The following is a 288,358-nucleotide window of genomic DNA, read 5'->3' as shown; positions in this document are numbered from 1 at the left end:
ATCACGAGGCAGAGAAAATCCCTGACCCCGCCGGGAATCGAACCCGACCACGAGATGTGGGCTCTGGTTGTTTAAATTTCAAAAATGGAACTAATGACCTCGGAAGAAATAAGGTTTTGAAAACAGTTCCAAGTCGCGCTTCGTCTTTTTTATTGAACGATTTTGCTCTTCGAATGAACAAGAGCATCATCAGTACATACACTGCATAAGATACAAATTGAGATAATATGGGAAACTTACATTGGCATTACGTAAAGAACATATTCTACTTCCAGTATAGCAAATTATTTTTAAAGTTGGCTGACAGCATTAAAGATTGCTTTTACAGTTTGTTCGCAGATAAAGGTCCTGTGTTAAATGTTTTGCAAGAATGGGTAATTTTCGTAGAAAAAAAGAAAAATCTGCAAAATTTATTAAACGAACAAAACGAATTAAATTTACATGGGTTCTTCCAGTTATTTCCTGAAGTGTTGTAGATAAGCAACCAAAATATAATACCTGCCGTATTATCCTAACAAATATTTTTGAAACGTTAGTTTTGAATGCATTTTTATATAGACATTTTTAAATATGTATTTTTGTAACGTATTTTGAAAGATATTCTAATTTTTACAGATGTACTCATTTTTTGAAAGATAAGTAGATGTGTACAGATATGAGACGTCTATACAAACGCCCGTAAGAGAGGCGATTAAAGTGTAAATTTTGTTTCCTGCAGTTGTAACGTCCATGGTATAATCTATCCTAGGATAATTTACAAGTACTTTTGAACAGTCAGTGCGACTTGGAGCTGTTTTCAAATACTTAGTTTTAACAGTCACTTCCCCTGCAGGCAGAAATGTATCTGAGACAACTTTGATCCGTCAAATATTATGCACAGAAACAGTGGGACTTACACAACAAGACTTACCACGAATATGTTAACACTATCGTGCTTACAAATTGCTGTATTGAACACTGGTGATAAACTATTGCCCCGAAAGTAGTTAGCTCTATTTATTACCAGCTGCACAGCAAGGATAACTACATTAATTTATTACCAGCTCAAACTAATCGGACACTTCAACGTCATCCTGTTTTCAGTAGTGATTGTGTTTACGATGCGCTGGCACAAACCATCGAAGATCCCCTACGTAACAGCCTTGTTTATGGTCATATATCTTACTCTTATCAGACAGGAACTTTATTTGAACAACCTCCTCATGAGACATGAATAAGCTCAGAACATTGGCCGTACGATATTTGGTAGGGCAAGACAGTGCGTAATAAATGCGTTGTCTTCTGGAAAGCCAAATGCAGCAGAGGAATGATGTTAAAACGTGGTGTCCAAATAGAAATATTCTGCGCACATATTAGAATGAAAAATAACGATTTAAATGCTTTGAATCAAATCCTTTACCATTGCAGTGTCCTGTGCTGCAAGCATTGGCCATCCTTCATGGGCAAATTAACGTAAATAGTTCGTTACTCATACACGACCAACCGATTCCGGCTCATGTTTTGACACAGCTTGTATACCACCCCTTTATGCCGCCGTTTTCGAGAAAACTATCCCTGAAGTTCATTATGCGCTATCGACTATAAATTGATGGGATCGATGGATAATTGAGTACTGAGCACTTGTCACAATCATGTATTTTTGCAAACCCATATTTTCCGAAAAATTAAGAAAGGAAACTTTTACGACTTCCACTTATCTATCCGTAAGATGAACGTCCTTCAAAGAAAGCGGCACCGGCCGAGCGGAGGACCTGTGTTCGATTCCTTTAGTTGACTTTCGAAATTGGTGTGTATAGGATGGATAATAACGTAAGGAATAACAAGATGGTACGTACATAAATTTTTGGAACAACTTGGATTACTGAAGAACTAAAATTTTAATCCAGGTATTTGTACAATCGCTCTTTTACTCTGTTAGATATCCTCACATCCGCTCGAACAAGGCTTCATAATTGTAATTCGCCTCTGGAAATAGAGCAGGAATTGTTACAGTGCTTGATTTGTAAGGAAAGAGGTTCCGCTACTGCGACCTTCCAGAGGGTGTTACTGAAATGTTGACTTCTTAAAACGTTATTTTAAAGCTTTGAGCATTTTAAAAGTGTGAATACATTTGTTTTACATCTCTTCAACTGCAGCAGAAGTTCGATCATGCTAAATCTCACAAATCTGCGGTTCTTTCCCCTCAGAGGTACCTGTACGACGTGACAGTGTGTACCGTCACAAAAGAAGTTATATAAAATCACTAATCCAGCAGCTACAGTCAAAGTTATTATTGCCAATCATATTTTTATAATTACAAAAAAAGGAAAAGTCCTTTTCGATAACCGAAATACAATCAGTTCCATCATAGTGATCGCTTTTCTACACATAGATTCAGAAGGCCAGACGGTAATATTTTCCACAGTCGTGTCCTAAAGCAAGGGGCGGCAGTCGTTCGTGGGATGAGACATTCTAATGCACCCGGAGGGGGGAAAAAAAGAGAGCCTTGGACAATGGATCCCCGAGGCTGAAGGGTCCGGGGTTGGCGCCCGCATACGGGCAGGGAGCTTTCCCTCCAGAGAACCCCAGTTCGATTCTGTCTGTTGCATAAATGAACACCGGAAAGCTGGTTCTTACAGAGCGAAACATATTGCCAGCTCACTGAGATTACTTCACCGGAGGCGACAATAATTTGTCACGGTAAAGCCTTTTTCTAAAAATAAACAACCTTCTGCGCCTCTTATACTAGGTAGTTTGTGCCTAAGGATACTGAAACAACGAAACGTTCAAAATTACGAAAGAAACGACAAAGACGAATAAGACTTGATGAGTCACTTCATATCAGACACGGGACAGTGTCTCGCCCTCCTACATTTACAGAAAACAGACACAATACGATTTCTGTAGAAGTGCACATGTAATTTAACTTTTTAATTTCTTTACATGGTTTACTGTAGACATAATTCAGATTGTACTCTAAGTGTCAACGACGTTTCTCTTAGGTACACACTCACTGCATAAAACGCATGATATTTCACAGTAAAACAGAAGAGGAAACCGATTACCGCACAATAGTTATAATTTACACATAGTAGCTAGCCGTCATAGGGAAATTCTGATTCGATACACGATACCAGTGTTCAATACCAATCGGAACTTCATATATTCCTGACATTGTCAGTCTGGGGGCGATCTGCAATGTATGATAACTGAAGAAAACTTCACAAGCCAATATTGCTAATAAAAAGCATTTTATTGGATTACCGGTTTCGACAAAGCTATCTTATCGGATCTTATGCTTTAAAATTTTTACAACATATTGTACATCAGTTTTGCAAGTCGCTTCACATAATGAAGATTACTACACATCGGCTTTTCAAGTATGAAAGTATTATATACAAACATACAGGTAACTATATTGAACCCAAGCACTCATGTTCACCACCAGCTGGCAACTGCTATGTTTATGTTTGTACATAATACTTTTATGTGTGACATGCGGATGTGTAGTTATCTTCATGGTAGTGGGAACTGCATATGCAATGTGAAACGACTTGCAACACTGATGAGCAATACGCTGTAAAATTTTTAAAGCATAAGATCCGATGACGACAGTGTAGCTATGTCGAAACCGGTCAGCCACTAAATTGCTTTTTTTAGCGATCGTGACTCGTGAAGCTTTCTTCAATTATCACAATCCGAACTTTGCCATGAAGCCAAAGAAGGTAGGTGCCGCTTACAAAAAGTGAGCGTATTAACCGAAAAGTACAGATGACACAAGGATAATAACAACAATAAAATAACAGTTGGAAAGTAGGAGCTCCGCCTTCTGTCATGAATGACTTTTATTGAGTTGCACGATTCAACTAGAGTTCTGAAAGTTCTTCAGATTCACAGACAGTTTTTCGTCACTTCTGTTGAACACTAGGAGATAAGCTGCCAGGACTAGAAATGCAAAAAATAAAATTTATCACGAGTAGTTTTCCTTCCATATTCTACGAAACTAACAGACACAACTCCAACACACAGCATGACAGGTAAAAGTAAAAAAATAAAAGTTATAAAGAAGCTCTTGTTTTAAATTTTATTGAACAATTGCTTTCTCTGACCCGGCAATCTGGCTCACATGTCTTGTCGTTCGTATATTCTGAGTTACTTCCTGTTCTGTAATGAACTACGGGCGTGGTAAATCGTTAGAAAGCATCAACAAACAGATTGTGCTTAATGTCCTTTTTTGGTTTTGAGGGGATGTGGTACAAGTCCCGGCATTCGCCTTACAAGTAAGGGAAGCCCACTAAAACCAAAACTGTGATTATGTTGTGGACATGAGGTTTGACTGTTTTCCTCTTTTTTTTGGTGAAAGGTGGTTGATGTTGCTGGCTAGACCCGTTTGCAGTTCTATAGTTGTAGTCTTCGCCTGTTTCCGTTATAAATTGGGCTATTATATATGACGAGTATCTTGAAAATTATGGTTTTATCTTTTAAGTGGGTCCTTTGTCAGTGTATTGGTACTTTATTCAGTCCGCTTTTACTAGCAAGTTTCATGATTTGGTATTTTAAAGGTTTTATATTGTATGTTTCATATGTGACATTTGTTTGGCGTATATGTACTAGATCTTGTTGTTAGTCCTCTCAGATTTTTAGAGACGCAAAGTAATGTTTTTGTTTGGTTTGTTGTTAGCCATCCCGACAGGCGCTGCTTATTCGATCATTGGTCTAATGAATGCATTGTATGTATGAACTAATGTTTCGCATGAAGCAACGTTAATGCGTGTTCAAAAATGTGCAAATGTGTGTGAAATCTTATGGGACTTAACTGCCAAGGTCATCAGTCCCTAAGCTTACACACTACTTAACCTAAATTATCCTAAGGACAAACACACACACACACACACACACACACACACACACACACACACACACCCATGCCCGAGGGAGGACTAATCTCCGCCGGGACCAGCCGCACAGTCCATGACTGCAGCGCCTTAGACCGCTTGGCTAATCCCTCGCGGCGTTAATGCGTCCTATAATCAGTTTTGATCTTGCTAATGTCATCTACGTGAAATTTCCATGACTGTGTAGTATTCGTAGTGAGGCAGAGATATTTAGCTTTCGTTTTTGGTGTTAATTCATGTCCAAATTAGTGTAACTTTAGGCGACTCTGCCGATGCTTTTTATTTCTTGCCTTTTTTTGCGCATTAGGTTTTATGAGTCATAGACTGAGCCGGTTTTAAAGTATGCTGATGTATTGCATGTTAATATTGTTTTATGGTTTCTGTTTCCTCTTCATGGCACCAATATACAGTGTCGCATGCGTTTACCATTGTTCCAGTGCGTTGGGTGAGATATTGGCAATGTTTATACTACAGGAACGGAAAAAACGTTCCTGCTGGAGCAGAACAGAAGGCGAATATGTTTCTCTTTAAGAGATTCTGCAAAGGGGGGTCGGGGTGGGAGAGGGTGGACAGCTACCTCAATCCTCATTTCGCCTCCCTCTCTAAAAATTCGCGTTCTTTTAACAGAGAACGTTCTAAATCCTTTCACCCACTCACTGAGCCTTCATATTCAGCATCTCCCTCTAATTGCCATTGTAAATATTTGTCTCGTTCCCACTGCCACTGTCTCCCCCCCCCCCCCCCCCCGTTTACACTGTCTCCTTTTGCCTTTCTTTTCCACTGCCACTGTTTATACCATATCCCAGCAGCTCAAAAATTCTGGGGTGCGGGAGCAGCCAACTAATTTTCCTCCCACACTGAGGGGCAAGCTTTTGAGGAGAAGATGTAACGGCTTTTGACTGCCTTCCTAACCGAATCAGAGCATGTGTTTCAAACTTCGGCCCACATGCGCCTTCCCTTATACCTCGATATTGAAGTATGCCGGTCTGGGAGGGTCCAGGCCCCAACCCCTCAAGCTTATGCATGGTCTCCACTAACATGTATTTTATTTCCTCTTTCTCCCCTCTCTCCTGGCCCCACTACGTTTACCTTCATCAATTTCTCTTTTCTTTTACTGTCAATATCCCTCACTGGCCATCAATATCTTCCTATATCTCTATTTGGCGCCCACTGCTACGGTTTTCATATATATCCCCTAACATCCTCCTCCTCTTCCTTTCTCTTCCACCGCCAGTGTCTCCCTGCTACTCTCTTACAGCAAAACAATGCGGCAATATGTTCAAATGTCAAATTTTTTGGTGAGGAATGTGGACTGAGGCAGCTAGTTCTCCACTTTTCTATTAGAGTTTTAAAGAAAAACGTATTCGCTCCGACAGGAGCATTTTTCCGCTGGTTGCCTTCTTTTCCCCGTTACAGCAAGGTGTACTGCTGATATAAAACGAAGTCTACAGTTAAGTAACGTTTTGACAGTTTACTTATACTCGACAGGTTTGTATACTCCAATACAAGTACGCAAAATATAAGGTTAAGACAAAATCGTTTGTTTTATATGCTTTTCTTGATACTTCGATCATCGATCGCAGTTAATCGAAAAAGAGTAAAAACGTTATGAGAAATATTTTACAGAATTTGCTGCTTTTCCACAGTTTTACATAATTTTTGGCAGTCATTTTAAGTTCCTTTCAGGATTGTCAAGATCCTTTTTTGCCCACTCTGCAGCAGTACCACTTTGAGCGTATTTGCAAAGAAGTGAAATTTCCTTTATACTGCGACAGAGTTAAAACTACATTTACGCCCCAGACCGGATATTAAGTGCATAAGTACTCTGGCTTTGAACCTAGGGATCTCTGATACCGGGGCAAAGGTAACTAATAATGATAACGGACAAAGTATCCAGATTCCCAGAGATCATCTTAAGAAGGTATGGCAAAAATTACGATTTGCCATGAACAGTAATTATATAAAAGTGGCCATCCCCACAACTGGAACTACTCGTACACAAATCTCAGGAACCGCCCATGAACAAATGGTGCTTTTACAAGCCGCCTGATGTCCGCCCTACACTATACCTTAGGCCAGTGGTTCCCAACAGGTGGTCCGCGGACCCCCACGGGTCCGCGAGCTGCGCCAGAGGGGTCCGCAAGATGCTATTAGAATAAAAAATATATTAAATATATTTCGTATGATAAGATTTTTTGTTTTGGCTGCTCAATATTTTTTTCAATAATGAATATGTCAATGTTTTTTCTAAGTACCAAAAATAGAAAATGTATAAAAAGACTTAATTCGGCTTTTTTAGGTACTTGGTACTGTGATATGACAAGGTACCAATCATGCTCGATGAGGGGGCCCTCGAGAAAATTTTGTTGGGAACCTCTGCCTTAGGCAAAATAAACAACTGATTTGCTCAATTTGTCTGGCCTCTACTGTAGGATACCTACAGTACGCTAGTTGTTTGTTCCTATAAGTGTGGGTATGCAAATTGTCGCTAGGCCAACAGCTATCCGATAACACTTGATCCCTTATCTCTGTAACCATTAGAACACGGCATTTGACTCCTGAAAAATTGTATTTTTGCACGCGGTTTTTTGGAACATGTTGGTACCGTGTACTGTCGTGCACGGATCGATAGTGAAATGTGTCAGTAAATCGACGTGCGAGCTGAGAGCAAACATACCACAAAGTGCGCGACTGCATTCGTCAGGGTGTCATTTACATCCCACGGGAGAGGATATCCGATGACGTAACAACACACGCGGAGGAATGCATATCACAATGTTCACTTTCGTGTCAAAATTACGACGAACAGAGTACGGAACTGGAAAATTAGCGCTGCATTGGGTGTCAGGTTGCGCTCTTCCACGCGGCTGCCGAGCACCACGCACGCAGTATGGGTCACAGCGTACAATACGGGGCGGGCCGCGGGAGCGCGAATGGCAGTGAGTCCGGCGCGCCCTATTGATCGCAGTCTCAATTAACACAGCTGGCGGCCGGCGGGAACACCTCGAGGAACCGGAACAGACCCGGCCGCGCGCGTATTTTGGGCCGGCGCATCTCTCTCTGCCTGCAGCTGCTTTGCGGGACGCGAAGCGGTGGCCGCTAGTAGGGCGAAGTTCAGCGCTGCGGTTACTAGCAAAGGTTCATGTGTAAGCACCAACCGAGCTCTGAGTACATACTGACCAATGTGTGAATGGCGAATCTCAGCAAGTACGCAATACGTCGTCTTTCAAGAGGAAACAAACCTGGTAAAAATCTAATATATAAAAATGAATATTTGTTTATTCGTCTTCTATGCGTTCCTATGCCTTCCATACGATTACAATTAAACCTCGGTGAGCTGCTGCATGTGCGCCCGCAGAGATTTCTGTGGCGGTAACATCATCTATAGGGCGGGGCAAAAAGAGGGTGACAAAAGACTAACTTAAGAACGTCTGGAGCAATTTCGATAAAATTTTGTACATACACGACTCATTATAGTTCTAATTATTTGTATAAAAATACTCTGGGGTAATATACCCCAACCCCCGCTAGGGGTAGAGTGAAAAGACGTGCCATGTATGGGCGGCAGTCAAAATCAAACCGGATACCCGCCCCAACGGGGCCAAGGAATGGTTCCATTCAAAAGTATTTACCACACACTTCAAGATATTTATCCCACTGAGAGACGAGACGATCAGTTCCCGTTTCGTAGAACGGGTCGGCCGCAGACGACTCCACAACCGCGCCCACTCTTACTTCCTCGTCCGACTGAAACCGACATCCATGCATTTATTTCTTCAGGGCACCAAAAGTGTGAAATTAACACGATAAACGATCCGGGCTGTGCAGACTGAATCGAATCGCTTAAGCATAGCCTTAGCTCGGTTGCCAGTATGGGGGCGAACGATATCGTCCAACAGAATGATTCCGTCCGATAGCATCCCTGGGCATTTTGACTTTTTGGCACGCCGCAAGAAAAATTCTGCGAAGTATCTTCATAGCGCTGCGCACTGAGAATGGTTCCACGCTCGACGAGCAGGGGACCCATGCAGTCGCAGGTCATCATGGTCCTGCTGGGACTTGTGTGAACACCTCTGGATGTCTTTGGCGTGGGAGATGGGCGAATATTCGATTGTTTGGCCTCGGGCTCCAAATGGTGGCACCACGAAAGGTGGCCGATTGCAGGGGCCGCTCAGCTCGTCAAGTTCATCGAGAGTGGAACCACGATCAACGTGCAGCACTATGAAGACACTTTGCAGAAACTGCGACGCATCATGAAGTTAAAACGCCCAGGAGTGCTGTCGGATGGAACCATCCTGTTGCACGATAGCGCCCGCCCCCACATTGTCAATCGGACGAAGGCTAAGCTACAGCGATTTGGTTGGGAAACACTGCAGCATCCTCCGTACAGCCCGAATCTTTAAGTGCGTGATTTTCAAATCTTTGGCGACCTCAAGGAAGACATGCGTCGACGTAGGTTGCAGTCGAACGAGGAAGTTCAAAAAAAGGTCGCTAGACTTATTGGCTACAGTCGCGATGACCTTTTTCTTCCCTAGGGTTGGGGGAGAGTGCGCAAGCATTACTACCTACGTGCAAAAATTTACTGTAACACATCTACAGCACCTCAATGGCGAAAGGTTTGACGTGAAACGGGTTACAAAAAAGCATAATTGGGGAGCACTTGCAGCTATTTCAATCAAATTTGGTATACACATGAGTCGCCTCATAAGCGGGACAACCGAAAAATGTATTTGTTTCTGTATAGGATGGAAATACCAGAAATATTGTGTATCCGAAAACACTCTAATAAACTATTTCAGATTTTATTTAACGCACAAAAATCATTGCCTTTAATTTATTTTGTACATTAAATGTTTGTATTTTGTGTACGTGTACGCCAGGCATAGCCAGTCAATAAATAAGAGTAAAAAATTTCAGACCGGGACTCACACCTTTCGCGGACAATATTCTTACCGACTGAGCTATCTGTGCGTGACTCACGACCATCCCACACAGCTTCGCTTCTGCATTCTCTCCTGCCTCCCAACAAACTTCGCAGAACCTCTCTTATATACCTTACAGAATTAGAAATCCTGAAAAAATGGCATTTCTCCATAGATAGCCTTCTTCCTGGAGTGGTACAGCTGCAAAGTATGCCCTGAGCTTCGGTGAAGTTTGGAAAGTACGTATGGAAGTCAATGCTGTAAGTATCACATCTAAAAATTAAGTTAGGTAATTAATTTGTTTGTTTGCAGGCACTTCTCAGCAGTCTTGGTACGCAGTGAAATTCCTACCCTACAGTAACGTAGTTTGCCGCTATGGGGACAAAAACATCAGTTGGCTTCTCCACTCTGTTTTGTTTCCTTTCGAAGCGTGCTATGGTACTACCGGGAAGGGGGGGGGGGGATTTTTATCAACCTGTACCGCGACTGCAAAACTGTACTCGCAAACAAATAGAAAGTTAATTACATATAGAATCTGCCAGGAAGTTTCATATCAGCGCACACTCCGCTGCAGAGTGAAAATCTCATTCTGGAAACATCCCCCAGGCTGTGGCTAAGCCATGTCTCCGCAGTATCCTTTCTTTCAGGAGTGCTAGTTCTGCAAGGTTCGCAGGAGAGCTTCTGTAAAGTTTGGAAGGTAGGAGACGAGATACTGGCAGAAGTAAAGCTGTGAGACCGGGCGTGAGTCGTGCTTCGGTAGCTCAGATGATAGAGCACTTGCCCGCGAAAGGCAAAGGTCCCGAGTTCGAGTCTCGGTCGGGCACACAGTTTTAATCTGCCAGTAAATTTAATTACATATACTTTATTATTCCGAGGTGGCGATAAAAAGTTTCCATCCGCTTCTCCTGAATGGTACAGAATGTTTCCTGTGTTTGGTGTTACACAGGAGTCCAGGATGTTGTGGAACTGTTACAGACTGTAAACAAAAATGAGCAGGACATGTCATGCGAAGAAATGATGGAAGATGGATAACGGCAGTACCAACATGGGGCCCCAGAGAGAGAGAGAGAGAGAGAGAGAGAGAGAGAGAGAGAGAGACAAAGCAGAAAAATGGTTCAAATGGCTCTGAGCACTATGGGACTTAACATCTGAGGTCATCAGTCCCCTAGAACTTAGAACTACTTAAACCTAACCTAAGGACATCACACACATCCATGCCCGATACAGGATTCGAACTTGCGACCGTAGCGGTCGCGCGGTTCCAGACTGAAGCGCCTAAAACCGCTCGGCCACACAGGCCGGCGACAAGGCAGACAACCGCCGACCGCTGGAATAAGGAACTGAAGAAATTCACAAGCTTCAACTGGCAGGGGACAGCAGGAGACAGACATTGAAATAGCAACTGAAATTGTATTTCTTAGAGTAGGATAAAAGGTAAATTTTCTTGTAAAGGTTGAATTAGCTGAACAATTAATTAAACTTTATCATTACGTCAAACCGGGGTAAAGCTGTGAGGGCATGTCTGCATACGAGTATTTAAAAAGCAAGGAAGTAATTCATAGTGTAATTATAGTATATTTTTCCAAAAGTCAGTGATCCACGAAATTACATTGCTTCACTGCTGGTCGTTTGGCAGATTTGGGGTAGGCCACAAACCGCGCTAGGAGGGTCGGGAATTCTGCACTTACGTCGTTCGCAGCGTTATTTCTCGGCTGTGAATAAAATTTCAAGAGCGGAACACAGCGGCACTCCGAACAAGTTCAACCAGATGCTACAACCCTGCGCCGGGATCGTTACCTTTCTTTACGTGCCCGAAGACCTACAGCCAGTGCGTGACCTGTGCTGTATTTAATTGAAGCCAATAAATTACTCTTGCTTTTGTGAAGGCTTGTGTACGATGTTTTTGTCTTTTTTTCCTATTTAAACTGTGTTCCTGATTTGTTGTTGACATGAACAGAGGAAGTTGCTAGAGGCCAGCTGGAGGAGGTGTTAAAACTGTTAGCGTTGTGCATTTTCCCAGTCCAGTGGCCGGGATCAGGGAATTTTCCTGAAATTAACAGGATAGCTACAGGGCTTTCAGTATTGATTTTCGAGTAGTCAGAGGTTTAACTATGTCTCACAGGTCAAAGTGAACGGGAGGAACCCTAGTTGGACTGATTTTATAGGTGTAGTAGCGCAAATAATAAATTCGGGTCCGACTATAAATATTTCCGACTAAAACTGCGGAGCCGTATGTCGCCCAATTTATCTCGCGCACCGCACACAGCTGGAGTACGCGACTCTTGGCCGCGTTTGCAAGCGGGACTTGGCGCGACACTACGGAAGTTCCGAAGCACGGACGAAAGGAGATTTTCGATACATCTTGATGTGCTACAGAGTACAGGGAGCCGTTGTGCAACTTGTATTGGCACAATATGGTATCACACGCCATACTGAAGTTCCGTATGCCACCGACGGATGGACACCCAACAACCACAACCCTTGTTCGATGTTTCGACATACATAGTATCGCGAGTTAATATCACGAGTTACAAATTTACGAAAGCATCTTTTACTTGCAGTGTACGTGTCATCCTCGTGGCTCGTGTTGTTTCGCGGATCTCTAAGATCCCTCAACTTATGTAGATTTCGGGCTTTAGACAACGCCACAAACAATTTGGTGGAGAAAGATCGGCGTCGTCTCTGGCCACGTAAGAAAAACCGCGAACGTGCAGCCACCGAATGTTGAGAAGAAACTTGTTACTTCCATTCCCCGTCCCATCTAAAAATGGGACTGGCGCCGCCTGCGGCGTCAAAAATGTCCTGGACAGACTGTAGGAGCATCAGAAATTTTATTTTATTTTTATTTTGTCTCAATGTTCACAGAGTTCTACACCCAAGCGAGTTAATTTATCCCTTGATGACAACATTTCCACATTATCGAAGTCTGTGTAATATAGTTGGATCACAAAAACCGGACTCAAAGAGTCACACTTCATTGGAATAGCATTAATATCTCACATCAGCGTTCAGAAATTCTATCCTCAAAGATACTAGAGAAATGCTGTGTACAACTGCGGGAGCACCTTTCATCCTCTTGTCATCACATGACATTAAGAGTGCACGAACGCAACCAAATTCCTTGGTAATGTGTGGTAAATATGTCATTTGTTATCTTCCCTTAAAAGCAACCCTCGCTGACGCTATTCTTTCCCTGGATTTTAGGTGATATTTAGACAGTCGACCATGTTGTATGACTTTTTTATCGTTTGCCATATACCTCTGATCGTTGTGTTTTATTCAACCGATTTCCAGCAGCATTTTACTGTTCAATATCCCAAATACACCACTTCATATAAATTCGCTGAGGCTCTCGCGGCCACCTGTTGGCGTATTATAGTTTTTCCTAACTTTTCGACAGTATAAGTGGCTGGCGAAAGTCACAAAATTCGTTAAACAAATGTCAGCTAAATATCGCGACACATAATGCAAGAGACAACCGGCAAATGCATATTCTAATGACTATGTCCGATTTCCCTGTACAGTGTATTTTTTTAGTATGGGAATATTATCATTACCATTACGTCGCATAAATCGTCCGTGTTAATAGCGCTATCGGTATTCAACAAAACTTACTTTCGGCATGTTTCACATACGCACTTCCTGAAACATATCGATTTTTGCTTCATTGCATCACGGAAAACGTGCATGAGTGCAGTTTAACTTTTCAGAAAATGTGCCACTCATCGTACTGTTAATAATTATTTTCATAATTTTTATAAGTAACGGATTAACAGGTTGTATTCGATGTTAAGTGTGGTTTGGTGGTACAGTGTGTCCTGGGTTTAATCACCATTTCGTCCAACGATGTTTTTCTGTTGTTTATCGCTTCTTCACATCCGGCAATATTTGTTAATGTGAAAAACGAGAAACAGCACTGCATTACGTTGAATTGTAGGTCTCCTTATAAATGGCTCGGTAAATCAGTTCCAGATTCTGTAATAAATTATTTGGTACGAATGTCTAAACAAAAAGGAAATCTGAAATTAGAAAAGCAGCGTAAAGGAATGCGATGTTGAAAGTGACCTTCACGTTGAGAACTGTCTTACTTGCTTTATCCGACAAACGGACTTCATATTGACTGTGCAACAAGCAGTAACGGAGTCATTCATCAAGAATTTTAAAATGTTGCCTCGATATTCCAGTTCAGTCCCTTCACGGTATCAACCAGATTCTGTAATAAATTATTTGGTACGAATGTCTAAACAAAAAGGAAATCTGAAATTAGAAAAGAGAATGCGAAAGGTTTTTTATATCGCGGACACTAACTTTTCTGAAGTTTTTGTCGGCTTCTAATAATGACAGGCACTTTTCGGGTTACGGGTCTTTTGAATGTTTCAACAGCTAACAACATGAACACGGCGCCCGCTTCTCTATTTCATGATATTCAAGTGTACGTATCTCTCTCAACCGCAGCGTCAGGATCCTCTGATATATCTGCAATCAGCGAATTTTATGGGCCACCTAAGCCGTTTCGTTCATAAATTAGTTTGTCGACCTGGTGGTGTAATGCAATTTAGCTTAGTGCAGTGGTTTAAATCTGTTCTATTGAAGAAAAAAAGAAAAGTCGAGGCAAGTTCTCACGAAGCGTGACTCAGTAGTTCCGAAAAACTTTGTTGGAATACGAATAATGAAAAACCGAGTTTGGGCCTACATGCAAACGCTTAGCAAAACCGTTCCTGAGAAAATGCGACGAAGAATACTGTACGGAACTCGCAAATTATCCCTGCATTATGATTCAAGCACCGAATTCATACCAATGCAATGGTTGCCACGAAATCGAGACATCAGTAGTTGATTTCAGTCGCAGTTGCTAGTTTTGATTTTGTCTCTTAACTTCCACCCGAAGTTTTACAGGAAAGTAAAATTCGAACGAGTAATTAAGAGTTCAACGACCCACAAAGAGGCAGGTCGTCAGAAACAGATTAACCTCAATTAACGTAACGGAAAGGGATAGCTTAACCGCTTCTCGTACCGAAACGTGTAAGGGTCTTAAAATGTATGTCACTATGTACGCACATATAAAACGGGAGGGAGTCAGCTTCCACAGACCTAGTGACCTGAAATAACGAAGTTAATGTGACGAAAGAAATGTTTTGTTTCCATGATACGTAATTAGTGTAATAATGATAATTGCGGGAAGCTACAACTGAATGCTCAAATCACAGCTACATTACATTGAAGGGAAAAAAAAAAAAGAAAGGAAACAGCGTTAGTTAAAGGCAGGAAAATCGACACAGAAATAATGGCTCCTGTAAAAAAACTCGGGGTTATTCCTCTTGTCTATTCTTATCCGAGGGCAAGTCTATTATTATCCGCAATTTAGTTATATTTTTGTTTATTTTGGTAGTACTGTCGTTTTACGTTGATGAAGAATGCTTAGTTTATTTGTTGTTATATCTTTGCAGTTTTCAAACTGCTAGGATAGTTTCGTTATCGCTGCCGTGCTGTTAATCACGACTGCTCCGCTGTCTATTTGCACCAAAGTAGAGCAACGTTCAGTGATCCGTTTCTTTGTGGTCGGGAGGCGTATCAGGGGCAGAAATTCATCGAAGACTTTCTGTACACTTCGGGAACAATGTTTTGCCACAACGGAGTGTCTACGAATGGATTGAAAAATTCCTAAATGATCGCACAAGTGTTACGCACGATGAAGGAGCCGGACAACCGTTTACCGCCATAAATAAAGAATCCATTGAGCATTCACGTGAAATAATTCTCTTACACGATTAACTATTGACGAAGTGGCACATTGTCTGCAAATTAGTCACGGTTCTGCCTACGAAATCATCCACAACAGACTTGGTTTGCATGAAGTTGGTGCAAGATGGGTCCCAAAATAACTCACACAGTTGTATAAACAAACGCGCTTGGACATATGCAAAAAACATTTGGATCGCTATGGTAACGAAGGGGACAACGTCTTAGACAGGATCATTACTGGTGACGAAACATGGATCAATCATTACGAGCCGGAGAGTAAACGGCAGAAATGGAATTGAAACATCCAAATTTGTCGTGCAAGAAAAAATTCAAGACCCAACCGTCTGCAGGAAAACTGATGCTTACGGTTTTGTGGGACGCACAAAGTCCAGTACTGGAACATTATGGGGAAAGGGGCACAATACTAAACAGGGTATGTTACAGTGAGATGCCTACTGCCAGGCTAAAGCCTGCAATTCGAAGCAAACGCCGAGGGTTGCTGTCAAAAGGTGTGGTGTTGTTGCACGACAATGCCCGTCCGCATACTGCTGCCCATGCTGCTCCAGAAACTCAAATTTGGAGTACTGGATCATCCTCCATATAGTCCTGATCTTGCCCCTTCTATCACTTGTTTGGTTCACTCAAACAGGTATTAAGGGGCCGTCGATTTACGATACGTGGCTGAAATATCACCAGAGGAAATTTTATTTGAGCGGCTGCATGTCCGAAATTTAATGGATTATTCATTACGCCGCGAGAAGTTGAAAATGCACATCGATGTTCTTGTAAGTCTCCCATTTTAATAACAACAAAATTTTATAACTACTTTGCGGATAATAATTGAATTACCCTCGTAGTTACTATCTTGTTTAAATGTCCCACTTTCTTAATTTAGTAACAAATACTATGAATACGCATCTACACACACTGCAAGGTGGATCCAAACTTACGCACCGTATTTTATGAATAACTTACAAAACTATGTCAGGTTACGGCAGGGGTCATTGACTTCCACTGTCGAAACGCGAGAGCGACATTATTCGATGCAATTCGGATGCAATAGGCTCTGCAAATTTCCAGCTTGAAGCCAACACGGCTTTCGAATCAACATTCACCTTGTATGTATATTTATTTAGTGGCCGCACTGGCTTGTAACTGCTATCGACATTGGTCAACTAATCCGTTATTCAGTTATTCACTGGTATATTCAGAAGGATGGAATGAATAACATCAGGATTTAACGTAGCGCCGCGAGTTTACGAAGAGACGCAGCATAAGCTCCGACTGGCTAAAAATAAATTGATCGTTTCTCTCAAACTATAAGAGCATTCGCCTTAAGTGATTTAAAGGAACTATGGACAGCCGAAATGTAGGTAGCCGGACGGAAATTTGAAATATGCTCCTTCGGAATGCAAACCCAGTGAGTTAAACACTGCACCACCTCGCTCAGTATATTTATAAAGAAAGTCACACACTGTCTTGTACGAAGTCTGAAATTAAGCTATTGCATACGATCTTAACCAGGCATCTACAAGCGAGTATGACAGGGGTCAAACCCGATTAAACATCAGCCACACCTCTATCATCATGTAAACTACTATTTACGAAGCTTTTACTACACCTTCGGAGAAACAACACTCCGTTATAATATCCGATAAACATACAAATACGAAGTATGACAGTGCAATAAAAAAACTTATAGTATGAAATGAATTAAGTGCAGGATCAGTATTTCTGAATGGTTTTCACTGCTATTACTTTATGGCACGAAATCTTCACATATTTCATCCCCATAGATTTTACTGCAGTCCATCTGATTAATTTCATTTATAGGGTGATTAAAATTAAAAAAAGAATCGCTGCTCAGAATGACGTCAAATTTGAACAGAATATTATCGAGGAAGGGGGAAACTATTTGAAAAATTAAAAACCACAAACGGTCACATGAGATGGCGCTGTAACCGTCATAAAGTTAATGGGTTCAGCTACAAATGACAGATGAATCGCAATACGACGGCTATGGAGCGAGACGTAGATTAAAGCAACTGTACTGTGCGAAGTTCATAATCGCACAACATTTGTGTTCAAGAGTTGTGGCACTGTTTGTTAGATAAGCCCATTCGTACTACACCAGATGGAAAAATTTGTTTTTTACTTGACCCAAAGCCAAAAACAACGTAAGAAACAACAATGAAATCGGTTTTAATCGTCGTGAGACCGGCGCAAGAAAAGTTCATTATGCTGTCCAGTTTTTTGCCCCAAGTTGAAATCTAGGAACAGCGTGTTCCACGACAGAAAGAAGCGGTGCCGGCTGATGTGCGAGTGGATTTTCTGTTGCTCATATTTTGCAGTTCTTTACACTGAAATGTCCTTGGAGACAGAAATGGGCTTCATCTGTCCGCGGCCATTCATTCCCCACTTCCATGCGAGCAAGAAATTCTAAAGCAAACGAAAGTCTTACTGGCAGGTCAGCTTGAAGCAACTCCTGAACGTGGGTAATTGTGTGTGGATAGCACTGCAAGATGTTTAGTATGTACCATTCTCACCACATGTCCAACGTGCGGGCAATTCCACGTGCACTACATGTTTGCACACCACCGCTCGACTTCTCCTGTAGTGCTTTCACCACATCTGCACAAAATCTACTGACGTCGGCCCAATTGTTTCCCTCCCTCTTCCACACTGAATTTCACATGAACCTGTCTTTTTCGTTATTTTCTCGAGACCCTTGACAGACTGCAGACCAACGCCTTATTTCACACCTTTGAGTGTCCGGAACTTCTGCAGGGCTACTGCTGCGCAGTCACCGTTCTTGTATGAAAGTTTTACCAGCAGCGCATGATCCTGCATTGACACAGTCATCCCGAGCACCTACAACGTTTTGAAACTGGAACATTAATTTAATCACGCTGTATATCCCTTGCTGCAGCGGTGAATGAAACTGAATAGACCCCATAAAATGTTTATAGTGCAAAAATCTCTGGAATGGTTTCCACTAATGCAGTAAGGGCGTTTTACGGCAGGAAGTGCCTAACATGTCATCCCTGCTTTACTAAATACCACAAAATAGAGTAACTGAGCAATTGCCGGCCGCTGTGGTCGAGCGGTTCTAGGCGCTTCAGTTCGGAACCGCGCTGCTGCTACGGTCGCAGGTTCGAATCCTGCCTCTGGCATGGATGTGTGTGATGTCCTTAGGTTAGTTAGGTTTAAGTAGTTCTAAGTTCTAGGGGACTGATGACCTCAGATGTTAAGTCCCATAGTGCTCAGAGCCATTTGAACCATTTGAACTGAGCACTTAGTGGCCAATGACCACGTAAAGCAAGCAAGTTACTCGGAAGCAGAAGCGGGACACTTTGCAACTCTCAAGAGTCCCACTTGTCTGACAATACATAATTCCTACTGAGCGAGATGCTGGGCAAACAAATCGGAGAGAAGAGGGAGATGCGTCAATGAAACGTGGAGTAGATTTAGGGGCGTGGGAGGGAGGGGGCAAGCAGAGGACCGGTCAATGAACCAAGTCAATCGAATTGTCAGTGACTTGGGGTTTTCACGCGCGGTACAACTGCTAGTACCATATGGCCTTAGAACTTTTGTTAGACAACAGGATACTGTACGCATGGGAATTCTCTGGTGTAGGCGGTCAAATATAGTTATGCATTCATGTCAACACGTTTGCAATGTCAATCAAATTACAGTACGAACGTATGCCATCGAGACAGTGCAGATCACATTATTAGTCTGAAAAGACTGCTAACTCAAGTTTATTAAAACAGTGTTTTCACACGATAGCTCTGTTTACATCACTGAAAATCGATGCGGATGGTTGGGTGTTACGGAGACTAAACTGATCGTCCGGAACAATGAGTTCGGTATCTCGGCTAGTATTATTGTTTCGAGCAACGGTTCGTCTATCTGACGTACACGGAGATGTTTGTGAATATACACTGTGTACGGAAGTATCCGTGAACGACTCCAGTCTGCAAGTAGTCGGTTCATTTGCGACTATCAAACAAACTAATAAAATTTTGAGCATTAGCTTCCAATAACACTAAATTTTTCACAAAACAAACAGCAACAACATAACCAAGGTGCTTTGTGCAGTTCAAAAAAGTGTAACTTGCTAGTCCGGTTCATATATATATATATATATATATATATATATATATATATATATATATATATATATTTATTTCCGAGGACATGCAGCTTTACTGTATGATTAAATGATGGCGTCCTCTTGGGTAAAATATTCCGGAGGTAAAATAGTCCCCCATTCGGATCTCCGGGCGGGCACTACTCAAGAGGACATCGTTATCAGGAGAAAGAAAACTGGCGTTCTACGGATCGGAGCGTGGAATGTCAGATCCCTTAATCGGGCAGGTAGGTTAGAAAATTTAAAAAGGGAAATGGATAGGTTAAAGTTAGATATAATGGGAATTAGTGAAGTTCGGTGGCAGGAGGAACAAGACTTTTGGTCAGGTGATTACAGGGTTATAAATACAAAATCAAATAGGGGTAATGCAGGAGTAGGTTTAATAATGAATAAAAAAATAGGAGTGCGGGTTAGCTACTACAAACAGCATAGTGAACGCATTATTGTGGCCAAGATAGACACAAAGCCCATGCCTACTACAGTAGTACAAGTTTATATGCCAACTAGCTCTGCAGATGATGAAAAAATTGATGAAATGTATGACGAGATAAAAGAAATTATTCAGGTAGTGAAGGGAGACGACAATTTAATAGTCATGGGTGACTGTAATTCGGTAGTAGGAAAGGGGAGAGAAGGATACGTAGTAGGTGAATATGGATTGGGGGGAAGAAATGAAAGAGGAAGCCGCCTTGTAGAATTTTGCACAGAGCATAACTTCATCATAGCTAACACTTAGTTCAAGAATCATAAAAGAAGGTTGTATACATGGAAGAATCCTGGAGATACTAAAAGGTATAAGATAGATAATATAATGGTAAGACAGAGATTTAGGAACCAGGTTTTAAATTGTAAGACATTTCCAGGGGCAGATGTGGATTCTGACCACAATCTATTGGTTATGACCTGCAGATTGAAACTGAAGAAACTGCGAAAAGGTGGGAATTTAAGGAGATGGGACCTGGATAAACTGAAAGAACCAGAGGTTGTAGAGAGTTTCAGGGAGAGCATAAGGGAACAATTGACAGGAATGGGGGAAAGAAATACAGTAGAAGAAGAATGGGTAGCTCTGAGGGATGAAGTAGTGAAGGCAGCAGAGGATCAAGTAGGTAAAAAGACGAGGGCTAATAGAAATCCTTGGGTAACAGAAGAAATATTGAATTTAATTGACGAAAGGAGAAAATATAAAAATGCAGTAAATGAAGCAGGCAAAAAGGAATACAAACGTCTCAAAAATGAGATCGACAGGAAGTGCAAAATGGCTAAGCAGGGATGGCTAGAGGATAAATGTAAGTATGTAGAGGCTTGTCTCACTAGGGGTAAGATAGATACTGCCTACAGGAAAATTAAAGAGACCTTTGGAGAACAGAGAACCACTTGCATGAATATCAAGAGCTCAGATGGCAACCCAGTTCTAAGCAAAGAAGGGAAGGCAGAAATGTGGAAGGAGTATATAGAGGGTTTATACAAGGGCGATGTACTTGAGGACAATATTATGGAAATGGAAGAGGATGTAGATGAAGATGAAATGGGAGATAAGACACTGCGTGAAGAGTTTGACACAGCACTGAAAGACCTGAGTCGAAACAAGGCCCCGGGAGTAGACAACATTCCATTAGAACTACTGATGGCCTTGGGAGAGCCAGTCATGACAAAACTCTACCATCTGGTGAGCAAGATGTATGAGACAGGCGAAATACCCACAGACTTCAAGAAGAATATAATAATTCCAATCCCAAAGAAAGCAGGTGTTGACAGATGTGAAAATTACCGAACTATCAGTTTAATAAGTCACAGCTGCAAAATACTAACGCGAATTCTTTACAGACGAATGGAAAAACTGGTAGAAGCGGACCTCGGGGAAGATCAGTTTGGATTCCGTAGAAATGTTGGAACACGTGAGGCAATACTAACCTTACGACTTATCTTGGAAGAAAGATTAAGGAAAGGCAAACCTACGTTTCTAGCATTTGTAGACTTAGAGAAAGCTTTTGACAACGTTAACTGGAATACTCTCGTTCAAATTCTGAAGGTGGCAGGGGTAAAATACAGGGAGCGAAAGGCTATTTACAATTTGTACAGAAAGCAGATGGCAGTTATAAGAGTCGAGGGGTATGAAAGGGAAGCAGTGGTTGGGAAAGGAGTGAGACAGGATTGTAGCCTCTCCCCGATGTTATTCAATCTGTATATTGAGCAAACAATAAAGAAAACAAAATAAAAATTCGGAGTAGGTATTAAAATTCATGGAGAAGAAGTAAAAACTTTGAGGTTCGCCGATGACATTGTAATTCTGTCAGAGACAGCAAAGGACTTGGAAGAGCAGTTGAACGGAATGGACAGTATCTTGAAAGGAGGGTATAAGATGAACATCAACAAAAGCAAAACGAGGATAATGGAATGTAGTCAAATTAAATCGGGTGATGCTGAGGGGATTAGATTAGGAAATGAGACACTTAAAGTAGTAAAGGAGTTTTGCTATTTAGGGAGTAAAATAACTGATGATGGTCGAAGTAGAGAGGATATAAAATGTAGACTGGCAATGGCAAGGAAAGCATTTCTGAAGAAGAGAGTATAGATTTAAGTGTCAGGAAGTCGTTTCTGAAAGTATTTGTATGGAGTGTAGCCATGTATGGAAGTGAAACATGGACGATAACTAGTTTAGACAAGAAGAGAATAGAAGCTTTCGAAATGTGGTGCTACAGAAGAATGCTGAAGATTAGATGGGTAGATCACATAACTAATGAGGAGATGTTGAATAGGATTGGGGAGAAGAGAAGTTTGTGGCACAACTTGACTAGAAGAAGGGATCGGTTGGTAGGACATGTTTTGAGGCATCAAGGGATCACAAATTTAGCATTGGAGGGCAGCGTGGAGGGTAAAAATCGTAGAGGGAGACCAAGAGATGAATACACTAAGCAGATTCAGAAGGATGTAGGTTGCAGTAAGTACTGGGAGATGAAGAAGCTTGCACAGGATAGAGTAGCATGGAGAGCTGCATCAAACCAGTCTCAGGACTGAAGACCACAACAACTATATATCTTGTTCCCAGAATGATTTCTCACTCTGCGGTGGAGTGAAACGTCCTGGCAGATTAAAACTGTGTGCCTCTGCAGGACTCGAACCTTGCTTTCGTGGGCAAATGCCCTACCAGCTGAGCCTTTTTTTGTTTAACTATTTCATTGTACTGAAAAACAACTAATACGAAGTTTCATAAATGCTGATGTACAGCTTAACCATCATCACTGTATACCTCAAATTGTTTGCATTATGCAAGGAATTAACCAATATATATAGTAAGTGCGTTTACTGATGTGTGCCGCTGTAACTCCGCCGTCCCAAGGCGGATATATGGTATGGTAGCCCTCCACCCCATAAAAAGGTTTGGTTTTGGTTTGTAACTGCAGGGGTTGTGTTCGACGATATAGTATCAAGGACTTTCAAACAGCATGGTTGGCCGCGAGGCATGATGGGATTTAGTATGCGCTGTATGGTTTGGTTTCGCGACGAAGCCCACTTTCATTTTGATGGGTTCGCCAATAAGCCAAATTGGCGCATTTGGGGGACGGAGAATCCGCATTTCGCGATCGAGAAGTCTCTTCACCCTCAAGGGGTGTGCAATGTCTAGTCACAGAATAATCGGTGCGATATTCCTTGACGGCACGGTGACTACCGAACGGTGCGTGAAGGTTTTGGAAGATAATTTCATCCCCATTATCCAAAGTGAACCTGATTTCATCAAGATGCGGTTCATGCAAGACGGAGCTCGACCCCATCGAAACAGGAAAGTGTTTGATGTCCTGGGGGAGCACTTTGGGGACCGCATTCTGGCTCAGTGATACCCAGAGATCACTGGCATGGGCCTCGATTGGCCGCCATTTTCTGTGGATCCGAACACATGCAACTCCTTTTTTGTAGGCTACATTAAAGACAAGGTGTACAGCAATAACCCCAAAACAATTTCTGAGCTGAAAACAGCCATTCGGGAGGTCATCGACAGCATCGATATTCCGACACTTGGGTCATGCAGAATTTCGCTATTCGTCTGCGCCACATCATCGCCAATGATGGCAGGCATATCGAACATGTCATAACCTAAATCCGTGACGTTTACATGTTGAATGAAGTGTGTGCACGCCGTAGTTTGTAACTAATTTCTGATTTTTTTTTTTTTAAATATAGTTCAATAACTGTCACCCCGTATCTCTCAAGCAGACAGAAAGCAGTCTGCAATTAACTTTTTTCTTTGTAACTTCACAGGGTTTTCGGACTGTCTTGTTCCATGAGCTGATTGTGTTAATGACTTACTATTCATCATCATTCCTTTCTTAACCTGTTCGAGAATCACAAGCACGAATTGCTCATTGAGTTCATAACTAATTAGCAAATGAATTACCCGATGTTGCAATGTCATTCTTGTATATCAGTGCCTTTGAGTTTGGCGGGAAAATATGCTAGGCATACAACAAGCCAGGCAAAGGCGTTGTGCTTAAAGCCGGGAAAACTTTTCCATTTGGTCGCAGAACTTGATGGACGTTTGTCATAGTTAGCTATCCAAGCACGACTCACGAGCCGCCTTCACAGCTTCACTTTCACCATCAATTCTTTTCCTACCTTCTAAACTTCACAGAAGTCCTGAACATGTTGTGTGCCTTGCACTCCTGGAGGAAAGTATACTCCGGAGAAATGGAATGATTTCATGAATGAATTTTCAGTATGCAGCGGATAGGTAAGTCGATAGAGCGCTTGCTCGCGAAAGAAAAATGTCCCAGAGGTGCGAGTCCCGTTCGAACAGACAGTTTTATTCTGCCAGGAGGTTTAAGTATCTTGTTTTTGCGCGTACTTCCACAATATACGAGTTTGCAGATGAGGTCAGATATAATAACGTAAAGATGGTCCTACAGGACCTAGAGGGGTTGAACAAAAATATGGACACACCGCGAGAAATGCATAGTTACACATAAGTGCAGATACTAGCCATGCCTTCGGGTTGCGCTGATTTATATGACCAGGGACGGCGACTGTGTAACGTCCTCAAAACGTTGCAACCGTTAGTCTTGGTCAGGACAGTACTCTGCGTAGTTTTGAGTGAATTATATTGGAGCTACGTGAACTCAAAAGTGGGGAAATTGCTGGTGTTCTTATTTTGAGCGCTTTGGTAATCAAAAGAACCTAAGTGTTTGGTGTTTCAAGAGGCACCATATCGAATATTTACATCGCTTACAGAGAAAGCGGAAAAACGTCATCCATCATCCGTCACAACGCAGACGAAAGAATATGTTGAATGATTGTGATGGACGGTCACTGAAGAGGATTTTTATGAAAAGTAAGGGGATGACAGCTGAAAAAGTGACTGCTGAATTGAATGTCGCACGAGCGAAACATCTCAGCACCAAAACAACATTAAGGGAGCCCCAGAAGCAGGTAATACACGGTGAGCTGAAATTCCCAAAACCACTTACTAGTGATCCAAACGCCTGTACCAGGAAAACTGTGCTGAAGCCATAAAATAAGGACCATGGAGCAATGGAAGAAAGTCTTTTGATCGGACGAATTTTGAAGGAAGGAAAATCAGTGTTTATCGTCCCTCATTATCGAGGTTGTTAGGGATTTAGCACATCTCGTAATGTTTCAAGGATGGGAAGCAAAACGAGCGTGCCCTTTCAAAGGAACCATCCCGACGTTTGCCTGGAGCTATTTAAAGAAATCACGAAAAATCTAAACCTGGATGAGCGAACGCTGTTATGAACCGTCGTCCTTCCGAATGCTAGTGCAGTATGCTAAGCACTGCGCCACCTCAGTCGGTCGGATGAGTCTTGTTTCACACTGTTTCCAGCTTCTGGCTTTCTTCACATCCCAAGAGTGAAAGATGGTGGGGGTTCAGTGATGATTTAGGCGGCCATATTGTGGATTCCACGTGCCCCATGGTTTCTCAGCAAGGTCGCGTTACGGCCGAGGATTATGTGACCATTTTGGCTGATCAAGTCCGTCCCATGGTACAACGTTTGTTCCTCAATTGGGATGCTGGGTTCCAAGACGACAGGCCCGTGTTTACACAGACCGTATCGTCCGGGACTGGTTTCGTGAGTACAATGAGTAATTCTCGCCTCTCTCATGGCCACTACAGTCAACAGATTGTACTATTATTGAGCCTTTGTGGTGTACTTTGTAGAGACGGATATGTGATCGCTATCCACCTCCGTCACCGTTACCTGAACTCGCACACCTTTTTACACGAAGAAAAATGGTGTAAGATTTCCTCGAATACCGTGTAGAACCTGTATTTACTCATTCCAAGACGATTGGAAGCTGTTCTGAATGACAATGGGTTTCCTACACCGTAATTAGACATAGTTATGCGTTTTTGTATTTCCATATTTTTGTTCACCTCTTAACTTTTTGCTGTTATCTCAAACTACAATCTAATATCTAGGTCACAAATATACTGATCCCTCCAGCATCACCAGGAGCCCTGTTGGATGATGATCTGTAAAAGCTCTTAGAGGATATTCTTGCATCACATGGCGAACAGACCGCTTTTCGGCGTTACAGCCACTATTTGATGAAGCTATTTTCTTCCACTTGCCAAAGAGTTTACACACCATCCAGTTTTGGTCCTGATTGGTTAATAACCGACCAGATCTTACGTCGGAATTCAAAGCTAGGTGGCTTGGTCGATATGCATGGCATATTAAAGTCGTTCGGTCGATATGCTATGTGTATCTCTAGCAGTCGTCAGTATTAAAGCCGTTTCCAACTAACATTCTTGCGGTTTCCAGGGATGGTTCACGAGAGCGAAACCTGCTTTTACTAATGCTCGGAATGTTTTCGTTAACATGGATGTAACGTCTTTTCCTGTTTTTTATACTCCCATACAAGTCCATTTTGCCGCCGAAGAACTGGAGGTGGTATGCCGCTAAGTATGCAGCCAGAAAGTAGTTGGATCTGATGGTGCCGGTTATAAGATGTATGGTATGACCGAGCTGTGTATCAACAAGTGTTGTGTGAGCACTACTCATCCAGGCTGGTGAGCAGTATTCCGCAACTGGGTAAAACAACTCGAGAGCCGAAGTATGGAGGGTTGATTAAGTTGATCCACAAGATATGCCATAAAGTTTCTGGAGGATGTTATTTTGAGTTTTGATTTTGACAGCTATTGTTAATAGATGTTGTTTGTAAGTGAGTGTTCTATCAAGAGTGCCCCTAGATATTCTGGAATTTTGTTATATCTGAGTACTCTTCCTTCAAGGTGGATAGTGATCTCTTTGTTGGCCATCTTATTGTTTAGGTGAAATGTCGAGACTGCTGCCTTTGCAGCATTTGGTTGCGATCTCCATTTGCGGAAATACACTGAAGGAAAAATATCACAAAACCACGGAGGAGCTGTTGCGACATAAACGAAAGTTGGCAGGCGTGTTTCTACATTGAAGGATGTTCAAATTTCGTGCCAATCGCATAATGGTGGCGAAATAGTGCCGCTATGAGGATGCAAATCAGGTTTGCTTTAATACACGCTGTAAAGGTCGCGCGGACGTTAGTCACATTTGAGATTGGACATGGTGAGTTAAGGTTAGTCACGAATGGCTTTAAGATGGCAGACCCCATTACAACACGTCAGTGAGTTTGAACGAGGTTGTGTAGTAAGGCTACGAGAAGCTGGATGCTCCTTCAGCGATACTGCAGAAATGTTTCGCAGGAATGTAGCTACTGTACATGTCTGCTACCAGAGGTGGTCACGGGAATGTACGGTCGCAAGAAGACCGGGCTCCGGACGGCCACGTGGCACTACAGAGAGGTAGGAACATCGTGTTCGGTGTATGGCTTTGGCCCATCGTACTGCATCTGCAGCAGCAACTTTAGGAGCAGTTGGCGCCACAGTGACACAACGGGCTGTTACAAGTCGGCTATTGCAAGAATAGCTCCGAGCCAGACGTCTTGTATCGTGTATTCCACTGACCCCAAACCACCGACATTTGCAACTTAAGTGGTGTCAAGCGAAAGCTTATTGGAGGGAAGGGTGGAGGTCTGTTGTGTTTTCTGGTTAACGCTGGTTCTGCCTCGATGCCAGTGATGGCTGTGTGTTGGTTACAAGAGGGGCCGGTTGAGGGCCTTGCAAGCAACCTGTCTGCCTGTTTTCTAACAGGATAACCCTCGCCCATACACCGCTGTTGTAATTCAACATCCTCTACAGAGTGTCTACATGCTGCCTTGGCCTGCCCGATCACCAGATCGTTCTTCAATGTAGTACATATGCGACACAATCGGACAACTCCAGTGTCATCCACAACCAGCGTTGACCGTTCTTGTATTGACCAACCAAGTGTAAAACGCACTTAACTCCATCCCACAAACTGACATCCAGCACCTGCACAACATAAAGCATGCACATTTGTAGTCTTTAATTCTACATTCTGATGGTTACACCTTATACAATGTACCAGCATTTTACATTTTGCGGTGTTAATCACATTTGTTTCCCGAAATTTCATGACTCTAGATTAATTTTTTTTTCGTTAGTGTATTTGACAATAGCTGATAGAAAATTGGTCAATACGATCTCGCTACCTCCGAGACATTTATACCTTGTTGTGACTGCCGAATTTTCAGCGTAATCAAACTTTTTTTGATGCGGTTCCAGGCATATATGATATGTACAAACCGATCAGGACAGGGTTCAGGACAGATCGTTGCGGTAGCCCATTGTTTAGCTTCATCTGAACTCATCTTGTTACTGATCAGTACTTGGGAAAGATAAATAGATTCACGTTAACAGCTAAAGAAAGCACGAGTCAGCAGTCTATAAAGATGGAGAAACGAACTACCCACATAAAGCAAGATTAGGGATGAGTTTCCTGCATCTCAGAAATGAACTGCTACGCTTTGCGACGACACAAGAGCCAAAAGAGGAACAATCACAGGGAAGAGGAGTTGAAATTAAGACGCTCGGGAGTCGTTATAGCGAAGAAGATTGAAGTAATTCTTCAGTTTCTCCCGGCGTATTTGTTGCTCGAACAGTCCACGGGCATACCCTGCCGGTTCATAGTGTCCAATGGGCACACTATGAATCGGCAGTATACCAGTGGATGTTCGAGCAAAATTGAAGTAGTTCTACAGAAACGCAAATGGAGCTTGCGACATCACCCTTCGAGCTGTGAAAGGAAAAGTGCGCCGCGCGGAGCATATAGCGAGGTGTCGGCCTAGTCTCCGCAAGTGAAAAAAGGAAATGTTGTGTTAAATTAATCGGGAACATTTAGGGCACAAGAGGATTTCCAGCCTGGTGAGCAGACCAACCTGACACTGCGACTCAGTCAAGGGAGCTCAAAGCAGCAAAGCACAGCACAAAGTCTCGCACCAAGAGGGCGATAAAGCTGTCTGGAGAAACCGCTACTGGAGCACCCCGCCTAGAGTACGAGGGCTCTCCTGGAGGCGACAAGGCACAGGCAGCTGCTCCTTCATAAGGGCAATCACCTCGCCCGCAAAACACAAACAGGCAGCTAATGACGTACTTCGCACGAGATGCGATCACAGCAACAAGGTGGGACGACAAATGTGTGTAAGTCGTAACGGAAGAGACAACACACTTTAAAAGTACGTCAAAAATATATCAAAATAAGCCGATTCCAGCAACGTCTGCATTTCAGAGCAGTATGTATGTCGCCGTTCTGGGAGTCACTACTCACTTTTGTGTTGGATACCTCGCCTACAAATGTACGAGGGGGTATCCAAAAGAAACCGCACTAATTTTTTGGCGGGCGGAACTTTTGTAGCAAAGTTTTTTGGCGCTTGGAGCGCACAGAGCAAACATTCCAGCCAGTAAGGCGAGTGCCGTCGCCGAAGGAGATCAGGGCTAGTTTCGGCAGAATTTATAGTGACAACAGTTTTTTGTGACTGCCCTTACGGCAATGGCTGATTTTTGTGAACAGTGTGCTGAGGTGAGTGTCTGCCTTTTGTTCGTTAAAAGCGGCACAGAAACTCTTGGAATGTTAAAAGCGGCGTACAAGGGCGATGCTACGGGAAAACTCAATTGTTTGAGTAGTTTTCGACTTTCAAAAATGGTGAAATGTCAACTGATAACAAACCTCGTCCTGGTTGTCGTCTCACGAATCCGAACACATGAAATTGTTGAAAATATTTTCCTGGAGACATTTGAGTCTCACCTTCATCTTCGATAAGTATAGGAGCTGAAGTAACGAATTAAAATTTGTGCCAAGGCCAGGACTTAGAACCCGGGTCTCTTCTTTACTAGGCAGATGTACTAACCACACCACCACCGTGCAACCATCAACGAAGATCGACGACGGACCACTGAAGAAATTGTGGAGCTGTCGGGAATGACTGAGTTCAGTGCACGAATTTTACCACAAGGTTTGGGGATGAAAAGGATGGCTGCCAAATTTGTGCCAAGACTGCTGAACAAAAAGAAGGGCGTTTGAAAGCATGCTGTGCTTCGAAAGGAAAGTTGCGAAATTATCCAAACTTTTTTTTTCAAAAGTTATAAAAGATGACGAAACTTTGAGGTACGCTTACTATCCTTAATGGAAGTAATACAAGCCAGTAGGAAACTTCCAAGTTCGTCGCGCTGAAACAAAGCTCAAATGGTTCAAATGGCTCTAAGCACTATGGGACTGAACACCTGAAGTCATCAGTCCCCTAGACTTAGAACTGCTTAAACCTAACCTAAGGGCATCACACATATCCATATCAGAGACAGGATTCGAACCTGCGACCGTAGCAGCCGCATGGTTCCGGAGTGATGCGCCTAGAACCGCTCGGCCACAACGGTCGACTTGAAACAAAGCTCATCAGGTGAAATCAAACATTAAAACAACGCTGATTTACTGTTTTTCTTTCTCGATGTGAGAGGAAACCAAAGGGAATTGAAGCTTTGTGCTTAAAATGTGAATAAATAAGTTAAAAAATAAGTTCTGTTTCTTTGGGTAATCTCTCATATCCCTGAAAAGTACATTCGAAACATCTCGTCTCCAACACTGGTGCTACCTCACAACCACGAAAGCTGTTTTTTCTTGATGATAAGGCAACAGCGAGTCGATGCAGTGTTCCAGAATTTACATATACAGGGTTATTCGTTACCTCCAGGGATTCAAAAGACGACTGCGTGAAAGCTACAAGATATATGGAAAATAGACATATTACCAATGGATAGAGCATCTCTCACAGTTTTTAATTCATGCGACGTGGCAAACTACTATTCACCGAAGTCGTTGTTGCTGTTGCTACTGCTACTGCTGTCGCCGCCGCGACAGCAGGCCACTTTGAAATTCTGTTCATTGGGTTGCCTAATTGCAGAGGGCGAACTTATTCGATGCGCCAATACGGAGCGGATGCTGTGGGTACATGTTCGAACACGCCTGTCCCCAACTGGTGCACTCTGCAAATCTGTCGCTCCACGTACTATGAATCGAAACTGAGAGATGCTGTATTTACTGATATCATTTCTTTATGTCTTGTAGTTTTCACGCCGCCATCTTCTGAAATCCCTGTAGAGTATATTGTAAACTGACCTTGAAACTATATAAGACTGCTGAACAAAGTATTAATCTGTTAATGACCATAATCATTCGCTTTGGAGTGCTTCAGAACTGGTACCAAGAAGTCACGGAAGCACGTGCTATTCATTTGCATGGAATGAGCTCAGTGAGACACGGGTCGACGCGGAGACACGGCAGAAAGGAGCTATCGAGTTTGGATGTGCCCATGACTACACAATGAATGCTGATGCCGATTCGCTGATTTATCAACGCAGACTCTCCAACGTGTCTATAAGTTATGGTATATCACCCGAAGCTATAACATGGAATAAAAACTGTGGTCATAACAGAATTTCCGAAATCGTTTGACACAGTGCCCTAATGCGGATTGTTAACAAGGTTACGTTCGTACGGTGTAAGTTACCAGATATGTGAGTGACTTTAAGATTTCTTAAGTAATCGACCCAGTCCATTATCCTCGATTGTGTGTGTTCAATGGAGAAGACAAGGGTATCTTCAGGAGTAAGTGTGACAAGACCCGTATTATTCCCTGTATCCATTAAGTGACGTGAAGAACAGGGCGAGCAGCAATCTGCGGTTGTTTGCTGACGATGCTGTGGAATATGGAAAGGTGTCTTCGTTGAGTGAGTGTATGAGGATACAAGATGACTTACACAAATAATGAATGGCAGTTGGCAATAAATGTAGAAAAATGTAAGTTACCGCAGGTGAATAGGAAGAACAATCCTGTGCCGTTCGTATACAGAATAGCAGTGTGCTATTTGACACAGCCAGGTCAATTAAATATCAGGACGTGACGCTGCAAATCAATACGAAATGGAGCGAGCATGTAAGAGTTGTGGTAGAGAAGGCGAATGGTCGAGTGTGGTCCATCTGTAAAGGAGACCACATATACAGGGTGTTACAAAAAGGTACGGTCAAACTTTCAGGAAACATTCCTCACACACAAAGAAAGAAAATATGTAAAGTGGACATGTGTCTGGAAACGCTTACTTTCCATGTTAGAGCTCATTTTATTACTTCTCTTCAAATCACATTAATCACGGAATGGAAACACACAGCAACAGAACGTACCAGCGTGACTTCAAACACTTTGTTACAGGAAATGTTCAAAATGTCCTCCGTTAGCGAGGATACATGCATCCACCCTCCGTCGCATGGAATCCCTGATGCGCTGATGCAGCCCTGGAGAATGGCGTATTGTATCACAGCCGTCCACAATACGAGCACGAAGAGTCTCTACATTTGGTACCGGGGTTGCGTAGACAAGAGCTTTCAAATGCCCCCATAAATGAAAGTCAAGAGGATTGAGGTCAGGAGAGCGTGGAGGCCGTGGAATTGGCCCGCTTCTACCAATCCATCGGTCCCCGAATCTGTTGTTGAGAAGAGTACGAACACTTCGACTGAAATGTGCAGGAGCTCAATCGTGCATGAACCACATGCGTCGTACATGTAAAGGCACACGTTCTAGCAGCACAGAATATCCCGTATGAAATGATAACGTGCTCCATTGAGCGTAGGTGGAAGAACATGGGGCCCAATCGAGACATCACCAACAATGCCTGCCCAAACGTTCACAGAAAATCTGTGTTGATGACGTGATTGCACAATTGTGTGCGGATTCTCGTCAGCCCACACATGTTGATTGTGAAATTTTACAATTTGATCACGTTGGAATGAAGCCTCATCCGTAAAGAGAACATTTGCACTGAAATGAGGATTGACACATTGTTGGATGAACCATTCACAGAAGTGTACCCATGGAGGCCAATCAGCTGCTGATAGTGCCTGCACACGTTGTACATGGTACTGGTTCTCCCGTAGCACTCTTCATACAGTGACGTGGTCAACGTTACCTTGTACAGCAGCAACTTCTCTGACGCTGACATTAGGGTTATCGTCAACTGCACGAAGAATTGCCTCGTCCATTGCAGGTGTCCTCCTCGTTCTAGGTCTTCCCCATGCGCGATAGGCTGGAATGTTCCGTGCTCCCTAAGACGCCGATCAATTGCTTCGAACGTCTTCCTGTCGGGACACCTTCGTTCTGGAAATCTGTCTCGATACAAACGTACCGCGCCACGGCTATTGCCCCGTGCTAATCCATACATCAAATGGGCATCTGCCAACTCCGCATTTGTAAACATTGCACTGACTGCAAAACCACGTTCGTGATGAACACTAACCTGTTGACGCTCCGTACTGGTGTGCTTGATGCTAGTACTGTAGAGCAATGAGTCGCACGTCAACACAAGCACCGAAGTCAACATTACCTTCCTTCAATTGGGCCAACTGGCGGTGAATCGAGGAAGTACAGTACATACTGACGAAACTAAAATGAGCTCTAACATGGAAATTAAGCGTTTCCGGACACATGTCCACACAACATATTTTCATTATTTGTGTGTGAGGAATGTTTCCTGAAAGTTTAGCCGTACATTTTTGTAACACCCTGTAGAACGCTAGTGTGACCTATTCTTGAAAATTGCTTCAGTGTTTGGGATCCACATCAGTTCGGATTAATGGAAGGCATGGAAGCAATTCATAGGCATGCTGTTAGATTTGTTACCGGTGGGTTCTATCAACACGCAGGTATTACGGAGATGCTTCGAGAACTCGCATTGGAATCCCTGGAGGAAAGACTACGCTCTTTTCGCGAGACCTACTGCGGAAATTTAAAGCAACGGCCGACTGTAGATAGATTCTACTGCCGCCAACGTACATTTTACATAAGGGGCGCGAACATAAATAACAGAAATTAGGACTCATGACAGTCATTTTTCCTTCGTTCTAAAGGTGGCTTGGGGGAGAAATCCCACGAATTGTCAACGACAGTCGGTTTCAAAGACGACAGGAATTGCTGCAGTCAATGAATGTATGTCTATCTCAAACAGTTTACGAATCAATATTGCGAAAGGAACTGCATGCACTGTACTTTTGGAATCGGGTATCTGGCAGAAGGTCATTACTCACAGCGGCACATGATGCTGCACGTCTTCAGTGAGCAAAACACAGAACGTAGAGTGTAGCTGAAAAGAGGTCCGACGAGTCGTGATTTGACCTCTTTTCGGATTACGCAACGTTTCGATTACACCGACGGCCCCATGTGTGGAAAGTGCAGTTCGGGCCAGATATGGATCTATATTTTGGTGGCATTTCCTCCCCCCCCCCCCCCCTTCCCTACAGGAAGCTACTAGGTCCAAGACATTTCTGTGTTTGTCTAGTGCGGGCAGGCAGTCAGTTTCGTGCGTGATACACATCTTGACCGCACGACTAACAGGTAGTTAAAATTGTAATTTCCAATTTCTAATACGTATTTTTTGAGTGCTTCCAAGTGTGAAAATATATAGTACAATTTCCAGTATCATCATGCAGCGAATCACGCTTCTTGAATGTTTAGAAATCATTTAAAAAGTTTACCATAGCGACAACTCAGTTGTGGATGCTCATCATCCGTTCGCCAGAGAATTGGGTCGGCATCACAGTTTCTCTGTTCAGGCTACACGCCACACTGTGGCAAGTTTGAGCGATATTTCACTCTACACGACCACAAGCCACCAAGAAGAGATGCAGCAGTTGTGGCCACTATTGAGGAAGAACCGAATGTGTCAGTTTCAAGACAATTTCAACGGTTGCGGTTATCTGAGACATCAGCTTGGCGAATAACTTGTACTGATTCGAGAGTTGAAGCCAAACGATCACAGATTACGTTTTGAGTTCGTTGATTGGGAGCTGTGCCTCAGACGAGGCGCGTTTTCATCTTAAGTGACTTCTTCAATGTGCAAAATTGTAGGTACTGAAGCGAGAACGACTTACAAGTGATCCATTAGGTGCCACTGCATTCAGAAAAACTCACTGTTGTGTGGTTTTTGCCGTGGCGGCGCATTGGACCTTACTTCTTTCAAGATGGGAGAAGGAACGTTATTGTCACTGGCAACAGCTACAGATCTATGTTACAATCGTCAATGGCAACACCTACAGATATCTATGTTACACGAATCTGTGGCCAGAACTTGCGACCAAAGATATTGAAAACATATGGTTCCAGCAGGATGGCGCTACGTGCTGCACTGCTGATGCTACGCTCGATTTGCCGAGGGAGAAGTTTGGCGACCGGATCATCTGAAGACGTGGATCTGTGAACTGACCGCCATGGTTGCGTGATTTGACGCCCATGCATTTATTTCTTTGAGGCTGCATCAAAGACCAGATCTATGCTGACAAGCCACGAAGTTTGGAACATTTGGAGGCGAACATTCGTTAGGGTGTCGCAGACGTAACGCCACTAATGGCGCCTTCGTGGGCGTCAGTGTGTTCAAAGCCGTGGTGGACATTTGAATGATATTTTGTTCAGGACATAACTTATGCCTAAACTTAAAAGTAAAACATTTACTCTGAGACACTGAATTTTTTTCATATTTTAAAAAACATCACTCTTAATGAAAGACCCTTTATGATTATGCTGTGGACAGTCCTGTTTGCCGCGATAATAACTGCCGTGTTCACGGGGCTGTATGCATACGCTTCTGGTTTGACGAAAAGCCAGGAATCCAATCGCAACTCGACTAGACCGCTAAATCATCGGGTTTTAATCCCACAAAAAATTTCTGGGGCTATTTGAAAGAGCGCGTGAATTGTAGCAATCAACGTCCGAGAAATCTGATATCTCTCAGGGATCGAAGCATCAATGAGAGGCATCCACTGAGTATCGCGTACCTGAAGAAAATTGTGGATTTTCCTCGTCGCTGAATTGAGGCAGTTATCAAGACTAGTGTATGTGTTAGGCGATACTAACGTGATGTCTCGTGAGCCCAATTTATTTATATTGTCTGCTGTGCTTACTACGCTGCAAACTTTGTTCCTGGCCAATCTATTTTTATTTTAAACGTGATTTTATATATAATCTGTTTATTGCGATAAAGGTATGCGAAATTTTGTCTTGGAATATTTTAATCCAAAATATTAATTATATAACAATAGTACAATAATATTTACATTTGTGCAATAGGAATTTATTTTGGATGTGATGGATGTAATTTTGTTGTTACATACGGTCAGATTTTCCCTTAGCAGTTACTGTCTCTTTGAGAAAATAGGACTACTGAAGTTTTGAAATGTCCATTGCATTGCATCCTATGAAGAAAATTTAGAACAGTTTCCTTATATTCCGCAGGATAGGGAGCTCGTTGCGCAAATCCTCTCTACTTTTAGTTGACATCTTACGTCTGGTGATCGTTGTTTTTTCGCAACGAATGTACTAACAGACATGCACATCAGATTTTCTTTTTCTTCGGTGCACGAGTCCAAAATCTCCATCATGAGACAGCTGAGTGGCTATTAAAATGTCGACTTTCGATTATGTAAAATTAGGCATGATAAGCAGTGGATTGTTGAGTAGGTGAGTCAATGTCCCCCCCCCCCCCCCCACACACACACACCATTATTTCCTACAAATCTGTCTTACTAAACCATACATTACACCACAGGCTCGCGCATGGAAACATATGTTTAGTTTCGCTATTACGCTGCTTAGGTCGGCCTAGCAGTGTAATGACACAGGTACACATGAATCTGATACGGAGCTTGGACAAAAATATGGACCAAAAACACATTACCATGCCTAATACGGCGTAGGAAACCTGCTGGCGTTCAAAACAGATCCCAGTCCACGGAATGGATAAATACAGCCCCGCCTCCCCTCCTTTTCTGCAAAATACTGACAACTTCAGGTTAAGTATGAGGGAAGCTGATAGAGATCACGGGCCATTCTTTCCTGGGTACACTACAATGGCTCAATAATACTGAGATATGATAAGGGAAGATACCAAAATTCATCCTGATCCTCACAAAACAAGTTCTGGACAATGCGAGCCCTGTCGTCTTTGAACACAGAATCATCACTGGAGGCAAACACTGTACCATGGGATGGACCTGATCGGCCAAAATTGTCACATTATTCTCGGAAGTTGACGGGACATTGCTGAGTAACTAAGGCTGCTCAAATCCTCACCGAACCCCCGCCTTGTTTCACTCTTGGCGTGTAAACTCGGCCAGGAGGAGGCTCATCCGACCAAATGATTTTTTTCCGTTCCTCCACAGCCCAGATTTTATAGCTTCGGCATCATGTTTTCCTATTACAGGCATTTTCATTACTGATAAGTGGTTTCGGAATTCCCATTCGCCTTGCAATTCCCTGCTTATGGAACTCCCTTCGTGTTGTTTGGCGCCGATGGTGTTCGCGAGTGCGACATTCCAGTCCCGTAGTGACTCCTGCAGCTTCTTCGTCACACTCTTCAATGACCGTCCGTAATGATTACTCAACACATACCTTTGTCCGCTCTGTGACTTAGCGGATATTTTTCCGCTTTCACTGTCTGTGGTATGAATCTTTGACACAATGCCTCTTGAAATAGCAAACACTTTGGCTCCATTAATTAGGGAAGCATCCACCATACGCTCACCAACAATTTTCCCCACATTCGAATTAAAGTGGCTCCGACATAAAGCACTCAAAAACTACACAGAATACTGTTCTGACCCTGACTGGCACTTTGAACGTATTGAGGACATTGTACAGGTTACGTTTGTGGTCAGATGCAAAGGTGCAGTCTCCAAGCTTGGCTAGCATCTGCATTTATGCCTAAGTATACATTTCTCGCGGTGTTTTCAAGTTTTTGTCCAACCCCTGTACATCGGGAGGTATAAAGCAACAGCGGACACGCTACGTGCAGGTGCGGAAAATTATTTTGCATTTGGAGTATACCATCTCATTTTTAAAGAATACCTTACTGACACTTTAATAGGATCTCTGTAACCATCTCGACGTGGATTTAGCAGACTCCACAGAGTGCTAATTATACTGTTTCGGGCTGTCGTGCTACAGAAATTGGAAAACAGTGTGAAAGGATATGAGACCTAGTCCACGTATTCATTACTTTCAAAGGAAATTAATGCAATGTCTGCTTAAAGATGAGCCCATTGTAACTGCGAAACGTAGGAAATCTATCAGATGCTCTTTCCCGGTGCGTGATCTTGAACCGATAGTTCTAAGGCCTAATTTCAAATTCTACACTTCCCAATATTGGTGATGTTTACAGCCAAATCTAATTTATTTTTAAGGACGGGATATTCAACAGCAACGATAATAATAGCTACGAACGGAACTTACGTGTTTGTTCGCCATCACAGAATATCGCTTCCCAGCCCTCGTCACCGCCATTATCTGCCAACCCCAATTGTGGAACGTCAATCTTTTTTCCTCCAATCATTCTCGTCACGTTTAAACGTAATATTTGGAGTCCCTGAAAGCGGACTAGATCACATGATGTATCTTTATATTGTCTTCAGTTCCCGACGTTGAATTTCCACGAAGGCAAATTAATACACTAGTTTCTCGTTATGATGTTCCTTCAGCACTCAATGCTCTACATTTAAACACCGTAACACGAAATAAATACTGATTCTAGCTTCACTATGCAATTTCATTCGCCAAACAGCGACAAGAATATAATGACGCACACTCGATTAATTACTCCGCAGCTCGTTGTCTAGTGCGTGGCGTTGCTGACTCTGGATCACGTGGTCCCGGGTACGATTCCCAACCGAGTTGGGGATTTTCTCTGCCCGGGGAATGGGTGTTTGTGTTGTCCTCATAATTTCATCGTCATTCATGGAAGTGGCTAGATGGGGCTGTGTAAAGATTGGGGCTGTGTATGGGCGCTGATGACCGCGCAGTTGAGCGCCCCACAAACCAATGATCATCATCGATTGATTACAAGAAGGCCTATAAAATTTATCAAGACCACAATTCTAACAAGGAATTGAAGGTATTGAATTTGTGCACGGTGGAAGTGCTAGAAACCGACTTCAGATATAATTAATGTTCGCGATCTCATTTTTGTAATTACGATTTTTTTCTGCTTGTGAAAAGGATGCTAGTGGCTAGATCTTGGTAGATTCGTGGCTGGTTCTAAGAAGATCACAGTTAACTTTATCTAATGACCCCAATGCCGAAAGTGTGTTGAAAAAAGCGCTAACAAACGACAAAGAGGACAGAAATTAAACAAAGGCAAGCACGAATATACGCAGATTTAATAGCAAACTACTCCGAATATAATGAGTAAAATGACGGTTTAAAGTAGTTGTTTCATCAACAACGAGAGTATTGTGTGTGTGTGGGGGGGAGTGGTAATGGAGCTAGTCAAGTGTGAGAATTGACGGAAACATCTTAATTTCGTGTGATTTGCTTTAGAGAAATTACAGGTCGACGGACGAATATGAATTCCGCTCCGCCCGAATGAACGTCAAATGCGTTGATCGCGGTGAGATCTTGGCGGCAAGTGTCGTGTCGGTGACAGAGCCAAAATGTCATGATTATGTTTTTTCTAATCGCCAGCTTATAAAGCTGGTGCTTTCAACAGTACACATCATCACTAATCATAATGATCTATTTCTCAGCCAGTGCAATTGTGCCGCTGATAAACTGCGTAAACAGGGTAAAATTTCCGAAGGCAGTTTCTTAGGGCGACAGCCAATATGGTCGACAGACACGCAGCAGTGAACATATTGTACTTGAACCGTCTCATGGAGCCCTAGGATTTAAGTTTCAGCAGCCTGCCAATGCAGGCAATTTGTGTGTTCTGCGCGATTTTCTACGTTTTTCCCGCTTATTTTCTTTCTTTTATAGTATTTTGCTCGCTGGTTGTGCTAGACATGGTTTGATTCTTGGCATCATCAATAAATAATTTGGAGATGAGACTTTTTTTTTCTCCACAACTCAGCAAATAGCAACGACGAAATTTAACACTGTTAGTGTGTTTATTTCCTGTTTTACAGTTGGGACTTTTTACACTGGGACTCCCTAATTCACCAGGGCGCCAATATTTAAGGATATGATTTACAGATTTAGTTGAGTGGTGAGATTTATTTCTTTCATCAATGGTATGAAATGAGATGTTGCTTACAAATCATGCACAAATATATTATTTGTTCAGAAAGAACACAACTGCATTGTGTTTCTTAAAGAACACAAGGTTTAGAACTACTTTAATTGCTCAGCAGCCGGCCGGTGTGACCGAGCGATTCTACGCGCTTCAGTCTGGAACCGCGCGACCGCTACGGTCGCAGGCTCGAATCCCCCCTCGGGCATGGATGTGTGTGATGTCTTTAGGTTAGTTAGGTTTAAGTAGTTCTAAGTTCTACGGGACTGATGACCTCAGATGTTAAGTCCCATAGTGCTCAGAGCAATTTAAACCATTTTTTTTTTTTTTTGCTGAGCAATCTGTTTTTATTCCTATTACTTTAAAGTTTTTTTATCGGTTATCTTTATTTTATACAAAATTAATAAAATAAAGGAATAATCGACACAAAAGTGGCAAGTAAAAGGTGTAACACAGATTCCCGAGCATTTAAAGTAGTTTCAAAACTTTTCTTCCGCCAGAAATACTTTGCAGTTGTTCTGCAATGATGCTCTTTCTGAGGTCACAATATATTATTTACAATTCGCAAATCAGCAGTGCAAATTATTGTTGTATATTGTCGACAGGCTCGCATCAGAACCTTTTATTGTACTTGAACCGTCTCATGGAGCCCTAGGATTTAAGTTTCAGAAGTGGCTTGATATGCAAATGAGTAGCATATTCGGAAAGTAGCAAAATCTTCTCTCTGCAGGTATATCACATATGCATATTTCGGTTCTGTCGCAAGCACAAAGTCGAATAGGATGTGATTAATGGTAAGTGGCGTAGGCATTAGAGACGAGTAATAACGACTAATATTTTGCGAAGCAACGACGTACAACTGGATATTGGAGGTTATTTGCTTTGAAAGTACAATTTTTTAGTAATATGGAAATGGTTGGCACTACGATACCGCATATCTGAAGCTCCGTTTAGTGCGGGCAATGTACACAGCAAAGAGATTTGAATATAAAAACTAGGATACTTAAATTTGCATCAGTCATTACTATACAGTTTCTCGTATGTAAACCAACAACCACAATGACAACCAACATCCTACATGGATAACATCTTATTCTGCCCTATCCTCGCCAAATTCTATCCTATTTTGCTGATATTTTATATACGTATTTATCATTCTTGTACTATCCGATACTGTTGTTTAAAAAATCTACAAGCAAGAGCGCATAAATGTTTCTTTATTTAATACAACTAGTTTCGATAGAATTTGCTCATCTTCAGGTGTTACAAAAACTTTATTGTGAAACATGTTCATTTTAAGTTAGATGTCACGCCAAGTTGCCATGAGGATAGAAAATAGCATATTATAAAAGGTTTGTCGTAACTAAAATATATAAAAAATAAAACATCTTACGAACACTAACACTTGAGAGAGTACAATTCTCACAATGGCCAGAACTCATTCGAAAATGATGCATTTTTATATAAACTGTCTTTCCTACATTCTTAAGGTTATAACAAGCAAGTTATAATATATAATTTATATTTAATTAGAAAAACGTCAACTGTAATCTCATGCAACTCAACCAGGAAGCCTAACTGGTACGTAAACAATTGCTCAATTTTCTTTCAATATTTACCCACACAAAACTAATTCAGCGATGGCGAGAAACATGTAGCGCCCTTCCTTCATTCAGGTCTTGTATTAACCACTGAGGACATATGAAATACTTCCGTGCTGGGTAAACAAATCACGCAACTCTTTCTGACCCTCTCTGCACTCCGACTTCGTAACGACTGATTCCGGTTTTGTAACGAGCGCAGATTCATGCCTTGTGAGCGACAATCTTCTCTCTTGGCCTGCAGTTGAATGACAGGCTCAAAATCAATTAACTTGCAGTTTAAATTTTGTAACTATATAAAGTAAGACCGTATTAATTCTCAACTCAGATAAGAAAGAAATTGTCCAGAGTGAAACTATACGATATTGAGTATCAGTTAACAAGCTAAGGGCAGAATGCATTGCGCAACGAATTTAGAACTCGTAATAATAATAATAAATCATCACAATCAGCTGCCCACAATAAGTAACAACAATCATTTGAGTCTTTTTTTGTGGTCTTAGGTTTCTATAAGAAACCGATTCGAAAAAGCAGAAAACTATAAACTGCTAATGATGGCAGACATTTCCAAAACCATCTAAATAGCAGTAACTTACAACTTTTAAGTTTTCACTCTTCATAGATCGATAGCAGGTGAAAAACCTCTCTTCCTTTCTACTTTCTTTCGCCAGAACCTGAATAGCGACACTAACTCTTGAAATTCCACAAAAATAATTACGGAAACATGCACGTCATCGGAAATCAAGTACCAGCAATAAAATTTCGAAATAACAGTACAAAAATGTTTACATATTTAAGGACAGAAAATTCTATTCTCAAGACGACGACGATTAACACTACGAGACCGGAGGGGGGGGGGGGGGGCCTCCGGCGAACGTAATCATAAAGAAATTGGGGAGTTGGGGTATAATAATAATAACAATAATAATTCAACGATAACGCTCTCTTCTTCACAGAGTGAACCATGATGTAGGCTAACTATCCCAGCCAACTATTACGAGCGTGTAATGTTACTATATCCTCTGATGGGCAACATTGTGAGGAAACCAAATTTAAAATGAAAACAGTTTCTGACACACTTTTGTAATCAGGATAACAGACGTTCAAATTCTGGCGAGAAAATTATATACGTTTCACCAAAATGCTGCCAAGAGGATGCGGATGTAAGAAAAGAATGGAAATGACAACCAGTAATGGTAACCATTATTATGGAAGGCTGATCACTGCATTGTATGTATCACAAGCTCTAGGTGAAGAGATTGACTCAAAGTTTAAAAATGTGTTTCGAACTACTCCACTCTGATCATTAGCGCTGTTGGACAAGTACTACACTGCAATAAATTCAACTTGTTCCTTTTACTTTAGATCTAATTATGTTAGTCCTTTGGAGTAGTTCTCTTTAAATATTCTACTGCATAAATATGTTTTACACGAAATTCTGAGTAAAAACCTTACCCTTACGCGAAGATAAAGACATAATTTATCATCCACAAACCAATACAGTGCTTACCGAAAACACATCATCTAAAATTATTTTAAGTTATACAGTAACACGATGACATTACACCGGCTTATCAAATTATATCAGTTGCTGCGGTCTCTCTACATTTTAAGGTATTAAAGGTACGCCCAATCAGAACTATCGATTCTGGAATGGAAGTACAGAAATGCAGCTAGGGCACCTTCTAATCTCAGTACTAATTTTGGGACACACACATTTATAAGACGTGGCTGACAGTTACAATACAAAATGAAATAACATCACGGGGCCTTCACTGCATTAAAGCTGACAAGCACTTAATAATCGCACTGCAGAGCAACCTGTAACTCAGTTCCTCATTATGTGACAGCGATCTGTCAACGATATGTAACAGTGCGCAAACTTTCACGTCTCCATGTGCAAGACGACATACATGTGAGTATAAATGAGTGAAATAAGATCACATTCCAATGACACAGAAAATAAGCACACATCTGGAAACAAGGCACCTATGTTAAAAGGTGATTTTTGTATGACTATTACTATGCTCACCACTATGTTCCGTGAAAATGTTAGATCCTTGCTGTCGACCATCCTTCTGAGTTCTTGGTTTGCTTCTAATAGTATTTCTAACATTGAGATTGCTTCCCGATACGACGCGTTCCTTAGCTTGCTGAGCGCCCATGATTCGATACCATTCCCCAGTCGGCCTCAGCCTATACGCGCCGAGACGTACTGAAGAAGGTTTTACACTATTTCATCCATACATATTACTTCTTACACTTCTATCCTCACTAAGCAGTCACACACAACAATACTTAACACTATTTCTCTCACAGTTCCTTCACGGTGTTCAGTTTACTACAGTGTCACCAACATAGCCGCTACCTCAATCCGCCATATTTGACATATCAACGTCGATTATTTAGTTTCGGCAGTAAACGAACGGGGCAGCACCGTACATAAGCGTAAGTTCCAAAGATGACAGCTGATGAAACATCTGAATGGTTATGGACATAGTATGTGACTACATTTTCCAATCAATTGACCGATAACTGAATCATCTGACAAACACAGCTGGAGAGGGTTTACACGGATATTTATGATGGCCGTTAAGTGCGTACACCGATGGAAGTTGATTAATGTGGAATGGCAACTGAGACTACCGACTGAATTTAAGAGATAGGTATTTAGTATTTACAGTGCAATACTGCGTCAGCCGTTATCGTATTGTTATTGATTTTTAGCCGATAGAATTAGAGTACTAACAATCGATAGACAATTTATGTCATTCATGTCACTTCTTAGGCATAACAAGCAAACAACAGTTATTTTTTTCATTTTTCTATATGCCCGATTACTTTAGTTTTAGCCATAACGAAGTCAAGTTGGTAAGATCAGAATTATTAATTCTAAAGACCGCATGTCTTACGACAAATCACAAAAATGACTAAACAAGAAGTCAGTTCACATTATAAAGGAAGATATATAAATGTTTGAATGTTCTTTCTACAATGCCTTAAACGTAGAACGGATTTAATGATTATCGTTATTTAAATGACGGAAATAATGGTTGATTTTTTAAAGAGTTTTCCAACATGCAATTATATACTGCATAACATTCTTCCGAGCATTTCAAGCGGGTTTTTCAGATATCGCTACTCTCTGTAACCCTTTGCTTCACCGCCTTCTAGTTAAAGAATAATAGAAAGATTCTCTCTGACCTGCAGGAGGCGCGTAGTTGGGACGCCGGACTTACAGGATACAGCTAAACAGATTGTGTTGGTGTCGTGTTCGAATGTGTTGGAGATAAACGTATGCGGTGTTTGTCTTAGGGGAAGAGTAACACTATCATAAACTCAGAACAGTTTACTCAATATGGCTGAAAAGATTGAAGATCTTAATTTGCCGAATGCAGTTGTAGCCAGAATTGTTAAAGACTGTTTGCCTGGTGGTATAAATGTGTCGAAAGAATCTAGAACTGCAATTGCAAAAGCAGCTTCAGTGTTTGTACTGTACATAACATCAGCAGCAAACATGATAGCAATGAAAAATAACAAGAAAACGATTAGTGGCAGCGATGTTATAAATGCTATGCATGATACAGAATTCGTTGACTTCATAGAACCTTTAGAAGAAGCTTTGGAAAGTGAGTATATAGCCTGTGGATACATACATCTTCTTTAAATTCTTGAAACTTAGACCTTTTAAAAGGTTGAAATTTACGCGACGTTGTTCGAACGGAATATAAATTTATGAATGCCTGTTTCAGATTTCAAGAAATTCCAGAAGGAAAAGAAAGATGCAACCGCGAAACGTAAACAACTGATAATGATGCTGAAAGAAAACGCCGAACAGGGTAGTACAGAAAATGGCACAGAAAAGGAAGTGATGGAAATTGATGAGGAGGATGATTGAAATTGTTGGTGACTTTGAATTCGTTTTACACATATTGTATATATGTTTTCTATTGTAATCAAACTTTTCCCAATAAAATATAATTTATTACCCATTTGTTAACATTGTTTGGTCTTTTAAAATAGGCTATAATTAATTTTACTTTTCTATACCCATCTCTCTCCCTCTAAGTAGTCTACTGTTTTCCCTGGTACAATGAATAATTTCAAATCTTTTATAAAGAGTTTGTTAGAACTGTTCCGCTAGAGGAACAGTGTCACCTGCTGATATTATACAGTGATGATAAATTTTAGGCTGCCTTGGTTGCAAGTTAATTTGTGCACGTAAAATTACGCCATTTCAATGTAGCTTCTTTCTGCTGATACTGTAGAATGCACTGAAAAGTGTCATTGTGAACATATTTATGGTATATAACCTTCTGACTGGTATTTGAAGGGACGCAAACGTAAAAGAAAAGTTTCACCTGAAATAGCGCACTTTGGTGTGATGTAACTACCTTGTAAATGTATGTTAGGTTAGGCCTAAATGATTGTGTGAGGGACTATTATAACAATTTTTATTGGTAACCAGATGCTGTTTGTATAATTATTTCACGAAATTTTTAAGCCAGAATGCTTCATGTTCAGGCACATCTTGTATATCTTCAGGTCATAAATATTGTACAAATGCCAAACCAGAAGTGTAAGTAAATATCAACAGAACCTCCTTCCTGACATGCTATTTCATATAGGCTACTATTAGTTTATATCTGAATAAAACTCAAGAAGCTAAATTGTACAGTAGTCTTCATAAGTAATTTAATTTGGAAATGCGGAGACCATTGCATCCTGAACTAAATTGGCAAAAATTGATTGTTCCCAGATTAAAACGAACATATCTAGTGTCTAGAGAAAGAAAAAGATGAATAATGTTATGGACAGCTATCATTTAAATGATGTTTTAATAAGGACAAATATTTGCAACTAAACCAACCAACTTAGTAATTATTAAGAATGAGTCACACAAGTGTTCTCCTCTGGAGATGAGTTACACTTTCCTAAAACTGCCCCAGTAAACTGACGTTTGCCATTTGCTCTCCCTACTACGACCTGTATTTCCTCGTGTCATCTGCAACATTAGACATAGATATGACTGTTTCAAAAATGGTTCAAATAGCTCTGAGCACTATGGGACTTAACATCTGAGGTCATCAGTCCCCTAGAACTGAGAACTACTTAAACCTAACTAACCAAAGGAGATTACACATATCCATGCCTGAGGCAGGATTCGAACCTGCGACCATAGCGGTTCCAGACTGAAGTGCTTAGAACCGCTCATTCACACCGGCTGGCGACATGACTAATATTGTGTTCGAACACTGCATGATTGTCCTACTAATTTGCATTAACTTACATTTTGCAACATTCAGAGCATGACATCTTCCCATATGCCAGTGCCATCAGCAAACAGCTGCAGGGTACTGCTCATAAGATCGTTTATGTATATAGAGAATGTGCTGGCCTATCATACTTCCCTGGGGCACTCCTGATAATATCCTTGTATAAGTTACAAGAAGGTATAGAATCAAAGTCTAACCATAGCTCTCCAGTTTTAGAGATAGACAGCACTTAAAAGTTGAATATTGAAAAAATCGAAGAACTACAATATAAAGTTATTCCATCACATGTTCGTTTTAAAGTAACTACAAAATGCAACCTAGTGCCACAAATCAAGAACTATGGAGTGAGAATATGGATGAAGCAAGATATAAAGACAAATTACACCACAAAAATTGAAGAACCATCAGTGAATGTGCTACAAGAACAAACATCCTTAAAAGTGGTAGTTATTCCTTATCATGGAATAAAGTGAAAGAAACTGTAACAAAAACGACAGATAAAGTGCTGGAAAAAACCAAATGTAATATAACAAAGTGATGCAGGACTGACAATATAATAAACTTGATTCGGGAAAGGAATATTTATAGAAAGAGATAAACAGTAGTAATGCAACCACCTCAGTGGCTGAGGTTGCTCATGCACACTTGTATGGTGGTGCTCTACCCAGGGGATAAACTGGTTTGAATCCTTGTAGTGGAAAAAAATTTTAGTCTCAGTATTTGGTTGGCAACAGGAGGGGAGGTGGTGGTGGTGTAAGTTCATGACCACCAGACACCAGTGTCCTGCTTAAATACGAAACCTCTTTGCAGTGTCTCATGAAGTGAGGGCATGTGACACTGTTGATGGTGATCTGTGGCATTAAACTTGGCAGCCTCCTCGGTGCTATTCGTGAGAAGTAGGCTATGTGCCTGGCAACGGATCCCGTATTCTCTCCCTTCTTTCATCACCACCACCATACAATTCTCTCTCTCTTTCTTTCTCCATCCATACTCTGCAAGCTACTGAGAAGCCCATGGCAGAGGGTACGTACCATTGTAGCAGTTAATTAATGCTTTTTCTTGTTCCATTCATGTATAGAGTGTGAGAGGAATACACTGTGTAATTGCCTCTGCATGTGATGTAATTAATCTAATCTTTTCCCCACAATCCCATTGGGAGCAGTATGTACGGGGTTGTAGTCAATGCCTAGACTTATTAAAGAAGAGTATTGAAACCTTGTAATCAGAGTTTCTCAGGATAGTTTACGACTGTCTTCAAGAATCTGCCAGTTCTGTTCATTTGACAGATCTTTGACACTCCCCTAGGGTCAAATAAACCTGTGACCACTTGTGTTGCCCTTCACTTGTGTACATTCAATATCCCATTAGTCATGCTTGATTTGGGTCCCACAGTGTCATAAAGAACATGCAAAAATTCGGAGCAGCTAAGGAGCTGTGGATGAATGATATATTTGTGCATGTACAATTGGACATGAGAAATGGAATGACTGGTAAAGTGTACAGAAATATTAAGAAATTAGAATTAAAGATCAGGACAAGAGATGAACAAGGAGGCATATTACTGGAGGAAAATGTAATAGTTAATAGATTGCAGGAATTATTTTGAAGAACTTTATTTATTAAAGGAAAGACATCACTGAGAAAAAATACAGTGAAGAAAAAGAATTTGTACTAGTAGATGATGTACATATTCGGTAGATGCCACCATGGAGTACCTCAGACCAGACAGTACACATAATTTCACTAACATTGGTATGACGCTCACTCTTCAAGCAGAAGTAATGTCCATAATAATATCTTAAAAATCAAAAAATTCTAATGGTTGTGATAAAATAAGTTGTTGTTGTGGTCTTCGGTCCAGAGACTGGTTTGCCATGCTACTCTATCCTGCGAAAGCTTCTTTATCCCCCAGTACCTACTGCAACCTACATCCTTCTGAATCTGCTTAATGTATTCATCTCTTGGTCTCCCTCTGCCTTCCACACTGCCCTCCAATACTAAATTGGTGATCCCTTGATGCCTCATAACATGTCCTACCAACTGATCCCTTCTTCTAGTCAAATTGTGCCACAAATTCCTCTTCTTCCAAATTCTATTCAGTACCACCTCATTACTTATGTGATCTACCCATTTGATCTTCAGCATTTTTCTGTAGCAACACATTTCGAAAGCTTCTTGTCTAAACTATTTATCGTCCATGTTTCACTTCCATACATGGCCACACTCCATACAAATACTTTCAGAAACGTCTTCCTGACACTTAAATCTGTACTCGATGTTAACAAATTTCTTTTATTCAGAAACGCTTTCTTTGCCATAGCCAGTCTACATTTTATATCCTCTCTACTTTGACCATCATCAGTTATTTTTCTCCCCAAATAGCAAAATTTAACACTACTTTAAGTGACTCATTTCCTATTCTACATTCCATTATCCTCGTTTTGCTTTTTTTGATGTTCATTTTACATCCTCCTTTCAAGACACTGTCCATTCTGTTCAACTGCTCTTCCTGGTCCCTTGCTGTCTCTGACAGAATTACGATGTCATCGGTGAACCTCAAAGTTTTTATTTCTGCTCCATGCATTTTAATTCCTACTCCAAAATTTTCTTTTGTTGCCTTTACTGCTTGCTCAATATACAGATTGAATAACATCAGGGATAGGCTACAACCCTATCTCACTCCCTTCCCAACCACTGCTTCCCTTTCATGCCCCTCGACTCTTATAACTGCCATCCGGTTTCTGTACAAATTGTAAATAGCCTTTCGCTCCCTGTATTTGACCCCTGCCACCTTCAGAATTTGAAAGAGAGTATTCCAGCCAACATTGTCAAAAGCTTTCTCTAAGTCTACAAACGCTAGAAATGTAGGTTTACCTTTCCTTAATCTACCTTCTGAGACAAGTTGTAGGGTCAGTATTGCCTCAAGTGTTCCAACATTTCTACGGAATCCAAACTGATCTTCCCCAAGGTCGGCTTCTACCAGTTTTTCCATTTGTCTGTAAAGAATTCGTGTTAGTATTTTGCAGCCATGACTTATTAAACTGATCGTTCAGTAATTTTCACATCTGTCAACTCCTGATTTCTTTGGGATTGGAATTTTTATATTCTTCTTGAAGTCTGAGGGTTTTTCACCTGTCTGATACATCTTGCTTACCAGATGGTAGAGTTTTGTCAGGGCTGGCTCTCCCAAAGCTATCAATAGGTCTAATGGAATGTTGTCTACTCCCGTGGCCTTGTTTCGACTTAGGTCTTTTAGTGCTCTGTCAAACTCTTCATGCAGTATCATATCTCCCATTTCATCTTCATCTACATCCTCTTCCATTTCCTTAATATTGTCCTCTATATACTCCTTCCACCTTTCTGCTTTCCCTTCTTTGCTTAGAACTGGGTTTCCATCTGAGCTCTTGATATTCATACAACTGGTTCTCTTTTCCCCAAAGGTCTCTTTAATATTCCTGCAGGCAGTATCTATCTTACCCCTAGTGAGATAAGCCTCTACATCCTTACATTTGTCCTCTAGCCATCCCTGCTTAGCCATTTTGCACTTCCTGTCAATCTCATTTTTGAGACGTTTGTATTCCTTTTTGTCTGTTTCATTTACTGTATTTTTATATTTTCTCCTCTCATCAATTAAATTCAATATTTCTTCTGTTACCCAAGGATTTCTAATAGCCCTCGTCTTTTTACCTACTTGATCCCCTGCTGTCTTCACTATTTCATCTCTCGAAGCTACCCATTCTTCTTCTACTGTATTTCTTTCCCCCGTTCTTGTCAGTCGTTCCCTAATGCTCTCTGAAACTCTCTATTACCTCTGATTTAGTCAGTTTATCCAGGTCCCATCTCCTTACATTCTCACCTTTTTGCAGTTTCTTCAGTTTTAATCTACAGTTCATAACCAATAGATTGTGGTCAGAGTCCACATCTGCCCCTGGAAATGTCTTACAATTTAAAACATGGTTCCTAAATCTCTGTCTTACCATTATATAATTTATCTGAAACCTTCCACTGTCTCCAGGCCTCTTCCATGTATACAACCTTCTTTCATGGTTCTTGAACCAAGTGTTAGCTATGATTAAGTTATGCTCTGTGCAAAATTCTACCGGGTGGCTTCCTCTTTCATTCCTTACCCCCATTCCATATTCACCTACTACTTTTCCTTCTTTTCCTTTTCCTACTGTCGAATTAGTCACCCATGACTATTAAATTTTTGTCTCCCTTCACTATCTGAATAATATCTTTTATCTCATCATACATTTCATCAATCTCTTCGTCATCTGCTGAGCTGGTTGGCATATAAACTTGTACTACTGTGGTAGGCATGGGCTTCGTGTCTATCTTTGCTACAATAATGCATTTGCTTTGCTGTTTGTAGTAGCTTACCTGCGCTCCTATTTTTTTTATTCATTATTAAACCTACTCCTGCACTATCCTATTTGATTTTGTATTTATAACCCTGTAGTCATCTGACCAGAAGTCTTGTTCCTCCTGCCACTGAACTTAACTAATTCCCACTATATCTAACTTTAACCTATCCATTTCCCTTTTTAAATTTCCTAACCTACCTGCCTCATTAAAGGATCTGACATTCCACGCTCCGATACGTAGAACGCCAGTTTTCTTTCTTCTTATAACAACATCCTTCTTAGTAGGCCCCGCCTGGAGATACGAATGGGGCGCTATTTTATCTCTGGAATATTTTACCCAAGAGGACGCCATCATCATTTAACCATACAGTAAAGCTGCATGCCCTCGGGAAAAATTATGGCTGTAGTTTCCCCTTGCTTCCAGCTGTTCGCAGTACCAACACAGCAAGGCCATTTTGGTTAATGTTACAAGGCCGCCTCTTAACAGATACCCCTCCATTGTGGTTGCACCTACGGTACGGCTATCCGTATCGCTGAGGCGTGCAAGCCTCCCTACCAATGGCAAGGTCCATGGTTCATTGGGGCAGGGGATAAAATATAAAAAAAGTTAATTAAAGAGTGTGCTTGAAAGGAGGTAAAGAAATACTGTCAAATTTCCATGCAGTTGTAATTTCAGCAGCTTTCCCAATAGAAAAGGTAATATCCAATCGGCTTCTTAACTATCTGACAGCAAATAATAAATTATCCAGATCTCAGTTTGGATTTCTAAAGAGTTCTGGTACTGAGAAGGCTATTTGCACATAGAGTGAAAGAGTACTTAATTCCTTAGACCAGTGGTTCCCAACAGGTGATCTGCACACCCCCAGGGGTCTGCGAGCTATGCCAGAGGGGTCCGCAAGATGCTATTACAATAAAAAATATATTAAATATACACTCCTGGAAATGGAAAAAAGAACACATTGACACCAGACCCACCATACTTGCTCCGGACACTGCGAGAGGGCTGTACAAGCAATGATCACACGCACGGCACAGCGGACACACCAGGAACCGCGGTGTTGGCCGTCGAATGGCGCTAGCTGCGCAGCATTTGTGCACCGCCGCCGTCAGTGTCAGCAAGTTTGCCGTGGCATACGGAGCTCCATCGCAGTCTTTAACACTGGTAGCATGCCGCGACAGTGTGGATGTGAACCGTATGTGCAGTTGACGGACTTTGAGCGAGGGCGTATAGTGGGCATGCGGGAGGCCGGGTGGACGTACCGCCGAATTGCTCAACACGTGGGGCGTGAGGTCTCCACAGTACATCGATGTTGTCGCCAGTGGTCGGCGGAAGGTGCACGTGCCCGTCAACCTGGGACCGGACCGCAGCGACGCACGGATGCACCGCCACTTCCCGGCAAATTAGGGACACTGTTGCTCCTGGGGTATCGGCGAGGACCATTCGCAACCGTCTCCATGAAGCTGGGCTACGGTCCCGCACACCGTTAGGCCGTCTTCCGCTCACGCCCCAACATCGTGCAGCCCGCCTCCAGTGGTGTTGCTACAGGCGTGAATGGAGGGACGAATGGAGACGTGTCGTCTTCAGCGATGAGAGTCGCTTCTGCCTTGGTGCCAATGATGGTCGTATGCGTGTTTGGCGCCGTGCAGGTGAGCGCCACAATCAGGACTGCATACGATCGAGGCACACAGGGCCAACACCCGGCATCATGGTGTGGGGAGCGATCTCCTACACTGGCCGTACACCACTGGTGATCGTCGAGGGGACACTGAATAGTGCACGGTACATCCAAACCGTCATCGAACCCATCGTTCTACCATTCCTAGACCGGCAAGGGAACTTGCTGTTCCAACAGGACAATGCACGTCCGCATGTATCTCGTGCCAGCCAACGTGCTCTAGAAGGTGTAAGTCAACTACCCTGGCCAGCAAGATCTCCGGATCTGTCCCCCATTGAGCATGTTTGGGACTGGATGAAGCGTCGTCTCACGCGGTCTGCACGTCCAGCACGAACGCTGGTCCAACTGAGGCGCCAGGTGGAAATGGCATGGCAAGCCGTTCCACAGGACTACATCCAACATCTCTACGATCGTCTCCATGGGAGAATAGCAGCCTGCATTGCTGCGAAAGGTGGATATACACTGTACTAGTGCCGACATTGTGCATGCTCTGTTGCCTGTGTCTATGTGCCTGTGGTTCTGTCAGTGTGATCATATGATGTATCTGACCCCAGGAATGTGTCAATAAAGTTTCCCCTTCCTGGGACAATGAATTCACGGTGTTCTTATTTCAATTTCCAGGAGTGTATTTCGCATGATAACAAATCTTTTTGTTTGGACACTTCCTGCATGAGCAGAGCTTTAGCGAATGCTAACTTCTGCACCTAGCGTCTTCCTAGAGCCTACTGACACTAGCACACTCTAGCGCAAAACTAGAATTAGATAGAGACAAATAGTTCTGCTGTATGCCGTTAGACAGCACGCACTGCCTCTTTGCAGCTGACAACTGACAGTCACTTTACACAGAAACTTGCATTTACTATGATGCGACAAGGTACCAATCATGCTCGATGAGGGGGTCGTCGAGAAAATTTTGTTGGGAACCCCTGTATTAGACAATAAATTACAGGCTACTGCTATATTTTGTGACCTGTCACAGGGATTTGCCTATATAAATCACAATAAACATAAGTTTCATGGAAATATGGAAATTGGTAAATGGTTCCTAGCCAATTCTTTGTCACCGAACTTTGGGGGGGGGGGGGGGGGAATAAAGACCAGTAGAGCAATTCAGAAATTGTAAGAGGTTTACCACCAATACATGCCTAAAATATGACAACAAACAGGTAAAAGAAGTGAACAGTGTTAAGTTCTTGGGATAACAGCTTGATGATAAATTGAGCAGGGAGGAGCACACCACGGAACTGCCAAAGCGCCAAACAATTCTCTATTTGCAATGTGAATATTGTCAGGCATAGGGGATATAAAAATGAAAAAGCTGACATACTATGCTTACTTTAATTCTATAATGCCATATGGGATTATTTTGGCGGTAACTCATCAAGCCAAATTAAAAGTTTTCCAGGTACAAAAACATGTAATAAGACTTATTTGTGCTATGAACTCAACGACACCCTGCAGAGGCCTGTTTAGGGAACTAGAGATATATATTTTTCCCAATATATCCATTCATTAATGAAGTTTGTCATTAAAAATATATCTCTTTTTCAAACCAACAGCTCAGTTCATGGAATCAATACTAGGAATAAGAATAATCTTCACAGTCACTTACTGTGGTCAAAAGTGGTGTCCATTATTCCGGAACACACATTTTCGATAACTTGCCAGCAGCCGTAAAAAGTTTAACTACCAATAAAGTGCAGTTTTAAGAGGGGCCTAAAGGATTTATTAGTCGCCAACTTCTCCTACTCCACTGATGAATTTCACCGTAGAAACAACTGATGGGAGGGTGTTACTAATAATGTAAGAGGTACAATCTGACTTCTGTACAAATTCAGTGCAGCAATACGATAAGTGTAAGTGTTGTAAAATGGTTCTTCGATTTAGTGTTTATTACCTCATAAATGAAAGTATGATTAATAATTTTTTGATTCATTCCTTGTCTATGATTATAATTCCACTTGGGATCTGTGGAAGGTACATTAGCATATTTGTTTTTGCAAATATTTATTGGGTATTTTTGATCTTCTGACATGTTCTGCATCCTGGAGAGTCTCCTCACTATGGGTAAATTGGAACAAACTGTACATATAATCTAATCACCACTTTTGAAAATGGAATTACAAGAAGCACTGAATGAACAGACTAAGGAAAGCTCCAGATCCAGGTGAAGTGCCAGCTAAACTCTGGCAGAACTGTGGAGTAAAAAAATGAACTACTCAAAATTATTAACTGCTGTTATGACTACAATTATTGTTCCCAATGATTTTGTGGGAATTAAGACAGTACTCATTCGTAAAAACAGTGGATAAAACGGACTGCTGCAGAATAATAATCCTAATTCCACATGCAACAACAATGCTCACCTCCATAATACAAAACAGAATAAAATGTAAAACAGAACTAGAACCTGATGATCAGTTTGGTTTAAGACTAAAAAAATGGACCAGAGAAGTCATCAAGCACTGTTATAGTCAAATTTTCTTTATTGAGCTAGAAATAGCTGGAAGAAAGTTTTAAAGACCTTGCTACACACATATCTAGACTGTAAATATGGAAGAGCATTGTTAAACTTGCATAGAAACTAAAATGTGAGAATAGAGATTAATAGATAAGAATGTATAGTAAAAATTAGTAAATGGGTAAGACAAGCGTGCTCTTTAGCTCCCAATTTGTTTAACCTTTTATTGACAAAACTGTGATTGTCTTTAAAGGAAAAACATTTGACATTAAAGTGAGTTATTCCTATTCACTGCATAACATTTGCAGATGATATTGCCTTAAATAGCTACTGTGAAAAACACGCTAAACATACTTTCTAAATCTTCAGCAATTATGAAAAATTTTGAACCTAAAATTGTCAAAAGTGATGATAGTAACCAAGTAAAAAATTAGGACAAAAAAAAGATAAATTTTAGTATTGGGGAAGCATGGAAATCAGAAAAAATTGTAACCACTATATAGGCTTTCAATGATCGAAGACAACTTCTAGGCATTTAGTACAGGAAAAAAAAGTACAACATGTTCACCTTGAGTGTACTCCCCTATATGAATGTAAAAGTTGGACACTATTGAAAACAGTCAGAAAACTCTTAGAAGTGATTGAAATATGGCTCTGGAGAACACTGGCAGGGGTTATAAAGATGTCAATGAGAAGAAAAACCTCATAGCATAAATCCAAACTAGGAAAGCAAAAGTTTTTGGATATATTAAGGCACAATAAGTTTCTAACATACACAATGTGAGAAAAAAAATTGCGAAATAAAACTAAGGAGAGGCCAAGAAAGAATAAAATCAAAGATATGGTGGAAGTACCAGAGTGTCAAAAGTATCAAGAAATGAAGAGGACAGCGAAAAGAATATGGAGAATGATTTGAAGCTTCAAGGAGTACTCAGTCTTTAGAGGAAGATGATCTAGTAGTTTTATTACTTCACCCTTAGTTTTACTGTAACAGTTTATTCACTTGCTACATTGAGAATATTTGTAAATGGTCATTGTTTGCATAACTCACACATTATGAATCTGAACTACAGTCACAATCATAGAATAGTTTCCTTACCATGAAAAATTTTCCAGGTAAATAAATTAATTCATTTTCTCCAGGTATTATCAGAAGTTGCAGCCAACCTTTCAAAAGTAATGATATTTGCTTTCAGTTTGCATGTGCAGCCAACCTTTCAAAAGTAATTATCCTGGCTTTCAGTTTGCATAATCTAACAGCATGTTTGTTCCAAAACAGCAGTTCAGATGTTTATGAAATTCTGTTCTCACTGTTGTTAACAAGAGAATTTTTTCTCTATTCTGTACTTGAGGTATCAATGATGGTTCTAAGAAGGTACACACATCAAAAAAAGTTTTGCATCACCTTGGTTCCGAGAGGTCCGGAACTTGTACAGAAAATTGGAAGAGAGATCAACATAAACATCATTTCCAACCTTTTTATTGCTCATGGAAACCACACATTGCCTGTTGTTCCACCATACAGCGAGACCTTCAGAGGTGGTGGTCCAGATTGCTGTGCCTGTAATACCCAGTAGCACGTCCTCTTGCACTGATGCATGCCTATATTCATCGTTGCATACTATCCTCAAGTTCATCAAGGCACTGTTGCTCCAGATTGTCCCACTCCTCAACAGCGATTAGGCGTAGATACCTCAGAGTGGTTGGTGGGTCACATCATCCATAAAAAGCCCTTTTCAATCTATACCAGGCATTTTCGATAGGGTTCATGTCTGTATAACATGCTGGCCACTCTAATCAAGTGATGTCTTTATCCTGAAGGAAGTCATTCACAAGATGTGCATGATGGGGCGCGAATTGTCGACCATGAAGATATGTTGCACTATCGGTTGGAGGATGACATTCACGTATTGTACAGCCATTACGGCGTCTTCCATGACCACCAGTGGCATACGTAAGCCCCACATAATGCTACCCCAAAACAGCAGAGAACCTCCACCTTGCACTCACTGGACAGTGTGTCTAAGGCGTTCAGCCTGACCAGGTTGCCTCCAAACATGTCTCAGATGATTGTCTGGTTGAAGACATATGCGACACTCATCGGTGAAGAGAACGTGATGCCAATCCACTTGGCATGTTGTTGGCACCATCTGTACTGTGCTGCATGGTGTCGTGGTCGCAAAGATGAACCTCGCCATGGATGTCAGGAGTGAAGTTCATATCATGCAGCCTATAGCACACAGTTTGAGTCATAACATGATGACCTGTGGCTGCACGAAAAGTATTATTCAATATGATGGCATTGCTGTCAGGGTTCCTCTGAGCCATAATCTGTAAGTAGCAGTCATCCACTGCAGTAGTAGCCCTTGGGCGGCCTGAGCGAGGCATGTAATTGACAGTTCCTGTCTCTCTGCCTCTCCTCCATGTCTGAACAACATTACTTTGGTTCACTCCAAGACACTTGGACACTTCCCTTGTTGAGAGCATTTCCTGGCACAAAGTAACAATGAGGACACGATTGAACCACAGTATTGACCGTTTAGGCATGGTTGAACTACAGACAACACAAGCCATGTATCTCCTTCGTGGTGGAATGGCTGGAACTGATCGGTTGTCAGACCCCCTCCATCTAATAGGCACTGCTCATACATGGTTGTTTATATCTTTGGGCGGGTTTAGCGACATCACTGAACAGTCAAAGGGACTGTGTATGTGATACAATATCCACAGTCAACGTCTATCTTCAGGAATCCTGGGAACCGGGGTGATGCAAAATGTTTTTTGATGTGTGTGGTTATTCATGTATTTAGTGTCTGATGAATGTTTCATTAAACATTAAATTAATCTGTTGTCTACTCCCACACTGTCTTCTTTTAATTTAACCAAATTCAATGACTGGAGTGTTTAAACTATACCACTGATGCTATATTAAATCATATGCATTCCTCACACCTGCTTCATTGGTATTTTCATCAGACTTTCTCTTATCTGGTATGACCAGATAATTGGCAAATAGGCTGCAAGAAATTATTTTTGTTAGATGCCTGTAATAATCACAGTATTTCTCAGATTATGCTCTGCCTACTGCTTGAATGTTCCTATGCTTGAAGCTGAAGTTCTTCCTCAGGAAAGGATTGCTGCATTCAAACACTTTGTTGTAAATCAGTCTGTATATTTTATGTAATGTCTCCGCCTCTGATTCCTCATTCCTGACACAGTATATGCTTTCCTACTGTCTGCACCATTTGCAATTTACCATTTATAACTGACATACACAGATTTGAAGAAGAAGAAGAAGAAGAAGAAGAAGAAGAAAATATGGAAGTTAAAGATTAGCATAAGACAAAACCCAGGTGGGAGTAAAAGGATGAAGAGAAGAGTTTTTAGCACTTAAATCCAGTAAATTTTGACAAACTGGGATCAGTTGCTTTGACATTGTGAAACATTAGTCTGAAGTAGGGAGATCAGAAGAAGAATGGCGGGAAGCAAGTTTGAGAGAAGAGTAAGAGATAGGGAAGAGCAATTCATCCATCCACATGAATGACAATCAGAGGTATCGATAATATATTACTGTGTTTGGGCAGCAGAATGAACTTAGAAGAATGAAAACAGGAGAAATGTAAGCCATTGCTCATCAAAAGATAAGAAATTTAGCTAAACTCAGGCAGAACAGTGGAGTAAAAAAAAATGAACTCCTCAAAATTATAAACTTCTTTATGATTACAGTTACTCTTCCAGATGATTTTGTGGGAACTAAGACAGATCTTGAATCTTGAAGAATGAGTAATTGGAGGTGCTGAGTGGAAAGAAATGTCAAGTTCAGCATTGAATGGTAATTGGTATAAATTCTTGTGTAAACATGATTGAAAGGATGGGGTAGTTATCTGTGTGAGGTCACCAATGTAGCCAGGCAAATAAAATCAAAAATATCTTAGCAATATTTGTAATTCCATAGGAAAGACAACTATATCACATAATGTCAAGCTTTCAGATCAGCACACTGATACCACATATACTATCTGATCAAAAGTATCTGGATACCTATTAGGGGACATTGCAATGGGACAAGTGCAGCATTCACCTTTATGGTGACTTGAACTCTGCCATGGACACTTCCAATGAGATGTCTGAATGTCTGTAGAGGAATGGCAGCCCATTCTTGCTCAAGAGCCAAAACCAGAGAAGGTAGCAATGTCGGAGACTGGAATCTGGGGCAAGCTGATGTTCTACGAGGTGCATTCAAGTTCTAAGGCCTCCGATTTTTTTTCTCCGGACTGGAAAGAGATAGAAACATGCGCATTGTTTTAAAATGAGACCGCGTTCATTGTCAATACGTCCCAGAGATGGCAGCACTGTACGGCAGATGGAAAAATGGCGACGTTTTCCTTACTTGAACAGCGTGCAATCATTCGTTTTCTGAATTTGCGTGGTGTGAAACCAATTGAAATTCATCGACAGTTGAAGGAGACATGTCTTGATGGAGTTATGGATGTGTCGAAAGTGCGTTCGTGGGTGCGACAATTTAATGGAGGCAGAACATCGTGTGACAACGAACCGAAACAACCTCGGGCTCGCACAAGCCGGTCTGACGACATGATCGAGAAAGTGGAGAGAATTGTTTTGGGGGATCGCCGAATGACTGTTGAACAGATTGCCTCCAGAGTTGGCATTTCTGTGGGTTCTGTGCACACAATCCTGCATGGCGACCTGAAAATGCGAAAAGTGTCATCCAGGTGGGTGCCACGAATGCTGACAGACGACCACATGGCTGCCTGTGTGGCATGTTGCCAAGCAATGTTGACGCGCAACGACAGCATGAATGGGACTTTCTTTTCGTTGGTTGTGACAATGGATGAGACGTGGATGCCATTTTTCAATCCAGAAACAAAGCGCCAGTCAGCTCAATGGAAGCACACAGATTCACCGCCACCAAAAAAATTTCGGGTAACCGCCAGTGCTGAAAAAATGATGGTGTCAATGTTCTGGGACAGCGAGGGCGTAATCCTTACCCATTGCATTCCAAAGGGCAGTACGGTAACAGGTGCATCCTACGAAAAAGTTTTGAAGAACAAATTCCCTCCTGCACTGCAACAAAAACGTCTGGGAAGGGCTGCGCGTGTGCTGTTTCACCAAGACAATGCACCCGCACATCGAGCTAACGTTACGCAACAGTTTCTTCGTGATAACAACTTTGAAGTGATTCCTCATGCTCCCTACTCACCTGAACTGGCTCCTAGTGACTTTTGGCTTTTTCCAACAATGAAAGACACACTCCGTGGCCGCACATTCACCAGCCGTGCCGCTATTGCCTCAGCGATTTTCCAGTGGTCAAAACAGACTCCTAAACAAGCCTTCGCCGCTGCCATGGAATCATGGCGTCAGCGTTGTGAAAAATGTGTACGTCTGCAGGGCGATTACGTCGAGAAGTAACGCCAGTTTCATCGATTTCGGGTGAGTAGTTAATTAGAAAAAAAAAAAATAAATCGGAGGCCTTAGAACTTGAATGCACCTCGTAACTCATCCAAAAGGAGTTCTTTTGGGTCTGGGTCAGGACTATGGGCAGACCACTCCATTTCGGGAATGTTATTGCCCACAAACCATTGGCTCACAGATGCTCCTTTAATGACACGATGCATTGTAATGCTTTCTCAGTGAGATAAATGTATTAACATATGGTGATTAATTTTGAAATAATAAACAGTTTACATACTTTTCTTCTCAAGTGTCTTGTTTTCATTTGACTGCCCATTACACAAATGAAAAAACTGTAGCACACAATTTCCGGTCAGTACTTACCTTCTGGAGGTGAAATATCAGTACTGACAATGTGCACATAGAAAAATACATGACAGTCATCTAGCTTTTGGAACCAATAGCTCCTTTCTTAGAAAGGGAAGGAGAGATTGTTGGATGGGGTAAGTTAAAAAGGAGGGCAGATTACGCACACCTCAAAATGAGAGGGATCCCCCCAGTTTTGAGGATGAGGGAATACAAAGATGACAGGTGGGCAGGCATCAGAGGTAAAAGATATTACAAATGAAACAGTTAATATCTTTGCAGACTTGCCATTTATTTGAAATGTTTACATAATTACAGGATGGAGGAGTTGTAATTCTTAGAAATATAATCAACAAGAGAAAGAGTGAGTGCTGGAATGCATAGCAAGCTTTAGGCTTGTTATATAAAAATTCATAGCTCCTGAGTTACTTATTATCACAGTGTTATATCAAAAAGAGCAGCATATAAATATACTTATGCTATATGATCTTAAGTGTAACTGGTTATAATAAGGCCACTTCACTGGACAGTTTTATATAGAACAAAATCAAATAATCTGGTGAAAAAAGTATGGACCAAGAGTCTCTTCTATTTGATTACAATTGATTTATTGCACAAAATTGAGACTTCTTTGATGAAGTGCAGTCAGATCGGAAGTCTTAATTATCGTTCTCCCAAATAGATAGCTGTAAATGGCTACTAAGCATAACTTGAAAACGTTATAAATCCTAAGTACTTACGCAAAATCAATGTAATGTTATAGGAGAAGTATTGAATTCTAGGGCACATTCAAGCTGAGGAAGAGATGGGAGGGGGAGAGGTGTAAATGAGAACTTACTTTAGGCTGGGCACCCACTGGAGTGATGTAGCAAGTGATCCGCATCATGGCATGGCACAAGACTTGCATTTAATGTATGACTTCAGATGGAACAAAACATTCTAATGGAGTAGCAGCTGTTGAACTGACATGACATAGCTGAGCTGTACAACATGGCACATCATTGCCAGATGAAAAGTGACATCTTCCACTTTTGGCACACACCACTATTGTACTGGAGACAGTTTATGAAAGTTTCTGCTTTGGTTACAGGAGTGTGTCTGTATCCAGGAAAATAAGAAATGATCTTGTGGACAAACATCCATGTATTTATGATCAAAGCAGTGCTGAATACAGCAGCAAGAACGCCCAAGATAAAGTGTGGGAAAATATTGTCGATGAAATATCAGATATGTACATTAGTTTTAATTCATTTAATTTATTTGTGACAGAGAAAGCCAACAGAACTAAATAGAAAGATGTAGGGTAGTTTTATACAAAGTACATCTGCAAATCTTTTTACTGATTTGTTTGATCTCAAGTAGTATCTGATCAGGACTGAAAAAGAAATTTCAGAGCCAATTTCTCATTTACATAGTGCTGTTTATACTGATTCTCTTGCTTTTGATACGAGTTCTCAATAGGGTGGCCTACATTGTGCTGCTTGTGTGACAGAGTACACCAAAATGAATCCATTTAAAATTAGGGAAGAAATAGCTTAAATTATCACATCAGTTTTATTCATGTCACAATTTACTGATTATGTAATACTCAGAACTTTGACACTAATGCACCTACACACCTTCTTACCCAGGATAATCTGTAATTAAATATGCCTTTCATTAGTTAATTATCTAAAAGGATATGGCATTTCAGGTGAGGAAAAATCAATCTGCAGTCTTATTTTAGCAAAGGTATTGGTTCTGAAAATTGGCACACACTGCCAAACAATTCTTTACAAAGACATTTCTTTTAATAATCCTCATCATTGTTGAGGCTATTCTCGTTAATGCCACCTGATAAAAATAATCCAACTGCATCTAAGACAACTAAAAAGATTACAGACTGTTTATCTAGATTTAGCAGAAGCTTCAACTCTGGCATGCTTTCTGTCAAAGCTACGAATATGGTCAGGAGATCCCATAATTCCTGATAAAAATAAGCTGTTTTCTTTAAGATTTGTTGAGTTGGTATTAGTAAACATAAGGAAAGTGGGGTACACATTCAACTTCTTAAACACCTCAAAAGCACCATGTCAGTATGACAATAAGGATGTACACAACACCTGTTGGACTTTTGTTGCTTAACGTTAGTTAAGTTGATTTAAGCCAGTACACCTTTTCACCTGAAATAAACATGACTAATGCCGCATCACTACTACTGGCATTAAGTCACCTGCATGCCATGCTACACATCACGTCACTCTGGAGATGCCCTCCCTTACAGTAAGCGCAGATGAATGTAAATGAGATAGTGGTTGGGTTTTGTGTGTGGTTATCCAATAGAAAAAAAAATGTGTAATGAAATACTCATACTGAGGGGAAAAAAAGTGTAGTAGTAACTATCGAGTTTAAATTAGCTATTACTGTCAGTTTTACAGTTTAAGGATGGGTATGGGATGTGACTTATTCACAGGTCTGTCTACCAGGCAGTGTACAGATTTAGAATTTGAGTGACTGTTATACTGAAATGAAGGATTCAAACTTTAAGAAATTTTTGGTGGCTAGATTCATAAAAAAAAAAGTCAGGAAAATCAAAACAAAACTAATGAATGGAGGCTAAGGGATATGTGAGCATCTTGAATAGCTTTTGTCTATTTTCAGAGTTGCAATAAAAATAAAATGAAATCGAAGGAGAGTAACCTCAATAATCTAATTTTCTCTCACTACACTTACACTTATACCAAAATTACGCCAGACTAAAATTTTGTACTGTAATTTGTAGTTTACTTTTTTATCCATGTAATAAATGTGATTGTTGCTCTTATGGCTACAAAAAGAAGTAATTTTTAGAAATTAACACACAATAAAAATTTTGGTTTGTTGTAACAACTAACATGATGGAAAAAATATTCTGGATTATTGCATTTTATATACCAGAAATTTATATTTGGTTTCCTGGTCCCTATTTTTTATGTACAAATGTTGCTCTTAGTCAAAATTGTTTTCTTTTGTATCAGTTTTATTTCCTTACTGGAAAATGTAAAGAACATCATGAAAACATGTGCCTAATGTTTTCATATAATACACGTAGAGTAACCAGCTCCACAATTTTAAAGCACATAACATTAGTGTAGTAAGTATAAAGAATATTACAATTACAGATACTACAAGATGGAAGAAAAAAACTAAGGATAATAACCACTCACTTGCAGCTAACTGATGCATAGTGTAATATAATAGCATGGAGACATTACTAGCTTTTGAGCTACAACTGTTTTTCTAGTTTAAGTACACATCTCCAAGGACATGGTGAAACTGTCACAGGGGAGGGGATTGGAGATGGGAGGTGTAGGATGTTTGCGTGTGTCTGGTTGGTCATGTGAGTGTACGTACTTAAACTGGAAAAAGGGCAGTAGCTCGTAAGCTAATAACTTGTGTGCTGTTATTTTTTTCCATGCCACACATCAATCAGCTATCTGTGAGTGATTGCCTTTTATTGCTTTTGTTTACTGAACTGTAACGAATTACACTGAAACTGTTGATACACTTTTCATTCATACAGAAAAACAAAATGTCATCATAATAGCATGTGACAGAAAGCTCTTAACGTAGTCATTTTTTAGATAATATTAGTAAAAGTTATGTTCTTGAATAGTTTATTAAAAAGAGAGAGGAGAAGAGAAGAGAAGAGAGAGAGTGAGAGAGAGAGAGAGAGATGAGAAAGTGGCAATAGCTGTCACCCTGTTATGTTCATATGATGTCGGTCAGCAAGAATGAATTTAATCTTAATGGTGAGATTATTGACAGTATAATGTAAATGCATACATAAAAAAAAGACTCACCTAGCAGCGGCAGGGGAGCGCACACACAAAAGGATTTAATTTTTACAAGCTTTTGGAGCCAGTGGCTCCTCCTCCAGCCAGAAGCTTGTAAAAGTTAAACCCTTTTGTGTGTGTGTTCCTTGGCTGCCACTCGGTGAGTAGATTTTTTATCTATCCATTTACTTTTTATTATCAATAACTGATTATTTTCATTGTTATAATGATGAGATTAGTTGCTTTCAAATGACAATCTGTATAAGCCATTCCAAATTTTATTACAATATTATGAAAAAAGGCAATCTTAGTACTAGTTAGCTAAGGCACATTTTTTAACCACCAAAATGAAAATAATACAATTCTAAATAGATTTAAACACTTATTAGTAGTAAGATGAGGGTTTAAGGCCCAATATACTTGTAATTTACAATAATGGTGCACAGTTATGTAGCAGATATTCACATAACACAATAAAGAATTGTAAGGTTTAATGGAAAATAACCCATGGAAAATGGCTAAAGGTACTTTGTACTGCCTTTCCATTCAGTGTGGATATACAGTAGCTGTGACAAAATAAAGGTATTTCATGGCCTAATCTGCAAATAAATGTCCTGCTATGAAAATGTTACAGAAGGCCACAGTTGATGCTATCAAATGGCACAAATTTTAAAAAAAAACACAGACACAAAAATATGGCTCTGTATTTCACAGTAGCAGATATTTTAATACTACAAACTGTCTTATGAAATGAAATCTCACAGTGAACAAGCCAGCTTGCTCTTTAGGCCCTTACAATCACAATATCAGTAAGTGGTTATATAAATTATACACAAAATTATTCATATAATCAGAGTTCTTACTGTCTTATAAACTGGTAGAAAAATTTACATACACAGCATATAAAATACTTGTAAACAGTAACAATAAATATTGAGACAAAATGCCAAATATTTGCACTTAACTTCATACAATACACCTCTTAATATGCAGGCTGTCTTAATAACATTGAAATTTGCAACTGTATACATTTGTCTACCACCAAACTCAGCTACAAGCCTATAAAACTGATGCGCCTGCAGTAGAAAATATAGAAATATGACACTGTGCTATGCTGACAATATTTAGAATGAGATCTCTATAAGATCCCTTTAATTTGTGCTTTTCCAATTAATGTCACCAGCTTATTTGCAAGTAATATTGGTGTACTCATGATACCTTATTTCAGAAAATTTAAAAACAATCATTACACACATTTTCAGGGTACTATTTGTACCTGAAATTTGGCACTAATCAGTAAAAAAAGGACATCACATACGTATTCATTCTCATCCTCCTAAAAAGATCTACATTTGTTTGGAATAATGAGTAAGCAGAGTTGCTTCACGTATTATAATGGGCATATTCTTTTTGTTTTTCATTGAAAGTAGTTGTGATGTTTTTCCAACTTATTTGTTATAATACCTTTAAAAACAGTCATTTGCATGGCATAATTGCAAGTATATTATTTAAAAAGTCATTCAGCAACATATAAAACTTTACTTCAAACTTCTGCATTGGAAACTGCAGTGGAGTGGAATAAAGGCTTTTTCCTAGTTATTGCTTTATGCTCAAACAAAACTATCTTACAAGACACCACATGTACCTGTGTTTGGTACTGCAAAATTGAAGGATGGCATTTTGAATCACTGGCCAACTCACATACAAATATCCCATTGCTTTTAAAAACCCAATAGTTTTGTGGTGCATATCATATACATACACCTAGAAGTAGAAGTATTATCATTATGCTAGTCTTTCAGTAAGGTGCCTCTTCAGCACTCAGTGCATCTGTGTGTAGTCCATAATGTTCAGTTACCTGTTAAGCCAGCTTTACACAGAATTGATGTCATTTTTTTATAATCTGCTACTCTATATGTACATGTACATGTTCTGTTGTGCCAGATGATGATGTAATAAAATCATAAATCTTAATATTAGAAAAAAACACACTCCATTTATGCAGAATGCAGTGTAATGGATATTAGTAGACTAGAGAAAAATTTGCACATTGCATATGATGGCATCAAAATTACCAAGGGGAAAAGATTTTGTTTGTCAGGAGATAAACAAAATTATGAATGAAATGTTTCAACACAATTCCTTGTGCTAAAAGACATGCTTGTGTACCTCCCCCCTTTTTTTATATGGAGGAAACAATGTTTTAGAGGAAGGAGGAATAGAACTGATGTAAAGAGGAAACTGCAGCACACTAATTCATTCAGACAGTTGTGCTGCTCTAAGTCACCCAGTGAAAATAAATAACCATGCTAGACCCAGTGAAATCAAAATACCTTTCTGTACTAATAACAATATTCTCCTTCTTCATATAAATGTGCAGTCTCTTAGAAGTAAAATCAATGAATTACAATACTGTTGACTGTAATGTTACATGTGATAATTAAGAATGGAGGAAAGACTCTGAAACAGACGTGTGTACCTATTGGATACTTGCTAGTTACTAGCTACTGCAGAGCAAGCATTTTACTTGGTGGGGTCTCAATGTACATTAAAAGTGACCTTGATTTACACAACTCAGTAACAAACCTTAGTCTTATGTGCCTTGAACGTGCATTCAAAGTAGCCAGTATGGTGAAAGCACACACAAAACATTGTAATTGTTCTTTATGAGATAGTATTTACAAAAAAAAATTAATACTTTAATTTTACAGCTGTCCAAATGTAAGCAACAAAAAATTATAATTGCAGTTGATATTAACACAGATATAAAGGTAAAGATAAAAACTGTGAATCACATGGTCAATTCTCTGAAGTCACCGAATTACCACTGTCTCAATGAAAAGCCTACTGGACTAAATGCATCTTGATAACATTAGTCGAGTACACACAGACTCTCTTGAATGTGATGTCACAGAATTAGGAATAGTAGCTCTTGCAGAGCTATGGGTTAAAACAGAAAGTTCGGTGAGAGGTATGGAAATCTATGAGAATCTACTGTGAACTATATGATAAACCAGTTGTGTTGGTCTGATATAATGGATATCACTAAAACATCTGATAAATGCTTTTCTGTTTTCCAAATAGAGATTATGCACATAATGGAAAAGAACTAACTGCCCCACTACAACAAAATGATATAGTACCTGTATTATACAAAAGCAGTACGACATGAAAAAACTGCACATCCCACAACTTAACAAACTAAGGATACTACTAACCATTCTGAAAGATAAGTTCATAAAAGTGGCAGAAACAAAGAAAAGTACATAAATACAAGAAAATTCTACTGATCCCAAATCAAAATTGCTAAGTGCAATGCAAATGCTGAGTATATTTTAAATTCTAAAACTACATGTAAAGCAGCTTGGAATGTCATTAAAATGGAAATGAATAATTTTAATAGTGAAAATAGTAACCTGACTATGATACTGCACTTAATAATTCTACCTTAGATAAAGAAACCCTGCTCACTCGTGCAAAATGGAAAAGGAGTGAGAAATTTAATTGGAGTTTTAACACTTCAAATGATATTTACAAATTGATAAACAAGCTAAGAAATTCAAAACAGAAAATTAGTTTGGTCTCAGTAATTCCATTATAATATAAATAGCAAAGAAAATCAAAATGCCACTTCTCTCACTGTCAAACAGAGTACTAAATGAAGGAATTTTCCCAAAATGTCTTCACCATTACACAGCTTATGTAATAAAAATTCTCAAATAACTATGCACCCATTTCAGTAGTACCAGGCATATCCAAAATAATAGAAAATTGCATTCATAAATAGATATGGAGCTACACTGAAGGGTACAAAATTTTAAATGAACAACTGTTTGGGTTCAGGTCTCACTGTAAAAACAACTGAAGCTTTGGCAAATAATGTTTATGAAGAAGACTACAAAAGGCTACGCATGCCCAGAATATTTAGTCTGGCAGAGCATTTGACTCAGCATCACTGGACATAATGATCGAAACTGAAGAATAGCATCACAATTAAGATAAATCACTTGATTTATTCAAATCTTATTTAAGCATTACATAATAGCTTGTATAATAAATAAGAAGTGATCAGCAATACTTGCAATAAAAAGAGAAATACCCCAAAATAATGTTCTTGGACCTTTCCTGCTCAACGCCTACATTAACGTCTTTTTGAATTCTATACCAAATAAGAATGTACTTTACATTGATGATAACAACACTAATAAGGAGAGCATTTCAAAGTGTACTAGATAACAAAAGAAAAATGATCCAAATGCCTAGTCACTGACGTCAGGCCAATACACTGTACTTTAAGCAGACAAAAACAGCATAAATAATTTTTAACCTCAAGGGAACTGAAAAGGAAACAGTGAAATTACTGCGGCTGGTCATAGATCAAAAACTCTCTTGGAAAGGGCACATCAATTATCTGCACAGCAAATTAGCTTATGAACATTTTTATTGTATAAATTAAGAAACAGTATGAGCAAATAGTTGATCCTCCAATCATAATTTGTTTTCTTCTGCTGCTATCTGCAGTATGAAATATTGCTTTGGAGTAATTCACAAGAGCTAAATGCATATTCAGATAACAGAAAAAAGTGATCAGATGTTTATTAGTAGTATCAGCATGGCATAATGACAGTCCCTAGCCTTTATGTATGTAACTTTTAATATATGCCACAGGAAATCTGGAAAAATTTAAAATGAGATTTGATGAGCGTGTATACGATACCAGAAACTGTCAGTTGTTGGTTCAAATGGCTCTGAGCACTATGCGACTTAACTTCTGTGGTCATCAGTCGCCTAGAACTTAGAACTAATTACACCTAACTAACCTAAGGACATCACACACATCCATGCCCGAGGCAGGATTCGAACCTGCGACCGTAGCGGTCACGCGGTTCCAGACTGTAGCGCCTAGTACCGCACGGCCACATCGGCCGGCTCAGTTGTTGGATTTGCCTTCCTCAAAACCTACTATAGTCCATAATAACTGTAAGTACTCAAGCATAAAATTCTTCATTAAGTTACCACACTCATCTCATACAGTACTACTAATTAAATGTGCCATGTTCACAGAAAAAAAGGTCAAGTCTCTTATTAAAATTATGGACAAAATAAGAATACATTCAAAGCCTTGTGCATGGCAAAAGAAGCCACAGTGCAGCGAGTTGACTGGCCAGACATCAGTACAGTGGCCAGGTTTGATAAATGTAAAGATATAAGCTACACTCACAAAGAGTAGCCCAGGACATTACAGGATAGTGGTCTATTGACAGGCATCACACCAAAGGGCACTCAGCACACATAACTCTAGTGTAATGGTGAGGCCAGCACTTCTTGCTAGAGAGAGAAGTGTGGGAGAAAGAGGGAGGGCCCTTGGCGGGGGCAACATTTCTTCGTTTAAAGCCAATGAATGACTTAGGATGCAGTGTGTGACCCTATTAAGTGAGGCACCTCTTTCCCTCCACCCAACCTCTGAAGAACTGCTGAAGAAAAAGCATAAGCAGGTCAATAAGGTAACGAGAGAGCTTCGACATTACCTTGTGGCAACAGCTGGTGGGTTCGAAGGGAAAATGTGAACAAAACAATGAATTCTATTCACCTGAAGAATTCCTAGAAATTAATCATTATAATACAGGGTGTACATTAAGTTCAGGAACACTTTCAATTATTTATTGCACAAGAACTAAACATTGTACAGAAATCATACATATGTGATTTTGAAGAGAAACCCTGAAAGTTTTGTTTCATGTATACTGCCACAGCATAGTTGGTAATTTGCTGATAGTCAGCACTAGTCGCAAACATGGCGAGTTCAGGTGTGGAGTGCTCTTTCTGTGTGTTGGATTTTGACAAAAACAAATGTGCTACAGCTGCTCAACAGATGTTTAGAACCAAGTATGATAAGAAGCCACCAACAAGGAAGGCCATTTACCACTGGCACAACAAATTTGTTATGACCAGTTCCTGTTGCTGGCAAAGACAAGTGGATGTCCCAGTGTGAGTGAAGTGAATGTGGAGTGGGTATGAGAGACATTCATAAGGAGTTAAAAGAAATCGGTGTGTCGTGCATCCCATGAACTCGAAATGGCTCCAATGACAGTGTGGAAGGTCCTGCAACAGAAGCAGTCTATGAAATCATTCAAATTGGAGCTAGTGCAGAAGCTCAATGATGATGACAAAGACAACCATTTCGAGTTTTGTTCGCAGTTGCAGCAACTGAAAGAGGTTGGGGATGGCATTGCTGATCGCTTAACTTTTAGTGATGAAGCCACTTTCCACACTAATGGGAAAGTAAACAGGCATAGTTGTCAAATCTGGGGTAAAAAGCATCCACACAAATGCACTGAATTTGAGCATGATTCCCCAACATTAAACGTTTTTTGTGCCTTGTCACGTCGAAAACTGTATGGGCCATTCTTATTCGCCGAGAGCACTGTCACTGGATATTCCTATTTGGACATGTTGCAGCAATGGCTGATGCCTCAAATGCAATTGGACTCTCCGTTCATCTTTCAGCAGGATGGTGCTCCACCCCATATTCATCGTTAAGTTTGTGGGTACCCAAACAAGGAGCTGCCACATTGATGGATAAGCCGTGCTACAGAAGGGGACAGCTGTTTCATGAAATAGCCTCTCTGATCACCAGATCTCACTCTGTGTGAATTTTTTCTGTGGGGACATATTAAAGATCTGGTGTATGTACCGCCTCTACCATGTGATGTAGCTGAGCTCTGGGAGAGAATATGGGAAGCAACTGCCACAGTCGACAATGCCATGCTGGGACGGGTATGGCAAAAATTCGATTACCGTATTCACGTCTGCCTGGTCACTCATGGTTCGCATATCAACTGTTTGTAAAAAAAAACTTTCACGGTTTCTCTTCAAAATGCAATATGTATGACATCTGTACAAAGTTTAGTTCTTGTGCAATAAATAGCTGAAAGTGTTTCCAGACTTTATGTACACCCTGTATATGCTTTTTCTAAGTGATAAAGAAAACCTTTTAGTTCTCAAACGTATGTAATTGATTGTTGCAAACACCTGACTAAAGCCAATCGTATGAAAAATAATGAAAGACAAATAAAGATTCCGAAAAATGTTCCATGTATACCCCATCAAGACAGTACAATATTGAAATTAAGGTGACTTGTTTGTGGCTAGGGCATGAAATTGTGAGATGATGGTACCATCTGGTAGCCACAGTATAAAACAATGATCTCTGCCTCTATTCCAGAGAGAATATTTCAGGCACTGAAATTAAAGCAAAGCTAACCATCAAAATGGACCACTATTATTACAGTTGCATGAGATGGTTGTTATGATATTAGTTGCCACACCTTTCACTGACTGTTCCATTCTTCACTGAGAAGATATTCGATGAGTTGTGGGTGATGAATTTTTTGCAGTAGGGCTGGATGTATTATGTTTTGGCTATGAATCCAGAGCAAAAAGACATAAAATATTTCTACTACTCAGCATAAGCCAATATTTAACAAATACGTATTCAGATGTTAAGAATATGGTTACCACAAGCAGACGAATACCAGCAAAATAAGTGACAGTGAACTGTTATTTTGAAACTGTTAAAGCTTAAATATTTCTGAAAGAAGGTAAACTGTGCACCACAGAAGACATTTGGAATGGGAAAATATCAGTGAAGGATTGCTGGTACAATAGTAGTACAGCATCTTGACTGCATAAAAGTAATAGCTCTGTGATGTACATATAAAAAAAGAAAAATATCTCATTTATATTACATATACTCTTATATTAATGTTATCTGGTTTTCCTGTGCAGTCAAACAAGAAGTAGAATGCCCAGAAGTTGGCAATTTCCTTCACAGCTGCTAATTACTGTGAATTTGTATTAGGAGACAAAGATAGTTAATAACATTTTCTCCCTATGCATAAAATCATAGCATTATTCATATCATTGACTATACAAGGTCTGTTCAAAAAATTCTGGAACATTCAGAATTTCACACTAATGGTGTGTGAGAGTAATGTGCGGTAGGCATCACTACACATGCTTGTGTTTAATGTGTAACTGCTGGAAGTTTCATTTTATATGTCTGTTAGTTATTGTTCAGACCTGTGTTAAGCAGAACATTGTGTTGTACAATTTGCGAATTTTGAAATGGAAGAGTTAGAGGAGTAGCGCATCTGCATTAAATTTTGTGTGAAACTCAAGAGAACCTTTACAGAGACACACCAAGTGATGCAGGAAGCCTGTGGTGATGAGTGCTTAAGCTGTATTTTAAGTTATGAATGGTTCATACGGTTTAAAAGTCGCTGGATGGAAGTTAAAGATGACCCTCGTTCAGGACGCTCTTTGATGCCTACTGATGATGCTCATTTCAGGAGGGTCAACAAAATTGTGTATGGCAATCTAAGACTAACTGCCCAAGAGATTGTAGAAGAATGTAACATTTCAGTTGGATCATATCATGGAATCCTGACAAAGCTTCTTGGAATGCACTGTGTTGCTGCCAAGTTTGTCCCATGACTCGTGAGTCAAGACCAGAAAGACTTTCACCTCGCAATCTGTGAAGAGCTTTTGGTTCGCGAGAATGAGAACGAGATGTTCCTTAAGAGAATCATAACTGGTGACACGTGGGTCTACAGTTATGATGTGGTGACCTAGGTTCAATCTTCACAATGGGTCGGGAAATATTCTCCAAGATCAAAAAAAGCTCTCTCAGGTCAGGTCAAGTGTCAAAGCCATGCTGGTTATTTCTTTGACTTCGAAGGATCAGTTCATCATGAATTCATGCCATAGGGACAAACTGTTAATCAAATGTACTATTGCGCCATTTTGCGATGCCTGCAAGAAAATGTGAGAGCCAGAAATGTGGCTAGACAATTCATCGGTCTTGCATCATGATAACGCAACCACATATTCATCCATGTTGGTGCTTGACTACTGCACAAACAACAAAATGAATGTTCTTTCACGTCCTCTGTACTCTCCAGACCTGGACCGTGCAGATTTTTTTTTTTTTTTTTTTTATTTCCAAAGTTGAAAACCCTGGTGCAAAGACAAAGATTTGTAACAATAGGCAAGATAAAGGAAAATTTGCAGCGGCACTTTCCGTGATCTAGCAAGAGGCATACCAAAACTGCTTCCTGAAGAGGAGACCATGCACAATAAGTAAAAGGTAAGTATAGAAAAATCTTAAGGACAAAGTTCTGGAACTTTTTGAACAGACCGCGTATGTCCCTATAGGTTGATCAAAGGATCAAGTGGGATGTTGCACATGGGGCACAAGCACAGACAGGGCACAGCAGTGGAATGAAATTGGTCATGTTGTTTTCGAAAGGAGGCATTTCAGCATTTGCTTTAATCAGTTTAGAGAAACTACAGGAAACCTAAATCAGGATGACCAGATAGGGATTTGAAGTCCACTGCCAAATGAAGATATAAAAATGCGGAGGAGTCACGTATGAATTGTTATTAATTGTTTGTGCTGGATTTTGGCTCATTGTTAAAATTTCCAATAATATTAATTTAAAGTAGTATAAAAAAATTGAAAAATAGTGCTCATATGCCATGATAGTACATGCTGATGAGCATTTTCTGAAAGCTCTGGCTTCTATAGTCTATTAACTACACTGAGTATCCACTGCACTTTCCAACACTATAAGCATATGAATAGTTATTACTTGTGTCAATTGATTACAGAAATATATAATTACAAACTAGATATCATCTGAAAATTTGTTTTTTTCTCCTCACAATATATTTTGTGTCAGATCACAGCAGTTGACTAGAATCTATGAAATACTACCTGCAGTACCTACTCTGAAACAAACACACTAAACATTATGGCATTATAACACGCAGCTTCTGCACGATGTTGCTTCGGCACATCGGACATTCTGTTAGTGGATTGGAACATATACTGCAGCAGCACATATGACCACATGAGACAAATACGATGTCACTCTGAAAAAGATAATTTTGGAAGTAATATTTTCAAGCATAAAGAGTTTGATTGAGCTTATATTTAACAAATTGATGAAAAATTTTAAGGCTCTTATACCCAGCAATAAAAGGAGCATTTAGTAATGTTCACCAAAATATATTGCAGTTGTTTTATTCATAACAAGAAAAATTCAAATAAATCTGTTGAGAATACTGATTAATGCTCAAGATAGGAAAAAAAATGTATCCTTTTTGTGGCAACAAAACTACAATTATCTCAGAAGGACGGAAGTGAAACTAGCCAGCTGCATTATAAATTTGAACTGAAAAAATACAGTCAATTTTAGAGTTATTTTAGATAGTTTTCCAAATTGATAAACTGAATATCCATTTCCATATAAAAATTCACAGCAATTAAAAATAACACATACTCTTATGATGAAAAAAATCTGTGATGAACATAATAATGAGGGGTCATGAAATTATACACTAAACAAAGGAAGGGTGAAATACACTGAATATCAGTAGTATGGTGAGTGGAGTATTAGCTGATGATGGCAGAGGATATAAAGTTATATGGTATTTAATGGATTATAACATGTACTTTTTTCTTCAAAAAATTGCCTCCAAAATTCAGGTGCAACTTATCCTCAAAATTAATATAAAATGTCTAGTGTTTGATTTAAAATTCCTGCCAGTCTTAAAAATGGCCATTCAGTGTCGCAGGAAACCTCTCTCTATCTGGCAATACTGGAGTCAAATGGCAGCAGCAGTGCACCAATGCAACAAACATGAGTTGTGGGCATTCACAAGCTTGCTAATACTGTCTCCCTCCCACCCCGCCATCACAATCCCAGAACACTGTCTAGCATATGATTTGTCATTGCACTCTATGTTCCCAGTGAACTTTAAATGAAAGTTATTGTGTTATCGGTAACAATACAATATTTTTGTTAGTAGCTAGTTTTGTAATGGAAAAACATAAAAGGTATTTATATGATGTGGGCTATAAACTGAGTAGTATATGCAGAAGAACATGGAAACAGAACAGCTGAGCGGCAGTTCAGCCCTGCACCAACAGAAAAAAAAAAAAAAAACATTCGCGATTGATGGGCTAGTGTAGAACTGAAAAATCTGAGGAAAACTAAATGTGCAAATAGAGAACTGAATGAAAATCGCCAGAACGAGAAGATGACATACTGAAATGGATTCAAGGACACCATCAAAATGGCACTGGAATAAAAAATTGATTCAAATTCACACTCATAAGCTAGCACTACAGTGGAACTTGACAGACTTTAAGGGTGGAGTTGGTTGGTTGGTGCTACAGGTTTATGAAGTGTCATGGACTTAGCATGCAGAAAATGCCACAATTGTATGAAGAGAAAATATTATCTTTCCATCACTTTATTATTCAACATCGAACGAAAACCGATGTGGAACTAAGCCCAATAGCGAATATGGACAAAACACCTCTGACATTTGATGTGCCTAGTGACAGAACTGTTGCCACAAAGGGTGCTAAAACTGTAAATATAAAAACAAGTGGATATGTAAAAATGCACTACACTGTTGTTCTTTATGTTGTGCTGATGGCAGCAAACTTAATACAATGATCATTTTCAAGCAAAAACAATGTCAACACCAGAAATACCAACAGGTGGTGTTGTTCACATACATGACAAAGGTTGAATGGATGAGGCTGATGTGAAGTTATGGAGTAACAGTGTGTGGGAGAGAAGGAAAGGTGTTCTATTGAAGAAGAGTTAGTAGTCATTTGAAAAATTCTGTGAAAGAGAAACTGAGAAAGGGAAATACAGAGCTTGCTGTTATTCTGAGAGGACTTACTTCACAATCGCAATTTCTTGATGTCTCAATAAATAAACCATTTAAAATGTACATGAGAGAGGAATGGAACAAATGGATGATGGCTGAGACCCAACATGAACTCATGCCAAAGGGAGCTTTAAAACGATCTACAATCAAACAAGTGTGACAGTGGATAAAGCAGTCTTCATCTAGAGTGAGAGAAGACATTATCGTTAAATATTTCAAGAAGTGTGACATAAGTAATGCTCTCGATGGCAGTGAAGACCATTTTACATATGGAAAGGACAACGATGATGATGATGATGAAGAAGAAGAAGAAGAAGAAAGTTTAGATGACGTCTTTCAGGGATTTTTAAAGGTCAGTTTGGTTTTATAAACTGAGAATTTTTTTAGTCTGGCTTTGCAGTCTAACAATAAAATAGTAAAAATGTTATTTTTTAAAAGAAAAACAGTCCTTAGTGTCTTATAGTCCATAAAATACAGTACTTGTCTTATGATAATAATGTGCAGCGCCATACATTTGTCAGCAGAATACTTTTGTGTCTACCTACCTGTCTATCTAGACAAACTACACACTCAGCATCCATATTGTGCGTTTCTGTCTCGGGAAGAGATGGGGCTGATGGCACATCTTGAGGCTCCACACTTGATGTATTACTTGTTTTCGCTTGCAAGTATTCCATTGTGGCTTTTTTAATGGCTGCTCGATCTTCTGATGATTTAATGCCAGCCTACAGAAAAATGAAATTAAGAAATAAATAAAGCGTTTACAGCAAGTGTCAAAGACTAATACCTTTAGTTTTGCTGTAATCACTGGATTCCAAATACGTGGTTAGCAAAATATCTGTTTATATAGTTGTCATAACCACTGTATATAACATGGAAGTCTGTCAGTTGTTTGCTTTATTTCTCACAATTTCATGCATTGCCTACCACACAATACCAAGGTAAACTGTCCCTCAAACAAAGATCACACATGCAATTCTTTGCACAGTCAAGTACTGTTGCAGCATTACCAAAATTCACTCTGACTCGTAGTCGGCTGATACTTGTACCAGAGTTTTTTTCTGTTGCATTTCCATTATTGCAAGGCAGTTCAGGTATGGAGATGCCTACAATGGCTTAGCCGACCTATCCTGGCATGAAACATGCGGTCTCATACATTACACATAATAGAGGGCGGAGGGTGTGGCTGGGCCTGGCGAAGTTTTCATCTCTGCCGTTTTTCATTTTCCTGCCTCCAACGTTCCTGCTCAAAATGTACGACAGCAGCTGAAGTAGCTATGTGCCATTGTTTACTATCTTCTGCTGCAGCACACCTATTACTTGGGTCAATGTTTAGACTCTTAAGGTTCTTCTCGAGTTATCCTTATAGCACTTCAGAAGATCACCACAATTACTTGGGTCATTGTTAGGCTCTCTAGGTTCTTCTCAAATTGGTCCTTATAGCACTTCAGAGGAGCACCACAGGGCCTTCTAGCTGTGCACCACAGGGCCTTCTAGCTGTGCTCACGTCGCTATATAAAATTTGCCAAGGAAGTCTGTTGTTTCTCATTCGCTGGTCATGCCTAATCCATCTGAGTTGCTGACCAATAATGTTGGCTCTATACTATACATCTTTGCCTTCTCAAGAAACATAGTGTTTGATTCAAAGTCACCCCATCTGATGTTCATAATGTATCCAAGCTTCCATTGGTTTAAGATCTTAAGATCATGGCGATATAGTGTCCAGGCTTCACAACTATAGAGCAGAGTAGAAACAACTACTGCTTGACACACCATCAGTTTGGTGCATAGTGTTAGATCTTTATTCAGGAAGATCTGGTGTAGGAGATGTCCAAAAGCAAAATGTGCAGCATGCTTCCAGTTCTCCCCATCTTCTTCTGAGGAGCAATTAGCTGATAGTATGCTTCATAGAAGAGGAAGTGATCTACTTGTTCCAAAGGTGTGCTGGAACTAGAGATATTGAGATCTGGAAAGGCAGTTCCGAGAGTGGGCTGTGCTAGTACCTTTGTTTTTGGCTGTTGGTGGTCATGCCAAACTGTTTATATGCAGTACTGAAACAATTTACAGACAGTTGCAGCTCTGCTGGTGTGTGAGCTGAAGAAGCATCATCATCAGCTTACTGTAGTTCAGTTACTGAGTGAGACTTGTGAACCTTTTAGAGTGCAGCCTGGACTGATTAAATAGCCTTCCATCTAATTTGTATTTGAATTCTACTCCTGTCTACAGACGATGTCTCAAAGAGCATGGCTGCTAGGGACAAAACAAACAACGTTGGCGCAAGGACACGTCGTTTGAGCCCATTTATAATAGGGAACTTGTCCGATGTTTCATTCTGGTACAGCACTTTGCCAGACATGTCGTCATGGAAAGCTAACTACAGGATCACTTTCCAAGTCTTCTAATGTGAAGTATCATGAAAATTGTAACTATCATAAAAATATTCACCTTCTTTGAAGTCTTTACAAAATAGGACTTCAGTTCATAATCTCTGGCTTTCATGACTAGTTAACCTTGTGTTTTCTGATGAATGGTGCATCTTCTCAAAATCTATCTCTACCTGTCTGCCAGCAGTCTTAGCTGGAAGACTGAAAAAGATGTCAGTAACCCGTACCTGCTTAATATGAATGTTTGTGTTAACTAAAATTGAAATACTGGAATCAAACTATTCTGATAAACCACAGAAGGAAAAGCTAACAAGATCCTCTCAGGGATTTCCAATTTCCCACCTGATATCTGCCAACAACTTGGTAGAGAATTTTGCATCACAGTAAAAAACCTCCATTCTGCCATTCTGGATGCTAAACAGGGTTGCATCACCCACATATAACTTATTTTGACTTCTCGTATGGTGATTGTGAATTTAACTGGGACAGCTGTGAGACAACTGGGATACAGTGGAACTAAATATTTGCCACTGATAACAGGATATCTCCTCTTGAATGCAGTGTGGATTTGGTTCAGAGGCACATTACTGAGCAATTTGTTTGCAGGTCATAAGGCTGAAATGAAGAAGTATATGGAGAAATATTTAGGGTTAGCCATAGGTGCAGTCAAGCTGATGGGTACCAGATCTTGTATTACAGTTGTGGAATGATGACAGATATTTGCCATTCAGAAAGGTTTAGAGGACTATAGTGACTAAGAAACCAATGAAGAAAACAGCTTGTGTAAAAATCATGTTGCATATCTGGTCAGATGCACCATAACAGCATAGGAAAGACTCTTGTGATAGCAGTGTTTAGCACACTGGACTTCCATTTGGGAGTACGATGGTTCAAACCTGCGTCCAGCCATCCTGATTTAGGTTTTATCTGATTTCCCTAAATTGCTTCAGGCAAATGCTGGGATGGTTCCTATGAAAGGGCACCGCCGAATTCCAACTCCATCCTTCCAAAAAACCGATGGGATTGATGACCTCACTGTCTGGTCACTTACCCCAAATCGACCGACCGACCAAGCAACCAACCAGCTGATGTGATGAAACAACGAAATGATTCACACACATCTTACACAACTGTTCATGGCTAGTTCAAGTTGTTTACAGTATTTGTACCATGCTGAATCATACTGCAATAGTACAGATTTGACAGAAAAACATGGGTCACCATTTCTGCTTGATATGGCAGAAGCAATGTTCACAGTCCTGCTGTATCTAGGTGACAGTTACAACAATGTAACACAGACAATGATTGTGAAATATTTTACTAAATATTTGAAGAAAAGGAGTCATTTATAATTTGTAATCTGGTTATTTGATGCATGTTTTATGTTATAATATATATTTTACAGAATATACTAAGTGCAAATTATAAAAATGGGATGTAGATAAAAAATAAAAACAAGAAATATTTCCACAACAAACGAAAATTACAATGCAAATGCACGGTTCAGTGTTATGGCCACATAATGGGAATGAATGATTCCAAAAGGCTGAAATGTATTTTCAACAGCTTTGACTTACAACCAAACAAAAGAATACTGTTGTATTTGAATATAGGGAAAAAAATAGAGGAAATGGATATAGAGCTGGAAGATGTGCAAAACTGAGACGTATTTAATACACTTTTATGGCACAGATAGCAGCAGTGTGTGTGTGTGTGTCTCAAGACTGTAAACTCTACAAGTTAATCTTCTCTACTGTCTACAAGTACTTTAAGACAGTTTTACTGTGGAGTTAGAATGGCTTAAAGTTTTGGAGAAAAAAAAATTAATTTATGTTGTTCTAGATAACATCTTTGTCCAGAAAATAAGAGATGTAAGACACCTCCAACATAATCACTCACAACCAAATTACGAAATACAAAGGTTAAATCTTTGGATGCCAACATGAACTACTAGACCTCTTGTTAAGGGCAATTCAATCACATTTTAAAGTTGGCCCTAAAAGAAAAATATTTGTCTCAATGGCAGAAAGCAGATACAAAATTTTTGAATCAGACCTGTTGCTGACATTTATTGATTTACTTCCACCTAATCTTATCCTACTGCTCCTTGATCTGTATCTTGCAAGAATTAAGGTTTTGGTTCTCCATGCCCTTTCCTCTCTTTTGTACGCTAGAGATCTATTCTCTACTGCAACAGTGAACAAAACTAATGTAAATGTCCTTGCTTGTTAGTAATCTGTAAGCTGTGACTCACCATCCCCTTTATTTCAGAAGACAATACATGGGATGTAACAGCGACAGCTCATGGCTCATGACTAGAAACATTTCTGACATCCAGTGATGGCAAATTGTAAGGCTGTTGGATTGGAGCTGATGTACCGAAAGCTGACAATATGTTACGTGTACTGAGGGTATTACCATCTAAGCTAATTATAGGACGACTCGTAGTAAGATTTTGGTAGTAGAACATAAGGGTGAGCAGAAACCAATTTTGTTGATTACTAGCGACCCAGGCAGGTTTCACATGGATAGCATTAAGTATCTATGGCCAGATGACTTGTAAGGACAACTTGTGTGCATCTGTATGCAGTGGTACAATTGTTTATTGCTAATGAGGCCATAATTTATTCATAGATTTGGTTCAACATAGTTTGATGAATGTACTTTAACATCTCCTCTAGTTCGCACTCATTTTAATAGCAGAAATGAAGCTGTGATAATGTCCCAAAACTGAGTGCTAAATTGCACACAACAGATGAACTAAAATGCAAACTGTCAATCGGTGTCTATAAATTTGAGGATTAATCACAGCAACAGTGAAGCTGCAAGCGTGTTTCATGAATCATTCTTGGACTGCTCAGTTGTTAACAGCATCACCCACTAGAGGGAAGGTTCAGGTTCAAGTCCCAATCTTACACACAGTTTTAATCAGCCAGGAACTTTCAAAGTATTGAACATACAAACTGTTGCAGAGCAAAATAGCTCACTCTGGATGTTAACCAACACTTTTTGCATAGCATCTAGAAAAAGAAGTGTAGGCACTCATCAGGTTTCCATGGGCCTGCCGCTATGCAGCTATACCATCGCTTAGCACAGGGTGAGGAACGTTTCAATGTATTTACCAGTCAGATCTCTCACAATTTTAAAATGCTGCGTTTGATAAGATAAGTGAACTATGCAATCTGCATTGAAAATGCAATTCTGAAACATCAGGTCAAATAAAATAAGCAAATGAAATATGCTAACTAAGTTCAAAATACAGCTTAACATGCAAAAAATCATCTATAAGGGCACACACCAATCAATGATACAGATTAAAACATCGGAGATAAAAGATAATATAAACTCACTCTTATAATTTATAGTTGTTAATTGCCAGAACTCTGGAAAGCTTGCATGATGTCTTTGCTGACAAGAGATCCCTTGCCAATTTCTTTCATGCGAAAGAAACAGCGGCACTTAAACAGAAAATAATTTACTGGCAAGGTCACGTTTATGTTCCACACAACATCCTAAATCACCTGTCCCTAAAACAATTTCACCAGTGCTGTCTAAACACTCAAACTATATCACCCCATACATTTGAGATGGAAGACAGTTTCTTTTCAAGAACTACTTCAGCCTGTAAAAGAATGTTGAAAATGCTTTTGGATGGATAAGTTAAATAATAAAGGCCATTTATTGAGCAGAAGTCTTTAAGGCAGTGAAGGTTGCAGCTATTGTGTCAGATGGCATTTCACTCACAAGAGTTTGAGCACACTTCACACAGCTACTTTGATTTTTAAGCTTTTTGACAATGTAACCTGCTACACTATGTGATCAAAAGTATCCAGACACCTGGCTGAAAATGACTTACAATTTCATGGCTCCATCGGTAATGCTCGAATTCAATATGGTGTTGGCCCACCCTTAGCCTTGATGACAGCCTCCACTCTTGCACGCATATGTTCAATCAGGTGCTGGAGGTTTCTTGGGGAATGGCACCCCATTCTTCACTAAGGAGAGGTATCAATGTTGGTCGATGAGGCCTGGTACGAAGTCGGCATTCCAAAACATCCCAAAGGTGTTCTACAGGATTCAGGTCAGGACTCTGTGCAGGCCAGTCCATTACAGGGATGTTATTGTTGTGTAACCACTCTGCTACAGGCCATGCATTATGAACAGGTGCTCGATCATGTTGAAAGATGCAATCGCCAACCCCGAATTGCTCTTCAACAGTGGGAAGCAAGAAGTTGCTTAAAACATCAATGGAGGCCTGTGCTGTGATAGTGCCAAACAAAACGACAGGGGGTGCAAGCCGCCTCCTTGAAAAACATGACCGCACCATAACACCACCACCTCCAAATTTTACTTTTGGCACTACACACGCTGGCAGATACGGTTCACCAGGCATTCGCCATACCCAAACCCTGCCATCGGATTGCTACACTGTGTACCGTGATTCGTCACTCCACACAATGTTTTTCCACTGTTCAATCATCCAATGTTTAAGCTCCTTACACCAAGCGAGGCGTTGTTTGGCACTTACTGGAGTGATGTGTGGCTTATGAGCAGCCGCTCGACCATGAAATCCAAGTTTTCTCACATCCTGCCTAACTTTCATAGTACTTGCAGTGGTTTCTGATGCAGTTTGGAATTCCTGTGTGATGGTCTGGATAGATGTCTGTCTATTACACATTACAACCCTCTTCAACTGTCGGCGGTCTCTGCCAGTCACCAGACGAGGTCGGCCTGAACACTTTTGCTGTACATGTCCCTTCACATTTCCACTTCACTATCGCACTGGAAACAGTGGGCCTAGGGATTTTTAGGAGTGCGGAAATCTTGCATTTAGACGTATGACACAAGTGACACCCAATCACCTGACCACGTTCAAAGTCTATGAGTTCTGCAGAGCGCCCCATTTTTCTCTCACAAGATCACTAATGACTACTGAGGTTGCTGATATGGAGTACCTGGCAGTAGGTGGCAGCACAATACACCTAATATGGAAAACTTATGTTTTTGGCGTGTCCAGATACTATTGATCACATAGTGTATGTCATAAACTAAACATTGTTTTGGAATGTTGTCTGTATACAGAATAAGAAGTTCATTTTCCCAGCCCGCTATAATCATTTTGTCCTTAATTTTGACCTCAGCAGATAAGTTAATGTGTTTGTTTTGTACCTCCATTTCTTTAGCCCATAAATGCATCTGATTAACAAAAGATGTAAGGGGTGGTTCAGAATTTGGTTCCCAGTTCCTAGATGCAGATACAGCTGTCTTAACGGGGACACACACACACACACACACACACACACACACACACACACACACACACGCTGTAACATATATAACTGCAGAAGATCAACAGTTGATGGAGAGTCGTCACAACTTATAGACCTCAGATTTCTAAAATTATGTCCTAGAGGGTCTTGGTTAAATTTTCCTGTCTTTATGTGCTTAAAATCTATGGACTATAAATACTGAAAAACTTTCAATGTACTCTTTAGCATGACTGAGAGATTCCATCATTCTGTTTGAGGAAAATGTGTTGTTTCCTGAGTAAATGGTTTTGTAAACATCAATTAATATTTTGTGTGAAGGGGAAATCTTTAAAAGTTCTGTGTTTACACTGCCACAAATTCTCAGGATCGGTTTTGCAGAACATTTTAATTTCATTTGCAATTGAATTGCTGAATAATTGAAAAGCCAACTTCGCATTCATATTTAGAAAGATATAGGGGCAATATGGGAAGAAGTCAATTTTCGACAAGCTCTAAGGCCTGCAAATTCATGGGACAAGTCCAAAGCATACACCTGTCTACAGAAATTAAAATCTATTTCTTGATTTTTGTGCAGCAATCTACTTTTATCGTGAAACTATTTCATCATAGATTTTAAATGTGTACATAGTCTGAAAAGGCCCAAAGTTTTCTGTCCTGATTAACTGGATTTCGGATACTACATTTAACATTTCCTGGTTTGCCGGCAATTTCTAGTTTAATCCAAGCCTTTTTTATTTGATTGACTTCATCATTTGTGAAACTGGTCACTCTTGCCCCAGCTTGTTCCGACTGTATGATTATCTGCATCAATATTTTAGCTAGCATATCACCACACGTTGCATTTTTGCTTGCATAAATGGCAACTGGTTGGACCCAGCTATAAAGGAGGGGAATAAACATGAATACTGCAGCCTGGTTCACCAAAGTATACTTTTCTTCCTCTGGAGATAAATAACCTTAGTCTACAAATTCATCCACTTTGCGTAAATAGCAATTAAACTGAATGTCTTCCCTTAATTTAATGTCATCAAAAATTTCAACGCCTAAATGTTTATTTTTGTCCTGTTCATTTTTTAAATTTTCTCTGATAGCACTTATGGCATGTGTGTTGACACCATACAAGCATTTAAATCCCTTGCAGAGCTTTCTCAAAAGATATTCAGACGGCACAGGAAGTAAGTCATGCTTTCGACAATGCTTGTAGCCTTTAGGTGATTTAATTTTAAGAAGCAAGCTTTCAGTAAATAAACTCATCACTATATCAAATACCAGTTGGGGTTATTTGCCACTTCTTAAGATAATGTCTATGACTAACTTCTGTTTTTTACTTGGGAAATTCGATATACTACATGCACATGACTTGGATTGTGTTAGAGTAGAAACTTCCTTTTCTAACAAAATTACACTCTCCCTCTCTTCCAGTAGCTGATTCTGTGCTCTCACTAGCATTCTTTTTAGATTTTTGGTTTTTCATTTGACTGCCGATAATTTTTCTGTCATCAGCCTCACTGTCTAATAAATGGGAAGCTCTACATACTGCAACTGGTGTACAAATCTTTTAAGTTTTGGTACAAAAATGGGACAGATTTTTTTTACTATTCTCCTTGAAGGAGATTTGTGTGCTTTCAAGTGAGTAGTTAAATAGCTCAGAAAGTTTGGAAAAATATAGGCACCGACCCTGGCCTTAAATTCCATCTTGTTCTCGGTATTTTGACCTTCTTTCCTTCTATAACGAATGAGTCCATTTTAACAAGCAAATCATCAGCAAAATCTTTTTCACATGCATATGATTTACTTGTTAATTGAATATACTTCCTCATAATAGCTTTAGCCCATTTAGCAAAATCACTGGCAGTCTTTGGGGGTCTAAAAATGTATATCTGTTGCAGATGACTTGTATCCTGATTGACATCTGGGAACATAAATAGCACGGCATAGTGACTAATGCAGTTTTCTTTGTCAGATAGCAGTAACTCAATACACCACACAGATTATCAGTAAATGTGTAAAAAGTCTACAATCACACATGTAAATATTAATCTACTGTTACTTTTTTTTGACATCATGAAACACAAGAAAACAAGACAATGATTCTAGATGTGTCTTACGAGCCACACCATTAGAAATCTACTTCAGCCAGCCACAAGCAACCTCTACGCAGTCTGTCGTAGGGTAAAGCAACTACTGTTGTAAGAGAGATGATGAAAACAGAAGTAACAGCACTTCTCCATCTAGGCGCTATGCTTTTCGGTTACTTTGTTAACTATAGTCTTAACATTTTTCAATGTTACTCTCATTCACTAATTCATTATTAACATAAACATGTACTGTTTAAAGCTTTCTCAATATAATAAATGTTGTTAAGACTCTTGACTACTACAGCAGATGGCGACACCAAAACTGTAATATTTCAGCCTGGAGTGTAAGAAATTCCTGCGGGATTAAATTTGGTATTTTTCTCATAAGAGTCATAGGTACAAAGTATTCTGTACCATCATTATATATAAATTTGTAAGTGTGTTGGTAATTAATGTTTAAGTTAAAAGTTACACATTTGAATAACACACAGGTGTGCATTTTTTTATACAAATGATATTGTAGGTTAGTGCAAATATTTGTTCTGTGTTGTATTACTTGTCTGAAGTACCCGTTTGCAACATGCAGCCTTCAGAGTTCGCTGGCAGGTTGCAAGTACAGCATGGAGATTGAGCTTCCAACATCAGATGGATTGCTTACGGGGAGCCATGGAGGAGGCGACATCTACTGTCATCAATACAGAAGTTATTCAATAATGGAGTTTTGAACACTTTTATAAAAAAGAATTGCATTTAAATTCAGTATGGTTTTAGACTCTTCTCAACCATGGTATCTGTTATTGGATGTATAATAAATGTTGAACTTTATTGCAAGAATAGAGACTGGAGAAGAATTAATATGTGATACGTCAAAGATGAAATGAATGAAATGTCGTGTGGCTAGGGCCTCCCGTCGGGTAGACCGTTCGCCTGGTGCAGGTCTTTCGAGTTGACGCCACTTCGGCGACCTGCGCATCAATGGGGATGAAATGATGATGATTAGGACAACACAACACCCAGTCCCTGAGCGGAGAAAATCTCCGACCCAGAGCTGAAACTATACCAATATTTCCACAATTTTTGGCAACCAGAAACCTCTCACAACACAGCACCTATTCCTTATTTTAATGTGCAATGTCAGCTGTTGTGGAATTCTACCAAAGGCTATCATCACTGCCTGAAGGTGACACACATTTGTGGCTGGAGAAGGGAAAGAAAAGACTTGAGAGAAAGTATTCTGAAATGAGAGAAAAAGAAACTATTTTTGAAACCTCAAGCTTTCATATCTGTCATCATTATTGCAAGTGCTCCTGCACCAGCAGTTCTCTCATCTCACACTGAAAAAGCTTGTTGCATTTTTATCAGTTTGTATGAATCACACCCTGCTGTAGTTCTCTCGTATGCTACTCGTACTGAAGGCATAGGTTTTCATTAAATTCTACAACCACAAACAAAAGAAAAATTGGATAATGCTACAATTCACTTCACTCTGGACTGCACGATTCCTCTTGCAGCTCTGATAAATTTGGATGGTGGCAGTTGTTTTGTAGTAATATTGTGGGGTTTACTCAATACTGTCTGGTGAAAAATCCAATAAATGTATTTGCAATTCTGCTGGGAAATACTGATAAGTCACACACTTCACCCTGTTCAGTTTAATAATAATAACTATTTTGTACCTATGTGTTGAAAATTTTCCTTACATGCAATGCAATTTTCTGTTTAGCTGTTAAATTATTACTTGCAGACATACAATGGAACCAACCTGAATAAGGTCATAATCAGTCAGTTCCACAAGGCGTTTAGTGTCATGTATCCATTCTGACAAAAAGGGCAAACAGTGAACAACTCCAGCCATTACAAGATGATGTCCCAAAGCTGGATCTAAATTACGTTCCAGATCAACAAGACTTGGTGGTCGTGAATCAAGCAGCCGTTGATATTGCATTAGCCAGAAGTCAGCTTGAGACTGTAAAAGATAAGGTAAATTTAGAATAGCGTCACCACTTGATACCATGCAAGAAGCAAAATCAATTTTCACATAATGTCTACATAGTTTAAAACTTATCATCTTACACAGATAACATTACATTTAGAGACTATGCAATTTTGATAAACCTATGTCACCAGAAATGGAGATATGCTTGAGTCTGGCATGAGCAATGGTAGTTAACTAGAGGATGTTATCAAGTTTCACCCAAGTTTTCCACAGAAGTTCATATGTGCCACTGCACTTTGTGCTCTCTGCTGGAAACTGCAGAGAAAGGTCGTCTGCACTGAATTATTATTTAGTTTCTGGATGCTCAATAACCTCTATTTCATATTACAGTGCTTTTAACATCAAAACCATGTCATGCTGTGTACTGCTATTTTTACCCTGTTTCTGCCGGCCTTTGAGAAAGGAAGCTTTGACAAAGGAATCTTGCATTAGTGTCCTGGTGGAAACACCAGATGATGCTGGTTGAGGAAAAGTCATGGGTGATTATGATATTGATTCACACTACTACAGGGCTGCATGCACAGAGAACTTTTACAAGATCATGCTGTCTGTATGTAAGAAAAGTAAAGGCATCCTCAAATTGAAGGTTGATTTTAGTATCAGAGTGCTTTAATAGGCACACTCTAGTTGGATACAGGTATCATGTTGATACTTTTATGTGTGTGAGGTGCTAGGATGTGGAATGAATAAAAACATAAATAAATATAAATTAAACAGAATATGTAACAAGGGATTTCAGTGAAAGAATGGTTAATTTACAAAAGCAGTTGAAAATAAAATAAAAACATAAATCTAGAGCCAAAAAATCAAAAAGAGAAAAAAGAAATTAAAGTAAGCTTAGTGCAAGGATTAGTGTGTGTACAACAATACACAACAAACATATGCATAAAATAGTGCACATTTCTCTTAAAAATGTCATCTACTAAATAAAAAGTGTTATCAAGTAAACACATCTTTGTTCTATTTTTAAATAATGTGCTGTTGGTGCATAGATCTTTGGAGCTTATTGGACAGTTAACTAAACATTTTTACAGCTTTCTGTACCTGGGTTAGATTTCTGAAATCACAATGGAGGTTAGCCTTCTTTCTTGTATTGTGATTATCATACATTTCATTGATTTCATAGCACACAGAATTGTCAATCATGAAGTTCGTAACAGAATAAATGTATTGGGTAGTGATGGCAAGTATCAAAATTTCCTTACAAAGACTATAAAAGAAGGTTCTCAGAGAGACTCTGCACACGATTCGGGTATTTTCCTGCGGGAAAAATTCTTTAATGTGGGTGAATTGAACTAAAAGATAATTCCATAGCCAAATACCAAAGTGGAAATACCAAAGAAAGTGGGCTTTGTGATACTGATGTCTCTAATGTGAGACTGTCTAAGTGGCAAAAGTAGCCGAAGCCACACTTTTTATGATCTGGGGGACATGATGTTTCCAGATAACACTGCTATCGATGTAGAGACCTAGAAATTGGAGCAGTACACTCTTAGTATTTGCTCACTGCCCTGCAGAATAGCTATCTCTTGTGGGATTTTGTGTTCATTTTGACCAGCCACCAGAGTGCATTAGTGTTGACTATGTTTGGTGTTGACTATGCTTGGTGTTGACTATGCTTGGTGTTGACTATGCTTGGTGTTGTTGTCAGGCCTGGTAGTGTATATGTGTGAACAGCATCAGACATTGAGTAATTTCTGTGAAGGACACAGAGATACTACGTTCTTATATGAGACAGCATTTCAGCACCTGACAGAGTTTGAAAGGGGTCTCATTGTGGGTGTCCATTTGGTTGGCTGGTCAAATTGTGCGATATCCTGATATGTGGCCCTATGTTGGACAGCATGGGAATGTGAGGGGAGGTATACTAGTCCTCAAGGTTGAATAGAGTTCCAGTTTATTCAGCAATGAATCATGGTACAGCATTAACCTGGATGATCATCACTGGTGAGTATGGCTGCAACCTGGGAGAGGTCCCATTCTTCTAATGTTTTGGAGAGGCACAGCACTGTGTCATGGCGTGGGGAGCCACTGGGTATGTCTTCAGGTCACAGGTGGTAGGGACTGAAGGAAGTCTCATGGCACAGCGGCATGTCATGGACGTTCTGGAACCTCTTGCAGACAATTATTACTTGGGCACACTGATAACAGTCTCATAGTAAATTTACTACCTTATGAAGTTTCGTCAACAACCAATTAAAACTATGTCTGAACAGTTCTTGAAAGACCCAACAACACTGACTGACTGCTGTGTCATCCTCAGCCTATAGGCATCACTGGACGTGGGTATGAAGGGGTGTGAGGTCAGCACACCTGTCTCCCGCCCGTTGCTTCGAGCCGCTACTTTTCAATCAAGTAGCTCCTCAATTTGCCTCACAAGGGCTGAGTGCATGCCGCTTGCCAACAGTGCTCAGTAGACAGGACAGTCACCTAACCAAGTTCTAGCCAAGCCCAACAGTGCTTAACATCAGTGATCTCACAGGAACCAATGTTACCATTGTGGCAAGGTCAGTGGTCAACAGTCAATTACATTTTGTAAGCAACAACAACTTTCATAAACATAACAACTTAAAGAGGAATGATCTACAGTATCCATCATTCAGACTTAGTGTATCAGAGAAAGATAATGAGCCATAAAAATCTTTGGCCACCTACTTAAGTGAGTACAGAATTTAATGGCTAACAAAATTAATTTCAAATACAAACAGAACTCATATCAGCTCGACAACAAATTCTACTTGGGGGGGGGGGGGGGAGGGGGGGTAATGGGGGAGGGGGGGGGCATGGGGCACACAGATATGAAATTGTGTAAATGGACAGCATATTGTCACCTTTTCCTCTGAGAGGATGTACAACAATTATAAAAACTGACTTGTTCAATATCATTGCAAGAGTTCATAATTATGATTCACAGAACATGGAATCAATTTAAATATTTCTTCTTAACTGTAAGAGTATGGAGTTGTTATTCAATTTTGTACTTCATTTCCCTAAAGTCTTGTATTACATTAGTTTTCCACTGAAATTTAATAAATTACAAAAGAAGACATTATTTCAAAGCCATACTCATATTATGTACGTATTATAAAGACAACAGACATGTATTCCTTTACACGTGATAATTAGAGATCTACTGTTTTTTCCTTAGATGTAAACAATCACTACTAATAGCTTTAAACACATTATTTTTCCTGATGTGTGCTTTTGTAAGGTATGAAGAGTCCCACATTATGGTGAAGAAAAGTTTAAAAGCCCTGTGCAGCCAGATCAACCATTTCGTCTTTCGGAAGGAAAATTATAATACTAGACTTGACAACTTTTCAGTTGCAGGTTCTCAAGAAACATATTGTCATATGTCATATCAAAGTAACTACTTGTTGAACAAAATAAGATTTTTTGGTATTGGCTACATTGCACTATACCTCTTTGTCCGATGGCCTTCGACGCTCCATTTCATTCAAGGTTCGGAGAAGTTGTTTACGCCGCTCTTCTTGCTGGCCCATCAGTTTTACAAGCAAATGAGAAAGTGCTTTCCGCTTCTCACTTAATTCAGCCTATGAAGAAATATATGAGACATACATAAATAGGTTCTAACAATTAACAATTAATTCATATACAAACAGACGAAGTATGCTGCTCCTACATTTAACAGATACTGTGTGTCTGAAAATTAACAGACAATAAATTTTTGATAAAGAATATCTTTAGGCGGAAGCACTGAGGAATATGTTACATGGTTGTTGAAGTAGAAGTAGAAGAACAACAACAACAAGAATTAGTAGTAGTAGTAGTAGTAGTAGTAGTAGTCGTCGTAGTATATTTAGACAGGGATTGCTTTTTGGGGGCTATCAGATATGCTAAGTTAAAATAAAGAGAAAACTCATCAGACATTTGAAATCTACAATTAGATAGGCCTCCTCCACACTTGTCCAACCATGTATTACATGTAATTCTACCTTGCCACTTTCCATTAGGTCATTTTCTCAACCATTTCTTACCTCTTCAAATCTAACAAAGAATTTCCACTGTCCATGTATCATCCATTTACCTGACTGTCTCTCCTGCCCACCTACATTACATTTTCATTACAATAGTAACAGTTTGTGCTGCACTCAGGTGTCCAACCAGGTACTGTCATTTACAAAATATGGTATTTCGACAGCTTACCATGCTGTCATCGTCATGAGATATCTGCAGAATGAGTGTCTTTGCATTGTTATGTCTCCTTTTTACTCTTATCGCTCACCACCCCTCCCCTCCACTATACAGCAGCACACTACAGTGGATAGAGTGGTGGGGAACACAATTGCCAAATGCTGGGCACAAACTCTCATCTCTCAGTGTCTTTTCCATCTTCTTCAGTTTTGGAAATAATTACTGGACAATGTCGTAACTTCAGCTGGCCAAGTGCTGAGTCCCACACTTTAGTGAGAGTGAAGCCACTGTCCCCATTGATCATGTAGTCAGCCACTCATATCTGAACAGCTTCCTTTAAAACACATTCACAAAATGATGATATCTGTTTTAGGATCACCATTTGTTCATATTTCACTGACTTACTGAACAATCTTCAGCTCACATTTTACACTTTAATTTGCTGCTTCACTACCAATAGTGGAAAATGATAACACACACTGATTGTTAACTTTCTGTATTAGACACATCAGAAGCTTAGTTTTGAAAACTATCTATCATTTACCAAAAGCACTGCAGGTCATTTTTTGGACTCTGGTATGTTTATTTTATTGTTCATACATTAATCATCTTTTAACTGCAATACATACAAAAACTGATCAACTAATTCATGACTTCACTGTAAATTTACACTATTTTTTCTAATATGTTGGTAAAGAATTATTTCGGTCTTATTTTAACAGATTTTCTGGCCTACTTTAATATTTGTTCTATTAAATTTTCCAGTTGTTACTGAAGTTCATTTTTACAAGAAGCAAACTGTACAATGCCATCAACAAAAAGAAAAGTTGGTTCCGTCTTGTTTTATTGAGTTTAAGGGTTGCTGAAAGTCGTTTTGATGACATAGATTCTCCTTGCCTGACTCATCTTCTGAACTTCACCTTATCCTGATGAAGTGTAATGGGAGCTATAGCACTGATGTGTAAGGTGGGTTCAAATGGAAAGGTACAAAATTTCACAACAACTTAACATGATGAAATTTGAATATGTCACTTTGGGATTACATAGTGCGACATCTAGGAATTCAAATGTAGTGTCGTCACCTCCCCCTACAAAACTGAAAGCAGTGCCCTTAGCAAGTGACATGTACTGTGAGACACTCTGTAGCCTACACAAGTTCACCAAGAGCAAATGGCCTGGGTTGCCAATGGAGGGAGTGATTCTGCTGCACAATTATGTGCACCCACATCTCCAAGATCACACAAAGTAAACTGACCAAGTAAAACTGGGAGCAGCTTGAGCATCCATTCTACAGCAGAGACGTGTTGCACGCTCTCTCTCTCTCTCACACACACACACACACACACACACACACACACACAGACACCTGAAAGGGAAACACTTCAACTTGGACAACGAACTGAAGTACGCAGAGCTACACAAATTCTGATGGAAACAGAGAACCCTTTGGTTTGTGAAACAGTGGAACAGTTGTGCTCAGGCCTCTTCTGATTACTTTTGAATGAACACTTCAATTATACTCACAGCGTCATTTTGTACATTTTCTTTTGAACACCCCCCATACAGATTCTTCACAATATACTGTTAGGGGCAATCAAATGAACATGAGACAGACGACAAAAAGTAAGGAAACTGTTTACTACTTCAAAAGTAATCGCCATAACTGTTAATACATTTATGCCACTTTGAGACAAAAAGATCAGTGCCTTCATGGAAAAATGCATGCGGCTGCCTATGGAACCACAATTGTACCCAGGCATACATCTTTTCATTTGAAGCAAACTGACAGCCTCAAATGCCTTTCTTCTGGGCTCCATGTTTCCATGGTGGCAACAGAAGAAAAACATTCGTAGCCATTGATGTACATCAGGGTATAACCATGGCACCATAGGCAACTGCAAACATTTTTGTATGAAGGCACTGGCCATCTTGTCTCACAGTGGCATAAATGTGTTAACAGCTGTGGTGATTACTTTTGAAATAATAAACACTTTACTTACTTTTTCTCCATTTGTCTCGTTTTCATCTGACTGCCATTATACATAATCTGGGGCAATGCTTTCCTTCTGAAGGGCTCTTAACAAAGATTTTATAGAAAAATCTATTAACTCCAGTAAGAAGCATATATACTCATTGCCCTTCTTTAATTTTATTCAGGACCAGCAAATGGTGAATCCCCTTCTAAACCCAGCACTTTTCATTGCTTGATTGAAATCCAATGTTTTTTGTATGTAGCTAGTAATAACTGTAGAAAATATCTCATTCATTATGGAGATGAGGCTGACAGAGCTGTAAAGTTCATAAACTGAACCACCCAGGACGCCCCATTGTTTTGAACCACAAAGATTACCTGGCAGAAGGACTGTGCCAGGATTACCTAGCAGACAGACTCCTCAAGCTGTCAGATTCATCCACCTACAAACCATACAAACCCTAACACAATGAGTCTATTCTATAAATCCAGCAGGATCTCCAGTCTCTCCTCAAATCCTTAAAACCATCCCAGAACCTCTCCCTGGAGACCACCTCTCTCCTCACCGCTACCACTCCCCGCGCTCCTGCCTTTGACATGCTTCCTAAAGTCCATAAACAAAACCACTCGGGACGCCCCATTGTGGCCGATTATTATGCCCCCATTGAGAGAATCTCTGCTTTGTAGGCCAACACCTTCAGTGTATTACCCACAACTTGCCCTCCTCCAATGACTCTCCACAGTTTCTGCTCCTTTACCACACAGTGCCCTGCTTGTCACTATTGATGCCACCCCCCTTTACACTAATATCCCAAATGCTCTCTTCAAATATAGTGACAGTCTCACTAAGGTCTTCACAGACTTACCCAACCTTGTACAAAAACAGATATTTTGTGCCTTATCTTTCCAGTCATCTACCATGTCCCAAAGTTCCACTGTCGGGCCACAGAGGAGCATTCCCCTCGTGACTCAGAACCAGCCAGGACAGGGCAACTGAAGTACATTCTCCGCCAGAGTTTTAACTACCTCTCATCGTGCCCTGAAATGAGAAATGTCTTACCCACTATCCTTTCCATCCCTCTCATAGTCGTAGTCTACCACCCACCGAATGTACACAATATCCTCATCCATCCCTACACAACCGCTGCTCTCAACTTCTTGCTCATATCTCTGTAAGAGACCTAGATGCAAGACCTGCCCCATACATCCTGCCACCATCACATACTCCAGTCAGGTCACAAACATCGCCTATCCCACCAAAGGCAAAGCTACCTGTGAAACCAGTCATGTGATCTACAAGCAAAGCTGCAACCACTGAGCTGCATTCTACGTGAGCATGACAACCAACAAGCTGTCTTTCTGCATGAATGGACACTGACAAACTGTGGTTAAGAAACAACTGGACCACCCTGTTGCTGAGCATGTCACCCAACACAACGTTCTTCATTTCAATGATTGCTTCACAGCCTGTGCCATCTGGATTCTTCCCACCAACACCAGCTATTCTGAATTGTGCAGGTAGGAACTCTCTCTGCAACATATCCTATGTTCCCGTAACCCTCCTGACTGAACCCAGCTGCCCTACCCTCTCTCCACCTTGTCCCTGCATGCTCCCACTAGCAGCATTTTGCTGTCCCCCACTCCTACCATGCTCTCTCTCCCCCTCCCCACCACAGCCTCCTCTTTATCCCTATCCTGTTGCCTCTCCCATCACGTGCTGCTGTTCATAGTCTGGAATCAGCTCTGACAGAGACTGTGGTCATGTGTGTGTGTGTGTGTGTGTGTGTGTGTGTGTGTGTGTGTTGTTGGCCAAAAGCTCATTTTGAGATAGTCTTTTTGTGCCTCTCTGTGATGCAGCATCTCCGCTATATGGTGACTAGCAAATATCCTTTTTATAATATTGTAATATTCCATCTTGGATCTGCCATTGTTTGATTCTGTAATTTTTTTTATGACTTGTAAAGTACGACACTTACTACATTCTACAGTTTTGAGGAATTGTCTTTTTCTGCAGCCATTATGTAAACAATTTTGCAAGTTAATTGTGTATTCGTTTTCCCACAGTTTTATACATTTCTTTTGAAAAACAAATAGCTCCTAATGCTTTTCCTTTCTTACACCCATTCTCATTTTTTTTTGTTATTTGCCTCCTTAAGTCATTTTTTCTTAATTATCATTACTGTTAGAGATGTGCTATAATATAAAACTGTCATTCAGAAATTCCGAGTATAAGATGAGGCCCAACTTTAATAAATTACATTAGTCAGAATAATTTGTTAATTAATTTGAGCCATTTCAACTAACTAGTTTTGCTAAAGCTCAGTTCAATTAACTAACAGTAATTATTTCCTATTCCAGTCACTTTGTTGATATGTAAGCACATGTAATTACCATATTACTGATAAAGTTAGGAAAGTAACTTATAGAAACCCTTAAATTATTCATGTAGCTAATTTCCAAAACATGGTAGGAACATCAGCACTCAATTAATTTCTGGGCAGTTAAAACTTTTATGCATGACACTATTTAGCTATTTTTGCAGTTTCATCATCAAGAAGACTTATTTCAGTCAAAACTCTTATTGTAAATAAAGTTCAGACAAAAACCAATTTTTCTGTACTATTCAATTAATCTGAGATGTAAAGATCTAATTATACATTGTTGAAATGATGTATTTAGCAATGTGAAATTTTAGTAGCCATTTTTGCAAAGCTATTTAAGCACTGGGCCTGAAGTCATTTTTAGGTCTGTTCTGAGATTTCAAGAATGGAATCCATGTCAATCGGAACCATAATAATGTGATGAGGCAGTGATGTATTGTAGTGAATAAGAAAACAAACAGTGAAGTAGTACAATTAACAATTATTACTGATTTTTAAAGTGCCACACATATTGTTCACCTGAGTGCTGATTAGGCTATACTGCACAGTGACTGTTACACCTACCCAATCTACATTTGTTTGAAGACATCCTTCCTATTCACCTTAATCAACTTTATACTTACCAACAACTACTTCACCTTTGTGGGACAGGCATACAAACAGATCAGATGTAAAGCCGTGGGAACCAGGATAGCTCCTTCCTATACCAACCTTTTCATGGGTAATTTGGAAAGAGCTTTCCTGGGATCCTTAAGTCTTCAGCCTACAGTTTGGTTAGGATACATTGATGACATCTTTACCATATGAACTCATAGTGAGGGTGACCTGTTAAAATTCCAGGAATCTCTGAATACCTTCTCCTAATTAAATTAAAGAAAGATTAAGGAAAGGCAAACCCATGTTTCTAGCACTTGTAGACTTAGAGAAAGCTTTTGACAATGTTGACTGGAATACTCTCTTTCAAATTCTGAAGGTAGCAGGGGTAAAATACAGGGAGCGAAAGGCTATTTACAATTTGTACAGAAAGTAGATGGCAGTTATAAGAGTCAAGGGACATGAAAGGGAAGGAGCGGTTGGGAAGGGAGTGAGACAGGGTTGTAGCCTCTCCCCGATGCTATTCAATCTGTATTTTGAGCAAGCAGTAAAGGAAACAAAAGAAAAGTTCGGAGTAGGTATTAAAATCCATGGAGAAGAAATAAAAACTTTGAGGTTCGCCGATGACATTGTAATTCTCTCAGAGACAGCAAAGGACTTGGAAGAGCAGTTGAACGGAATGGACAGTGTCTTGAAAGGAGGGTATAAGATGAACATCAACAAAAGCAAAACAAGGATAATGGAATGTAGTCGAATTAAGACGGGTGATGCTGAGGTAATTAGATTAGGAAATGAGACACTTAAAGTAGTAAAGGAGTTTTGCTATTTGGGGAGCAAAATAACTGATGATGGTTGAAGTAGAGAGGATATAAAATGTAGACTGGCAATGGCAAGGAAAGCGTTTCTGAAGAAGAGAAATTTGTTAACATTGAGTATAGATTTAAGTGTGAGGAAGTCGTTTCTGAAAGTATTTGTATGGAGTGTAGATATATATGGAAGTGAAACATGGACGATGAGTAGTTTGGACAGGAAGAGAATAGAAGAATGCTGAAGATTAGATGTGTAGATCACATAACTAATGAGGAGGTACTGAATAGAATTGGGGAGAAGAGGAGTTTGTGGCACAAGTTGACCAGAAGAAGGGATCAGTTGGTAGGACATGTTCTGAGGCATCAAGGGATCACCAATTTAGTACTGGAGGGCAGCGTGGAGGGTAAAAATCGTAGAGGGAGACAGAGAGATGAATACACTAAGCAGATTCAGAAGGATGTAGCCTGCAGTAGGTACTGGGAGATGAAGAAGCTTGCACAGGATAGAGTAGCATGGAGAGCTGCATCAAACCAGTCTCAGGACTGAAGACCACAACAACAACAATTAAATTTCATATAGTCTTATTCCAAATCCCACGCCACATTCCTTGATGTTGACCTTGACCTCATCAAAGGCCAACTACACACTTCCGTCCACATTAAACCTGCCAAAAAACAATAGTATTCACATTTTGACAGTTGCCATCCTTCCCATGTAAAGCGTTCCCTCCCATACAGCCTTGGCACTCGAGTATGTCTTTGTTAGAATGCAGACTCTTTAGAGCAATACACCACCATTCTCACATCAGCCTTCACTGCACGTAATTACCCCACCAGCTTAGTTCAAAAGCAGATTTCCCAGGCCTTCACATTCAATCCTAGTGCTGCTGATCCCTCCAAAAAACAACTTTAGAGCACACCGCTGGTGACTCAGTATTATCCTGGATTGGAATGTATTAATCAGCTACTTCGACAGGGCCATGACATCCTGAAAATTAAATACATTCTGCCTGAAATTTGGCCCATCTCACCTAGAATAGCTTTTCGTCACCCTCCTAATCTTTGCAGTATTCTTGTCAGTCCCTAAGCTGCTTCTGCACCCATCTTCCTACTCTATGGCTCCTACCTCTGTGACCGTCCCTGATGCAAGACTTGCCCTATGCACCATGCTACCACTAACTATCGCATCCGTGTAACTGGAAAAATATTTGCTATAGAAGGGAAAGGCATCTGTGAAACAACACGTCACAACTGTTATGTACACACTGTTCAGTCTTCTAGGTCAGCATGACTACCATCAAACTTTCAATTAGAATGAATGGGCATAGGCAGAGGGTGTATACTGGCAACACGTGATATCCTGTTGCAGAGCACGCTCTACAACGTGACAATCATAGCCTCTGTGCCTGTATCAGTGCATGCCCCATATGGTGACTTCCCCCAGATATCAGTTTCTCACGTCTCTGCAAGTGGGAACTAGCGCTACAACACGTCCTTAGTTCTCGCCACCTACCCGGCCTTAATTTACGTTAATTTCTTTTGTCTTAGCATTTCTTTACAGTAACTACTCTTTTCTTCACTCCATTTTAGTTTTCTACATCTTTCATTGTCTTACTCACCTATTTTTCACTGCTCTCCTCCCACCTCTATTATGTACAATGCCCTTAGTTTTTCACTCTTATTAACTCATGCATGATGTTTAAGCAGTAATCTCTGTCTTGCAAATCACCCAGTCATCCACCGTTAAGCTCTCAGGTTTTCACATCTTGTTCGATGCAGACCATAATAATCAGTCTTTCTTTCTTTCTCATTACATTAAGTAAGTCTCTCCTGACCTGTGGTTCTGGGTGACTTTCCCATAATCTACCCCCTTTCCTAGATCTCTCCAGTCCTTTACCTTCACCCCTTCAACCCTTCTGCCTGAAGAAGGAGCCACTGTCTCACAGAAGCTTGGGTAATTACAACCTTCTTTATGTGTGTGTTCTGCCGCCGCTTGGTGAGTAGATTTTTTATCTATCTAATTAAATAATTTTGTCAAACATCGATTTTTTTCATTGCTATTATCTATATTTGTATAACATATTATCATTAGTTAGAAAGTGCAGTATGTGCATGACTGGTAAATGAGATTTAACTATGTAATGAAGGCATGGACTGGCCATAACTAATTCAGTGAGGAGGGTTTGATATTTATAGAAGTAAAACCAGTGAAACCAAATGTATCTACACTGCTGGCCACCTTAAATGCAACACAATGAAGGAAGCATCCGAATCAAGTGAAATTTACACCATGGGTTTGCAGCGATGAGATATGCAACTGATTAGATTTTCAGCGCAGACGTACATCACGCGCGCCTGTGGCGCCACCTCATAGCGCCATTTAAGGCTTGGCGATTTCGACGAGTGTACGTTCGGCACGTGTGTTTACCTTGTGGTTGTTTCACAAGACGATCAGTTATGCCTTGTAGACAACAGCGAACATCGTTTGATCAAGTATCCGAGTTCGACAGAGGAAGGATAGTGGCTTACCGAGATTGTGGATTATCATACAGAGAAATCGCTAGTCATGTTGGACGAAACCAAACAACTGTAATGCGGATATGTGACCGTTGGATGCAGGAGGGTACGACGGACCGACGTGGTCGATCGCATTCACCTCGGTGCACCACTGCACGTGCTGATAGGCAAATTGTGCGCATGGCAGTGACAGATCGCTCAGTGACATCCCGAACCATAGCACAGCACATTGCGTCTGTAACGCATCATCCAGTATCTGCGTGTACCATTCGACGCCGTTTACAGCAGAGTGGTCTGTCCGCAAGACGTCCATTGCTTCGTCTACCATTGACGCAGAACCACAGACGTCTCCGTCGCCAATGGTGTGATGACAGACGGATGTGGACGGCAGAATGGAATGACGTTGTCTTTACTGACAAGGCACGCTTCTGTCTGCAGCACCACGATGGTCGGATTCGAGTGTGGAGACACCGTGGAGAGAGGATGCTGGACAGCTGCATTATGCACCGCCACACTGGTCTTGCACCGGGTATTATGGTATGGGGCGGTATTGGATATTACTCTCGCACGCCTCTAGTACGCATTGCCGGTACTTTAAATAGCCGGCGCTACATATCCGAGGTGCTGGAGCCAGTTGTCCTTCCTTACCTTCAGGGCTCGGCCACAGCCATATTTCAACAGGATAATGCGCGACTACACGTGGCACGCATTGTCCAAAGGTTCTTCGTCAATAACCAGATTGAATTGCTTCCCTGGCCGGCTCTCTCTCCGGATCTTTCGCCAATAGAAAACATGTGGTCCATGGTTGCTCAACGAGTGACCCAGATTACATCCCCAGCTGCCACACCAGATGATCTTTGGCAACGTGAGGAAGCTGCTTGGGCTGCTGTACCCCAGGAACACATCCAACGTCTCTTTGACTCAATGCCGAGACGTGTGGCAGCGGTGATCTCCAACAATGGCGGCTACTCTGGCTACTGATTCTGGCAGGAACCACATGTCACAGACGTCTGTAAACGTAATCATTTGATACTTGGTCAACATGTTATCTACAAAATAAATTTTGTTGTGCTACCTCTTGTCTTTCTTGGTGTTGCATTTATGGTGGCCAGCAGTGTATGTACACCACATTATTGGATGTAAATAGTGCTGTACTCACCCACATTTACATCCAATTTTCCACTGTGAATGCTGCCACCGACGAACTACAAGCTGATAACTGACCAGATTTGTCACAACCCCAAATGACTTTATACACTACATCTGACATTGCTTCCAGAAAGTCTTTATTTTCATTGTTTTTGCGATTTACTCCTTGAATTAAATAAACAGTTTTAAATAATCTTTGAGTGCCTCCTTAGTTTCCTCTCTGTTTGAGTCACTATTAAATTTCCACAGTAGATTCTCCCATCACTTCAGACACATTTTTGATTTTATTTGATTTTTTATTGGTCCAGTTTTATCATATAGCACAAATTGTACAATTGATATTGGACAGGTCAAAGATAAGTTACAATAATACATAGTATTAGCAATTAAAATTAGGTACCTACTACAATTAATTTTGTTACTTATTCAGAAATTCTCTGACAGAATAGAAACAGTGCTTTATTAGAAATGCCTTTAGTTTAGCTTTAAATATTGGATGAGTAGTATTTTTTATTTCCCCTGGTATCTTATTGTGTAGTATTACAGTAATGTTAATTATGCTCCTCTGACAGGTGGTTGTTCTGTGATATTTTTGATGTATATTTGATTCCCTTCTGGTACTATAGTTGTGTACACTTTTGTTCTGTAGGATTTTACCTGTTTTCAGGAGGTAGTCCCTAATGAACAAAATAGTTTCATAAATGAATAAACTTGGAACATTTAGGACACCAAGCTCAGTAAAATGGGATTTACAGGACTCCATCTTTTTAAGGCCACAAATTATTCTTAAAGCTCTTTTTTTGCATCCTAAAAACCTTTACACTGTGAGTTGAGTATCCCCAGAAAACGATCCCATATCGGACTACTGAGTGGAACTGTCCATAGTATGCCTGCAGTACTGTTGTTTTGCTTGTTGTAGCCTTTAAAATTCTTAGGCCATAGCACACAGATGATAGTTTTCTACACAAGTTATTTATATGTGTGTCCCACTTTAAGTCTTGCTGAACCCAAAGACCCAAGAATTTTGTGACACTTACATTTTCTAGGGGATCATTTTTAATTGGGCTTGAATAGACATTTAATTAGTTGGAGGAATTAAATGAAATTCGACACACACAGTGTTTTCAGTATTTATAATGAGTTTGCTTTTTGTGAACCACTCAGAAAGTCTTTTCATAGAAATTTCTGCTGAGGACCGCAAAGTTTCTGGACTGGATCCAGTGAGCAATATGCTCGTGTCATCGGCAAACAGGACAGTTTTTGTGGGACTCGTATACTCAACTAAGTCGTCCACATAAATCAAGAAGAGTAGTGGACCTAAGATTGAGCCCTGTGGTACACCATATTTTATTGGTAATTCCCTAGAAAGAAAGGAGTTGTTTCTTGTTTTATTCATTTTGTTGAATTCATACTGAAGGATACTTTCTGCCTGCGGTTTTTTAGGTATGAACACAACCAGCTATGTGCTACACCTCTTACTCCTTGTCTTTCTACTTTTTCGAGCAGAATGGTATGGTCCAGGACATCGAAGGCTTTTGATAGATCCAGAAAAATACCTGCAGCTAATTTATGTTGATCAAGGGATTTTAAAATGCAGTCTAAGAATTCAAAAATTGCTGTCTGTGTAGATTTAGACTTTCTAAAACCATGTTGTTGTACTGTAAGAGGTGCATATTTATTTATGAAACTTAAAAGCCTGTCATAGAAGAGTTTTTTTAGAATTTTTGAGAAGGAACTTACAAATAGTTTCGTTCAGTTGAGTACATTCTGTTATGTTCTTATCATCATTTACTCATAGCTACTGTCCTCTCCTTAATAGTTTCCCCATTCTATCTGAAATTTTCTTTTCTTTTGTTGTCTTCATACTTGCAGTATCTTTTTCTGTTAGTTTAAGGGCCAGTGTTGAATAATTACCTCCTCCCATTTATGTCTGTGTATCATTTATTTTTCCAAATCCTGAACTTACTGCTTGTTTCTATCAAGCAGACCTCCCTACTCATATAAAATTATCATTCTCTGCATTTTTTATTTCCTGCCACATTACTCTTACTTCCTGGCTTTGCATGTATTTTTAAATTGCATCATACCAGTCTATGTTCACTTTAAATTCTTAGTGGTTAAGACCAACATCTTGTTCTGTATAACTTTCAAATTGTTTGATGAAACATAGTTAGTTTCACTTTTAGTCCTATTTGGTCCATAAAAATACAGCTCTTTAATCAAAATGGATAGATTGCTATTCACCACGTAGAGGAGGCACTGAGTGGTAGGCAGGCACATTGAAGAAGACTGCTAGATATTATCAGCTACCAGACTAACAAACTGTTGAGTTCAATCCGACATGTCGAAATCTGTCCTGAAGTTTTTTTATATGGAAAGAATACACTGAAAGAAACACAATGTCAAAAATGTAGCTGCTAAGATACACTGGAACGATTTTTTTAGAACTATTGAAAATTTCCAAATTCATAGCATGCCAGACAGCTAGAGAAATGTACAGCCCATAGCTGTAGCAGATAGTGCATGCGCAACAAAGCGGGCAAGTATCCTTGGTCAACGGCTGATCGGCAAACAGATAACATGGCACAATATGATCATAATTTGTAAAGTGAATTCCAGTTTCCATTAGCAGTTTCTCTGACACAACTGTTCAAAATTACTATTCACTCGAATTTGCAGCTCATTTAATACTCTTAATAATTAGCAGTTGACTTTTCAGTATCACTAAATGTTAACAATGGAGATAAAAATGAATTAATTTTGTTTGTGATGTCTTCGAATATATTTGCTAATAGCAACTGTCTTTGTGCAGGTCCCAGAGTTTTACAGTAACGTGGAATCCAATTAATGTTTTCAATCTTGCAAAGGTGAAATATGCAGTCAAGTCACCTACTTCTCCTGAAGACCTACATAAGTGTTGTTTATTAGTCAATTTCTTGGACATTCACTTGAATGATGTTGACACATCAGAAATGATGGAAACATTAGAAGAAATAGGAAATAATTCTGACAATTTTGTGAACTGTGTTTAGAGAATGAGTGTTGAGCTAATTAAAGTCCAGAAAAAAATAGAGTACCTACATATACAATAATAGTTTCCAGTGACAATGAAAAGACTGTATATTTTTTGGGTTAAACAAAGGAGGGAGAAATCACACCAGCATAAACAGTGCGCAAAGCCAGTTTTGTCTTGTAAATCTGCACATGAAATGTATAAATGGAAGAAAGATTTACAAAAGGTACAAAATATATGCTAAAATGAAACTTGAAGTATGAAAGGTTTAGCACTGGTCTTGAGAGTCAGTGCATGAATACGCAGGGAGATCAATGAGACAAGGCACGCTGAACTACACGTGAGATATTTGTTACTGATTTTCCGGCTTCTTTGACCTGTTTAAACAGATGCAGAAAATTACAAAGGAAAGGAGGTCCCGAAATTATGAGATCCCTCAACTAATTGTGTAGAGGAGATGTCATTAATAGGTAAAGTGTACAAACTGCTGTTATAGCTGACTAGCTTCTTGCTATTCCCTAAAATGCTGTGTATAAAGCCGATCAGTCGGGTTTCATGCAAGAACTGCATGCAAACTGCACTTTACCATTTAAAGTGAAGAAAAGACAGAGTCGCTTGTGCAGTTGATGAATGCTATGACGCATTCTTATACAACATTGCTAATGATAAGTATCAGTGGATTACCATTTCCACAGCTTGGTATCTGTATTCAGAAACTTGAAGGCAAATTAGGACAAAAAAATAAAAAAAGAACTGTTTACTTGCAAAAAACTAGTAATTAACATAACAAAATCTGAAAACTGCAAGAGAATAATTTTCCTTGTTACATCCAAAACATCATCTTATCATGTGCAGAAAAAAGTTCATTGTTTTGTTTGACTCTTGGCCTACACATAATGATACCTCTGTAGTTAGGGACATTACAAAAAGACTGTTAATATAGCTCGGATTCCACCAGGAACTAAAAATGGGATTCAGCCTCTCAATAAAAACACTTTTTGACAGCATTAAGTACTTGTCAGAAAATTGCCGAACAACATAATTTATAATAGATTTTTGTCATTTCAGGTTTACAAGCAGAACAGTATTGCTAAATTTCAGTCGTTTCTGCACTGACAGTTTGCATCACATTTTGCAAATTTGTTCACTTTTGCCTTGTATGCAGCATAATGTGCAGAACAACGACCATTTCTTTCTCCATTCCAGTGGTGTGTAAATAAAACTAGGCAATTACTGTTAGTTGCGTGAATGCATTAATTTTTCTTTTATCAGGTGTGCCTGGCGTAAGGAAAACTTACATTTTTGCCATCCAACAGACACTTCGCATCTTTGTGATGACTAGAGGAAATAAATTGTTAGTAAAATATACATTATTCAAACATTACCATAAAGACTGTGCTATAAGAAATGTTATAAGATATTTAATGTTAACAAATTAAAGTCCCATTTGATGGAAGTTCTCGGTAATGTAGCATTATACACTATCTTTATTTTCTTTCCTCTTTTAGTCACTTGTGTAACAACTACATCTGCAAATGCTTGCTGATACGAACTACATGTTATTCAATAAATTAATGATTTGAAACATTTTTGGTATGGTTTCAATGCTTAAAATTCACACGTGTGTAGTTTAAGCTATATGGCGTAACATAATCTTGTCACAGCTGTGTCTGCTTATTGGCCAAATCACATGCTAGGCAAAAAAGGCAATACAAATCACAGTTGTAAGCAGTTCTTCATGTAACACAAATGAGTAACTTCAACATTAAAAAAAAAAAAAAAAATACTTGCAGTATGTCTTAGCAGCTAAAATTTTAACAGTGCATTTCTTTTGCTGTATTCTTCCTGTGTGAAAAATTTCAGGGTGAGTCATCACAGTCACAGTCTTCTCTGGGCAATAAGGCCCAACCTTTTTTAAGGGACTGAGGCTTTTGGAGGACAGGTTCATGCTGTGTTACAGATCTGTTTAGGTTCTTGGTTCTGCAGGGTGGCAAGAGGGACTCTTGAGGATGTGGCAGCTATGAGGTGATGTGGGGGGAGGTTTTAAGGAGGCTCTCGAAGTGGTGGTGGATAGTGGTAGACCAAGCCAGCAGTAATAGATAAATAGGTTGGACAGTTTTTTAAGGTGGCATTGTGCATGTTGCTCTAGTTCCTGGGGAGGGGGAGCAAGGGTTTCGATCTGGGAGGTTTAATGCAGGAATGTGGGATTAGAGAGCAGGAGGATTTTATGGATGGAGCAGAGGAAATGTAAGGGAGCTTAAATTTGATTTATATGGTTTTGCAGGAGCTTTGTGATGGTGTGATGGCTATGCACCACCAGAATTTGAAGAGATGTAGGTTACTGGACGAACAGACTGCAGCCACATACGGGTAATTTGATGTCCAGGCCATATTGAGGGGAGGGGGACGGGGTTCCATGAGTACATGACAATGCAGGAACAGTATGTGGAACTAGGTTCTTGCTAGGGATATGGTAACTTTTATGTATTGGTGCAGAAGGAAGGAGCAAGGATTCTTAACGGAGAATAAAAAATGCACACATATGCATGGAAATATTACAAAAAGATGAAACTAGATGAAGTACAGGGAGAAACAAGATGTAACTGAAATAATAATAATGAAGAAGCAGGATGAGATCAAAGTGAAAAGACAAATAAAAAGAGGGTAACCAAGTTGGGTGCATGTCGATGGGTAGATATGTTGGAGCGAGGAGGCAGAAGATGTAAACGGGTTGGATGAGGTCAGTAAGGAGCATACTTGAATAAGGGAAGATGGGGCTGTTAGTTGTGAGGTGCAAGAAAATACGTGTGGTGCAGGCAGGACAAAGAAAATACACAAAAATATGTGTGGCCTGCTGCCACTCAATGCCTTGTTTGTGTAATGAGTAGCAATTCATCTCTTTCCTACAGTTATTCTATACAAGATTTTCCATTGTTCAATTTTCTAATTGTTTTCTTCTGAAAGAATGTGCTTGAAGTAAACAAGTTTTTTCTCTCAGCAAATTATACTAACATATAGTTTGTCATTTCTAGTACCATATCCAAAGACTCCCACTGATGTATCATTCTTAAGTTTTTGTCCAATTTTAGCAAAGAAATCTCCTATTACTATCTTGTAATGGAATTTTCTGTTATTTATAAATTTCTATAACTCATCGTAGTGATTTCTTGCCTCTTTTTCGTACTGTTAAAATGTTGGTAAAAAGGCATGAATGATTCCCATGGATTATATTTTGTTTATTTTTAAAACAGTCTACCTATTGTGTCTGAGATTCCTTCAGCATCTTTAATACTTTAAATTTTCTAGTTTGTTATAAAGCCTACATCTGTGCAATATTTCCTTCCTGCCCTGTCTGTCTATAATAACATACGAAAAGATTGTAATCCTGATTTGTCTTCTTTTTTCATACTAGAGATAGTATTAATACCTCAAAAGTGTGATAAAAATCATACATACAGGCCTATAATTACTTAAGTTCTAGTCTGACAATGAGTTTTATGTTGAACATTAATCTGTTGTATATATATTCTTTTTACAAACAAGTTAGCAGAAATGCTACAAGTATGCATTATGCATCTACTCATGTATTCATTTGTATCTCATCACTAGCCACTAGAAGTTAAAAAATAGTGTAAGGTTTCCCACCATTATGAAAGAGATGTTCAAAAATATGAACTTCCATCCTTCATAGATTGTGGGCACATTATTTTCAGGTATGATACCTTATTTTGGAAAAATATAATATAATATGAGACAGGTATTTCATTACTAATTTATGTTTAATTTGTACCAGTATATACCATGTTTTACATAAATAGGCACTGACAGTATAGAAACTTCCTGACAGATTAAAACTGTGTTCTGGACGAGGACTCGTACCTGAAACCAAGCCTGTCCTTATTGTCTGAACTATGCAGACACGATTCGCGTACTACCTTCAGAGCTTAATTTCTGCCAGTACCTTTCTCCTACTTCCCACAGTTTACAGGAGCTCACTTGCACACTGTAACAGGACATGCTCCTCTAGCATTACTTTTCCCCAACAGTAGTTGTTGATACCAGTATTACGTTTTGAATTTTGGACAGATCATTTATATCATTTGGTTTTCTGAAAACTTTCATGTAATTGATCTAAAAACAAAGATGATGTGACTTACCAAATGAAAGTGCTGGCAGGTCGACAGACACACAAACAAACACAAACATACACACAAAATTCAAGCTTTCGCAACAAACTGTTGCCTCATCAGGAAAGAGGGAAGGAGAGGGAAAGACGAAAGGATGTGGGTTTTAAGGGAGAGGGTAAGGAGTCATTCCAATCCCGGGAGCGGAAAGACTTACCTTAGGGGGAAAAAAGGACGGGTATACACTCGCACACACACACATATCCATCCACACATATACAGACCAATATATGTAATATGGTTATTTACGCAGAGTGAGAGAGTCGTAAGCATGCCTCTGATGTGATCAGACGTATTTTTGTATTTTGTGCGAACAATGTAATTTTGGCTTTATTAATGTGAAAAATCAAAAGACTATATGATATAGTAAAATGTGAGAAATTATATTAATGTAAAAACAAAAATTTTGTAACAACAATCTTCAAAGTTATTTAGATCACTCCAAACATGTGGACCTGAAATGTGACATTTTCAGCTTCAAGAATCAGACAATAAGACAAGAAGAACTGGAGCCAACTCTACATGAAGCGTTAAGTAAACTAAAAAGTTTACTGTAATCTTCACTCTTCTCAAATCTTCATAAAAGACTAATGTGGACAATAGATGGAATTAGGAAGGACAGGTGAGATTACAATGTCTTGCTAGACTAGTAGTTTTAGATGAGGGAGATGTGTTTATGGAGGCTCACCCACTACTGTGTGCAACACTGTAGTTTTATTTCCACTGTATGTTGTGTTTACAACAATAAACCCCAATGCTGATATGACACAATATCATTTCTCCAGTATATCATGTGGCTCCTGGCCTGGTGAAAGACTTGATTTGGCACCACTCTGACAGTTTCATATGTATAATATGAACTTAATTCCACACAGTCATTCATCTGCAAACTAAAACATTAGTAACACCATGAAAAGGATCATGTCCATTATATTCAAAATAGGTTTTTGATGATATTTAATGGCTAATTAATGGTCTATATTGTTTCAACTTGGAACCAATTAGTATTTTGCAACTCCAAGACACAAATGAATTTAAGGAAGAAAGTGTCTACTCTTTTTCCAGCTCAACAATGCAATGTTGCAATAGAGAGAAGGAAATGAACTGAACATGAAAGGCTTTGATGTTTTCTGGCTGGTCTAACATAAATAAGGTGTTGCTGGTGGCTCAGTTGATATATGTTACTGAGTGTTTCCTATGAAAAGCCATTTAGTTCTTCACTAAAACATCAAGAATATTAAGAAAAATGTAAATTTAATAGAAATTTGCATAGAGTAGTAACTTTCCCATTATGCCTAAAATGAAATCAAATTACAATAAGATATTATTCTCTCTCTCTCTCTCTCTCTCTTTCTTTCTCTTTTTGTGTTTGTGTGTGTGTGTTTTTTTTGTTTGTTTATGAAACAATTGATTGTGGCTAAACAGCTAAAAATGTTGTCACACCATGAGGAGTAAATATAAAAAGTGAGCATCCATCCATCCATCCATCCATCCATCCTTCCTTCCCTCACTCCCTCCCTCCCACACTCACTCCCACATTACCAATGTTGACCCACACAATCGCTCCAGCTCACATGCTGTAAGAAAATGGAGAAATGGTGGAAGGTGCTATACCTGGGATTAAAACATGAAGAAAATAACAAAGGAGATAAATAGCAGCACAGCAAAATGTGACTGGCTGGCTGTTAACAAAAAACATGTGGGAGCCAATCACCCAGTTAGAACATTAAGAACATCTCCCTAAAATCTTAGGAAATATGTTGAACATATCACAAAACTTTAAAACTCTAATCATATTTGTCTGAATGTCACTTAATGCAGAGAGCACATCTTTTGGCAAATCTGTCACTATCCTCTGCCACATGGTTTAATAAAAATGCAGTGCACAGTGATCTGTACTCCACAAGCCCAACACATTGGAAGTCATCTTGCTGGTGCAAGAAACCATATGTCATAGGGCTGTGGCCTATGTGAAGACAAGTGGGGAGCACCTCATCCCATGTGTGTGGTTGGAAGGAGCTGTGACCCAGCCGGGTTGTAACTTTAATAGAAGCAGATTATTTTCTGTCATTTCCAGCCACTCTTCTTCCCATCAACACATGGTTCTGCACCTCCACAGTGAGGTAATAGTAGATGGCACACTGAACTAGCTGAGGATTACAACATGCCTCCTTAGTTGCTCTATTTACCCTTTTGTTCCTCACACACAACACACACACACACAAAAAAAGTTTTGCATCACCCTGGTTCCAAGAACACCTGAAGATAGATGTTGACTGTGGTTATAGTATCACAGACACAGTCCCTTCGACTGTTCAGAGGTGTCACTAAACCTGTGCAAAGATGTAAACAACTACGCATGAGCAGTGCCTATTAGACGGATTGGGTCCGACAGCCGAACAGTTCCCGTCATTCCACCAGGAAGGAGGTATACGGCTCGTGTTGTCTGTAGTTCAACCATGCCTTGAAGGTCAATACCACAGTTTGATTGCCTCTGCATTGTTACTTTGTGCCAGGAAGGGCTCTCAACAAGGGAAGTGTCCAGGCGTCTCGGAGTGAACCAAAGCGATGTTGTTTGGACATGGAGGAGATACAGCGAGACATGAACTGTCGATGACATGCCTCACTCAGGCTGCCCAAGGGCTACTACTGCAGTGGATGACCACTACCTACAGATTATGGCTCAGAGGAACTCTGACAGCAATGCCACCATGTTGAATAATGCTCAAACTGTGCGCAATAGGCTGCAAGATGCGCAACTTCGCTCCCGACGTCCATGGCAAGGTCCATCTTTGCAACCAGCAGTGCAGTACAGAGGATCTCAACATGCTGAATGGGCCACTCAGGACTGGCATCACTTTCTCTTCACTGATAATTGTCGCATATGCCTTCAACCAGATAATCGTCGGAGACATGTTTGGAAGCAACCCGGCAAGCTGAACGCCATACTCCGACCCGATAGTACAATGATATCGGCAGCATATTGGCAAGGCATTTGTCTTCATGGATGACAATTCGCACCCCCATCGTGCACATCTTGTGAACAACTTCCTTCAGGATAATGACATCGCTTGACTTGAGTGGCCAGCATGTTCTCCAGACATGAACCCTATTGAATATATCTGGGATAGATTGAAAAGGGCTGTTTATGGATGATGTGAACCTCCAACCACTCTGAGGGATCTACACCAAATCACCATTGAGGAGTGGGGCAATGTGGACCAACAGTGCCTTGATGAACTTGTGGATAGAATGCCACGGCAAATACATGCATGCTCAATGCAAAAGGATGTGCTACTGGGTATTAGAGGTACCCATGTGTACAGCATTCAGGACCACCACCTCTGAAGGTCTCGCTGTATGGTGGTACAACATGCAATGTGTGGTTTTCATGAGCAATAAAAGGGGCAGAAATGACTTTTATGTTGATCTCTATTCTAATCTTCTGTACAGGTTCCGAAACTCTTGGAACTGAGGTGATGCAAAACTTTTTTTGATGTGTGCATGTGCCCTGGCACCCAGCAGAAAGATGCCTCATTCCCCAAACTTTATTAGAGGAGAAGAACATCCTTGATACCCTGGACAACTTTAGCAGCTGGATACCAATGTTGCAGTAAAGGACACTCTGGCAGTTAGAAAACACAAGGAATTTAGCAGGCACGGCACACCTCAGCTCCAGTGCCCTCAATAAATATAACAAAACATTGTATTAGAAACATAAGCAGGAGTGTAATTGCTCCTGTACTGCACTAAATCTAAAATTACTGCTGGCCTCTAGAGTAACCAGGGTGGGAGTAGGTTAAAACCCCGGGTTTGAGCCTGTAGTGCCCCACACCAAGGGACTCCAGCATATATTTTGCAAGAATCCCAAACGATCTCGTTGCCTGTGGATGATTGGTAAAGAGGCATTCCATAGTTGGACAAATAATGGTATGATGCTCTCGGGAAGTGGGAGTGGTGAGGAATGTACACACCTGGTGGACTACAAGGAGTTGTCACTGGGTGGTAGTTGGTGATTCACGAGCCTCAGCAAAGAGACTGGGTATGGGGCTGTTCCTGTAAGTGCCCGTGGCTAAACTGATCCCCTCAATTTGTATAGTATACAACTTTTCAAGATGTTAAATGCCTTCTGTGATCTTGCCTAGGACCATTAGGTGTGGTAATCATGACAGTTTTGAGTTAAAAATGAGGCACTGAATCCTCACAGAGTCTTTCAAATGGAAGACAGTGTCCCACATAAGTAACTCAAGTAAAGTAAAAGCATGATAAGTATGATTAAAATGAACACACACACACACACACACACACACACACACACACACACACACACACACACTTCTCTGGTTACAATGTAAAACCAGTCTTTGCAGCCCCTGCCTCCAACCTCTTCACTGTAAGTTGCAACAGATGACTTCTTGTTCCAGTACTGGAGGAAGAGCAGATCACCACAAAATCGTCAATAAATAAGGAGCATCAGACAGGATTCCTTACTATGGACATTATACTGTGAACGGCTATGGCAAGCCTCTCCTTAGATTTGGATGACTGTGATGGCTTCTCTGTATGAGTTTCAGGTAATGATAATGATTGCAAAGCCTTGCGACCAGCAGCGTGGCTCCTCCAGCCACTGGCTGGTGACTGGTTGTAGACAGGCAAAAGCCTTGGAAGGAATTCTCCCGAGGGACCCTGTCCTGTCAAAAGACATGGAGGTGTAATGGGTGGGAGCAGTGTCACCAAAGGGGGTGACGTCATCATAGGTGTAGCATATGGCACTGTTACACATGCTGGGTGCAACTGCTCATACTTCTTCTTGGTCACTTGATAAGTTACTTTGTCCAGAGTCTTATATTACCTTATTTTCTTCTCTTTATGAAAAACAGTACAATCTGTGCTTTTCGCATTTAACACAGATGGGGGGAGGGGCACAAGGAGTGTTTACATGCAACTGTCGTCCACAATATCTACAGATGGGGCTAGCATTGCAAAGCCGAAGGCATGTGCCTAAATTTAAAATACATAAAGCACTGCATGGAAAAACAAACAAACAAACACACACACACACACACACACACACACACACACACACACACACTTTCGCATCACAATGGTACACCATCACCTTGACCTTTCAGGCAAAGAAATGTCCTCAAAGGCCAAGATGAAGGCACTGTTAGCAACCCTATTGTCCTTTGGTTCCCTATGGACACAACAAACGAAGTTGCTCCAAGTTGGTGTGTAGCTCACTATCTGATTGCTAGAGCAGGCCTTGGTGAAAAATGATGCCCTGAATCATAGTTAGACTATCATGGGGAGCGACAGTCACTAGTAAGTCACCCACCTTGTTACAAGCAAGCAGCACCCACGACTTGTCTTCTATGTTTTACACAAAGAATGACTGCTTTGTGGCCAAGAAGGAATCCCCACAAGTCCTCATGCAAACCAAATATTGCAGAGTATTTCTCTGCTTGCCATTTAGCCCTATGTTCCTCCCATGGCATAGCCAGGGAAGGGAACATTCTAGGATAATATCTTTCTGCATTGTACAAGGACTTTCCTTCCATTGAGATTGCTGGAGCCATATGGCCACCAGCAGGAGATAACTTCATCTGCTTCATTTGTGGTTCATCTGCCATGGTGCCACCCACTCTCAACACGGGCTCTACCCATGTGTGCCAACCACTCTTAGCAATGGCTACCTAACCAGCAATCCATTACTCAGGATCCCCTTGCCCCAGTCACGATGGGCACATACTCCTTAGCATACACGGTAAGTTTTCGGCTCAGGCATTAACAGTGCGATCCTTGCGTGGCCAGTGGGATATTACCATGCAAATGCTTGGCGACCCCCTTCAAAGAGCAGGTATTAAACGTAATTGCATACATGGAAGATCATCTGTAACTTACTAAAAAAATTATTAACAGATTTTGATTAAGTCCACAGCAATATCACTGTTTAGTGCATAAGAAAAACTATGGCTATTCAATGGAGGACAAGACACACTTGTTAAAATAACTGTCATTTGTACATTTCAAGGATGTTTGAAACAACTTACAGGATGTGCATAATACTGACCTAGTACATTATGCACATCAAATTGTGCGTGACATAGGTTATAGTGATTTCAAGGGAAGCAGTGGATCGTTGCATAACTTTAAACAGTGCTACAGAACTAGAAGACGTAAGATAACAAAATTTCAAACTTTGTGTCAACCTAACAAACTACAGAGTCAGCCAGAAATTTTGTAGATGAGATAAACAAACTTATCCCAGCATTCAGAACGGAATTTGTTTTCAACTTCGATGATCAAGATTTGAAGAGGAAGTGCTTATGAATATGAAAGGAACCCTGGAAATTATAGGGACCAAGAGTGTTTTATCAAGATCAAGCAACATCAATGACATATACAATTACGTCGATTGTTAATCTGAATGGTAAATTGGCTGGAGAGTTATTTATTGTGCTGCAAGGAGTTGGAAATTCTCTGTCCCCTATGATTCTTTTCACGTGTGTGATCTTGCAAGAGCAGTAGGGAATATTTACATCAGAGCAAGCTCGAGTGGGAAAATTAGCCCAAGAGAACTACAAATATGGCATGTGCACTGCTTTTGGCCAATAGCTGATCATAATTACTTGCTTTTGCTCAATTCCTTGTCTGCGTATAAAAATCATACTCCTTTAGAGCAAACTATCCTTCCTGAAAAGTGTGTGGCACTGCAGTTTATACCATCTGGAAACACTGGACAAATTTGGCCTCTGGATGTTTATATTTTCCATGTCTACAAAACATATTATCACACTATCTGCAACTATGCCTAAAGGACAGCCAGTTTCACAATAAGCTCCATGACAGATTGCTCCGCATTCGGTTGTGGTGACATCACATTCCTTCAGTTCTCATCACCCCTTTACATCAATATGCATTCTTTAAAAGTGGATACCTAACTAGCAGAACATCTTTCATGGTTTGTAACTCCCAAGGAGTTCTCCTTCAATCTTGATGGTACGAACCTTTGTGATCACTGTGGCATGCCCTTTTTTATTTGTTGTTCATGGTGCAAGTTACTGGTTTGTTATGTACATTTCTTGAATGTCTATAATCATTTTTTGTGAACTGTAATCCATAGATCCCATAGGAATGAAGCATTACATGAGCAGACCCATGTCAATTAATTTTGTGAAATGTAATTATTATTTCATAAATAATGTTTCAAAGATATAGCGGCAGTCAGCCTGTGACTGATTGCGATCGAATGTATGAAGAGTGTTCCTGCTCAGATATCTCTCTCTCTCTCTCTCTCTCTCTCTCACACACACACACACACACACACACACACACACACACTCTTTCTTGTCTGTTAGCCTTTGTAGTGATAGGATGCACAATAGCTGTGTTCCTTGCATATCAGTAAATAATCTTTATTTTGTGTAGACAAATCTGATGTCTAGTTCAGTCTCACTAGTTCTCATTTTAACAGTTCTCCCAGATACATGAAATGTTTTAATGTTTTATTGTTACAGCCAACAACCAATACGAGCTTAGCAGATCGTGGTGTGGAGATGCAAAGGCCGAATACAATTAGTACTCTGCTATTTATTCATTTGCAACTTGCTGCAGTGTCCCTGAAATTAACTGCTGATCATCATGAAGCATTTTGCAAACTTGAATGCAAGTGCAGAACCTTAAATGAGTTGGCCACAGTCTCGAAGTTATGATTCCATTTCGCCCATAAATAACAGATTCCAGCCCCGCAAAATTAATGGTGGTATTAAAAGATGCAATCTTCTCTAAATTTTACAGCATTTTCTAGAAGTCCATTTGGTCACTAACAGAAAAGCATCCATTATCATCAATTTCTGTCTGCTCCAGTTAATTTTGACATTTTTTCTTTCAGTGATTAATTTCAATTTCCACTTAAAACCAAATTTTAGTAATCTTGCATGAGCAGATGCATCAGAGGTTGATCACTGCATCTCCCAGACACTCACTTCCTGTCACCCTCCTGATGTACATAGTGAATCATTAATAGCTAATATTTTTCCTGTCATAATTGTTACCACAACATTTTGAAATGAGCTTTACTAAAGATTGAACTTGTGACTTTGTGCTGAAGTGGTTCCTTGTCAGTCTTGTGAAAAGATGAGTGGCCCATATGACATCTGAAGATGAATCATGAGAGACACCAAAGAGAGTGATGTTGACACTGTCGGACTACTTACTTCCTATCTCTGTCTGCAGCTGACGCTTGGCTTTTGATTTTTTGGACTGGGGAGGCTTCAGACCCACAGCCATGGAAGTGGTAATGGCAGTGCTGGGTGGAGGACCAGGCAAGCCATTGGAGAGACAGGGACCTCTGCATCGTCATCAGACTTTTCTGATTTTCTGGGGGAAGGTACAGGCTTCGAAATAACTGCAGCAATGCAAGTGCATTGACAAACACAAGTACTAGTGCTGACACTAGCAACCCCCATTTGTGTACAAACATCAGCTTTCTGAACAGGCTTTTTAAGAGCTGACGCAAAGGAGGTAGCAAATGGAGGTGGCTGCATGGGCTTATACATATTTTTGGTCTCATTGTATGGGATGTGCTTCATAGTTTTAATCTCTTGTAGCTTCTGTTCTTCCAGATAAAAGCTGCAATCCCTACTCCAGACAGGATGATTCCCAGAGCACTTCACACACTTCAAAGGAGATGAACAAATGACTCCATTGTGGGCAGTCTTACCACATTTGCCACAAGTGGCTTCTCTCTCATATCCTAAAGTGCTGGCATTTAAAAAAGCACAGTGTGTTTGGGACATAAGGCCACACACTTAAGTGAAGTAAATCTGCCCTGACATGCCCTGGGAGATTTTACCAGATTTTAATCCACCTCTTCACGATATTTTGCATACTGACCATACCTTCTTGAGCCCACTCATCTCTCAGTCTTTCTTTGGGAATGTCCAGCAGATCCCTGCATGGCACAACACCTTTGCTTTAGTTCAAGGCAGTATGAAGCTGTTTCAATGGAATATTCCCCCAGGCTTTTCAGTTTCTACAGGTTTGTCACTTGTTGAGAACTAGAGCTTTAAACCAACAGTGTTCCATTGCACAACCTCTTTACAGATTTTAATGTACCAGCGATGCCCTATAAACCCTTCTGAATGTGCAAAGGGGGCAACATTTTCAGAGCCACTCTCTCTTATTTTAACTATCAAAAACACATTCTGAGCTGCAGTGTGTGTTCTGTTACCAAATACTGAACTATTCTGATAAAATACAGTATCTGGAGGACTTGTCACATGGGGCCCTTTGAGTAATTGAGAGTTGGTACTTACTGGCAGCCCACCCATTCTGCTACAAGGAGAAAATTGTTATGGTTTCCTCTTGGTTTCATGAGCAGCTGGGGAAATAAGGAGTCCACTCACACAGAGCCCCACTTGGTTAGGTAAGCCCCATACAACTGAGGTGAGATGTGGCAGATTCCCCATAGATTGAGTGCTAACAACTGTTCCACATCAACGGCCATGCACCTCACTGGCATGCAGCACATCCTGGGACTAATGGCTTTCTTTTATAGAGGTTTTTATCATCTGCCCTGTCAGGCCGAGATCTCTTTCCCTGTGACATGCAAGTTCCATCGCTGAGCTGTACAGTGGTTGCTGAAGCATGCCCAGAGCTTATAGTGACAGATTACAGGCAGTGCTTACCAGTCCCCACCTCGGCAACCCAGGGTCACCTAGCCCATACCCAGCAAATGAATGCTGGGCTCCGGAGAGCATTCATCATTCTAATGCACATTGTTTTGCAGTTGCAGTGAAGCATTCACAAAGTTTACAATACTATGAGGCCGAGTATGAGCAGCTGCCTATTTGGAGTGCCAGGTATTCTAAATCATGATTATACATCATTACAGCATCTCCACACTGTTTGCACAATTTGACTCCTCCTGGAGGTTATCTGTGGCTATACTTTGATTAAAATACTGTTGGGACTGACATTTTAGTAAGCTCAGTGGTAGGAGCCAACCGTGTCTTTTTCTCAGCCTCCATATAATCACAGTGTTGCCTGATTTGCAAGCAAAGCTTTGTCAGGCAATTCAGATGACATAGGGTGAAGGGGGAAGACCTAAATATTAAGTGACTTACATTGGTCACATGAGTACATGGTAAGCAACAATGTCCTCTCCCCCACCAACATTTGCCAACCACAAAGTTACTTTATGCGAACTATGCTGATGTGCGAGCATTTTACACTTCCACAACATCAGCTTTCTCAAGTCAACCATGCCTTTCCAAAATAGGCAAAGCACTGTTTATTAGCTAAATACAGCTTTTGCACTAGATTTCACTATTCAGCATTTAGAAACAAGTGATGGTGTTTATGATGTTATGTTATACTGTATTGTTCCTATCAAAATGTTCATTACGTAAGTAGCATGAAGCAATAAATCACATATTGAGGCACAGCTGTAATGAACTTGCACCGCATATGGGACATGATACTTCTCACACCCTACAAAACTCATTTTGTAGCAAGGGACCACCTATTAGCAGTTGCATTGGTAGGTGCATTCCAGCCTCTGAATAGTTTATTCACATTATTCATTCCTTTGAATTGTGCTATGGTCTGTGGTATTCAGATCAATCAATCACGATTTTTTTTAATCTAAAACTACCAATTTCTTTTCCAGATTGATCAAATTTTTGCTTATCTGAAAATGTCATTAATTTGTTAGTTTGTTAAAAAAAAATAATAATTTAGAATCAAAAAGCAAAGCAACAATAGAAAACCTAAAACTTACCACATGCTCTGCTACATCAAGACGCCTGCGTTCCAGTTCAAGGGCAGTAAGTGCACTTAGTTGGGAGCTTACAATAGCTACTTGCTGCACAAGCCCCCATGAGCGTGCATCACCTCGCTCCAACAGGGCCCCAACAGCTGCACGTTGCAACTCCTCATCTTTGTGCAATCTTCTCAAGAGCTCATTCTTGTTCTGATCCTGGCTTGACAATAAGCTCAGCAGCTGCTGGTTATTTTCCAGTTCCCTGAATTGAAAGTAGTATGTCACTGTTCATAGTGCACAAAATTCTCAAAAAATACATAATCTATACACACAGAAAATTATACTGCAAAGCAGACACACAATACTGTCATCAAAATTATTTTTCCTGTTATTAACTGAACCAATAAAGTTGTCAGAAGTGTATAATGAAAACCAATGTAACAAGAGTACTATATGCAATGCAATATCATACATTCAATCACACTCGAATTGAGGATGGATGGGTGGGTAGGTGGAAGTGTTGGTGGGGTGGGGGTGGGGAGGAGGGAGGGGAGGAGAGGGGGGAAGGGTGGGAGGCAATAAATATGCAACAAAACTGTAAATTCAGTTTCACTTTATACATAATTTCCTCTGACATTATTGTCCTTTACAAAAGTGACGATATGAAAGTAACAATCACAATCGTCAAGATTTGTTCAACAGTTTTCGTCAAAGTAGCCTACTATAGAATATGGAATCAGTTTTCTGACAATTGTTCAGTCTGATTATAGCAATGGCTTCTATGCAAAGACAGTCACATTTCATCTAACAAAGTTCTAACAGAAATATAATGAAAATGACAGAATCTTACCATATAGAGGAGACACTGAGTCACACACAGACACAATGAAAAGACTGCTATATATTCTAGCTTTTAGCCGCGAGGCTTTCTTCTAAAGTAGAAAACAGACACAAGCACAACACACACACACACACACACACACACACACACACACACACACAACTATTGTCTCTAGCCACTGTGCCCAGACTGATGTTTTGACGAACTGTTGTTGTGATGGCATTGTGGGCATACAATGAGGGCATAGATTGGTAATTTGTAGACCTGGGTTTGATTCCTGCTGATAACAACATTCTTTTTTCCTTTTTACTTTCTTCCTCACAACGTTGAACTATCCACTATAAAATTTAAAAGTAACACTTCAATTTATACACACACAATTAATATACTCCATATAGTTATGATTGCTATCCCTGTATGTCAAAAGGCTACATGTTAAATAGTGGTAAAACAAGTGAGTATATGAAGCAGTATGAAAGTGTTTTCTGTAGATGATCTGTTAAAGAGGCACTTTTCTAGTAGACCTCTGGAGGAGAAAGTGAAATTTAAAGAGTTAAGCTGATGTACCTCAAATGTAAATCTAACAACAGAGGTGTGTGGGATAGGCTTACTGATTTGGCATACGTAACTTTGGAAATTTCGAAACACTTCTTAATTGCTCAATCAATAAGCTCAAATATTCACACACGCTTGCAAATTTAGAAGGTTTATCCCATTATCAAAGAAACTGAATTTGTTAAAACCTTACAAAGTTAGTCGGAAAGACTCTATTATAGAACATTTATAGGTCTCTATCAAAAATAAAAAAAAGCTAAAATTAATTATTGAAAAAATCTGGAAGACAGGAAAACTCTCAGGAGAGTGGAAGGCGTGATACATCCACTACACAAGAAAGGCAATGAACAAGATGTTAACAACTTTATTTGCAGCAAGCTGCATGTAACATTTTCCAAGACTGCAGTAAGCAGAGTGCAAACAACACTGGAGTGTAATTTAAGTGAAGGATGGGCACATATGTTCTGAACAAATATGTAATACGGAGTCAATCACTTGACACAGATTGCCGAATTCAAAAAGTCAGCAGTTTTCTTTGAACATGCATATCGTGCAAACATAGAGTATGAGGGAGTTTTAGAGTGCCATTGTCAAGACTCAATGGTGGGTGAGTGGTCTCGAGCATAGAATGATAATTTGCAGATCCTGGTTCAGTTTCCCCAGACACTGATACTTTTTTATTTTATTTTATTCCTTGCAATGTTAAACTATTAATTATAAAATTTAAATATAATATTTAGACAGTTCAATTTATAAACATAAATTAATATACTGAATTTAATTATTATTACTAGCATTGTAAGTCAAAAGCCTATAGGCCATCACATTGTAACTTAAGTTTAATTGGGTATAATTTCCTTATTTGTATGATTTTGGTACTATATAGAATGACATACAGATGTATTGTTTAAAATGAATAAATGGCAAGCACACAACTGAAATTAAGCTATGAGAAACATTAAAATTAAAGAACTTTAAAAGAAATAAGTCCTACAGGACTGCCAGTAACGTTTATATGTTTAGATAAATCCAGTCTAATTATTAGTTCAATTAATATAAGACAATTGTTATTTAGTTGTATCTGTATGCCACTGATGCTAGGTCATAGAATCTGTCATAAGATTAGCAGAACTTTTTAAAAGGAAAAGGTCACAATATGAAATTCCAGATTGAAATAACAACAACTTATAGAACACAAATTTATTTCAATTACATCCTAACAATGGACAGAGTTACAGTCAACATGAGGAAGAATTTTCTGAAGGAAAAAGAAGGAAGGATGCAACTTTACTCACTGGCTCAACAATGTGCGAGTTGTCTCAGCTCTGTCTTGCTCATACTCCCTCAACTTCTGTTCATGTTTCCCTTCTTCTTCTAGCAGTGCCTCCATTGCATCTGAAAATTATTTTTGACAAATGTAACATAACTATCTACAACAAAGAAGGAAATTTCACTCACTTTCTAGCATTGTAGCATAGCCCTGTTTTTTACTCTTTCACATACTCTTCAGAAACTTAATCATAGGAGTTGCTTCTTATGCCCAGCCTATACTGTCAACCTATTACTTGCAGCCTACAATGCTGTATCCAAGACAGTAACCACAGAACTTTCAGACACTACTGTTGGCAGCCACGAAGTTCTCACACCTGTCTGCATTAGCATGTTTCAAATACGGGCCATTTTTTGATAATATCTTGTTAAACACCTATTATATCACTATCAGTCAACTTCATTCTTTACGAATCCACTAATGGATTTCGAATGTGGATGATATATCTGTGTTTCTATAAAAAGTGCGCAGCATGATATTTGTTCGATTTCTCACAGATGGTATTGATGAAAAAATTGTACAAAACGAAACCAGTTATAAAAATATTTTTGGATGTAGTTGTTATTTCTGGCATGGCAGAAAGTGAAGTAAATTATGATTGCTTCTTAAATACATTTAGTTTCAACAGACAGAACCAAGTATAAAAAAATGTGGCCTCGAAAAATTAATGTATGTATTGAATGTCTCTTACCATTAACCACTACATAACTTGCAGATGCAGCATACGGACTGCTCAATTGATATAGAACTTCCTCTTCAGATTTCTGCAGTATATAGTGTTGGAAACTTGTGCAGACTGTTGGACACATAATTATAACAGCAGACATGTACATTTTCACATAAGTGAACGGATCACATTTGTGGCTCTAAGTTTTTTGTTAGAAACTGTACAGTTAATTTCCCAGAATAGATCTGATTGCCAGCTGGACAGAAACGGGTCATGAAATTCAATTGCAGACTTTTTTGCTTCTTCTGCTGAGAAAGTTATGAGGACAGTCTTTCGGGAAAGTGAGGGAGCCATTCTCGTGAATGTCTTGCTAGAAGGGTCAGTCATTAATTCAGATGCATATGTGCAGACAGTAGGCAAACTCAAGAACCATCCGACATGTTTGGTTTGATAAAAATCCAAAAGAAGTCTTGCTCCAACATGACAAAGCACGTCGACACACAAGTCTCAGAACCCAGGAACACATCACTAAATAGGGTTGGACATCATTGTCTCATACATGGCACTGTATGGTTTCCACCTGTTTGCATCACTTACGGATTCTCTACTTAGGACACACTTTGAACATAACAATTAAAGTAGTGAAAATATGGCTATTAGCACAGCACAAGAGTTTTTACCACCAGAAAGTATATGCTCTTCCACAATGCTGGCATAAGGCCATAAAACATGATGTGGCACTGTAGAAAAATAGTACCTGCAAAAGAAATGTTGAATTGATATTGTCACCAAACAAATTCTAACTCTAAAGAATAAATATTTTCTAAAAAAAAAGGGGGAAGAAGAAGAAGAAGAAGAAGAAAAGAAGAAGAAACTGTGGGAGTTATCTATTGAATAATCCTGATATTACTGCAATGCCTGGTATTTACTGACAACTACGGAAGTCTGGATTACATAGCAGCTATCAAGGAGACACTCCATGATGAACACTGATTCTGTGATTACCATTTGCTGAAAACATTATCAATTATGACTGGCAGAACACAATTTTTTTTTTTTTTTTTGATAATCAGTATTTTTGTCAGGAAATTACGGTCTAGTATACTCTGATTAAAATTATTTTGTGAATGACAGATTGCAGTGGCAGGAGTCAGTCTCCAATTCAAATGTCTGTGATGGTGCAGTAGTAGTTTCCAGAACAAAATGAAATATCAGTTCGTATATGGTCTCCTCCTCCACTAGACCTCAGCTCCACTGAAAATATACAGGTAGAGACAAAACTGACCATATGAGAAAACTGACCAGAAGATATGCCAAAACCTATAACGACCTTTGGAGCACTTGGGAGGAGAATGGCAAAAAGTTAGAGATTTATTAACCAGCACATCCACACACCATTTAGTAGAACACATGTGGTTCTTGAAGTTGGAAGCTCCTGGTTGAGATATCAAAGAAACAACATTCTGTACGTATTGGAGGGCAGAAAGTATCCTGTTAACAACTGAGAACTGTTTGTTGTGTTGATTTTGTGTTTTCTATATATTGAAACAGCAATATACAAAAAAATTAATGGCTGCACTTCACAGCCACAGAGCTATGCACACATTATACTAACTACTGTAACATCAAAGTACTTCTTACCACTGTCTTGCCCTTGAGTCTACCTCGCATCACCAACTGAATCTATTGGGTCTGTAGTTTTATTTATGACACGACTCAATTTTCTTGTGCGATTTCGGAGATTGGATCCTTATTCTGAATGTCAAAAATGTGTTAAAAATTCAATTATACTGATAATCAAAAGTGTTCTTTACTTTTTGAGCAGTATTGTACACCCTCCAATGTGACTGGTTCTTGTGTGACTAATATTTAAATTCAAAATAAAACATAATTCAGAAACCATGCAAAATGTGGTAACCAAAGAAATAGGAGAAAAGTAACAGTAATAGTAAAGAAATAAGTAGATATGAAGCAAACTGAACAGCAAGAAAGATGGTGATGGGAGGAAAGAGACTTATTTGTTTGTGTTTGGTAGGTACTTACAGAGGAGAACCATCACAGATGTGGGAAGTGCCAAGCTATATTTCAGCAAAGAGAAATAGCTGTCGGAAATTAATCCTGCAAGTTGTATTAAGAATTATTTATCATGAACTACTACATTCTCTTTGTCCTCACACAGCTGCAATTAAGAATAATAAAATTATCAGAAATTTTCTACATTGAAAGAAAACTTGCATGTCCTCATTTAAGCTAAGTAGCTGCTGATTCTTTGCTACAGCTTACTTACTATTTCCATCACTGCAATTAATAATTTCCAAAGAATTAGCTAAATTATGGAAGAATAGATCTCTCTTTATGGCCAACACACTTTCCAATCATGCAGCTAGCAAGTCTTCAATTCTTGGAGTAAATGATCATATAATTTGTAGAATGGGAGTGTCTAGCAAGATGTATTTTGTTGTGAGAGGCTAGTAATACATATTTAAATTTAATGTTTAATTTCCACAGCCCTAATTTCTCATTATGTATCAGCCTATCATGTGTTAAAAATGTTTACACACAAATAAAGATCCCGCAATGAATCCTACACTATGAGAAAACTCTTCACAGAAATTATTTTTGTATGGTGTAATGTGGTTTCACAAATCACAGTTCATTCATAATCAATTTTCATCATTATTATTATTATTATTATTATTATTATTATTATTATGTATTGAGTATTGGAAAATGAGTACTATAATTCCACAACTTTTGAAGCAAGTTTTGCATTGTGTATAGTCACATATTGTGCGCAGTATTTGTACTGCTGCATTACATATCGTCTTTCGATTGGCTGAATTACTCCTGCAGATAATCCTATATGACAACAGGAAATGAAAGTATGTAAAATGTATAAATAAGTATACTTCAGTCACATTATTGAAGATGCACTAGATAATATCTGTGAAGGACAAGGTATACAATGGTGAGAACCAGCGCCACAGACTACACACTTCTTGGGAGTCAATACCTTTTATTATTATCTGAGAGATCATCTCACATAACTTGTATGTGCAGTGGACTTTCCTAATGCAGGGACACTTCATCAAACTGTCATGGATATAAGTAAAACTATTTTATGCCGTCTATTGGGGTTCCAAAGTTTACAACAGTCCATGGTGTGTGCATGCAGTGAGGACATTTTGGACATTCACGATTGGTTTCTGACATCATGGTTTTGAAGAACGTTCTTTCATTAATGAAAGATTTGTGTGTATCTGTCATTATAGCCTGTTTCTTCTGTTAGAGTGAGAAACCCACTCACAGAAGTTTGTAAAATTATTTTGGACATAAACTGTAAATCACACTGTTGCTTCCTGGTGGATTAAAATTGTGTAATGAACTACGATTTGAACACAGAACATATGCCTTTTGTAGGAAAATGCTCCCCGCTATCAATGTACAGCTCACGAAGCACCCTCACAGCAGTACTTCCACCAGTACCTCTGTCCTACTTTCCAGACTTCAAGGCAAAAGATTCAAGTTCAAGTCATGGTCTGCCACACAGTTTTAATTTGCCACAAAGTTTCAAATCAGCACACACTCAATTGCAAAGTGAAAATTAATTCTGGAAACCATTCTCCAGGCTATGGCTAAGCTGTTTCTCCATGATATTTTTTCCAGGAGTGCTAGTCCAACTAGGTAAGCAGGGAAACTTCTGCGACGTTTGAAAGGTAGAAGAGAGTTCCTGCCAGAAGTAAACCTGTGAAGGCAAGCTGAATGTCACGCTTGGTCAGTTTAGTTGGTAGATCATTTGCCCACGAATAGCAAAAGTTATGGGTTTGATTCTCAATTCAGCATGCATTTCTAATCTAACAGGAATTTTTTAGTGTAAATCTCCTAACAAACATTCATATCCAGCAATATTATTTCTTAAATTTGAACAGCAAGTTGAAGAAATATTTATGTTGAAAGCTGCATGTTCTGCATCACTGTTGTAAAGATTCACCCAGACCCAGCATTCATTTAGATGCCTGTGATAATCCTCCTAAACATACACTAAAATTAAACAGTGGAAACACTTTTAATACATAGGACTGGACCAAGAAAGTCCTTCTTCAGACTCCTGGTTTGACATATTGTTGAACAGTCCTACCAGTTTTCAGAATTTTGTGCTGTTGATGAAAATTTCATGTTTCCCAACTGACACATTTGCAGCCACGCACTGAAGAACAGACTTACTATAAGAAATGACAGTATCTTTTAGCATCTACCACAACTGATTTGCTCTTTAAAATTCAATCTAGTCTCAACAAGCTGGCTACAATCTAAGCTGTCCATGGGCAAAAGATGTAATGTTGTGATTATTAACTAGTGCTGGGAGGGGGTGTAGTCCTGGGAACTAACAGCATATGATGGTCATATATACTGTAGTCCAATTTAAATTAACTGATATCTGACATTTAAGGTCCGAAGTTGCGTCACTGTTGTGACAAGTTTACCTGCAGGCATCTATCACAGCAAAGAAAACTGTCTGCAACAAAGGTTTGGATCCATCTTCACTGTGGGGTAGCATCCAAACAACTGCAGAGATAAAGGAAGAGGCACTATTTTTTGTGAACAATAAGCCAAGTAAGAAAAACCTAAATTATGTCATGATTGAGAAGAACAGAGCACTTCGGATCACAATTAGCAACCTTATGCCAGCATAGACTAAATCTGAGGTTTAACAGAATCAGAGACAATCATTTCTACAAATTAATGAAAATTCTGCTTTTGGAAGAAATATAAAGTGTGTGTTCCAGATTACAGGAGAGGACCACTGCCACCCCCTCTCCGTTTGCAAACATTAATGGGTACAAATGCCACTGGTTAGGGTTTGCAAAGACAAATAAAGGTAAGTGAGGTGTTCAATAGGGACATTGGAACATCTTATTTTACTAGTAACATGCCTTTTGTTTTGAGGACTCGGAATCATCGCAAAATAAATGAGCAAGAGAGTGTTTGTCTTTGGGTCAAAGGATCCGGTACATGTTATGAAATAAAAGTTGTTGGTGATTTTGTTTATTATTATAAACATTAAATAAAGTGTGTGTCCTTGAACATTTTTCCTTAAAAAAAAACTACACGTTGATCTTGCCAAAAGCCGAGAAGTGATCCTTCTTGGTGTTGTAGCACTCAGGGGCAGGCGCACGCACGCACGCACGCGCACACACACACACACACACACACACACACACACACACACACACACACACACACACAGAGAGAGAGAGAGAGAGAGAGAGAGAGAGAGAGAGAGAGAGGGGGGGGGAGGGGGGAGGAGGGGATGAAATGGACCACAAAGAATAGGAGCTGTAAAGATGAGTAGAAAGTAGCCAATACACACCTATGAGGCTCTTGCCACAAGATAGCATATAAGTTATGACACAATGTGTGTGTGAACAAGGAAACAGTATGTACAGGAAATTATGTATAAGTGTACAATTTGTTACATCCAATGTGGTAGCAGTATGAAAATATTGCTCATATGAAATGAGTTAAATTCATGACTACTTTGCTTCTCTTGGGATTTAGACAATCCTGCAGATATAAAAAAACTAGTAACACTTTTTTAAAAACTTCTAGCAATATGTATTTCTTACTGTGAATAAACAGCAGATGAGTTTTGCTATTTGGGCACCAAAATAGCTGACGATTGCCGAAGTAGAGAGGATGTAAAATGCAAACAGTCTGTAACACAAGAAGTATAAAAAGAGGAATTTGTTAACACAAATATAAATTTCAACATTACCAAGTCTTTTCTGAAAGTATTTTTCTAGAGTATGCCCTGGTACAGAAGTGAAAAAATAGAAGATAAGCACTTCAGACAAGAAGAGAACAGAAACTTTTGGAATGTGGTGCAACAAAAGAATGCTGAAGATTAGACGGATAAATGGAGTAACTGATGAGGAGGTACTGAATCAAATTGGGAAAAAAAGAAATTTATTGCACATCTTAACCAAAAGAAGTGACTGATATTACACAGTCTATGGAGTGAAATAATTATCAATTTCATAATGGTGCTCAAAATAGTGGGGGGACCAAGGCTGTAAGCCAGTTCAAATGGATGTGGATGCAACAGTCACGCAGAGGCTTGCACAGGATATAGCAGCGTGGAGAGTTGAATCAGAGCAGTCTTTGGACTGAAGACCAGAACAACAACAAAAATGTGGAATTAACTGCTAATATTTTATTTCTGCTATTTTGTTGAAAACACATTTTGAGACTGTGATTGTATACAAAATAACAAAACACAGGCTGATTCTTGTGAAGAAGATGACAGCAACCAGTCAATTTTTATAATGCTATTTACTCATGTAAGTAGTACCATTACTGGTTTCCAACTGACAGTTTTGTCATCAGATGGCTTGTTCACATTGGGATACATTCCTGTAGTAGTTTACATTACTTTCACTTTTTACTCCCCCATACGGTGAAAATTCCTTGGGCTGGTGGTGCCCTACAACCAAAACACAATGTGTGAAACTGTGTATTTAATGGTAACTGTGCCTTATAATGATTTCAAACCACAAATGACGTAAACAAATTAACATTAATAATTTGAAAAAGTACAAAAAACTAATGTAAAATACAACAAAAATGTATCTTAAAGTGAACAAGACATCTGATGACAAACCAGGGGGTTCGGAATCAGTAATGGTGCTATTTATTTGAGTAAATAGCATTATAAAAAGAGGCTGTTTGCTATTATCTCCTCTGCAAGAATCAACCTGTATTTTGTTTCTGGGATACTTTACTTTCTGTGGTATCCTACAAGTGTGTTACAGTATTACACAAGCAGCATGATCAATTTTATCTTCCTTATCATACTCACTAAGTATTTCCTGTTGATGCAGGTGCTGATACTCCTCTTGTCGTAAATTGAAAAGCTGCTCTTCTTGCTGTCGTTCTTTCTCTAAGAGAAGCTGCAAATGTTCCACATTAGCTTCGCTTGCACTTAATGACAGCAGTTGAGAAATCATATGGTCTGTTGTTTGCTCAACTGAAACACAAATGAAAGTAAATTATGCACAACACAAAATTGTCCTTTGCAAACGGAAACTGGTAAAACTGCCAGATAGCATCACAAGTGATCAAGAAATTACACTGGTGCTCAACTACCTGATACATAAGAAGAACAAATTTGCAACTTTCTACAATGAGGAGTTTAAAATTCTGAGATGTTAACAAAAAAGATTTTTTGGGTCCAATCACAATTTCAGTTGTCATACCTGTTTGCAAATGTTCGATTAAACGTCGTCTTTCTGATTCACGCTCTCGGTGAGCACGCTGTATCTCATCTTCCAGTCTGATCTGTTGTTCCAGTAAATCTCCCAGCAACTGCAAACGAAACAGTAATACTATAATTATTACAAGAATCATGCAACATTAGATTTATAAAATAAAAATAATCTTGAAAGGGCAAAGAATTGCTAAATGATTAACTGAATGTTATTTTTCCAGATAATAATCATGCAAAGTGGAAGATGACACTGAAGACACTACTGAGGATGTGAGGCCAGTGAGCATCAAGCTAAATTACAGGAAAAGGCATAATATCTGTGGAGGTGCTAGGGAAAGAAGGGTAAAGGCTCCAGACAAAAATTTACAATCTTGCCAGTCAATAAGAGAGTCCATGGACACCCTGGAGAAAATGAAATCCATTGCAGTCTCCCACTGCATCAGCACACCAACAAAAGAGATTGAAAACAAACATGGAAGTATATCCACTAAGAATAGCATACAAAGTTACATCCCCAGCAAGTTTAGAAAAATTAAAAGCGATTAATCATGAAAGAAATTTTAGAGTAGCCAGGAGGCTTTCAGGTAGAAAGATCATTATGGAACGGGCACACTCTATGAGGCTGAGCTGGAAAAAGATTGGAGCTTTCTGCAGATGCACTTTTGTCAGGCTCTTCAAAGCTTGCGATGGAGTCCCTAGGCTATGTCTTTTCAGCAGCCTAAATGAATGTGAGAGGAAATAGAACTCTGTTGGGTTGATCAAGGCATACATGGCAGAGATGGATTTGAATGGGATGTCCACAGGTGTGATGCATGGTGGTACCAACTCAATAGTACATATCATCGCAATTTAGTGTCTGATCTGAGGGGGGAGGGGGAGAGGTTGGGGTAGGGGGAGAGGTTGGGGGAAGTGGAGTATATACTGAGGCAAGGATGTATATATGCGCATTTTAGTATTCACAGATTTCACTTCAGCACTTACAGATTGTGAAGCAGATACAGTGAAAGATCAAAATTTATGTGTATAAGTATTGATATAATTATAGCACAAGGACTGACAAATAGCGAGCTCGAGTCTCGGTCCGGCACACAGTTTTAATCTGCCAGGAAATTTCAAATAGCATGAAATTTTAAGACAATTTTCTGAGTAAGACTAATAAGCTCCTGGAAGCAAAGAAAGAAGAAAAATGGATTGAAGATTACAGTTTAATGTCCCACCAATAACAAGATAATTAGAAACAAGCTTGGATTGGACAAGATGGAGAAAATAATTCACATATGATCTTATCAAAAGTAACATTCTGCACTCATTTCATATAACTGAGAGAAACCACAAATAACCTAAACCAGATTAGTTGGCTGGGGATTTCAAAGACACTCCTCTCAAATATGAGACCAGTTGTGACATATTGCTTTTTAGCCTTAGGGAACATACTTTCTTTATTAAAAAATGGAAAATCCAGGATGGAATGTAACAATATTGTGGAAAGGAAAGTTGCAGAGATGCTGAGTTGCAGATGGGCACAACAAAAAGACTGTCACAAATAATAGCTTTCAGCCAGTAAGGCCTTCATCAGAATTAGATGGCTCTCTCTCTCTCTCTCTCTCTCTCTCTCTCTCTCTCTCTCTCTCACACACACACACACACACACACACACACACACCTGCAGTCTCGGGCAACTGAAGCCACAGTTGCCTGAGACTGCAGGCGCGCACGTGTGTGTGTGTGTGTGTGTGTGTGTGTGTGTGTGTTTGCCGTCTACTTCTGATGAAGGCCTTACTGGCTGAAAGCTATTATTTGTGACAGTCTTTTTGTTGTGCCTATCTGCAACTCAGCATCTCCGCTATATGGTGAGTAGCAACTTTCCTTTTCACAATATTGTTACTTTCTTTATTTGTTTCCTATAGAAGTGGGATTTATTTTAATTCGGAGTAAGTTTAAACAAATATGATGTGAGATGAGAGACCACCACAGCAGATATATAATGCAATGAAACTGTAAGAATTTTGCCAACTGTGGCAGGTCACAGCAGACGTTTCAGGCTGTGTCCAGTGTAAGTATCTCTACTAGTAGGCAATAATCATGTGACTTGATTTATTCAGTACAACTGGCTTCTGGGTGGATTCTAGTGCTTCAGACTGTTCCAGCAATGGCTTAGCCTAAAACTCATGATTTTTCATGATGTTAATAGAAACTTTTCAGGATACTAAAGTAGAAAGAACAGTACCAAAAGATCTACATCTACATCATATTCCGCAAGTCACATAATGGTGTGTGGCGGAGGGTGCTTTCAGTACCACTATCTGTTCCCTCCAACCCTTTTCCACTCGCGAATAGTGTGTGGGATGAATGACTATCTCTAAGTCTCTGTATTGGCTGTAATTTCTTGAATTTTCTCCTTGTGGTCAATACGCGAGATGTATGTGGGGAGAAGTAATATGCTGTCCGACTCCTCCTGAAAAGTGCTGTCCTGAAATTTCAACAGCAGAACGTCTCTCTTGTAACGTCTGCCAGTGGAGTTTGTTTAGCATCTCTGTATTGCTTTCTCACCAGCTAAACGATCCCATGACGAAATACACCACTCTTCATAGAATCTTCTCTTCTCCTCTATCAGTCCTATCTGATAGGGATTCCAGACAGATTGACAATACTCCAGAGTCAGGGGAACAAGCACCTTATAAGCCACTTCTTTCATGGGTGAGTTACATTTCCCTAAGATTCTTCTGATGTATCTGAGTCTTGTGTCTGCTTTTCCCACTATCTGTTTTATATGTTCATTCCACTTAAGGTCATTCTGGATAGTTATGCCTAGATATTTTATGGCAGATGCTGTCTCCAGCTGTTTGTCATCAACAGCGTGGCTGTATAGTAGTGGATTTCTTTTCCTATGTCTGCGCAATATGTTACATTTATTTAGGTTCAGAGTCTGCATCATTCATCAATTCTCTGCAGGTCATTCTGCAAATTCTTACTATCTTCTGACGTTGATACTTTGGTATAAACAACTGTATCATCTGCAAATAGCCTTAAAGAGCATCCAACACTTCCTACTAGATCATGTATATATATTGTGAACAGTAACAGGCCTATCACATTTCCCCATAGTACTCCAGATATTACCTTTACCTCTGTCAATTTAGTTCCATTAAGAGGGACGTGTTGATTTCCATCTGCAAGAAAGTCCTGAATCCAATCGCAGGTCTGCTCCGATACTCCGTAAGCTTGTATTTTTTTTTCATTTAACGGCAATACGGGATGGTGTCAAACGCCTTACTGAAGTCAAGGAACATGGCATCAGCCCGAGCGCTGTTGTCCACTGTGCCGCGGATCTCATGGAGGAACAGAACGAGCTGAGTTTCACAGGATGTCTATCTGTGGAATCCATGTTGATTTTTATAGAGGAGCTGTTTGTTTTCCAAAAACGTCATAATTCTTAAGCATAAAACATGTTCCATAATTCTACAACAGATTGACGTCAACGATATAGGTGTATAATTATGTGAATCTGTCTTACGCCCTTTCTTAAAAACAAGAATGACCAGTGTTTTTTTTCCAGTCATTAGGTACCTTTCGTTGCTCAAGCGATCTATGATAAATTACTTCTAGAAAGGGAGCAAGTTCTTTCGCATAATCGTTATAGAATCTTATAGGTATCTCATCTGGCCCTGAAGCCTTTCCACTACTAAGTGATTGTAGCTGCTTTTCAGCTCCGCGATCGATTATCTCAATATCTGCCATTTCCACATTTGTACGACGATTGAAAGGAGGGACAGTGTTATGATCTTCCGCAGTGAAACAACTTCAGAAGATGATTTTGACCCACTTGCTAGGAGGTATAAATCAGAAGACAGCTTCAATTAGTGGAAGAGAGGAGAGCATCAATGGAAACTTTAATGAACTGAGGCAAAATTCCATAAATATGTAACTACTGAAATACCCACGATTATCATCTTCAGAATATATCAGAGATGATGGTAGCAGCACAATTATGGAGCATGTCACTATGGTTTGCACATGGCAGCCACTTATCTCCTAGTTTGTGGCAGATCTTACAGATCACAATGCTAAATGTACACTCTTGCTCATAAATTAAGGATAATGCTGATACATGGTGAAACAATGCTCTGGTAGGCGGTTTCCGGGTTTAAATCACCTCAGGGTATGACCATGCGGAGCATTTGACCTGCGGTTGTTGCATGGTGGCGCAGGCAGCAGTCCACATATGCAGAGGTGCGTTGGTGCATGTCAGAGTAGGGTGCAGAGAGTAAGTGTGCATATGTTTTCAGACATTCTAATAGTGACTGTGTGTTGAAAATGGCTCAAAGAACACATATTGATGACATTATGAAGGGTAGAATACTAGGGCAACTGGAGGCTGGTCAAACACAGCAGGTCATAGCATGGGCCCTCAGTGTGCCACAAAGTGTGATCTCAAGATTATGGCAACAATTCCAGCAGACAGGAAACATGTCCAGACGCTACAGTACGGGACGTCCACAGTGTACAACACCACAAGGAGACCGATATCTCACCATCAGTGCCCGCAGACAGCCATGAAGTACTGTAGGTAGTCTTGCTCGGGACGTTACCGCAGCCTCTGGAACAGTTCTCTCCAGACACACAGTCTACAGACGATAGAACAGACATGGTTTATTTGCCCGAGACCAGCAAGGTGCATTCCACTGACCCCTGGTCACAGGAGAGCCCGTAAAGCCTGGTGTCAAGAACACAGTACATGGTCATTGGAACAGTGGTCCCAGGTTATGTTCACGGACGCGTCTAGGTATAGTCCGAACAGTGATTCTCGCCGGGTTTTCATCTGGCGTGAACCAGATACCAACCCCTTAATGTCCTTGAAAGGGACCTGTATGGAGGTCATGGTTTGATGGTGTGGGGTGGGATTATGACTGGTACACGTACACCCCTGCATTTCTTTGATAGAGAAACTGTAACAGGTCAGGTGTATTGGGACATTTTGCACCAGTATGTCTGCCTTTTCAGGGGTGCAGTGGGTCCCACCTTCCTCCTGATGGATGACAACGCACGGCCCCAACGAGCTGCCATTGTGGAGGAGTACCTTGAAACAGAAGATATCAGGTGAATGGAGTGGCCTGCCTGTTCTCCAGACCTAAACCCCATCGAGAATGTCTGGGACGCTCTCGGTCAACATATTGCTGCATGTCTTCAAACCCCTAGGACACTTCAGGAACTCTTGACAGGCACTGGTGCAAGAATGGGAGGCTATACCCCAGCAGCTTCTCAACCACCTGATCCAGAGTATGCCAACCCATTGTGTGGCCTGTGTACGTGTGCATGGCGATCCTATCCCATATTGATTTCAGGGTACCTGCACAGGAAACAGTGGTGTTTTGTAGCACAGGTAATTCGGGATGGTTTTCTCAACTTATCACCAATACCATGGACTTACAGATCTGTGTCATGTATGTTCCCTATGTGCCTATGCCATTAGCGCCAGTTATGTGTAGTGCCACGTTGTGTGGCACCACATTCTGCAATTATCCTTAATTTATGAGCATGAGTGTAGTTGTGGCACAATGTGGTATAATGAAATATTGCTTTGCTTCACTTGGGGTGCTGACTGATGTTGCTAGCAATGTGCATTTCCAGACAGCTTCGAAACATGGGCAGTGCCTCCACCTATTGCCCCCTGTGCACGCCTATTGTCACATTTGTTAGTTCAAAGAATACTCATAAACCACTTCCCACATTATGGTACAGTGATTCATCCATTTCTGACGTGGTGATAGCTCCTGAAAAGCCTGTAACATAATGTCAGTGAGGGCACCAGGGTCTTCTGTATGTCCAGAGTGTTTTGCAGTGCACATGAATGTGGACTGTCTGGATCAGTGGGCACACTGTGTCCATTGTGGAAAACATGAGCATCTCCGAACTGCCATAAACCAGCAGACTGCCATAAACCAGCAGACACTGAACCCTGTTCTAGGCATGTGCTATGGGTGGTGCATGAAGTTCATGCAATTGTTCCTCAGGGTGGCCCTATCACTATTAAGTTGTTCATCAACTTCACAATTGCGAACCAAGACTTCAACTTCCAGGTGGACACAGGACTTCTGTTTTCTTGGTGAACCTCCAAATGTATGTTCATCTGAAGTCCCCAGAATTGGCCGAACCCTCCCGTTTGTTGGTCACTTATGGTGACAATTCAATCAAAACTAATCACAAAATGATTTAAACATATCTGTATGGTACGAAAAGTGGAAACTGACTCTGAATAATGACAAGTGTGAAGTAATTTACATGAGTACTAAAAGGAATCTGCTACATTTCAGTTATGTAATAAATCACACAAATCTAAAGGCTTTGAATTTAACTGAATACTTAGGGATTACAATTATTCTTGTCCGTCCTCTTCTGGAGTAATGCTACATGGTGTGGGATCTGCATAAGATAAGACTGATAGAGAACACAGGAAAAGTTCAAAAGGGCAACTCATTTTGTATTTTCATGAAATAGGAGACAGAATGCCACAGACATAATACGTGAATTAGGGTGGAAATCATTAAACCAAAGGCTTTTATCTTTTTCTGTTTTTCTCTTTTCTTGCAGCAGGATCTTTTTATGAAATTTCAATCACCAAACTCCAAATGCAAAAATATTTTGTTGGCATCCACCTAGACAGGGAGAATTGAGCATTGTAATAAGTAACAGATCTCACACGGAAAGATTTAACGGCTATGTGCTGATCGAGAATGGAACAACAGAAAAATAACGTGATGGTGGTCTGATGAACCCTCAGCAAGGCACTTAATTGTGAATTGCAGAGTAGTAATGTAGATGCAGATTCCCCTCTGCGGTCAATTTGTGACCACTATTGCCTACAAAAAGGTCACACAGCTGATAAAACTATTAGTTATCAATAGCTGCTCATCCAGGAACATTTTTGGTCTGGAAAACTTCACATTGTTTGCATTCTGTCACCTTGGGCATGATTTTCTCCTGAGGGACTCAATGACCTTTGTGCCACTTTTGCAACTACTTTCAAACACGGTCTGGGTTATGCCGTAGATTTCCAGGCTCATATCTTGTGTCCAGACGCAGTGCTCCGTTTCTGCTGGGCACGACCCATTCCAATCTCCTTATGGAAGGGCATTGAGCAGAAACTCAACTGCAGCCATGAGGCTGGGGAGACTGAACCTGTTAAAACCAACACTTGGGGGACATCCCTGGTAGGTGTTAAGAAACCCAATGACTCCCTCTCGATGTGTGTAAACTTCATACCGACAATCAATGCCCAGGCACAAGTAAAGACCTACCTAATACCACGTACAGACAACCTCCTCACAAAGCTTATCGAAGGTGGATATTTTTCTAAGACAGACCTTGCCAATGTATATTTGCAGATCTGTCTCGATGAGGAGTCACAATGCATCATGATAATCAACATTCCCTTTGGCTAATACAAATACAAGCACTTGCCTTTTAGGTCGCTATCATTCTGGCAATTTTCCAGAGAATATCGGAACAGTTACCCATATCCATCCTTGCTTGCTCTAACTAATTGTCATGGGCACTGCAAGTCAGGACCACCTGCGCAGCCTTAGCGCCCTATTTACTATGTTGCATGATGCAGGGCTAAAGTGCCGCTTACTTAAATACCAATTTTTTTCATGAGCTGGTGGATAACTCAGACAATTGCTTGACAAAGAAAGGATCCAGTCCACTGACTGCAAAGTCATGGCTATTGACTCTCTACCTAGCCCCTAAAACGTACAGGAGCTGCAGGCTTGATTGAGAACGGTGAATTATCACTCAAGTTCCATATCAAGTCTCCACTAAACCAGTTGAGGGAGAAAGGTATTCAGTACAGGTGGACAGCTGCTGTGAAGTTGAAGTGCATGCTGCATGTAGCGCCCTGCCTTATGCCCTTTTCTCCACCATGTCCACTGATTTTAGGCACAGATGCCTTTCCATATGGCATTGGTGCAGGGCTCTTGTGTAGGAATAATGATGTTACTGAGCCTGTGTGTCAAAGACGTTGACACCCACTCATAAGAACAAATCCTAGATGATAAAAAAAAAAAAAAAAAAAAAAAAAAAAAAAAAAAAAAAAAAAAAAAAACTTTAGCGATTGTCTTTACAATTAAGAGGTTCCATGTCTACCTGTCTGGAACAAAGGTCAGTTTAATTGTCAACCACAAACAGCTGGTAGCACTATTTGGATTGCATTCCAGTCATCTAGAATGTACAGTGCAATGATCCAACCATTGCAAGCTTTTGCTCAACTTCTATATTTATACCATGAAATACAACCTCACAACATAACACATGCATGCGGATGCTCTACCTCATCTGCCTGTGGGATTCATCCCAGCCTTTGACCAGTACGAAATCCCATGTTTCCACATAGATAAGGAATGGTGACCAACTTTTGACAAGTTTCGCATTACAGTTATTCAAATCACTCATCGTGACCCTCTCTTGCAGCGAGTCACACACACTGTCCCTGAGGGGTCACCCAGACACTTTTCAAAGAATGTCAATCTGGAGCTCCAGCCTGCACCTGCCTCTTCCACCATCTGTTGGTCATCACCAATGGCCCCCTGATTGATGCTTAGGTGGATACTCACCATATCTTTATCCTGAAAAACCCTGTGGCCTCAAGTCTTACAGCTACTCTATCGCATGCAATGGGGGATTCACAGATGAAGGCCCTCATGTGGCAACATGCTTACCAGCCAGTGCTAAACAAGGACGTGGAAGCCATGGTGCACAGCTCTTCTACTTGTGCCCATCATCACCCTCTGGCCCTTCCCCCATCACCTCTGGGACCACATTTATTTGAACTTAGTAGGCCCTTTTTAGGGCACAATATGGCTTACTGTCATGGATGCTTACAATCCATATGCAGACAGCATGTCATCCACTACAATGCACTCATCCAGACTCTCACCATAGATGGGCTCCTCAAAACATCGTGTCAGACAATGAAGCCCAATTCACAGCAACACTATTGAACAATTCTGTTCTTTGACTGGCAACAAACACCTGTTTAGTCTGCCATTTCACCCATCCTCCAATGGTGAAGGCACAACACTTTTACAGAGACAAAAGACGCATGGACACTGGCTACAGCAGTTACCACCCTTGGGCAGCACCTTACGACAACTGACTCCTCTAGGGGTTTGGAGCACTGTCATATCTACCAACTCCATCCACACCTAATGATTGCACCACTGTTGGTGGTCCAACTGGACCTGGAAAGCCTGCCTATGCTGGGCCCATAACTGCACTGGTATAACTTGCATTACAGAACCCCAGCAGCAGTTTGCATAGATGCAGGCAAAGAAGTCTCCAAGCATTCTCTGCAATCGCAGTCAACATTACCCATATCACTGCATCCCACTACTTTGCCAGGTGCTCCCTGTTCCTCACACCAGCCAGAAGGCTTAAAGTGCAGGGCAGTAATCATACTGCCAGTTTACCTTCCGAAACATCACTCTGGTTGCTTCTCCCAGCCCTGCATGCCTATTTCACAGGGGGTGGGATTTGGTATCTGGCCTGGTGATTTTGAAAGCCTACTGGAGAGCAGTAAATTCAACTTTGACTGTTAGATGCCACTGCTACATCTGTGAATGCTAGTGGCACCACACTACAGTTCTGGCCTTAATGAGTCACAAAGCCATGCCTATCTTGAAGGCCAATTAGCATTTGTGGTCATATCTTAAGGGGAGCTGGAGGTGTCTATGCTGCCCATGTTAAAATCACTAAGTTTGAGGAACATTTATGAATAAACTACCAAATAGAAAAATTTGAATTTTTTTTACATATAGAGTGGTTTAGTATTGCAGTTATGACAGAGGGATTTTGGAGTATCTTTTCTAGTTTCCTTCCAATTATTTTTTTATTAATGACCCAAATTTTTTTTACAAATAATTGCTTTATAATTAAACTGAAATGAAACTACTGAATATATTGCCAAATGGCTGTGTTAAAATGTAAGTTTGACCACTAGGAGTGCTGTATAAAAATTTCATCTCTCTAGCTTGAGTGGATTTTGAGAAAATGTTCCTTATATTCGAAAAATTCTAATTTACGGGAAATGGCTATCAAAGTTTCTCAATACATTCCTGCACTATAGGATGGATTATCAGGGTCTTCTTCTTCATCCTCCAAAAGCTTCCTCTTCTGTTTCTTTTCTGGCCTGTTGTTCCATCATACTTCATATGCCTTTCTCTTCTTTCTGCTCCTCTTATCCTTTCTCTGTCAATATTTCTTAGTGCTTGTACAGTGTTCACCCCAGCTGTAAATCCTAATGCCTTCAGAACTTCACACTTCACACTGTTCCCTTGGTTGTAGGTTGCTATTGCAACATAAAAGCCAAAGTGCAGTGTTTTTATGCTTACAAACACCCTTTTAGAAATCACTTTCCAAATCAAATTGTTTACGCTCTCATTAGGATTCTGCGTCTTTCTGTGTAGACATTTGTGTAACAATTCTGGCTGTGCTAAGTTACGAAAAACTGGTTTTATTGTTCCCTCCTGATTCTTGTACATACTGCATATTACCCACTTTACACAAGAAGTATAATACTACCAACAACAGGCGCAACACTGAACTAATTTGAAACGGTGAACAGCAAAGAGACTATGTTCCGCGCTCTTATTCATTGTAGTATCGCAACTTGGTATTAGTGTTAATTTTCTTTTCCCTATGTTCTTCCTCTTCTTATATACACGGTTACTAAAATGTGGCATCCTAACCAGAACAAAAGTGTACAACAATATTAAATGGAGCAAGATGTTAGAAATTCTGAGGAAAATAGGAGTAAGCTGTAAGGAAATACAGGTAATATTTGTCACAGAAAACAATGTAGCCAACCCTTGCACACTCGCTGTATGCGTAACATAAGGCGCTGTATGCGTAACAGGCTGAGAAAATCCCAAGCAGTTCGCCAGGAAGTCACGAGAGGGTGTTAGATGCATTCAGCGGCCACCCATTTCCTCTGCAGGCGTGGGGGAAAATGGTAATAACTCCACTTCTAGGGCGAGTAGAACAATAATTCAAAGTTTACATTAAAGAGGAATGTTCCAATTAATTTTCAGTATTAAAAAAAAATAAAAAAAAGGTCGTAATTTTTTTGGATTTGATCACCTCCGGCTCCCCTTAAAGCTGTGTCACAGCTCTGACTTCAGTGTTGTACTGTTGTTCTTGTTTTCCCACTGTGCTACATCATTGGTTACTCTGGATTACCTGCTGGACTTATTTTTTTTCATAGCACCTCCACTTATCTTTGCTTTGTTGTTGTCTTTCCATCATTGCTCAGTATTTTGTTGGTGACAACCGAAAGCTGGTCAGCCTGTCTCTGTTGGTTCTTTTAGTCATTCCAGGTATTTGTTACATTCCATTCACAATAGTGGCAAACAATTTTTGACTCTTTTTCATGATTAAAGTAATGATGATTTAAAGGAGAGTATGTTACAAAAATATTATGTTATAAACGTACCACGCAGGAAATCAGGAGTTGTTCCTAAGAACATTAACTTCAGAGGAAATCATGAATCAACAATATTTATCAGAACAGTAAAACATGTCAAACTAAAGTAGAACAATGTAGTATATTATAAATATTTTATTTATTCAAACATGGCATTTAAATAAAATGGAAATGACAGACAATGCATTTCACAGTAACACTTCCTACAACAGTACATAATACACACTACCTGATAGAAAGTATCCAGACACTTATCGGGGGATATTAATATGACGGGTTGAACTCTGCTGGAGAAACTTTCAGTGAGGTGTCCAAATGTCAGTGGAGGATCGAGGAATGACAGCTGGTCTTTCTAATCCATAATTTACCGTCCCCAAACATAACTGTTGCAATGTGACGACTCCCTATTACACACTGTACAGACAGGCAACTGTCAAGGTGTTACAGCACCTTTCAATAGCAGATGGAAAAGAAGGATGATTAGGATTTAATGTTCCATCAACAATGAGATCGTAAGAGATGGAGCAGAACCTCAGAATGTTTCAAGGATGGGGAAGGAAATCAGCCACACGCTTCCACTGGAACCATCCTGGAATTTTCCTGGAGCAATTTATGTAAATCGAGGAAACCCTAAATCTGAATGGCCAGATGCAAATTTTAACTGTCATTCTACTGAATATGAGTTCAGTGTGCTAACCACTGCACACCTCACTCTGCCGTTTCAGTCATTGAACACTCTTAATTGTAACTGGATTTGACTTATGTAAGGAGTAACAACAACTAAAAGTAGTTTTGGGAGTCCTTCACTTGTTTGTTTGCTGAGGTAAGGCCTCAACCAAGAGCTTGTACAAGAAACACAATTAACACTATCTACCTTCTACCAAAGAATACAACAATTACTTGTCTTCTGATAGCTGCAAAAGGAAATGCCACTGTGGTCTACTGGTTAGTGCACAGGATTATTAACAGAGCAGGTTGAAGATTCATTTCCTTACCTTGGATTTTTATTTACTGGAAAGGTGGATAATGTGTTCCATTCATCCTTTCGAAGCCAAATAAGAAGGTATATAATAAAGTAAGAAGCAAAATTGACACTACACACATGGAAGTTGTCACATATCAGAAGTCTTGCACCAGGTTGGGAGCACAGCGATAATCATGTATGTGTTAGATTATGGGATAATGATCAAATACAATACTCTTCTGAACAGAAAATGCGGCCTACAGACGCCCACTATATAAATAAGCTATGAGGTCAGCAACTCGCGGTCATATGGTTAGTGCTGTGGACTGTGTGTTCAATCCCAGACGAGAGCAGGGATTCTTCCTGCTTGCGACTGAGTTTGCGTGTGTCGTCCTCATTGTCACTTTATCACCACCAATACGCACATTGCTGAAGTGGCACCAAATGTAGAGAGATGCACCAGCTGGCCAAACATTCCAGGTGGGACTCCCGGCCAATAATGCCATTTGCACCTTACAACATAATGTGAATACCATTCAACAATAAATGAAAAAGTTGTTTCCAGAGAAATAAAATATTGAAAGAATACATTTATAGCTTTAGACAGGTCAATGTGTATTACTTATAAAACCAGAGGGATAAAATATTTCAGTCTGAAAGAATAATGACATTATTTCACATGTTTGTTGGCAAACAACTTTTGACAGTTTATGATAATGAAAATAATGTATGGTTTGAATGAATGGATGTTGTACCAATATTACTTTATAAAAAACAATACAAACAATTGAGAATAATGTTAAGAGAGATAAAACAAGGGCTTTAAAACTTCAAATACATCTAAGAATACGAAATTGAGAAGAATTAGAAAATCAATACTATTCATCAATAGAATTGGATGGTTCTTCTTTAATGCAGGATCACAGAACAACACAGTCAGAAAAAGTTGTGTCAGATGGTAAAAGTGTTGCGACTCGCCGATCTTTCAAAGTGCCGCCGCGCAGTTACGCGCGTCTGCTACATGCGGTGCTGTCTGCCAGCCATGCAGCAGCCGTGCCACCTAAGCGGTCAGCCACCCAGCAGCCGCTAGACTTGGACTCAGGCTGATTAGAATGTTACCGTGTACACATGTCTTACTTTGTCTACTTGCTCTGTGACTTACATGTGTTGTGTCGTTTTTGAAATATGTGTGTTCAACTTGACGTTATAACTAAAAGACTTACTTTAAATGTGGTTTTAGGTACAATAATGGAAGAACAGAAATACATTGTCACAAATCATACAACATTTTGAAACTGCAAATCCCGAAACCCAATTTATTGTTGGAAAATACAGAACTGACTTAAACTGCAAAAAATGTAAATTGCTGTTGAATGTGATGAAAATGGTCTTAAAGACTGAAATGAAATAAAAGAAACCGAAAGACAAAAATTCATAGAAAAAAGTTAGGGTAATGTGATTTTTCTTTCCAATACAAATCCAGAAAATTTTAACACTGCTGGTATTATCAAGTCAAATAAATACAGCTACAGAAGAACAAGCTTATAACTGGAAAGGGGGAAGTGATGTGTTGTTGTTGTGGTCTTCAGTCCTGAGACTGGTTTGATGCAGCTCTCCATGCTACTCTATCCTGTGCAAGCTTTTTCATCTCCCAGTACCTACTGCAACCTACATCCTTCTGAATCTGCTTAGTGCATCCATCTCCTGGTCTCCCTCTACGATTTTTACCCTCCACGCTGCCCTCCAATACTAAATTGGTGATCCCTTGATGCCTCAGAACATGTCCTACCAACCGATCCCTTCTTCTGGTCAAGTTGTGCCACAAACTTCTCTTCTCCCCAATCCTATTCAATACTTCCTCATTAGTTATGTAATCTACCCATCTAATCTTCAGCATTCTTCTGTAGCACCACATTTCGAAAGCTTCTATTCTCTTCTTGTCCAAACTAGTTATCGTCCACGTTTCACTTCCATACATGGCTACACTCCATACAAATACTTTCAGAAATGACTTCCTGACACTTAAACCTATACTCGATGTTAACAAATTTCTCTTATTCAGAAACACTTTCCTTGCCATTGCCAGTCTACATTTTATATCCTCTCTACTTCGACCATCATCAGTTATTTTGCTCCCCAAATAGCAAAACTCCTTTACTACTTTTAGTGTCTCATTTCCTAATCTAATTCCCTCAGCATCACCCGACTTAATTAGACTACATTCCATTATCCTTGTTTTGCTTTTGTTGATGTTCATCTTATATCCTCCTTTCAAGACACTGTCCATTCCATTCAACTGCTCTTCCAAGTCCTTTGCTGTCTCTGACAGAATTACAATGTCAACGGCGAACCTCAAAGTTTTTATTTCTTCTCCATGAATTTTAATACCTACTCCGAATTTTTCTTTTGTTTCCTCTACTGCTTGCTCAATATACAGATTGAACAACATCGGGGAGAGGCTACAACCCTGTCTCACTCCCTTCCCAACCGCTCCTTCCCTTTCATGTCCCTCGACTCTTATAACTGCCATCTGGTTTCTGTACAAATTGTAAATTGCCTTTCGTTCCCTGTATTTTACCCCTGCCACCTTTAGAATTTGAAAGAGAGTATTCCAGTCAACATTGTCAAAAGCTTTCTCTAAGTCTACAAATGCTAGAAACGTAGGTTTGCCTTTCCTTAATCTTTCTTCTAAGAGGGAAGTGATAATGGTGCACTAAGTACCTTCTACTGCATACTGAAAGTAGCTTGTTGAGTAGAGAGATGGATATAGACAATTGAATAATATTATTTCTTGCAATGTAAAACAAGAAATTACAGTCCTTGATTAACAAAATGATTCATGGTTTTATGCAAATAAAGTTATTAATTTTCGTCATATTTCATTTTAGAAACTCAACTAAAAATCCATAAAATAAAAATAATGTAGAAGACATAGATCAAACAAAACATAGCACTGAAATTATGCTATCTATGTACATATTATATTTTTGTCTGTGACCATGGTCTTTATTGTAAATTTAAACACATCCTTAGCTCAAAACTTTTAAGACTGGGGATATGAACTGGTCATCAATTCAGAACTCTGATTTTAAAAAATGGAAAGTAAAATAAATCACTTCAAACACTTGAATGCAAATGCAAGATGATAAAATTTAATTATTGAGACAAATTCTTAATGTTAAGGATGAGGAAATCAACAGACATTAGAAATTTTCTTAAATTCATTTATTAGCTTGATTGGATGTCATATACAAATCCCAGGATGGTTATTTTGAATAGGACATTACCAGTTTCTTTCCAGTTATTCCCCAACTGGAGCACTTCTCAGATGCTAATGACATCATCACTGACTGGATGCAATCTTCCTCCCATCCAGGAAAGATTCCCACCAAACCTACATTCTATGCCTCTAGGATCTTCCACGTCCACAAAATTTTCTCTGGTGGCATGCCTCAATAGATTTTCTTGGTATTCATGCTGACTGTGAGTCACTTTGAATAAAACACTCCATGTTTTGACAGCTGTCCCTGCCAGTGTCTTCCTGAAGACAATGGTGTGGACTGTTGATGAAAGCTTGAGAATTTTATTCGAAATGAAACAAAGGCAAAGGTCCCAGACATGAGTCCCAGTCTGACACATGGTTTTAATCTGCCAGGAAGTATTCTCTCTCTGCATTATTCCTCACTTCTTCGCCTTGAGAAATTACCAATTCCTCTTTTGGCAGCTATTAAATTATCTGTCAGTTCATAAGGACATACAAAGAACTGGAGTGAAGTTCTGGGCATATTCATGAGCATCCACAGAAATTTTACCAGACATGTCATGCTTTAACAATGAAATTTTATAGGTGACTCTAAAAACTTATTATCTCAGAGAACTGATGGTTATCCAATTAATATATGAATAAAAACTTGGTTCTCCAGATTTCAGGGAACGAGAAGGGGGGGTGGGGGGGGGGGGAGAGTGACAGCAGCAGGGGGAGCAAGTTCCCATGGTGGTTTACGTATATCTCAAATACAGATCACAAAACTGCTCAGAATACATTAATATGAGACTGTCACAATAGCACACTAAATAATACATTAAATTAGAAGCTGCACAACTGGCTGTCAAACTTGTTTATGTGTGATACTGTTTTACAAACATTAATGTAGTATACTCTCTTGTCTTAACTGTAAGTGTACAATGAAAGATGTGCTTTAGAAATGTGTACTGATACTACACAAAGGTCTTCTTGACTGTACACTCTTTGACAGGCTGTTCCATATTTCCCCTACTTACTTGTAGACATGTGGCAGAACTGAAAACAGCTGTGTGTATGTCTAATTTGCTCTTCTGGAGCACATATTACACCACACACACGAATGACAAAAGCCCAGGGAATTCTTGCGTGGTGAGTAGTTTTGGACCGTGCTCTCATTCTTTAGTTTGCCCATACTGCAAAGTCATCTGAAATATGCCCCTCATTTCCACATATTACCCTAGTTTGGGTGACTTTTTCTGGGAGGTGGCTGGCATAGATCTACATGTAGATGGTGATTACAATGGTTGAATGAAAAGTAATGCCTCCATCTTCGTTAATTGGGTTTGGATGGGAATATTTTAATAAATTGAATGCACAAATAATCCTTAGAATATGGTCTTTAATTACCAATATTCACTTTTCCACATAACCACCAGCCAATTGGATAAATTTCTGCCAACGATGAACAAGTTTTCTGAAGCTGTCACAGAAGAAGTCAACACACTGTTTCCACAGCCACAGTCTCACAGTTCCGTCAACATCTTCATCAGATCCGCACGGGGTAGCTGCGTGGTCTACGCGCGTTGTCAGAGTTTGCGCGGCTGCCCCCGTCGAAGGTTCGAGTCCTCCCTCGGGCATGTGCGTGTGTGTTGTCCTTAGCTTAAGTTAGTTTAAGTTAAATTAAGTAGTTGTAAGCTTAGGGACCAATGACCTCAGTAGTTTGGTCCCACAGAACTTAACACAAATTTTTTCTCCATCAGAATCATAATGATGTCTCCGCAGATCGTCTTTCATTATAGCGAACAGGTGGAAGTCAGACGATGCTAAAGCTGGACTGTATGGAGGATGCCGTACGGTGGTGAGATTCACTCTCAGAAGTTCTGCTGTGGTAGTACGTGAAGTGTGTGGTTTGGTATTGTCAGGTTGCAGGAAAACATTTCCCCTTTCCTTTTGGACCCTTGTTAGCTGTCGTTTCGGAGTTCGCAGCATTGTGATGTAACGCTCTGAATTTATTCTTGTTCCACGTTCAAGGAAATCAACATGGATAACACCATCTGCGTCCCAGAGGCCTGTCTCTTAAATTTCTTTTTCTGAGGCGAGTCTTTGTGTCAATATTCCATAGACTGACATTTCATCTCTTAGTCATAATGGTGTACCCACATTTCGTCTCCTGTCACAATTGAATGGAGAAAGGTGTCACCTTCATTCTCGTAATGTGAGAGGAGTTCCTGGCAAATTTCAAGTCCGTGCGCTTTCATTTCAGGAGTCAGCATCCTGGGTAACCCATCATGCACAGATCTTCCGATGTTCTTGTGAAACGCCGATTAGGCTTTCAATTTCTCTCCGAGTGATACGACGATTGTACTGAATCAATGTGTCAACATTTTGTTTGTAAAACTCAGTGGTTGCAGTCACAGGACATCCAACTCTTTATTTGTCAAGCAGGTCAGATGTTCCCGCTTCAACATCTTTAAACTTACTTGCCCAACAACGCACAGTACTCACATCAACACAATCACCATAAACTGCTTTCATTCTTTGATGAATCTCATTTGGAGTTACACCTTCTGCTGTCAAGAATTCAATGGCTGCATGTTGCTTAAATCGCATTGACTGACTGACTGTGCAGGGTTCCGAACTTTACACTGTAACATAACCGTTCAATGCTAAGCTTCCTGCCAACTGTAGCTGTAGAGAAGAGGCTATGGAACAAACCAGTACCTGCTGCATACCAATGCTGCCAACTGTCAAAGAGTTAAGAAGGTGGAGGCATTACTTTTCAGTCAATCCTCATTTTAAGGAGATGATTTCCAGCACCATAATGACCAGTTATGCCTGTACTTGTTCCACAATTCAATTCTACCACCTCTGACACTGCCACTGTTATGTCCAAGAGGCAGAGTTCACCAACTCTGTTAAGGTGGAATTAAGCTATGTTGTTTCTGTGATCAATTAATATTTTACTTTTATGTGACTACTGATTCTTATGATTTTTCTGCATGATCAAGATTTTTTATCTAGCTAAATAAGGACAGTATTGAGAACCAGTTAGGCGGAGATGGCAAACTGTGTACACAACATATGGATCATGAGATGGATTATGAGGTAACAAATAGGTCAAACTAAGTGTTATGACAAACACAACATCAATTTCATGAATACAGTAGTAAAGGACTGAAAACTTTCACTGATGACTGTGAGGTGTTTATGGTACACAGCAAAATCAAGTGCACGTGGGTCATGTGACTGACAGTAGAGGGTGCTTCCTGAAAATTTGAAATGATGGAACACTCCACAATCATTTAAATCAGTGAACAAAGATTGAAAGTAAAGAAATTACTGTTGGCAGAACATGTGACACATGTAACTGAACTTCTCTGAACTATGGCCATGTTAGCTGGAAAGAGTGATGGGAAATCTTCTCTTGGTCAAACCAAAAAACAATGGCAGGGTGACAAACTATAAAAACCGATGTAACAGATTTTTTTTTTTTGTCATCAGTCTACTGACTGGTTTGATGCGGCCCGCCACGAATTCCATTCCTATGCTAACCTCTTCATCTCAGAGTAGCACTTCCAACCTACGTCCTCAATTATTTGCTTGACGTATTCCAATCTCTGTCTTCCTCTACAATTTTTGCCCTCTACAGCTCCCTCTAGTACCATGCAAGTCATTCCCTCATGTCTTAGCAGATGTCCTATCATCCTGTCCCTTCTCGTTATCAGTGTTTTCCACATATTCCTTTCCTCTCCGATTCTGCGTAGAACCTCCTCATTCCTTACCTTATCAGTCCACCTAATTTTCAACATTCGTCTATAGCACCACATCTCAAATGCTTCGATTCTCTTCTGTTCCGGTTTTCCCACAGTCCATGTTTCACTACCATACAATGCTGTACTCCAGACGTACATCCTCAGATATTTCTTCCTCAAATTAATGCCGGTATTTGATATTAGTAGACTTCTCTCAGCCAGAAATGCCTTTTTTGCCATAGCGAGTCTGCTTTTGATGTTCTCCTTGCTCCGTCCGTCATTGATTATTTTACTGCCTAGGTAGCAGAATTCCTTAACTTCATTGGCTTCGTGACCATCAATCCTGATGTTAAGTTTCTCGCTGTTCTCATTTCTACTACTTCTCATTACCTTCGTCTTTCTCCGATTTACTCTCAAACCATACTGTGTACTCATTAGACTATTCACTCCGTTCAGCAGATCATTTAATTCTTCTTCACTTTCACTCAGGATAGCATTGTCATCAGCAAATTGTATCGTTGATATCCTTTCACCTTGTATTTTAATTCCACTCCTGAACCTTTCTTTTATTTCCATCATTGCTTCCTCGATGTACAGATTGAAGAGTAGGAGCGAAAGGCTACAGCCTTGTCTTACACCCTTCTTAATACGAGCACTTCGTTCTTGATTGTCCACTCTTATTATTCCCTCTTGGTTGTTGTATATATTGTATATGACCCGTCTCTCCCTATAGCTTACCCCTACTTTTTTCAGAATCTCGAAAAGCTTGCACCATTTTATATTGTCGAACGCTTTTTCCAGGTTGTCAAATCCTATGAAAGTGTCTTTATTTTTCTTTAGCCTTGCTTCCATTATTAGCCGTAACGTCAGAATTGCCTCTCTCGTCCCTTTACTTTTCCTAACGCCAAACTGATCGTCACCTAGTGCATTCTCAATTTTCTTTTCCATTCTTCTGTATATTATTCTTGTAAGCAGCTTCGATGCATGAGCTGTTTAGCTGATTGTGTGATAATTCTCGCACGTGTCAGCTCTTGCCGTCTTCCGAATTGTGTGGATGATGCTTTTCCGAAAGTCAGATGGTATGTCGCCAGACTCATATATTCTACACACCAACGTGAATAGTCGTTTTGTTGCCACGTCCCCCAATGATTTTAGAAATCCTGATGGAATGTTATCTATCCCTTCTGCCTTATTTGATCGTAAGTCCTCCAAAGCTCTTTTAAATTCCGATTCTAATACCGGATCCCCTATCTCTTCTAAATCGACTCCTGTTTCTTCTTCTATCACATCAGACAAATCTTCACCCTCATAGAGGCTTTCAATGCATTCTTTCCACCTATCTGCTCTCTCCTCTGTGTTTAACAGTGGAATTCCCGTTGCACTCTTAATGTTACCACCGTTGCTTTTAATGTCACCAAAGGTTGTTTTGACTTTCCTGTATGCTGAGTCTCTCCTTCCGACAATCATATCTTTTTCGATGTCTTCACATTTTTCCTGCAGCCATTTCGTCTTAGCTTCCCTGCAATTCCTATTTATTTCATTCCTCAGCGACTTGTATTTCTGTATTCGATTTTCCCGGAACATGTTTGTACTTCCTCCTTTCATCAATCAACTGAAGTATTTCTTCTGTTACCCATGGTTTCTTCGCAGCTACCTTCTTTGTACCTATGTTTTCCTTCCCAACTTCTGTGATGGCCCTTTTTAGAGATGTCCATTCCTCTTCAACTGTACTTCCTACTGCGCTATTCCTTATTGCTGTATCTATAGCGTTAGAGAACTTCAAACGTATCTCGTCATTCCTTAGTACTTCCGTATCCCACTTCTTTGCGTATTGATTCTTCCTGACTAATGTCTTGAACTTCAGCCTACTCTTAATCACTACTATATTGTGAACCGAGTCTATATCTGCTCCTGGGTACGCCTTACAATCCAGTATCTGATTTCGGAATCTCTGTCTGACCATGATGTAATCTAATTGAAATCTTTCAGTGTTTCCCAGCCTTTTCCAAGTATACCTCCTACTCTTGTGATTCTTGAACAGGGTATTCGCTATTACTAGCTGAAACTTGTTACAGTACTCAATTAGTCCTTCTCCTCTTTCATTCCTTGTCCCAAGCCCATATTCTCCTGTAACCTTTTCTTCTACTCCTTCCCCTACCACTGCATTCCAGTCGCCCATGGCTATTAGATTTTCGTCCCCCTTTACATATTGCATTACCCTTTCAATATCCTCACACACTTTCTCTATCTGTTCATCTTCAGCTTGCGACATCAGCATGTGTACCTGAACTATCGTTGTCAGTGTTGGTCTGCTGTCGATTCTGATTAGAACAACCCGGTCACTGAACGGTTCACAGTAACACACCCTCTGCCCTACCTTCCTATTCATAACGAATCCTACACTTGTGATACCATTTTCTGCTGCTGTTGATATTACCCGATACTCATCTGACCACAAATCCTTGTCTTCCTTCCACTTCACTTCACTGACCCATACTATATCTATATTGAGCCTTTGCATTTCCCTTTTCAGATTTTCTAGTTTCCCTACCACGTTCAAGCTTCTGACATTCCACGCCCCAACTCATAGAACGTTATCCTTTCGTTGATTATTCAATCTTTTTCTCATGGTAACCTCCCCCTTGGCAGTCCCCTCCTGGAGATCCGAATGGGAGACTATTCCGGAATCTTTTGCCAATGGAGAAATCATCATGACACTTCTTCAATTACAGGCCACATGTCCTGTGGATACACGTTACGTGTCTTTAATGCAGTGGTTTCCATTGCCTTCTGCATCCTCATGTCATTGATCATTGCTGATTCTTCCACCTTTAGGGGCCCACCCCTAGGACAAGAGAGTGCCCTGAACCTCTATCCACTCCTCAGCCCTCTTTGACAAGGCCATTGGCAGAATGAGGCTGACTTCTTATGCCAGAAGTCTTCGGCCGCCAATGCTGATTATTTATCAAAATTTAGGCAGTGGCGGAGATCGAACCCGGAACTGAAGACGTTTTGATTATGAATCAAAGACGCTACCCCTAGACCACGGGTATGTAACAGATAGCTGACATAAATAGATGAATATCACATAGATGTCACATGACCACAGTTACTGAAGGTATACTGACTGGTTTGTTCATGATTTTTCAGATCATTGCTGATTCTTCCGCCTTTAGGGGCCCACCCCTAGGACAAGAGAGGCTTCATCACAGTACATTGGAAAATGACAATTAACTCCTGCCAGTTTAACTTATCATTATAGCTGTCATATATGAGCCGTTTAGAACTAAGAGAGTGTACAATATCCGATCAAAACTAACTATATGCACCTATGGGATGTGGAACTGATCAATAGATATCACGAGAGGCAGACCTACAAGCATAAAAAGAGAGAGAGAGGACAGCGTTGTCAGTAGAGAAGCAGCACTATCAGAATGGGTTAATCAGGAAAGCTCAGTGTCTTTGAATGACAAATAGCCATTAGACGTCACCTGAGTAACTAATATATTAGGGTCACGTCAACCTTTCTACAGCTGCCCAAGTCGACTGCTGGTGATGTGATTGTGAAGCGAAAACTCAACATGTACTGACAGACAGTGACTATTGAGCATTGCGGGGCTGGGGGTGGGGTTGGGGTTGGGGTTGGGGAAGGGAGTGATTGAAAAAAAAAGTATATACATTTTGCACGAAATCAACAGACGGAATCATTTGTGAGTTCCAAAGTGCTATCAGCAGTCTGGCTTGCACAATGATTGTGTGTAGAGAGTTAAAAAGAATGGTGTACAATGATCAAATAGCTCCTCGTAAGTAGGACATTTCTGTAGGCAGTGCTGAGGAACACTTGAGGTGATGTAAAGAGGGAAGCCACTGGGCAATGGACGACTGGAAGCAAATGATTTGGAGTGATGAATCATGATGTACCCTATGGCAATTCAATGGAAGAGTTTGAGTTTGGTGAATTCCTGGAGTACATTACCCTACCGTCATATGTAGGGCCAATGGAGAAAGTACAGGGGAGGCAATGTTATGATGCAGACATGATTTTCCTTGTTAGAGCGTGGCCCCTTATTGCACTTAAGAATACATTAAATGCAGAACCATCTACATACATACTTCACTAACCAGGTTTCATTTGCTAACAGAGTAAGGGAAAAACAGTTATCTATATAACGCCATAGGAGCCCTAATTTACAATATTAATGCTGTATTCAAACATTATGAGATTGTTTTTCCTACTCATCTGCATTAACTTAAGTTTTTATACATTTGACTGTCATTCATCACACCAACTAGAAATTTCACGTAAGTCACCTTATATCCTTCTATAGCCACTCAATGATGATGATACTTTTCCCACCACCACCACCACCACTTAGTAAAAAGGTGCTGATTGCTGCTCACCCTATCTGTCAGATAATTAAGTTATATAGAGAATAAGAGTGGTCCTATAATGCTTCCCTGGAGCACACCTGATGATATCGTCATACCTGATGAACACTTGCTGTTGAGGACACCATAGTGGGTTCCATTACTTAAGAAGTCTTAGAGACATTCACATAGCTGGGAACCCTACCTGTATGGTTGTATCTTCATTAAAGCCTGCAGTGGGGCACCGCGTCAAATGCTTTCAGGAAATCTAGGTGTATGGAATTTCTCTATCACCTTTCATTTATGGCTCACAGGATATCATAGGAGAAAAGAGCAATCCAAGTTTTGCACAAATGATGCTTTGTAAATCTGCTCCGATTTGTGGACAAAAGTTTTTACATCTCAAGGAAAGTTACTATATTCAAACTGAGAATATTTTCAAGAATTCTGCAGCAAGCTGATGTTAAGGATATTCACCTGTAATTTTGTGTCTATTCTTTCACCCATCTTATATGAGAAAAGTCATCTGCGTTTTTTTTTCCCCCCCAAACTGGGATTCCACCCAGGGCTACCAACTGATCTGTTTTCAGCTCTTTCATTTGTTTCTCTCTGTCAGGGCTACCTACTACTACATCCTCTGTAAGAGTGTCTGTGCAACAATATGTTTGTATGATTCTCCTACCTGAATGAGTTCTTAAAAAATTTAAAATTTCAGCTTTCCTTTCACTGCCTTCTATTGCCACATCAGACCAGCCAATGAGTGACTGAATAGAAGCCTTCAACTGCTTAGTGACTCTATGCAGGACCCGACTTTTCTTGGGCTCTCAAGTGAGATCGTTTCTTAAGAGATAACAATGCAAGTTATTGCAAGCTTCATGCATCAATTTCTTTCCGATACATGAATTTCTACTAACTTTTGCCAGTTGTCTTTTTTTTTTTTTTTTGAACCAACAGTGCAACAGTCTGCCTCTTCAGCATTTTCAGAATTTTGTTGTTACACCACAGTAGGCTTTTTCCTGTGTGATTTACAATCAATTTAAACTGTGGCCATAATTCCTCTATGATCCTAACATTGGAACTACATTACGTCCATCCACTGTTTAAGTGGGACGCTAACATCTGCTTATCCACTCTTTCTATCAAAAATACTCTCCTAGCCTTCTTGATGGGTTTATTAATTTTAGTAACCACTTAGGGAACAAAAGAGTACTTTACACCATGGTAAGAAATAAGAGGAATGACAGAAGCGAGTGCCTGAGGATCATGGATAATAATGGAAGAGTTGTGGAGGAAATGCATGAGCTCAAAAAGATTTGGAAGGAGTACTTTGAAGATCTGTTGAATGCCACCAAGCGGGTAACTAACAGCGATGGAGAGCCTAAGGCAGCAGACGATTATAATAGTGGGGAAATTGATGATCTAACTTGGAATGAAGTGGAAGAAGCCATAAAGAGGATGAAAGGGGGCAAGGCACCAGGTTGGGACGAAGTAACAGTGGATATGATACGAGCAGCAGGAGTAGTAGGAACCCAGTGGCTATACAGAGTGGTGAGGGTGGTGTGGAAGGAGAACAGAATTCCTGAGGATTGGAAGAAAGGAATTATAGTCCCGATCTTCAAGAAAGGAGATAAAAGGAGATGTGAGAACTACAGAGGAATCACCCTGCTATGCCACTGTGGAAAAATCTATGAAAAGATCCTGGAGAAGAGAATAAGAAGCAGTATTGAAAGTAGACTGCAAGAGGAGCAGTACGGTTTCAGACCGGGAAGATCAACAACGGACCTCATATTTGCGGTAAGGCAACTGCAGGAAAGGCACTATGAGTACGGGAAGGACTTAATCATGGCCTTTTTAGATATTGAGAAGGCGTATGACAGTATCTGTAGGGGCAAGCTCTGGGATGTGCTGAACACAAAAGGGATAGATGAAGAGTTAACACGAAAAGTCAGAAAAATGTATGAGGGAAGTGAGAGTTGTGTGAAAGTGGGGAGGGAACGTACTGCATGGTTCAAGCTGGAAAATGGGCTGCGACAGGGAAGTGCACTTTCACCTTTATTGTTTATTATTGTTATGGATGAAATCCTACAGCAAGTATCAGATGCAATTGGAGATCATAAAATGAAAGCAGTGCTTTTTGCCGATGACCTGATGTTATGGGGAAATTGCGAGAAGGAGGTGCAAGAGCAGTTAGATGTATGGGAGGCAACGGCAGCACAATATGGAATGCATTTCTCTGCAAAGAAAAGTAAAATAATTGTCACAACAAGGAAGAAGAATAGGCCAAATGTGGATATAACTTGTGGAGGGGAAAAACTACAAGTGGTAGAGAACTTCAAGTACCTGGGAAGCATGATTGAAAGTAAGGGGGGAAACGCAATGGAAATAAATGAAAGGTGCAGAAAAGCAGGGCAGTTCTACAAATGCATTAGGGGGCTTATTTGGAGCAAGGAGGTGCCACAGAAATCCAAGGGAATTATATACCGAACCTACTTTGTCCCCATATTGACATACGGAAGTGAGACATGGGTAATGCACAAAAGCGACAAAAGTAGAATACAGGCTAGTGAAATGAAGTTCCAGAGGAGCAGGTTGAGTGTAACAAGACGAGACAGATTGCGAAATGTGTATGTGAGGGAAGGACTAAAGGAGGAACCAGTACAGGACAGGATAGAAAAATCAAGACTGCAGTGGTATGGACACATGAAGAGAATGGATGAGGGAAGAATTCCAAAGAGGATGTTTGATCTGCATCTGGAGGGGAAGAGGCCCAGAGGAAGACCAAGAGATAGATGGGTGAAGGGAGTGAAGGAATGTGTGACGAGAAGAGGAGAGAACTGGACGAAGGTGGAAGAGGGGGAATGGTGGAAAGACAGAACACGATGGAGAGGCTTGTGTTCCCGACAGACCCAGCCAGTGGCTGGAAACTGTCCAAGATGATGATGATGACTGACGCTATGATATCATGATTGCTAATCCCTGTCTCCATACTGACACCATATGTAAAGTCAGGTTTGCCTGTACCTTCAAAGTTTAAAATAATTACTATGCTTGTAGGCTGTCACACTAGCTGCTGAAGATAGCTTTCAGAGAACATGTTCAAACTATTTCACAAGATTGATCCATAGACATCTTAGTCTATACTTGGGAGGTTGACTCTGCCTCCAGTGAATACAGCATGAGCTCGGTATTTCTGAGCTAGTGATCATAGAATTTCTTTGCATGATTCTGAAACTGTCGCTGCCTACTCTGACAGTTTCAGAACCATTCAGATAGTCTATACAATACCCAGATCGTGCAATATTAGTTGGAGGTTTTCCGAAAACTGTCTTGAGCAGCTAGTTGAACAGCCCACATACAAGTACATCTGATAATTAACTTGACTTCACCAGGCCTGCTACTCGTGTCCACATATCTCCACAGTTTCAATTTTGACCTTGATACACAAAACAATGTCACATAGAAGAAGGTGTAATTAGATGAATGACGAACACTAACTTCACTTAATGAAGGTTTATTCAGCACTTGCACATACAAGAGCGCGGAGCCAACTGCCTCCGGCCAGAAAACATACAGCGTATTTACGGCTACAGAACATACCAGTACAATGATTCTTGACATTTGTGGATACTTCTAGTATGTACTCGAACCGAATATAGAAATTAAAATTTTACAGTGCAGGTGAGTTTTGAACTTACAACCCTCCATGCAACAGTTTAGTATCATAACTGCTACACCACGGTGCTACTCAGCTTCTTCTGTGACTTTGCTCCTTCCTTAAGAGAACAGCATCTCTGTGTTAAGTCCTCCTAGTCCAGAAACGGGTCATTGGTCCTGCATACTCTGACTCCTGATGACTGATTCTCACCATGGCAGCGATCTTCTTAGAACTTCTTTTGCTGCTACGCTCTTCATCGCCTTTCCGCTTGTTACCTGTCGCTGGAGCTTCGAATTTACCCCGAGTTGCAGGATCCTTATAGGGCTTCATTCGAAGGACATGGACCATATCTCTGATTTTTCATTGTCTTGTGTTGGGGCCGAAATCTTCAACTTCATAAGTAACATCAAACAACTGTCTTACAACCTTATAAGGTCCAAAGTAGCACCTGAGGAGCTTCCCAGAGAGACCAGCCTTCTGAACAGGAGTGAAGATCCAGAAGAGGTCACCAGACTGGTAGACAACAGGGCGATGGCTCGTGTCATACCTTCAGTGATTGTTTTCTTGAGCCTGCAGCGTGCAGAGTCGAGCTAACAGCCGAGCTTCCTCAGCTCTGGTTGAAACCTAGCCGATGTAGTCATTGTCCACGTCATCAGGATGTAATGGAAACAAAATGTCTATCGTCGTCGTCGCCTCACGCCAACGCACCAGGAAAAATGGTGTAAATCCTGTGGTGTCTCGTTTGGCGGTGTCTTAGTCAAACGTCACAAAAGGTAGCACCTCATCCCAGTTGCTCTGCTCAACATTGATGAACATTGATAGCATGTCGGCCAAGGTCTTATTAAGGCGTTCAGTAAGCCTGTTAGTTTTCGGATAGTAGGCAGTCGTCATGTGATGAGGAATGATGCACCAACGGTTTATCACTGTCACAAGGTTCGATTGAAAAACCTTTTCTCGGTCCTTAATTAATGACGTTGGGGCACCGTGTTTTAATACAATGTCTTCCATGATGAATTTGGCTACCTCAGATGCTTCGGCTGTTTTCATGGCTTTTGGAATGGCATAGTGTGTCAGATAATCAGTGCAAACAATAATCCATCTATTGCCACTAGCAGACATTAGAAATCGTCTGAGGAGGTCAATCCCAACACGCTGAAAAGGTGTTTTGGCTGGTGGAATTGGTACGAGTCGGCCAGGTGGTTTCTGAGGAACTGCCTTTCTCCTCTGGCACTCTCGACAGTGTGACACATAGTTACGGACACTTCTAAATAAACCTCGCCAGAAAAATCTCTTGCTGATTCTATCGTATGTCTTAATAAATCCTAAATGTCCGGCCTTAGGTGTGTCATGGAATTTCTGTAGAACATCTAAGCACATGTGGTTAGGAATCACTGGTAGCCACCTCTTTCCAAATAGATCAAAGTTTTTCTTGCAAAGTAATCCATTAACTACCTTAAATTGTCCTTTCATATACTCTGACCGATTTAAGGCAAGCATAATTTGAGATATCTTGGTGTCATTCTTCTGCAAAGCAGAGAGATCCTGGAGGGCAGCAAGACAGTCACTATCTTCATCAAAGTCTTGATGATCTTGTACAGGATTTCCTGAGAGACAGTCGGCATCTTGGTGTTTTCTTCCACTTTTGTACACTATGGTAATGTCATACTCTTTAAGACGTAGTGCCCACCTGGTGAGTTGTCCTGTTGGATCTTTAAGACCTGTCAACCAGCAAAGTGAATGATGGTCTGTATCAACTGTGAATGGCCTTTCATAGAGATACTGTCGGAATTTGCAAATGGCCCAGATCACTGCACCGATCCCATACCCACTGGCATGTGTACGTAGTTCTGCAGGTGCTCTCTCATCACATAGACCAAGTGTAGGATCAGTCGTCAGAGCTTTTCGTAGCACATCGAAAGAATCTTGGTGAGCACCACCCAAGATAAATTTAGCATGAATCTTGGTGAGCACCACCCAAGATAAATTTAGCATCGGCTTTTAACAACTCTTGGAGTGGTCTGGCTTTGATATAAAAGTCTTTGATAAAACGATGGTAATAAGAACATAATCCGAGGAAGCTTCTCACATCTCTAATACTTTTAAGAATAAGAAATTCCATTACAGATCTCTCCTTTTCTGGGTCTGGCCGCACGCCTTCATTTGACACAAGGTGTCCCAGTCTTTTGATTTCTTTTGCTCCAAAGAGACACTTTCTTGGATTACATTTCAGTCCGTCTTGTTGGAGACACTTAAGAATGGCCTTCAGTCTTTTTGTATGTTCATCAAATGTCTCTGAAAACACTATAATGTCATCTAAATAACAAAGACACATCGTCCACTTCAGGTGCCTTAGAAGACCATTATCCGTTCAAAAGTTGCTGGTGCGTTACACAAACCAAATGGCATTACCTTAAACTCAGACAGGCCCTCAGGGGTGATAAATGCAGTTTTCTCCTGATAAGCCTCATGTGTGGGATATTATAAGCGAGATGGAACAATTCAAGTTCTTAGGCATTCGGATAGATAGTAAGCTGTTGTGGAAAGCCCATGTCCAGGATTTTGTTCAGAAACTAAATGCTGCTTTATTTACCATTAGAACAGTATCTGAAATAAGTGACAGTTCAACACGAAAAGTAGTCTACTTCGCATATTTTCATACGCTTATATCGTATGGTATTATTTTTTGGGGTAATTCTTCTGATTCAAAAAGGGTATTTTTGGCTCAAAAATGGGCTTTTCTAGCTATATGTGGTGTAAGTTCGAGAGCCTCTTGTTGACCCCTATTCAATAGTCTGGGAATTCTGACATTGCCCTCACAGTATATATTTTCTTTAATCTCATTTCTTGTTATCAATATTAGCTTATTCCCAAGAGTTAGCAGCTTTCACTCAGTTAATACTAGGCAGAAATCAAATCTGCATGTGGAATGCACTTCCCTGACTCTTGTGCAGAAAGGAGTGCAGTATTCTGCTGCATCCATTTTCAATAAGCCACCACAAGAACTCTAAAATCTTAGCAGTAGCCCAAACACTTTTGAATCTAAACTGAAGTTTCCTCATGGCTCACTCATTCTATTCTGTCGAGGAGCTCCTGGAAGAGCTCAAAAATTAAGCAAATTCCAGTGTTACATTGTTGATTTTCTTTATTTAAACTTACAACTTGTCGCCTGAATATGTTTCTTATATTTCATTTTATCTGTTTCTACTATCGTGTTATAATTTCATGTATTGACTCGTTCCATGAACATGGAGACTTCTCCTTAATTTGGTCCCACAGAACAATAAATAAATAAATAAAAATACTTTGATTTGCCAGTATCCCTAGTACATGTCCATGGTTGAGAAAAAATAAAATGGTTCAAATGCTTCTGAGCACTATGGGACTTAACATCTGAGGTCATCAGTCCCCTAGAACTTAGAACTACTTAAATCTACCTAACCTAAGGAAAGCACACACATACATGACCAAAACAGGATTCGAACCTGCGACCGCAGCAGTCGCGTGGTTCCGGACTGAAGTGCCTAGAACTGTTCAGCCACCACGGCCAGCGTTGAGAAAAACTTAGCCCCTTTCAGACAATCTAGTGTATCATCAATTCGTGGAAGAGGGTAAATGTCCTTTTTAATTATTTTATTAAGCTTCCTGTAATCAACACAAAAGTGCCAACTGCCATCCTCCTTCCTGGCGAGGACCACTGGTGATGACCATGGGCTCTGCGTAGGATGAATGATGTCATTCTTCATCATTTTCTCTACCTTGTTGCGAATTATTTGACGTTCCGTTGCTGACACACAGTATGCTCTCTGGCTTATTGGTTGATGGTCTCCAGTGCGTCCGGTGCTTCACCATCGATTTGTCTAGTTTGCTCTTCATCTGTGGATTGAAGCATTCGGAGAACTCTTGAAGAATGGCAAGTAGCTTCTTCTGTTGTTCCTTAGTGAGATCTGGTGATAGTCGAGCTAGAAGATCTTGTCTCAGAGTGGTAGTGCTAATTTTGCCCACAGACTGAGCATGGGAGATTTCTATGACGCTCAGCTGTTCTTCTATTAACAGCTCAGCATTTGCTATGCACATGCGTCTTGGAATGATCTGCGGTTCTCAGCAACAGTTAACTATCCACAATTTACTGAATCTGTTCTTAAATGAGACAACAGAGGCTGGGATGACCAAGTTATTCTTCAGTGGTATGCTTCTCTAACATTCCACTACAAGATCCATGGGTTGATGCATGGCATGACATGTGACAGTTACATTTCTAGTGCTGACTGCAGGAATGATCACTTCATCTAGCACACAAAGTCTCCACACACTCGGATGTGCATCTTCCTGTCCACAGTATCTCATCTTGTCCAGCATAATCTTCGGGCAACCACAATTTATAATTGCCTGAGAAGCTTTCAAAAAGACCCATCCGAGAATGACATGGCGACTACACTATCGTAAGACAATGAATTCTAAGGGCTGTGTATGGCCATTTATACCCACACGAATGACACATCTTCCTGTAAGTTTTACATATTTCCCATTAGCCACCTTCAGCAGAGATGTTTTGATGTCGACGAATACGGTTTTCTGCAACTGGCGATGGTACTTCTCCAAAATGACTGAATATGATGCTCCAGAGTCTACAAGAGCTTGGGCCGGTCGGCCACCCATGAGGATATCGACGTAGTTTCATATGATTTTTGTAGTGATTGACGGTTGAGGATTTTTCTCTTCGGCGACCTCACCTCCAAAGGATGGTCGCACCCTTTAGTTTTCCAGGTTGCGGCAGCTAGGTGATCGGCTGGAGCTTCTAAATGGCGACGGAGATGTTGATCTGCGTGTTGGGGAGCATCCTCTCCAGTGGCTAGCTTGCGGCGATGTTGACCTACATCGTCCTGCACCCACATCTTCTTGTTCATCTTCGTCGTCCCGGAGTTGGTGTCGGCTAAGATTGGTCTGCTGTCTTCTGGCACGGGTGTCATCAAATATCCACCGCCTTTCTCAACAATAGCGCACTGCATGTCCTGGTCATCCACAGTGGAAAGATACTGGTTAGTTATCCTGGGTCCTCCAGACGTCAGTCTCCCTTGGTGCCCAAACAGGTTCCTCACGCGGCATTGTAGAAACATAACTCCACCTGGGTCTCGACTTTTTCATCATTTTAAAGGGAAATGAAGGACAAGAGATTGGGTTCAATATCTGTTCCACTTCCTTGCTTATGACCTCTTGAAGCATCTCGGTTTTTAGCTCGCCGTGTAATCAAAGTGCCTTCTGAACTTCCTCTCTCACCATCTGACGAAGAACACTTGTGAAATCAGTTGCTTGCTCCATCAGAGACATCAATACAACATTTGGAAGCCGTTCAAACTTCTTGTATGCAATTCATTTTTGATGCATTGTCTCGATATACTGGCACAATTTTATGAAGCCGTCTGCTGTCGAAACCACCTTCAGGTTTTGGGCTTGATACATGTCCTCAGCAACACCTTTCATGAGATGTGCAACCTTATCTTCCTCCTTCATTCTAGGATCCAGTATTTTACACAGCTCCAAGACATCTTGAATGTAGAATGCTGTCATTTCTCCTGGATGCTGTCCCCTGTACTTTAATTTATCTCCAGCCTTGCCCTTCTGTTGTTGTGTGTCACCGAAATACTTGTGCAGTTCTGCCTGGAATACTTCCCAGCTTGTGAACTTCTGCTCGTTGCTTGGCAGTGCCCCCCAAGTAGAAAAATATGTTAGCCAAACACACGGTGTCATCCCATTTGTTAAATTTGGCTATACGCTCATATACCTTTGGCCACTTGTTTGGATCTTGGCCATCATCACCAGAGAACCCGGAAGGATGTCTCATGTGGTGGCACACAGTTGCTGTCATCATAATGTCCTCCTCTACTTCTGCCTCCGGTAGATTGTGATCTATTGAATAGGGCTCGAACTCTGGTTTCTCGCTGCGTAAATGGCAGCTCTGTCGTGGCATGATGGGAGCCACTGTGTCGTTGATAATGTGCTATCACAAGTTCCAATACCCAGCGCCTATACCAGAATAATATCACGTAGACGAAGGTGTAATTAGATGAATGACGAACACTAACTTCACTTGTTGTTGTTGTTGTGGTCTTCAGTCCTGAGACTGGTTTGATGCAGCTCTCCATGCTACTCTATCCTGTGCAAGCTTCTTCATCTCCCAGCACCTACTGCAACCTACATCCTTCTGAATCTGCTTAGTGTATTCATCTCTTGGTCTCCCTCTACGATTTTTACCCTCCACGCTGCCCTCCAATGCTAAATTTGTGATCCCTTGATGCCTCAAAACATGTCCTACCAACCGATCCCTTCTTCTAGTCAAGTTGTGCCACAAACTTCTCTTCTCCCCAATCCTATTCAATACCTCCTCATTAGTTACGTGATCTACCCACCTTATCTTAATCACTTAATGAAGGTTTATTCAGCACTTGCACATACAAGAGTTCGGAATGAACTGCTTCCGGCCAGAACACATACGGTATATATACGGCTATAGAACATACCAGTACAATGATTCTTCACATTTTTGGATACTTCTAGAATGTACTCAAATTGAATATGGAAATTAAAATTCATAAATTCATACAGGGCAGGTGAGTTTTGAACTCATCACCCTCCATGCAACAGTTTGGTATCATAACCACTGGCCTGCCTGGTTGGCCGTGCGGTCTAACGCACGGCTTCCGGAGTGGGAAGGAGTGCCTGGTCCCCGGCACCAATCCGCCCGGCGGACTTGTGTCAAGGTCCGATGAGCCGGCCAGTCTGTGGATGGTTTTTAGGCCGTTTTCCATCTGCCATGGCGAATGCGAGCTGGTTACCCTTATTCCGCCTCAGCTACACTATGCCGCCGATTGCTGCCTAAACAAGTTCTCCACGTATGCGTACACCACCATTACTCTACAATTCAAATATAGGGGTTACACTTGTCTGGTGTGAGACGTTCCCTGGTGTGTGTGTGTGTGGGGGGGGGGGGGGGGGGGGAGCCTCTCCGCCGTTTCTAGGCCCCCAGTTAACATACAATACAATACAATACAATACAAAGGAGTTTTGCTATTTGGGGAGCAAAATAACTGATGATGGTCGAAGTAGGGAGGATATAAAATGTAGACTGGCAATGGCAAGGAAAGCGTTTCTGAAGAAGAGAAATTTGTTAACATCGAGTATAGGTTTAAGTGTCAGGAAGTCATTTCTGAAAGTATTTGTATGGAGTGTAGCCATGTATGGAAGTGAAACATGGACGATAACCAGTTTGGACAAGAAGAGAATAGAAGCTTTCGAAATGTGGTGCTACAGAAGAATGTTGAAGATTAGATGGATAGATCAAGTAACTAATGAGGAGGTATTGAACAGGACTGGGGAGAAGAGAAGTTTGTGGCACAACTTGACTAGAAGAAGGAATCGGTTGATAGGACATGTCCTGAGGCATCAAGGGATCACAAATTCAGCATTGGAGGGCAAGAGATGAATACACAAAGCAGATTCAGAAGGATGTAGGCTGCAGTAGGTACTGGGAGATGAAGAAGCTTGCACAGGATAGAGTAGCATGGAGAGCTGCATCAAACCAGTCTCAGGACTGAAGATCACAACAACAACAACAACAACAACAAACAATACAATCATAACCACTACACTACAGTGCTACTCAGCTTCTTCTGCGACAATATTTTTGTCAACTGCAATAAATGCTCTCCTCCTGTGGCATCTAACCTGTCTTTTTGATTACGTTCCTTGTCTCATTAAACATTTTAGAGCTTTCTACTACAGGTTTCCGCCAGCTCTTGGTTCTGAAAATAATTACAGCAAAACAACTTTCCCAGGGGTGGGTGACAGTAAATTCAGGAACTTTGTTAAGATTAGTTTGGCAATTTATTGTTAAAATTTTGCATTCACAGTGTCTTTACTTTGAACATGGTCCAGTTTTGTTCTCTGCGTACTGACTGGCAAGCATTCATCAGAGGATCTCAAACTACTGCCTAGCTTAAAAATCCCCCATGAGCACTCCACAAGTACTCTGCAACCCGAGTAGCTGCTTCCTTTGTGTAGTGCATCCCTGACCCATCAAGGGAAGTCCTACAATTCTCCATCTCGTAACGCAGATCCAGAAATCTGCAGCGAAGACCACCACATAATTGATAGAGACTATGGCTGAGAGCACCCACTTTGCCTCCAAACCAAAGGACCAGTGGTGGCTCATACAAAATCTCATCAGTGTGCTACAATGTGTGAGCTCTATAGCCTTTTGACTTACAAGGGCAGTAATCATAAACAAAAAGTATATATTAATTTTCCATATAAAAACTGAACTGTTTAAATATATTTAAATTTTATAATCAATCTTTTAATACTGTGAGGAATAATAATAATAATAATAATAATAATAATAATAATAATAAAATGATGGCAGCAGCGGGAAAATAATCTGAATCCACAAATTGCCTGTCCATGTGCTTAACCAGTAGGTTATGGAACTGATATGTACATCACTGCTTGAAAATTCCTCACACACTATGCTTAGAGAACTTAAATGCTATTGGCACATTTATGCTTCCTGTTTCATCGACTCTCTCACTGTTTCGGATGAGTTACTTTCATATCTAGGTGAATAAAAAAGTTTAGAATATTTATCATTAAAAATATAAGCCTCTTTGCATCCTATCTTTTCCAAAATACCTTGTTTTGATACCTTGAACCATTCACAAAACATGACAACTGTTATGACCACACAATTCTTTACATGCAGGGACGGATATGGGCCCATTGTGCTGATTGTCTGATAGATACAAAAACAAATATCGCAAGAATGAAATGAGATCATTCTGCTCTCAGTTTTAAATAAAATTTCAGTATCTTATCTACATTTCATATACAGCAATATATGCACTCAAAATCAACCATAAGGAAAGTGTATGTACTGCGCTTTACTTGTGAAAAGCATTTTATAAATGTTGTGCTACACTTTACTTAATTTGGTGCAGCCAGCAATTAATAATAATAATAATAATAATAAGAAGAAGAAGAAGAAGAAATTCAGTCCTTCATCAAGTAATTATACCAAACTATAAGACGTGCAAAAATCAAATTTTTTCTCTAAATAGTTCTCTTAAAATCGGATGATAAGTATTTTATACCAACCAGAGCATCGTCTCAGCACAGGTAGCAGCAGTAGGTGGGCAGTATGTTGAGAACAAAGCCACTTTCAGCACACCAATGTAAAGAGCACACTTGTAGCAGTCAGAGGGTTAAATTTTACACAGTAGTTTAACACAGAGAGGGGGGAAAAAAGGGTTTGCAGCAGCTGGATTCGAACCCCAGCTGACAAATTGCCAGTCTATGTGCTAAACCTCTCAGTTACAGCTCTGTTGTCACAACGAGCACTCTAAAATCCATTACACTCTATATCTGTCCAAAGAAAAACACTGACCTGGTGCTGTGAGCAATGTAGCACCCTCACTGCTGGCAGGGATGACATAACATCAGAGAATGTGCAGTCAAAGACACACAACTGTGTCCCTTCTCCGAGTTGTTAATAGTGTGAATGACCATTGTCACAGCACATGACACTGGTTTCTAGTTATGACAGACAAAGTTCTACAAAACATGTTTCTGTCCATTTTATTTGCATACCAGCACGCATTCAAGGAGAAAGGCGTAACTTTAGAGCCATTTCCAGCTAGTATTCAAAGGTAAATGACATAATTCTAGTGCAATTTTTACAATGTGCTGTAGAGAATTAGCCCAATATCACCAGCTGCCAATGCAAAGGATCCTGATCAACCCTGCATATGATGCTGCAAACTGTGGGCCCCCCTTGCACCCTGCAAGTGAGGCCAACACTCATCACCACTTCTGCAAATTGCCCATACAAATTGAGAATGATGTCAGAGCCCATGTGACAGGTCATTGGTGCCAATTTGAGCCATAACTTGCAGGCAAATTCACCCTACAACCTCAATAGCCACGGTCAGGGCCTCTTCCACATCTCGGATGAGCCCTCTCAGCAGATATACTGAGTACACTTAAGATTTGTTTGTGGCTCTGGATACTGTTTCCCTAAGGGGTTCCAAAGCACACTGAAACTCCCGATAACTAGCAAATGTGCCTATTTGGATCCTGCTGAAGGCGCAGCTACCAGTCTACTCAAAGGACGAATGGACAAGGTCAGATGGTCAACCTCCACACTGAACCTCCGCCTTGGGCTACACGAACACATTACAACCTGCCACTCACCCTGCACTATAGACTGCATGAATCTACATTTCACAGAGCCTAAAACAGGAGATTACACTTCTTAAATACAAAAACACATGAAGATGTTATGAGTTAAGCTGTGAGAGGACACAGAAAAAGCTGAAAATCTAACATACTATTTTCCTCATATGTCACCAATGGAGGATGAACATGATTTACTGCATTGTGTACTGCAAAAAGTAGAGGAATAGTTCAGAGATAATGATTGTTAGGCATAAGTAATATCACTTCAGGCAGGAGGGGTTACCTTGATAGTATCCGATGTTTTTAAATGTAGCATACATTAAAATTCAGGAGTAAGTAAGAAACTTCCCCCCACACCCCCCCCCCCCCCACCCCCACCCCCACCCCTCCAAAAGAATTCCTGCCCTGAGATACAGGCCTCCAAAGATGACACTGCAAACATCATTTTGAAGATGTGACTTTTGGAAAAAAATTTTTAAGATCTCTTTAACAATTCTAGATATTTTGCTAGAGTTTTTTTTTATTATTTGAAAGATAATTGCTTTATGATTACAATGGTATCCTCAATTTGGACATATCTGCCAAAGTTCTTTTACTGTTGCCTTTTGAATTTTTTTTCATAATTTACAGAATTTTTTTTTCAAAAAAGCCAATCCAGAAAAGTTAGATTTTTTTTCTGTTAATTAGTACCACGTAGTACTATATTTTCTGTAAAGGAGAGCTTCCACTTTTAAGTTGGACAGGTTTTATTTTAAAAATATTTTTTTTTACTTTCAAGGGTAGTGTATGTCTTCACTGATTTTGTTCCTTTCTAATTTCTTTGTCACAATGTTTATTTCTATTGTCTTTGTTGCAGTTATTTCTTATCTCTTTCTTTGTAGCAATTATTTCTTTTCGCTCTCATTTTTGTAGATATTTCTTACATTTTGTTGTAGTTTTTTGCAAATTTCTTTGTCATGGTTGTTCATTGCAGGTTTCTGTATTGTACATGTTCAGAGCTAATTTGTTTACTGAAGAGGCTTCTAAGAAATCTGAGACCATCCAGTGAGTTTTGTGTTTTCGTGAGGAATTTGCCAGTTGACGCAGTTGCAGTGCGTTTTGTGAAAAGGACTGTTTGAAATGTATTTGACTGGGGCCACACAGGAGAGTGAAGTGTACTGACTATTTGCATATCCATAAAAGGGTGCTATATAAGACAAACAAAAAAACAGACTTTGATTAAGTCAGGAATAAATGTTCTCATTTGAAGACTCAGTTTCAAAGTGAAGATGTTTCCAGTGATGACTTTTTGTGTTCTAAATGTTTTGACAGAACAACAACAATGATAGTATCTGAACAAGGTGAAGCCTCCCATGGTGCAGATGATGCAGATTTTGCATCAATAGAGGAAGAATTAAATACCCTGAATCAGTCAACTACAGAGGTAGCTGTTAGTCCTGTTGACAAACTGTGGTCAGTGAAGTCGAGTCATAAGCTCTAAGCGCCAAGAAAGTGCAGAGAAATTATTAAAGCTCTGGATGAATACACTACAGCAAAACTGACCACACTCTTCAAAGTAGAAATTCAATCTTCAGAAGAAAATGAAACAAAGCACTCTTGCAAGGAATTTTTCACAAATATCAATTCAGCTGTTGAATATTGTGCATCCTACAGTGAAAAGATGCAAGTTTTAACTATTATTCCAGAGACATTTTCAAACAAAACAATTTTGAACCACGTTCCATCAGTATCAAAGTACACTGTAGACAAATCAAGAAATGTGAGGTTTGTAAAAGGAGTGTTTGGGACACCAGATTGCTAGTACGGTCATCCTGTAGAAGCAGCTCAAGTTAAAATAGTGCAGTCTTCCAGATAAATGGGACTGTTCTCACCAGTGTGCGAACAAAAAAGACACTATAACTGTAACAGTTGAAGGTCAAAAAGTTGTGAAAGTGAAGAGGTATGAGGGTGGTTTGAAAAGTTCAGCACCTGTGTGCGGGCACATGTCAAGAGTCGCGGCATCCACCTTGCAGATAATTTTTTTCATTTCCAATTCTTCAGTTAAAATGTGATATACCCTTTCAGACGACACCTGGCAAGCATGAGCAATATCACACACTTTCAACTGGCGATCCTCCATGAACATTTTGTGCACTTTTGAAATGATTTCTAGAGTAGCGACATCTTTGGCGACCACTGTGTGGGTCATCATCTAAACTCTCCCAAACCAAAATTAAATTATTTGCGCACTTGGTAACAGTTGAATATGAAGAGGCAGAGTCCCCCCGTGTATTGTGGAAATTGGCATGAATGTCCTTTCCTTTCATACCTTTCCTTATGAAGTACTTAATCACTGCTCGAATCTCAATTTTTTCCATCGTCCCAAATCATTACATGGGAAAAACAGAACCACATCACTGCCACAGCTCTCTTCCAAGAGCACTGACATGGCACGTGTTTACAGGCAACAGTCCAATGAATATCACGTGAACAACTCGTTGTGCTAGCACTGACCTCTTATGGTGATTCCGAGAACTTTTCAAACAACCCTCGTACATGACTTAAAGAAACTTTTGCAACTTATAGAAGCAACTATACAACTCCACGTATTGGAAGATCAAAATTTTATGCCCTACGGCCTAAGTGGGTAGTTCCACATCCACCCACAATGTATGTACTGCGCAAATTTTGAACTTTGTGTGGTAACTTTGAAAAACTTACTGGAGCACGTGACATATGACAACTTGGTTGGGAGTGTGAAGTCATTAGTAGTTTGCAATGTAAAGCGAGAGACTTGTTTGTTTCAAGAATGTGGTGACTGTCCTGGAAAAAGAGGACTGTCTTTACAGACACTTGGCCTGGAAGACGTTAGCAGAAATTACATATGCGACATGGGAGGAAAATAAATGAATTAAGAAAACTGTTGCCTTTGACAGTTTCGTTGATGAACTTGGTAAATGGTCAGTGAAAACAGTAACACACCAGCATCTGAAGAAATTGCAAGAACAACACATTGCAGAAGCGAAAGAGTGTGTACGTGCTGAAGAACTGTGTTTAGTGCTTCACTGTGATTTTGCTGAGAACTGGTCTGTAATTCTCCCACATGAAGTACAAGGGTATCATTGGAGTAATGATCAGGTTTCAATTTTTAGAGGAGTGACATATTTTCAAAATAAGACAACAAGTGTTGCAGTTAAAAGTGATGACACAGGACATGACGCAGCCACATTCTTTGCTAGCAATGTGCAAAATTCTTCAACTGCAAACAGTGGCAGAGAAGATCATCATCATTTCTGATGGTGCTCCAAGTCATTTTAAAAATTGTTACCAGCTGTCTGAATTGAGTAAGTCACTTTTGCCAAGTGACTGGGTATACAGTGCCACTGGTCATGGGAAGGAGCCTTGTGATGGTGTAGGAGACCTGCTGAAGCACCATGCTACAAAACAATCTTTCCAGACCAAATACACCTGCAATTCAGAATGCTGAGGATTTTACGAGAGTTCTGAAATCTTACACATCCACAGCCCTCATTCTTTTGTCCAAAGAGGAAATGGAAGAATTCTGTGAGCAGTAAAAAGAACAATGGTCCAAACAAACTACACCTGTGAAAAGAATTCAGAAGACGCATTTTTGGACTCAAGGAGACCTTACTTTCGGGGTTATCCTCGTATATGGTACTAATAAATACAAAAAAATCAAAATTTTATGGATTGGCATTGATGAAAATAAATATTTTTTACATAAATTATAATAAAAGTTCAGAACGCTATAGTAAAAGAACTTTGACACGTAAGTCCAAATCGAGGATTTCTTTGTAATCATAAAGAAATTATGTTTCAAATAAAAAAAGCACCAACAATCTAGAGCTCTTCCAGGGATACAGCATTTTAAATTTTTTTTTCCAAAATTCGCATCCTCAAAATGGTATGCACTGTGTCATCTTTGGAGGGCTGTATCTCTGAGCAGAAATCTTTTTGGAGAAAACAAAAAAAAAAAAAATACATGTTCCTTACTTAGTTCTTCATTTTAACATATGCTAAATTCAATAACATCTGAGACTTATGAAGGTAAGACTTTTCCTAGCCTGCCTGAATTGATACGGACTATATTGTTTATATCAGTATGACAATGTACGCTGTTATAAAGCTGCATCCGTGAGGCAATGGTTTGTGCACAATAACATTCCTAAGATGGATTAGCTTGCCCAGAGTCCTGAAATAAACCCAATGGAACGCTTCTGGGTTGAGTTAGAGAGTCAGCTTTGCTTCACACCCCAGCGTCCAGCATCACAATGTACTCCGATTTTGGCTCCCGAGGAAGAAATGGCTGCCATTTCTCCAAAGAAATTCAGACACAAAATGGTTCAAATGGCTCTGAGCACTATAGGACTCAACTGCTGAGGTCATTAGTCCCCTAGAACTTAGAACTAGTTAAACCTAACTAACCTAAGGACATCACAAACATCCATGCCCGAGGCAGGATTCGAACCTGCGACCGTAGCGGTCTTGCGGTTCCAGACTGCAGTGCCTTTAACCGCACGGCCACTTCGGCCGGCAATTCAGACACATCACTGAATGTGTCCTCAACTGGCTTCAAGCCATAATAAAGGTGAAGCATGGACAGTTTCCATATCAATGTGCACTAATAGGCATCTGGATATTTCAGTTCAGGCAGTGTATGCTTAAATGTGTGTGAATTCCTAAGGGACCAAACTGCTGAGGTCATCAGTCCCTAGACTTGCACACTACTTAAACTAACTTAATCTAGTTTATGCTACGAACAACACACACACACACAGCCATGTCCGAGGGAGGATTCAAACCTCCGGTGGGACGGGCCGCGCAATTTGGGACATGACGCCTCTAACTGCACGGCATGCAGTTTATGTGCTGGACAAATATCATGTTACAGTTTCCATATGAAGTCCACTAATAGGCATCTGGATACTTTGGTTCAGACAAATATCAAATTAAACAAGTTTCTTTCTCCCTTGGATCCTTTACTCAAAGAAACTAATATATTCAGAATTACACTTACTAAAAACTAAAAATTGGTTCTATAGGTAAAGAAATAATGCCATTATTTGACAAAATAGAATTATCTGAAAGCAGTGATCTATAACACAAGAGTGAATTTTTTGGCCTTTCAAAATGTAATCTTTTGTTAACCATATACACAGTTGCAAAACTATACTCACTTTTTCTTTGGAAATTCTCATAACATTTTGAAGCTCTAATTCTTTTCTCTGCTGCTCCTCTATACTCCTCTCAAGCTCCAGCATTTCTCTTCGTTTCTGCTCCTGTCAAAAAAATTCGGTTTTAGGAAGTTATAAAATGAAAGTATACATAAAGGGCATTATTATAAATGGTTCAGCACATTGTCTCAGACTCAAAAAATTTGTAATTACACAATACTCAAATCCACTATATCCTTACAGTAATTATACAGTTTGAAAGTTACTTCTTTCTTCATTGACAAGTTCACTTTTAACCTCCACCCTCATTTAGATACTGGAGAAAATTAGCAACTATCACATTGAACTCATCCACTTTAGCTGATCAAAAATCTAAAAAGTGATACACTTTTGGATCTTAAGCCAGGTGTTAAGTTCAAAGGCATTTTGAGAGCCTTGACATGTACAGTGTGTTTTGAAGAGCTAGTTACAGTATCTGGAAGTTAGAAGTGAAAAGAAATTCCAGACAGTAAAATAAGTTCTCAGATTGTTGGTATGTATTAGTGTTCACTTTGATCCTGTAGTGGGCACATCAATTCACAATATGTTAAATATGTATTTAAGGTACACTGAAATCATCATCAAAGCTGTAGTGCAACAATTAAAGAGAATTTTAAAGACTACAATATAGAATTATGGACAAAACTATCAGGTCAGTTTGTACCATGCTGCTACAAAAATTCACAGCACAATCGTAATATATGAAGTCAATACCCTGCATATTTGAAACTCTTCCCAAGAGAAGATACATACTTGATTTAACTAAAGCATTTGATTGGGTTGATCACAAAATATTGCTCCAGAAGCTGGACCATTATGGAATACGGAGAGTGGCTCACCTCTTACTTTAATAACAGACAGCAAAAGGTCATTTTCCACAGTACTGAGAATGACTATGATGTAGGGTTTGAGTGGGGCATGGTTTCTTATTTATACAAACAATATGCCCTCTAGTATTACAGATGATTCTAAAATATTCCTGTTTGTTGATGACACTAGCTTGGTAGTAATGGATGTTGTGTGCAGCACTGGAACTGTTTCAAAGAGTGCAGTTCAAGACATAAGTTCATGGCTTGTAGAAAATAAACTAATGTTAAATCACAGTAAGACTCAGTATTTACAGTTTCTCACATACAATTCAACAAAACATGATGTTTTAATTTCACAGAATGGACATATGATTAGTAAAACTGAACAGTTCAAATTTCTAGGAGTTCAGATAGATTGCAGAAAGCCAATGTTCAGGATTTTGTTCAAAGACTTAATGCTACCATGTTTTCTGTTATAATGGTATCTGAAGTGATTGAGTTGGACACAAAAAGTAATCTAATTTGCTTATTTTCAATCGCTTATGACATATGGAATTATGTTTTGGGATAACTCATCCCATTCTCAAAGGCTACTTTTGGCTCAGAAATGGGCAGTTCAGGCAATAAGTGGTGTAATTTTGCAAACCTCTTGTCGCCCATTGTTCATTAGTCCGGGTGTTCCATTATTGACCTCTCAATATATTTATTCTTTACTGTCATTTTTTGTTAACAATATCAGCTTACTCATAAGAATTAGCAGCTTTCACTCAGTTATGTCTAGACAGAAATCCAATCTGTATTTGGATCGTACTTTCTTGACTTGTGCAGGAAGTGTTCAGTATACTGCTGCATCCATTTTCAATAAGCTACCACAAGATTTCAAAAATCTTAGTAGTTATTCATGCGCTGACAAGTCTAAACTGAGGTCACTCCTCCTATTTTGTTGAAGAGTTCCTTGAAAAATGAAGCTGATTCCTGAGTTATATTGTTGATTGTGTTTACATAAACTTACGGCTTGTCTCTTTTTGGATTCGTAAACATTTTCTTCTCCTCCTTGTTTCAAATGGGCCTACTTTGGACCATGCATGTTCAACTGTTGGGCTTTGATCTTTGCCCAGAACTGTCGAATCCTTTGCCAATGTAACTCCTTCCTTTCTTCTGTCCATGGGGTATTGTTCCTTCAGGGCTTTTCTGGGAATCTTCGGACTTCCTTCAGGGTACATCTCAAAGACTGTCTGTTCTGGAGATCAGTTATTCCCAGATCTTTAACGTCCTTTTCAGTTTCTGTCAGACAAGATGTGCAAACCTTCTTGTTTTGACAGAAAGTGAACGGACGGTTGGTCAATCTGTTTGGAGGCAATCTTGCAACATGGCTATAGAAAGCTACCCTTCTTTTTCTTGCATAGTCAGACAGCCTCTTGATATGTTCGTAGAGCTCCAAATAATGTCATCTTCTGAATTCCCCATCTCCTCCTACCAGGCCTAGGATCTTCCTTGGGTTTCTCCTCTCTCTGGCTTCCAATTTCTTCATCAGACCTCTCTGGTTCATGGAAAGACATTCCATGGCATACAGGTTTTTACATAAACTTATGGCTTATCTCTTTTTGGATTCATAAACTTTTATTTTATCTGTTAATACTTTTCTGTTGTAATTTCATGTATGGACTTGTTCCATGACCTTGAAGGTTTGCTCCTCAATCTGATCCTATGGAATTAGACTTGTAAAGTAAAAAACAAAATAAACTGTAAATAGGGAGAACATATGCCAACAAATGACATTGCTATGCCATGATGGAGGCATTTGTAACAAACTGGTAGCGCACAGCTGAAAAACAAGCAGAAGCACTAGATTAGATTAGATTAGATTAGATTAATACTTGTTCCATAGATCATGAATACGACACTTCGTAATGATGTGGAACTTGTCATGTTAATAAAAGATGTCTGTACAAGATATTACATAACACAAAATATTGCATGACACTAATGTTTTTTTTTAAATTACTTTTGAACTGGGCTGGATTATTAACAACAAATTTCATAAGTGAATATATATATATACTGTGAGGTTACTGTGAGGATCCCTAATCCTTAAATAGATGTCTGCAGGATGACCGTGGGTGGGCTCCAGCAATTATTCTGATTACACGTTTTTGAGCAATGAATACTTTTCTACTCAACGATGAATTACCCAAGAATATGATGCCATATGAAAGCAGTGAATGAAAGTAGGCATAGTAAGCTAATTTACTGAGATTCTTATCACCAAAATTTGCAATAACCCTAATAGCATACGTAGCTGAACTCAGACGTTTCAGCGGACCATCAATCTGTTGCTTCCAGTTTAACCTCTCATCAATGGACACACCTAAAAATTCTGAAAATTCTACCTTAGCTACAGACTTCTGTCCAAAGTCTATATTTATTACTGGAGTTGTGCCATTTACTATACGGAACTGCATATACTGTGTTTTATCAAAATTTAAAGAGAGTCCATTTGCTGAGAACCATTTAATAATTTTGTGAAAAACATCATTTACAATTACATCACTTAGTTCTTGGTTTTTGGATGTTATTACTATACTTGTATCATCAGCAAAAAGACCTATCTTTGCATCTTCATCAATGTGGAATGGTAAGTCATTAATGTATATCAAGAACAGTAAAGGACCTAAGACCGAGCCCTGTGGGACACCGTACTTGATAGCCCCCCCGTTTGAGGAATCAGCTGTTGTTTTAACATTACATGAACCACTTATTTCAACTTTCTGCATTCTTCCAGTTAAGTATGAATTAAACCAATTGTGCACTGCCCCCCCCCCCCCCCCCCCCCTCAAACCATAATGATTTAGCTTATATAAAGAATTCCATGATTTACACAACCAAAGGCCTTTGAGAGATCACAAAAAATACCAATGGGTGATGTCCGGTTATTCAGAGCATTTAATATTTGATCAGTGAAAGCTTATATAGCATTTTCTGTTGAAAAGCCTTTCTGAAAACCAAACTGACATTTTGTTAGTACTTTATTTTTACAAATATGGGAGGCTTCTCTTGAATACATTACTTTCTCAAAAATTTTTGATAGACTGAAATATGCCATTGTAAAACCATTGCATAAAAAGGGGGAGACGTCAGATGTCAACAACTACCGCCCAATCTCTCTTCTGACAGCTCTATCAAAAATTTTTGAGAAAGTAATGTATTCAAGAGTAGCCTCCCATATTTGTAAAAATAAAGTACTAACAAAATGTCAGTTCGGTTTTCAGAAAGGCTTTTCAACAGAAAATGCTATATATGCTGCTTTCACTGATCAAATACTAAATCCTCTGAATAACCGGACATCACCCATTGGTATTCTTTGTGATCTCTCAAAGGCCTTTGATTGTGTAAATCATGGAATTCTTTTAGATAAGCTAAATCATTATGGTTTGAGGGGGGCAGTGCACAAATGGTTTAATTCATACTTAACTGGAAGAATGCAGAAAGTTGAAATAAGTGGTTCATGTAATGTTAAAACAACAGCTGATTCCTCAAACTGGGGGGCTATCAAGTACGGGGTCCCACAGGGTTTGGTCTTAGGTCCTTTACTGTTCTTGATATACCTTAACGACTTACCATTCCACATTGATGAATATGCAAAGTTAGTTCTTTTTGCTGATGATACAAGTATAGTAATAACATCCAAAAACCAAGAACTAAGTGATGTAATTGTAAATGATGTTTTTCACAAAATTATTCAGTGGTTCTCAGCAAACGGACTCTCTTTAAATTTTGATAAAACACAGTATATACAGTTCCATACAGTAAATGGCACAACTCCAGTAATGAATGGTTCAAATGACTCTGAGCACTATGGGACTTAACATCTGAGGTCATCAGTCCCCACTCCAGTAATAAAAATAGACTTTGAACAGAAGTCTGTAGCTAAGGTAGAATTTTCAAAATTTTTAGGTGTGTCCATTGATGAGAGGTTAAACTGGAAGCAACAAATTGATGGTCTGCTGAAACATCCGAGTTCAGCTACGTATGTTATTAGGGTTATTGCAAATTTTGGTGATAAGAATCTCAGTAAATTAGCTTACTATGCCTACTTTCATTCACTGCTTTTGTATGGCATCATATTCTGGGGTAATTCAACGTTGAGTAGAAAAGTATTCATTGCTCAAAAACGTGTAATCAGAATAATTGCTGGAGTCCACCCACGGTCATCCTGCAGACATCTATTTAAGGATCTAGGGATCCTCACAGTAACCTCACGGTATATATATTCACTTATGAAATTTGTTGTTAATAATCCAGCCCAGTTCAAAAGTAATTTAAAAAAAAAACATTAGTGTCATGCAATATTTTGTGTAATGTAATATCTTGTACAGACATCTTTTATTAACCGACATGTTCCACATCATTACGAAGTGTCGTATTCATGATCTATGGAATAAGTATTAATCTAATCTAATCTAATCTAAATCTAATCTAGTACACTTGTCATTCAGTTTTATGGCACTGAAGTCTTCCTGTGCTCTTGGTTGCCCTGTTTCCCTTTCAATAATATTCCAAATTGCTTTAATTTTATTATCAGAGTTACTGATCTCAGACATGATACACATGCTTCTGGACTTTTTAATAACTTTTCTTAGTACTGCACAATAGTCTTTATAATATTGAACAATTTCGGGGTCAGTACTCCCTCTTGCTGTTAGATACAGTTCTCTTTTATGGTTGCAAGATATTCTTATTCCTTTAGTTAGCCATGGTTTTTTATATGTTTTCTTGGAATTATGTTTCACTATTTTCTTGGGAAAACAATTTTCAAATACCCTTAAAAATGTATCGTGAAATAAGTTATATTTCAAGTTTGCATCAGGTTCCTTATACACTTCATCCCAGTCAACTTGCTGTAGGCTTTCCCTAAAGTTTGCAATATTTATATTGTTAATTGAACGCACTGCTTTGAAAGTCTGATTTGATATACTGCATGGAGCTATGTCATGTACTGTAACTAGCTGTGCACCATGATCTGAAAGACCATTCTCAACAGGATAAGCATTTATGTCCTTAAACTTATCTTGGTCTATAAAAAAGTTATCTATCACTCATAAGATTTTTGCAGTTAGATGGCATAAAACCTTGATATTCATAGATGGATAGTGGAAGTAAATGAAGTAGTTGTATTACTAAAGGAAGAGTACATGTTTTTAAAAAATTGTAAATTTCAGTCACTGATGAGCAAGTTCCGGTTATAGAAACATGACCATTTCTGATGAAAATTTGGGATTTGTAGACAATGCGATTTGCGATAATGGGAGTACTTTTTAGACATTTTGGGCACTGAACTGACTGTCAGTGTTCAATTCACTCATGTGATGTTATGGAATTTCTCACTGGGTTTTTAGAAAGCTCGGAAAAATGGAAAAAATGGTATTCATCCATACTTGGGCACCTGATTTGGGATCAGGCAATGCTGAAGACATAGTTTTCTGGCAGACAGTGTGACAGGGGATGAACCACTGTTGCATCAGTGTGAGGCAATAAGAAAAAGGCAGTCTTCAGAAAGATGGCACAGGCGTTTACTGGTGAAGCAGTAGTTCAAGCTTTATTCATTATCATCTAGTTTCCATCCCCTGGCTGGTTCTGCTTGAAACATAAGCTTCTATGCCGTTTCCTGTTGTCTCACAACATTTCTCTCTCCACTGTGTCACAGTCTTATTTTCTTCTCCACAAATTCCCTCAGTCTTTCTCTAGGTCTCTTGTCTCCTATTGTCATTCCATGAGCCTGCCTTGATATCCTGCCAACTTCTGTTCTTTCAACATTCCATACCATCTTAATATGGACTTTTCAATGGTCCCTTGCTTGAACTTCTCTATCATTATTTCTCAAAGTGTTTTTAACACATTCTAGTCAGTTCTATGCTGCTTCTTCAAAATTTCATCTTGCAAGCCTGTATCTTGCTCACCTGCCTTTTCTTAACTAACCATGTTTCCAGTGCATACAGATTAGAGCATAATTCGCTCATTATGATAGTCAAGCAGTGTAGTTTCAGCTTTCTGAGACTGCAGATGTGTGTGCAAGTTGTGTGTGTGTGTGTGTGTGTGTGTGTGTGTGTGTGTGTGTGTGTGTGTGTACTGCTGACAAAGGCCTTAATGGCCGAAAGCTATGATTGTGTGAATCTTTTTATTGTGCCTACCGCGGCTCAGCATCTCCACTATATGGTAAGTAGCAACTTTCCTTCTCTCGTATTGTTACATTATGATAGTCATTTACACTTTCTCCAGAGCAGGCTTCTTACACTCTGCAGGAATCCATGTGCTTGCCTTCTCCTTAGCATTAATCTCCCTAGCATTAACCTCCGTAGCATTAACCTCCGTAGCATTAACCTCCGTAGCATTAACCTCCGTAGCATTAACCTCCGTAGCATTAACCTCCGTAGCATTAACCTCCGTAGCATTAACCTCCTTAGCATTACTCCCATTGTCTTCCATTATGCTCCTCAGGTAGTTAAAAATTTCCAATTTTTTTCTTTTATTTTGTACTAGCTATCTAATAATTTTACCCGTTGATACTCTCATCTTATTCCTTACTGCCGTATGACTTCACACTTCTTGGCATTAAATTTCAATCCGTACTTCCCACTTCCTCTCATACATCTAGTCCTTTTTGTACATTCACATTTCCCCACACTATAAAAGCATCTGCACAAAAAACTGCTTTCATGTTTTCATCTTGTATTGGTGCTGCCACTCTGGCCATTACCTCATTGGTAAGGACGATGAAGAGTAGGCGGGATAATGCACTCCCTTGCTTCAACCCATTTTCCTGGTTCAACCAGTCACGCCTTCTATCCTCCCACTTTTACACAACTGTACAATGTTGACATCTTTCCTTCATTCTTATCATAGTCACCTTCCAATTTCACTTTCTTAAAGGGCTTCCCAAATCCTATTTCTTTTCAGACTATAACAGCCTTCTTCACTGTTCAGGGACATCACTACAAAATGCTTAACGTATCTGTTGCATGTCTCTTAGAGCTGCCTTACACTAAAAATTAGACCCATTGTTAACTTTTCTGGTCTAAACTCAAATTGCTCCTCACTCAATTCTCATCCTACTATTGTCTGTACTCTCCTTTCTAGGACCTTCTCAAATACACTGGCAGCATGACACACTAAATAATTCCAATATAATTTTCGATAATTTTCTGGAACGCTTATTAAAAATTGGCACTATGATTCCCTTTTTCTAGTCTTCAGGCATCCTTTCATTCCATACTGTTCTTATGACCTTATAGAGCCACTGCAATCCAAACAACGCCAGCTGCTCTCACCATCTCCTCATTCACTCCATCAAATCCAGGTCACCTATTTGTGTCAAGGTCTTATTGTGATAACAAATGAAACACCACACAGAATACCCCATTGTTAGCCATCAATGTAATGGGTCATGTTCCCCAAATGAACTAATGTCTTCTGGATCTGGCAGCACACATTACAAGGGCAATATCAGAGTTTCAAGAAAAAAATCCTGTGGTAATTCTGGGAGCAAATTTGCAGAACAACACTGTGACAGCAAGGTAACGAGACTGATTTGCAGATAATTGTTATTTCTTAAAACTCTTATGAAATAAATTTTTTAAAAATATCTTGTGATCCAAGATAGGAATAAATGCTACTAAACAGTTTGGTCTGCTAACCAATATTAGTGACAATCAGAACGCAGTAAATACCTCAATGTAGGTCTTCAGGCTTTCCCAGAAAGGTGTTGTCATCTTGCAAAATCGGGTTTTCTGCTGGTAATCCATGTTGCACTTGCATGATACTTCGATTGCATAACTCACAATCTTTATCAGGTGCTCCCTGAGCCTGAATCCGGTGGATCCAGTATTTACGCCTACATGAGGCCAGGCACTCCAACATCAGTCTACAGCGTTCTAGGACTTCCCTCTGAGATACACGCCTGTCAATAGCAATAACCATAGCTGCCCCGACTGTTATGCTCACACTTTTCAGTTGTTGTCAGTTAATAATTCTGTCATCTGACATTTTGTTTCATGTCCAAGTTGTAGATGTGGAATGGAATATTGCTGCTATTGACTGGTGCATTCCTTGGATGGAACTCCTGGCATGCAGTGGACTGATGGTGGAATGCCTAGCCTAACATAGGCATAAATACTGGACCCGTTCCACACTGAGTTCAGCATCAGGGAGCACCTGATAAAGACTGCTAGTTATGCGATCAAAATATCATGCAAGTTTGACGAGGATTACCAGCAGAAAACTATTTTCCAAGATGACAACACCAGTCAGTGTTATTTCATTTCTGTCAATATGGCCTGAGAGAGTCTTCATAAAGTGTATATATACTACTAACTACTGTAATAAATTTATACAAAGAGCCCTTGACGTGAGGCGTGGTTATTATCAGTTTTTTAGTTCTGGTTTTATTCAGTTTTCTATCGTTACTTGCAGTATTTGTAAAATGTGAGTCTCATGGGTGATTTTTCAGGCTTCTTTCTCATACTGAAATCAAGCTACAGTTCACATATAGCAATCTGCCAAAAAATCAACAGGAAATATGCTGGAATACTGGTTTATATCATTTAAGACAGTAAGGAGACTAGAAACGATTTAATTTCATCAACTGATGCCATTCTGATGGGTGGTTTTCAATCTGATAATTAGAAGTAGTAAACACAAAGTAGATGTAAATAATAATAATAATAAATGTGCTATCAATGTGGAATCCAATGAGCATAGCCAAAGTTATGCTCTGTTTCCTGTGCTATTAATGTATGTGAAATCCCTGTTAATGAAGTAAATGATGAAAATACAAACAGATTAAAAAACTGATTCATTTGTCAATATTACCTACAAAAAAATTACAAACACTGCATCACATAAGAGTGTTACAAATGAATAACTAGGAACATATTATCAATATTACCCATGTATGTGTATTTGTTTCACTTATTGTGATATTTTTACAGTGGGCAAATACTTATAAAAACGTCAAACAATTTCACAAAAGTATGTACCCAATTACTTTAAAGCCTTACAATTATTTTACAACAAATCACAAATTCTTTTGCAGCAAATCATCACACACACACACACACACACACACACACACACACACACACACACACACACACACACACACACAAAAAAAAAAAAAAGAGACACTGAGCCAAGTTTGCACATTTCAAGCACTGGCATGTAATAAGACTCCTTATTTTTGCTCTGAGAACATCACTTCTAATCTACAATAATAGTTTACTAATAATAGCAAGAGGCATTATTGCACATATGTTTTTTAATGCATGGATTGGACAGCCTCCTTCTCATCAGTTTCTGAATATCAAATGAAACTACATGGTTTCAGAGACCTTTCCAAATCTCAAATATTTATGATGTATATATGCAGACTGAAGCGATGTATGAAAAGTTGTACCGAGGCCCGGATTCGAACCTGGGTCTCCTGCTCACTATGCAGATGTGCAAATCACTGAATAAACACCTATTACAGAGCATTTCAATTGGTCATTAAGTATATTGATACACACAGAAAGATAAATAATATTTAGGTGCCACCATTTGGAATTTCTTTTTAATTTACAGGATGATTATTATTGTTAAAGTTAAACTTTCAAAGCGCTGTAGTAATAACACCACTGGTCAGAATGGAGAGAGAGAGAGAGAGAGAGAGAGAGAGAGAGAGAGAGAGAGAGAGAGAGAGAGAGAGGGGGGGGGGGGGAAACCTTGTGAAAATTTATCAGTAGATGGTGCTGTATGTGTCAGAATATGTAAATCAAAACACCTGTCCATGTGCATGACCAATTGAAGTTGGTATAAACATGCCGGGTACATGGCTTTTCCTCTTTTCACGTCTCCGATGTTTGCCATGACTGTCTCAATGCAGGATCATGCTCTGCTTGTAAAGCTGTATTACAAGGATGATGACTATGCACATGTCGCTCTGCAGAAGTTCCAGACACTGAAGGGTTTGAAAAAAGGTGTTGGCCCGATGACTGCTGTGGCTCTGGAGAAAATGATTTGTAAATTCAAAAAGACTGGTTCTTTTGGCGTGCAACCTGGTAGAGGGAGGAAATGAATTGATTCGACATCATCAGTGGAAGTAGTGACCACAGCAATGCAGGAGAGGGGGGAGGGGGGGGGGTGGTGGTGTGCAAAAGTGTAGTGCACGAAGAATTGCCCAAACATTGGAAACACTTGTGAGCACAAAGTGTAAAATACTATGAAACATCCTTCTTTGCTATCCATTCTAAATTACCCATGTGCACGAGTTGCTTCCTGTTGACCTGCCAACAAGAGAGAACTTTTCTCTAAAATTTCTTGCTCGCATGTAAGAGGACAATGATTGGCCGTGGGAGATTTTGTGGACAGAAAGCCCACTTCCATCTGACAGGATATGTCAATATATAAAATCGTCGAATAAGGGCAACGGAAAATCCAAATGCATATCAACCAGTGCCATTTCATCCTGAAAAGGTCATTGTGGGGTGTGGGTTTACGGCATCATTTATCATAGCGCCATATTTTTTCGAAGAGACAGGTGCTTCCAGTCCTGTTACTTGTACTGTCACCGGTTAAATGGTATGAGTGTCTTTTATGCAACCACATCATTCCAGCTCTCCAACAACATGGATGGGATCATTTTTATGCAAGATGGCACACCTCCGCACATTGAAAATCCAGTTAAGCACCTGCTGGAGCGCCATTTCGAAAATGGCTAGAATTATCAGCCGCCATTTCCCTACAGCCTGGCTATCTTTATCACCTGATCTTAATCCGAACTTATCTGCACTGAAGGCATGCATTGTGCAAACACATTCTGAATGTGACCCCAGAAACACTTCGATCCATTGTGGAACATGCTGTTTTTCGATTTCAACTTGTTGCAGAAAATGGTGGACAGCATACTGAACACATTTTGCGCCAGTTACATTTCATTTTGATTGATGCTTTTTATGCAGTTTTTGGCCGCAGAACAATTAAAAACTGACGTGATTGATGCTTTTTATACGGTTTTTGGCCTCAGGACAGTTAAAAACCGGTTTTTCCCATCCCATGTAATATGACCTTGCTGTGGTGGATGGGCTTACGTGACTAACAGTATCACACCTGTACACCCATGCACACTGCACAGTAAAGTTTGTTTACCGTATTTACTCGAATCTAAGCCGCACTTTTTTTCCGGTTTTTGTAACCCAAAAAACCGCCTGCGGCTTAGAATCGAGTGCAAAGGGGAAGTTCTGAAAAATGTTAGTAGGTGCTGCCACAACTAACTTCTGTCGTCGAATATATGTAGCGCTTCGCAGGCACAAAGACAAATACTGGCACCAAAACCTCTGCGTCAGTAAAAAAAAAGGGTGGAAGACGAGCTTTCTTTCTCCGCCCTGAGTTTCAACCACTACATTTTCATACATTATCCAACGAAGTAAATACAAATTCCGTATTGTTCATCTTCGAATGTAGCAGCATTTCAATGTACTACGAAAATCCGACTTGCAAGACTGTTTGGGATGTTTGTCGGTATGGCCAACCCTGCATTCTTAATTTTTTCCTACCTGTGAGAAGAGATGGATGCTAATAGGAACTTTTATGAATTGTGAATCACATGCAGTATTCTCTTCACCATAATAATAATATGAATATAAACATTTTGCCATGTATTCTTTCGTGTTTGCTGCTATCTCATTTAAATCCTGTCTGCCTAATAAACTACGAAACTATAGTGAGACAACAGCAAACGCGGAAGAATATACATATCATGTCATGTTTATATTCGTATTATTCTTATACCGAATAGTGATACAGTCAGAAATGAAGCACGGGAATTGATTACATTTTTAAATCTAAGATGACTCAAATTTATGTGCAGAATGTAATGTACTAAAGAGGCGTCTGCAAAGATTTTCAAACAGAGAAAAATTTTCGTTAAACTCTCGTTCAGAACATGTTCTATCATATGCAGTCTATTATTTGGTTCTTGTTGATCATTATCAAAGAAAGCAGCAGTGTAAGTAACAAAAAATAGCAGTCTCTTGCCATTATTTCGCTAATGAGACGATTCCTCTCTCTCTCTCTCTCTCTCTCTCTCTTTTTTTTTTTTTTTTTTTTTTTTTAATTGCAAGCGGCGGTAGTGCGCACAAAAGCAAGCCATGCCGCGAGCGGCGACAGGCCATAAACACGCACTATCAGAATGCGACAAACAATGCATGACACAGTACAGTAATGCATTTTCAGCTTTGAGTGACGTAAACACCTATAACAAAGAGAACGGCACTTATTAGACCAAAGAAAAATAAGCAATCGATTCAAACCAGACGAAGCACGTGAAAAAGGAAGGGTACCCGTATAAATACAGACGGAGCGCCTGACACATAGCAACGGCTACCTGGTAAAGCTTAACTGCTAAGCCTACGACTCGAACCAAACTACTATAGCTGTATTGTGATTCATTCGACCTAAATTGTGTCTCATATTACAATGGACCAACTTTGTTTCGATTTGGAGGTGTGGCCTAAACTTTTCTCTCCCCTTGAATTTTGAGTCTCAGATTTCAGGTGCGGCTTAGATCCAGGAAAATTTTTTTTCCTCGATTTCGAGTCTCATTTTTCAGGTGCGGCTTAGATTCGAGTGCGGCTTAAATTCGAGTAAATACGGTAATGTCAAACATACACCTTAGGAGTTGATATAGAAGAGATAGGGGATCCAGTATTAGAATCAGAATTGAAAAGAGTTTTGAAAAAATTAAGATTAAATAAGTCAGAAGAGATAGTTAACATTACATCACAATTTCTAAAATCATTGGGGGGAAGTGGCAACAAAACGACTATTCACATTAGTGCATGGAAGAAATGCGTCTGGCGGTATCATTAATTTGTCATTTGTTGAAACTTCCTGGCAGATTAAAACTGTGTGCCCGACTGAGACTCGAACTCGGGACCTTTGCCTTTTGCGGGCAAGTGCTCTACCAACTGAGCTACCGAAGCACGACTCACACCCGGTACTCACAGCTTTACTTCTGCCAGTATCTCGTCTCCTACCTTCCAAACTTTGCAGAAGCTCTCCTGCGAACCTTGCAGAACTAGCACTCCTGAAAAAAAGGATATTGCGGAGACATGGCTTAGCCACAGCCTGGGGGATGTTTCCAGAATGAGATTTTCACTCTGCAGCGGAGTGTGCGCTGATATGAAACTTCCTGGCAGATTAAAACTGTGTGCCCTTCTGCAAGGTTCGCAGGAGAGCTTCTGTAAAGTTTGGAAGGTAGGAGACGAGGTACTGGCTGAAGTAAAGCTGTGAGTACCGGGCGTGAGTCGTGCTTCGGTAGCTCAGTTGGTAGAGCACTTGCCCGCGAAAGGCAAAGGTCCCGAGTTCGAGTCTCGGTCGGGCACACAGTTTTAATCTGCCAGGAAGTTTCATATCAGCGCACACTCCGCTGCAGAGTGAAAATCTCATTCTTGTCATTTGTTGTCGACCACTATTAAATTATGATGCTTACAGCACCATCTATTGCTACATTTTGTAACTATTTATTTTTCTTCTGCCATACATTTTCCCCTTTCTCCAATAATATTCCACTGCAATTTGATGTCATTCTGACCAGTGGTGTTATCTCTACAGCAGTTTGAAAATTTAACTTAAATTATAATCACCCTGTACTTCTACAGAGGGAAGACACGAAACTAGGAAATAAGCATTGGAGAGAGAGAGAGAGAGAGAGAGAGAGAGAGAGAGAGAGAGAGTCACTTCAGATGCTACATGAGGTGATTCATAAGGTATAGGAAACTACTCACACTTAAAAGTTGCTTAAAATTTTGAGTATCGCTCTGCCCTTCTTCAATTGTTCCTCTTTGGACAATTTTTTTGAGTTTTCAATGTTGACTGTGTAGTTCTCAATCCACAAGGCAAGAGTGACAAACACAAATGCATATCTTGCCAGCATTCATCGAAGCTGCCATTAAATTTCATACAGACTGCCAATTTTCATTTATATTTATTCTACAAGAAGTTCAGAGCTCAAATATCAGTCAGCCAAAGCAGTTTGCTGAAACTCTCAAAATTTCTTGAGAGATTGAGAAAATCGATTTTGAAGTTTTCCAAGTGTATTTAATCCACTAAAATTACAACAGTTATTCAGTAGATCACATGGTTCTGTGGTAGAATGGCTGCCTGCTATGAGGGAGACATGGGTTCAATTTCTGGTTGACAAATTTATAAATGACAGTGCCTGTTCTACGAACATTTTCATGACCTGCAAGAGGCATAAAGGTGTGTGTGTGTGTGTGTGTGTGTGTGTGTGTGTGTGTGTGTGGGGCGAGGGGTGGTGGTGGTGGTGGGGGGGGGGGGGGGGGGAAGGAGTAGTAGTATTTGTATTAGTAGTATGAAGGTCATTGCAAAGGTCATGGCAACTATTTTTTGTCTCAAAAATGGTAACAAATTAAATTAAAAAATACAGAAATCTGCAAATGGAAGGTTAGTTCATACGTAAACATTACCTGTAGGGAGATGGATGAACATACCCACTGGCATAACGATATGGCAAAAGAAAAAAAGACAAAACAAATTTTGTTGCTTTAAATGTGTTTTACTATCAATTTCAACAGTATACAATAGTACAGGGCAGGAACATGCACCTGTAACATCTTACAGTCTCTCAAAATAGCCTCCCAACAAATCCACCACATACTACCAATGCTGTACAAGACACTGAACACCCGTCACCTTGCCATGAGCGAATCATCAGGTCTCACGCATCACTGCTTTGGCAATGTCTCTACTTGTTCAAAAGCGTATTCCGTACAGTGGATCTTTCAGTTTTGGTATGAGGTCATCATTGTAAGGTGATAAGTCTGACAAATATACAAATATGGTAGATGCTCCAGTACTTCCTATCCTCATCTGGTGAGCAGATTCCACACACACACCTGAAGAATTAATGCATTGTGTATACATTCAGGATGTTTATCCTAAATATCCCATCGTAGGTGTTGTTGCAGGAAAATGCGAGAGTAGCACAGTATTGTGTACTATTGCGTACTGTTGCAATTGACAGTAAAACACTTTGGCATCAATTAACCTTTTTTCATCTTTTTCTTATGCTATATCTATGGAAGAGTGTGTGTGTGTGGGGGGGGGGGGGCATCATCCATCTCCCTACATATAATGTTTACACATGATCTAACCTTTCATTTGCATATTTCAGAATTTTTTAAAATTTGTTACCATTTTCGAGACAAAAAATAGTTGCCATTACTTTAACTACGATCCTCATGATGGTGGTGGTAGAAAATCCCTGTTTTCATTACAAATATAAATTCCTAATTACTCATCTTTTATAAAAGATTGTTAATCAAAATTGTTTCAATTAAAATACATTAAAAATTAAATTTCTGAGGTAAAAATGAAAAATCAAATCCTATTTATTTGTGCTGTGTCCACTGTTTTATACCACAGACATGATGTCATGTGAGCTAGAGTGATAAGTGTTGTAAAAACATGGAAAACAATCATTTTTTCAGAGCATCAACCACACTGTACAAGTGCTGCATTTTTATCACATTCTTCAAAAAATTAAAAATAGCTATATGTTAATTTACATATTTTTGATGAATGTTGATAGTCAAATGATGTAAGTATTGTAACTGAATGAAAAAAAATTGAAAAAGGTAGTTTTTTCATAATAAAATTCATTCATTAATTGCAAATGGTGGCCAAAGACTTCCAGCATAAGAAGTCACACTCATTCCGCTCATGGCCTTGTCAGAGAGGGTGGAAATCAGCAATGATCAATGACATGAGGATGCAGAAGGAAATGGAAACCACTGCATTAAAGACACTTAATGTGTATCCACAGGACATGTGGCCTGTAACTGAAAAAGTGTCATGATGATCTCACCATTGGCAAAAGATTATGGAATAGTCCCCCATTTGGATCTCTGGGCAACTGTCAAGTGGGAGGTGACCATGAGAAAAAGATTGAATAACCAAATAAAAGATAATGTTCTATGACTTGAAGCATGGAATGTCAGAATTTTGAAAGTGGTAATGAAGCTAGAAAACCTGGAAATGGAAATGCAAATACTCAATCTAGATACAGTGGGGGCCAGTGAAGTGAAGTGGAAAGAAGACAGGGATTCCTGGTCAGATGAGAAAGGGTAATACCAACAGCTGTAGAAAATGATATAATGGGAGCAAGATACATTATGGATAGGAAGGTAGGGCAGAGAGTGAGTTATTGTGAACAGTTCAGTGACAGGGTTGTTCTCATTAGGATTGACAGCAAACCAACACCAACAATGAAAGTCCTGGTATACATGCTGATGGCGCAAGCTGAAGATGAACAGACAAAGGAAGTGTACGAGGATACTGAATGGGTAATTCAGTATGTAAAGGGAGATGAAAATCTAATATTCATGGGGGAATGGAATGTGGCTGTAGGGGAAGAAGTAGAAGAAAGGGTTATGGGAGAATATGGGCTTGGTACTAGGAATGAGAGAGGTGAAAGACTAATTGAATTCTGCAATAAAGTTCACCTAATAACAGCAAATACTCTCCTCAAGAATCACAAGAGGAGATGGTACACTTGGAAAAGGCCAGGAAATATGAAAAGGTTTCAGTTACATTACATCATGAGCAAACAGAGATTCCAAAATTAGATACCGGATTGTAAGGCGCAACCAGGAGCAGATGTTAGACTCCTATCACCATTTGGTAGTGAGGTAGGGTAGAATCACATTTAAGACACTCATCAGGAAGAATCAATGTACCAAGAAGTGGGATACGGATGTACTACGGAATGAAGAGACATGCCTAAAGATCTCCAAGGCTATAGATATTGCAATAAGGAATAGCTCAGTAGGCAGTTCCGTTGAAAAGGAATGAGTATCCCTAAAAAGAGCAATCACAGAAGTTGGAAAGAAAAATAAAGGTACAAAGAACGTAACTGTGAAGAAACCATGTGTAACAGAAGAAATACTACAGTTCATTCATGTAAGAAGGAAGTACAAGAATGTTCAGGGAAACTCAGGAATACAGAAGTAAATGTTGCTTAGGAATGAAATAAACAGGAAGTGCAGGGAAGCTATGGCAAAATGGCTGAATGAAAAATGTGAAGAAATCCAAAAAAGAAATGATTGCCAGAAGGACTGACTCAGCATACAGAAGTCAATACAACCTTCAGTGAAATTAAGTTGTTTATTGACTAGTAAAGTCATCAGAAGATCAAAATTATTTACAAGAGACGAGTTTATGGTGCAAAAATTGACAGTTGACCCTATATAACAAAAAGTGTGAGGTCATCCACATGAGTGCTAAAAGGAATGTGTTAAACTTCAGTTACATGATAAATCAGTCAAATCTAAAGGCCATAATTTCAACTAAACACCTAGGAATTACAATTATGAACAATTAAATTGGAAGGAACACACAGAAAATGTTGGGGGGAAGGCTACCAAAAACTGTGTTTTATTGGCAGCACACTTTTCTAACAGATCTAATAAAGAGACTGTCTATACTACACTTCTCCATCCTCTTTTAGAATACTGCTGCATGGTGTGGGATTCTTACCAGATAGGACTGATGGAGTACATCGAGAAAGTTGACAGGAGGACAGCACGTTTTGTACTATTGTGAAATGGGGGGGGGGGGGGGGGGGAGAGTATCACTGAAATGATACAGGATTTGGGGTGGACATCATTAAAACAAAGGCATTTTTCATTGCGGCAGAACCTTCTCATGAAATTTCAATCACCATTTTTCTCCTCTAAATGTGAAAATATTTTCTTGGCACCAACCTACAGAGGGAGAAACGGTTATAATAATAAAATAAGGGAAATCAGAGCTCACACGTAAAGATACAGGTGTTCATTTTTTCTGCGTGCTGTACGAGATTGGAGTATCCGTATAGATGTGGATGTAGATGAAAGATAGCAAAATTAAGAGTGTGCAATGGGAATTCCACTGTTAATTGCAGTGGAGAGACTGGATAGATGGAAAGAGTACATCGAAGGGGGAAAACCTGACTGGTAGGATACAAGAAAAAACAGGAGTTGTAGAAGAGATTGGGGATCTGGTATTAGAATCAGAATTCAAAAGAGCTTTGGAAGACTTGAGATTAAATAAGTCAGAAGGGACAGATAACATTCCATCAGAATCTTTAAAATCATTGGGGGAAGAAGCAACAAAACAACTATTCACATTGGTGCGCAGAATAAACGAGTCTGGCGGTATACCATTTGACTTTTGGAAAAAGATCATCCTCACAATTCTGAAGACTGCAAGAACTGACAAGTGTGAGAATTAATGCACAGTCAGCTTAATAGCTCATGCATTCAAGTTGCTCACAAGAATGATATACAGAAGGATGTAAAAGAAAATTGAGGATGTATTGAATGACAATCAGTTTGGCTTTAGAAAAGGTAAAGGCACCAGAGAGGCAGCTCAGACATTGCAGCTGATCATGGAAGCAAGACTAAAGAAAAATCAAGACACGTTTACAGGATTTGTTGACCTGGAAAAACGTTCAACAATGTAAAATGGTGCAAGATGTTCGGAATTCTCAGAAAAATTGGGATAAGCTATTGGGAGAAGCAGGTAATATACATCATCTACATGAGCCAACATGGAATAATAAGAGTGGGAGACCAAGAACGTAGTGCTTGGATTGACTGTAAGACAGGGATGTCATCTTTTGTCCTTACTGTTCAATCTATACATTAAAGAAGCAATGATGGAAATAAAAGAAAGGTTCAAGAGTGGAATTAAAATTAAAGGTGAAAGGGTGTCAATGATAAGATATGCTAATGACATTGGTATCCTCAGTGAAGCTGAAGAAGAATTATGTGATCTGCTGAATGGAATGAACAGTGTAATGAGTACACGAGACAGATCGAGAGTATATCAAAGAAAGACAAAAGTAATGAGATGTAGCAGAAACAAGAATACCAAGAAACTTACCACCAGGACTGACAGTCATAAAGTAGATGAAGTTAAGGAGTTCTGATACCTAGGCAGCAAAACAAACCATGATGGTAGAGCAAGGAGGACATCAAAAGCACACTAGCACTGGCAAAAAGAGCATTCCTGGCCAAAAGAAATCTACTGGTGTCAAACATAGGCCTTAATTTGCAGAAGAAATTTCTGAGAAACTATGTTTGGAGCACAGCATTGTATGGTAGTGAAACCTGGACTATGGGACAACCAGAACAGAAACAAATCGAAGCATTTGAGATGTGGTACTACAGACAACTGTTGAAAATTAGGTGGACTGATAAGGTTAGGAATGAGAAGGTTCTACACAGAATCGACAAGGAAAAGAATACAGGGAAAACACTGACAAGAAGGTGGGACAGGATGACAGGACATCTGTTTAAGACATCACAGAATAACTTCCATGGTACTAGAGAGACTGTAGAGTGTAAAAAATTGCAGAAATAATACAGGATGTATGTTGCAAGTGCTACTTTGAGATGAAGTGTTTGACGCAGAAGAGGAATTTGTGGCAGACCGCAACAAACCAATCAGGACACAAAAAGTTGCAAATATATATATTTATTATGCTTCACCGGTTTTCGCAAATTAATTTGTCCTCTTCAGTAGCTTAGTGTTGATTTAACAGATGTCAATATCTTCTTCACAGACACATAATGCCATGGCATGTCCACAAATGTACATATTGTATGTGTTTATTGTAAATACAGACAGAGAAATTTATAGCACCTGAACAACAACAACAACATCTGTTGGGACACACCAGACACACCCATGTGGCAGGCAAGCATTCTATCACAGAGCCACGTGACCAATCAAGAAACAGCTTTAAGTTTTAGTGAGTTAAAGACATGCGGAATACTTCAAAATGCATTTTCTCAAGAACTTTTAAGAGTTGCAACGAATTGCTTTGGCCGGTTAATATTTGAGCTCCAAACGTCTTGTACCATAAATACAAAAATTTACAAAATTCTGACTGCCATGTGGAGTCTATGTTATCTTTTATTTCTTCATTTCCAGTAATAAGTTCCTACATTTTCCTGCTGTGATCTACGTATAGATCACTTTATTACATACACTGATGAGCCAAACCATTATGACCATAGCCCATTGAGAGGTTGTATGCTGCCTGGTGATGCTGAGGGCACGTGACACTGTAAGATAAGTATATGAGTGGACAGAGGCAAATGGGGACTCAGTCTCGTGATAAGTTGTTGCAAATGAGGAAAGCTGCCAACTAAAGGGATTTTGACAAAGGCTAAACTGTTTTAGCTACATGCCTGTGAGTGAGCAGCTTGGAAATGGCAAAGCTAGTTGGCTGTTTGCGTGCTACTGTCGTGAGCATCTATGGAAAGTGGTGCTGAACCACGAGTAGGTGACAAGAAGTTGGACATCCATACCTCATCACAGAGCACAGGAATCAGTGGCTTGCCCACTCTCTAAAGCAGTATAGGCAGACATCTGTGGCAGATCTGATGACAGAGTACAGTGCTAGCACAGATACAAGTGTTTTGGAGCACAATGTTCAGTGCACAATGTTTAACATGATGTTCCACAGCAGGGGGCCCCTACCTGTTCCCATGTTGACCCAACAACATCAATCAATTATAATTACAGTGGGCATGGGGATATCAAGATCGGACCATGGATCAATGGAATCATGTCACCTGACTGGATGAATCCCCTTTATTGTTAAACCAGGTTGATATTAGTGTCCAGGCATGCTATCATCAAGGTGAAAGGCTGCTTGAAACATGCAGCATGCCACGAAAGCAGACCGGTGGGAGTAATATTATGTTATGGGGAACATTGACTTGGGCTTCCATGGAACCTGCAGTAATAATCGAAGGCACTGTGACAACTGGAACTACTTGAACATTATTAGGGAGCACCCGTAACCCCCTATGCTTGATACCTTATTCAATACCGATGGCATCTTTCAGCAGGATAACTGCTCTTGGCACAAGGCCAGAATCACACAGCAATGGTTTGAGAAGCATGATAGTGAACTCACCTTGATGTTTAGCCCATCAAATTTGGTTTATCTGAATCCGATGAACTCAATTGAGACACTTTCGGTTGTCAGCTCTGCACCCACAAACCAACTGCCCATTAATTACGGAAAGTGTGTGACCTGTACATACGCATCTAGTGCCACAAACATTTGGATACCTATGAAGTATTTGTCGAATCCATGACATATCACTGCTAAACTGCGTTCCAGAAGTGGACCAATATGGCTGCCAGTAGGTGGCCCTAATGTTTTGACTCATCAGTGTATGTTAGTAAGTTGACCTTCTGTAGTAATACTTCTGTTTCTCCCAAAACATATTCCTAAAAGTTTCCTTCTGTTTTCATTTCTTTGTGTTTCCTAAATATTTTAGTAGAAGCTCCTTTGAAGATTGCTACATATGGGAAGTGAGACGTGTCCAGCTTGGAGATTGTCAGTTACAGAGAACAAATATTCTGATTTTAACTGTTTATAACAGTACACACATTGACCAATACATTACAAGCAACATGAGCTTATTCCTTGTAAGTCATCTACATTAACTATATGACTACAATTGACTAGCATGTCACTGTCTCTTAACTGGAGCATGCAAAGGAAAAGGGTGTGTGAATCATTTGACATTATACTGAGACATATCAATTCTTATCATATGCCTGGTGCACAAAGTTTAATTGAAAGTAAGTGGTTTTATATGCTGTCAGTAAATAGGTAAATTCACAGTACAGACCGGCACAGCACCACGAATAAAAATTGTGTCCTGTAGGATACAAAGTGATGTCATTTCCGTGTCAGTATTCACTGGCAGGGCTACCACAACAACTTTCTTATTATCTTTTGATTGTAATAGAGACAGACATTGTAAGACTTAATACCATTTCCAATTGGGCTTCTTATTTTAAAAGAAACTGAATGAAACATCTTTTTGTCAATTTTGTTTTATAAAAGTACAAATATGATGACCGATGAAAATAAAAACTGAATCCAAAAGGAAAGTGCACTGTGCGTGAGGTCATGCTTACATTACTTAATGTGTCCAATTTAACAAACACGTGTCCATGGTAGCGGTGCTTACTATGATCAAAAAAAGGAATGGAAGACTATTCACAGAGTAGCAGAGCACAAAAAATGTGTATTAGTTCATCTTGGTAACAATGCTGTCCTTATACTTGGAAGGAGAGACAGAATTGGTCGTATATTTTTGTTTATAATTGCAAAATCAATTTTCGGTCACTTAGTGACCATCTTCAGTGCTGTAATATATAACTTAAATTAGTAAGCACTGGTGTCAACTCTGAGTCTATGTGATCGCCGTAAGCTTATTGACACCAGTGCTTACTAATTTAAGTTATATATTACAGCACTGAAGATGGTCACTAAGTGACCGAAAATCGATTTTGTGATAATAAACAAAAATATACGACCAATGCTGTCTCTCCTTCCAAGTATACCCATTATTTGGTCTTAGTGCACAGGACACTATGGAGTCACCAATCAATGCTGTCCTCGGTGACAAAACAGTACGACATTAGGGCTAGAAACAACTGAACACAATGAATTAAACAAAAAGTGTCTGACAGGATTTGGAACCCATACAAAACCTAGATCATGTTGACTGTAGCACAGTGAAGAGCAAAAAAAAAATTAAATGCTGGAGAAAACAATCCTGTCGCTAATGTGAGCTGAATAGTTCTGTGTGTTATGCAGGAATGTTGTCAAACCTCTTAATTAGCCATTTCCAAAGAGCAGGCAAGACACACTACATCAGTACATTTGTTTGCAAGTAGATTGGGGACCATGGTGTGAGATATCTCTCCAAGATCATGAGGGCACTGGTCTCCTCAACATGATGATGATGATGATGATGATGATGATGATGATGATGATGATGATGCCAGTTACAGCCAGTAACAGTCAACTATGGACTGTAACAGTCGATAGGTAGGCCACATGGTAGCAAATCACCCTTTCCCAATCCTTAGTCGCTTACAGCAAATTTTGCACCCCTACACAAACTAATCTTTGTTGCAACACATGTCCCATGTGTATATACCAATTTATACTAATTTTATAGATTAAGCCTCAGTCAGTTGTGCCACCTACTAAAATAAATTACATAAAAAGCAACAGGGACATTCTGGTAACAAATTCCCTGTGCCATAATGGTATGCATAAGGTTCTACTTGCCTGATTAGAAATACAATTACTAAATAAATTCACACACAAAACTTCCACACAGTGCACAAGCAAACAAATTTTGGAGTTCAAAATAAACTTAAAATGGTTAAATATAACCAAGCAAACATAAAATGGAGTTGAAAATAGATATAATAAAGTAAAACTCAATCTCACAAAGTAAAGAAGCAGATTAACAATAAAAAAAGTTATCAGAAAAGAAAGCAAAGAAATTATAAGAGGTTTACATTTACTCAACATGCCTTCAGTCTCTCAAGCTGCAGGATTTTTGCCTAGAATAAAAAATAAAAAAAGACAGGAATTAATATTCAAAGTTTTTTTTGGCTAAAGGCATAAAGGAAAAAAAAGGTCTTCAACAGCTCCTGTACAATTAAAAATAAATAGTAACTATGTAACATAACTTAGCCAATTACATATGCTTCTCTACTGTAGCAATTTCTAGATAATGAAGACATGCACTAAAATATTTACATCATTGTAAAACAATCAGCAATATAACTGACAACAGAAAGGGTTAAAAAATTACCAGGTATGTCATAATCAAAAGTTCAGCAGGCACTCTTTTTTGTTTTGGTTGTTCTCGACATCTAAAGCGCTAAACTAATGAAACCTACAACAGGAAAACTACAGTGAAATATTGATTCACTTCAATGTCAACAAAACAGCCCATGTACCTTAAACTTTTAACATCACACATAACTTTGCATCAATGTTAGTGTCTACATGTGCTGCAGAAAAGTTTGCTAGCATAGGAGCTATGGTCAGCTAGTATTCCTAAGTATGACCCATTTACGTATAAGATGATTGTTTACTAAGCAGGAACTGACAAAATTGTAAATGTGGAGGGCAAGAAGCTTATGTGTTTCCAAATGATTTAATTTTGATAAGTGTTTCAAGAATTAAAAAAATCTACAGGGTTTTTAACTTAAAGTTTTTGAAGTCATATACCATACACTGGTTAATGAGTAAGGATAAAAATAATTTAATGTTGCACAAAATTGTAGGGGCAAGTAGGGCAGACATATTTAGATGGTGCCTATTTAAATACAACTGTTATTTGAGCTTCATGAAGATAAGCATTGATAAAGCTTTTTTGTCAGGAACCGATACTATGAGGGTTCTCTGCCTGTATTATACTCAGTGTCACAAAAACAGATACCAACCAGCAATTTAAAGTCTTTTTTTCAAGATATTTTATTTTTCCATGCCATTATCAGTTTCAAATTTTCGTTCAGTCAGGTGGCTTCATTACAAGATAAACTGCTAATCAGATGCTGATTGTTAATTTTGGCATGGTGCTCTATCTTGAAAATACATTAACTAATAAATATGAATACATCTTGAAACTTCCTGACGGATTACAACTGTGTGCTGGACCGAGACTCGACTCGGGACCTTTGTCTTTCATGGCAAGTGCTCTATCGACTGAGCTACCCAAGCACAACTCATGACCTGTCCTCACCTCTTTACTTCTGCCAGTACATCTCATCTCCAACCTTCCAAACTTTACAGAAGCTCTCCTGCGAAACTTGCAGAACTAGCACTCCTCATAAGAATACATCTTCTCTCGAACCTGTCTGCTTCCTAGACATGGACACCCACCTATTTGGTGGCTCCATCTATACCTCTCTCCCCAATCACCAGCAGTACTTGTGTTTTGACGGCTGTCTCCCTTTCCACACCAAAAGATCTCTCCCATATAGCCCTGCCACCTGTGATGGTGTATCTGCAGTGACAGCAGTTCCCCTGCCCAGTACATGAAGGTCTCACAAAAGCTTTTGCAGACAGGCACTAATCCCCCTCACCTCAGCATACTCCTCAAATGAATATCCTCAACACTCCCAATCCTCGAACCATCCCCCAAATATCAGCTGAACAGCAGCACCCTCCTAATCACCAAAGACATGAGCAATAAACCATATCCTTTACCAGGGTTTTGATTATCATCAAGCCTGGAAATGTGGGGTAACATACACACAATTCTCCACACCCTTCCTAAAGTGGTACTCCATCACCCACCCAACCTACACAAAATCCTCGTCCCAGCAGTCTCAATCCATTGCCACAATGGTCATATTCCTGTGAAATACCCAGGAGCAAGACCTCCCAAATTCACTCATCCAGCATGTTCTCCTCCAATCCTGTCCTCGCCTTATCCTATCCCATCAAGGCAGGACCATCTGTGACAGCAGCCATGTCATATACCATTTCTAAAGTTCTACGAATCATTTTATTTTGCCATGAACACCAGCCAGCTTTCCACCGGAATGAGTGATTGGGCACCGTCAAGAATAAAGTTGACCAACATACTCGCATTCAGTGGCTGCTTCACAACTAGTGCCATCTTGAGGCCTTCCTTTCTTAACTACACTCCTGGAAATGGAAAAAAGAACACATTGACACCGGTGTGTCAGACCCACCATACTTGCTCCGGACACTGCGAGAGGGCTGTACAAGCAATGATCACATGCACGGCACAGCGGACACACCAGGAACCGCGGTGTTGGCCGTCGAATGGCGCTAGCTGTGCAGCATTTGTGCACCGCCGCCGTCAGTGTCAGCCAGTTTGCCGTGGCATACGGAGCTCCATCGCAGTCTTTAACACTGGTAGCATGCTGCGACAGCGTGGACGTGAACCGTATGTGCAGTTGACGGACTTTGAGCGAGGGCGTATAGTGGGCATGCGGGAGGCCGGGTGGATGTACCGCCGAATTGCTCAACACGTGGGGTGTGAGGTCTCCACAGTACATCGATGTTGTCGCCAGTGGTCGGCGGAAGGTGCACGTGCCCGTCGACCTGGGACCGGACCGCAGCGACGCACGGATGCACGCCAAGACCGTAGGATCCTACGCAATGCCGTAGGGGACTGCACCGCCACTTCCCAGCAAATTAGGGACACTGTTGCTCCTGGGGTATCGGCGAGGACCATTCGCAACCGTCTCCATGAAGCTGGGCTACGGTCCCGCACACCGTTAGGCCGTCTTCCGCTCACGCCCCAACATCGTGCAGCCCGCCTCCAGTGGTGTCGCGACAGGCGTGAATGGAGGGACGAATGGAGACATGTCGTCTTCAGCGATGAGAGTCGCTTCTGCCTTGGTGCCAATGATGGTCGTATGCGTGTTTGGCGCTGTGCAGGTGAGCGCCACAATCAGGACTGCATACCACTGGTGATCGTCGAGGGGACACTGAATAGTGCACAGTACATCCAAACAGTCATCGAAGCCATCGTTCTACCATTCCTAGACCGGCAAGGGAACTTGCTGTTCCAACAGGACAATGCACGTCCGCATGTATCCCGTGCCACCCAACGTGCTCTAGAAGGTGTAAGTCAACTACCCTGGCCAGCAAGATCTCCGGATCTGTCCCCCATTGAGCATGTTTGGGACTGGATGAAGCGTCGTCTCACGCGGTCTGCATGTCCAGCACGAACGCTGGTCCAACTGAGGTGCCAGGTGGAAATGGCATGGCAAGCCGTTCCACAGGACTACATCCAGCATCTCTACGATCGTCTCCATGGGAGAATAGCAGCCTGCATTGCTGCGAAAGGTGGATATACACTGTACTAGTGCCGACATTGTGCATGCTCTGTTGCCTGTGTCTATGTGCCTGTGGTTCTGTCAGTGTGATCATGTGATGTATCTGACCCCAGGAATGTGTCAATAAAGTTTCCCCTTCCTGGGACAATGAATTCACGGTGTTCTTATTTCAATTTCCAGGAGTGTATGTATATGGGAGTTATCCGTGCAACACATCCTTTGCTTACATTATTGTCCTGGCCTCAGTCTCCACTAATCCACTGTCCCCACACCCCCTGCCCAACATTTTCGCCTTCTGTCCTGCGCACCCCCCCTCCCCCCAACCCAACCCACACCTCCATGCATAGTGCACCGCATCTCACCTGCTCCAGTGTGTGTGTGTGTGTGTGTGTGTGTGTGTGTGTGTCACTTACCTTGCCAGGTCACCTCTGCCACCTCTCTTCAACTGCCACCTCTCTCCTCCACATCCCTATACTGCACATCTGCTGCAATGCTCTGAGCTGCTACTAGCTACCCGTCCCCAAACCGTTCACCCAATTCTCACTTTTTCTCCTGCCACCCACCACATCTGATACAGCCCCACCCCAGTCCACTTGCTGAACTGCAGAACCAGCATTGTGTGTCCAGCTGGCAAAATGTAAGTGCACAGGTGTGTGTGTGTGTGTGTGTGTGTGTGTGTGTTGAAAGAGATGGTAGTCTGAAAAATTCAAGTAATTATCTGAAATTTTTTTGTGTGCTTATCTGTCATCCAATGATAGCCTGCCCATTCAGTCAATGTTTTATTTTATGATATTTCAAGTGAACATACCCTTTTTGGTATGTTGTAAACATAAATAATAGAGCAAATTTAAGAGTCACTCTTGTTACTACCAAACATTCTTCACTGCTTATAGCTTTGTTTACAACATCCAGAAGTAATCAAGATTATATATGCTGAACTCATGATGAAGGAAAATTGTAGCACAGACAACAGCACCTTTGCGTAATTCCATTGGAATTTATGAAATTTGTCAAAATACTTGTCAAACAAACTTTACAAATTTATGCAACTACAATCACAAAACCTCTTGACATACTGTGCAGTCCTAAAGCATTAACTGCATACTGACTGGCACAGTGCCATGAAACAGCATCAAGAAGACACTGAACTATATGCCAATGGCAAGAGCGAGCAGTGCCACACCTCCAGGAAGAGAGTTCAGTGCCCCTAGTCAATGCTAATTTAACCAGCTGTCCGTCACTGGTCAGCACAATTCAGTCACAGACATACAGAGCACCAGTAATAGCAAGCTGATGCTTAGCCTGTGTTCTGCGAGTAGTATTAGTGAAAAGTACTTGCATGTAGGATGCACAGGAAGCATGTTAAGTTATGTTTATTTTCTTTTTAGTAACAAAGTGTTACATTAATCAGCATGTGATATGTACAGATCATTTGGGATTCCTGCCACCAGCCATCACAGCTTCTGTCCTTCCTTGTTTGTGTTGGTGCTGACTCCTACAGTACCCAACAAAACATCAGGTGATGACTACAGAACCAATGCTACATTTGCTCTTTGCTGCTTTGTCACAGCATCTCACTAATATTTCTCTCTTTTTCTTTCAGAAGTAAATTGCAACTAACTGTGTTCTTTATTGAAGACTAGCCACAATGCTTTTGCTGTGTGTGTATGTATAATTACTTGGCACTCCTCTCATTAAAACGGTCTCTAACCCATATCCTCCTATGCCTCCACCTGTGCCTCCTGTTGCTGCTGGCTTTGATCTTTTGCAGTTTATTCAGTTTCAGAACAACCAAATGTTGCAGATGATGATGGCAGTCCAGTGGCTCATTAATGCACAAGCTGCTGCTGTATCATCTTCACCACAACAGCCAGCAACATCCAAGGCATCCTGCATTGAGCATTTTGCCATTCGAGCTTTCAATGGATAACAAAGGGAATGGAACGGGTACTGCACTCAGTTCAACACTCATCGTGCTACACATCAAGTGCAACGTACTGTGAAACTTTCGTATTTAGTGTCAACGGCCAGTACAGGAGTTTACTGCCTTGCTCAGAGGTTATTCCTGATTAGAAGGCCACACTTGCTAGTTTTTGAAGAATTAGTTTCTGCCCCCTCTACATATTACAATGATCAGGTACAGGTTGCTGCGATTCTTTACACATTCTTTCGACTGTGGAGAAAGCCAGAACAGAGGTACCATCACTGGGTCACTGAACTTCATGGTCTGACACAACAGTGTCATTTTCAATATGTCTGTGGACAGTACTATAGTGACGCAATGATTCATGATGCAATTACATATGATGTGACAAACAGTAGGATTCATGAATAAATTTTCAAACATTCTGATCCTACTTTGAAAAAAGTGTTACAAATCATTGAATATCAGGACCCATGTGACAGTGCCATGGAAACTTTGAGGTAGCTCCCGTCTGCAGTATAACGCAAAGTGACAAACAGGTACGGACATGTGACTGACTATGTGCACAAATAGGCCACTGCACCATGAACAGAGTAAACAAGTGGTAATGAGTGTGTCTGCGATGAAACCATGTTCCTGCTGCTTTTCCATGCAGAAAAGACAAAACTGCTCTATGCAGAATGCAACTTGCTTAGCTTGTGGGAGGCCGGGTAATATATAGTCTGTGCGCTTGCAACAGAAAAAGAACTCCACCCACGTTTGCTGTTGTAAGTGCAGAGCACCTTCTCACTCAGTACTAGATATGAACAGATTCAGAATGTGTCTTCTGCCCGCCCAAGTGCTTTGCAAATATAGTGAAACAAACTGTTTGTGAACTTAGTCATTGCCCGACACTGTGTGTGACTTCAGTTAGAAATTACATTGCTTAATACGCTACATGTGAACAGTTGGGGGCGCCACAGTTGACAAAATCTTGCACACAACTTACCGCGTATAATGGTCTGGACCTTACAGTGCTTGGTACATGTAGTTTGCCTGCCATATTCCATTCTCACACCGGAGCAGTGACATTTATAATTTTGCATTCGCGAGACTGTCAAAATATTTTTGGGTTACATTCTTCTGATTTGTTTGGTCTTTGTATTCAGGATGATGTACTTTCTGTTTCTGGTTTCAACCCAAAAGACAGTATTACTCAACTGATTGCAGTTTCCTGGTCTATTTTCTAAAGAACTTGGTAGAGCAAATAATTTTGGGGCATACGTTACAATGAAGGACAAAGGCCAACATAAGTTTTTATGGGCATGCTCCATCCCTCATGCACTTAGAGACAAAGTTGCAAGAGAACTTAAAGAATGGGAACACAATGGTGTTATTGCTCCTATCCAGACTAGTCAATGGGCTTTCCCCTTAGTCATATTGCCAAAGCCTTCTGGAAGACTTCATCTTTGCATTCACTTTAAATCCACTGTGAATCCACAATGTTGCCTTACCCTGAGGAGTTAATGGACATGTTTGGTGCAAACTGCTATTTTTCAAAAATTGACTTACATGATGCATATTTGCTAATTCCACTAAATGAGGAGACTCAGTGTTTAAGGTCAACACAAATTTATGGTTGTTCAAATTTTTGCACTTACCCTTTGTCAGTGCTTCTGTGCCTGCCATATTCCAACACTACTTAGAACAGCTTCTGTTCTGTTCAAATCACTTGAATGATACTGCGGTGTCAGGACATACACAGGGAAACATATCAGTAGCCTTTGTACATTTTTTCAAGTGCTTTCAGATGCAGGTTTGAAGTGTTGCCTGGACAAATGTGCCTTTTTCAGACCAAAATTCAGTATGTAGGCCAATAGCAAAGGTGTTCATCCCCTTCAACCGCAACTGCTGACTATCCAGGACCTCCTTGCCCCATGGGACATGACAGAACTGCAGTCAGTTCTTTGGAAGTTGAAATATTGTATCTGGTTTCACCCAATGCAGCTCAGATCGTGCCTCTGTTGCATCATTTTCACCAGCAGAAGGTGCCTTTTGTTTCAACCAAAGAGTGTTAGGATGCATTCCAGACACTCAAAAATGCCTTGGTGAGTGGCAGATGCCTTGTTATTTCGATCCCACAAAGCCTGTGGTTTTGGCAGTGGACACTACTTTGTACGGAATCAGAGTTGTGCTCTCACACAGATTTGGTTCACAGGACAGGCCAAATGCTTTTGCTTCCAAGTAATCAAACACGACTCACTGTAACCATTCCCAAACCATGAAGGAAACACCCACTATTATCGGTAGTGTTCCATAGTTCACCATTATCTATTTGCTGCTATATTGTCGAAAACTGACATTCTGAGCTTGTGGCTGTGTACAAAATATAGGTTGACTCTTACATAGAAAATAACAGCAACAAGCCACTTTTTACAATGTTATTTATTTATTTAAATGGTGCTGTTATCGGTTTTGAACCAACAGTTCATGATAAGATACATTTTACAATAGCTTTCACTTTTTGTTTTCCCAAATGACGAAATTTACCTTGGGTGGTGGTGCCCTACAACTAAAACAAGATGTAAGACAATGTATTTCTAACTGTAATTGTGCCCCACAATGGTTTTAAATGATCTAAATTACTGTGAAGATGTTTTGGTTACAATGTAAGTAACCAAAACATTTTCATTGTAATAATTTGTTTACAGCATTTAAAATTATTGTTTTTCTCAGCCTCAGATCAGACAAATAGTATCATGACTGGTTTTGACTTCTTTGGATCATCATCAGAGGTTTTGAATCTGTTGCATAGTAACTGCCAAACTCAGCAGGTTAAGAGAGAGACACTCAATCATCAATGCACCTCTTGGTCTGTTCAGTTGAGCTGCTATGTAACTGATTCAAAGCATCTGATGATTACTTAGAAGCAGAAACCAATCACAATACTATTTGTGTGACTTGAGGTGAGAAAACAAAATGAATTTTGTTGATGATAATTTTAGTAAATAATTTTTAGACTAAGTAAAGTAGGCTGCCAGGTCTACATTTTTTCCCTTCTTGTGATGTAGAATAAATGCGACAATGTTCCAGTTTTGGCTAATCTTGGTCGTCTCTAGATATTCTGTAATCAAATTTTAAGTATTTCTTTTATATTACTTTATCCTGTAACACCATCATCCTTAGGTGCCCTTTTTTCTTCATAAATCGAATAATTTCATTCACCTCATCTGGACTTTAATTTTAGAATGTTGTTATTTTTATTATCAGTAATCTGCTTTCCTGTTTCACCTCTTTAACTACTCACACATTTAAAGACATCTAGAATGTGATGTTTATCCCATTTTCATTTCTGTTTTAGCTTCTCCATACTCTTTAATGTTCTAATTTAGTTATTTAATCATATTTTAATTGTGTGTCTTCACTATCTCTCCAAGCCATTTCCTGTGCCCCTATTTCCTCCTTGCTCTGTTCCACTGTAATAAAACTCATGTTCTTACATTAACTCTATTTGATTTTCATTTATGTTGCCGCAGATCTGGTAACCTTATTATATCACATTTGGCCTTATTTTAATTACTCTCCAACTCCACTAACCTCTCTTCAGATCTTAGTGTTCTGCAAATAAAATGCAGTAATGCAGGTTGGATTTCTAAGGTCCATGATATTACATATTTAACAAAACTTTGTTTAGCAAGATGCTTGCACCAAAGTAGCCATTACCCAAATTTCCACCATCAACTACTTACAATATTTCTTCTTTCACACCTTATAATGGATTATAGAAAACAAATATGCTGTAGTTATAAAGATCACCTGGAATTCCCAGTCTATGTCATCACTTTCAGTCACTGTTGGTATGGCACTATCAGGCTCGGATTCACTTGGTGGTATATATTCTAAACCACACTCTGAAATGAGAAAACAGCAAAAGTCAGCTTTCATAATTGAATCATTATGCACTAAAGTTAAACTAAAATGATTCTATGTTTCTCATTTACAAAATACTCTGTTCAACATTCCATAAAAAAGACCACAAACATTCTTCTAATAAATATTTACAATACTACAGGATGTTTCAAAAAGATTAATCTGTTTTCGCAGAACTATATCTCCTGCATGAATGAAGGTAGAAACTTGAGGTGGATTTTAACTTGTGCATCAAATCCATAAGTTTAGCTCTGCCCAAATGCATCTAATGAAGATAGTCAAAATACAGCAACAAAATGAATTTTTGGTTCTCCAGTTCAATTCAGTTATAACTGATTGTTTGTCGAGATTATGGCTCTGAATCTCCCACAGCATATGGGCCAAAAAGATCTTGCATTGCACTACTGGTCACCAAGGTTGCTTGATCTTATGTTATCAGATTTTTATTTTGGTAAGGGCTTGTGCCACCACTTCAAATAGTGTTGGATGAACTGCAATGCCACATTACAGCAGTACTGAGTGCAGTAACTGTGGACATGTAAATATAAAATACGTTTGTCTGCACTCTGGATGTCTGTTGAGCATCCAGTGCAAGGAACATTGAAAATTAGTGAAAAGTGAACGAAAACTGTGATTCTAAAAATAATTGTAAGAAGTACCATAGGATTGTATGAGCACGCATATATGCAAACTTTGCAAAATAGGATGGTTCTTTTAAAATTAAAACTTAGCAGCCTTACGCACAGTTTAAAATTTCACAGTTTACGTTGGTATACTATACAACCAGTTGCTGTTTGAATTTGACATGATTTATTGAACTGCTAACTAGTTTTCAAGTGACAGCAGGCTCACCATCACATTGGGGGGTTACAGGAACATAATATTCTGGCCCATGTGCACCTGATGGGATGGTGATGTACAGGCCCATGATAACCATAACAAAAGCTGAGAAAATGAAGGTTATCAAAATGAATTTGTCATGGATATGATGAGGTGGAGAGACGGAAAAGGGGGAGGGAGAGGAGAAGGAGAAGACGTGTGCAAAATATATCTGATATGTGTCAAATGCCTATGCCAACAAAGCCACAGGGAAAGAGCTAGTACCAACAAAAACTGCCAATTTAAATCACAGTTATAGTTAATCATCCACAATAAATACAAGGAAGTTAAAATTTATCTCTAGTTTCTATTTTCACTCAAGAGGAAAATGTAGTATTGTGAAATTGAATTAATTTTTATGAAACATCTAATACCTCTCCCAAATCACACAATATGTGTGCATAATATATTTTGAGGACATCAACCAATCTAGCTCATGTCAAACTTTTTTAGAAAAAGTATTGATACTAGAGGGCAATACTTCATAATAAAAGTAATAATAATGAACTGCTACTGCTGACGATGATGAAACATCTTGACACTTAACAACATGGGAATTTGAGGAAACAAAAATAAATCAGAAAGAATTTCCTGACAGATTAGAGCTCTTTGCTGTATTGGGACTCAAACCCAGATCTTTGCCTGGCTAGCTTGGTCAGTAAAATTGTTGTCCATAGAAGGAAAGGTTCTGGGTCTGAGACCCAGTCCTGCAGCTGTAGTCCCATACATACAAAAGACTTTCAATTTTAACCTGCCAGAAGTTTAAAAAAATGGAAGCTGCATACAACAATTTTAGTCCTACATGGTGCATACTGTTCACACAATTTAAGAAACCTAGCAATTTTGCTGTTTGGTTATCTGAGCGAATACAATTCACAAGAGAAAAAATAACGACATAAGAGGAGATCACAGCCAGACATAACAGTTCAATAACAAATTTCCTGCAATTGCATAATTCAACTGAATAAGACAACTACAAAACATTTAAAATTTATTTTTCTCTTTTGAACATAAATTAAGCACAGTACCTTGTGACAGAAATGTAACAACAGCTGTAGTTCCTTGTTGTACTATGTTGGGAGGTGGGTATCTCAAGGAGTCTGTATCTGCTAATAACTTTTTCAAATGTACACAATGTCCAAGGGAGGTTGGCAGCTTAGATAGTGATTTATTTCCCCGAACATCCAAAGATTCCAAATGTCTGAGTTCATTGAACTCACATAAAATATCTTTCAGTCTATTGTTTGATACATCCAATGTATTTAATAATTTGAGCTCAGATACAGTGGCAGGAAGCTGTTTTAAGGAGTTTCTGCTGAGATTCAAAACCTGCAACAAACAATGGATCTTCAAGCACGCTGTCAAAACATAATAAAGTCACAGTATATTTTAGTGATACATCCCATTCCTTGAATAATAGGTATCACATCCTTAAATACACATGTCAGAGAAAAGGTGTTCATGCCTGAGACTAGTTGATAAGCGGGGAGCACCCCACTGGTGGGAAGTATTTTAAATGGTAGGTGCTAATACCAGAGGTAAACGATCAAGTGACTGTACAGAAGTGGACAGCAGTCAGACAACCCTACCTGCTGAGGAGGAGATAGGAGTTTCATGGAGCAGATGGTGCAGAAGAAAGAGTTCCTTAAAATCTAAGAACGCTAAATGTCAAAGAAAATAAATGTAGTGTAACTTAATTATCAAGTGGAATATCAGCTCTGTTATGTATGTAGTACAGAGAGGCAGAATATGAGTTGCTAGCTATTCTCATTTATCATGTGTTGAGTAGTAATTTTGAAGATAATATAAGAAAGTGAACTGAATCTCACTTCTTATTTATGTGGTCGAGTGAATGAGAATGATAAGTTATTTTCAGCAGCTTTATCTGCAGCCAGTAAGGAGGTGAAATCTGAGCCAAGTTGGAGGAAGAAAACACACGGATTCAGGGTACAGACTAGATGGACCTTGATTAATAATACTGAACAGCGAACATATATTCGGTAAGCAAATACTTTGTACATACAAGGAGTGTTCAGGTGGCAACTTAAGTTATGCGTTTGGTGCACGAAGTGAAGTATAACAAACCACCACATAGGCCAAGCCAACCTGAAACACTTCAATATATAAAATATCTACACATCAAATATGTGAAAGAATTCCTGATCAAACAATGGACTCAGTATCTTTGCTATATTGTGAGTAGCAACTTTCCTTTTCATAAAAATGTTGACAGTGCTCCTGAATGTGACAAAATGTATTCTAAGGCAAAATTGTGGACAGTTCTATTGGTATCCAGTGAGCAACAGAAATCTGTCCTCAAAACTCTTTAAGAAGACAACTAGGTAAGAGTCAAAATACAATGAAAAATCATCCTTTTCTGATTTATGGGCACTGTTTCCTTCTAGAACAAATATCTTTAAATTCATTCATGTTTCCTGTTAGCATTGCACTCATGGAATTACCCTGGCATACAATAATTATCTTCTGTATTTTGTGGCCATAAAACAATGCATCAACAGTATTTCCATTCCTTTAATCGATATTATGATTCACAGGACCACATTTCTAAAAACTTTCATAATGACTCCATGGATACTACGAAGACCGTCTTCAGTTGATGCAGCACTTAACTGCAGTCCACCTGTACAGAATGCTGACTAGTGGAGAAGGGATACACACTGTTGTATTGTATGGTGGAATCACTGGTTATCGTAAGTTGAGGCCAGGATCATTTTGGGAGCAGAGAATATATCAGGATAAATCCCATCTTCAAAGTTCAAAGAGCTGATGGTGGAGGCTACCTTTGACGTGGAAGGCTAGATTTTGGGCAACTGCATGGAGGTGTTGGTCATGTCAAAGATAAGAATCACTTCCTTCACTGGCTGTCCGCCATCCTCACCCCTTTACCACCTGGATCCCTGCTTGTCACTGTTGATGTCACTTCTCCATACGCCAACATCCCTCATGCCCATAGTCTTGGTGAAACTGAACACTATCTCTTCCAATGTCCTTTAGACTCCAAATCCACTAGCTCATTCTTTGTTCACCCTATTAACTCTATCCTAACACAAAGCTACTTCTCCTTTGAATGTTAAGGTATGCAAACAAATTTGCAGCACATGCATGGGCACCCACTTGACATCCTCATATGCCTACCTGTTTATGGGCCATCTACAGGAAATCTTCCCAGACTTCTAAAAACCCAAAACCCTGGCTGGTTCAGGTTCACTGACAATGCCTTCACGATCTCTCCTCATTCCTTCACACCCTCAACACTTTCTCTCCCACACATTCCGCCTTGTCCTCCTCAACCCAGCATGCCATCTTCCTGGACACTAACCTCATCCTGTCTGATGGCTCCACACATGCCATTAAACCCACCAACTACCAACAGTACCCACATATTGACAGCTGCCATCCCTTTCATACCAAAAAGTCCTGGCCATCCCCAAGGACGACACGCCTGCAGTGACAAGAACTCCTTTGTCCAATATCCTGAAGGAGTTGAAAAGGTTTTTACAGACAGGCACTTTGTGTAAAGTTAGTTGCAAGTCACTAAATACTCTCATTCTCAAATACTGTGTGAATATAGTCTGGCTATTTGTGTGTCATGAGCAATGCTTTCTTTTCATCCCCATCCCTTTGAAAGGTACGTGGTTCTTTCCAGACAGTAGGTGATGTGTGCATCAAGTTTGGTCACAATCGATCTAATTGTTTTGGAGGAGATGTGGAAAACACACACACACACACACACACACACACACACACACACACACACAAAGATTCTGTAACATACCAAACAAAGGCTTTGGTACGTTGATAGAGACAATAACAAACACACACAAATTTCAAGCTTTCGCTCTCCCTTAAAACCCACATCCTTTCGTCTTTCCCTCTCCTTCCCTCTTTCCTGATGAAGCAACTGTTGGTTGCGAAAGCTTGAATTTTGTGTGTGTGTTTGTGTGTCCATCGACCTGCCAGCGCTTTCGTTTGGTAAGTCACATTATATATGCATAAAAAAACAAAGATGATGTGACTTACCAAACGAAAGCGCTGGCAGGTCGATAGACACACAAACAAACACATACATACACACAAAATTCTAGCTTTCGCAACCAACGGTTGCCTCATCAGGAAAGAGTGAAGGAGAGGGAAAGACGAAAGGATGTGGGTTTTAAGGGAGAGGGTAAGGAGTCATTCCAATCCCGGGAGCGGAAAGACTTACCTTAGGGGGCAAAAAGGACGGGTATACACTGGCGCGCGCACACACACACACACACACACACACACACACACACACACACACACATAGAGACACAAGCAGACATATTCAAAGACAAAGAGTTTGGGCAGCGATGTCAGTCGAGGCGGAAGTGCAGAGGCAAAGATGTTGTTGAATGACAGGTGAGGTATGAGTGGCGGCAACTTGAGATTAGCGGAGATTGAGGCCTGGTGGGTAACGGGAAGAGAGGATATATTGAAGAGCAAGTTCCCATCTCCAGAGTTCGGATAGGTTGGTGTTAGTGGGAAGTATCCAGATAACCCGGATGGTGTAACACTGTGCCAAGATGTGCTGGCCGTGCACCAAGGCATGTTTAGCCACAGGGTGATCCTCATTACCAACAAACACTGTCTGCCTGTGTCCATTCATGCGAATGGACAGTTTGTTGCTGGTCATTCCCACATAGAATGCGTCACAATGTAGGCAGGTCAGTTGGTAAATCACATGGGTGCTTTCACACGTGGCTCTACCTTTGATCGTGTACACCTTCCGGGTTACAGGATTGGAGTAGGTGGTGGTGGGAGGGTGCATGGGACAGGTTTTACACCGGGGGCGGTTACAAGGGTAGGAGCCAGAGGGTAGGGAGGGTGGTTCGGGGATTTCATAGGGATGAACTAACAGGTTACGAAGGTTAGGTGGATGGCGGAAAGACACTTTTGGTGGAGTGGGGAGGATTTCATGAAGGATGGATCTCATTTCAGGGCAGGATTTGAGGAAGTCGTATCCCTGCTGGAGAGCCACATTCAGAGTCTGGTCCATTCCCGGAAAGTATCCTGTCACAAGTGGGGCACTTTTGTGGTTCTTCTGTGGGAGGTTCTGGGTTTGAGGGGATGAGGAAGTGGCTCTGGTTATTTGCTTCTGTACCAGGTTGGGAGGGTAGTTGCGGGATGCGAAAGCTGTTGTCAGGTTGTTGGTGTAATGGATCAGAGATTCCGGGGTGGAGCAGATTCGTTTGCCACGAAGACCTATGCTGTAGGGAAGGGACCGTTTGATGTGGAACGGGTGGCAGCTGTCATAATGGAGGTACTGTTGCTTGTTGGTGGGTTTGATGTGGACGGACGTGTGAAGCTGGCCATTGGACAGGTGGAGGTCAATGTCAAGGAAAGTGGCATGGGATTTGGAGTAGGACCAGGTGAATCTGATGGAACCAAAGGAGTTGAGGTTGGAGAGGAAATTCTGGAGTTCTTCTTCACTGTGAGTCCAGATCATGAAGGTGTCATCAATAAATCTGTACCAAACTTTGGGTTGGCAGGCCTGGGTAACCAAGAAGGCTTCCTCTAAGCGACCCATGAATAGGTTGGCATACGAGGGGGCCATCCTGGTACCCATGGCTGTTCCCTTTAATTGTTGGTATGTCTGGCCTTCAAAAGTGAAGAATTTGTGGGTCAGGATGAAGCTGGCTAAGGTAATGAGGAAAGAGGTTTCAGGTAGGGTGGCAGGTAATCGGCGTGAAAGGAAGTGCTCCATCGCAGTGAGGCCCTGGACGTGCGGAATATTTGTGTATAAGGAAGTGGCATCAATGGTTACAAGGATGGTTTCCGGGGGTAACGGATTGGGTAAGGATTCCAGGCGTTCGAGAAAGTGGTTGGTGTCTTTGACGAAGGATGGGAGACTGCATGTAATGGGTTGATGGTGTTGATCTACGTAGGCAGAGATACGTTCTGTGGGGGCTTGGTAACCAGCTACGTGAGACAGCCATGCACGAGTACCCACCCACCTCCCCAGAGGTCGGAACCCCTGCAACCCATCGATAGATTATAAACAATAAACAATTAAATAATAGATCTAAAAGATAAGACTATTAAATAAAAGTAGAGATATACTTAAAAAAAAAAAATATCACGGGATAGATAAGGATGGTTCGCAACTTTTTAAATAAAAGTAAAGATATACTTTTTTTTAAAAAAAATCTCTCGAGATAGATAAGGATGGTTCGCAACTTTAACCTGAACAATAAAATAAACAATGACACAGAGAGCATCCCAGAGAGCATCCCAGAGTGCCACAGTGAACTAAAACACCAAGAAGAATCACTTCTCGGCTTTTGGCAAGATCAATGTGTTGTAGTCAATATAATAGAGGGAAACATTCCACGTGGGAAAAATATATGTAAAAACAAAGATGATGTGACTTACCGAACGAAAGCGCTGGCAGGTCGATAGACACACAAACAAACACAAACACACACACAAAATTCAAGTTTTCGCAACAAACTGTTGCCTCATCAGAAAAGAGGGGAAGGAGAGGGAAAGATGAAAGGATGTGGGTTTTAAGGGAGAGGGTAAGGAGTCATTCCAATCCCGGGAGGGGAAAGACTTACCTTAGGGGGAAAAAAGGACAGGTATACACTCGCACACACGCACATATCCATCCACACATATACAGACACAAGCAGAGATATTTAAATATGTCCATAGATTTTGTTTGCGCGCTTTATCCAGCGTAGCTTGCAGCGCCATCCATCACAACAGGCGGAGAACTGCGAGGAATGTAAGAAGTCTCCCTCTGCGCTCTTTCTTTATCAACTGCACGTTTCCATGCATTGCTGAGTGCATATCTGGAGGCTCTGTTGAAATTATTTTCACATAGTCTAATTTCAACTGCTTCCCTGATGACAGAGTCCCAATAGTTTGAAGCGTGAGCAAGTATTCTTGTTTCAATTAGTAAAATCTTATGTTTATTTAACAAACTGTGCTCAGCCACCACTGATTTTTCTAGATACCTGTATTTCAGCTAATGGATACAACTGTCATGTGATAAGTTATTGTCAGTGACAAAATGACGTCCTGTTTATTAACAACAAAAACTAGGGAACGGATGTCTAAGAAATCAAATAGGAACCTGATGAGGATTCGAACCACAGTTACATGGTGGATGTGGATTTGCTGTCCCAGCAATCTTCTCAATGAGCTACGATGGCTGGTAGGTAGTGTGGGATGATACATGTTCCTTTGTAGAGTGATGCCAGCTCCTTGCTTTCATACATGTGTTTTCAAAATGCATCCAATCTGATTTTGCTAGATAAACTTTTGTCTAGAATCTGACAAGAAATTGCATTCGATCTCCAAGTGCAACATTTTTTCTTCACTGTGTATTGATTTAGAAATGTACAAAGTCACCATGTCACTACGATTATTCTATTCATTATGTCACTTCATTTTATTCTTGTATTTTTTAACAATTTGTCTTTCAGCAGCAGGTATGCACTGTAGCATTATGACACCATTCCAATAGATTATAATGCAGAACTTGCAAATACTGCCTTAAGTTCCATCTAAACTGCCAGTTATAGTGAGTGACACAAAATACTCATACATGATTTATTAACTTACATTAGAAGGGGTCAGTTGACAGGACATGTTCTGGGGCATCAAGGGATCACCAATTTAGTATTGGAAGGCAGCGTGGAGGGTAAAAATCATGGAGGGAGACCAAGAGATGAATATACTAAGCAGATTCAGTAGGATGTAGGTTGCAGTAGGTACTTGGAGATGAAGAAGCTTGCACAGAATAGAGTAGCATGGACAGCTGCATCAAACCAGTCTCTGGACTGAAGACGACGACAACAATGACGACAACAACAACGATGACGACAACAACAGTGTTATCACGTAACTTTAGTAGTAAAATCTCCAGAGCAACATCCTAAAATTCTGAAAAAAAAAAAAAACATACTGATCCATGCAAATGGCCTTTTGAGATATTTGTTACCTTATTTTTCCTGGACACATCAACAACGATATTCTACTTCTGTAATACTGTTTTTGGTGGCTATGCAGAGCTGTAGCAGCAGTTAATATGGGTGGAAGTAAATTTATGCATGACTTTCAAGACACAAAAAGATAAACTTGTTTTTCAATGTACACAATGCCACTTTTTGGTATATAAATGAATAAGCTGTCATCCTTATTTCAAAAAGGTTTTCAAATATTATGCAGCTGATGTAATGTTGTTTTATTTTGTGTGAGGAGCCTGGAAAACTATGCAGTGGAGCAAAATCAGTGCCAAATGCCAAGGCTGTTGGGGTTGTGTGTACCCAAAGATACTAGCAGCCGCTGTTTGCTAGGATATAATGGCCATCTAAGTATGCTTCACAAAAGATTATGCACTTCAGAAGCATGGAAAAACCAAATACATATCATAATTTTATATAAATAGACAGTACTTAATTTTGTTCTACTTCTGATGCATCATAACTTTAAAAACTCACAAGGAAACATCACCAACTTGGCCTCATATTTCAAAGGGGAAAAGAGCGCATTTGCTGAATATCAGCTTCAGCAACTGATCCTGCATGAAACTGTGACCCACTTCTTTTCTTTGAACTTTAATTCCTTTTTTTAATTTCTCCATGGTTCTTTTACAGACTGTTCAATATAGGGGTATTGGGGATAGGTTACAATACTGTTTCATTTCCTTCCTGACTACTGCTTCCTTTTCACGTCCTTTGACTCATATGACTACAGTCAGTTTTCTGTACAAGTTATAGATAGCGTTTTCCTCCCTGTATTTTACTCCTGCTCCTTCAAAATTTCAAAGAATGTGTTCTAGTCAGCATCATCAAAAATCTTTCTCAAAATCTACATTATTCTCGAGGTCTGAGGGTATTTTGCTTGTCTCATAAGAGTTGCACATCAAATTGAATAATTTCATCATGGATCTTGGTAATTCTGAAGGAATATCATCTACTCCTGGGTCTTAGTTTCAACTGAGAGTTTTCAGTCCTCTGTCAAATTCGTCCTGCAGTATCATATCTCACATCTAATCTTCATCCACTTCCTTTTCTTTTTCTGTAACGTTGTCTTGTACTTAATTTCTCTTGTATAGTACTTCTTTATATTCCTTCTACCTTCTCTGCTTAGTGTCAGAGGTCGTGATACCTATACAGGTGCTTCTCTCTTCTCCAAAGATCACTTTACTATTGACTAAGGATAATATTTCCCCTTTTCAATAAAGGATTGACTCTAATTCAAGTCAATTCTCCTTCATATAAAAATTTCATTGCTACAGTACTGGCACTGTAAGCAGAATATACACTGAAGGGATGTGCATGATCATGACAATTTTTCGTATTTTCAATGGAGATTGATGGCCTAACCATGTTTTTCTTTCAAGTCTGTCATTAAACTGCCAATTCTTTTTGCATGCAAAAGAAACACTTCTTTTTGAAATATCACTTGACACACACAAGAACATGCAGTATGCATCTATTACTCACTAATACTTTTCAGTCAAAATTCTTCTTAAGGAATTACTTTGGGCTGAGATCAGATTCAACAATAATTGATGGCCCAGTATCACTACTTGAGTATCAAGGGAGATATATTACCTACTAAGACAGGGCTGAACTTACCTAGTGTTATCAATTCCACAAGACATGCAGTTTCTGGACGGCTCTGTACATGACTTCCTTCACTTGATCAAGTAATGGTATGATTTCAGCTATCTCATTTGACAAGGAAAAAAAATCTGATATCATACCACTGGGTAAGGCCTATTATCATGAGAGGAGCACAGTCCCATTACTAAATAGAGAGAAAGCCTCAGATCCTGAAAGAATCTCTTTCAAGGTTCCACAGGGGGGTGTTAGGGAATTTAAAGTTGCCCATCACACAAAACAACACACATGAAAATATAAGTACATGCCAAATGTGCTACTAAAATCACATTAGTTTACATTAAAATATTTCCAAACTGTAGCTGGCTTTGGTCACTACATACCCTAAGGTTTTGTAGATGCCTTAAGTCATCTGGTAACTTTGAAAGAGAATTGTTATGAAGATCCAGCACTTGCAGAAGCGAAAGGTCAGCCAGATTCCCTCCTCCAGATAGAGATGTCAAATGATTGTCCTAAAAGGAACAAACAGAATGCTAAAGCTACAAAACAACATAAATGGAACAGTAAAGAATATTTTCATGGTGCAAACAAATTATTCCGATAAACAGATGTGCTGAATTAAACTTCTGCATATAACACAGACATGCTCTTTCCTATAGCCTGTGTCCCACAAAATTTTTACAATAGTATGAGCTGCCTTTTGCATAATGAACTTATTTTAAGCATAATATCAATACTATGAAAGAAATTATGCAGAACATCAGTGGATATGTATTTGTAATTGGGTATGCATTAAGTTTCAGAATCTGGCAAGTTGTAAGATAGCTAACATATATAAGTTCTTTCAACTGGGTTAAGTACTCTCATATTTTGTGCACTGTACTTTAATATTTCATTCAACCCAGAAATGAAATTGCTACATAAATTTCTTGGTTACAGTTTTGTACTAATTAAATTTAATGATGCCTCCTTTCAACATTAGCTTCCTTTGAAGTATTCCCCTAAATAGATTTGTAATGGAGAAAGATATTACAATTACACAGTTTGGTTAAGAACTGCCACGTTGTGTTAGCTATATATTTTTCCTCTTCAACATACTGTAAAGTTAGTTTGGAAATGCAGTATCTGATCCTAGCTTTATTATGGAAAAGGTTTTTGTTAGTATTTTTAATATCCAATTAAATACATTAATCCTGTCTGGCTTGATTCTACAGGTACAGAAACATATGCATTTTTCGTTCTTTCTAATACATCAGAAAATGCAATTCTTGAGAGCCACTAAAGCATAACACAGAGCCAAGTTTATTTCAGTAAAATATACAAGACATGTAAAACTGAGCTTTCAGTCAATTATTCCTTGCATACTAATCAAAAATTGAGCAATTCTCTTACATTTCATGCAATAAGTTCCTAAGAACTACCTTTTCCCAAAGAAAAAGTTTACTCAGTTACCACAGATAAAATTTACGGAGGAAACGATATCCCTATCTCTTTAGTCAGTACAAGTGGCATATTCTTGTGTGTACACAGCTACCTCTAGTTACATGTGTCCACTAATGACATCAGTTTAATATAAGTTTTGGCTTGGAACTCCTCTGTAAATCCACAAAAAGGGAAAGAAAGGAAATTTCTTTTTTGTACACCATACATAATCATTAACAATAATAATAACTGTTAGCTCTTGCTGGCTATTTCCCAGCATAATAATCTCAAAGTCCTCTGTGTGAGGCACTTTGCTTGGTTTACATTTTACACTCCAGAAAATGTTTGCCTCCAATGACAACAAACAGATTGCTTAGGAAACAGTGTCGTCAAGTGCCAAATGCCAGTAACTTCACCATGCTTCACACCTCACAGAACAATCTATCTGTATCTTTCATTTCAAATACCATTCCTATAGAAATGATAGTGGGATAAGGCTTTGTGACAATGGTTAAAAATGCATTATCGCAAAATGATCCAAATTGGCATGAGTATTATGTAAGTTTTTGATGTCATCTTCTCCAAATGTGGCCTTGCCAGAACAGAAAGAAAAAGAAAAAAAGAGTGTGTGTGTGTGTGTGTAGATCATTTCTGTTTTTTGTTTTGTAGTTAGTTATGAACCTGACTATTCAATGTTGAAAACCCTTGGCGAGTTTTCAAAAAGCAGACACACATCCATGAACATATGAGCCAGGAAGTGTAATTGTTTTAAATCCTTTAAATATTTTGCTGCATGGCTTTCTTTGGGAAGTGCTTTCATTATTGTGAAAGCCCCTTTTTTGGAGTTTGGAAGTGTTTTGCCATACCTGTATTTCCCAGTAAATCACAGCAGATATAAGGAAACAATAGGTACACGACCATGATTCAATGCTGCAACAGTCCTGAAGCATTCTTAGCACATAGCAATATTTACTTAGCTCTTTATTCAAAACTTGCCGATGCTTTTCCCTACTTCAGATGCCCATCCATCGATATTGTTAGAATTTTTTTCATAGAGCTTGTGCAATAGCGTTGTTCCATAATTCAGCTCTTTTGCTGCTTTTAACTTTACTATTTTTCCTTTATTTATGATCAAAGTGTTACACCTAAACCAGTTTCCATCTCAACCCCCCCCCCCCCCCACACACACACACACAGAGTGCATGCCCCCTGAGGCATTAGATAAAAGGTATTTCTTGCCTTCATGACCTTTGTGCTCTCTGTTATCTACCAGTTGATCTTGTGCTTGTCACACTTTGTTCATAGTGCAGTCTGCATATGTAGAAATTTTGGATCTAAGATCACCAATAAACAACAATTCTGGCACTAGGTCTTCTCAATCCATTTTCAAGTATTTATCTTTACGCTATATCATTAAAATTTAAATAAAAAAACTGGAACTAATATGTCACAAATTAATTTTCAGCACATTCCTAGTACATGCCAAGAATATCAGTTTCTTGTTATATCTGTCGTACTCTATGAAGTACTTGATCAAACAAAAATTTTGTAAAGATTAAAATCTTTGCAGCACATCTTATAAGGAGGCTGACGAGTATTTTGATATGAAAAAAATTGGTAAAAAGAGGTACTTATCAGTGAATGAGAATACAGTGAAGGTTAACACTGGTCAGAAATATTTGTGACTAAATTTTACCATGTATATTCAAGAACAAGAAACAGAAAACATTTACAGAGGTTGAAATCACATCCAAGGAAAACAAGAGTACTCCACAGTCCCAGAAAGTACTTTTGTTGCCGTCACAGCATTGGTCACCATCAATCATTGTTTACACCCTTTCCTGTCCTTTTCATGTAACATATTGATATTATTCCACTTTATTGCTATTGCAATATCTGTATTCCAAATGTCTTTATTCCTGTGGTTTTTCTCAGTATTTCAATCTTGTGCAGCAAAATATTCCCAGCAAGAGTATTTTTTTATGTTTAAATTACCCAATATCTAGCATTCAAGTCAACAGAGCACTCTTACCAAACTGCTTTACACTTTCTCTTCTCAACAGGTGAAGAAATATTAATGGACAGACACAATGCTTTGTTGCAGATTTTTCTATCAATGCAGCATTGTTGCTTCCTACAACAGTTTAAGATTATGAGTGTAACAGTTCTTAGTAACAAGAGCCTGAGCATCCTAAGAATAAAGTTGAGAGAGGACTGTATTAAGTACAACCTTTAACTGCGCAACAGAAATGAGGTACATGTTCTCCACAAGTTTCAGAATACTTTTAGATGCCTGAAAGAAATAACTACTGTTGTGCTTGTCACTCTTGTTCACAGCGGAGTGGTATTAGGGAGTATTTACTCATAGATGGGTCACATTTTTTGATGGGCTGTGACTAAGGATCTACTCTTCTTTAACAAGTGAAAGTTTTCATACGAATATACTTGTTGGTTGATTGATTTTTTATTTTGTCCCATTTGATTACACTATGTACAGAGTGTGTACTAGAAATCTAATGACTTGTTCAGCTTTATGTAATGTCTTAAAGCATTTACCCTACATATTACAACATAATGCATTAAGATGGAAATAATGATAGTACTAGAGTATACATTTTTTTCCTCTATCAATATTTGGTCCTTAAAGTTATTTACATGACTACCGAGTAGACATACAAAAATATGCGGTTCATACAATATATTCAAATGATAGGGATCACATACAAAAACACTGGCAACTCAAGAAACATATATCTGAAAGAAGCATATACTCCTCTACACTATAAAATTCTTTTTACATTAAATAATCATTTAGAAGTTTCTGGAATGTCTTTTCATTTATGTTGTCCTACAGACTCTTATGAAGACATTTTACCAGATATTCAGCTGAGTAAAATGGCAGATTTCAAATTAGCCAACAGCTTTCGCAGGTGAGAGAAATCACATGGAGACTCTTGCATACTTACTCATTCTAATGAAGAGCGTGTATTTGAAAGCTGCTGTATCAAGCTGAGGAACCTAAATGTCATAGTAGTTTTTATTTGTAGAGTACCAGAGAAAGCTACAATTGAAGCTTTTCTGGTGAAATTTCATTGCCTGCTTGAAAAGCTCACAGAAGAAAAAAAGATAGTAATAGCTGCTCACTTCAATATTAATATCATAGCTGAAAGCAATGACATGCCCACTGACTTAATAAAAAACTTTGGCTTCAAAATAAACTTTATGCAACCCACTAGAGTAAATGCACAGTATATTGATAATATTCTAATAAATTGTGTTTGAGACATTTATAGATTTTGTAGAGGTTTAGGAATCTCTGACCACTCTCCATTATTCACTCAAATACCAACAATTAACAAAGGAATTTCATGTAACAAAAGCCATGAAACGGAACTTAAATGAAAGAAATTCAGTTACTTTTAGAAATAAGTTAAGAGAGGTTGTAGGGCCGTATTTTGAGTATTAATAACTTTAACAATTCTTTATGCAAATTTCTTGAAATATTTAATGAAACTTTTCCACTTAGAACAACATGTAACAAAATGACTAATAAACTTAAATGGATAAATGAGGATATAAAAATTTTCAGTGCCAGGAAGAGAAAACTCCACAGTGAACTGAAATATAATAAAAACAGACATTTTACTGAGTATGTTCATCGTTATAAAGCTATATTTTAAAAAGTTGTGAAGGCAGCCAAGCAAATGGCAAACATTAAATTCACTGTACAACATAAAACAAAAGCAGTGTGGTACATTGTCAAATCAGGGTTGGGTTTTAAGAGTTAGTAATAATGAAATAATTAGGATTAAAGTAGGTGATAACTTTATTGTAACCCCAGATCAAATATCAGTGTGTTTAAATGAATTCTTCAAAAATTTGGGAAAGTCAGATGTCGATGTAACAGTGTATCAGAGTAAAGAAAATCCCTTTGGACTCCACCAAGAAGCTAAGTATCTTACAGATTTTAAAAAAAGTCACACTAAAGTATGCGGAAAATGTTACATTATCATTAAAAAAATAAACGCTCTGCTGGGTGGGAAGGGATACCCAATAAAGTGATTAAAACAGTGTGTCACATAATAGCACCTCCCTTAACTAAAATATTCAACCACTCTTTTGAACAGGAATACTTTCCTGATGTTTTGAAGTATGCCGAAGTCAGACTTCTGTTCAAGTAAGGGTCAAGGAAAGACATAGGAAACTGTTATCCTATTTCTATTCTTCCAGTCCTGTCAAAAGTGAAAATAACTGCAAACCAGGTCAAAAAATTTTCGTAAAAAATGATATTATTATAAATAACCAATTTGGATTTAAATCAGGAAAAAACACCTTGAATGCAGTGAATAACTTTATTGAAAAGATATGCAAATCATTGGATCAGAGGAGTAAAGTTGCAGGTATCTTCTGTGAACTCACAAAAGGATTTGACTCAGTGAACCATGACTTGCTTATCTACAAATCAGACAAAATGGGATATTAAGGACAATGCTCTAAACTGCCTCACATCATACTTACACAACAGAAAACAAAGCATACTGGATACCTTAGAAATCTGGTTCTAGTTAAATGGGTTGAATCTGAACACTGCAAAAACCCATATGGTATATTTCAAAACCAAACATTCAAAATTTGTGGAACTGAAAAAACAATATAACAATCAACTTATGAAAGAAATTGACAGTCAAATTCCTGGGAGTAAATGTGGACAAAAATGTTAAGCTGGAATACACAAATCAACTTCGTATCAAATAAACTATGCAGTTTTGCATTTGCAATGCAAATACTAGCAGATTCCACTGAATTGAGTACACAAAAAATTGCTTATCATAGTTATGCTGAATCTTATCAGATATGGCAAATTTTTTGGGGAAGATCAATTTATGTATATTGAATACTGAAACTACAAAATAAAATTGCCAGATACACTTGTGCTGCACAGTAAACAGTCTTTTCGCCCATTATTGCACAAACTATAATTCCTAACTCTTCCCTCCATTTACATTTATGAAATTATGATCTCTCTACACAGCAGACAAAAATTATTTGATAACATGAGAAATAAAAATAGTTTTATGGTACCCACATTCCAGTTAATTTTATATGCATGGACTCCACAGTATATTGGGATGACAATACACAGAAAGTTAATGACAAAAACATATTTAATATTAAGCCATAAATTTTAAAAATTAGTCTACAGCAGAGTCTGTGGGAGAAATGCTACTATTCAATATAAGAATTCATAGAGAATGAAATGATAATTTGAGCAAGGGGTAATTAAGTGTTAGATTTCATTGTATGTATATATAACAAAATAGTATTATTATTATGGTGCTTTTTATTAACACCAACTGTTCTGTGTTTATGCTCAAATTTTACTGCAATTTTGCCCTGTCTCCTGTACCTGAATCCAATGATTTACGATTATGCATTTTACGGGAGAACAAAGGAAAAAAAAAGTAAGTGCTGAGGACTCTTTTCAACAGCTGTCAGTCTGTGTGGAATACTTCACCGCTGATCTTCACTTCTTGTGTCATATGTATGAACGTCTTTATTTTTTGGTGGTGTTTGGAGAGTAGGAGACGAGGTACTGGTGAAAATACAGGTCGTGGGTCATACATGGGTAGATCAGTTGGTAAAGCACTTGCTCGCTAAAGGCGAAGAGCCCAAGTTCAAGTAATGGTCTGGCACACTGTTTTAATCTACTAGGAAGTTTCATATCAGCACACATACTGTTCCAGAGTGAAAATTTTGTTCTGGAGCAAAGCTAATGTTTATCTGGAAATCTCTTAATGATTTCCCATACTATACATTTTGTATATCAGACAATTGGAATTACAAAAACATTATTAATAATAATCTTACTGTTGCTAGCTTATTACAGAAACAGGCTCCATCAAACAAACAGCACTTTAGTTGAATTAATATATACACAACAAAAATGGTTAGTTATTGATATTACAATTAACATATTCTTTTACTACACAGAATCAGTTGGAAATTGATTAGTCGCATATTCTTTGTTTAAACTGAAGTTCTGGAATATCTTGTACAACTAATGACAGTTTTCTAAATTATTTATGTCCTTTGAGCTCAAAGTTGTTAACAGATCTTGATAATCTATGATGTGATTCTCCATAATATAGAATATAAGTTGGTTTATTGTTTCTTGTACAGTGCACCTCTGTTCACTGACAAAAATTGTTAGTAAATACAATTTTATTACTGTAATTTTTTTTGTCAGTGTGCAGTGTGCTGTATACAAAGAGCTAATAATTTCTCTAATGGTTTTCTTCTGCAATAAAAGGATACTGTGTTAATTGCATTGCCCTGGAAGATAACATATGGCATAACATTTTAAAAATAATAAGACATTCTAACATGTATTACTGGGCATGTAGTTCATTAGACATGTTACCAAATAAATTACTCTAGAGAATATATCACGACTATACCTTACACACTGCCCCATGATAAGTCATCTAACTTGAGATAGAAATAATATCACAGGGGTTTTTCTTTTCCATTGACACCAAAATCAATTTGCTGTAATCTGTTGTACCATCAACACAATTTTTCTGAGTACTGAGATAATTATTTCTGTGCCTGGATGTTGTCGTCTGCATATAACATTGAACTAATCTTATAAAGAAGGGCAGGTCATCAACTACAAAGATAAACTAGGTTATAGTTCTCTAATTTACAATTTTAACAGTTGTAAGTTGTTGCTTCAATGCAACAAAAAATCCAAGTTGGATAGGAGTGATATATTTTTTAAGCACTTAAAAGACGTTATTTACATTACAAATGTGACTTACATGCAAAACCTTTTATGTCAAATACTTTAAGGATACATTTAATTGGTCAATGGTCTCAATAGTTAATAATTTTTTTCTTAAAATCATATTGTGCTTCATTATTTTCAGACTTCATAAATCCACACACAACTGTTTTTAAAGGATATCTTCAAATATTTTGTAAAAGCAGGTATTATGGAAACTGGTCTACAGCCTAAAGAAGTCTATTTCATTTTTATATATCAGGTCCATCCTAGACAATTTATATTCTTTAGTAAGACATCCTGTAGACACTCATTCCTGCAATATGTCAAGGAGTGAAAAATACAACAGGTTACATTACTTTCTTAAGGAAGTTAGAAAATAAGTATCACATACACTGTATCTACAATGTCCGATGATTTGATGTTCCTATCTAGATTTAGGGTGAAACTAGATGAAACTTCAGAAAAAGTAAACATATTCATATTATATGATGATCTACAATGGTTTTCTGCTAGTAGAACTGATAATCAGTTTGGTGATAGCACTGTCCCGGTTTTCAAGAAGGGACGTCGAACAGATGTGCAGAACTATAGACCTATATCTCTAACGTTGATCAGTTGTAGAATTTTGGAACACGTATTATGTTCGAGTATAATGACTTTTCTGGAGACTAGAAATCTACTCTGTAGGAATCAGCATGGGTTTCGAAAAAGACGGTTGTGTGAAACCCAGCTCGCGCTATTCGTCCACGAGACTCAGAGGGCCATAGACACGGGTTCACAGGTAGATGCCATGTTTCTTGACTTCCGCAAGGCGTTCGATACAGTTCCCCACAGTCGTTTAATGAACAAAGTAAGAGCATATGGACTATCAGACCAATTGTGTGATTGGATTGAGGAGTTCCTAGATAACAAAACGCAGCATGTCATTCTCAATGGAGAGAAGTCTTCCGAGGTAAGAGTGATTTCAGGTGTGCCGCAGTGGAGTGTCATAGGACTGTTGCTATTCACAATATACATAAATGACCTGGTGGATGACATCGGAAGTTCACTCAGGCTTTTTGCAGATGATGCTGTGGTGTATTGAAATGCAGGAGGATCTGCAGCAAATTGATGCATGGTGCAGGGAATGGCAAATGAATCTCAATGTAGACAAGTGTAATGTGCTGCGAATACATAGAAAGATATATCCCTTATCATTTAGCTACAAAATAGCAGGTCAGCAACTGGAAGCAGTTAATTCCATAAATTATCTGGGAGTACGCATTAGGAGTGATTTAAAATGGAATGATCATATAAAGTTGATCGTCGGTAAAGCAGATGCCAGACTCCGATTCATTGGAAGAGTCCTAAGGAAATGCAATCCGAAAACAAAGGAAGTAGGTTACAGTACGCTTGTCTGCCCACTGCTCGAATACTGCTCAGCACTGTGGGATCCGTACCAGATAGGGTTGATAGAAGAGATAGAGAAGATCCAACGGAGAGCAGCGCGCTTCATTACAGGATCATTTAGTAATCACGAAAGCGTTACGGAGATGATAGATAAACTCCAGTGGAAGACTCTGCAGGAGAGACGCTCAGTAGCTTGGTACGGGCTTTTGTTAAAGTTTCGAGAACATACCTTCACCGAAGAGTCAAGCAGTATATTGCTCCCTCCTACGTATATCTTGCAAAGACACCATGAGGATAAAATCAGAGGGGTTAGAGCCCACACAGAGGCATACCGACAATCCTTCTTTCCACGAACAATACGAGACTGGAATAGAAGGGAGAACAGATAGAGGTACTCAAGGTACCCTCCGCCACACACCGTCAGGTGGCTTGCGAAGTATGGATGTAGATGTAGATCTAAGACATAAGAGAGACATTGGTACTGTCATTTCTTGAATCTTTGATAATACCATTTATTAACATCCACATATCTGTTGCACCGGAACTCTCCACATTACTGCAATATGTACTTTTCCTCCCACGGCGGCATTTATAATCATTCTGCATCTTGTAGTCTATTGGCTGATCATTTTACAAAGCTTTTTATCTTTCTTACTTAGAGCAATTCTCAAACCATGAGCTGACTCTTCTAGCTCATTCTTGTAAACATCATTCGTTTGGTCACAGATTGTAATGAACTAATTTTGCGGCATACTATAGCCTGATTGTGTCTAGTTCCACAGGTCTGTGACATTTCTTCCACACAAGCACCATGTTTTATGAAACCTGTAGCTTTCAGTCCACACTCATAACAAAGTTCTGACAATTCCTTTGCTCCGGCTGTCCGAATACATGTCAATCTTAATTATGTTAGTATTGGGAACCCAACGCTTTGTTTTGTTTATGGCATGATACTTTTCCCACATCACTGTTAGTGCAGAAATACTATTTTCTATGGCATATCACTTTTTACACTTTCAGTTTGTCAAATAACCAGTGGTCACAGAAAATAATTTCTTACGGGGCATAGCATCTTGTGAGACAATTCTCTGCCTCAATACACTGTATTTGATGATTCAACACTGATACTGTTGCTACAAAGTAACATGCACTTATCTATGGAATCTTAGGTCGCTAATTTTTTTGGCCTAATGTACTGGCAGACACGCTGACATTTTGAGCTTACAGAATGTTCTGGTATGCACTGTATCAGCTGTTACAACTTAATGCTATAGTAACTCAAGGCTGTTAGGAGCTGGTTCAGTATGCCCAACATGTTAATTTCCATACCTTAACAACATGTTTCCACTGTCATATCATGACCATTACAGTTAGCTTCAGAGTCACATATGCGGAGTCAGAGATTTTCTCTGCCTCGTGATGACTGGGTGTTGTGTGATGCCCTTAGGTTAGTTAGGTTTAAGTAGTTCTAAGATCTAGGGGACTGATGACCATAGATGTTAAGTCCCATAGTGCTCAGAGCCATTTGAACCAAGAGCCACATATGGTTTTTAGGTCAAGTTGAGCAAAACACACACACACACACACACACACACACACACACACACACACGACAAGACAAGGAAACCATAGAAACTTAATATGTATATTGTGTCAGTGAATTTTTGGAGTGTTTACCTATTACTTGTACATGTGTTTCAATTTCCCTCACACTGCGCATTAACTTCAATACTTCCTCACTTTTTCCACTGCAGTTGCGACAACTAGATTGTCTGGATTTGATCAGGGTCTGCGCACACACGTGTGTGTGTGTGTGTGTGTGTGTGGGGGGGGGGGGGTTTGCACCGGATGTACAAAACATCTTTTGCAGCTTGTTTTCTGCATACACCAATTCATTCATGCAGCACGTTCCTTAAACCCCATCACGAAGGAGAGTTTTCAGGAATGTGGAACAAGTCGAATTATATATCAACAGGTCCAAGTAACTACTGCTGGCTACATCTGGGAAATGTACTAACAACAATTATGACTAATTTTAATCTATCCCTGCACTTTACATATGTGTATTAGGATGAAAACAGCTATTCTGAAAAAACCACTGGTCTTCTCCCTACACATTCAGCTGCTGTTTTTACCTAATACTTTGTACAAGGCATTTACTTTACACATACCCCTTTCTGCTGTCTATATACTATGCCAAGATCTGTTCCATATAAATATTAGAGTGGCTACTGATGTGGGCTTGTACACTGTTTCTGAAGATTTTTCAATTTCTTGCCTGATGTCTACTGGCAACCTGTACATACAGGAGTATAAAACTCCATTCTGAGCCAAGGAGAGATGCATGCTCTATACGGGATGGAAAGGACAGATTGCTGCTCACCACATAGAGGAGATGCTCCATGTTGTAGATAGGCAAACCAAAAAGACTGCTAAACATGTGAGCTTTCAGCTAAAGCCACCTTTCACAGTAGGCTACACATACAGTTTCAGGCAAGCACAACTCACAGAGACAAGAACACTGTCTCTGGCCACAGAGGAAAGACTGTGAGCAACTGCACATGATGGAAGAAGTAAACTGGGTGGCAGGGGTGAGGAAGAAGCTGGGGCTGGGGCTGGGGCAGGGATGGGGTAGGGTAGGGGTAGGGGACCATAAAGTGCAGAGTGGAGGGAAAGGAGGAAAGTAGATTGGTTAGTTGGTTGGTCAGTTTACTTGGGGGGAGGCGACCAAACAGCAAGGTCATTGGTCCATTATCAATGATTATACAAATCAAGAATGGAAGAATACAAACACCACAGTCCAGTCAAGGGGGAGGGATAATGTGCAAACAAAAGAGGGAAAATGGACATCAAGGCAGCAGGAAGAAGAAAGAGCAGGAATGGGACAAGTGGAAACTGGGAGAGCAGGGGTGCCCCAGAAATGCTATGCATGGTGGGGAACCACCGCTGCCACCAAATGCTCCTGACACCCACACCGTACCATATCAAACCATTATCACAAATCAATGGGGACAACACCATGGGATTAAGACAAAAAAAAGGGGGAACCACAACAGACCAAACAAAATGTAGGGAAAAAGGCAGGGAGAACCTGGTCGGCATGAAGGCAAAGTCGAGGCCTCCATAACCAATGCCTATGCTAAGTGAGGGATTCAAATTCAAGAAGAAACTCAAGGAATTACACCTGAGAGTACTAACTACTTTCACGAAGAAAACCAAGGACAGACATAACCATGTGTGTGTCATCTGCTAACACCCAAGATAAGGAATGTGGGAGGGCATGCTTAGTATGAAAGGCCAAAAGCCAGGGTTTGTCCACAAAATATCGGTCACCATTAGTGCAGCCTCACAGCTATACATGGGGGCTGACTCACTGCAGGCCAAAAATCTGTGGGTCAAACTAGTATCGCCAATATGAAGACTGAAGAGGATAGTAGATTACTGCCAGGAGAGGCAGAGATCAGCAAATTAATTACCCAGGATACCTACGTGGCCAGGAACCCAAAGGAAATTGACAGAAGAATCAGCATCACCAAGATCATATGAGAAAGTCGTGGGTGGTAGAGATCAAGGGATGGCAGGAAAAACACCGAGCAATAGCCTGAAGGCCACTCATGAAGTACATACAAAACAAAACTTGGGTGAGGGAGAGCCGTTTAATAAAAAAGGGCCCAACAGATCACCATCAACTCCGCAATAAATATCCCACATGTGGCACGCAAGAGATTGTGTCCTTGCCACAGAAGATCCCACTTGATCAGTGCCATCGGTGTAAGAAAACAGTGCCATCCTGAAATTCCAGTAACAGCATTCAGAACAAACAATGGAGCACCATTCGAGCGATGGAGGCTTTCAGATACCGGAAGAGCTCCATCCGAATCTGTGGCCATGCAACTAACCAAGAGGGTTGGTCGGGAGAGAATGTGGCGAAGAGGACAAGGAGAGGAGATGAAAGTCCCAGTGCAGAGAACTGAGGCGGAACCCAACCGGTAAACCCACCTGAGGGCAGGCAGTGGGTTGGCGATGACAGAAAGCCACGAACAGAATAATAGAATAGGAGGGGTGAACATGGAAAAGTGGATAACAATGGCATAAGAAACCAGGAACTGGGACCACTGAATCAAAAGGGGATGGATCCCAAAGTTAAACATAACACTATCAAAAGGGTTACTGCAAAAGGCACTGATGGCTGAATGGATACCACAATGGTGAACCAGGTCCAAGAGGAGCAGTGTGCAGGGGCAGCTGATACATAAACTGGACAACCACAGTCCAGACGAAACTGAATTAACTGCTCTAAGAGGTGTGGGCAAGGAAGCAAAGAACATTGAATTTACACAAACAGCTCACCTTCTGGTGATGGATATGGGCCAACCAAGTAAGCTTGTTGTCAAAAAGACAACCCAAGAAACAGAAGTGGGGGACCACAGTCAGGGGTTGAGCATTGAGATAGATCTACGGATCAAGATGGACCTAAGTATGGTGACAGAAATGAGTAAGGGAACCATCATTAAGAAGGCATAAGTCATGGTCAGCAAGAGATTGGTCAACAAGGAGCCCCTGACTAGGTGAAGAAGCACTGTCCCACAACGGTTGAAGAGCACTAAAATCTGCAAGGAGGAGGAAGGGAGGCGGGAGATGCTGAAGGAGGGCATTAGGGTAGCAGATGTATGTGGCCTGTCAGGAGGGACACAGAGATTGCAAAACATAGTGGCAGCATTCAAGTGGACTCTAGCAGCAACCACTTCCAATGGGGTATGAAGTGGGATCCATGTACTAACAATATCTATATGGATCAATGTGCAGACACCACCGGAAGCCCTCAAAGGGCCAACCTGATTCTTATAGAAAGAATGCAATCCACAAAGGGTCAGTGAGTGAGCATAAGTAAAATGAGATTCCTGGAGAATGACACAAGCTGCCAGGTAAAAGGCAATAAGGGATTACAACTTCGAGAGGTGACAGTAGTATCCATTACCGTTCCATTGAAGAATCATTCAGTGAGTATGCACATGACAGGTGATAAATAAGATGTCACACAAATTGTGAGGGCACCGGGTAGGAGGTAGGTGTGGGAGGGGGGGGGGGGGTGGGGTGCCTGTCCTGGGACTTTTCTTCTTCTTCTTCTTCTTCTTCTTCATAGGTTGATGAGGGCATGGCACAGAGGGGAGGCAGGTTTCTGCAAGATCCGGAACTGAAAGAGAGCGGGCAATGTTGGGGCACAGAGAGAGTTCTGGTTGCATGCATCTGGCTGAGAGATGCCAGGGCAAGGGGTCCGAGGTGCCTAAGAAGGGGTCACTTCTTTGGCCAGGGAGGAGAAGTGGCACCTGGAGGGGAGGGCGTGGGAACCACAGGGGAGGGGGAGAGGAGATGGGGATGGGACTGCGGTAAGAAGGAGGGTGGAGGGGAAAAGGACATAACAGAGAGGAAAGTAGACATCACTGACACAGGGTGAAGTCAGTCAAATTTCTGAAGACCCTCTGTGCAATATAAATGATACAGGAACTTATACTGTTGTATCTTCTTTTATTTCTTAGAAGCTGGTCAATCTGGTGAGAATTGAGAGAGATGGTCGTGACAATTAACACACACGGGTAATGGAATACAGGTGTTCCCCCCCATGGAGTGGGTGTCCACAGTCACCACAGAGAGGGTCTGCTGTACATTGGGAAGATGTGCTCGAAACACAAGCACTGAAAGTGCCTCCTGAGTGGTTCAACATATGGCTTCACCTCACACACTATGAAAAATGAGTTCCTGGACCATATTCAAAGACTGTGAGGTGTAATGGATGCTGGGACATCATCATGATGGTCACATATACAAAGAGCTGTAGACTGGGTGGCAGAAGAAATTATGATCAACAGAGAACCTGAGCGGTTACCGTGAGACTCCACTTTACTAAACTTGTCTTCGATATTTTCCAGAAAAAAAATAACAGCTCTGTGGCAATGAATGTCTCTCTGTCCATCTTAGTATGGACTAGGTAGTGGGGGAAGGCTGCAGGATCACAAGAAACAGCATTCAGTGATCTGTTACCACTCCAAGAGACAGCTGTAGGAGAACGGCCAGATTTTTGGAGCTTGATACGCTTCAAGCACAAAGCATCTGCTCAGATAACATCCAATCTGATCATGGGCTCTCCCCATGGGTGCCAGCCAGCCACAACAAGGGCTGTCTGGTACTGCAGTCATTGCCAGGAGTTCCAATGCTCTGGAATGACAAGCAACCACTCTTAGGCATACATGGGGAGGCAACAGGGAGGGTGAGGGGCAGAGGGGGAGGGCAGGACACGGTAGGGGGAGGGGCAGGGAAGGTTAGTTGTTTGGTTGGTTGGTTTGGCGTATAAAGGGACCAAACTACAGGGTCATCAGTCCCATTTTGCTGACACAAGCAAGGCTCCAGATACAAAAACACCTAACACCACACCTAAAAAGAAAACGAATGGAATGAACAAAAAATGGAGAAAACATACACCACACGGAAAAGTAGAAGAAGGTATTAAAACCATAGAGCAGAAAGTCTGGGTTAGCTGATTACAATAATAAAAGAGGATGAGCTAGCCACTCTGAAACACATTAAAATGTCCACCCCAAAAAGACAAGGCAAGATGAACACATGTAGGGAAAAGATGACCACCAAGACAAATAAATGCAAAGAAAGTGTGACAGAGTTAAAATGGAGGGTGGGTGGCGATCTCAGAGAGAAGGCTAAATGCCTGACCTTAGATGGTACGATAACCCCCCCAAATCTGCTGTTGAGGCATTATCACCCAACACCAAAGGTAGGGTGCAGGGAAGGTTAAAAGTCCATCGAAGAGCGGCTAAAGGTGGGCAGTCCAGCAAGATGTGGACGACAGTCATATGTGAGCCACAGTGACAGCAAGGTGGGTCCTCGCGACAGGGGAGTTAACCTTGTGTTAGCGACATATGGCCAAAGCAGAGCTGGCAGAGAACCACAGAGCCCCTGTGAGAGGCCCTCATAGAGCTCGTCTTAATGGCACACAGTTTGTTGTGTGTACTAAGATTATGCCATTCCGTCTCCCAAAGCTGAAAGACCTTGCGGCGTAATAATGATCACAGGTCATGTACAGGGAAGTCGATCTCCAGAAGAGGTTTCCGTGTAGCCTGTCGGCAAGTTCATTTCCTGGGATTCCAATGTGGCCTGGGGTCCACACAAATACCCCGAAATGACTGGACCGTTCCAGGGCATAGATGGTCGCTACCAAAGGATGGGGTGGGGGGAGGGGGGGTGGGGGGGTGGGAAGCAGTAGTTGATAGCTTGTAGACTGCTGAAAAGAGTCAGTACAGAGGAGGAACAACTTGCCAGGGCATAAGAGGATGCACTCAAGTGCATGAGAAATGGCCGCCAGCTCTGCAGTGAAAACACTGCAGCCATCCGGCAATGAGTGCTATTCAGTATGTCCTCCATGAACATACGCGAAGATAACGTGACCATCAGCCATCAAGCCGTCAGTGTAAAACACTTCATGGTCCCGGTACATGTCAAGAATCAAGAGGAAGTGATAGTGGAGAGCCGCAGGGTTAGCTGAGTCCTTAGGACCATGTGGAAGTCCAGGCGAAGCTTCAACCTAGGTGAGCATCATGGAGGTGTATGTGATTGGACCTCGAGTATAGGTGGTAAAGGCAAGTACTTCATTTCAGACAGAAGAGATCGAACACAAAACCGCAATCTTAAGCCCTGACCTGGGCACCCATTGCGCGAGATGAACCACTTTGGATGGGAAAAGGAGATGGTAATTTGGATACTCAGGAACACTATGAATGTGTGCAACATAGCTCATGAGCAGTTGTGGACACCTAACATTCAATGGAGGGAGTCTGGCCTCCACCAGGACACTGGTCGCCAGACTCGTCCTAAAAGCTCCTGTTGCCAGTCAAATGCCACAGTGGTACACTAGGTCGAGTAAACACATTGCTGAGGGCACCGCTGAACGATAAACCACACTCCCATAGTCAAGGTGGGATTGAACAAGGGCTCTGTAGAGCTGAAGCAGTGTAGAGCGATCTGAACCCCAGCTGGTGTTGCTCAGGCAGCAGAGAGCATTGAGGTGCTGCCTGCACTTCCACTTCAGCTGAAGAAAATGAGGAAGCAACATCAATCGGGCATCGAAAACCAGTCCTAAGAATCAATAACGTCATTAAGGTAAGTTTCTGGTTATGGATGAATGGTACGATGCTAACAGATGTGCATAACACACGACTTCATGGCTGAAAGCTGGAAGCCGTGGGCTAGAGCCCATGACTTCGCCTTGTGGATGGCTTCCTGTAGGCGCTGCTTGGCAACACCAGTACTGGAGGAGCTGTACAAAATGCGGAAGTCATCTGCAAACAGAGAAGGTGAGACCAATGGCCCAACAGCTGCTGATACACCATTAATGGCCACTAAAAATAGAGATACACTCAATACAGAGCCCTGCGGGACCCCATTCTCCTGGATATGGGGTGAACTATGGGAGACACCGACCTGGACACGGAAAGTATGAAGTGATAGGAAATTATGAATAAAAATCGAAAGTGGCCCCCGCAGACCCCACTCATATAATGTGGCAAGGATATGTCATCGCCAGGCCGTGTCTTAAGCTTTTCATAAATCAAAAAAAGATGGGAATCAGGTGTTGGCGTATGGAAAAGGCTGTTCGGATGGCAGACTCTAGAGAAACTAGAGTATCAATGGTAGAGCAACCCTGGTGGAAACTGTCCTGGCATGGAGGCAGTAGGCTACGTGACTCCAGGACCCAACACAACTGCCGACTTACCATATGTTCTAACAGCTTAGAAAGAACGTTAGTGAGGCTGGTGGGCCGATAGCTATCCACATCAACAAGGTTTTTACCAGGTTTGAGCACTGTAATGATGGTGCTCTACCACCACTGTGATGGAAAGACACCATCCCACCAGATCCGGTTGAAGATGACAAGGAAATGTCGCTTGCAGTCAGACGAGAGATGTTTGATCATCTGACTGTTGATCTGATCTGACCCAGGAGCTGTGTTGGGGCAATTTGCTAGGATGCTGAGGAGCTCCCACTCTGTAAATGGAGCATTATAGGGTTCACTGTGACGTTCCTTTCCATCCGCTGTTTGAGGGTGCGAAATGCTGCGGGATAATTCTCCGATGCGGGGGCTCAAGCATAGTGCTCAGCAACTGCATTTGCATCGGTAGATAACACGCCATTGATGTTAATGCCAGGGACACCTGTTGGGGTCTGGTATCCAAAAAGATGTCTGATCTTCGTCCAGACTTGGGAAGGTGATGTATGGCACCTAATGGTTGAGATGTACCTCTCGCAACACTCTTGTTTCCATCTTTTCACAAGCTGGTGAACGTGGGCACGGAGCCATTTAAAAATTACTAAGTGCTCCAGGAAAGGGTGCCACTTATGTCACTGTAGAGCTCGTCCACACTCTTTAATGGCCTCAGCGATTTCCAGTGACCACCAAGATACTTACTTTTGTTGGGGCCCCTAAAAAACGGGATCTTGTTTTCTGTCGCAGAAACGATCGTTCTAGTGACCTGATCATATACCACATCGGTGGTACCATGAGAGAGATATTCAATGGTGACAGTAGAGGTGAAAATGTCCCAGTCTGCCTTGTTTAAAGCCCATCTTGGTAGATGTCCAGGGGAATATTGCTGGGGGAGTGACAGGAAGATGGGAAAGTGGTCACTATCACACACGTCACCCGTGGGCTCTCCGGTGGACAGATGGGAGAAGTCCTAGGTTGCAGAGGGATAAATCAATCGCCAAGTAAGTGCCATGAGCCACAATGAAATGTGCGGGGCCCCAGTATTTAAGAGGCATGGGTCGAGTTGAGACTGTAAAGTTCCGACACCTCTACCTCAGCTGGTAAGAACAGTGCCACCCCAAAAGGGGTTATGGGTGTTAAAATTTCTCAAAAGTAGGAAAGGTTTAGGGAGTTGATCAATCAGTGCAGGCAATGCATTCAGGGGTACTGCAGCATCTGGAGGAAGATATATGTTGCACACGGTTATTTCCTGAGTTGTCCTTATCTTGACAGCCACAGCTTCAAGAGATATTTGAAGCGGCACAGGTTCACTGAACACTGAGCTCAGGACATAGACACAAACTCCACTCTATTATAGTTGCTAGGTTCTTGTAATATCCCCTATAGCCGCAAAAGGGCAGGGGTCCGCATTGCCAGGAACCAGGTTTCCTGTAGGGCAATGCAGAAAGCAGGTGTAAAGTTTAACAGTTGCCGTAGCTCAGCCAGGTGGTGGAAAACACCGCAGCAGTTCCATTGGAGGATGAAGTTATCATGAGGCTGGGAAGGCATGAAGCATGCAAGGAGGCAGGTTATGCCTCAGGTTCACCTGCTGCCACCAATTGAGTATTTGTATCCATTCCTATTGTGGATGAGGCATCAGTGAGATCCAGGGCCTCAGGGGATGCTGAGATCTCCATCTTATCCACAGGTGCAGAATTGGTAGGGAGTGGTGGTGTTGGGGCCACCGGAGGGTCCTTTTTCTCAGCAGACTTTGTTTGCTTACCCTCTCGCTTCTCTTTAGCAGCTTGCTGGGAGGACTTGACCGAAGTAGCTTCAGGCAAGGAGGAAGACCGTGAAGCTCTTCATCCAGTAGCTTTTGGCTCCTAGTGTCCGCTGTGACATTAGTGGAGACCTTGGGAGAGAGGGTCCCAAGGGACCCCTTGCACATGAGAGGAGCCAGAGGAGGCTGTTGCTTCTCCAGCTGTGGGGAGGGGACTGATGTCCCCTGCGTTTGGGGGGCCTTGCTGCCAAAGTAGGTACTTTGGGAGGAACGGAAGGAGATTTTCCCCCTACCACCAACGGGGCAGATGTGTTCTGGAGGCCCGGAGGGCCCACTGTTTGTGGCACAGTGTGTGGTATGACTGGTTCTTGTGATGGCGATGGTAGTGTAGCTGCAGCATATGTGGAAGTCAACCAAATGGAGTGTAATCTTTCAAATTTACGTTTAGCCTCTTGGTAAGTCAACTGGTACACAGTCTTGTACTCCATGATTTTCCACTACTTTTGGAGTACTGTGCAGTCTGGCGAGCAGGGGAAGTGCTGCTCTCCACAGCTGATACAAGTGGGAGGAGGTGCACAGGGAGTATCTAGATGCAGTGGATGTCCGCAGTTTTGACGTGTGGCATTGAAAGGGCAGCGGGAACCCATGCCCAAATTTTCAGCATTCAAAGCACCGCATAGGGGAAGGGAGGTATGGTTTACCATCACAGTGGTAAACTATCACCTTGACCTTTTCAGGCATGAATCACCCTTAAAGGTCAAGATGACGGCTGGCAGCAACCCTGTTGTCTTTGGGTCCCCTTTAAATATGCCGAATGAAATGAACACCTCGCCATTCTAGATTGGCACGGAGCTCGTCATTAGACTGTTAGAGGAGATCACAATGGAAAATAATCTGCTAGACCATGTTGAGGCTTTCATGGGGAGTGACGGAAACAGCCGGTCACAAGTGAGTAACGCCAAGGATTTGGCTGGGAATGCTGTCTGAATCAAGACTGCACTGCTTCTCATATTGGACAGCACTGTCACTTCCCCAAACTTACCCTCAAGATGTTCAACAAAAAACTGAGGCTTCGTAGGGAGAAAGGAGTCCCCATCCATTCTGCTACAAACAAAATACCAAGGCGAATAGGACACACTTCTTTCTGTAGCCCTACGTTACTCCCATGGTGTAGCGGGGAGGGGGGGGGGATGATTTAGGGTTGTATCTATCAGCATTGTACTCGATCTTGTCCTCCTTAGACACTGTTGGCACTGTATCGTCACTAGCAAGAGATGACTTAGTCAACTTCATTGCAGGTCATCCACACTGATGCCACCCACTCTGATTAGGGGCTCACCCCAAGGGCACCACCCAGTCACAGCAAAGGCCACCTGGCAAGATGGCCACTGCCTGGAGTCCTGATGCCCCAGGAAGACAGGCATCTATTCCTTGGCATACGTAGAGAGTTTACAGCTCAGGGATCAGCTGTGCGATCCTTGTGTTGTCATGGGGCTACCACCAAATGGGTACATGGCAGCCTCACAACAACGGACTGGCTACCATGCTGGATACTGGGCGCAGAGAAATCCAATGTTCATGGGGGTGAAAGAGGACAGGAGACGAAAGATTATGACGTACCCCAGAAAGTATCCTCACCCAAATAGTTGAATTGCAGGTGGAGATACAAATCCATGACAAGAGGTTCAGGAGATTGAGTCTAAGGGCACTATGGATAACTCTTGCACCACATAAGGTGTCCTTCCCCATATGGTCCGCACTTCTGTAGAATTTGCAGAGTCGCAGGTCAAACCATAAAATGGGACCTGAACTTATAGGGCCAAAAAGTGAGAGACTCCTTTTAGTCGCCTCTTACGACAGGCAGGGATACCTCGGGCCTATTCTAACCCCCAGACCCACAAGGGAGGGGGGGGGGGGGAGGAAAAGAGGGGCAGGGGAGGAAAAGAGGGGCAGGGAGAGAGGGGGACTAGTGGGTGTGTCGATGGAATGCAATGTTGTGCACTGCTGGAGTGGGTGCAGGGAAGGGGGCAGGTGGGTGAAGGACAGGGGTAACAAAGGTTGAGGCCAGGTGGGATAGGGGAACATAGTATATTGCAGCAACTGAGGAAAGCTAGTGTTGGTAAGGAGGATTCAGATGGTGTAGACTGTGAAGCAGTCAAAAAAAAATAGTGTGTTGAGCAGCTTGTTCAGCAGCTGGGTGGTCCAGCTGTCTTTTGGGCACAGTTTGTTGGAGGTTATTCATGCATACAGATTGTGGTTTGTCACACCCACACAGAATGTAGCACAATGGTTGCAGCTTAGCTTGTAGATCTCATGACGGCTTTCACAGGAACCCCTACCTTCAATAGGACAGGTGATGCTTGTGAATGGACTGGAGTAGGTGATGATGGTGGGAGGATGTGTGGGACAGGTGTTGCAGCTAGGTTTATTACAGGGATATGAGCCATGAGGCAAGGGGTTGGGAGCAGGGGTGGAGTAGGGATATGTAGGTTCGATGGTGGTGGCATAAGTCTGTGGCACGGGTGAGAAGTATAGCGGGTAGAATATTCCTCATTTCAGGGCATGACGAGAGGTAGTCAAAACCCTGGCAGAGAACGTGATTCAGTTTCTCCAGTCCTGAGTAGTACTGAGCTGCAAGACGAGTGCACCTTTGTGGCCGGATGTGGTAGTCTCGGAGGTGGTGGGTGACTGGAGAGAGAAGGCACAGGAGATCTGTTTCTGTACAAGCATGGGAGGTTAACTGCAGTGTGTGAATGCCTTAGTGAGACGTTCGGTATGTTTGGAGAAGGGACTGCTCATCATCTGAGGTGCACCGACCATGGGTGACTAGGCTGTGTGGAAGGACTTCTTGGTATAGAATTGGTGGCCGCGTTCGAAGTGGAGATTTTGCTGGTTGTTGGTAGGTTTGATATTGATGAAGTTACTAAAGTAGCCACCTTTGACGTGGGGGTCAGCATCGGGGAAGATGGCTTGTTGGGTCAAGGAGGAGAAAATGAAGTGAATCTAAATCTATATCTACATTCATACTCCGCAAGCCACCCAACGGTGTGTGGCGGAGGGCACTTTACGTGCCACTGTCATTACCTCCCTTTCCTGTTCCAGTCGCGTATGGTTCGCGGGAAGAACGACTGTCTGAAAGCCTCCGTGCGCACTCTAATCTCTCTAATTTTACATTCGTGATCCCCTCGGGAGGTATAAGTAGGGGGAAGCAATATACTCAATACCTCATCCACAAACGCACCCTCTCAAAACCTGGCGAGCAAGCTACACCGCGATGCAGAGCGCCTCTCTTGCAGAGTCTGCCACTTGAGTTTATTAAACATCTCCGTAACGCTATCACGGTTACCAAATAACCCTGTGACGAAACGCGCCGCTCTTCTTTGGATTTTCTCTATCTCCTCCGTCAACCCGATCTGGTACGGATCCCACACTGATGAGCAATACTCAAGTATAGGCCAAACGAGTGTTTTGTAAGCCACCTCCTTTGTTGCTGGACTACATTTTCTAAGGACTCTCCCAATGAATCTCAACCTGGTACCCGCCTTACCAACAATTAATTTTATATGATCATTCCACTTCAAATCGTTCCGCACGCATACTCCCAGATATTTTGCAGAAGTAACTGCTACCAGTGTTTGTTCCGCTATCATATAATCATACAATAAAGGATCCTTCTTTCTATGTATTCGCAATACATTACATTTGTCTATGTTAAGGGACAGTTGCCACTCCCTGCACCAAGTGCCTATCCGCTGCAGATCTTCCTGCATTTCGCTACAATTTTCTAATGCTGCAACTTCTCTGTATACTACAGCATCATCCGCGAAAAGCCGCATGGAACTTCCGACACTATCTACTAGGTCATTTATATATATTGTGAAAAGCAATGGTCCCATAACACTCCCCTGTGGCACGCCAGAGGTTACCTTAACGTCTGTAGACGTCTCTCCATTGATAACAACATGCTGTGTTCTGTTTGCTAAAAAATCTTCAATCCAGCCACACAGCTGGTCTGATATTCCGTAGGCTCTTACTTTGTTTATCAGGAGACAGTGCGGAACTGTATCGAACGCCTTCCGGAAGTCAAGAAAAATAGCATCTACCTGGGAGCCTGTATCTAATATTTTCTGGGTCTCATGAACAAATAACGCGAGTTGGGTCTCACACGATCGCTGTTTCCGGAATCCATGTTGATTCCTACATAGTAGATTCTGGGTTTCCAAAAACGACATGATACTCGAGCAAAAAACATGTTCTAAAATTCTACAACAGATCGACGTCAGAGATATAGGTCTATAGTTTTGCGCATCTGCTCGACGATCCTTCTTGAAGACTGGGACTACCTGTGCTCTTTTCCAATCATTTGGAACCCTCCGTTCCTCTAGAGACTTGCGGTACACGGCTGTTAGAAGGGGGGCAAGTTCTTTCGCGTACTCTGTGTAGAATCGAATTGGTATCCCGTCAGGTCCAGTGGACTTTCCTCTGTTGAGTGATTCCAGTTGCTTTTCTATTCCTTGGACACTTATTTCGATGTCAGCCATTTTTTCGTTTGTGTGAGGATTTAGAGAAGGAACTGCAGTGCGGTCTTCCTCTGTGAAACAGCTTTGGAAAAAGGTGTTTAGTATTTCAGCTTTACGCGTGTCATCCTCTGTTTCAATGCCATCATCATCCCGGAGTGTCTGGATATGCTGTTTCGAGCCACTTACTGATTTAACGTAAGACCAGAACTTCCTAGGATTTTCTGTCAAGTCTGTACATAGAATTTTACTTTCGAATTCACTGAACGCTTCTCGCATAGCCCTCCTTACGATAACTTTGACATCGCTTAGCTTCTGTTTGTCTGAGAGGTTTTGGCTGCGTTTAAACTTGGAGTGAAGCTCTCTTTGCTTTCGCAGTAGTTTCCTAACTTTGTTGTTTTACCACGGTGGGTTTTTCCCGTCCCTCACAGTTTTACTCGGCACGTACCTGTCTAAAACACATTTTACGATTGCCTTGAACTTTTTCCATAAACACTCAACATTGTCAGTGTCGGAACAGAAATTTTCGTTTTGATCTGTTAGGTGGTCTGAAATCTGCCTTCTATTACTCTTGCTAAACAGATAAACCTTCCTCCCTTTTTTTATATTCCTATTAACTTCCATATTCAGGGATGCTACAACGGCCTTATGATCACTGATTCCCTGTTCTGCACTTACAGAGTCGAAAAGTTCGGGTCTGTTTGTTATCAGTAGGTCCAAGATGTTATCTCCACGAGTCGGTTCTCTGTTTAATTGCTCGAGGTAATTTTCGGATAGTGCACTCAGTATAATGTCACTCGATGCTCTGTCCCTACCACCCATCCTAAACATCTGAGTGTCCCAGTCTATATCTGGTAAATTGAAATCTCCACCTAAGACTATAACATGCTGAGGAAATTTATGCGAAATGTATTCCAAATTTTCTCTCAGTTGTTCTGCCACTAACGCTGCTGAGTCGGGAGGTCGGTAAAAGGAGCCAATTATTAACCCAGCTCGGTTGTTGAGTGTAACCTCCACCCATAATAATTCACAGGAACTATCCACTTCTACTTCACTACAGGATAAACTACTACTAACAGCGACAAACACTCCACCACCGGTTGCATGCAATCTATCCTTCCTAAACACCGTCTGTACCTCTGTAAAAATTTCGGCAGAATTTATCTCTGGCTTAAGCCAGCTCTCTGTACCTATAACGATTTCAGCTTCGGTGCTTTCTATCAGTGCTTGAAGTTCCGGTACTTTACCAACGCAGCTTCGACAGTTTACAATTACAATACCGATTGCTGCTTGGTCCCCGCATGTCTTGACTTTGCTCCGCACCCTTTGAGGCTGTTGCCCTTTCTGTACTTGCCCAAGGCCATCTAACCTAAAAAACCGCCCAGTCCACGCCACACAACCCCTGCTACCCGTGTAGCCGCTTGCTGCGTGTAGTGGACTCCTGACCTATCCAGCGGAACCCGAAACCCCACCACCCTATGGCGCAAGTCGAGGAATCTGCAGCCCACATGGTCGCAGAACCGTCTCAGCCTCTGATTCAGACCCTCCACTCGGCTCTGTACCAAAGGTCCGCAGTCAGTCCTGTCGACGATGCTGCAGATGGTGAGCTCTGCTTTCATCCCGCTAGCGAGACTGGCAGTCTTCACCAAATCAGATAGCCGTTGGAAGCCAGAGAGGATTTCCTCCGATCCATAGCGACACACATCATTGGTGCCGACATGAGCGACCACCTGCAGATGGGTGCACCCTGTACCCTTCATGGCATCCGGAAGGACCCTTTCCACATCTGGAATGACTCCCCCCGGTATGCAAAAGAAGGTGTTGAAGTTGTGGGGGAATGTGGATAGGATGTCTCACACACGATCCAGATCATGGCGATGTCATCGATGAATCTGAACCAAGTGAGCATTTTGGTGTTCTGGGTGGTTTGTGTATTTTATATAGGAGGGTAGGATATGGGTAACAGACTGAAGGTGCTGGTCTACGTGAGCAGAGATTCTCTGAGTGAGGGCATAGTAATCGGCCACAGTGGGGCATCCTGGGTGGTTGGGTTTATGGACTTTAGGAAGCAGGTAGAAGATAGGACTGATGGTGGTGGTGGTGGTTGGTGGGGGTGTTAGAGAGAGAGAGAGAGAGAGAGAGAGAGAGAGAGAGAGAGAGAGAGAGAGAGAGAGAGAGATTTTTTTTCTTTTTTTTGGTGGGGTTTAAGGGCGCTCAACTACTGAGGTCATTAGCGCCCAGTCACTGTTGTTAGAGCACACGGAATCTAGTAAAACTCAAGGGGAGGGGGGGGGGACACCAGGAAGATCTGACAAAGATGTAGATAAAATAAGTAAAAAGGTTAGATGTCTTTGGACAAGCCAGTCAAAGTTATAAAACGCAGAACACAAGCAGCTGCTCGAGCGTCATCAGCTAAAATATCCGGTAAAGTAGATGGCAGGGACAGAACAACATGAAATTGACTAAAACGGGGACACGACAATAAAACATGGCGCACTGTTAATGCCTGACCACAAGGGCACTGCGGGGCTGGGTCACCGGAGAGCAGGTAGCGGTGGCTAAACCTGCAATGCCCAATCCGCAACCTGGTCAGAAGGACCTCCTCTCGCCGAGATGGTCGGGAGGAGGTTGTCCAAGCAGTTGGGAGCGGTTTTACTGCCCGGAGCTTGTTTCCTTGGAGGGATGACCAAGCATCCCACCACAACGACACAAGCCTCTTACATACATCCCCACGAACGTCAGATGACTGGACACAATGGGAGGCTGGCTGAGGCAGGAGGACTGCAGCCTTGGCTGCAGCATCCGCAGCCTCATTCCCAGGCACTCCTACATGTCCGGGAACCCACAGAAAGCTGACAGGAGAACCATTATCAGCGAAAGAATGGAGGGACTGCTGTATCCGGTGAATCAAGGGATGGACTGGATAGGGAGCTCCAAGGCTCTGAAGAGCACTGAGTGAGTCAGAGCAGAGTACATACGATGAATGGCGGTGGCGGCGGGCATACTGAACAGCCTGATGGAGAGCGAAAAGCTCGGCCGTAAAGCTCGAACATGGGTCGAGGAGCCGGTATTTAAAGGTGGCGGCCCCGACGACAAAGGCACAGCCGACACCATCGTCAGTTTTGGAGCCATCGGTGTAAATAAAGGTGTGACCGTCAAGTCTAGCACGAAGTTCGACAAACAGTGAGCAATACACTGCAGCCGGAGTACCCTCCTTCGGGAGTGAGCTGAGGTCAAGATAAATATGAACCGGAGCCTGGAGCCAAGGTGGTGTCGGGCTCTCACCCTCTCTGAAGGTGGTAGGGAGGGTAAAATCCAATTGTCGAAGCAGGCGACGGAAGCTGACTCCGGGGGGCAGCAGGGCAGACACATACAGCCCGTACTGACGGTCGAGAGAATCGGCGAAGAAGGACTGGTAAGAGGGGTGGTCGGGCATAGACAACAGCCGGCAGGCATACCGACACAGCAGTACGTCGCGCCGGTAGGTCAATGGTAATTCGGCAGCTTCAGCATAAAGACTCTCGACAGGACTAGTGTAGAAGGCTCCGGTCACAAGACGTATCCCCCGATGGTGGATGGAGTTGAGCCGGCGTAAGAGGGATGGCCGAGCGGACGAGTAGACGAAGCTCCCATAATCCAGCTTCGATCGGACAATGGACCGATACAAGCGAAGCAGGACAGTGCGATCCGCTCCCCAAGATGAACCGCTAAGAACTCTGAGGACATTAAGGGAACGTGTACAACGGGCCGCCAAATAAGAGACATGTGGAGACCAACACAGTTTCCTGTCCAACGTGAGCCCTAGAAACTTAGTTGTTTCCACGAATGGGAGAACAACGGGACCGAGATGTAAGGATGGCGGAAAGAACGCTTTATATCGCCAAAAGTTGATACAAACCGTCTTCTCTTCAGAGAACCAGAAGCCATTTGCCACGCTCCATGAGTAGAGGCTGTCTAGACAACGCTGAAGGCAGCGCTCCAGGAGGCATGTTCTCTGGGCACTGCAGTAGATCGCGAAGTCATCGACAAAGAGAGAGCCTGAGACATTAGGTGGAATACAATCCATAATTGGATTGATCGCGATGGCAAAAAGGGCTACGCTCAAGACGGAGCCCTGAGGCATTCCGTTCTCCTGGAGGAAGACGTCAGACAATACGGAACCCACACGTACCCTAAACTTTCGATCCGTTAAAAAGGAATCAATAAAAAGGGGCAGGCGACCGCGTAGGCCCCACCTGTGCATAGTGCGGAGGATACCTCCTCTCCAACAGGTATCATAAGCCTTCTCCAAATCGAAGAACACGGCTACTGTTTGGCGCCTTCGCAAAAAGTTGTTCATGATGTATGTCGACAACGTCACAAGGTGGTCAACAGCGGAGCGGCGGCGACGAAAGCCGCATTGGACATTAGTAAGTAGCCGTCGGGATTCAAGAATCCAGACTAACCGAGCATTAACCATGCGCTCCATCACCTTACAGACACAGCTTGTAAGAGAAATGGGGCGGTAACTAGAAGGAAGGTGTCTATCCTTCCCGGGTTTGGGTATAGGAACAACGACGACGTCATGCCAACGCATGGGGACCTGACCTTCGGTCCAGACGCGATTGTAGGTACGAAGAAGGAAGCTTTTGCCCGCCGGAGAAAGGTGTGCCAGCATCTGAACGTGAATGGCATCTGGCCCCGGAGCAGAGGACCGGGACAGTGCAAGCGCACATTCGAGTTCCCGCATAGTAAAGGGGGCATTATAAGTTTCCAGATTCAGCGAGTGGAAGGAAGGTCGCCGAGCCTCTTCTGCCTCTTTCCTGGGAAGGAAGGCAGGGTGGTAATGGGCGGAGCATGAAACCTCCGCGAAAAAGTGGCCAAAGGCGTTGGAGACAGCCACAGGATCAACAAGGACCTCATGACCTGAGGTCAGGCCAGGTACCAAGGATTGGGCCTTAATGCCCGACAGCCAGCGCAGGCCACCCCAAACGACGGAAGAGGGAGTAAAACTGTTAAAGGAGCTGGTGAAAGAGGCCCAACAAGCTTTTTTGCTGTCTTTGATGACTCTACGGCATTGCGCTCGGAGTCGTTTGTATTCAATACAATTCGCCAACGTAGGATGGCGGCGAAAGGAGCGTAAAGCACGTCGTCGAGCAGGGATAGCGTCCCCACAAGCCTCGTTCCACCAGGGGACGGAAATGCGACGTGAAGAAGAGGTAGTACGAGGAATGGAACGTTCGGCAGCATTGATGGTAACAGCCATGAGGTATTCGACCTGACTGTCACAACTGAGAAAATCGTGGTCCGGAAAGGTCGCCAGGGAGGAGTAAAGTCCCCAGTCAGCTTTCGGTATGTTCCAGCGCGAAGGACGTGGGGATGGGGTGTGGTGCAGGAGACGAACGACACAGGGGAAGTGGTCGCTCGAATAGGTGTCAGAAAGAACATACCACTCGAACCGACGGGCAAGAGTGGTAGAACAGATCGAGAGGTCCAAGTGGGAGTAGGTATGAGTAGAGTCCGAGAGGAAAGTCGGGGCACCGGTATTGAGGCAGACAAGATTGAGATGGTTGAAGACATCCGCCAAGAGTGAGCCTCTTTGACAGGATGCAGGAGAGCCCCAAAGGGGATGATGGGCATTGAAGTCGCCAAACAATAAAAATGGCGGGGGAAGCTGAACGATCAGGTGCATCATGTCAGCCCGACTAACAGCAGATGACGATGGAGTGTAGATGGTACAAACTGAAAAAGTAAAAGCAGAAAGAGTAATACGGACAGCTATTGCTTGGAGTGGGGTGGTCAATGGGATGGGATGGTAATAGACATCGTCCCGAACGAGCAACATGACCCCACCATGAGCTGGGATACTGTCCACAGGGGTGAGGTCATATCGCTCCGAGGTATAGTGGGTAAAGGCAATACGGTCAGTCGGGCGCAACTTGGTTTCCTGGAGACCAAGGACGAGCGGACAGTGCAGGCGGAGGAGCAGTTGTAATTCCTCCCGATTAGATCGAATACCTCTTATGTTCCAATGTAACAAGGCCATCGCTAGTCAAAAAGTTGGGGGAACGAGACGGGGGAAGAGCTGGTCACCTCGACGGCCGCGGAGGGCCAGGTTGCGAGGGGACAACGTTACAACCGGCAGGAGGCGGATCCGGTTCCATCGAGTTGTCGCCAACTGCGGCCGCTGTCCCTGGTTGTGTAGGAGGGGCAGCATCATTTGCCGACGAGAGGCCAGCTGAGCGCCTGGCAGCAGAGCGTCCCGGCGAAACTGAGGACGGCCGGGAGCAGCGACTCACAGATGGAGCGTCAGACGAAATGCGCCGGGGCGGAGAGGGGGATAGAGACTTCTTCTTGGAGGCCTTTTTGGAAGGCCGAGGAGGCACAGGGATGGTGGGCTGGACCCGAAGAAGGTCCTCACGCGCGGGGTCCATTTTGGAACGCTGGACCTCGGAAGCTGGGGTCCGGAACGTTTCCCCGATGGATGCCTGAGAAGAGGATCGCTTCTCAGGTGGCGGGGGGAGAGGAGGAGGAGGAAGGGTGGCCCCTGGGGCAGAGGGGGCGGGGGCCACGGGGGAGGAGGATTTGGAAGGGAGGGATTTGGGAGGCGGAGGCAGAGCCCCCTGATGGGCGGAGGAGGCGGAGGGGGGACAGGATAGGGGTGAGGATACCGCGGAAGGAGTGGACACAACTGTGGCAAATGAAGTGGTCAACGGCACGGGATGGAGGCGGTCATACTTCTTCCTGGCCTCAGAATAAGAGAGCCGATCCAAAGTTTTGAGTTCTTGTATCTTCTTCTCCTTCTGATATGCGGGGCAGTCTGAGGATCTAGGCGAGTGGATGCCAGGACAATTAATGCACCGAGGTGGTGGGGTGCATGTATGTTCCTCACGAAGAGGACGTCCACAATCGCCACAATGGGGCTCAGCCTCACACCGTGACGACATGTGCCCAAAGCGCAAACACCGAAAACAGCGCATAGGAGGCGGGACGTAGGGTCGCAGCACGTCGCACTGGTAGCACATCACCTTTACCTTCTCCGGGAGAACGTCCCCCTCGAAGGCGAGGGTAAAGGCTCCGGTGTCGATGCGACGGTCTTTGGGCTGCGCTGGACTCGCCGGACGAAATGCACGCCTCGGCGCTCCAGGTTGGCCCTGAGCTCCTCATCAGATTGTAGCAGGAGGTCACGATGAAAAATAACCCCCTGCGTCCTATTTAGTGCCAGATGCGGGACAATGGACACTGGGATGTCCCCTAGGCGGTCGCACGCCTGGAGCGCCGCCGACTGTGTGGCGGAGGTGGTCTTGATAAGAACGGAACCTGAACGCATCTTGCTGAGAGCCTCGATTTCCCCGAAGATGTCCTCAATGTGCTGAACAAAGAACATGGGCTTGGAGGTGGCGAACGTCCCCCCATCGGTTCGAGAACAGACCAAATAGCGGGGGAAGTACTTCGCCCCAAGCCGGCGGGCCTGTCCCTCCTCCCAGGGAGTGGCCAAGGGGGAAAGGGCAGGAGAACCAGAACTAGAAACGGTACCTTTTCCTTTGAAAGACTCGGCCGCAGAGCGACCTGATACGTGTTGACGTTTCATCTGCGAAACGTCCGCCCCGATACCACCCACTCCGACCAGGGGCTCTCCCCACGGGCGCCACCCAGCCTCAGCAAGGGCCACCTGGCAGGATGACCGTTGCCGGGAGTCCTGATGCCCCAAGGAGACGGGCATCTACTCCTTGGCCGACGTGGGGAGGGTGCAGCTCAGGTATCGGCAGTACGATCCCTGTGTTGTCAGGGGGCTACAACCTAGAGGGTACATGACGACCCCACCACAACGGGCTGGCTACCGTGCTGGATTTCTGGTGCCATGGAAAGTCCATCATGATCGTAGGTGCAGATGGGGACGCACTATGGGCGTAACTTGTACAACCCATCAGGCGTTTAGGCCCAATTTGAGGAATAATGGGTATGGTTACAACGCCGGTACAATGCTGAGTGCCAAGGTCTTAGTGCACTTAGGACCAGTGGTACACCACGTAAGGTGTCCTTCCCCAAAAGGCTCGTACTTCTGTAGAATTTTGAAAAATGGAGGTCAAACCCTAAGGGGGACCATCACATGGAAGGCCGAAACGGTTGAAACTCCTTTTAGTCGCCTCTTACGACAGGCAGGAATACCTCGGGCCTATTCTTACCCCGGACCCGCAGGGGGGACCGAGAGAGAGAGAGAGAGAGAGAGAGAGAGAGAGAGAGAGAGAGAGAGAGAGAGACACTCAGGGGAGATGTTCTGGGAGGGCCGAAGGATGTGAGGGGAGAGTTTTGGTGTGCCTGCATGCGACTCAATTATTTTTATTTCTATTATAGCAGTTGTGAACTACAGAGTTAACCCTAAACTCATTCCTGTTATTAACCACTAATACCATAGGCTGATATATGTAACAATCCCTAGCCCTGAAGATGCTCCAAAGAGATTGTCTAAATGCAAAACAGGAAGAATTGAATGTTTTAATTAACTTACCAACTTACTGGTACACACCGCAGTTTATTGTCCACATGGACATCCAGAAACTTGCTAACAGAGCCTCATTCAGTGTATACTCATTGATCTCTCCTTGTGGTACCTATATGTCATTTTTATTTGTTTGGAATTGTCATGTAAGCCTTTGTAAGATAAAGGGTTAAGCTGCTGCCTGTGAACAAATTATAAACGTGTTCCATTCTTCTCCTGGTCAAATCTGGCATGGATGTGTTACAGACCCTTTATCAATATACTTGTTCAAAAGCAACTGTGAACTAAACACTTAAGAATAAGGTAGCTGTGCCAAGAAGTGGGAAGGCTGGAGGTCTCAAGAACTCAAGAAATGTAATGAAGCAGGAATGTCCTTTGTAGTAAACAAAGGACCAGAAACATCAAAAGTGATATGAGCAGAAGCTGAGAGTGCTAAAAAGTAACTTCACATAGCTTAAGAGTTTGAGGAGCAGCTGGAAGGAGAGGTAACACTTGTAATGTTAAACAGTATATTTCATTAAAATTTCTAGTGCCATTTGGAGGCTACTGACAAACAATCCAGCATACAGTAAGAATTGATAATCTGGATTTGATAATAAAATTTATGACTTTTTTTTCTACATGAATCCGTTGGTGATATGAAATGGGCCAGAGTATCTACATACTGTATTCAAGTTACTGATTAATGAAGGTTGCAGGTACCCTACCTTGTCTTGAAGGATTTGGACAAACAATATGCTGTGCATAACACATTGAAGATGGAGCAACTGATAATCCTGTCAACCGATTATTTACCAAATGATGACATTATGTAGTCTCAGAAAATGGAAGTAACAGAATCAGTTACGACATTAGGCATGACAAAGTTATTTCTTACCCAAAGGATTGTCCATAAGATACCATTTCTTTTGATAAATGTATATGGATGGGTAATCTTATATTTAAATAATGTGTACAAACTCAGATTGGATAAAAACAGGTAAGGAAAATCAGTATAGCCTTTCAATGAGACATTTCTGAAGACTTAATTCAGTATATTCTCTATTTACTAATATTTCTCATTCAATTCAAAATCTGAATTCTAACAAAATTTACAGGGGACCTGATATGCCTCCCGTTCTAACCCAAAAACACTGTGACCTTATTACATGAAAAAGCATAAGCACATGAGAGACAAAGTAAGTGGCCAGCACAGCCTTGCACTCTAGTCTGTATAGTCATTAGTTCTAACAGGGGGTGCAGCTGGCAGGCTGCTGTTGTACTAGCAGACTGGGTAGCCTCCAGTGACCAAATCAAGCATAGACTTCGTGCATGAACTGTGAAGCGGTGCACACACAAAGTTGATAGTTTCAGCAGCTCCAGTGCTTACATTCACACCATACTGAAAAGTAAAAGGAGTATCCAATATGTAACTTTTACACAGAATGACAAAAGTTTTACTACATGTCAGGAGAAGGGACTCTGCAGTTCAAATGTTGTTCTGCATTGAGCTAATTTCATATCTAGTGCAGATGGATTGTGTTAATATTTCTGTGCCCTAAACTATAGTGACTCACCAATTGCACATTATTATCCATAGCCAAACGACAAAGTGGAAGGTATTTCACACATATTGCTTACATTGTCTATTTGACGAGGGCCGTTGGGGGGGGGGGAGATTATGCTTATATTAGTATGGAGATACAGTGCTATGTAGGATCGGTCCACACTACAGGATTATTGTCAAGATCCAGTACTCTAAGATACTAATCTCCAGTCTCACAGTGCGTAGGTAACTTTTCTATCTATGACTCTCAGTATAATGAACTAGAAGGTGATTAATCAAATACAAGGGCAGCATACCTCATGTTAACTAAGAGGTTTTTCTATAATTATTGAAGCATATAAATTACAAAATAGATGTAATGTCATTTATAAATATCACTTTTACCACGAATAAGTTTTCTTTCTGTTGCAGAAACAAGCTTATCGTATCAGAACTGCTTTTCTTTGCTATTGCAGTTCTTGCCTTACAGATTCAGTTTTATTCATTCAGTAGGGAATTTAAGTAAATGAGTTGGTGATTGAGCTAATATACTTATGTGAGGATTACAATCTACTAATGTGCAGACATTATGAACTTCCTGTCCAGATTAAAATAATGAAAGATGATCTTGTAAACATTTAGATGGAAACACCACACAAAGTGTGAAGTTAAGTACTGTACATACTATATAACCATCACTGTCACTCCTAAATTAATATTCATGCATTTAGGTTTATGTGCTAAGTAATCTGAATCCATAAATTAAGAACGGAATTTTCACTCTCTTGGGATATTCAACATCGATTATCAAGAGAAATAGTTTGCTTACAAATTGCTGTTAGGCTAACAAACAGCTCTATCTGAACTAATTTCGTTGCATAGTCTTCCCTCCACCAGATGTGTTCATACTGCTTTGACCCTTCAGACAATGTGAAGTGAGAAATTCACTCACTGTCTTCTGATTCTCTTTTCAGATTTTCTGCCAGTCGCTATTTATTACCAGCAATTCACTCTGTAACGTCAATCACACCATTCCAATCAATGGTGTTATTATTTGCTTGTATAACAACGGGTAATTCCCTACAACAAATGTAATGCGACTGCCAAAGGATATTAAAACTGACTCCTGTAGATGTCACTATTATTTGAAACCAACAAGTTATGAAAAATGTAATAAAGAAGATCGCTGGAGTACCTGCATATAAAGCGCTTCTTTCCTGAACACTTTACAGAGCGTGTAGACACCTGATGGCACATGTTTCAGCGCACAATCGGACAAATCGAAAACTGGCTCCGGATTTTCACGGGCCTGTAAAATACCTTGAACTGTAATTGATACGATTTGGGGCAGAAGACGAGTATCTTAATCTGCGATTGTAATATATTTATAATTTCAATCTCTAGACTCACCAAATATAGTTTATGCTCCAACCTAGATTTGTAGTCAATACCTCTGTCGTCCTTTTTACCAAATAGTGGCATTATACTGAGCCCTAAATTGAAAGTACTCACACCTTAAACAAGTATCTCAATTTTCGGTTTGTCAACACGGACCGAATAAGACAACCCCTACGTTGATACTAATCGTTTACATTACGTCAAATTCTTTCCGCGTTGCACATGACAAGAATAATTAAGGTACTACCGTCGTGCATAACTATTAAAACTTTCGACATGTACACAACTTCAATTGTACCACATGAAACATCTCTGGAGTGATGACACACACACACACACACACACACACACACACACACACACACACAATGTTTATTTAAACAATGACAACAATACAACATTTCACATAACAAAATAGAAAGTTCTTAATGTGTAGGTTTACACCCATGCGTATTTCCTTTCTTCCTCACGACATTTGCTCATTCGAATGTTCTTATGTTGGCCATTTCAGAGTAATCACAAGTCTTTGGTCAGAGATATTATTATTATTATTATTATGTGTCACTGGCACAGCTGTCTGCTACTGTCAAATGTGTTAATTGGCTATCAGTAGTAGTGCTATTTACGTTTCCTTTTGCGTTGAATACATAGAGTGAGAATAGAAGAAGATGTTACGGCAACAGATAGCGGAGGAAGATGAAAACTGTGTGATTCAACTTCATAATCACGCAGAGTCCAACATTTTGACGGGGCAGCGGGGTGGGGAGAGCTCATAGAAATTTTGTGTCTCCATGCCTCTCCTAATTCTATAGAGTAAGCAAAACTGTTTTCAGAATCCAGTATACTACCAACTACAATACCGAAAAATTTTTCGGAGCTGTTAAGTTTGGAAGCAGCGTTGCAAAAATCATCTTTTTTTGAGTTAAGGAGATACAGTCTAGGCTGTAGTTCGGTGCTCGGCGGGCAATCACGGGAAGCTTATAGCAGTTTAATTGCAGTAATCGAAAATGCAGCTTTGGATTTCATACAAGAAGGAAAACTTTAATCATTCGCTAGCAAACTGTCGGTTTGTTCGGTGGATTCCGAGTGTTCAAAAGTTGTAATAAAAGACGCATTCGTCGTAAAGAAAAAGATAACATCACCAGGAAAAGGTACCTTCAACACCGCAAGAAAGGAGCCCTTTAAGCTGCTGTGGCTCCGATATCGGTGGATTCCGCCGACGACCAACATCGCCCGGAAACGGCCGATCTTTTCAAATCAGTACGCCACTACGTGCGCGGTCACCTACAGACTTCGGACGACAAACTGTGAAATTCAAATCAGTTTGTTTTCTTCGGTCAAATCGACCGACGATCTCACACACGAAATATGGAGCGTGAGGAACTGGTGAGTTTAGTCAATGAAAGAGTGAGTTTGTGGCATTCTGAGGATGAAAATATCATAATCGGGATACAGTTCGGAATCTATGGATTGAAACCGCAGGTTTATTCGAAACCTCAAATAAGCAAAATCTTTATTGGAAATTTTAGGCATTGGTAGTAACCTCAAAAAATAACTTGTTCAAGTGAAAAGGGCTGCGTATCTTACATGCTTACAGCTACTGTACTGGATCTTTTTTGTGGTAGATTGTCATTAGTTGTCTATAAGTAATTACTACTGCGTACTGGCGTTTTATGCCTCTAGGGTAGTGATTCTGTTAGTATGAGTTAGTAAGTGCTGTACGTTATCAGAGCATCTTATGGCTACTTTTAATGCTTGTCTTTCACTCGTATGCTAGATGACAATCGTTGATGATTAATTGACGTACGTCTGCGCAACTTTAAACAAATACAACGAAACAGAGTGTTCATAACTTGCTTTTCAATTATCTCGAGTACGTGACAGAACGTTTCTCCCGTGATCTCATATATTCGTAAAGCTTGCACGGTTATTCAGATAACTGAAGACAGAGTATATAGTACTCGACACGTTCTTTACGAGACAGGAAATTCATTCAGATGCATTAGGCGTCCCTTTAATAGTACAAGCCGCTAGGGCACCTCGTGGTGTCCAACCCACCCTAAGAGGTTAAAATCTAGCCTACATCATACATAGAATGAATTCTAATCTAACCTTATTTCCTCTGACCTTGACAAAAACTGATGGAAGGGATCGGACACACTATGACCACACTATCTGCCGATGTTATCGGGCGACCTTTAGCAACAGTGCCTGACGACCGTTGTCAGTGCCACTGTGAGTGCATCGCTGATGTTAAAAGAAATATAGAACCCACAGAAAACCAAAATATAATAAATACACTATCATATAAGTAATGCACATTTGGATACAACTTTTAAGTAACAATGGAAAGGAATTTTGTGAAGCCTGGCAGTCTAAACCTTACCAAATTTTATGCATATATAGTTTACATCCATATCGTTCTGCAACGAAGTAAGCCTGCATCCCTCTCCATTGAATCTAGCAGAAATATTTGACATGTTGTGAATAGTGGTCGTGGCCAAATTATGAAGGCTAGAGACTGCAGTGCTAAAGGTTGTAGGTCCTGGTCCTGGTGGGTATTATTGCACACTGCCCATGTGACAATACAGAAGCAGCAAACGATATGGTGTGCACAGCCCACGTTACATTATCGAAGCAGAAGCCTTATTCTGTATCGTTCATATCTATCGGTGTGGTAGGCTAGCCTCGGTAGTGGTGTCATTTATCGTTCACTTGTATGAATATCAAGAGCTCAGATGGAAACGCAGTTCTAAGCAGAAAAGGGAAAGTAGAAAGTTGGAAGGAGTATATAGAGGGTCTAAACAAGGGCGATGTACTTCAGGACAATATTATGGAAACGAAAGAGGATGTAGATGAAGATGAAATGGGAGATATGATACTGCGTGAAGAGTTTGACAGAGCACTGAAAGACCTAAGTCGAAACAAGGCCGCGGGAGTAGACAGCATTCCATTAGAAATAATGACGGCCTTGGGAGAGCCAGTCCTGAAAAAACTCTACCATCTGGTGAGCAAGATGTATGAGACAGGCGAAATACCATCAGACTTCAAGAAGAATATAATAATTCCAGTCCCAAAGAATGCAGGTGTTGACAGATGAGAAAATTACCGAACTATCAGTTTAATAAGTCACGGCTGCAAAATACAACACGAATTCTTTACAGACAAATGGAAAAAATAGTAGAAGCTGACCTCGGGGAAGATCAGTTTGGATTCCGTAGAAATATTGGAACACGTGAGGCAATACTGACCCTACGGCTTATCTTAGAAGCTAGATTAAAGAAAGGCAAACCTACGTTTCTAGCATTTGTAGACTTAGAGAAAGCTTTTGACAATGTTGACTGGAATACTCTCTTTCAAATTCTGAAGGTGGCAGGGGTAAAATATAGGGAGCGAAAGGCTATTTACAATTTGTATAGAAACCAAATGGCAGTTATAAGAGTTGAGGGGCATGAAAGGGAAGCAGTGGTTGGGAAGGGAGTGAGACAGGGTTGTAGCCTCTCCCCGATGTTATTCAATCTGTATACTGAGGAAACAGTGAAGGAAAAAAAAGAAAAATTTGGAGTTGGTATTAAAATCTATGGAGAAGTAATAAAAACTTTGAGGTTCGCCGATGACATTTTAATTCTGTCAGAGACGGCAAAGGACTTGGAAGAGCAGTTGAATGGAATGGATAGTGTCTTGAAAGGAGGATATAAGATGAACATCAACAAAAGCAAAACGAGGATAAAGGAATGTAGTCGAATTAAGTCGGGTGATGCTGAGGGTATTAGATTAGGAAATGAAACACTTAAAGTAGTAAACGAGTTTTGCTATTTAGGGAGCAAAATAACTGATGATGGTCGAAGTAGAGAGGATATAAAATGTAGACTGGCAATGTCAAGGAAAGCGTTTCTGAAGAAGAGAAATTTGTTAACATCGAGTATAGATTTAAGTGTCAGGAAGTCGTTTCTGAAAGTATTTGTATGTATGGAAGTGAAACATGGACAATAAATAGTTTAGACAAGAAGAGAATAGAAGCTTTCGAAATGTGGTGCTACAGAAGAATGCTGAAGATTAGATGGGTAGATCACATAACTAATGAGGAGGTGTTGAATAGGATTGGGGAGAAGAGAAGCTTGTGGCACAAGTTGACTAGAAGAAGATTAGATTAGATTAGATTAGATTAATACTAGTTCCATGGATCATGAATACGATATTTCGTAATGATGTGGAACGAGTCGAATTTTCCAATACATGACATAATTAGGTTAATTTAACAACATACTTAAGTTAATATAACAGCTTTATTTTATTGTGTTTTTTGTTTTTCTTTATTTTTTATTTTTATTTTTTTTAAATTTTTTTTATATATTTTTTGTTTTTTTTTCTTAATTTATATCTAAAAATTCCTCTATGGAGTAGAAGGAGTTGTCATTCAGAAATTCTTTTAATTTCTTCTTAAATACTTGTTGGTTATCTGTCAGACTTTTGATACTATTTGGTAAGTGACCAAAGACTTTAGTGCCAGTATAATTCACCCCTTTCTGTGCCAAAGTTAGATTTAATCTTGAATAGTGAAGATCATCCTTTCTCCTAGTATTGTAGTTATGCACACTGCTATTACTTTTGAATTGGGTTTGGTTGTTAATAACAAATTTCATAAGAGAGTATATATACTGAGAAGCTACTGTGAATATCCCTAGATCCTTAAATAAATGTCTGCAGGATGATCTTGGGTGGACTCCAGCTGTTATTCTGATTACACGCTTTTGTGCAATAAATACTTTATTCCTCAGTGATGAATTACCCCAAAATATGATGCCATATGAAAGCAATGAGTGAAAATAGGCGTAGTAAGCTAATTTACTAAGATGTTTATCACCAAAATTTGCAATGACCCTTATTGCATAAGTAGCTGAACTCAAACGTTTCAGCAGATCATCAATGTGTTTCTTCCAATTTAATCTCTCATCAATGGACACACCTAAAAATTTGCAATATTCTACCTTAGCTATATGCTTCTGATTAAGGTCTATATTTATTAATGGCGTCATACCATTCACTGTACGGAACTGTATGTACTGTGTCTTATCAAAATTCAGTGAGAGTCCGTTTACAAGGAACCACTTAGTAATTTTCTGAAAGACAGTATTGACAATTTCATCAGTTAATTCTTGTTTGTCAGATGTGATTACTATACTTGTATCATCAGCAAAGAGAACTAACTTTGCCTCTTCATGAATATAGAATGGCAAGTCATTAATATATAATAAGAACAACAAAGGACCCAAGACTGACCCTTGTGGAACCCCATTCTTGATAGTTCCCCAGTTTGAGGAATGTGCTGATCTTTGCATGTTACGAGAACTACTTATTTCTACTTTCTGCACTCTTCCAGTTAGGTACGAATTAAACCATTTGTGCACTATCCCACTCATGCCACAATACTTGAGCTTGTCTAGCAGAATTTCATGATTTACACAATCAAAAGTCTTTGAGAGATCACAAAAAATCCCAATGGGTGGTGTTCGGTTATTCAGATCATTCAAAATTTGACTGGTGAAAGCATATATGGCATTTTCTGTTGAAAAACCTTTCTGGAAACCAAACTGACATTTTGTTAGTACTTCATTTTTACAGATATGTGAAGCTAATCTTGAATACATTACTTTCTCAAAAATTTTGGATAAAGCTGTTAGAAGGGAGATTGGACGGTAATTGTTGACATCAGATCTATCCCCCTTTTTATGCAAAGGTATAACAATAGCATATTTCAGTCTATCAGGGAAAATGCCCTGTTCCAGACAGCTATTACACAGGTGGCTGAGAATCTTACTTATCTGTTGAGAACAAGCTTTTAGTATTTTGCTGGAAATGCCATCAATTCCGTGTGAGTTTTTGCTTTTAAGCAAGTTTATTATTTTCCTAATTTCAGAGGGAGAAGTGGGTGAGATTTCAATTGTATCAAATTGCATAGGTATGGCCTCTTCCATTAACAGCCTAGCATCTTCTAATGAACACCTGGATCCTACTATATCCACAACATTTAGAAAATGATTATTAAAAATATTTTCAACTTCTGACTTTTTGTTCGTAAAGTTTTCATTCAATTTGATGGTAATACTGTCTTCCTCTGCTCTTGGTTGACCTGTTTCTCTTTTAATAATATTCCAAATTGTTTTAATTTTACTATCAGAGTTGCTGATTTCAGACATGATACACATACTCCTGGATTTTTTAATAACTTTTCTTAATATAACACAGTAGTTTTTATAATTTTTGATAGTTTCTGGGTCACTACTCTTTCTTGCTGTCAGATACATTTCCCTTTTCCGGTTACAAGATATTTTTATACCCTTAGTAAGCCATGGTTTGTTACAAGGTTTCTTAAAGTATATTTAACTATTTTCTTGGGGAAGCAGTTTTCAAATGCATTTACAAAAATGTTATGAAATAAAGGGATCGGATGGTAGGACATGTTCTGAGGCATCAAGGGATCGCCAATTTAGTATTGGAGGGCAGCGTGGACGGTAAAAATCGTAGAGGGAGTCCAAGAGATGAATACACCAAGCAGATTCAGAAGGATGTAGGTTGCAGTAGGTACTGGGAGATGAAGAAGCTTGCACAGGATAGAGTAGCATGGAGAGCTGCATCAAACCAGTCTCAGGACTGAAGACCACAACAACAACAACAACAACTGAAGTTGCTATTCTGTAAGAGTCTGAGGCCTTTTACCGATCAGTATGGCACTACACACTATTCCTAATGCACCATCATAATTTATACTGATAGCCATGGCAATGGACTCTCATTTTCACTTAATGAAAACATAAACGTTGATTATTCTGTGTTTGCTAATGTCAAACCTGGTGCTTCGTTTATGTGTGTTGTAGAAAACTTAACAACTAAAACAAAGAAACTGAGCAAAGACGGTTCATAGGAGGCGCCAACGACTTACACAAAAATGAAAGCAAATCGGCACAGAAAAATTACAGGAACTTATTTCCACAATTGCACTACACCGATATTGTGATAACTAATTGCCGGTATGGTACGACCTTCCAGAGTGGTCTTGTGTAAATAGGGAAATAGAGGATCACAGTACAGTGTTACAGAAATTAAGTAAAAATTTCAGCTATGCACACTTGGTAGATGTCAGCAAACTGAACAGGGATGAACACACATGGCATGGACTTCCCATGAACATGAAAGGTAAATTAAGATTAGTGAACGAAATGAAAAGTCTCTGTGCCTTGTTTTGCAAGAAGAAGGAACCAATAGCCCTACATTACAAACATGGCGCTTTTTCAGAGAAGAAAACACTACAACAATGTTTTGGCAACAAAAACTACAATAAATGATAAGGTGAGATCTACAAATAGGTATTTGTCTGTGTTAAAAGAAAATAATATAGAACAACTAGAACTGACAAGTAGAGTAAGTGTACTGGATAATTCTGAAGTAGACTTATTAATAGCTCGTATGAAAGAGGCCTAGTGTTGCTTCATGTAAATGTACAGCCTTCAAAAAATAAACTTCTGGATCTCCAATATTGGCTGGTAAAGTTAAACTGTAGCGTACTAATGATAAATGAACACTGGTTGTCATGTAGAGAACTAAAGTAAAGTGTACCAAATGACTACGAATTACTTACAGGCTATAGCAGGACAAATATGAAACATGGTGGCGTGTCTCTCTATATAAATAAAACTCTAAACTAAACTATAAAATTATTGATGTACATTGTGTAGACTCTAACTTTGAAGTTTCAGCAGTACTATTGGCAAAATTGAAAACTATAGCAGTGTTTGTGTATCGCCCTCCCAATCATAATGATGACTTGTTTATAGAAAGTCTTCAGAAACTTATAATCTTGTTACTTAAGTAAAAAAAGTGCAGAATTTTAATATTTGGTGACATTAATATAGACATTAGGAATAAGGAGTAAAAGTGAAAGCAATTTACTCAATACACTAAGTTTGCTAAATTGTTACTGTATAAATGACAGGCTCACTAGACTCAAAGCATGCTTGAGTAACATTATCTATAATTTTCACATGAGTGGATGTCAGTAAAATACAATAAAATTAGGTATTTCTGACCACGAAGGATTGTGGCTAAGAATTCCCCTAGATCATGAAGAAGATAGCTGCCAGAAAAGAACAATCAGACCTATTAATGAACAGAAGCTAAACAATCTAAAATCTAGATTAACATTAATAGACTGGAATGAAATACTTACTCATGATATGGATGTTAATGAGTCAGCCAAAAGATTTTTAGAAGTGGTAACTGAGATCTTTGAAGAAGTGTGCCCTGGACATTATAAGAAAGATTACAAGAATAACTTACAAGAAAGATTACAAGCATAACTCCCATTCTAAGCCAGGAAGTTTAAAACACTAATATACACCACAACTAAATAACTTATGAAACTTGATCCTCCTGTATTATGGTAGATCACAACACAATAAAACAGATAGGGATAAATACAAGATCATAAAAAACACTACAGAACTGTAATGGAGACAGCAAAATGCAAGGCCAATGATGGATACATTCTTAACTCTTGAAATAAATGTGAAGTGGCATGGGAAGTTGTCAAAACTGAAATAAATTGTCAAAAGAAAGATTACAGCATTCCAGTTTTTCCCGATACACTAAATAAATGCTTTGCCAATCCTATACCAGAAACTAACACCAAGGAAGATGTGAGCAACGTTGAACCACTGCTGCCACCATTACACAATAAACCAACTGAATGTTTTGAATTGAGTCTTGTAACTTGCCGACATGTCATCAAAGCTATAGCTAAACTCAGTGATTCCCGAACAGAAGATTACTATGGCTTTTCTTAATTTTATTACTGAACAAATAAGAAAAGAGACAATAATACCCTTAATAAAATTAATAAACGAAATATTAACAGAGTGATTATATCCAGAATGTCTAAAAATATTCATAATAAAACCAGTCCATAAGAAAGGTAGCACATCATCATGTGAAAATTACCAACCCATTTCACTAGCCCCAATTATTTCCAAAATAACAGAGCACTGTATGCACCAGCAGATGAACCAATATTTTGAACATAATAAACTAATGTGTCTTGCACAATATGGCTTTAGATCTACCCTCACTGCTGTAAAAGCAGTTGAAGGCGTTATAACAAAAGTATATGACTGCTTTGAAAATGAGTCAGTTCGTTGTGCAACACTACTGCACTTAAAGAAAGCCTTTGATACAGTGTCCCATGTTATCCTAATAAGAAAGCTACAGACATGTTCAAATTATTATACAACACGATTATTTTTTATACTATTAAGTTTTATGGTGTAAAATAGGAGAGAAAGGTGTAATAATTGATTTGTTTTAATGGTTTGATTGAGCCCACAAAATTTCTCTTCCAGGCAACTTGTAGATCACTGAATTTTTTACAGTTATTGATATTTGTCATTTTCCATCCAAATCGTGTTGGTGTTAGTTGTATGTGTACACGCTTTGTAACTGTGTTTACAGTAATGTTTTATGTTTCTGTGGTGTACTTCAGCTTGTTGCTTATTCTATCAACTTCTTGCTACTTTAACAAGACATTATATAACTTGTGAACTTGCATGTTTTTAGCTATAGGAATAAATCACGGAGTTTCCAAAGAAAGTGAGATTATGGGGAAGACAAAAGATGTTTCACCTCGGAAAGTTTCGGTTGTGGTAGCACTTCTTGCTGAAAATCGTTATAGACAGCAAGAAATTGCTGACAGAATGAGAATGTCACAAAAGACTGTCAGCAGGATCAAACTTTCAGTGCAGAAAGGTGGTGAATACAAGCCAAACAGGAATGGAGAATGTGGACATAAAAGAAAAATCAATTCTAGAACAATGAGAAGACTTACAAACATATCAACAATGAACCATAAACTTACTTCTACAGACATGAGCTATCAGCTGAAAGGTTTGGATGTTGAAGTTTCACCTGTGACAGTGAGGAGAAGGCTGATTGAATGTGGTTTAAAGGCATGCCGGCCAAGGAAAAAACAGAAAATTACACCTGCCATGAAAACCAAAAGATTGCAATGGGCTAAACAATTTCAGGAGTGGACAAATGAGGACTGGGCTAAGATATGTGCAATGATATGGTAAATTAAGTGGGTCTGATCTCTGAAGTTAGGAGTTTTGGCTTGAAACTGTGATGTTTTATTGATACTGAAGAAATGCACATTTGAATTTTGGGAATATTGAGGTCTCCTACACTACTATGCCCAACTTTTCTAACTTGTAAATTTGTACACATGTTTCAGGTATACTTCAGTGATGAATCTCTATTTACTGTGATGGAAGAAAGCAGCCAGTATGTTCATTGCAGACCTGGAGAACAGTTCAAAGCTGAGTGTATACAGCAATGTGTGAAGCATCCAACTTTCATTATCGTCTGCAGTGTGATGTCCGTGAAAGGTCCTGACAGATTACACATTGTTGAAGGGACAATGAGACAAGAACACTATAAAGAAATCTTTGAAAAGGAACTTTTCCCCAAATAAATTAGTGGTTTCCTAATAAAGATGCCATTTTTATACATCATGGGGCACCTTACCACAAAGCCAAAATTGTTTCCAAGTGCTTGAAAGAAAAGAAACTGAAAGTGTTGCCCTGGCCAGGAAATAGCCCTGATATAAACCCAACTGAAAATTTATGGGCTACTGTGAAATAGAGGATAAGGAAATTTACAATAACCACCAAACAAGATCTCATGGAGAAACAAGAGGACGTCTGGTACGCAGACAATGATGTTGAAGTGTCATGCGAAAATTTAATAAAAACTATACCAAACAGGATAAACGTGTTGATTGAGAACAAGGCATGCATACAAACTATTGAATGTACTAATATAATCTGCATGTGGATGTAAATGTGTATTAAATCTAAAGTTTTGGAAAAAATGTCTTTAGTCTAATAATTTGAACACATCTGTGCAGTACTGTGGAATTGAGGAGAAGGCCCTCCTCCTACTGCAGTCATACCTAAGTAATAAAAAACAGTTAGTGTGTGTCAATAATCAAAAATCAGATCCTTTACCTGTTAAGAAAGATTCTTTACACACAAATAAAGAAAAGATGTTATGTGTACATGTGTCCGTAAACGCTTAATTTACATGTTAGAGCTCATTTTAGTTTCGTCAGTATGTACTGTACTTCCTCGATTCACCGCCAGTTGGCCCAATTGAAGGAAGGTAATGTTGACTTTGGTGCTTGTGTTGACATGTGACTCATTCCTCTACAGTACTAGCATCAAGCACATCAGTACGTAGGATCAACAGGTTAGTGTTCATCACGAACGTGGTTTTGCAGTCAGTGCAATGTTTGCAAATGCGGAGTTGGCAGATGCCCATTTGATGTATGGATTAGCACAGGGCAATAGCCATGGCGCGGTACGTTTGTATCGAGACAGATTTCCAGAACGAACATGTCCCGCCAGGAAGACGTTCGAAGCAATTGATCAGCACCTTAGGGAGCACGGAACATTCCAGCCTATGACTCGCGACTGGGGAAGACCTAAAACGACGAGGACACCTGCAATGGACGAAGCAATTCTTCGTGCAGTTGACGATAACCCTAATGTCAGCGTCAGAGAAGTTGCTGCTGTACAAGGTATTGTTGACCACGCTTCTCAACAACAGATTCGGTGACTGATGGATTGGCAGAGGTGGACCAATTCCATGGCCTCCACGCTCTCCTGACCTCAACCCACTTGACTTTCATTTATAGGGGCATTTGAAAGCTCTTGACTACGCAACCCTGGTACCAAATGTAGAGACTCTTCGTGCTCGTATTGTGGACGGCTGTGATACAATACGCCATTCTCCAGGGCTGCATCAGCGCATCAGGGATTCCATGCGACGGAGGGTGGATGCATGTATCCTCGCTAACGGAGGACATTTTGAACATTTCCTGTAACAAAGTGTTTGAAGTCACGCTGGTACGTTCTGTTGCTGTGTGTTTCCATTCCATGATTAATGTGATTTGAAGAGAAGTAATAAAATGAGCTCTAACATGGAAAGTAAGCGTTTCCGGACACATGTCCACATAATATATTTTCTTTCTTTGTGTGTGAGGAATGTTTCCTGAAAGTTTGGCCGTACCTTTTTGTAACACCCTGTATATATATAATTATTATAATCGTATACAGATTATTTAGATACAATGAGACTAACATAATTTGCTGAATAATTGTGGCATACTGTATTTGGTTTGCAAAAGTGGATCAGTTCGAGTTACAATGTACTTTTCTGAAGTAGTTACTTATTGTAAAACCCTCCTTGCAACAAAATTAGGCAATTTTAATGTAAAATAACTGTAATGCTGTAGCTATAAGACGTGTGACGATACCAGCTACATGTAAACATGATCAGTATAATTATACTGAACTCACTCAATGTGAACACACTGGTGAAGACAGGAATGATGAAACAACTCACAGACACTCTCGAAAAATATCAAATCAAAATATGTGCACTTCAAGAAACACGATTTACAGACGAAGACCATTTCAACATGGAGAACTTTAGAATATACAAAGGAAAACCGTTGAGACAACTGAAAAACCTACAGCTTTTTGGCTCAGGATTTGCGATACACAGGTTCATCACAGACAACATAATCGACTTTTCGTCACCAAGCGAAAGAATCAGCACGATCACAGTGAAGTCAGACAACAAATCCTACACAATAATCAACGCACATGCACCGACTAATGACTACAAGAGGAAACACTAGGACGAAATTGATAACTTATGGACATCAATGGAAGAAACTATCAGGAAAATTCCTGCACATGGAATCAAAATAATACTGGGAGACTTCAACGCTAAACTCATAAAGGAAAAGGAATACAGACATGCCACAGGAAAATATTCTCCACACAAGGACACAAACAAAAATGGAAAACACCTGATAAACTTTTGCAAAAGCCACAACGTCACCATTATGCCAACAAATATCAAGAAGCCAACACGGAAACTTACCACATGGAAATTCCCCAGCAGAAAGCAAGAACTACAAATAGACCGTGTAATAATCCAGAAAGACTCACAAAAAGAAATTTTGAACATAGACACATGTAAAGGCTACTTCAACTCAGACCACCACCTAATACAGAGCAGGGTTCGTCTTTTGCCCAAGAAAAAGCTCCAGAAGAACAAAATTGTTAGAACAGATTCAGAATACCTTACTTTAAACCAGACACAAATATTAGACAAAATTAAAATGGAGAAAACGACGGACTGGACACAACTTTCAGGAAGAATCCGAGAGGCCATGAAACTAGCACAAGCAAAACACACAAGGAAACGCTGTTGGTGGAACCACACATGTGACCAAGCAATTGACTAACGAATCAGTGCATGGAAAAAATTTAGTAGCCATCAATCTCCAGAGAATTGGATGAACTTCCTATAAACACAGAAACAATCTAACAAAATCATTCGCAGTGCAAAACGACAGTATAATAAATGGCGACTGACGAAGATCGAATCGGACTTCACGAAGAACAATACAAGAAACTTCTACAGAATGTTCAGAGAAAATATGATTGGATATCAACCACCGAACTTGTGCTTCAGAAGACCAGATGGAACCCTAGAAACCAATACCAAAAACAATTGTGACATTCTGGCAAGGTACTTTGAAAAAGTACCTCCTATGGAAGAACTGTTGACAAAAACGAGTACGTACAATCCAGATAGTGAACCCTCAACTCTAGAAGACGTTAAAGAAATAATCAAAACACTCAAGAATCGTACAGCACCAGGGAAAGACGGCATCATCGCGGAAATCTAGAAATTACAAGACCCAGAACTCACCAAAGACATCCACATGATCTTGGAAGGTATCTGGGAGACCATGAAAATACCTGACGACTGGAAAACTGCTCTGATACACCCACTATATAAAAATGGCGACAAGACTGGCCCAAACAACTACAGAGGAATATCCCTACTAGCAGTCACATACAAGATCTTCTCCCAAAACTTTACTAAACAGACTAGAATGGCAGACTGACCACTTGATTGGGGAATACCAAGCAGGTTTCCATAAGGGGCGGTCTTGTGCAGAACAAATTTGGATTCTGAGAACGATTTTACAACACAAACAGAACCTGATCATTGCCTTTGTCGACTTCATCAAGGCATACGACTCTATCGACTGGTAAACTCTCTTCAAAATTCACGATGAACACAAAATAGACAACAAAACATGGACTATCATAGAGCAAACCTTGACCAACACGGCCTCCAAAGTGAATTTCTATGGGGAACTATCAGAGCTCTTTAAAATTCGCACAGGTGTCCGACAAGGCGATGGCGTCTCACATCTCCTTTTCAATCTAGTGTTAGATAAGGTAATAAAAGAATGGGAAATATCACAACAGAGCATAACCTTAGGAAACCTACAGATTAAATGCATGGCTTTTGCAGACGATTTGGGGATAGTCACGAACGGTATAAACGAAACAAAAGAAGCTATTGAAAAACTACACGAAATGGCTTCCAAAACTGGACTACAGATCTCTTAAGAAAAGACACAGTTTATGAGCACAAAAAATCTCTCATCCCTGAACACAAAGTGTGGCGCGATTCACAAAACGACAGACTTCAAATACGTTGGCGAAACACTACAAATGAGCATACATAAAACAGACTCAAACGAAGAAAGAAAAATTAAACTTGACAAGGCATACAAAGTAATACGGAATCATTACAACAATAAGTCTGTCCCACAAAACGCCAAATTACGCCACTACGACAAGGTGGTGCTCCCTGAAGCACTGTATGCAGCAGAGACCACACTAATCCTTGGGCATACATGTATCAGACAACTAGAAAAAGTAGAACGGAAAATACTTAGGAAAATATTTTGCTCAACTAACAGCAATGGAATATGGATCAAGAAACCTAAGGAGGAACTATACAAACATACAGAGACAATCACAGAAAAGTTTAGAAAACACAGAGTACAATTCTATGGATACCTATACAGAATGCCATCACACAAACTGACCAAATGGGTCTTTGACTGGGTAACCAATGGAAACAACAAAAGCGTCACAGAGGTAAAAAAAAAGACCTGAATCAACTCAACATCACAAGAGACACAATAAACGACAGAATAAAATTCAGAAACATCATTAAGAAAAGTAAACTACATGAGATACACTGGGACAAATGAACAGGTGTAAAATGGACTGAAGAACGCAAACAAGATCACAGCCGGAAGATGAAAGAAATATGGGCAACCAAAAAGGCAACCAAGATAAGCGAAAGACATGAAGCTGACAAGAAGCATGGACAGAGGACAGGAAACAGAAGCACAGCGAGCGAATGAGGGTAGTTTGGGCAGCAAGGAAGGCAGCAAAAGGAATTGGCCATGTAGTTTAGTCCAACTGCGCTCTTTCAGGGCAAACCACCAATTATATATATATATATATATATATATATATATATATATATTTATGTGGTGTCATCTGCATATAGTACAGAGTCACAGGGCAATATGGAAGGCAGATCGTTTACACACACACACACACACACATATATGTGTGTGTGTGTGTGTGTGTGTGTGTGTGTGTGTGTGTGTGTGTGTGTGTGTGTGTGTGTGTGTGTAAACGATCTGCCTTCCATATTGCCCTGTGACTCTGTACTATATGCAGATGACACCACATAAATAGATCAGCATACTAACATGGATGAGTTACAGCTGAATGTAGCAATAGCAGTAGATGAGTGTGTACCTCCTGGTTTCAGGCTAATGCACTACCCATAAATAACAGCAAGACAGAGAACGTTGTATTTAATCTGAATGCCCCAAAAAGGAAAATAAATCAATGAAACTTCTTGGATTCCATATTGATCAAAGTTTAAGCTGGAAAACACATACAGATAAGTTATGCTCCAGACTAGCATGTGTGATTTATCTGCTGTATAAGTTGAGAGGCTGTGTAATTGAAACTCTGCTGCTCCATGCATACTTTGCTTTCTTGAATTACTTACTGACATATGGGATTTTGCTATGGGGAAACTCACCTGAATCTGAGACTGTATCGAAATGGCAAATAAAGGCCGTCATATGCATTGTGGGACTCGCACCACACGAATCATGTCGACACTACTTTAAGGAAATGGAATATTATTACAGTACCTAGTTTATATATTTGTAGTTGCCTAGTATACAAGAAAGAAAACCTAGGTAACTTTGACCTTAGGATGTCAATACACCATGATATCACTAAACAGAGACATGCAGTTGACAAGCCCCATGCCAGACTAGCAAAGATCCACAATAGCTGTAAATATCTGCCAACCACGGTGGACGAGCGGTTCTAGGCACTCCAGACCGGAACCGCACTTCTGCTATGGTCGCAGGTTCGAGTCCTGCCTCAGGCATGGATGTGTGTGATGTCCTTAGGTTTAAGTAGTTCTAAGTCTAGGGGACTGATGACCTCAGATGTTGAGTCCCATAGTGCTCAGAGCCATTTTTTTTGTAAATATATTGGTGTCACATATTTTAACAAACTACCTAAAAATGCCCACTCATTGCCCTGAATAAATTCAAAAGTTTAATAACAAAGTGGGTAAAAAGCAAAGTTTTCTATACAGTGAAATAATTTGAAGAATGTGGCATAGATGATTTGGAGTTTTGAGGTATGACTATATACTCAATTATAAATTGTAAGATTTTGTGAAGCTACCAGTGTTGTATGTTGATTCCCTGTGCCATATTGTATAAGGCAATATAGAGATAAAATTTATGATTATTATAATTGTATGTCGGCCGGTATGGCCGAACGGTTCTAGGCGCTACAGTCTGGAGCCGCGCGACTGCTAAAGTCACAGGTTCGAATCCTGCCTCGGGCATGGGTGTGTATGGTGTCCTTAGGTTAGTTAGGTTTAAGTTGTTCTAAGTTCTATGGGACTGATGACCTCAGATGTTAAGTCCCATAGTGCTCAGAGCCATTTGAAGCCATTTATAATTGTATAGAGATTATTTAGATACAGTGAGACTATCATACTATGCTGATTCATTGTGTTATACTGTATTTGGTTTGCAAATAGCGATCAGTCTGTGTTACAATGAACTTTCCTGAAGTAGTTACTTATGTAAAACTCTCCTTGCAGCATAATTAGGCAAGTATAATTGTAAAATAACTCTAATGCTGTAGCTATAAAAAATATATGTTGACACTAATCACATGTAAACATCTTCAAAGGCAAATAAATATTCTGTTCTATTCTGTTCTATTCCATTTTGCGAAATATAAAATCCAAAACAACATAAATGTGAATGTGAATATAATGACATTATATGGCAATTATTATGCATGCATAGAAACATGGTCAGGGAAATTTGAGCAGTACTAAGAACTGCAAACACGCTTTTCGGTACAGCGAAGAATAGCATGCCCTTGTCACCGGCTAGCCGCTTTTGGTTCATGGCACAGTGCGCAGGTGCGGACCTGTATTTGGTTCGCTGGCGTGAGGAAAAGCAACAACAGTGCCTTGGTTTGCTAGAGCCGTACGGCATGACTTCCGAAATGCTCTCCTTCGATAACCAAGCCACTCAGTGCGCTCATCTAGGGAACAGATAGGCAGAGCGGCTGAAAGACACAGTATAAGGCCGCTGAGAACGACAGTAGCGCTCCTAGTGGCCTGACAGTGAAAATCGAATGCACGTAAATCTATATTCTTCTATACAGGGTGGTTCATTGATCGTGACAGGCCAAATATCTCACGAAATAAGCGTAACGCGAAAAAACTACAAAGAACGAAACTTGTCTAGCTTGAGGGGGGAAACCAGATGGCGCTATGGTTGACCCACTAGATGGCGCTGCCATAGGTCAAACAGACAGCAACTGCGTTTTTTTAAAAATAGGAGCCCCCATTTTTTATTACATATTCGTGTAGTACATAAAGGAATATGAATGTTTTAGTTGGATCACTTTTTTCGCTTTGTGACAGATGGCGCTGTGATAGTCACAAACATATGGCTCACAATTTTAGACGAACAGTTGGTAACAGGTAGGTTTTTAAATTAAAATACAGAACGTAGGTACGTTTGAACATTTTATTTCGGTTGTTCCAATGTGATACATGTACCTTTGCGAGCTTATCATTTCTGAGAACACATTCTGTTACAGCGTGATTACCTATAAATACCACATTAATGCAATAAATGCTCAAAATGATATCCGTCAACCTCAATGCATTTGGCAATACGTGTAACGACATTCCTCTCAACAGCGAGTAGTTCGCCTTCCGTAATGTTCGTATATGCATTGACAATGCGCTGACGCATGTTGTCAGGCGTTCTTGGTGGATCAAGATAGCAAATATCGGTGAACGTGCGGGCCATGGTATGGTGCTTTGACGACCAAGCCACCTGTCATGAAATATGTTATTCAATTCCGCTTCAACCGCACGCGAGCTATGTGCCGGACATCCATCATGTTGGAAGTACATCGCCATTCTGTCATGCAGTGAAACATCTTGTAGTAACATCGGTAGAACATTACGTAGGAAATCAGCATACATTGCACCGTTTAGTTTGCCATTGATAAAATGGGGGCCAATTATCCTTCCTTCCATAATGCCGCACCATACATTAACCCGCCAAGGCCGCTGATGTTCCAAAGCAATCGTGGATTTTCCGTTTCCCAATAGCGCATAGTATGCCGGTTTACGTTACCGCTGTTGGTGAATGACGCTTCGTCGCTAAATAGAACGCGTGCAAAAAATCTATCATTGTCCCGTAATTTCTCTTGTGCCCAGTGGCAGAACTGTAGACGACGTTCAAAGTCGTCGCCATGCAATTCCTGGTGCATAGAAATATGGTACGGGAGCAGCCGATGTTGATGTAGCATTGTCAACACCGACTATTTTGAGATTCCCGATTCTCGCGCAATTTGTCTGCTACTGATTTGCGGATTAGCCACGACAGCAGCTAAAACACCTACTTAGGTATCATCATTTGTTCAGGTCGTGGTTGCCGTTTCACATGTGGCTGAACGCTTCCTGTTTCCTTAAATAACGTAAATATCCGGCGAACGGTCTGGTCACTTGGATGATGTCGTCCAGGATACCGAGCAGCGTACATAGCACACGTCCGTTGGGAATTTTGATCACAATAGCCATACATCAACACCATATCGACCTTTTCCGCAGTTGGTAAACGGTCCATTTTAACACGGGTAATGTATCACGAAGCAAATACCGTGCGCACTGGCGGAATGTTACGTGATACCACGTACTTACTTGTTTGTGACTATTACAGCGCCATCTATCACAAAGCGAAAAAAGTGCTCCAACTAAAACATTCATATTTCTTTACGTACTACACGAATATGTAATAAAAATGGGGGTTCCTATTTAAAAAATGCAGTTGATATCCGTTTGACCTATGGCAGCGCCCTTCAAGCTAGACGAGTTTCGTTCTTTGTAGTTTTTTCGTTTGATGCTTATTTCGTGAGATATTTGGCCCAGTCACTATCAATGGACCACCCTGTATTTTAGATAACAATATTTTAAATTTTTACGTTATGGGTAGGCCTCGGAGTCTAGTGGTTTAGGGCATGCCTGGAAACGTTTTGTGATCTTGAAAAGTAATATATTCAATAAACCTCATTCGAAAACTAAGATTAACTGATCATAGCTAGGTCCACATTCATATAAGATATTGTAATGTCATCCTGTTCACCTTTTGATAGTATAAAGATTTTTGGTAAAACCTAATATTGCAATTTTTCTGTGTGGCCATTATGAAGTGGAAATAATTTTGCTTTAGCACTTGTCGAAACCTAAAAACCTTGTGACATGACATGACATGGCACAGAAGCTGGTTTTCTTACCTTGTGTTCCTGATTACGACACTTTGTGTGTATTGGACTCAATGAATGGCATTGTGATATATTGCAAGCATTCTGCTTTATTTTTGTTCACACCTGTGATAGTAGGTGAAGAAACTGATTCCAGATTTGTTTTTGATTCATGTGAAAGAGAAGCTGGTTTTGTCAAATTGTGTTTTGTGAACTTATGTATTGTTGATCCTGATTATGAGTCCATATTTAAACTGCTCTATTTAAGTTCACTGTAAATACACTGATCGTATTTTATTTTTTTGTTTGCATTCACTTTTTGTACTTACTCGCATTTAATGGAGAACTCCGAAATTTTCATTGGAATTGAAAGATGATTCTAGTACATTAATTTCTGCTAAAATGTATCGTGGACAATTTGCGTAACTACTGTTTTATTTTTAGTATTTGCAAGGAAAAATGCTCTAATCACTAAGACTACAAAGCATACTCAGTGACAAGAAGAACACTTTCAAAGAATTACATACTCATTCAATGACAAGATGTAATGAAGCTGGATACCAATTCTGTCTGAAGCTGTTAACATGGAGTTCTCCATTAAATGAGAGAAAATAAGATAAATGGACACCACCATATACGTAGCAGAATAGGATCACTATACAGGGGATGCAAAAGGTCATTAACATTTGCAAATTCAATACTTTTTGGAATAATGTAGGTAGAGAGGTAAAAATTGATACACACTTCAAATCAAACATCTATACACTTCCCAGCATAGCACAAGTGGATTTAGAACAAGTCAGATACAACCTTAAGGCGACAATCTGTGACATCAGAGGGGAATTGGACTTTAACGTAGGACAAACAGTGTGTGTGACACCAGAAGGTGAAAAAAAAAAACAGCAGCCAACTTTAATTTTATAAGTGACCTGACAGGTATGACTGTGGGTCCCACACATCTGAATGAATAATAGATTGAGAAAACATGTTAAGTGGTTTCTCATGTTGCAGCGAGTAGGTCAGCTATGTAAATAGTAGGAAACTTCAGATAGGTTACTTCCCAAGTTTGCCTTCCTTTATCCTAGTGTGTAAAGATTTTTGGATTCTGACATCATAATGATGGGGAAAACCCAGAAAATCCGGCAACAATACAGGCTGTCCTAGTATCCCCTGGTCAGCCATCTTGGATTCTGATGTCACTGAGCCTGCCCTTGAATTTTACATCAACAGAACAAAGTATGATCCTGTATTCCCTGCCAACTTATACTTACAAGAGACATACTTCTGCAGTTATGTTAAGAGTTGGGGAAACCCTGTAACATAATTGGGCTTTTTTGAATTTCCCATCATTCTTTTTAGTTTTTCACCATTTTCATAAAGTGCATTTGGCTTCTGTCAGAGGGAGTGGAGAGGGGGAAATCTGGCAACAGCACATGATGTCACTGTTGACATCATCACAGATCTGACAACAATGCACTCTGTCACGGAACCCACTCAGTTGTACTACTATTATGATTTGCTGCTTGAAGTTAAGCCACAAATGTTTCTTGATAACAGACTTAAAATCGCTAGTACAGGCTCTGCAGATGTACTCAACAGCAGTTTAGTGTTTTTATTGATGCACAGCACAAATATTGAGATTTTCTAGAGGGATATAGTAACATTCTCAAAGAGAAACCTAATTACAATTTTTCTGAAGTAAGTGTGCAACATATGACCTCAACTACAGTATCTCCAGTGCTTGTACTAGTCAGACACTTGGCATCAGCAAAATTAGAGCAAGCAAAACTCGTATTTCAAGAGATTATCAACAATGTTATATCTTGCCCATATAAAAGCTGTTAGTCTAGTCCTCTATATCTTGTTCCAAAGAAAGATGAAACTTGTCATACCTATGGAGATTGTAGAGTTTTATATGCTCTCACAGTGCCAAGTTGCTATCCAGTACCTTATTTACAAGATTTCATCTGACAGCTCTCCAACAGAAACGTATTCTCTAAAACTAACTTTATTCAGGCGGTTTTTCAGGCGTATCACCACATTCCTGTTGCGTCATAAGAAGCACCTAAGACAGCTGTGATTACACCATTTGGACTTCTCGAATTTCTGAAGATGTCATTCGGTCTTCAGAATGTAGAACAAACATTACATCGATTTATTAATAACATTTTGAATGATTTATCTTTTATGTATTCCTATTTAAATGATATTCGCTTAGCTTCAGCACCAGATAAAGAACACATAATGCATGTGTAACAGCTTTCTAAATGGTTGGATGAAAGTCACCTTAACATTGTAATGCGTTTTTGGAGAGAAAGAGATATCATTCTTGACTTATTATGTGCCACATCAAGGAATTTCACTATCAGAAGATAAGGCGAAAATAATCAAAGACTTTCCTGATCCTAGAGCAGTAGCAGAACGATGATGCTTTTAGCACTGGTGAATTTCTACAGATGTATAATGCCACATACTGCAGAAATCTAAAACCTTTGTTCAATTTGTGCAAGAATGCCAAGAGGAAAGACAATTTTCCTGTTGTGCCGAAGAGCAGACAAATCATTCAGAAAGTTAAAATAAGAACTAGCTAATGCAACTCAGCTTCCTCATCACTCGTCAACTCTTCCATTAATTTTTGTGGTTGATGTTTCAGACTGTTCTATAGCTGCTTCCTTACACTAGCTGCAAGAAGGAACAACTTAACCACTTTCAATTTTCTCCAGGTCTCCCTCCAATACACTATGACTGTGAATTGTTGGCAGCATATTTGGCTGTCAAACACTTTTGCTATCTTCTGGAAGGCAGAGAATTCACAATATTCACAGACCAGAAGCCATTAGCATTTGCCATTAAACAGCATCCAAATAAAGCAACACCTGGGAAACTGTACTGTTTGGAGTTTTTCAGTCATTTTGCCGTAGGTATCTGATGCCTTCAGGGAGGAGAGATTATTCCCGGTGATAGATGTTCCAGAGTTGGGAGCCAGCCAGGGAGAGACGTGAATTATGTGAAATACATGTATCCGAAATACAAACGCAAAACACCTATTTTTATTTTGCTTTTCCAATACTTTTTTTCCAAAGGTACCTTTTATTTTATTTGAAATACAGTACTTAAAATATAGATCTAGTTATTTTTCTGAGATGATGGGAAACATTTACAAAAAAAGTAGTTTTTCAGAAATCTCGCTTGATAGTTGAAGTAAAGGAAAACTCACTGTTGAATGAAAAAAGCAGCCTGAAACTCTATAGCTTTGTAATCTTTATTTTCTTGAGGATCAACCAGATGCAGTCTCTTTGTTTGTCTGAGGAATCTAGCTGCTTCCGTTGTATTTTTGACCACAGTTTATGCCTTGGAGACTCGCTGCCTATCTAGTTCTAGTGGGATTGCCTCTGTATTATGGCTAGACTTAATTCCAGATTGCTTCAGAACTTTTATTCTGCCTGCACCTCCATCACTGAACAGGATCACAGTATCATTGACCCCAATCTCCAGTGTTTTCAAGCCCACAAATACGGTTTTTGGCACCCTGGTTGATAGAACATTTTTGAAAGACTCATTTCCATTTCGAATTTTTCCTGTGAGGTATTCCTTCAGAAATTCTGGAGGTGGGAGTTCTCTACATGATAGCCTTATTACTGACGTTGCACCCCCTATAACCAGTACACATTAGGCTCTGAATGGTGTCACAAAGTCGTATTCTCTCGTGAGGCAAACTACTGTAACTGGTCTTTGATGTCCTGGATACTGCCATTGAGACCCGAGTTTACGCCTGAGTTGGTGCATGGGGAGGGTGTTTTGTTCTAATATTATCGTTTTTCTGCCCTTTTAGATTCGGACACTGAACGAGAGAAATATGATTTTCTTTTGTACGTGCCCTAATCTCTCTTACAGTATTCATATGAACCCTACAGAATGGTCGCATGCACATCCTCTTCTATTATTCTGGCCAATAGGGTTTCACAAACATTATGATGTCTTTCTTCCCAATGATTCCATTAGTATCCTGGCCAGTGGACATCACAACAGTGGCAAAGGAACCGGCGTGGGCAGCACAGCGCGAGAGAGCAGAAACAAGCCATGCAGGACATATGCGACATGTACGAGATGCATTTAAGTTCTAAGGCCTCCGATTTTTTTTCTCCGGACTGGAAAGAGATAGAAACATGCGCATTGTTTTAAAATGAGACCGCGTTCATTGTCAATACATCCCAGAGATGGCAGCACCGTACGGCAGATGGAATTTTACCGCCAGCGGCGAGAATGAGAACTGTTTTAAATACTTAAAATGGCGACGTTTTCCTTACTTGAACAGCGTGCAATCATTCGTTTTCTGAATTTGCGTGGTGTGAAACCAATTGAAATTCATCGACAGTTGAGGGAGACATGTGGTGATGGAGTTATGGATGTGTCGAAAGTGCGTTCGTGGGTGCGACAGTTTAATGAAGGCAGAACATCGTGTGACGACAAACTGAAACAACCTCGGGCTCGCACAAGCCGGTCTGACGACATGATCGAGAAAGTGGAGAGAATTGTTTTGGGGGACCGCCGAATGACTGTTGAACAGATCGCCTCCAGAGTTGGCATTTCTATGGGTTCTGTGCACACAATCCTGCATGGCGACCTGAAAAAGCGAAAAGTGTCATCCAGGTGGGTGCCACGAATGCTGACGGACGACCACATGGCTGCCCGTGTGGCATGTTGCCAAGCAATGTTGACGTGCAACGACAGCATGAATGGGACTTTCTTTTCGTCGGTTGTGACAATGGATGAGACGTGGACGCCATTTTTCAATCCAGAAACAAAGCGCCAGTCAGCTCAATGGAAGCACACAGATTCACCACCACCAAAAAAATTTCGGCTAACCGCCAGTGCTGAAAAAATGATGGTGTCCATGTTCTGGGACAGCGAGGGCGTAATCCTTACCCATTGCGTTCCAAAGGGCGCTACGGTAACAGGTGCATCCTACGAAAATGTTTTGAAGAACAAATTCCTTCCTGCACTGCAACAAAAACGTCCGGGAAGGGCTGCGCATGTGCTGTTTCACCAAGACAACGCACTCACACATCGAGCTAACGTTACGCAACAGCTTCTTCGTGATAACAACTTTGAAGTGATTCCTCATGTTCCCTACTCACCTGACCTGGCTCCTAGTGACTTTTGGCTTTTTCCAACAATGAAAGACACTCTCCGTGGCCACACATTCACCAGCCGTGCTGCTATTACCTCAGTGATTTTCCAGTGGTCAAAACAGACTCCTAAACAAGCCTTCGCCGCTGCCATGGAATCATGGCGTCAGCGTTGTGAAAAATGTGTACGTCTGCAGGGCGATTACGTCGAGAAGTAACGCCAGTTTCATCGATTTCGGGTGAGTAGTTAATTAGAAAAAATCGGAGGCCTTAGAACTTGAATGCACCTCGTAGTGTGGGCAGATCTGCTGAGAGACCTGTTTTCTGTGGGCGGCGTTAATCCGAGTAGGGCAGTGCTTAAGGTGTCGGCACACGGACCGTGCTGTCGAACGTCAAATTGAGCATGCTGAGTTCAACGTGCTGCTGAACGCTCAGAAACGATGCGACTTGTGCATACGGTACGTGGGTCCCATTGTTGTTTATGCGACCGCAACGCACTCCAGCGGCAGTTACAGGAGGTTTCTAGTTCGTAAATCACACCGTTTACTGAATGGACGCGCGTAAAATTCCCACGTTAGCTCTATAAAAAAGCACATTTCCTCCATTGTCCATATGTTAGTCAAGTTCTTCTGTATGTAATACACACAAATAAAAACTTCAATATCGATGTACATGTTTTGAGACGGAAAGGAAAGTACCATGCCCAATTAATAAGGACACAGTCTTATAAATGTTCAATTACAAACAGTGTTATATAAATTTACAGTAGTTCTCCACATATGATAAACATTGTTCCATCATTCCCACATTTTAGTAAAACCCCAACGTCTTTCTTACTTGATCACTGTTCTTATTTAGTAACAGAATCTTTGCAACACGCTCTCCTGTAGATGAAACCAATCGAACAAACTCACTCCTCAAAAAGAGGTGAACTTCTATTTACATAGCATCAAATGTTATAGTATGTACTTATACTAAACTAATAATAAAGCACCAGAACCTATTAAAAATACGAATGTTAGGAAAAAAATACTTAAGCTTGACGAGATGCGAACCGCTGCCATATGTATATCTTGTTGACAGTCAGTAATGCTACTTTTTTTTTTTTTTTAATCTCGTTTTGATCGCTTTTGTTCGTTGCATCTGCTCGGGGCGGACGTCGTAAGACAGCCGTTTAGGTTCGTTGTTGATCGATTAACTCAGTTTTTTTTATTACAGAGGGCTGCTAACCCTCTGACCGAACACGCTGAGCTACCGTGCCGGCACAGTTGCTGATAGCCAATTTTTGTCATGTTGCCACTCGCTAAAAGCTTTAATTGTCGCTATGTTACTAACTGAAATTTAATTATAAGAAGTTGTACAAAAACAATGCGTTTTTGGTGGATCCACAGCGTGTTGTTGCCCTTAAATGGCGTACTCCCGTAACACACAAGCTACAATAATACTTTTGCCACGAATAAGATGCTTCTCATTATTTTATTGCAATGAACCACACAGTTAACAATAGGTTTTCGAGTGATTCTCAATTTGCTGGCGTGCAGAAACAGCATATACAGGTAAAGGCTTGAAATGAATGCCAATATGGCACCTAGCAGATCTGTTCAAAATGGTTCAAATGGCTCTGAGCACTATGGGACTTAACATCTATGGTCATCAGTCCCCTAGAACTTAGAACTACTTAAACCTAACCAACCTAAAGACATCACACAACACCCAGTCATCAGGAGGCAGAGAAAATCCCTGACCCCGCCGCACAGATCTGTGCTGGAGGGAGATGGCGTGCATGTGACGTAGATAGCGTTGTGCCATCTCATTGGTCAACGCTCAGACGCACACTCAGAATATCTGACATGGTAGGTACTGCTCTGGACATTTGGAAAGACTCCCAAAAGCCTTCGGCATACGGACCGTGCTGTCGAACGTTAATGTTGAGCGTGCTGAGTTCAACATCCTGCTGAACGCTTAGGAATAATGCGACTTGTGCATACGGTACATGGGCCCCAACGTGGTATATGCGATTACAACGCACTCCAGCGGCAGTTGCGGAATGTTTCTAGCTCGTAAATCACACTGTTTACTAAACAGGTGAACGTAAAGTTCCCAAGTTAACTCTGTTAAAAAGCACGTTTCCTCTATTGTCCATATGCTAGTCACGTTGTTCTGTATGTAATATTCACAAATAATAATTTCAATATCCATGTACATGTCCTAAGACGAAAAGGAAAGTACCATGTCCAATAAGTAAGGACATAGACTTATAAAAGTTCTATTACAAACAGTGCAATACAAATTTGCAATAGATATCCACATAAGATAAGCACAATTTCATCATTCCCACATTTTAGTAGAACCTCAAGGTCATTCTTACTTGATCATTGTTCCTAACCTGTAGCAGAATCATTGCAACGTGTGAATTACGAAATGTAAAAGAAAAAGGAGCAAAATATCTTTATACAAGTAGTGCAAGCTGTCCTGTAGATGAAGCCAGTCGAACAAACTCAAAAAAGCACTCTGTCTTCAGGCCACAAGTGGCCCATCGGAACCATCCGACCCCCGTGTCATCCTCAGCAGAGGATGCGGAAAGGAGGGGCGTTTGGTCAGCACACTGCTCTCCCGGTCGTTATGATAGTTTTCTTTGACCGGATCCACTACTATTCGGTCGAGTAGCTCCTCAATTGGCATCACGAGGCTGAGTGCACCCTGTAAAATGGCATCAGCGCATGGCGGACTGAATGGTCACCCATCCAAGTGCCGGCCACGCCCAACGGTGATCTGACGGGAACCGGTGTAGCCACTGGGGCAAGGCCGTTGCCAATCGAAGAAACTCACTCCCCATAAAAAGGTGAACTTATATTTAGATAACATCAAATACTATAGTAAATACTTATATTAAACTAATAACAAAGCCTCAGAACATACGAGGGCTATTCCGAAAGTAAGGTCCGATCGGTCACGAAATGGAAACGACTATGAAAATCCGATAAAGCTTTGCACAGATGTGTTGGGTAGTGTCTCTAGTATAACCCCAGTTAGCATCACGTCGCTCTTCTCATTTCTGAGCTCGCAGTGAGTGCGTAAAGATGTCTAGAAAATAGTGTCTGCCGCCAAGTACGGGGGCCTGGTGAGAAATTTCCCTTGAAGCTATGCAGCTAACATTACATAACTGTCGTGCTGTTTCGTCTTCAAGACAATTCTCAGCCGCATTCTGCAGGGGCAATGAAGATGCTCCTGCATCGTTTTCAAATGGAAATGTGAGAGTACCCACAATACAGCCCGTAATTGTCTCCCTCTGAGTTTCAGCTCTGGTCACATGAACCGCTGGTTATGAAGACAACATTTCGGCACAAGACAACGAGCCGTAGGCCAGCGTAGAGAATTGGCGGAGAGCACTGGCGGCTGCCTTCTATAGCGAGGGTATGGGAAAGTTGGTACAACGCTACGATACACGTCTAAGTCGGGTCGGCGACTATGGAGATAAGTAGCTGCAAGGTGTATCTAACTGTTGCAAATAAAACATTTTTGATTTTTACCGTGGTTTCCATTTCGCGACCTATCGGACCTTACTTTCGGAATAGCCCTCGTATTACGTGAATTTTAGGACAAAAAAATTAAATGTGGCGAGACGCGAACCAGTGCCATATCACACAATTCAACTGGATTCAGTAATGCTACTCACTACACTAAACTGACAACAAACGTGGGTCAGCCAATCTGACCATGTGGCCTCTTACTAAAACCTTTAATCATAGCTATGTTACTAATTGAAATTTAATTATAACAAATTGTACAAAGAACAATGCGTTTTTGGTGGATCCTCAGCGTTATGTTGCCTTAAAATGGCATACTCTCATAACACGCAAGCTACAGTAATACTTTTGCCATGAATAAGACGTTGATTTATTGCAACGAATCACACAGTTAACAAAGGGATTTTCGAGTGATTCGCAATTTGCTGGTGCGCAGAAACAGCTCGTAGACTTGAAATGACTGCCAATATAGCGCCTCACAACTCTGTGCTAGAGGGAGATGGCGTGCGTGTGACGTAGATAGCTTTGTGCCATCTCATTGCTCAACGCTCAGACGCACACTCAGAATATCTGACACGCCAGATATTGCCCTACACGTTCGAAAAGACTCTCGAACGTGCTATTCCACGCTATGACTTCAGAAATCGACACGCTCAATGCTCAAAGTTTGGATGCACGGTCCGTGTGCCGACGGCTGAACACTTGCATCACATGTCTCCTGAACGTGCTATTCCATGCTATGACGTCAGAACCTCGCCACGCTCAATGCTCAACGTTCGGATGCACGGACCGTGTGCCGACGGCTTACACTGAGTTCAACAGGAACAAATAACAGATTAGAATTATTCAAATGTATGAGAAAGCAGGGCGACCAAGAAAGAAATTCTGATAAATGATATAACGGCAGCAGAACATTTAGCGTTACCTGAGCAACAGCATGGGTGATTTTAGGGTTCAAATGCGCTTCACAGACATCATTGTAATACCTAATAATCAGGTTGTCGTAGCTGGTGAGCAATAAGATGGTCAAATGGCTTGCTCGTCTAAAACCAGCAGCCTTCCCTAATCTGCTGAGCCTTCCAAACTCAGGAACATTGCTGCAACATGGCCCATAAACTCTTGGACCATGTAAGTTGGAGGTTGTCTGTACCTATTGTGGAAGCACATACCGACTTCTCCATCGTAGTCCAAAAAGTGAGACCTACTGTTCGCCTGGCTGCCTATATTAACGACCCAAACACTAGCAACGAACTGGCGAATTTGATAAATGCAGGATAATACTTACAGAAAGAAAGCGATAGTACTCGATTACAAGACTGGTGGTGAATGTCACATTGTTTAAGGATCTACGAGCAATACTAAGAAGATGTCTGGACTGGAACGGTCATGTAAGATCCGATTTAAGTAAGCCGAATGGAATACTTAGATTCACTGTAAGAGTTCGGCTTGACGCCACCCGCAGTAAACACGTCAGCAAATCTGCCCACACTGCGCGTCGCATATGTCCTTCATGGCAGATTTCCGCTCTCTCTTGCTGCCCTACCCACGCCGGGTCATTTGTCTCCGTCATGATGTCCACTGGCGGGGATACTAATGGAATCGTTGGGCAGAAGACAACGTAATGTTCGTGATACCCTGTTGGCCAGGATAGCAGAAGAGGATGTGTATGCGACCATTCTGGAGGGTTCATGTGAATACTGTAAGAGAGATTAAGGCACACACAAAAGAAAATCATATTTCTCTCGTTCAGTGTCCGAATGGAAATGGGCAGAAAAGCGATAATATTAGAACACATCACCCTCCCCATACGTCAAACCGGCGTCAACTCGCCCAGTCTCCAGGACATCAAAGACCAGTTAAAGCAGTTTGCCTCAGAAGAGAAAACAACGACTTTGTGACACCCTTTCGAGCCGAATGCATACTTGCACAGGGGGTGCAACGTCATACTGATAAATGGCCACATATTGCCACGTTCTTTATAAACTCGGCTCTCTTTTTTGATAACTGCAGTAACTTCACATACCTTCTCTTGAATTTTCATCACGTTTCCACTTCCCCTTCTGGGTGCATCACGTTTTTAAACTGGTATTGTACACTGCTGGCCACCGTAAATGCAACACCAAGAAAGACAAGAGGTAGCACAACAAGATTTATTTTGTAGATAACATGTTGACCAAGTATCAGATGATTACGTGTACAGACGTCTGTGACATGTGGTTCCTGCCAGAATCAGTAGCCAGAGTAGCCGCCATTGTTGGAGATCACCGCTGCCACACGTCTCGGCATTGAGTCAAAGAGATGTTGGATGTGTTCCTGGGGTACAGCAGCCCAAGCAGCTTCCACACGTTGCCAAAGATCATCTGGTGTGGCAGCTGGGGATGTAATCTGGGTCACTCGTTGAGCAACCATGGACCACATGTTTTCTATCGGCGAAAGATCCGGAGAGCGAGCCGGCCAGGGAAGCAATTCAATCTGGTTATTGACGAAGAACCTTTGGACAATGCGTGCCACGTGTGGTCGCGCATTATCCTGTTGAAACATGGCTGTGGCCGAGCCCTGAAGGTAAGGAAGGACAACTGGCTCCAGCACCTCGGATATGTAGCGCCGGCTATATAAAGTACGGGCAATGCGTACTAGAGGCGTGCGAGAGTAATATCCAATACCGCCCCATACCATAATACCCGGTGTAAGACCAGTGTGGCGGTGCATAATGCAGCTGTCCAGCATCCTCTCTCCACGATGTCTCCACACTCGAATCCGACCATCGTGGCGCTGCAGACAGAAGCGTGCCTCGTCAGTAAAGACAACGTCATTCCATTCTGCCGTCCACATCCGTCGGTCATCACACCATTGGCGACGGAGACGTCTGTGGTTCTGCGTCAATGGTAGACGAAGCAATGGACGTCTTGCGGACAGACCACTCTGCTGTAAACGGCGTCGAATGGTACGCGCAGACACTGGATGATGCGTTACAGACGCAATGTGCTGTGCTATGGTTCGGGATGTCACTGAGCGATCCGTCACTGCCATGCGCACAATTTGCCTATCAGCACGTGCAGTGGTGCACCGACGTGAATGCGATCGACCACGTCGGTCCGTCGTACCCTCCTGCATCCAACGGTCACATATCCGCATTACAGTTGTTTGGTTTCGTCCAACACGACTAGCGATTTCTCTGTATGATAATCCACAATCTCGGTAAGCCACTATCCTTCCTCTGTCGAACTCGGATACTTGATCAAAAGATGTTCGCTGTTGTCTACGAGGCATAACTGATCGTCTTGTGAAACAAACACAAGGTAAACACACGTGCCGAACGTACACTCGTCGAAATCGCCAAGCCTTAAATGGCGCTATGAGGTGGCGCCACAGGCGCGCGTGATGTGCGTCTGCGCTGAAATTCTAATCAGTTGCATATCTCATCGCTGCGAACCCATGGTGTAAATTTCACTTGATTCGGATGCTTCCTTCGGGGTGTTGCATTTACGGTGGCCAGCAGTGTAGTTACCTAAGGATACTTGGACATTTTGTAAATCTCTACACACAGGATACTTGAACGTATCATTATTATTACTATAGTGTCCATTAGCTACTTCACCAATAGTAGCTAGTGCGAACGGAGCCCTGTCATAAATAGGGGAAAATATGACAAAATTTATTCGTACTCTAGATACTGCGCTCTTTCGCGGTTCTCCGATGTGGATGAGACGAAAGGACTGCACGTCTATACTATCGGACAGCAAAATTTCGATAGCAGAATATGTCATAAACAATAATCTCAGCCATGACAAAACGCTACCATGCGGTAAGCAAAATGTATGAGACAGGCGAAATACCCTCAGACTTCAAGAAGAATATAGTAATTCCAATCCCAAAGAAAGCAGGTGTTGACAAGTGTGAAAATTACCAAATTATCAGTTTAATAAGTCACGGCTCCAAAGAACATGAAATCTTCACTGACGACTAGAGAAACTGGTAGAAGCTGACTTCGGGGAAGGTCAGTTTGGATTCTGTAGAAATGTTGAAACACTCGAGGCGTACTGACCCTACGACTTATCTTAGAAGGTAGATTAAGGAAATGCAAACCAACGTTTTTAACATTCTCTGACTTAGAAAAAGCTTTTGACAATGTTGACTGGAATACTCTCTTTCAAATTCAGAAGGTGGCAGGGGTAAAATACAGGGAGCGAAAGGCTATTTACGACTTATATAGAAACCAGACGGAAGTTACAAGAGTTGAGGGACATGAAAGGGAAGCAGTGGCTGGGAAGGGGGTGAGACAGGGTTGTAGCCTATCTCTGATATTATTCAATCTGTACATTGAACAAACAATAAAGAAAATCAAAGAAAACTTTGGAGTAGGAATTAAAGGTCAGTAAGATGAAATATAAACTTTGAGGTTTGCTGCTGATGTTGTAATTCTGTCAGATATAGCAAAGCACTTGGAAGAGTAGTTGAACGGAATGGACAGTGACCTGAAAGGAGGATATAAGATGAACATCAAAAAAAGCAAATGAGGATAATGGAATGTAGTCGAATTATCGGGTGATGCTGAGGGTATTAAATTAGGAAATGAGATAGTCAAAGCAGTAGATGAATTTTGCTCTTTGGGGAGCAAAATAACTGATGATGGTCGGAGGAGAGAGGATATAAAATGTAGATTGACTATGGCAAGGAAAGCACTTCTGAAGAAGATAAATTTGTTGACATCGAGTATAGATTTAAGTCTCAGAAAGTCTTTTCTGAAAGTATTTGTATGGAGTGCAGCCATGCATGGAAGTGAAACATGGACGATAAATAGTTTAGACAATAAGAGAGTAGAAGCTTATGAAATGTGGTGCTACAGAAGAATGCTGAAGATTAGATGGGTTGATCACGTAACTAATGAGGAGGTACCGAATAGAAGTGGGGAGGAGAGGAATTTGTGGCACAACTTGTCTAGAAGAAGGGATCGGTTGGTAGGACACATTTTGAGGCATCAAGTGATCACCAATTTAGTATTGGAGGGAATTGTGGAGGGTAAAAATCATAGAGCGAGAACAAGAGATGAATACATCATGATAGGAACCTGACGAGGATTCGAACCACAGTTCCATGGTGGATGTGGGTTTGCTGTCTCAACAATCTTCTCAATGAGCTACGATGGCTGGTAGGTAGTGTGGGATTTTACACGTTCCTTTGTACAGTGTTGCTAGGTCCTCATTTTCATACATGCGTTTTCAAAATGCATCCAATCTGATTTTGCTAGATAAACTTTTGTATAAAATCTGATGAGCAATCGCATTCTTATCTCCAAGTGCAACATGTTTCCTTCACTGTGTATTGATTCAGGAATGTACAAAGTCATCATGTCACTATGCTTTTTCTATTCATTATGTCATTTCATTTTATTCTTGTATTTTTTTAACAATTTGGCTTTCAGAAACAGGTATGCATTGTAGCGTTATGACACCGTTCCAATAGAAAATAATGCACAATTTGCAAATATTGTCTTAAGTTCCATCTAAACTGCCAGATATGGTGAGCGACACAAAATGTGCATTTACAACTGATTAACTTACATTAGAAGGGATCAGTTGATAGGAGATGTTCTGAGGCATCAAAGGATCACAAATTTAGTATTGGAGGGCAGTGTAGAGTAAAAATCATGGAGGGAGAAAAAATGGTTCAAATGGCTCTGAGCACTATGGGACTCAACATCTTAGGTCATAAGTCCCCTAGAACTTAGAACTACTTAAACCTAACTAACCTAAGGACATCACACACACCCATGCCCGAGGCAGGATTCGAACCTGCGACCGTAGCAGTCCCGCGGTTCCGGACTGCAGCGCTAGAACCGCACGGCCACCACGGCCGGCATAGAGGGAGACCAAGAGATGAATACACTAAGCAGATTCAGAAGGATGTAGGTTGCAGTAGTTACTCAGAGATGAAGAAGCTTCCACAAGATAGAGTAATATCGAGGGCTGCATCAAACCTGTCTCTGGACTGAGGACCACAACAACAACAACTACTACTACAACAACTACAATGATATGTTGTAATAATACGAACGAAAAAAATCACAACATCAAGAATAAACGAAAGCTGGTAGGCGTGCTTTTATGTCTGAAAGATGATATCTATTCCAACTTCGCGCCAGTCGCATAAGAGTGGCGCTAGTAGCGTTGCGATGAGGACAGAAGTCAGATTAAGCTTTAAATACACACTGTAACGGTCGTGAGCGCTAGATACCTTTGAGATTGGACGTGGTGAGTTGATA

At 40.5% G+C, this 288,358-nt stretch overlaps 2 protein-coding genes across 2 annotated transcripts; one reads left to right on the top strand and one right to left on the bottom strand.

The window, feature by feature from the left end:
• The first annotated feature begins 44,942 nt into the window (after window positions 1-44,942).
• On the top strand, window positions 44,943-45,724 carry LOC126259650 (DNA polymerase epsilon subunit 3). Its single transcript, XM_049956582.1, has 2 exons — window positions 44,943-45,361; window positions 45,485-45,724. Exons 1-2 carry the CDS (start codon window positions 45,091-45,093, stop codon window positions 45,628-45,630), a joined length of 417 nt encoding a protein of 138 aa, XP_049812539.1. The 5' UTR covers window positions 44,943-45,090; the 3' UTR covers window positions 45,631-45,724.
• Window positions 45,725-74,322: 28,598 nt separating this feature from the next.
• On the bottom strand, window positions 74,323-253,889 carry LOC126259635 (E3 ubiquitin-protein ligase LRSAM1-like). Its single transcript, XM_049956560.1, has 14 exons — window positions 253,612-253,889; window positions 253,397-253,510; window positions 217,937-218,065; window positions 208,962-209,262; window positions 206,941-207,035; window positions 173,623-173,724; window positions 130,752-130,860; window positions 130,355-130,522; window positions 122,794-122,893; window positions 120,121-120,364; window positions 91,983-92,114; window positions 88,327-88,530; window positions 77,378-77,557; window positions 74,323-75,017 (listed from the first exon to the last, which is right to left on the bottom strand). The coding sequence occupies exons 1-14, from the start codon at window positions 253,681-253,683 to the stop codon at window positions 74,895-74,897; spliced, it is 2,073 nt and encodes a 690-aa protein (XP_049812517.1). The 5' UTR covers window positions 253,684-253,889; the 3' UTR covers window positions 74,323-74,894.
• Between the last annotated feature and the right edge of the window lie 34,469 nt (window positions 253,890-288,358).

Source organism: Schistocerca nitens, chromosome 5, assembly GCF_023898315.1.
Source record: "Schistocerca nitens isolate TAMUIC-IGC-003100 chromosome 5, iqSchNite1.1, whole genome shotgun sequence".
Lineage (NCBI taxonomy): Eukaryota > Metazoa > Arthropoda > Insecta > Orthoptera > Acrididae > Schistocerca > Schistocerca nitens.
This window is presented reverse-complemented; position numbering and strand designations above follow the sequence as displayed.

Coding starts and splice junctions, on each gene's coding strand:
- LOC126259650 (XM_049956582.1), top strand. CDS start 45,091: ATGGCTGAAAAGATTGAAGATCTTAATTTGCCGAATGCAGTTGTAGCC. Junction 45,362..45,484: donor TTTAGAAGAAGCTTTGGAAA/GTGAGTATATAG, acceptor TGCCTGTTTCAG/ATTTCAAGAAATTCCAGAAG.
- LOC126259635 (XM_049956560.1), bottom strand. CDS start 253,683: ATGCCACTATTTGGTAAAAAGGACGACAGAGGTATTGACTACAAATCT. Junction 253,511..253,611: donor TGGAGCATAAACTATATTTG/GTGAGTCTAGAG, acceptor GGTATTTTACAG/GCCCGTGAAAATCCGGAGCC. Junction 75,018..77,377: donor TAGTTTGTCTAGATAGACAG/GTAGGTAGACAC, acceptor TATCTTTTTCAG/AGTGACATCGTATTTGTCTC.